Genomic DNA, 288,358 nt, shown 5'->3' with positions numbered 1-288,358 from the left:
TCATAATAAAAAAACATCAAAAACAGTTTCTGTGAATGTACTGGCCATGCCTTTTTGTTTTTTGGGAAAAAGTTCTCACTCGGGAATGTGGAATGTGGCCTATGCCAGCACTCCCATGAGTTTATCTCTCTTCTCCCATGTGAAAAGATACCTCTGCTCCCTTGTTTTAAGGAGGAGAAAGATAGACTTACGCCAGCACTCCCACACAGAAAACTGCTTCTCTATTTTATTTTTACAATTTATAGTCATTCTGGAAAACTGCAATTCTGCATCCAAGTCTAAAAATTGGAGAGTTGCATTTGTGGATGCACCATTTGCTGGTTCCAATTTTGACACTCAGAGTAGATCAATTGTGTTATGAGCAATATGTACATCCAGATATCTTTTCTAAAAGCATCTCATTTTCAAGAGTTTAAACAATACAATGTTATAAATCAAAAAATTATAGAAAAAGGTGGGCCCAAAAGCACTGTAATCCCACGCCATTCACGGAGATCAAATCAAAGAGTTAGCCCAAGGCATTCACAAATAATAAAACAGAAAGAGAAGGTTGGCTGTTCGGGAGAAGATTGTGCCCTCACTTGAGATATGGCAATGATACGGTACGTGTTTAATAGGACCACTTTGTAAGCAAACATACGGGGATATATATATATATATATATATTTTTTTTTTTATTTTTTTTTTTTTTTTTTTTTTTTTTTTTTTATTCTTTTTGGGGGGGGGAGGATAAAAATACGGGCATATATTCTCTATGCAACAAACACGTACATCACTTAATAAACAAAAAACAATAGCATGTAGGCAATGATTGATCAAAAGAAGCCTCAAAACTAAAATGTACCCAGTATAATAGTTGAATATTTAATCTCCTATTACTTCCCATACGAGAAATCAATAAAATCTAAAATTACTGATTAAAGACGAGAACAGATATTAATCCCATAGAGATTACTTCCTGAACCAAATATTGATGGACTAAACAATGGTTAATAAAAGGTTAGTTCTTGAGAATTTTTGCACGTCAGTATCTGCCTAACTGGGTGTTGTGGCCTTAGGTTTCTTTGGTTGAAAACATATTAGTCCAATGGACATTATTCCTCAAACCAAATATTGAAATACTATTGAAATACTATTAATTAAATATCAATTGGACATTATTCCTCGAACTAGATCCAAGATATGTTGTACATTAAGATTGAATGCTTTGCAACAAAGGAGGAATTTGTAGCAATTGCACTCGAGGAAGTTCATATTATGGGCCTATGGCACTGGAACTGATGCAGGTGCACTACCTTGGATTGACCCAGACCCATTTGGGTATCCATGAGAAGATGAATCGGGTCTATGTGTTTTTTAGGTCTAGTAGGATATTTAATTTCTTAGGATTTTTTTATTAGTTAAGATTTTATGGTATAGTCTTTTATTTTAAATGGGCTACTTAACGTTAGTGTTAAAGTCTTTTCCTTACTTTGGTTTTAATAGGTTAATTAATAGTAGAGTTGATTTAGGAATTTAATTTTTCAGTCTTACACTATTACGAGGAGTCTTTTATTTTAGGATTAAATACACGTACCCCCTAAAATGTACCTAATATTCCTCATGCACCCCTAAGCTTCTGACAATTCCACACGCACTCCCTCAAAATTCCACGTACACCCCTTACTTTTCAGCCTAAAGCCATTTAAGTCCACACCGTTAATTTCAGGCGTTAAATGCTAACGGATCTGAAATTGAAGAATGTAATGTACAGTTATACCCTTGCTAGGGCATAATTACCAACATGCCATGATCTTCCCCAAATCTCATCTTCCCCAAAATCCATCTTCCATTTCTGAAACTTCTCTCAAAACCCATATACCTAAATACCCCATTGACCATTAGTTACTCTTCACTTCCGGAAGGTAAAACCACAATCAAACATGGCTTTCTATAACCCAAATGTACTGAAATCCCTCTGCTCCTTTTTCCTGTTCTTCACTTTGCTTCTTTCGTCTTTGTATTCCTACTATGCCTTGAGTTCCATCAACGCTAGCACCACTAGCATTATTGTAGACCAAGCTATGGCTCTCCTTCAATGGAAAGCTAGTCTCAACAACCAAAGCCAAACTGTTCTCCTTTCATGGAAGCTACTTAATCCTAATGCCACCAATTTGTCTCTGCAATCAGACCCATGCAATTGGTATGGAATTTCTTGCAACCTGTTGCCGCCGGAATCCTGCTTGATGACGTGGAGATCTACAAAAGGTAGAAGAGCACCAAAGAGACCCGGAGCGAACTCCGAGGGGGGACTCTCCGATGCCAAAGTCAGTCCGGCAGAACATTAAGTAGAGGAAGTACGAAAGAGTTAGAGTCAGTAATGGTGAGATGCCTTACCTGGGTCCCTTCGCTTACTATTTATAGTAGGGGAGTCCTCCAAGGCGGTTGTACTCCCATAGTTCACTGTCACCAGGAGTCTCCCGAGGTTGCATTGGAGTGGGATTGTTCCTCCCCCTTTCGTGAGCGATTTTCAACAGATAGGGGTTATCCATCAGTTAGTTGCATAGGGGTTAGGGTCCCCTTACCTTGTACGGCAAGATAGTGATGTCATCGTCGTTATCTGTTCCGTTGCCGATTGTGTCGGTGTCCACGTGTCCTCGCATCATTGGTCGGGGTTTGTTTGCCCCTATCACAACCAAAAGGGAATCATTACTGAAATTAACTTACCAAGTATGGGTTTGCATGGTATGGTTAAGAACTTCCCCTTTCCTTCACTTCCTTCTCTTATGCGTCTTTAGAACCAAGACATGAAATCAGAGCTTTTAAGATTTCCGTCGGCCAGAGAATCGAGACCAGCGAAATCGATCAAATTGGATCTTCTTTAAAAAAACTCGTCAATCTGAAACCGAGAGATTGACGCATAATGGAATCGTCCACCCCTCTCACAATTGCAGCGGTGGCTTTTAGGTTTGATAATTAGGGTTCAGCAGAGGAAATCCCAGTGAGACTCTGAGGTTAGATTCTTGAGAGAAAGAAGAAGGAGAAGGACACAGAGAAGCATAAGAGATGTGGAGAAATGAAGCATAAAGATCGGATCGTTTAAAGAGGGTTGGGCAAAAAGGGGTGGATTTGCAGGTTTGGAGCAAATGAGTTGTAGGTTAAACCAATTGGGGAAGATGAAGATTGGGCAAAGACGTATTTTCAAATTAAAGGGGTAGTTTGGTCAATAAAATAAAGTTTTTTAGCATTTAACGCCTAAAATTAATGGTGTGGACTTAAATGGCTTTAGGTTGAAAAGTAGGGGGTATACGCGGAATTTTGAGGGGGTGCGTGTGGATTTGTCAGAAGCTTAGGGGTGCTTGAGGAATATTGGGTACATTTTAGGGGGTACGTGTATTTAACCCTTTATTTTCTGTATATACTCTTGTAATCTCTATGCAAATTGAATTCTTTGGGGTTGTTGCCAAGAATTGGTAAGTGTATGCTCCCTTCCCTCTCTCTCTAAATATCTCTTTGCCTCTCTTGATCAATTATTTTTCTTCTTCACTATTTCTCTGTTATGTTATATGGATAACCCTGACAATAAGAGTGTCAAAATGGAACCGAAATCAAATATTATAATCGGACCGACCATTTAAAATCGAATCGAACTGCACCGCAAAAAAATTATCCGATTTTGATTTTATAGGTTCTCTTCTCTTTTCGGTATTGATTTGCACCACAAAACCGCGGTTCTAAATCGAATAAGAAACCATAATAAACAAATAGAAACCGGTACCTCTTACTCAAATACTAGCCCATGCATCAATTGGATTAATACCATAATAATTAATTTAATAAACAACAATTATTGCATCATACTTGAAACATAAAATAAGAAAAATGTCTTGGGTTAACTATATATTATATTTGTTCAAGTATGAATTAAAAATGATGGATGATGTTAAAATGGATTAACAAGTCCCTACTTTCTAATAGAATAAATCGTTTGTTTATCATGTGAGAGTGGAGAAGAAAAAAAGGAAAGGAAAGGAAGGATGGGTGAAGATGAGAGTTTTTTTTTTAATCACATAGGCATGTGAAATATGATGAGTGAGGGAGACCGGGAGACAATAGGAGCATTTGAGAATATAAAGGCTTTAAAAATCAAGATTGGCTTCATTACTGTTTCTCAAAATTGACACTACACAAACCACATATAAACTAAAACTATGTGAATCAGATAGCGAAAACCGAATAGAAACCAATAAAATCGGACCGTATGCAAAACGATTCTGGTTTTGGCCGATTCTTATTTGGTTCGATTTTGATTTCACCTTATCAAAATGTAAACCACACCGCAACCGAACCGAAGAACCCAAACCGCACTGATTGACATCCTTACCCGACAACCCTACAAAGCTGAATTGATCTCCCTTGATCTTTCTTCTTTACACATTAGAGTTTGGGGGTTGAGGCCTTACCTTAGGGCGATCCAAACCTTGGGAGCCGGTGAAGAATTATCCGGGAGTGTGGCTTATGCTAGCACTCCCATCATTCAATCTCTCTCGTCCCCATATGAAAAGACATTTTTGCCCCCCCCCTTTTTCAGGAGGGCAGAGATAGAGACATCGGACATAAAACTATTACTCTTTTTTTTTGTATGGAATTTTTGTTTTTTTTAGCACTGGAGGTGTCCAACCAAAAATTCTCCCAGGGCTCGTGCACGACCTCGTAACACACACGAACCGGGAGATGCTGGGGCCCCCATGTTCACCAGGGAGTTTTCTCTCTGGCTTGTGGCCACAAGGGGGGTGGCGGAGTCCAAGTCAAGGCCTTCAGCTTCCTAATGCCCGCAACTTATTGACTGAAACTCCATTTTATACCCACAACTCCCCCCTAACCCCATCCTCTCCCAGTCACCCTTTGTTGGAAAACCTGAGGTGTAGATACCCAAGAAAGACAGAGAAGGAAAATCGTCTACCCTCTCTTTCTTGCTCTATCCCACTATTTCTCGCTCCCTTTCTCTCTATTCAATAAGAAGAGGAGCTTAATAAGATGGATACAAGTAAGGGTAGGACGGGGTAGAATTTCAGGTGTGTCCTCTTTGTCGGTGGAGCTAGTTTGGACATGTTTGTATTTCTGGATTTGTTAAAGGATGATAGTGGGTTTTTAGCTCATGCTTGATCCATCAGCGTTAGTCTTCTTTCCTTCTTGTTTACTCTCTTTACTAACCATTTTAATCTCTCTTTAATTCAGTCCACCTACCGGGTGAGTGTGTGGCTTCATCGTGTGCAGGTACGGATCATCCATTGATGTCGAGGAGATGTTACTCATGCTTGACTCATTGACAATGTTTTCTTTCTCCGCTCCACTTTTCTTTTTTTTGTTAATGTTAACCTTTTTTCCTTGTACTTACCCTTTCTATGTTTGCAATTTTTTGGATGGTCTTTTGCTTGACTGATGGTGATACCTTAATTGGATCATCTTTCTTGCATTGGATCATCTTTTGATTGTTTCTTCTTGGTCTGAGCTTAATCCTATCGTGGGGTTCTGCACTCAAGGCCAGTGTCTCTTCCTTTTCTACCCTGCAACTTCCATTATCCACTTTGGTTTTTTTCTCATGTCCTGTCGTTTCCCCCCACCTGGACCTTCGGGAGTTAAATCGGGTCATCCTTACCGTGGATGTCGAGCTTCTGGCTATGGGTGTGGTAGGCCTGAGGCATCTCCTCGCTTCCACCCAGTTGCCACTTTCAAGGAAATTCGTGGGTCTGGTTCGGGGTCGGCTGCACTAAGTTCCTTGGCCTCTCACAGCCCTTCTAATAGATTTGGCTCCAGAGACAAACCGGTGTTGTTTGGCTTCACGGTGGGCTTCCCTAAGCCTACAAAGGAGATTTTTTGCAATCATTTTACGGTTATTTGGGAACCTCTAAGGGTTTCTGCAATTATCTAGTTGGAGCTTGGTAAGTTCATGGTGGAATTGGTGTCCCAGGTTGTGCGTGATAGACTACAAGTGCTTTGCCCCTGGTGGTGTGGAAAGGCCTTGACAAACCTTGTTAATCACCCCCCTAGATGATGAATTGTTTGCTTTTGAACGTGAAGTGATGCCTCTGTGGGTCCAGGTCAGTCCCATTCCTATGGAAGCTTACTCTTTTGACACTATCAAACAAGCTGTCTCCTGTATTGGTAAAGTACAAGATTTATTTTTTAATATGGCTGAACTGGGGTTGCCTTCTAATGTTGCGCGGGTTAAATTCTTGTTTGAGTGGAGGGGACCAATTTGTGCTCATTCCAAAATTTGTAACAATAGAGGGGATTCTTTGCCTGTGTTTCTTAAATATGAGGCCTTTAAGATTTGTAGCATTTGTGGACATCTCTGTCATGAAGAAATCAAATGCCTTTCCCAGCCTGGGCCTGGGTCATCTTGTAAGACCAGTATGGTTAGTTTTTTCGAGTAGGCTATTACTCCACCTCTTCGTGTTAACTTCACTGGTTTGATGGCTCCAAACGTTCTGAATAGGGGTGAGGAAGAACGTGCTTCCTCTTTAATTAGGGCTTCTGATTCATCTGTGTCAGTTGAAAGGAGTTCAGAAGGTGATGATTTTCTGTGTGCTATTACTTCTAATGGTGTGGGTTTGCGGGCTTCTAGCCCATTCCAAGTGGTTGCTTTTGCTGATTCTGATTCTGACTATCTACCACCTGAGGGTTCGGGTGATGTGGCGTTGGATTTGGAGGTTGAGGATCTTATTGCCCATGATGAGGCTTGTGATATCATGGAATCAGCTGATGAAGATTGTTTCTCTCATCCTGTGTTGACTACATCCTCTCCAACCGATGATGGGTTTACCTCTTCTAATCTCTCAGAAGGGTTACCACACATGGAAATATTTGATAGCTTTGAAGAAGTGGATCATATTGCTGGACTTTCTTCTGGTATTTTGAAATCCAAGTCTGTGGTGCCTACTGGGGATCTGAATCATTTGGACTTCGACCCTTCTTTCGGGGTAGCATCTAACCCCATTGTTGCTGATCTGAATAGGAAATCGCCTTATCTAGAGGTCTTGGTGGGGAATCCAGTTTGTTGCCCTTTTCCCAGATAAAGAATATTCATGTCCCCTCCCCCACTCCTCTCTTAACTCCGAAATTTCCACCTTCAAGTCCCTCTTAGAATTTTCTCTTGCTGCTTCAAATGACCCTCCTTCATTTCTTTCTCGGGTAAAGGATGTCGTCAATGAGTTTGAAGGTGATGTTTATATGGGTGGTTCAGATTGTATCTCCAATGATGGCATCTCACGTGATTTTGTACCTCACACATCGGTGGAAGCCCACACACATAACCCGGTATTTTCCTACACTCAATTTCAACAGTTCTTTGAGTATTTTACTATGTTCTTTATTATTCTATTTAGCCTGTCCATTTGTATCTTGGACCTTAACAATCGTTATTTACGCCGAGCTTTTCATCCCCGGAGAGGTTAAAAATTCTGTAGGTTTTCTTTCTTTATTGATTCTCCTCTCTTCAGTAGTGACATCATGCTTATTCTAACATGGAATGCTAGAGGCTTTAATAATAATTTTACTAGAAAATGCTTATCCTTTCTTTTGAACAAATTTATGCCTGATGTTGTGTTCCTTTGTGAGACTAAGTGCTTGGATCATGCATGTTTAAAGCTTAAGCCTCCTATGTTTGAATACAAGTCCATTTATTATGTTAACAGTTGTGGATCTAGAGGTGGTAAGGGATGACTTTGGATTCTCTCTAAATCCAATTTGAAGGTCTTGGATTCCTTCATTGCTAGCTCTTACATTGGAATTAAAATTGAGAATTTTGGAGGGGTTTCCTTTTGTCTAATTTGCTTCTACGCACGGCCTCATCAAGGTGCCCATGTTCAATGTTGGACGGACTTTTATGATTTTGTTTCCTCCCTGGATTGCATGTTTTGTATCATCAGGGATTTCAATTAAATTCTTGATCCCTCTGATAAATTAGGAGGGACCCCCTTTCAATCTTCCTCTGCTACCCAGAAACTAAAGGATCTTATTTATTCTTTTTCTCTTGAGGATGTCTGCTTACGTGGTTCGAGGTTCACTTGGATGAACAAACAAAAACCTCCTAGGCTCATCGAAGATTGTCTTGATAGAGTTCTAGCCTCGCCCCAATGGTTTGCGTGCTTTCCCATTGCGTCTATTTCAAAACTTTCTTCATTAGGATCTTATCACAACCCCACCCTACTTTCAACTTCTGGTTCTCGACCCAGTTACAAAAAGATTTTTCATTTTCAAGAAGCGTGGATCTATCACCCTGATTTTTCTTCCTTCTGTTCGGATTCTTGGAATTGGTTATCTGGGGCTCCCTTGGTGGAAAAATTAGCCTCTCTCTCGAATAAACTGAAAACTTGGAATCATAAGGTGTTTGGTCACATAAATGTTCTTAAGAACCACTTGTTTGATAACTTCTTTTCCTGCTCCAATAAGAATGATCCGGATTTGGTCTTGATGAATAAGATTCAGGGGCAACTTAATTGGATTTTTTATGCTGAAGAGGCGTTTTGGCTAAAAAACTCAAGACATCTATACATCAGAGATGGTGATCGTAATACTGAGTTGTACCATTCAGTGGCAAGATCTAATTTGAGGAAAAGAAGGATTGATTTCGTTTGGGATGAGGAGGGCCACAGGATTGATGATCCAAAGAACATGGCTCACCTCTTTGCCTCTCATTTGAAGGAAGTTTTTACAACATCTAATCCTTTGGATGCAGGATTTGTGGAGTGTTTATGTTCTCAAGTCCTTTCACCTGTGGATTTGGATTTTATTTGCGCTCACCTTCCTTGGAAGAGATCAGGAAAGTTGTTCTCTTTTGGACCTCTTAAAGCTCCAGGTATAGATGGTTTCCAAGCATGCTTCTACCAAAAATTCTGGGATCTGGTAAGTCCTGATTTATTCTCTTTCTCTTCAAGTTTCTTTACTGGCTCTCTTTTACCCCCGGGGATTAATCATACCCTAATTTGTCTTATTCCAAAAAAGGATTTAGCAACTCGGGTTGGGGATTCTAGACCAATCAGCCTGTTCAATGTGTCTTATTAAATATTATCTAAATTGGTTGCTAATAGACTGAAGGAGTTTTTAAATGTCTTTATCTCTCCTTTTCAGTCTGCTTTCATCCCTGTAAGACAAATTACTGATAATATTGTGATGGCCCAGGAGATTTTCCATTTCATGAAACACACTAGGGGAAAGACTGGGTATGTTGCTATCAAAATTGATATGTCCAAAGCTTATGATAGAATCAAGTGGGGACTGATTACCTCCATTTTTCGTTTCCTAGGATTTGGTGATAAATGGTGTAACTTGATATATTCTTTGATTTCCACCTCTTCCTTTTCTATTAAACTTGATGATAGTCCCTTTGATTATTTTTGGCTTCTAGAGGAATTCGCCAAGGATGTTCTCTTAGCCCTTATCTGTACATTGTGGCAGTGGAAGCCCTTTCTAGATTCTTTCATGCTTATAATGATTTGAATTTGTTTAAGGGTGTTAATGCCGCTAGAACGACACCTGAAATCTCTCATGTATTGTGCTGCTGATGACCTTTTCATCTTTTGTCGGGCTTCTAGTGAGGATCTTCTAACTATTAAAGCCATTTCGGATCTTTTGTTTTTTTTTTAAGATTTATCAGGGCAGGAAATTAATTTTTCAAAGAGTGGTAGTGACCCAGATTTAGATGCTCAAGTAGAATTTTTAGCATTCCAAAAAGAAATAGGGATTGAAAGGATTCAAGAGGCTTGTAGAGGAAAAACATTTATCCAAAAGATTTATTCATTACTACCACATAAATCACTACATTACATAAACAACCACATATGCCTTTACTAGAGCTGTAAAGGCATTATGCTAACTACATTAATTATTTGCGAAACAGAAATTGTGGAGAAATTGGCTCTGTGTTCCCTTTTAGGAATCTCGGAAATGACTAATGATGCAACCTATTTTGGAACTAACCAGTTTCATGGAAGATCTAAAATTCGTGACTTGAAAAAGATAGTTGATAAAATGCAGAAGAAATTAAGCCTCTGGAAATCCAACCTTTTATCGTATGCAGGTCGTAGGGTTTTAGTCAAGTCAATCCTTGCTTCTACCCCTACATATTTGATGAATTGTTTTCAATTCCCTTTGAAAAATTGTCGTACCATTGACTCCATCTGTTTAAACTTCTGGTTTGGGAATTCGGGCAATAAGAAAAAATCCACTCTCATTTATTGGGATAGAATGTGTGTTCCTTTATCTAAGGGAGGATTGGGCTTTCGTAAGGCCATGGTCCACAATAAGGCCTTGCTGTTAAAATTATGATGGAGACTGTTGACAGATACCTCGTCTCCCTGGGCGCGTATCATTAAGGCCAAGTATTTTCCTAACTCCTCCCTCTTTGAACCTATTGCGTCAAGAAATCGTCGAGCTGTCCTGCGAGTGCCATCACCTGCAAGTGGACCAAGGGGTCAACAGAGAGAATCGGTGTCGTTTCGGCCTGGGGCTCTCCGATGCCAAAGTTAGATCTCTTGAGCAAACAGATGAATAGTGATTATTCAATATGAGTTTAGATGCCCCCAATGGGGTTGTGTACCCTGCCTTTTATAGTAGTGTATGGTGGTGTGGAGAGTCCCAGTTTGATGGCGATTGTGCTGTTGAGTGGATAGAGGCCCTAGGTAACGGGGCTCTATCCTGATTGGCCATCTCCCCATGGGAGGGAGTATCCTGGTGGTATCAAGATCCTTGGTGGATAGATACCCGCGTATGGTGATAACGTCATTGGTGCTTGAATCCGTTTGGGTGACGTGACATCTAAGCGGTGGCCTAGAGTCCTGGTGGTGATATGAGTCTGTAGTGACACGATTGGGTACTAGTGGCCTCGATGTTCGCGTTTGCGTGCACGATGTCGAGCCTGGATGCAGGCCGCGCCTGGGTGAGAGGCCGCGCTTGGGTGAGAGGCCACGCCTGGGTGCAGACCACGCCTGGGTGAGAGGCCGCGCCTGGGTGCAGGCCGTGCCTGAGTGAGAGGCCGCGCCTAGGTGCAGGCCGCACCGGGGTGTGGCCGCACCTGGGTGAGGCCGTGCCTGGGTGTTGGCCACGCCCGGGTGGGACCCTCGGTTGGTTCTCTTTGGTTCTGGAGCGGGTCGCTCGGTGACACGTGGCAGCCGCTGATTGGTCCAGTGAATCTTGGATGTATCATTTGCCCCCTCCTCTCTTGAGATAGGATGTCCAAGAGAGTAAATGCCTTTACATAATGAGGGGTCTACTGCGAATAAATTTTCTTTACGGGGCTTGCCTGTAAATCTATTAGTGAGGTAGGAGAGGTTGGGGGTTCAAACCTTTCCTCCTACACTTTTTCTTCTTTTGTTTTTTGTAGATATATGTTCCTCTCCTTCACTTTCTCTTCTTTCACTTCTCATTTCTCTTTCTTACTTTTTGTCTCCCATTTTGCTCTTCTTTAATTTCTCCTTTGCATTCCACTTTTTGTCTTTTGCCCTCTTTTTGGTGCCCACCATGTGTTTGTCTTTGGGTCACCTAGACTAGTATCCATTTTGCTTGATTTTGGGTCCTTGTGTTTGCTTTGTGCTCACTTGGTGTCTTGTTTACATGGAGGGCTTGAGTGGTGCTTGGCTTGAGTGCCTTGCCTCTGGTGGTCTCTGTCACTTGATCGTGCCAGTGGTGTGGCCGCGTTGTCGTGTGCCTGCCTCCCAGTGCGATCGCCTTCCCCCTGAGGTAAGTTTGACCCCTTCTCTTTCTTTTTTTTTTCTTTTTATATATAGGGCTGCGCCTGCAGGCGAGAGGCCACGCCTGTGGGGTTTGAGGCTGCGCCTGGGTCACCGCGCTTGTGGGGCGTGAGGCTGCGCCTGGGTGGCCGCGCCTATGGGGTGTGAGGTCGCGCCTGGGTCGCTGTGCCTGAGGGCGTGAGGCCGCTCTTGGGGTGGCCGCGCCTATGGTGGCCGCGGCGTGGGTGTGATGGACCCTCATGCTTCTCCACTTTTCTTCTTCTTGTCTGTGATGGATCTGCTGTTTATACTTTGCAGGTGGCCTTCATTTCATTTTTCTTGCTAGCTTCTCGTATGGGAGATCGCTTTCTCGAGTAAGTAGTCCATTCCTCTCTTGTCGTTCATGTCATTTTCGGGTGGCCTTGGCCCTGCTTCAGTCGGGGTTGGATCTTCAGAGGAGCGTTCCCTAGGATCGCCTTCTTCTATAGGTACTCCATCCTCTATACCCTCCCCCAGTGCTACTAATGGGGGTGTGGGACCTTCTAGTGTCTCTGGTCCCGATAGGGATCGTAGGCCCTCTGGGGGGGCGTCCTCAGTCGTCGGTCCTGCTGCTAGGTTGGGCCATGTTGCTAGTATCTTGTCCCCTTCTGACTTGGTCTCCCTCCGTGAGGAGTTCCATATTCCCGCTGAGGTCGTGTTGCGTACTCCTGGACCTGGCGAGTATGCCTTCTCTCACCGTGCGGATGAGATCTGTCTCTACCGTTCCTTTTTTCTCCAGGGCCTTCGCCTTCCTATCCCTCGCTTTGTCGAGTTGGTGTTAGAGCATTAGCCCCTCACCCCTGGGCAGGTGTTGCCCAATTCTTGGAGGGTGATCTTGGGTTTTTATGTCTTTTTTGGCCCGCCTGGGGCGTGCCGCTACTGTTCCTCTATTCTCCCACTTTTATCTGTTGAAGAAAGGGAATCATGGATGTTATCACTTTGCTCGCCGCATGCTCAAGGGCCCTATGCCTCTATGGAGCTTCTCACGGGGATCACTAGCAACGTGAAGTATTGGAGGGATCACTTCTTTTTTGCCATGGTCCCCCGATGCCCACTACAGACTGTTAGGGAAGTCATTGACCTCAAGAGGGTCAACCAGGGGCTTGAGCTGAGTGATTTTGAGGGTGACTCCCTCAAGCTATGCCTGGGTCGCGATCCGTTCCACGTCCAGGAGTTGGACTCGGAGGCCTTCTTGTCCCTCTGGAAGCTGAGTCTTGGTAAGAGCACTATCTTTTGTACTTGATTGGCATGTTTGTATTTGAATATATATGTCATCTGACTGGTTGGGTGGTCTATGCAGTGGATATGCGTCCGGACTTCAGTTTACTCCGTGGCAATCTGCGGAGGAAGGCCGCTTCTCAGGGTGGTCCATCTGCTGGAGTGACAGATGTTGGTGGTCCTTTTGCGCCTGTGGCTGTTGGAGAGAAGCGGAAGGGTGGTCCAGGACATGCCCATGTGACGAGCTCTGGTGTGCGTGTCCTCCTTCCCCGTACTTCTCCTGATGATGATGGTGTTTCGGGCTCTGTGCCTCTGCCTCCATCTATCACCCCTTTCGGGTCTTCTACATTGCCCCTCTCCAAAGGGAAAGGGGTGAGTTCCTCTGGTGGTCCTGCCATTGATCTTCCCGCGATGGATGAGTCCCTGGTGATCACCTTGGGCATGTCGGAGGGCTCGACCTTGGCTGGAGCCGACGTGTCGCGGGAGTGGGTGGACAGGGGTAGGCTCCCTACCGCGAGGGTGGCCTTGCAAAGGCTTAGCGATGCGTGTCTAGCCCAGACTCTCTTCCATGATATGGCTTCAGTGAGTTATCCCTTTTTTTGTCTCGTCATATTTGCTGCTCCACTTATACTTATAGTGTTTTATCGCTTGCCATGTTGATTGTAGGTCCATCACCGTGTTGTTGAGGCGGTGCTTCGATCGGAGAGCCACACTTCTCGCGAGGTGCGGATACAACGCACCCTACGTGATGTGGAGAGGGAGCTCCAGGGACAGATCAATGCCCGTGAGAGGGTCGAAGCCGACGTGCAGAAGGCGTCGGAGGAGCTCGCGGTGGCGTTCGGGAAGCTCCTGGAGGTGTCTGAGGAGCTTCGTGTGACCTCTGCTAGTGCGGTTGAGAGCTCGGCCAGGGTTCTTTCCTTGGAGGAGGAGCTTCATTCTTTGAGGGGGAGTCATGAGGCAGAGCTAGCATCTGCAGGCGAGTGAGCTGTGGCTAAGTTCCAGGCGTCCTCGGTGTTCTCGGCGCTGTATCAGGCACAGCTTCAGCCTGCCTATGAGGGAGGGGTCGGGGACTTAGCCGCTTGTGTCCTGGAGGTAACCCCCGATTATGACTTCTCTGTCTTGGGGTTCTCTGAGTTCGCTGCGGCGCTTCCTGGTGTAGCGGTGGTGGAGAACGTTCCAGTGTTAGAGGTGGAGGCTGCCCTACCTGAGTGGGGTGCTGCTACGCGCCTTCTCGAAGTGGACATGATGTCTCCTGCTGGGTCGGAGGTGACCCACCCCTTTGTGGTCCCTTGACCCTATGGCCGTACCGATCTTATAGACGTCTTGAACTTTTTCCTTTTTGACCCTATGGCCGTACCGATCTTGTGGTCCCTTGACCCTATGGCCGTACAGGTAGTGAGCCAACCTGTATGACCTTGGAGGGGTCGTCCCAGCTGAGGGGCCATGGGATGAGGTCTTCCACTGGTCTTCCTCTTCTCTCTGGTCACTGACCATGTTCTCTAGGCAGAGTGCCATTCCACGGGTGTTACCATTGTTCTTTTTCATGAAGGTGGCGTAGCAGTCCCTTGCTTTCTTCTGATCTCCTCGGACTTCGCCTACCCCATTCTTGGTGGGGAACTTCATCTTCAGGTGAAGTGGCGATATGACTCCTTTAAGGGCTGTCAGAGACGGTCGCCCTAGGAGGCCGTTGAAAGACACCACGGACTTGACGACCATGAAATTCACCATGATGGTCACTGGTCGAGGGTGTACCCCAAAGGTGACGGGTAGTTCTATGGTACCTCTGATGGAGGCGGTGGCACCTGAGAATCCATAGAGATAAGTGGGCTCTGGCTTGAGCTGATCATCCCCGAACCCAAACTATCGATAGGCGTCCAAGGAGAGTACGTCAACAGACGCCCCCGTGTCTATCAGTACCCTGTGTATAGGTCGGTTGGCTACCTCTACCTGTACTACCAGGGCATCCTCATGTGGAAAGTTTAGTCCTTCCAGGTCCTCATCCAAGAAGGAGATCACCGCCTCGGTCTTGGCTATCTTACTTGGCTTCTCTGCCACTCCCACGAACCTGGCATGGGCTTTGGCTTTTCTGGTGGACTCTTGCCCCGGTCCTCTAAGTATGGTGAGGATAGGCGGTCCCTTGGTGACACTAGGATCTGTTGCATCTCTCCGCTCTTCTGGGCGGTCTCTCTCTCGATCTGCTCTTCTTTCTTCTTGTCTCGGTTCCACTATGTCTCCGTCGTGACCTCTATCTCCTTGGCCTGAGCGGTTGTCACATCTCCACTTCACATACTTGTTCAAGCTTCTTGCTCTTACAAGTTATTCTATCTCTCTCTTCAATTGATAGCACTCCTCTGTGTCGTGCCCATTCTCTTTGTGGAAGAGATAATACTTGTTAGGGTTTCGCTTCTCTGGTCCTACTAGCATGGGTCGTGGCCAATGGAGTAGGTCACGGTCTTGGATCTGCATGAGTATCTGGGACCTGGTGGTGTTTAGTGGTGTGAACTCAGGGGTGCTTGCCCTCTCACTTCTCTCTGGGCGACGGTCTGTCCTCCCAGATGGGCGGTCGCCCTTCTCTTGTCGATACTCTATCCTCGACCTCTTACCTTCTTTACGGTCATCAGGTGCTGACCTCTTGTTGTCCTGCGGCTTGGCCTCGATTATTTTTGTTCTAGCTTGTAGTACCTCGGCCATATTTGCAAATTCATTGCACCGCTCCTGGAGCTCTTTCATAGTCCTAGTCTCATGATGTGCCAGGTCCTTAATCAGGTCCAGGTCCCTGATGCCTCCTGCTAGGGCTGCATGCTGTGTCTGGTCGTCCAAGTCTTAAACCTCCAGGGTCTCCTTGGTGAACCCGCTAACGTACTCCCTGAGAGATTCCCCAGGGTTCTGTACCACGTTCAGTAGATTGACGGTGGTCTTCTTCTGCTTGACACTACTTTGGAAGCGGGTGACGAACTGTTCGCATAGCTCTGGGAACGAGCATATAGATCTCGAACGTAGCCTGGAGAACCATGATGTGGCTGCTCCCTTGAGGGATGCAGGGAATGCCTGACAGGAGACCACGTCCATCCCACCATACAGCGTCATCATGCCATTAAAGTAGTTGATGTGGTCATTAGGGTCAGTGGTACCGCTGTAACGTTCAAAGGTGGGTAGTCAAAACCTGGAAGGTAGCGTGGCTGACATGATCTCTGCCGAGAATGGGTGTTGTCCAGGTATAGAATATGTCTCGCCTTTGGTTTGCTTCTTCAACCCTTCCAACTTCTCATCCAGGTCGTGGAGTCTTCGATCAAGCTCCTCGTCCCGTGTCTGTTCCTCACGCCTGGCCAGACGTTCGCTGTGACCCCATTCACGCTCTCTCCTGGATGTCCCCTCCCGCCTTGAGTGTTGGCTGGATGGTGAATGGTCACGCCGTGATGAACCCTGTCGTGACGGTGAGGGGCTTTCCTCTCTGTAGGTCTATCTTTGTCATGGTATGTGACCTTCTTCAAGTCGTCCGTCGAACACAGACGTCCGGACCGATCTCTGCGGGCTAGACACCCTCGCCCTGGGTGTTGGCGTCCTCCCACGTTCTGACTGTGGCTAGAGGTCTCTTGTTCTCCTGGGACGCTGGGAAGGCTCCCCCCGCTGTGAAGTTGGGGTTGCCCGTTGTGCAAGTCTCTCTGATCCCACGCCCCTGGGAGATGATCTCCTAGGGTTCGACTCTTGTCGAGGTACGGACTCCACCCTTGCTGATGGCGACATCCTTCGATGATGAGACGTCGCACGTTGTGGCAAGTATTCTCGAAAGAGTCATTGTTCATTGAGGATCTGTCGTTGCAGGTCATTGATCTGACCCACAGTGGCTGGAGCATTGGGGTCTGGTATCACCTCCACCACCACACCGTCTGCCTCATCATTGTTGGGCTCGTCGACCACAAACTGGTCATTAAGGGGGATCTCTTCCTCCAGAGGGACATGGTCTTAGTCATTGGCTCTGCGGCGAGACCACTCTGGGGGTGGTGATCCATTCCTTGCTCCGTTGTTGGTGGTGGTAGTCTTCCTTCGTGCCATTGAATAAATATGGAAGCGAGCTAGTAGCTGTAATGGCTAGCATCGTTCTCACAGATGGCGCCAATCTGTTGTGTCAAGAAATCATCGAGTGGTCCTGCGAGTGCCGTCACCTGCAAGTGGACCAAGGGGTCAACAGAGAGAACCGGTGTGGTTCCGGTCTGGGGCTCTCCGATGCCAAAGTTAGATCTCTTGAGCAAATAGATGAATAGTGATTATTCAATATGAGTTTAGATGTCCCCCAATGGGGTTGTGTACCTTGCCTTTTATAGTAGTGTATGGCGGTGTGGAGAGTCCCAGTTTGATGGCGATTGTGCTGTTGAGTGGATAGAGGCCCTGGGTAACGGGGCTCTATCCTGATTGGCCATCTCCCCACGGGAGGGAGTGTCCTGGTGGTATCAAGATCCTTGGTGGATAGATACCCGCGTGTGGTGATAATGTCATTGGTGCTTGAATCTGTCTGGGTGATGTGACTTCTAAGCAGTGGCCTAGAGTCCTGATGGTGACATGAGTCTGTAGTGACACGATTGGGTATGAGTGGCCTCGATGTCTACGTCTGCGTCCACTATTCCGCTCCTGGGTGCAGGCCACGCCTGGGTGTAGACCGCGCTTGGGTGAGAGGTCGCGCCTGGGTGCAGGCCGCACTTGGGTGTGGCCGCGCCTAGGTGAGGCCACGCCTGAGTGCAGGCCGCGCTTGGGTGAGGCTGTGCCTGGGTGCAGGCTGCGCTTGGGTGCTGGCCGCCGGTTGGTTCTCCTTGGTTCTGGAGCGGGTCGCTTGGTGACACGTGGCAGTCACTGATTGGTCCGGTGAATCTTTGATGTATCAGATCCTAAAATGAGGAAGAAGAAAGGATCACGGACTTGGAATAACATGTCCTACTTCATTCCTGATCTACAACAAATCTCAATTATGAAAATAGGGAATGGTAAATCAACTTTTTTCTGGACTGACCCTTGGATTCCTTCCCTTCGTGGATGCTTACTTCCTTCTCTGCAGGATTCTAATAAAAGGAATGAAAAGGTTGCTGATTATGTTGTAGACCCTAGATGGAATTTAGATTGTATTATTGCTTCAATTCTTTTGCATTTGTTTTCTCATATTCATAGGATGAACTTATCTTGAATTGATAACAATTGGTGGTGTACTCTTGCCAGAAATGACAAATTTAATACTAAACTAGCAGCTAAATCTTTGGTTCCTTGTGTTTCCACTAACAACTCTTTGCAATCATCCTAGTGGAAATTTTTCTAGAAATTAAAAATTCATCTTAAATTCAAAATCTTTTTTCTGGCGACTGTTAAATGTAGGTCTTTCGATTAAGGCGATCATTCCAAGTGGCTTCAGGTCTATGTGGAAGTTGTGCCGAATCCTACTGGCGCTTATTCCTTTTATGTGACTGGACCAAACATATCTGGGCAGCTGGGTTGTTGGGGCTAAGAACGGAATGCTTATCACATTCGTCCATGGAGAATTTCTGTATAGAGACCTTGCTTAATCGCAATCTAGATAAGAATTCCTTAGATTGGTTTTTCAAGGTTTTTGTTATTAAGTGTTATTTTATTTGGACTACTAGAAATAAGGTGGTTAATGGACATGAAAAACCGGATCCCATTTGGGTTTTAAAACAGATTGATTTATGGCTGTCCAATTTGGAGATCTACCCCCCTATTGCCTCCCAATTTGTAAGTCCAGCTATTGTTGATGAGGTAGGTACTACTGACTTCTCTTCTCTTCCTTATTTCAGTTACCCTATTTTAATATGTGCAGGATACCAAAAATCCAGAGTAACTTTGGCAGGATGGTCGGTTATTGTTTTGCTAGTTGGTAGATTCATTGCGATTGCGGTAAGATATATTAAAAAATGCAGTGACATGAATCCTGATGTATTTAGTATTAGAACAGGTCTTGATCTTTCAAGGAGTATGGGGTTGAAGATAAAAGAAGTATGGTGCTCAAACCAACAAATTGCAGATCTTCTTCCATCTCCAACTTCCAATCCGTGGCCTTGGTCTTTGCTAAAAGATCTTCTGTATATAAATGACCTAGGAATTGATATTTACTATATTACTAAGGGAGACCCTTTTTGCGGTACTGTAGCCAATAGTCTTGCTAAGTCAGCACACTTAACTACGTCTATGTACATGGTTTCTTTTTACTATATTCTTTTCTTTATCATCAAATAAATAAAAAGGGGCAAATTTCACAGACACCTCCTGTAAATTGATATTTTAACCAAATATGGGATGTCCGTGACATATTGCATACTTACAAGAGGTGTTCGTGAAATTTACCCAGGAGAAAAAGACCTTCAGCCTTCCTTGCCATCATTTATTTATTTTTTATTAGAATCATAAAAACCACTCTCGAGTGTAATCATAAAAAACATAGTTTTGCTCAGAATCACTGTTGTGAAATGAGAACTAGGAAAGAAAAAGAATGGCACTCAGAACGACTCCTGCTGCTCCTCCTCCCTTCACCATTTTCGTGCCAAAACCACCTTCTCATCGCCCCGCTACAGAAGTCCGCTTTTCCCGTTGGAATAACGCCAACGCTGAGAAATTCATCCGCCACGAACGCGAACAGAAAGAAATCGAAGACGAAATCCGACGCGAACGGAGGTTCAAATCTGCCTCCATAATCGCCACCAATTCCGGCAACGACGCATCAACCACATCCTCCGATAACGAAACCTTCAAGTCCTTTGGAACCCCTTCTTGTCCTTCTCGCTCTTCTATCCCCGGCAAGGCTTCAAAATACTCCAAAAAATTTAACCCTGACGATACTTCTTCCCATTCCCATCCAGCCTTCCGTCGATTCTCCAGAAGTTCGAAGGTCCCCGCAGTAGAGACGGACGTTGGTGTTTCCGTCGGAGAGAATGGACTCGCTTATCGAGTTCCAAACGCACCCTTTGAGTTTCAGTACAGTTATACTGAGACTCCAAAGGTCAAGCCCTTGGCGCTGCGAGAGCCACCGTTTGCACCTTTCGGCCCAACAACAATGCCTCGGCCATGGACTGGTCGAGCTCCGCTTCCCCCGAGTAAGAAGAAGTTACCAGAATTCGATTCCTTTCGATTGCCACCACCACATAAGAAGGGCGTGAAGCCTGTGCAGGCACCTGGCCCATATCTGGCTGGCACGGGACCTAAGTATGTCAAGTCCAGGGAGGAGATTTTGGGTGAGCCCTTGACGCAGGAGGAGATTGCAGAGCTTATCCAGAGTTGCCTAAAAACCAGGCGGCAGTTAAATATGGGTTTGTTTTGTTCCAATCCCTACCATGTTGTCCATTTTTTATATGGGTTTTGTTGTGGAATCTGAATTCTAATGTTATCTCTTTTCTGCGATTGATTAGAGTCAATTTTTTTTGTGCTTCAGTCAAATGTAATACTTATTTTCCTTCCTTCCATACATGTTTGATGGCCATGTAGGTAGAGATGGTTTGACACACAATATGTTAGAAAACATACACGCTCTTTGGAAACGGCGGAGAGTGTGCAAAATAAAATGCAAAGGGGTCTGCACAGTTGACATGGACAATGTTCGCCAACAATTAGAGGTTGGGCTTTTGATTTTAAATTTTATAACTTCTCTTCTGTGTTTTAAGTTTTAGCCTCATCCATTTGTTTTTTTTTCTTTTCTTCTGGTGAATCCGTCTGGTGTTTAATATTTTTCTTTCTACCATTTTATGCTTTCTAATGTTACTGTTACAGTTTTTTTTGCTTAGGACCCAAGATCCATTTTTTTCTATCGCTCTATTTGTTGCCAGTTAATGTGAATCATATACTTCAATAAACATTAGCTGACATACAAAACAATTTTAGACTTATTATTGTGTAATCCTTTAGGCCGCTTATGTTTCGATGGAAAATTTTCCTTGTAAATAAGATTATACATGGCTTGTTTCTCAATGTCATTGTTGTGTTTTTACGTCGAAACAAAAGGTGTAACGAATTCTTATTGCCTTGGAGATGTCTTCTATTAGCCATTTGAGCCATGGTTGAGGTTAAGTAATACCAAGGGTTAAAAATTTGAAGTGGTGGAGGGTAATTTTCCATTGTTTTATGATGCTTCCTTGAATTATACTGTATTTTCCTGAGATTAAATGATATGACAGGAGAAAACTGGAGGGATAATTATTTACAGTAGAGGAGGGGTGTTATTCCTGTTCCGTGGCAGAAATTACAATTATAGGACTCGCCCACGCTATCCTATTATGCTGTGGAAACCTGTTACCCCAGTTTATCCAAGGTTGATTCAACAGGTTCCAGAGGGTCTAACACTGGAAGAGGCAACAGAGATGCGCAAGATTGGGCGGAAATTACCGTCAATATGCAAGCTTGGTAATCCACTTACCATTTCTTTACGTATATGGATGACAGAAGAAAGATGAAACTGTCTTGTGGCTTATCAAGGAGTGAACTAATAGTTCTTGTTTATGATTTAACAGCTAAAAATGGTGTCTACTCTGACTTGGTCAAACATGTCAGAGAAGCATTCGAAGAATGTGACTTGGTCCGGATAAATTGTGAGGGAATGAAGGGAAGTGACTACAAGAAAATAGGTGCTAAACTCAAGGTTCGATAAAGTCAAGTTTGTTTTTCTGAGATCCACTCTGATATTTCTTTCAAATAACGAAAACATTTGTGCACTTGGTAATTCTCAGGATCTTGTCCCATGTGTTCTTATATCATTTGAACACGAGCACATTCTTGTGTGGAGGGGAAGAGATTGGAAATCGTCCCTCCCCAAACCAGTAGATGACTGTAAGGAAGCCAAGGAATCTGAGACATATGGTGCTGTTTCTAAAGCACCCAATCATGCTGATTCATTGCCTACAGAATGCAAAGGGACATTGCAGTTATGCGCTTCAACAAGCTCAACTAATGAGGTTTGTCTTGACACACCTGATACAAGCATGTGTTCTTTGGTGAGTGAAGATACAAAAACGGAAGGAACAGAGGATATTCTATCTCATCCTGAAACGGATATTCTGCCTACAGCAGCTACTCTAGTGGGTTCAACTGCAATGAACATCTATGAAGCTGACTCGTTTTCATATAGTACGAGGGCTGTTGATGATGCTGATGAATCTGTGGCTATCACTGGTACAACTATCAACAATTCTAATTCCACACTTACTAAGAGTGCTGATGATGAATTAGAAGCTATGTCAGTGGGTGCTGGACATCATCTTGCATCTGTTCCTGCATCTGATGGCATAACAACTCATGATGAGTTTCAAGATGCATCAAATGATTCACATCACTGCAAGCAGCTTGCAAGCCCTGGTTTGGCTTGCACAGAGGGAGTTAAACTACTTCTACAGCAAGCTATTGAGAACGGAAGTGCTGTTGTACTGGATGATGTGTGTTTGGATGCTAACACTGTTTATGAAAGAGCAGTTTCTCTTGCCAAGGCTGCTCCACCTGGGCCTGTTTTCAAGAACAGACTAAAAAGCGTCTTGGTCCGGAAGATTGAGAAGCAAGAACCTGGTGATTTGAAGGTTGAGAAAATTGTTGCAGTTTCAGATAAGAGCAAAACCATCAAGAAGAGTTCAAGAATTCAAAGAACGAAAAATTTCACTGAAATTTGTCCTGATATTGTACCACTTGGGAGCCTCGGAGTAGATGAAATTGCTAAGCTATTAGCTTAACAGAGGACTTCTCTTCTTTATTTTCTCTGGGTTCAAGTAATGCAACATTTTATAGAGCTTGTAATCCCAATATCTCTCTCTATTCAAGCATTTATTCCAAATTTTGCTGAGCATTGGTACCGCAATCTTTATCTAATTTCTGTTTTCTAAAATTTTTGAAGTCTAGTTTGAAGTTAGTTATATAAAGGTGACAGAAAAGTGAACTCTGGGGGTTAATTTCTGTTAAGAAACTTTTAATATGGATAAGAGCCAATAGGTTTTGTCAGTACAACTTCTATTTAAGGAGTGAGAAATGAAGTTTTAGGACCACAATAGTGGGTTAGCCAACCCATCAAAAAGAAAGGAAGTTTTACTTGTGTTTAAATGCAGGAATGAAGTTTAGGTTTATGTTCGTATACTCTGCTTCTACAGTTGCTAGCCAAAAAGGAAAAAAACACCCACTTCTACTCTAATTTGGGAAGTACTGGTTTGAGGGCTAAGGATCATGCCCCAACTGGAGACAAATGCATAGTGTGCACTTCCAAGCCTTCTAATCTCATTTATTACGTTCTGATTGCCAAGGTTCTAATGGTTTCCAGAATCCAATCCTTATTGTAAACTTTGTTGTGCAATTAATACTAAATGTTAATGTAAGTTATTGTAGGATCAAGTGCTTACCAGTCATCCAAAAGCCTGGACTTGTGAAGAAGGCGCAACTTTATTTCCTTAAACAACGACCAGCCAGCGTGCATCACAGTTCGATCCGGGCTCTGGGATTCTGGGGTGGGACCTTGGGCACCTTCTCAGTATAGTTGATACTGTCCCTCAACAGTTATTATTTATGAAAAATGTCATATATCATCAGCATATTTATTGTTTTGATATTTAATAAATTAGCTATATCTCCAAAGTGGAAGATGAACAGATACTTAGATCCAAATACTTTGAAAGAACATACGTCTTATTGCTGATTTGTTAAAAATAGTAATCATCATAGACTTCTATGCTAAACCATGGCAACCATTATGCGCATTAATACATTCATATTTCAAAATTTGCAGGGGTAGTATGATAACCAAAGGATTTCAACATAGTTTTTCCCATTTTTGGTCTCAAATTATAAATTATGCATATTGACAATTTGAGACATATCTAATTATCGTTTTCCTTGTCATTACCACCTTTACTGTAAACACCCAACATAGCTTCTGAAATTATCCCTAATGTGTAAATACTCTTCCCAGAAATGTCTGGTGGCTTTTACAGTGCAGAGAAAGTGAATGAGTTAATAATTACTCAGGCTTTGGAATGTACAGAGTTTTTAAATGTGCCTATAATTGATAAGTGGACTAACTGGTGCTCTTTTTTCTGGTGTAGTCCAACTGTTGTGGGTAAGGTCTTGTACAGGCTTGCTGTATCTTTTCGGTCTGCACCCCTTTCTGATAAAAATTTCTTGACTTAAAAAAAGAAAAAAGAAAAAAATAAGCTCTTTTTTTGGTAAAAAAAAAATAATAAAAAAAAAAGAAAAAGAAAAAAGAAAGAAGAAGCTCTTGCAAGACTTTTGTATTTTTGGGAATAGTTTTATGCATGTAAGCATGACTCATATACTCTTCTCAATAACCACTAGAAATGGGTTCCTTACTCAAATTAGCCATAATCTCTCACATCAACTCTTAATGGACTTCTTCATTTGTAGATTCTTCCCCCTGCGTTGCAACTTCCTTGCAGAAGTACTATCCCTTGGTGGAAGACTAGCTATCTTGGACTAGCTTGCGGGGATCAGGTAGCTCATCTACCACATGTTCTATGTATCCCAAGCAGTAGGAGTTTAATTATGTGGTTGTATGACTTAACTTATATTTGGTTTTACTCTAAATTAAAGCCTGCATGTGTTGATGACAAGGTGGGAGGAGTTCAAACTCTGAGCATTTTGATCTCCAAAATGCTGTGGTTGATTCAACAGGTTCCAGAGGGTCTAACACTCTCCTTCTAGTAATGTGGAGATAAAAATGCTCGACAGCGGCATTCTCGTCTTCCAGTTCAACAATGAACAAGCTTATAGTTTTAGAGGAGGGGCCTTGGACGTTAGCTGTAAGGAATGTAGAACCGATTCAAGTTAGAATCAGTCCCAAAAAACCCAGGAATATTCGGCAACACAAAACTCAAATTAGAATTGAACCAGAAATTAGAATGTTAGGAGTTGTGTCAAACCAGCCAATAGAAGAGACTCAAATTCAGATCGAATGGGGCTCGTATAGAGAAGAACCCCTGCAGAAAATCCCAGCTTAATCAGATGGTGTGATTAGGAGATCTATAGGTTGATCCCAAAATAGAAGGTTAAGGATTAGGTCAGATCCAGCCAGTGGAATGGAGTGAAAAGGAAAATCGAGTGGAGTGAAAGGTGAGATGGAATGGAGGTCAAAAACCCAGCAGGGTTTGATGGAAGGATGTGGGGTTATCACACTCGGGAGAACTGCAGCAAACCTGGGCAGAACAGCAGATCCGCAGGATATTCAGAGCCTCCCTTTGAGTGGATGCAGCAGAGCAGATCTGAACATGATTGGGGCTTGATTCTGATCTTCCGGAGGCCTTCACAGCTCTTGCGGCAACCTTGGATGTAGCAGCAACAAAGGGGGAATCGAGCAGGGTAAGGGTACGAGGAAGAAGATAAGAGAAAAGAGGGATAATGGGATTCGGCTCTCACAGCCAGGCTCCTAACAACCCTTCAAGCGATGAGCACTTGACTAAGAAACCATATTCTTTTGCAACAGGCAAATTTTCTTCATTCATCAAATCATGGGGAAGGCTGAATAGCCCTTATAATAAAAAGAGAGCAATAACTTGCTTCTCAAGAAAGGAGAAAATAGAAACTTGACTTGACTTTAGAAAATAGAAACTTAAAAGATACTGTCCAGAAATAAAGTTACAAAATTCTTGCCAATAAATTGACAAGTATACCTGCCACGATTCTGGGTTTGAGAGACCCAGCAACTCCCAGCCTTGGTTGGCTCTATGGCCCATGGGGTTGGTTCACCGATTGGTGGAGTGAACCAGTCCCTCTCCCATGAGTCTTCCTAGAGTACTTCTTGCCAAACAGCTTGGCTGCTGCATCAGTAAGGCCTCATTGTAACAGCTTGGGATCCCTCCCTACAGATGTAGAAGGTGGAGCTTTCAACTGTCCCTGTATGGGTGAAGCTTCTCAGTTTACCATTCCATTTGTGGATTTCCTCTGCTCTTAGCTTGATTGGAAGTGTAATCGGCACTCCCTGTTTCTCGAACAGATTTACTCTTTCCAAAGAACGACTTTCGTACGCTCGCATTTGCATTGATATCAAGGTCTCCATGGAACTACCCAGATGTGTTACCATCTCCCTGGAAGCTGGTTCAAGCTTCGAGCCGGCAATAGTCTATGAATGGCTACCTACCAAGTGTTGCTCTTGTTGCATCTTTGGGCACTCTGCCTCTCTTTATGCAAAACCAGCCTCAGCTCCTCTTCCTCGCCAGCGTCTCTCCAGGGCAGCCCACCACCAAAATGGATCTCTTAGTCGTAAACGGAGACAGCAGGGGTGTGGAATCCTCTCGTTGCCGGAGCAAGTAGTGAGATCTGCTTCTGAGATTATCGAAACGACCGTTGGAGCTCCTGCTCCTACTAGCTCTGCTGTTGATATCAGGAAACAGCTGGGGACAGTCCCAATTCTTACCACACCAGTGATTCATCGATTAGAGTGGGAAGCGGCAGTCTGAACCTTTCTCTCCCTGGAAATCGATGTGGCCTGCCCCCTTCTGCACCACCTGAATCTACAGGCCTGAGAACAAATGTCAATTGTCAACCCTTTTGAGCTGTTGAACTACACTGTCCCAGACAAGGAAGCTGACAATGACACTGCTGTTGTTGGTGAGACACAGAACAACATGGATTTTTCCCCTGGTCCGCACGCCAATTCAGGGCCTTCCCTGCGCCTTATCCCTTCTACTCGTAATGAGGAGATTTCTCTGTATGTTGACCTCAGTGCCACTGGGCCTGCTGCTGGTGTCTCTCACGATGGTGCCGACCATGTTGAGGATGATGAGCAAGAGCCCCCCTCCCCCATCAAAGACCCTGGTACGCTTATGTCTGAAATTTTTAAGGACCACGGCTGCGGAACTCTTGATGCTTCCCATCTCCCTGTGGCCAAAGCTTCTGATCATGGAGACCATCCATCGTCGGCTGAAGGCAGCCAAAGCATTGAACCTAATCCTCTCCATAGGCACAAGAAAACTGCTAAAGGGGCAGGTTCCCATGTTGTCAAGGCGTTCAGGCGCCTTGGATGACTTGGTCGCCTAATTGGTGTTGCTCTGATTTTGGACCCTCTCCAACACCTAGGGTCGCCTAGATGCTGTGACAACTATGGCAGGTTCTGGGGTGAAGGGATGCTTCCCTCCCTCGAAGGAAGCTGCTCCGTCTCGTGGACCCAAGTTGTCTAGGCCATCCAAAAATGCTGGTGCTGTTACTGGAGGAGGCGGCTGGTCCTGCATAGGTCTATTGTCATCTTCACTGTATAGTGGCTGTTCTTCACCAAGTCTTCTCGCCAGCCTTGGTACTGTGATAACTGCGCCCGATATGGGCAGCTCCTTAGCTGCTTCCTCAGTGCCCCGTTGATTATAGTGTGATCTTGTAGTCTTGTTTTGTTCTTCTCTATATTGTCCTTGGTGCCTCCTGTTTTTGAGCTCTCTTTCTGTTTGTATCCTCTCCGAATTTCCCTGCTAGCATGATTCAGCTGTAGGGATAGACCTTTGGTTTTTTGTGGAGGTTTCTCCAGCTTTTCTCTTTTCTTGCTTTGTATTCTTTGTTATTCTTTCCTCTTTTTTTTGGGCGAGAAAGAATCTTTGGGTTTTGTTGAGTATATTAATTACTCACCCACAAAAAAAACATAAAATTATTCACAAAATTTACTTAATTGTGAAATTGGTGTACATGCATGCTAAGGAACCCTTTTTTTAAGGGAGAGTTGGCCAATTCTATGTTTCTACATTTTATCTTTCCTCTTGTACCTAAAAGTAATCCCCTGCTAATGTGGTTTGTACCTATACCTTATTCTCTCAAACAGTTTTCCCTCTTCTATTTTAAACCCTTATTTTTTTTTGGGTTCCTACTGCTTAAACTCTCAATTTGTTTGCTGAGAGAGTGAGACAACAGAAGAGAGAAAAAAAAAAAGCTTTAAGACCTTCAATTATTTAGGTGTTTTTATTCCAGAACATAGTTTGTCAAGGCCATAGTTGTCATGGCGTCGCCATGGCGTCCTGGCACTGGGAGAGGTGGCATATCGAGCTACGCCATGGTGGATGTAAATATATCGTTCGATATGGCTTCCATGGCGACGCCATGGACGCCATACCACGATATGTTGGCATATCGGTCGATATTTGTACATATAAAAGTTAGATTTAAATTTTTTTTTTTAAAACCATTTAATAGCTTAGATGCTTTGCTCCAAATCACACACACTGAAGAAAGACTATTGCTATCAAGCTTCAGTAAACAGGTTAGCCTATCATTTGATTTTTACTATTGCTTTCAATTATTTGACAGGTTAATCTATATTTTCAATTTTTCATACTTTCATATACACTAATGGATATTAGTTACACTTTCATGAATTAAACCATAGTGGCATAGTATATTAGTAGTAGTGTAGTACACTTTCATGTTGATTTTTGATGTTATAGGACATATATTATAGCATACTAAATGACATTAAAAATACAGAAAATAAAAAATTAAACATGGTCGACATGCTCGCCATGGCGGGCGACATGTCGATATATCAACGTGACACCCTTCCACCGACTTGGATCGCCGTGACGCCGTGACAACTATGGTCAAGGCATCCAGGCACCTTGACCTCACCTTGAATTTTGGTGTCGCCTTGGTCGCCTAGGCGATGCCTTGTCGCCTTGTTGGTGGCGGCTTGTTTTTTAACCCCCTCGACTGCCTTGATTCTCCTAGGCGCCTTAAAAACTATGTTCTAGAAAGCATAAGTAAGACAGGTTAGAGGTTGCAGCAAGGGTGTGGGAATGATTTCTCCCTCTGCACCTTTAGACTGAAATTGCCAAGTCTGATTTCCTACAAATTTAAAAAGAAAAGAAAGAAATACTTCCAATCTACTCTAATAGATATGAGTAATGTAGAATATTTTAAACCGGTGAGCTTTGAAATTATTCATAAAAATTATTTTGATCAAATTTATCAGAAATTAAGTTTTGAGTTACGGTGCAGGTTAGCAAAGGCAGGCTCTGCCGGTGCAGGTTAGCAAAATTTTCTGCTTTTTCCTTCTTTAGGTTTTCATGGCTGATCCTCCCTTGGGGGAGGATCGCCCTCCTGATCCCCCTTCGAATCCGGCCGCTTGTGGCAGCAAGGCTGTGTCTTTTGCTAGTGTGGTACTGTGGTTGCCAGGTCGCTGTCCATACAACCGGTGGATGTGGAAATCAAGAAGCCATCCAATTTCTTTGGAGACCCAGCAGTGTTTTTCACGAAGGATGAGATCGAAAAATCTGTGGCATCTTTTTGCACCACTCTAATTGCCAAGTGTTCCTATGGCAGACCATCTCTCTTTTCCATTAAAGAGCACATACGGAAGTCCTTATTCCTGCAAGGGGACGTTATTGTATCGACTCTGGACCTGAGGCATGTGCTTCCTAGGTTTACAATTCATGCAGATTACGTGAAGGTATGGGTGAAGGAGCAGCTGCATATTCAGGGTTTATTGATTCGATTCATGAATTAGACCAGTGATTTCACGTCTGGATGGGAGTCGCCGTTTGCCCCGATTTGGGTGTCGCTCCCTAGGCTCCCCATTAATTTTTATCAAGGGAATTTTCTTCTTTCGATCGTGGGAGCAGTTGGAAAAGTTCTGGAGGTGGATAGTGTGACGGTTAATTGCACGCGCACAGTCGCGGCCAGATTTTGTGTGGAGATGGATGTTCGCGCTTCTCGGGCATCCAAGATCTAGATTGGTTGTGGCACAGACGGGTTCTATCAGAAGGGAATTTATGAAAAGGTTCCCTTGTATTGTGTTAATTGTTCAAAGCTAGGGCATGCTGGTGATTCTTGCAGGAAATTTGCAAAGAATAGGGGTGTCAGTGACGAAGTTAAAGATCTTAAAGGGAAGGCTGTTGCCCAGGAAATTGATGCAGGCACGGCCAAGGGGAACGAAGCCGATGGGATCTCTCGTGGTAGAGAGGTTGCTTCAAGGGATGGAGAGGGTTGCTTTCGTGAGTTTGCTTCTCATGTGCCTTTACATGGCTCGGTGGAGAGGGTGCAAAGAAGCCATGTTGGAGGTTTGCGAAGGCCAGATAGGTGGGGTTGTTGGAGACTTGCGAGAGGTAGGGGGTGTGGCATATCAGGCCAATACGTCTTCTGCCAGTTTGGGTGTTGTGCATGGACAGAATGGTGATGTTGATCAGGTGGTTCTTTTGGCTGGGGATGTTACTCACATTGAGAATGGTTCACATGACAATGACCGGTGTGACAAGGGTCTGGGCATGATCTCGGCTGCTGTGATTTCGGCAGGCGCCCAACAAAATTCTGGAGCAGGGCAAAATTCATGGTGTTGTTGGGGGTTTGGTTGAGATGCAAGAGGAGGTTGTTCAGGAGGTGCAAGGGCCTTTGCCACATGCGATATCAAATGCGCATGATTTTAATTCTGATCATTCTACTTCACTCCTATTTAGGAGTGTGCTTCTAGAGATCATCAGTGAAGATGAACCCGAGGAGGATGATGCGTTGGATAGGGAGTGTGACCGATCGGCATGTTCCTCTTCGGAGCATGTATTGTCCAAGAAAGCTCGATCGCCGATCGGCATGTTCCTCTCCTTCACCATTTTTTGGCCGCAATGCTGCGAAGCAGATTGTGAAAATTGATTCCCACTTGGCGTTTTAGCTTGAGGCGATTCCCGACCATGCTGTGTCGTTGGAAAGTTTCAAAGTGTTTAATGCATCCATTGGAAAAAGAATTCGGAAAACATTGGAGCTGCTAGGGGAGTACAGCTTGATAGCACCGACGGATAATAGCACCAGGCAGAATAAGATGCGAAAGGGGGGTAGGCGCTTGGGCGCCAAGGAGGAGAAGGCTAATCGGAGATTCACAAGGTTGATGGGGCCTGCGGATTTCGCTTATACGAATTGTCAATGAATTGCCTATTCTGGAATGCACTCGGGATAGGTAACAAGCCGTCATCTAGGCACCTCAAATACTTGGTCAATTTGCATAAGCTTGACTTGGTGGCTATAGCGGGGCCAAAAGCCCAATTTTCCAAAGCGAGGGTTGTGATGAGAAGAATCGGTTTGGATGAGGTTTGTTCAAATGGATTGAACAATGGTGAGCGGTTGTGGATTATTTGGAGGAGTACCTTACAGATCAACATAGTGGAGGAGCACCATCAATTTATTACTTTAGATTGTATGGACATCGCCACATCATCCAGGTGCTTATTTTCTTTTGTCCATGGTCTTTGTTCTGTGATGGATAGACGGATCCTTTGGGAGCACTTGGAGTTGTTTTCTAGATCCACCTCCCTGCCTTGGGCAGTTGGAGGGGATTTTAATGCTATTTTGTCCCCCTTGGAGAAGGTTGGTGGTCGAGCTGCTTGCTCTTCCTCCCTTGGGGATTTTGGTAGGTTTTTGCACAATGCCGCTCTTATTGATGCGAGGTATGTGGGCAATGCATTCACTTTTTCGAATAATTAAGAGGGTGCGGGTAAGGTAATGGTTTGCCTTGATCGATTTCTGGTTAACAACTACTGGATGTCTGCCTTTCCGTCTTGCTAGATTTTTCACTTAAGTAGGACATGCCCAGATCATGCCCCCTTATGGCTAAATGTTCCTCCTGTTGGTAATCCATCTGTTTCCACTTTTAAATTTCAGCAGATGTGGCTGCATCATCTGAATTTTAATGCTTTTGTTAAGAATCATTGGGATACACCTGTGTTTGGCTCTCCGCTCCATGTTCTCTACATGAAATTAAAGCTTATGAGGGGTAGGCTACGTACATGGAACATAGAGGTCTTTGGCAATATTCATCAAAATGATAGGAATGCGGAGGATTCAGTTAGTAGGGCGGAGGTAGGCCTTGACCAGTGTCCAAGCTCTCAGTGTAAGGAAGCTTTGCTTAAGGCGAGGAAAAAGCTGCATGATGTGCTATTGCAAGTGGAGATTTTCTGGAGACAGAAATCCAGAATCACTTGGTTAAAGGAGGGGGATCGGAATACTAAGTTTTTCCACTCAATGGTGATTGTTAGAAGGAAAAGAGCTGAGGGGGATCGGAATACTAAGTTTTTCCACTCAATGGTGATTGTTAGAAGGAAAAGAGCTGATATTAATACAATAAAGTCTTCTGATGGCACCTGGATATCTGACCCAGAGGAGGTCAAGGCGGAAGCAGTGCAACACTTGTCAAATATTTTTTATTGTCAAGGCTGCGGAATTGATGGGGAGTTGTTTGATTGTATCCCCAGTCTGGTATCCGTGGAGGATAATGCCTCCCTCCTTCGTTCCCTTCTGTAGAGGAGGTGAGAGAGGCAGTTTTTGCTCTCTCTAGTGATAGCGCTCCGGGTCCTGATGGTTTTTCTGGGTATTTTTTCACATCATGCTAGGACGTGGTTGGGAGGGACATTTGGGCAGCGGTTAAAGACTTTTTCTAAAGGATCTCTTCCAAGAAGCTACATGTCGGCGTATTTAGTTCTCATTCCAAAAAAGGAGAATCAAGAGGTTATGTCTGACTTTCACCCTATTAGTCTTTGTAATTTTTCATATAAGATTATTGCTAAAATTATTTCTACAAGACTAGCTGTTCTCTTGCCCGTATTGATTGCAGAAGAACATGGTGCTTTTGTTCAGGGTAGATGTATCACTAATAATATTGCCATTGTCTAAGAAGTGGTGCAAGATTTAAATAGGAAGACTCAGGGAGGCAACGTGATCCTTAAGCTGGATATAGCAAATGCTTATGACCGGTTGGAGTGGGAATTTCTTTATTTGGTGCTGTCCAAGTTTGGGTTCGCTGACCCTTGGATTGAATTAATTAAGAAAACCGTGGAAAATTGTAGGTTTTCAGTTGTGATAGGGAGTGGTCCTTCTGGTTTTTTCAAGTCTTCTAGGGGATTGCGCCAGGTGACCCTCTATCTCCTGCGTTATTTATCCTTGCAGAAAAGGTACTTAGCAGAGGAATTAAAATCTGTTCCTGGAAGGTAGAGCTAAGTTTTTCATCTTCCTAGAGGCTGTCTTGGAATCTCCCATTGCTTATTCGCAGACGACACTATCATTTTCACTAGGGGTTTGAAGAACTCCTTAAAGCAAATCCTGGGTTTCATTGATAGATATGAAGGTTTCTCAGGAGTCAGGACAGTTGGTCAATAAACAGAAAAGTTGCCATGTGTTGAGTGATAAAGCCTCTGAAGCTAGGGCACGTATGGTGGGGACCACTATAGAATTTGTCAGGAAAACTTTGCCGATTACATACTTGGGGCCGCCCTTCTACACGGGAAGGCTAAGGTGTTGTTTCTTTGATGATTTTTTTGGGGAAATTAGAAGCAAGATAGCAGGGTGGAAGGGGAGACTTCTTTCAGCAGGGGATTGTGTTACCCTTCTAAGGCATGTTCTTTCTTCTATGCCCACTCATATTCTCGCCACGATGGATATTCCAAAGGTGATCATTGGCAAATTTTATGGAATTTGTGCAGATTTTCTTTGGGGTAGCTCGGATTGGGGCAAACGACACCGCTGGGTTAGTTGGAAAAAAGTGTGTAAGCCATTGAAAGAAGGAGGTCTGGGTGTTAGGCTGCTGGAGGTCTTTAGCCTCTCTCTGAGGTTGAAGGGTTTATGGCGTGTTTTGTCAAAATAATCCTTGTGGAGTGCTTCTTTAATCGAAATTCTTTAAAAATACCCATGTGGTATTAGCAGATCCTCCTAGCCTAGGTACGAAGTTGTGGAGAAATGCTCTGGCTTATAAGGAATTCATTCTGCAAGATCTAGATGGTTGATCGGCTCAGGTAATGTTTGGTTCTAGTTGGATAATTTGCTAGAGGTGGGCCCTCTTATTGATTATGTTGATAATGCCCTGCAGATCGATCTCTCACTGTGAGTCAAGGATGTTCTTGATGAGGGGGGTAGGTGGGATAAAAGTATTCTTTGTCAAATTGATTCGACTTTACTAGAGGTAATTTTTATATTACCAACAAGGATGATAAATTATTTTGGACACCTTCCAGTGATGGCCCTTTTTCCACTAAATCGGTTTGGAATGAAGTGAGGCAGCATTTTCCCTTGGAGCCCTATGCGAAATGGATTTGGAACCAATTTTTGCCCCCTACGGTGGCTTTTTTCACATGGCAACTTATCAACGGCCAAATCCCCACCGACGACTCTTTAATGTCAATTGGCATCCCATTGGCTTCCAAGTGTCTCTGCTGTGGGAACCCAAGGAGAGACACGGCTACACACTGCTTGGTTGCAGGAGGAACTGTTTCAAAGGAATGGATTTATTTTTCAAGAATTTTAGATGTGGATTGGAATATTTCCCAGGAGGTTAGGAGCAGAATTTTGTTATGGCAAAATGTAGCTAAGTTTTAAAGTCTATGTGGTGTGATTTCCGGCCTTTTACCATCTTTTGTTGTTTGGGAGCTTTAGCATGAGAGGAACAACAGGAAACGTGGGGAGAATTGCTGCACTGTTGGTACAATTATTGAGAAAATTAAGGATTGGGTGCGGGGTATTCCTCTACCTACTAATTTTAAGCATATGGCTACGACAAGAGATGTCAATTTTATAGTGCCTTGGCTTAAAGGCCCCCCGGCTAAAATGAAACCCCCTCTTCCTATTTTTTGGTGTCCACCTTTCTTCTCAGTGAAACTGAATGTGGATGGTGCTAGTAAAGGTACCCCTGGTTTAGGTGGAGGAGGAGGGGTTATTAGAGACAAGGATGGCGTTGTTCTAGCGGCTTTCTCCATCTTCTACGGGGAATGCACTAACTCAGAGGCGGAACTAAGGGCTTTACGGGATGGCTTGGAACTGTGTTCAGAGTTGGGTTTTTTCAGGATTTGTGGTTATTTCAGACTCTGCTACTACCATTAGATGTGTTAGTCAGAAAAAGTGTTACATTTAGAAGGGTTGGTATTGGTTTCAGGATATTCTTGGATTAAGTGATTCCACTCGGCCATGTATTGCATTTGCTTACAGGGAGAATAATAGAGCGGCAGATTGGCTTTGCTAATTGGGCCTGCGAAACTGCCTCAAACATTTTTTATCTCACTGGTGAAGAGCACCCGGTTGCTTTCAGGCGTATGCTTCGGGAAGATAAGGTAGGTGTTCCAGTTCTCAGACATTAGTTTTTATGGTTTTTCTGGTGTAAGGGTTGGTTAGTTTATTTTCCCGCAAGGAGATTGTTATTTCGAGGGTGCGTAGGTTTGGCTCTGGTGGCGTAGGTTTGGGCTTCTCCCTCGTGCGACTGCTATGGCGGTCCCCTCTCCTATGGAGGCCCGCCCCCCTGATCCCCCTCTCCCCCTTGGGATGCCTACGGGTGGGACAACGTCATTCGCCTCAGTGGTGGCCAAGACTTTGGCGTTGCCATCTGTCAAGGTGGATATTAAACAACCTGCATCGTTTTTTAGGGATCCTGCGATTTTCTTTTTAAAGGAAGAACTTGAAGCTTCAGAGAGGACTTTCGCGACTTCACTCGTGGCCAAGTGCAGCTATGGGAAGCCTGGTCTCTTCCAAATCAAGGAATATCTTCAGAAGGCGCTGTTCCTGCAAGGAGACGTAATCGTTTTGACCTTGGATCCAAGGCATGTCTTGCTTCAATTTGCTGTACAGGCGGATTTTGTCAAGGTTTGGTTGAAGGCTCAACTGTACATTCAAGGTTATCTCTTTCGGTTTATGCGATGGTCCTCTGAGTTCGTCTCTGGTTGGGAGTCTCCGCTGGCGCCGCTGTGGGTTTCTTTGTCGGGGCTTCCGGTTAATCTCTACCAAGGTAACTTCCTGATTTCGATTGCTGGAGCAATTGGAAAAGTTCTTATAGTCGATGGAGCAACAACAAATTGCACTAGGACTGTGGCTGCAAGGGTGTGTGTGGAAGTAGACTTACGTGCCTCGCTGCCTTCGAAAATTTGGATTGGCTGTGGGGCTTCGGGGTTCTATTAGAAAGTAGTTTATGAAAGCAGACCTAACTATTAAGAAGGGTGTTCGAAGATTGGGCACGAGACTTGCAGGAAAGCCTCTCAGAGGGCGTCAACTAGGGGCCCTACAGAGGGTGCAGCCATCGATGGCGCTGGCGCTGCACCAGCGGCGGAGTAGGGTGGGTCTGGAGTCAGAAACAGGGATGGCGTCTTCATCCCACGAGGTGAAGGCACCTCTTGCGGAGGCGTAAGGGTTACAGATGATCCTCCTCCTCGCCGGAGGGAAGGGCGGTGGAGGCCAGTTGCTAATCAGCCGGTGGTTGATGGCTTGGGCTTGTCCCGTGGAAGATGCCTGCTCTCTTACCCTTCTGCTGAGGGTTTGGTTTCGAAGGAGTTTGGACAGATTTTGGCAAGCAAGGAAATGCCCGCAGCAGTAGCAAATGGAATTTTCCTGACTGTGGAGGAGGGTGAGGTTACACATGGGGAAGCTGTTGAGGCTAGGGAGGTTGATTGTAGGAGGGAAGAACAACCTCCCGTGACTGAGTTGAATGTAACTCAGCGGCAAGTGGAGGTAGAGGTGGGCCCTGTCGCTGATACCGATGAGGCCACAGAGGACGACGGTGGTTTGGACGGCCTGATTTTGTCTATGTTGGAGTTGAGGGCTGCCGGCAACTGTCTGGACTCAGGCGGTGAGTTATTGGGGGTGCGATCGTAGTCAGATTGTGGTTGGCATCAACCTTATTTTGTTACTGGAGCTCTGCCCTTAGGCTCTAAGGACGATGGTTTTGCCACGGGCTTGGCTAACCTTCAGCTGGAGCGGCAGGAGTTAGTGGAAAGCTTGAGAGCCTTCAATGCTACACTGGAAGGGAGGGTCTGCAACACTTTAGAGAGGCTGGAGCCAGGGGGCAGCGCCTCTGTACCTGCGGGGCGTCGTGCTAGAAGCCGTGTGTACCCAAAAACTGCTTTCATAGGTGCGGCACATATGTATAACAAGAAGAAAATTAAGAGAGCAAGGCAAGGTCGACAGGCCAGGGAGGGAGTCCAAAGGCGAGTGACGAGATCGATGCGATCGACAGTTGCCCCACGCAATAGTTCCTCATGAGTTGTATTTATTGGAACGCCTGGGGAGTTGGTAATAAGCCCACGATCAGGCGGTTGAAAACTTTAGTGAGTTTGCACAAGGTTGACATTGTAGCTGTGGCTGAACCTAAAGCTTAGGTGACGAAAGCACGTATGGTGCTGTGCAGAATTGGGCTGAATTCTCTACATTTAACGGGCAAACTGTGGGTCTCTTGGGGGGCCTCGCTAAAGGTCAGAGTGGTGGAGGAACATGATCAGAATATCACTGTTGATTGTGAAGTTTCCAACGGAGGGGCTTTTCTTCTTACCTTTGTCCATGGCCGGTGTTCAGCCATGGAGCGAAGGGACTTATGGGAGAGGCTTGAGCTGTTCTCTCGGAGCGTCACTCTCCCTTGGGTAGTGGGAGGAGACTTCAATGCAGTGGTGTCCCCGTTGGAAAAGACAAGTGGAAGACCGGCTTGTTTGCTTTCCGTGGAGGAGTTTGGGTCTTTTGTGAGTAGGGCTGGCCTAGTAGATGCGAGTTATGTTGGTAACATGTTCACTTGGTCTAATAACCAGTCGGGTGCGAGTAGAGTTATGGCCAGGCTGGATCGGTTCCTGGTTAGTACTGCTTGGATTACTGCTTTCCCCAGGTGCACAGTATCCCACCTCAACAGGACTTGTTCAGATCATGCGCCCATTGGTCTAGCCTTTTTGGCTTCTGAACAACACACTTTCTCTAGCTTCAAATTTCAGCAGATGTGGCTTAGGCACCCTAATGTTCATGTCTTTGTTAAGGAACAGTGGGCTTTGCCGGTGTCTGGCTCGCCCTTTTTTATTTTGTTTATGAAGCTCAAGTTACTCCGCAGTGTGCTACGAAGGTGGAACAATGAGGTCTATGGCAATATTCATCAGAAGGTTAGGGATGCGGAGGACGCGGTGTGTAGGGCTGAAACTGATTTTGATCAGCAGGCCTCGGAGGAGTCCAGGGATACCTTGTTGACTGCCAGGGAAGGCTTGCAAGAGATGCTGTTGCAGGAGGAAATTTTCTGGAGGCAGAAATCCAGGGTGACTTGGCTAAAGGAGGGGGATCCAAACACGAAGTTTTTCCACTCTATGGTTAACATTAGAAGGAGACGGACCAATATACAGAGAATTAGAGGGGGTGATGGTGTCTGGATTATGGACCCAGAGGGGGTTCAGGCAGAGGCGGTGAGGCATATTTTCTCCTCTCAGGGCTGCCTGGTGGATGAGGGCCTGCTATCTCTGATCCCCAGGGTCGTTTCGGATGCTGATAATACAGCGCTTCTTGTGCTACCTTCAATGGAAGAGGTCAAAGGGGCAGTCTTATCACTGTCTTGTGATAGTGTTCCAGGCTCTGATGGCTTTTCAGGGTATTTCTTCACGTCATGTTGGGACGTGGTGGGTAAGGATGTTTGGGCAGCAGTCCAGGATTTTTTTGATGGAGGGGAGCTACCCAGGAGCTTCACTTCCGCCAACTTGGTGCTCATTCCTAAAAAGGAGAACCCTGAGGTAATGTCTGATCTTCGGCCTATTAGTCTGTGCAACTTTGCTTATAAAATTATTGCCAAGAACTTTGCATCCAGGCTGGCAGGTATCCTCCCTTCATTAGTGGCGGAGGAGCATGGGGCTTTCGTGCAGGGTAGAAGCATACATGACAATATCTCCTTGGTCCAAGAGGTGGCCCAAGACATCAACAGGAAAACTAGGGGTGGCAATGTGTTACTAAAGCTTGACATGGTAAAAGCCTATGACCGGCTGGAATGGGAGTTTCTTTGGCAGGCTCTCTCTCTAGTTTTGGTTTTAGAGATGGCTGGATCAGCTTAATCAAGAAGATGGTGATTAACTGTTGGTTCTCTACAGTACTGGGGGGCAAACAGGCGGGCTTCTTCAAGTCTACTAAAGGTGTGAGGCAAGGGGATCCCCTATCACCAACTCTCTTTATCCTTGCAGAGGAGGTTCTCAGCAGGGGCATTAAAAATCTCTTTACAGAAGGGCACGCGTCTTTTTTCAAGCTGCCGAGAGGGTGCCCAGGGGTTTCTCATAGCTTTTTGCAGATGATACTATTATCTTCTCTAGGGCACTGAAGGGCTCACTCAAGCAGATCATGGGGTTTCTCAGCAGATATGAAGGTTTCTCGGGGTAGCTTATCAATAGACAAAAGAGCTGTTTTGTGCTGAGCGACAGGGCGGTTCCAGCTAGGGTCCGCATGGTAAAGGAAATAACAGGGTTCCCGCGGAAATCACTGCCTATCACCTACTTGGGTGCTCCACTCCACTCGGGAAGGCTGAAGATTTGTTTGTTTGATGGGTTGGTTGAAAAGATTAGATGCAAAGTTGCAGGCTGGCAGGGTAGGTTACTATCCGCAGGCGGCAGGATCACCCTTTTAAAACATGTGCTCTCCTTCATCCTTATACATGTCCTGGCTACGTTGGTTCCGCCTAAAGCGGTCACTCGGAGAATCTATGGTGCCTTTGCTGATTTCCTGTGGGGCAGTTCTGAGTGGGGAAAACGGAAGCACTGGGTTGGTTGGCATAAGGTCTGTAGGCCGCTCGAGGAGGGTGGGTTGGGGCTTAGGTTGCTGGAGGACGTAGGCCTCTCCCTCAGGCTCAAGGGGCTGTGGAGAGTTCTGGCGGAGAGATCCCTATGGAGTGATTTCTTTAAGGCCAAATTTTTTAAGAATCAGCATGTCGCTTTATCTGAGTCATCTGGGGCTGGTTCGAAGTCCTGGAGGGACACGCTGGCTTACAAGGACCTGCTGTTGAATAACTCTAGATGGTTACTAGGGACAGGTAACATTCTCTTTTGGCTGGATAACTGGACCGGTTTGGGCCTGTTGATAGATACTGTGGACAATGGGCTACTGGTTGACTTGGGGTTGCGGGTTAGGGATGCCATTTGTGAAGATGGGTCCTGGAGGCAGGATGTCCTGGACAACATTGATTCAGGTGCAATTAGAGAACGTATTGAGTTAGGCTCCTTCTTCCTGTCAGATAGTGAGGACTACTTAGTTTGGACCCGATCAAGTAATGGCTTGTTCTCTACTAAGGCTGTTTGGAATGAGGTACGGTGTGGGACCCCAACGGTAACTTATGCGAAGTGGATCTGGAACAGTACTCTACCGGTGAAAGTGGGTTTCTTTTCCTGGCAGCTCTTGAACGGAAAGATTCCTATTGATGACTCCTTGATGTCGCTGGGCATCCCCCTGGCTTCAAAGTGTTGCTGTTGTGGTAGACCTCGGAGTGAGACGATGGACCATTGCCTCGTTGCTGGGGGCACAGCGTCCAAAGTCTGGGGTTACTTCTCACGTATTTTTGACATTGTTCTCCTTTCTACTCAGGATGCCAGAAGCCGAGTCTTACATTGGCAGGGGTTAGCGGGCTGCCACTACCTCGGTGCATTTATCACAGGGATTCTGCCATCCCTAATCATATGGGAACTTTGGAAGGAAAGAAACAACAGAAGGCACGAGGAAAAGAGACGGATGGCTAGCTGCATAATTGATCGTATCAAATCGTGGGTGAAGGAATTACCCCTACCTGCCAAGGTAGGTGCTTACGGTTCGGTGAGGGATGGTTTGCTTCTTCAGTGCTTTGGTTTGGCGGCTCCATCCCCTAGGGGTAAACGCCCTATTCCTGTTTATTGGTGCCCTTCGGTAAAGCTGAATATGGATGGAGCGTGTCGCGGTAACCCTGGTATGGGCGGCGGGGGAGGGATCATCAGGGATCGATATGGGGAAGTTCTGGCTGCTTTCTCTAACTTTTATGGCCCGTGCACTAACTCGTTGACGGAATTGAGGGCGCTGAGGGATGGGTTGAAACTGTGCAAGGTGATGGACCTAATGGATGTGGTGGTTAATTCTGATTCAGAGACTACAGTCAGGGTGGTTAACCTGAGGAGGTGCAGGATGTGGGAAGGATGGTACATCTTCAAGGAGACTGTAGATTTAGTTGCTTCCACGCGGGCTCATGTGTCATTTGCCTTCCGCGAGAGCAACAGGGCAGCGGACTGGCTGGCCAATCTCTCTTGTGATACGGAAATTTCAGCAAGCTTTCAACCTAGGAGCCCGCCTTTGGGAGGCCTTCTCGGAATCCTTCGCGAGGACAAGGCAGGTTTGCCTGTCCTGAGAGGATAGTGGTTGTGGTTTCAAGCGTTTGTAAGGGTTGGTAAGGCTGTCTGGAGTGGTGTGTCCTCTTGGAGTCGTGGGTTGGGGTAAGGTGGAATGTCCCCCCTTGTATTCTTTATTATTTGTTCAGATTTCTAATAAAAGCTTAGGGGCCAGCCCGGTTCCCAGGTAATATTCGGGTTAAAAAAAAGAAAAAAGAAAAGAAAAAAAAAGAAGGGTTTGTTAGTTTATTTTGTTGAGTGAGAGAGAGATTTGTTTCTCCCTGGGGATGGGGTAAGGCGGTTATGTCCCCCCCTTGTATTTTCTAAGTTAAATAAACATTAATAAAGTTATTCACCCAAAAAAAAAAGAAAAAAGTTATTCACCCAAAAAGAAAAAAAACATTAATAAAGCTTCAGGGGCCTCCCCCGGGTCCCAGTTAATATTCGGGGTAAAAAAGAAAAAATCAGAAATCATTATTTTGATTAGAGCATAGATTTCAGCAGGTAGTAAATTTGAAAATAAGATTACTAGGTTTAGCTGTAGATTTCAAATTTAATTTTGGAGTTTTGGAAGTATGGTGCTTCTCACTTGTTCTGAATGTTTATGAAAATATCAATGGAATGGATGCTTGCTTTGTGATCCCGGTGTTTTAGGAACAGATGGTATACCAAGATTTTAGTGGCAGTGGTCAAGGACAATTTAAGTGTAATTATGCTTAAAATAGTATAATTCTAAGTGTTGAAACCGTAGTTATCCTTTAGAGGCTCAAGACCTGTGCGGACTTGACTGCTAGGAACTATTCTATTGGGCTTACGGGAAGATGAAAGAGCTTAGGAAAATGGCTCATAGTCTCATGTTTTCTGACAAGACCTTGTGTCTGAACTTTTTGTTCTCCCTTGACTTATTTTTCAGTTGGCTAATGGATGTGCAGTCCCTGCAAAAGAAGGCATCTCTAAGTCAAGCTTGTATCGTGATCTAGCAATTGCTGTTGAAAATTTGCACTTGTTTTCCCTCTTTTTTGTATTTCTCCTTTTCTAATAATATTCTATTAATTATTTATTACAAAAATAAGTAACAATTAAGCCTCAAAATCAGGTTTATCAGTTACCAAAAGGTGTATGTGATTTTTTTAATAGAAAATGTGTATCTTCTCTATTATAACTAGGATTTCAATTGTAGTCATGCCTCTGTTCTTCCCAGTTATTTCTTATCCATTCAAGTGATCATTTTAAAGAAGCTTGTCTTCTCTATGCAGGAAATGGGTTTTGAACCTGCAAAAGAGAGAATTGGGAATTCAGCAACACCATAATAAACATATTTCTTTTTGGCAACAGCCTAGTAAAGGTTGGAGGAAAAAGTCATTCCGATATTGCAACTCCCTCTAAGAAGACAAAAGTTCCAACTAAGTGTTATGGCCCCTTCCATGAGTCTCCACGCTTTCCTAGGTAATAAGCTCAAGGTACTTCTGGATCCTGATGAAAGCAGTCACCTGTAAAGGATCCAGGTGACTATCCCGCTTAAATTTTCCTGGTTTGTCTCATAGTCTTTTAACCTTCCTATCTCCCTACTCTCATGGGTCTTTGAACCAGTACTCTCATTTTATGGTAACATCAAATTTTTTACTAGCATAAAACTGCATTATTTGCTCAACATTTTGTGTATAGGTGTATGTAACTCCCCTCCTCACTAGCCCCAATCTTCAAAGGACACACACATCAACTGTATGGACTAAGCACTTGCTTGGAGAGTATTGAGTTATTATATATTTTTTATATTGATTTTACTTATGTAATTGTTGATTCCTCTACCAATTCAGTGGGGGCTTGCAGAATTAGTTGCACCAAATCATTTATCAGAGTGAAACTGAAAATCTTCTTATTCATAATTCATTGGTTGATCTAGAGAAAACATTCATGTTCTTTGCAGACTGTTTGAAGAGAAGCATGAACAATGCGCATTAGGAGCATTATGCCCATTCAGTAAGGAAAGTCATGTACATGTTACAGTGTATTAAAACAAAGTTTGGAACATCAAATCAAAATAGCTTGCTACATAGTGGTTATCCTCACACAGCTTAACAGAGAGGAACTTTTTAGAAAACCCAGTCAATGGATCATTGGTGACAAAATGAGTAAGGTTTATATTTTTCTTTTGAATGTATTGACTTTACTGGGCAAAGGATCTGTAGATGGGTCCGTACACATTTCATATGTGGACAGCAACACACTGATTTGTGTGATGTGGCAATCAGATGGGGCTGAAGTTTGGTAAGACAGGCAGACCCAACAATCCCCTGCTCAGATTTGTCAAGTTTCAGCCAAAATGGTATATAGGCCATGTGGCTAAATAAAGCATTGAAAATTCAGAACTACCAAGCGGGTACATGGATCATAAGGGATGCATAGACATACATGGGAGGGTAAATGATTGAATTAGACCCTAAAATTTGATATGTGGTTAATCCAGACTATTCCCTAGATATTCGTTGATTAAAATTGCCACATCATCTTTCCATGTGGTATTTCACATCACAGTGTGAATGCAATTAGGAACATTTATGGATATCTATCCAATACTGCACCATTTAAAGGAGATTGCATAGCATTAATATTGGCACCTCGACAACAAAGAAATCTGAGGAAGACCCAAGTCACCCAACACCTATACTACTGGTCATTATTCCTATGTGCAAGTATAAGAAACATGCTTTCAGCTTTCTTCATACCTTGTCAGAGTTAATTACAAAACCTCATATGAATGGCAGGTTAGGAGAGCATGGAAGCTTATCTAGCCGTTACAATGAGACCAAAACCAAGAAGGTATGTCCCTTTCCCATTTTCTGATCCTTCTGATTAGTGCACCTTCTTTTTCTATTACCATCTTTGTTCTATCTTGAATTAAAATATTAGTCTCCAATTGGTTGTGTTTTTCTCATTGAGTTTTCACACAGCAATAAAACACCTATTCCCCCTACTCCATCTGGAATAGCTGGAATTGGAGAGGACTTCATCAATCCTCTTGAGCATTAAAATCACACATTTAAAAACACAAAGCAGATGTTATCTTTTATCTGAAACAAAACTCATGAACAACAATACCAATCTTCTCTTAAAAAATTTCACAGATTACTATGTGACTGCCATGGTACTTTCAACAGTCAATCGGAGGCCTCTGCATCCAATTACTGCCACAAGTTTATTGCGGCACTCTGTAAGAAGAGCATAGATACATATTACTCTCAATTACAGATTCATTTTCACATCAATGTTGGACTTGAATATGTCTATATGCTCCCCCCAAATTCCCACCTTAGATTATATGGCTTCTTTGAAAAGCCTAACTGCTTCCCTTCAGAATATAGGCCAACCTCTAATGCTTTTAGGATATTGACTTCATAACCGAGAGAAACTAGGAGCAAAACCCTCAGAATTGGAATTGGTGAAGGTACACTTAGACAGGGCCCTGAGGAATGATTACTAGTTCTACCTGGTACTTGTTCTGATCATAATCCTATGCTTCTAGACATGCATTACAAACCAAATTCTTATATGAAGGTCTCTCACTTCGGGACCTCATGGTTTACTCACCAAATTAACATGAAAGTCACTAATAGTTGGTCCAACATGGCTTCACCCAACTTGACAGGAAAATTTCATACTTTCCAATTAAATCTGAAAAATTGAAACAGGTGGGAATTTGTTAGGATTAAAGAAATAATGCAAGCTGAGTTATTATCTCTACAAGACGTGGACTCCTTAGTAGATCTAGATAGGAAAATAGAATTTGAAATCAATCTTGACAGTATTTTCGAGGCTGAAAGATATATATATTTTTTGTTCTTTGTGCCGTAGCGCAGCCTGTGCCCAGGCACATGGGCAGCCTGTGCAGGGGGGCAGGGTGGTCATTGAGCCCACTCCCATGTGCCTGGGCATAGGCTGCGCTGCGGCACAGAGGACGGCGCCCCATATTTTTTTTGCTTCAAAAGTCAAAGATCTATGTGAGAGGAGGAAGAAATACAAGATATGTTTGCAGAATCACCAAATTAAATCTAAAAAGACGACAAATCATAAGTATCAAAAACAATACTGGCAATCTAAAAAAAAATCCTAAGTAGATTGTTGTACCTAATCCTAAGAATTGGACCATTGGCTGAGCGGAAGGATTCGGATAGGAATTAACGAGGAGATTGGATAGTCTTTCTAGTCTCTATCCTCTTTTTTTGTTTTGGGGGGGGGGGGGGGGTGGTTTGTACAAAGACGAGTTCTTTATGCCCATCAAAGGACCTTGAGATTCTAATCCACGGAAAACGCTACGAGAAATTCAAAACAACTCATATGGAATGAGGTCGGCGAATAGAAATACATTGGTTTCTTACTTGTGCAAAGGAACTATTTCTTGATAACTTGGACAACTCATAACGATGTGTGTCCTTCATATCACTAGGAAGGTCCTGTTTGCATCTGATTTCAATAATCATTCACAACAATGAGTCAAGATTTCAATAATCATTCACAACATTGAGTCAAGCAGATCCTAAACCTCTTAAACCTCTCTTTATAATGTTATGATGGGTATTGGGAGCATTCAAGGCAGCCATCCCAGATGAGCTACCTGCAATGTTTGTACCAGACTTTTGGTATTATGTTAAATAAGATATGGAGAAGGGTTCCCCATGCTGCCGGCATAAGAGGAATCTACTTTGCCACACCAATGACAGCATGCTGTGTGTCAATAGGAGGCCTATAATGGTCAGGAAGGAGAGAGAAAGCGTGGAAATTTCTTTCCCGTATGATATTTATTCATCCAGTCACTAATTTCTTTATGGAGCTGGAGATGCCCAATGAACTAAATCACACCCTAATTGCATTAATTCCTAGAAGTTAGAATGCTCAAACTATTGATAAATGTAGACCAATCAATTTATGTAATGTTGCTCATAATATTATGCCAAAAATATTGGCAAACAGATTGACACCTTTTCTAAATAGTTAGTTCCTCCATTTCAAGTTGCTTTTGTCATAGTCAAACAAAAAGCATATTTACTAAGGAAATTTTTAATTAATTAAAAAAATAAAAAAGGTAAAAACAGGTTTGTAAGTTTTAAAATAAATATGTCTAAAGTCTATGACAGGTTTGGGTAGGGGATAAATGGTATGTTTTGGTTTGTATGTGAATTACCACTTGCACATATATGTTGTGTTTGATATTGACAATCTGTGGGAGATCAGGGAAAGAAATTCCCAATTACGATTGGAGTACACCAGAGATCAGCCTTAAGCCCTCATCTATTTGCGCTTATTATGGACAATCTAACTAAGAACATTCATGACGAGGTGTAAACTCTTTGATGATGATATCGTTTTGGTGGATGAGACAAAAGAATGGATTGATTCTAAGTTAGAGCTTTGAAGGTCAACCTTGGAAACAAGAGGTTTTAAGATTAGTAGAATGAAGACGGAATATATGACGTGTAATTTTAGTTATACTATGATGGATACTGATATGATGCGATTGAAGAAAGAGAGAGATTGCAAAACAGTTATTTTAGATATTAGGTGGCATAGAAGATGATGTTTCACAGAGAATTAAAGCGGGATGGATGAAGTGGAGAGGTGCGTCTGGAGTGTTGTGTGACCGGCGTATTCCCTTAAAGCTAAAAGGAAAGTTCTATAGGTTTGTTGAACGACCGGCTATGTTGTATGGGGCAAAATACAGGGCAGTTAAGAAGTGTCACATTGATAAACTATGTGTAGCAGAGATGAGGATGTTAAGAGGGATATATGGAAAAACTAGGAAGGATAAAGTACGAAATGAACGTATTAGAGCGGAGTTGGGAGTCGCCCTGATCAATGACAAGCTCCGAGAGAGTCGTTTAAGATGGTATGGGCATATTCAACGGAAGCCTAGGGACACTCCAGTAAGGAGGAGTGATATGATTCCGATTGCAGGAGATAAAAGAGCTAAGGGTAGGCCTAAAATGACCATAGGAGAAGTGGTGAGGAAAGACATGCATAGTCTATGTCTTGTACCAAGTATGACCTCGAATAAAGTCTATTGGAGGGCAAAGATCCAAGTAGCAAACCCCATTTAGCTATGATTCTCCTGCCGAGTTGGGTTTTGCCTCTTTCCTCTCACTATCTTTCATCCTTCATTTTTTTTGGGTAAATTACATGTCACCCCCTGGTTTTCAAACGAAACTCAGATCACCCCTTGGTTTTTGAAAAAATTCAAATCACCTCTTGGTTTAGACCCCAATATGACAAATTAGTCCCTACCGTTAGTTTTATGTTGTTAAGTGATGATGTCAGCCAATTAAATAAAGTTAAATCCCTAAACTACCCTTGACCAATGTTGAAGATGAAGGAAGGGTAGTTTTGTAAATTTAATTCTAATGTTTTAGTACAAGGGTAAAATAGTCCTTTCACACCAATAACTAACAGCAGACTAACACTGTTACTATAGAAGGGGTGGTTTGAGTTTTTCAAAAAACTAGGGGGGTGATCTGAGTTTCGTTTGAAAATCAGGGGTGACGTGTAATTTACCCTCTTTTTTTTTCTATTTATTTTTATTTTTCGTTTGTCACTTTCCATTTTCTCTTCTCTTTCCCTTTTTAGGTTAGAACTCAATTTCCTTACTTTGTTTTGTTTGGATCCATGTAGCCAACTCCTTTAAGTTGGGGTAAGGCTAAACTTTTTGTTGTTTAATATGCTTCTTAGAATGCATTCTAGGTCGATTTTGCATTCTCGGATAATAAAAACAATTATTTTTTCATCCAAGAATGCGGAATCGACCTAGATTGCATTACAAGAATGCACACCAAATGTTAGTCATAATATACAAATTCAAGGTTTAAAACTAGCATTTCTTCAAAGGGTATTTGGGAGGGAGTTACATTGAGTTCATTTTTATTCATTACGGCCATGGAAGGTCTTAGTAGACTCATTGAATGGATTGGGACCACTAATAAATGAATCAGAAGTCAAAATAACAAGAGGTGCTCCTCACTTTCCTACCTATTGAAAGCATATTGGGCCTATTGGGTCTTCCCCAAAAAAAAAAAAGAAAAAAAGAAAGCATATTGGGTAAAAAAATTAAGTTTGAAAGTGGAATACCTTTCTCAAATAATATTCTGGTGAGTAAAAACCCCTCACTTTCCCACTTATTCAATGTTCAAAATATTGAGCCACAAACTTGATAACTTAGAGCCAAACTATTCGTCTCATTGGGGTGGGGGGAGGGGGGAGGGGAAACAGAAATTTTCTCATCTCTAGTTCCAAGAGTTAATAAAATGAGTTCTTTGAAAAGTGAACTGTTTATTTTATGCTGGCAGAGTGGCAGAACTATTTTGATTAAATCAGTAGTGTCTGCAGTCTCCTCATATCAAATGTATCTTATTTTCTTACCCAAATGCTATTATTACAAAAATAAATTTATTTTCTGGTGGGATAATGATGGATGAAAACATAAACTTCTCAGATCATGGGATTTCTTATGCAAACACAAGAAACAAAGAAGGGGATGAACAATGCAAAACCAAAACAAAGAAGGGGATTTCTTTAGCTTCTTAGATGGTAAGAACCAAGTTTATGTTCTTAAACAACAGAGTTCAAGCATTGGTACCAGCATAATGCACCCCCTCCCTCCACCAGAATAGGGGTGAAGACCAAGGATTCAAAACATAAAATCGGGGATTGAATCAGTTCATCCGTCGGAATGTGTTTAAAATATCTTAGAATCAGCCCTCAGTTCTGAAAACTCGACGATTCTAAGGTTTTAGACCTAGAATTGGCCGTATTGAATCAGCTGGAATAAGCCTGTTAAGCATGATTAATTTTGTGACATGGAAATCAAACTTGGACTTTAGATTCATATCCTCTGTCCAATCCCAATTAGGGGTAGTGATAAGTTGAATCAGTCTTGTCACATAATTTCCTTAGGCCATGCACCCATGGCCACTTCATCACAATAGAGCAACCTTATACATGGGTTTATGGTTGAATTGTCAAAATTATTTTATAAATAGTGTTACAAAAAGAAACTGTTAGTAAGCTAATAAAAACTTAAAACCCTTAAAAACCAAGAACTACTTCCTTAAGTACCTATAAACCAAAACCAAACCCGACCTAACTTGATAGTAACCTGATTACAAATCGATAAAAAACCGGATTGAAACCGACCAAAAATGAAATTTCCTTAACGATTTGATTTTGAATGAGCGTAATAACATGTCAAAACTGATTCAACAAATCAAAACTGGACCAGACCGAACTGACCAATTGACACACATACCCATTGCCATCTTTTATCATATAGAGTATGTTTTTGGATTGCAACCCAAGATCCCATGCGCTGTCCTTCACACAAACCCCCTTCTTCAGATTCCCATAATGGCTTCATCATTCATTCACTCATTGTGCCTTATGATGTTATCGTGGAAATCGCTTCAAATTATTTTTTAGTTTCACCCATCCCTTACCGACACGGAAAACAGTACAAGGAGGACCTTAATGTGTTATAATATTTTATTTCTATGTTTTTTTGCATCAAAATGCTCATTCTTACCATTACTATTTCTCGAACCAATAGAAAAGAAAACGCACATACACACACACATAGAAGAAATAAAGAAAGCGAGGAAGCCAAAAAGGAATCGAAAGTTAAATTCTTCTTCAGAACTGTTCTCTCCCTCCCTATTCCCTCCCTTTTCCCGCCACATAAATTAATAAAAAAAAGTGATAATCATCATAGCTTAGCCTAGAAGAGTTAATACCCTTTAGGATTTGATGGATAAGTTTATTAGAAATCCATGTTGACTAAAAGAAAAGGACAAGAAAAGCTAATTACTGGGGGTTGAATGGTCTTTTCACATATAAAGGTATTGATTTGTATCTAAACATAGAAATCACAGTAACTACACGACTTGTTAGCGTTCTTTTTCCCTATTCAAAAATACCCATTAATGATCGATCCAACCATTTAATCAGGAATTGGGTTTTGATTGTAAACAATCCATTTCATAATCAGACCAGATGATTACAGGGTGCATGGTCTTTAAAGAAGCCCACCTAATTTATCTGATTTTTCAGATATTCGGTATTTGGAATATATTTAATGGTATTGATGATCAGATCATTAGGTTTGGTCGAGTTAATATCAACCAGTGTTTTAAAACACAGAATTGGGAATCAAATCGATTTCTGCCAATTCAAATCAAAATCGGTCCTAAAAACCTTAGAATCGGTCCTATCAGATTAGTCAAAATCGATCCAATTTTCCTGGTTTTTTAAATCGTGATAATAACCTATATTTACAATTAAAATTGAGACTCCAACCCTACATTAATCATGGACTAGCCGTTTTCATTTTTGCTATTTAGAATTTAGATTTCATTATTTAAGGTTTTTCAAATTTATGGAATTTATGAGTTCCACAACCGTTTATGGTCTTATGTAGATATTACTTTTGTTACGTTTTAATGTAAATTATACCGTTGCCCTAAAAGCTAAAAAATTTGAAAAGTGTATGTTTAGATGCGAATAAATTCTTACTATTTTAATTTATGTAACTTTTTCTTCTACAAGATTTATAATTTCAAAATTATAAGGTACGGTAGAATATAATTAAAGTATTAGTATTGCTTGATTTGGAGGCAGGAGGAATCAAACAAGCTTTTCCCAATAAGAGAGAAAAAACATTTTATAATGTCTTGAGTCTGTGTATGGTTTCAGCTTTGAGGTATATGTGCTGTGCAGGGTTAAGGGTAACCATGTTTCTGTGACCCATGATCATAAACTTAAAATCTAGAGGCAAAACTCTAATAGGTAGATGATGCTCCTTCAACGGTCTAGATCTATGATTTTGTGGGCCGCACATGTATTATACAAAGCAAACATTTATGGTATAATGGTTGTTAATTAGAGATGTAAACGGATCGAATACGGATCAGATCTGGGTATCCCCTAACCGGATATCGATACCCCTAAACGGATCCATCTTTGAATCCTGACTTGTGTAATCTGGACCTTCCTTCCTTCGGTACTCGATAGATACAATTCGCTCTCAATCCATGTCTCTTAGTTGTGTTAGCTCATGTCCCCATTCTTTGAATCTGTCGAATTTTCAAGAACCCTTTACGATAATTAGTTAATTTTTACTTTCATTATTAGTTTGATATCTATTCGAATCGGATAGATTATGTTCCAGATTATTCAAATTCGGTTCAGGATAACCTCCGATTAGATACAGGTACTCCTAAACGGATAAGGATGCAAAAATCGAATTCGAATTTTCGACTATTCCGTTTACATCCCTATTGTCAAATCTGATGCCCTAGAGGATCTATGATTTTGTGGGTTCAGAACCGTTTGATCCTGCTGTGGCATTTTGAACCCGGTACGACGCAATGACAGGTAAGATTTCCCCCTTCAGTCCTCCCTCGCTGATGCAAATACTCATCAGCCAATAATGTAATTGTGATTAGCCACAAAAAGGTCTGTAATTAAAATTTGTTTATATTACCAAAAAAAAGTGAAAGGCCCACACATCCAAATCCAAATACCTCCATCACTCCACCTGTTTCAGACTCTTGAGCCTTTGTTACTTAAATCTACCCATCTGAGAAGAGGTGAAACAGAGAGCCACCATTGTAGCTTTAGAACTCTTCTCTCATAGTCATGGGAGAAACCAAAAATCCCAGAATGAAAACCCACAAAAATCAGAACCAAAAACCACAGAAAACAACAGAAAAGCCACCTTCTTGGGCAGCAGTGAGGAACATCTTTACCTGTAAACATTACCAGACAGGTGAACAGAAGCAGTCCATACAGGAGAACAGTAAGAGATGCAAGAAAATTGGGTGTTCTGGATCTCTTTGTAGCAACACAAGAGTAACGCACAGGCCTGAAATAATAGCTTCTCCTGAAGATGATAAGAAATGGGCTTCAATCAGTACTTCAGTTGGTTCTTGTAATACTTCTGCTTCGAGTAGATCCATGAAAGCTCCTTTGAATGAACTCAATGGGGTTGTTTCTGCTTCTTCATCATCATTGTCTTCAAGGTTCTCTTCTGGAACTGGTTCTTCTGTTAGTGGGTCTTTCAGGGGAATGCATTTGAGTAGACTTTCAGGTTGTTATGAGTGTAGAATGGTTATTGATCCAGTTCTTGGCCTCCCAAGAGATCCATCTCTGAGAGCTACTATCTGTCCCTGTCCTGAATGTGGAGAGATTTTCACAAATGCTGAGAATTTGGAGCTTCATCAGATTGTTAGACATGCAGGTAAGACATTAATTACAGAAATGATCTCTTCATATTCTTTGATTTCTCCAAAATCTAATTTTGTACAGAAATCCATGAATTTATAACAGTAAAAACCCCACTAATTTCTTATTTTTTTGCTCTGTTTTATAGCATCAAATTGTTCTTAATGTGTTCAGCTTTCTGATTCTCTTTCATTTTTTTTTGGTTTATGGATTGGGAATCACAGTATCTGAACTGGGTCCTGAAGACAGTAGCAGAAATATTGTAGAGATCATATTCCAATCAAGTTGGTTGAAGAAACAAGCTTCAGTCTGCAAAATAGACAGGATTCTCAAAGTAAACAACAGTCAGAAAACCATCACCAGATTTGAAGATTACAGAGAATCTATTAAAGCAAAAGCAAGCAAGCTTGGAAAGAAAAACCCAAGATGTGTAGCAGATGGGAATGAGCTCTTGAGATTCCACTGCACAACCTTTGAATGTTCAATTGGAATGAGTGGCTCTTCCAATCTCTGCAATTCAATACCCCAATGTAATGTTTGCAACATTATAAGAAATGGATTTAAGATCCCAGGAGTCAATGGAGGAAGTGGGAATAATGGGATCTTCACAACTGCTACAAGTGGAAAAGCTCATGACAAAGCTGAAATTAAATCAGAAGATGAGAAAAGGGCAATGTTGGTTTGTAGAGTAATTGCAGGAAGAGTGAAGAAGAACCAAGATGGAAATGCAGAAGAGTTTGATTCAATAGCTGGACCTACTGAAATCTACTCAAATTTGGATGAACTGTTTGTGTTTAATCCCAAGGCTATATTGCCTTGTTTTGTTGTGATTTACAGAGGTTTCTAGTTGATTTGGGTTCTGTAATCTCTTGGTTTTCTTGTTACTAAATATTTGTTTTTTTACTCAAACATTGGTTTCACTTGTTTGTTTTTTCTTCTTGTTTTCTTTCTGAATGGAACTGTGCACAGGTAAAGAGAGTTCTTGTTTTGTGTTAATTGTTGTTTTTGTTGCTAATAATTTGACTCTTAGTTTGTACTCATTACTCTTGATTTCGGTTTTGATGCTAATACAGTTTGGAAATTAGTTAAAAAAAAAAAGCCCATAAAGTGTGGGTTATAGATTTGCTAAACTCTTATAATAAGATAGGGCTCATAGGGCTCATAGCCTAGCTATGTTGCCATGCTGCCATGTTGGTTTCAATTCTTGATTTCCTGACTGTAATTTGCAACTGACACCAAGAATTGACCTAGCAACTACTATTTGACCCCACCAAGCTCATAAAATTTTCAATGGAGGAGGGCCTGAAATTGAGTGGTCCCATTCCAGAATCCAGAAAAATGATTGGATTTTTGGGTCTATTCAAGTACATTTACTAGCTTTGGATTGAAAAAAATAGTGGGTTTAAATCCGGGTCAGACTTGTTTGGATCATAGTTGAAAAACTAGGTATTGAGTCTAGTTGAGTTAAAAAAAAAGGAAGAAAGAACCCTACCTGGGAGTATGCAGTGCGCTGCCCCTATGTCTAGACACAAGGGTGGGTGAAATGACTATCGCACCTCATGGACAGTTCCTGAGGATGTGGTAGTTTTTTTGCCAACATCTGTGTCTGGATGTAGGGGCAACGTAGAACCGCATGCGCTTAGGTAGTTTTCTCTTCTCCCTCCCCCCCCCCCCGCCAAAAAAAAAAAAAAAAAAACTAATGGAACAGAGTAAGGAGTGATGAAAATTCACCTAGTTTTAAGAAATGACTAGACAAGATCCGAGTTAGTTTGAGTTTTCATTGACTCAGTATTTTCGCCCAAGTCATATGAAACACACTGATTTTATTTTATTTTATTGGGTTATATACAAATCATAGACCATAAATTCGCCTTACAACTAAACAAAACCCTAGAAATTAAATTTGTTATCTCTAAAATTAGCCTTTTTTTATTTTCCACTTCTTATCTTTGAAGCAACCATAACCTTAACCCTTCTTTACTAAGGGAAAAAAATTAAAGAAATAAGAAAAAAAAAAAAAAAGATTCACCTTAATCAGAAAGTTTTTAAAAAGAAGGCAAGTGGAGTTGAAAAAACCGATTTTCCAACTATGGTTTTGATGGATCTTAGTTGTTGACCTGATCCTAATTGGTGGATCTCAAAGAAGATTGTATCTAGCAGTCTCATGATCTATACCCAAAATGATTGATAGTGGGCCCACCATATGGGCCTTCACCCATGAACAAGAGAGCCCAAGGAATAGGCAATTCCTTGGATATTATCAATGGTGTTTTTTTAAAGAACAGTTGAATTGGAAGATTGGAAATTTGGAATCACTATGATTATCAGAACATTTTGACTGTTGACCAATCTGTCAAAATATCTATAGATCTTTAGGAATATTTCAGTTTTTTTTTTTAACCCAAAAAAAAAAAAAAAAAAAAATATTTGAGGTTCAACCATTGTGCAGGTGTGATCTAGTTATTTGGGTTGATAGTCGCACGATCTACGCCTATGTAATATATATGGGAAAAAGAATGTCATGACGAATTTCTGCACATGCCCTCTCACATTCTTCATGAAGCCCACACTTGCTTCATTAAATTCCCTATAATTGAATGATTTGGTTTCCTAATCTCTTTGGTGGAAAACTGCACTCTAACGTGGTATGGATGATGGATCTCACTTCCTAGCGAAGTGAAGCAGGGAGTCTATTCTATGACCTCCTGGACTCACTGCTACCACCAACTGGTTTAGTTGTTAAAAAAACATTAATTGTGGATTAATTTTTCTGAAGAATAGGTGTTTAACAGTGTCACTTTCCATTAGAATATGCTAATCCACGTGAGTTTGCTTAGAAGTATAACCTTGTTTAATTAATTTGGACCAAAAAGCAAAAAAAAATTAATTGTTTATTTAGTAGCTTTGCCATACATGTGGGGTTGTCCTCATGCAGTGTTTTCACTCATCGAAGCAGTAAAAAGAAGCATCTATCTTGAGAAAAAGCTCTAGAAAGTTAGAATAAACTCTGACCTACACATGGGATTATGGGAGTTGGGACCATCTGATATGTATGTGTGTGTGTGTGAGAGAGAGAGGCAAATAATAATGATTTGAGAGGTAGAGGTAGAGGTATAGGCATCGGTATCGGTATCGTTTATGTACCGATTTTTGCAAGTACCAATCTCGATACTGTGCTGATATTGTATCGATGACAAGATACGTATAAGGGGTAAAATGGTAAAACAAAGCCCATTTTTAAAGGGGAATCAGGGACAAATTTGTCTGTTACGGACAATCCATGTCGATTCCAATCTAATACCATATCGGTTTTCAGGTTGACCGATACCCATTCTGATCTCGTGCAATATTGCATGCACACTTTTAGTAATCCGGTGGATTTCGGCCACTCGAGTAGATTTACCCCATGTTATTAAATAGGGAGGAGCCTTGAATATGAAGGGTCAGAGGATGGAACATGCAACATTCAATAGGGAGGTACCAACCTGATACCGATCCAGATTGGCCCTTATCGGACAGATTTGTCCCTGATTTTCAATAAAAACTGGTTTTTTTTTTTAAATCTTTTTACTCTTAGTCTGTATCAATCCACTAATGCAGGATCAATCTAAAATCAACCGCCAACCACCGATACTGACGGAAATCGGACGATTCCAACCATCCAATACCAATCCTTAAAACCATGCCCCCAAATGGAGATGGATGTGTTGCACAAAAAAAAATGACGATGGAAGTGTCAGTTAGATCAACTAGTTCAAGTTCAAATGGCCGTGGACTACTAATTTGGTTTGGCTGACCTGAGGGGCACCTCTTATTTGGGGCTAGCTAGGGTTGTATATATTGTTGGGAGGGACCATTGGACCCCTTGTCCTCCAAAATTGGTTTAATTCTTCTTCCATTTTTCCTTTTTTTGGTGATGGTTTCTTCTCCCATATTTATTAGAAAGGATTAATGTACCGTTGACCATAAAGAGATAGGGTTGTTTTATTTTATGAAAGAGATATGGTTGTTTTGTATTGTTGGTTTCTTTGTAAGAGAAAATCAGTTAACACACTATTATGATGGGATTGAGTTCCCTGTATGGCTGCATAGTAAGGATATCAAAGTTTGAACTTAACCAGTTAAATCGATCATTTGCTCTTTTCCTTGGGGTTTGCATTTTTTGTTCGGACCACTGGCATAGGCAACACTCCCGAACAAAGAACATTATTCTTTTTCCTTGTTTTGTTTAATGAGAAAATTTTTTCTTAGACAATGATCTCTTACCCATCGAGGAAAAAAAGAATACTGCCTAGTCTCGTAGCCTTGAGCCTAGACATAGGAGCATGTGGGATTTCTGCCCACCTCTTGTGAAATAAAAAATTTTATCCATGTATATGTGGGCAATCTCAGCTATTTGTCCATCAAAAAAAAAAGAATGGTATCTGATCGCGTGGCCTTGAGCATAGATGCCCTGCATGTGAAATTTCCTCCCCACCCCCAGTGAAACAAAAAAATTTATCCATATGTATGCCCCTGTGGGTGCTCCCATTATTGGCCATGTTTGGGTAAATGCTTTTGGTTTTTCCACCCATGCTCAATTCAAGCCTGAAAGAAATGTTTACTGAGCTGGGCCTGGACTTACCTCAACACACCCTGAACCAGACCTGCTAGACGCCTAAGTCTTTTGGGTTCTAAAAATATGAAACATAGAAATAGATAGGTCATTGTCATTGACTTAGTAAAAATATCTTGAGTAGCTTTGCGAAGTTGACCTATGTCTATGTTAGGTACTTGATTGATACGTCAAAAGCTTTAGAGCTGATGGAACACGTTAAATCAAGTCCTTTAACTTATCTCATACTAGTTTGGTCCAATCTAATGCCTATATACTAGATCGAATTCTATTAAGCACATAACATCCTAATAACTTATAGAGAAGTATACCAAACTTTAACTGAATAGGAGAAGTGGATGCCCTCCTTAATTTAGATGATCACGAGGGTCTATGTCCTATCCAAGGGCCATTTTTTTTTGGTAGAAAGAGGGCTATTCAAGGGTCATTAATCAAAGAATCAGGTAGACTGGGAATGACAGAATTATGTAAGGCATTTTCGAAGTGCCTTCAAAAAGATGATGATTTGGATAGTCGCGGAGTTTATACTGGATGGAGTTGTCGTGTAAGATTTGCTATGTAGTACCTTCGATCCAACGAATGGAAAATTTAGTTTGTGATGGACCATTTTGTTTTTGTTTTTTTTTATTTTTAAACTTTTTTCTACTTTGTCTTTTCTATGACTCTCTGATGCTTTGTTTAAGGCTCCGTGATGCCTCTTAGTTTCTCGCTAATTTAACTTGTATCCTATCTTTTAGTTTTGATTTTTTCGTATACTCCAACTCAAAAATGAAATTGCACAATTTCTCACATATCATTTTTTCAGATTCTAAAAGCAGTTTCCTTATTTGTCCAAAATTGAACACGAGCAGAGTACGGAACCCTTTCCCCAAAAAAACTATAAGAGTCACTTCACCCCTATATAGAATGGTTTGAATTTCAAACAATTTTATTCCTTGACAGTCCCTTCTATTCTTCCATTAAATGTTGGCTAGATGCAATGGGTTACTCGCTCAGGACAAAGTAGTCCTTGGAGATATGACATATAAAAAGCTTAAGAGGAACACCTGATCATGAGTCTTTGTTTTCACATATTCATTCACTGTCTGGTTTACTTTCTTGAGAACGACACTACCAACAAAGATATTTTGTGACTCACGAGAAATACAGGTGTGAGTTATAAATTAGGGGGACCCTATTTGCTTGGAAGCCACTGGAATCTACAAATTGATTGATCCCTTTTCATAGCCAAGCTGGCATTGGATGTGCAATTAGAGTTTAAAGATCACATTGGAAGATGCTTGGCTTCCCCTTTCAATAGTTTTGGTTTTGGGTTTGAGGTAAAAGTGTTAGGCTTGAATAATTATCACCTTCAATTTGTAGGCACCTCTAATTCCTTTAATAGGGGGAGTGGATCCCACCTTGGGCAGTGTTTTCGAGCAGAGGTAGGGTGGTCATTTCTGACCCCATGTGAGGAATTGGAGGAGGCAACGAATTGGAGGGGATAACGATTCATTAAGCTTTGGCCAATTTTGGGTGGATACACAATTCTTAAGTTTTGATTCGGAATCGTAAAATCATTAAAAATATGCTATGCAAATCATGTTCTGGGAGCATATTTGGGGCTGGTTTGATCCATGGGAGCATGGAATCAGATCGGATTTGCCAAGCGGAATTTCACTCCCCATCTATCCCGTGAATCAAAATCACTGGAATCAAGAATTGAGAATGTTATCAATCAGGGCTGTAGTGATCGGAATACCCCCTTCATTAGTGTTTGAGCACGGATGGTAAGGGGTAGTAAGGGGATTTAAAGAAGCTATGACCCCGTTAGCTGCCTACATTGAAGGTTTGGTTGGATTTGGTCACTCAACTCTGTCCGGGAGTGTGGCCTACACCAGCACTCCCATGAGTCTATCTCTTTTCTCCACATATGAATAGACAGCTCTGTCCCCTTGTTTTAAGGAGGAGAGAGATAGACACATGGGAGTGTTGGCGTAGGCCACACTTCTTGACAGAAAACTCCTTCCCAATGTTTATAGTTGCATGATATTAACGGGCTTTGGTTCTCTATAGATATTAACCTAGAATTGTTCATGGTAAGGGACGAAATTGGATATTCGATTCATATGGGCATCACACTGTGTGTCAAGAATGTTGTTTCCGAGAGACAAGTGCGAGCGTACATTCATGTATACATTTGTTGATCATATATAGGATCAATTCCTCATGTTTTGGTGATGAAATAACTTTGGATGATGGTACAAATGGGATTACTATTATGTGTTTCAATGTGAAAGGTCTATTCAATCCCACATGCAGTTTGGCATCAAAGTGCACTAGAGCAGCACTTGGTGTAGACAAGCATCTTAGAGAAAATGGTAATAGATGTCTCAAAGATTCAATTGGAGAAGCTTCAAGACCCAAGTTGAAGAACTAAGTCGAGGAAACGTCACGAAGAAGAAGACTCCATTAGACATAAAATTTTGTATTTTAATTTAGGGAGAGGGTTTTCTGCACTGCCTGAGTGCACTTCGGAATTTGACAAAGGAGGCAAGGGCATTAATGACATATCATCCCCTCACATGAATAGTGATATGTGAGGGGTTGTGTGATTTCATTTTTGAACTGGCATTGTACAAAAACTTTTTCTTTAATTTATAATCCTTGTAATCTATGTTGTATTGTTTCCTACTTTCATGAAAGCCCTCTAAAAACCACTAAGGACCTGATTGAAATATTCTGGATCATTATCACCTACAATTCTGACACCCTCCAGTTCCCTACAATCCCTCACATGGGAGTGAAATGACCACTTACCCATTGCATTGGGAAATGTGTCCAGGCAGTGGGTAAGTGGTCATTTTAGCTTCCATGTGAGGGATTGCAGGGGAATTGGAGGGTGTCAGAATTGTAGGAGATAAAAATTCCATGCTTGATCACATATGGGATTGAAAGCTTCCTCAAATAGGGGATGGGGTTTTTAGTAATTTTGACCTTGGCATTGTCTCCATCGCACAATATATGTATGATCGTGCACCAAGCATTATTGTACATATAACCTTTCACCACAAAAAAATATACTTTTCAGAACAAGTAAATGCTATTCAATACAAGGAGAGGGTTCTAAGAGCAAGCGGGTTAGCCTACGCCCCTTCATTTATTTTTCATCAAGATGAGAGGAGAGTTAGGTTACTTTGCTCGCTCAGAGGGACTTTTCCCTAATACAAAATCCCTACATAATATTGAAATGCAATCTTGGTCTCAATATCCAAAAGCAAAATGTTATATAGATCTAGGACCCTAACTTGCCATATTTTTGAAAGTTAGATGAGCAAGACCAGTGGATTATTCCTTCGATTTCTGCATTAATTTGTGCATGTGCATTTATTTGGATTGACAAGAAATATGTTGCACGGGTTGGAAAAGGAAAGAATTGTAAATAATATGGCGAAAGGTTTTGTGCACGGTCGTGCATGATGTACGGTCACACATGATGCCTTTGAATGAAAATAATGGGTTAAAATTACAAACCCCCCATTCTTTTACAAATCACCGTGCTCCGACTTTTCACGACCTTACACAAAACCTCCCCCTACCAACGTTTAGATTAGATGGTAACAAAAAAACATTTGATCAACTATTTCCTTTTTCCTTTCTAATGTACATTTTAATTTATAAGTGTAATACATGGCATATTATTGTTTTCATGGCCCCTAGACTAATAAATGACCTACAATTAGTTGTTTATTTTTTGTAAATTTATCGATAATTGATTTTCTCACCTGAATTGAAGCCAATTCCATTCAAATTACTGTATCTTCCTGTTTTTGAGAAGAGAACTGTGGGATCAGAACTTGAAAACCTGAATTTTGGATTCCAAAACATAATTCGAGGTATATTTTTACAATTTATCCTAGGGATTGCGGATTTTGGCAATAATTTTATAGTATGTTGTCTGTATGTTGATGATCTACAATTTTTGTGAAGAAACCTGATGCAAATTAATGATATTTGCGCTAAAAAAATGAAGAAATAACCGTTCGGCCATGAAAATTTGCCATTTTTAAACTAAACTGATTATGAAATGGAAATCATGTTTGTATGTGGAATATTTTGCATGATACTAAATTTTAATACACTATTTTTATAAGATAAAAAAATTAATGCTTTTTGGATATATGTTTTTAATCCTTAATTACAAATAGTTGCCCAAAAATTAAGTCTACAAAAATCATATTTTTACAGGTTTATAGGTGATCTCTTGCCATTTGATTTTTTTTTGCCATAAACCCGAATAATTTGTAGTATTTATTTCTATTTTTTCCTCATTTATTGACTTATTGTAGTATGCGACTTTGGGCAAAATTTTTTTAATTCTCCATTAAAATGATTTTTTTTTTTTTGCTTTCCATTTTTTCTTTCCTAGCGATATTTCTATTTTTCTGTATTTTTTTTTTTTTTTTAATTTTGAAGTTTTAGTATTTCTTTTTTATTGACTCAACCTTGCTCCAAGAAAATGGACCATTGAGGAAGAAGCAACTGATTCTGATTGATCCAGATTAAAATCGAGTTAGAAACGACTAAGACTGATCCCAAACCGATTATGAGTTCTAGAATCTTGCATGTGATAGAGGACCTCACACTTCTATTCAATTTCCAACCTATAATAGGTAAAAGAAGTGCCTCATAAGTGTGTTTAAAGTTACGTAAAATTATAGAAATTCCCATTCGATTCCATTATACCGAAATAACATTCTTCGAAATGTTTATGAAACTTTGAATTCACTTTTAACACTTCTATATCTGTTTTGATAATAAGGAAATTGACTAGTAATTAGATATGTGTGAGGTCTTATAGCACAAGGATCCACCCATGTACTGCCACATGGCTAGTTATAAAGTATAAGGTTAATTTTTAAGCGTCACCAGGCTGTGGACAGCTCTTCCGAGAACCCCAAAAAAATGAAAAATAGAAATTGTTCTGACAAATAGGCTAATGGGTTAAATATAGATTGAATAAGCCCACTGGGCCTTAGGCCTAATAGGTAAGATTTATGTTTAAGTTATGGTTTTGTTTGGTTGCAAGGGGAATCAAAGGGAAGGAAAGTGAAATTTTCATACTTAAAAAAGGAATTTTTGTAACCATTACCCCATGTGACGATATCACTAAATCCAAATCATTCCATATTTGATTATTAAATTTCACTTTACTTTGCATCCAATTCCGTTTGGTTTAAAATGTAAAATAAATATGGGAAAAAGATCACACCACGGAGGATAAACTCAACGGTAAACGCAACGGATTAATCTAATTCGTTCGATATGTACGACACATCCTAACCGTTCACAATACATACCTACTTACCGGTTAATAGTTTCCCATAGCCGGTAATCGACCAAACGAATGTGAAAAAATAAATAAATAAAAATGGGAAAAACCCTTATTTCTCCGTTTGGGAAAAACCCTATTTCCGACGAACTCGTCCTTCTCAACACTCTCCGATCGAACTCGTGCTTGTAGATCGAACTCGTCCTTCTCAACATTTCCGGCAAACCGATATTAAGGTAGAATCTGTCCTCTGTTTCTCTATTTCTCTATGTCGCTCTCATTTTATGAATCTGTTGTTGAATAGTTGGATTGGATTAGATGGTGATTTTTTTTTTGCATAATTGGTTTTATAGAAGAGGGAATAGTATCCGGCAAAAGGATTTATCAGCATTTGTCTACGATTTTGCTGTGAGCATTTTGCCGAACACCTAGATTTGCATTATACATCGTTCTTTCATAGGTTTGAACACCTCAACGATTTTGCAATGAGCATTTTGGGAAAGCCCTGGAATTGCATTCACCATCGATCTTTAAAATGTTTGCAGTCCTTGATTTATATGCAAATGATGATAATTGGAATCCAGCAAAATTCTTTTACCGTTGTCTCTAAAATGTACATTGCACACACACAAGTACAGTTGGTCACAACACTCCATTGTGGCACTGAATTGGGAATGTGATGTTTTGATCACTAAATTTGAAGTTTCTAAACTCTTTGAACTCCATACAAAAAACCCAAAACATCCAAACTTCAGGGTTTGAAGATTTAGTGGCATACTAAATGCGAAGTTTCTAAACTCTTTGAACTCCATTTTAAGGCACTATAGCTTACTGAAATGTGTAAAAGAGAGATGGCCATCTCCTTCACACACACACACACACAAACTAAAATAAGGAGAATTCATGGTAAAAGGAATAGTGAGTAGATAAAATCAATGCTGGTCATTATTTTGTTTTTCATTATAATTGTGATTTCTTGTTTACATTTATATGGTGACTAGTCATAGCAATTCTGGAATTTTGAATTGGTGAAATATTATAGTAAGGTAAGGTATCCTTCATTTTTCTCCTTTCTACTGATATCATGATTGTATGATTCCCATGATTTCTAGTTAACTGACTTCTCATTTCTGATTAGGACTCATGTTGTCATATCTATATGAATCCAAACTTGAAAACTGATTTGCTAATCTTGATTAAACAATATGACAATTAGAAGCACCTAACCCGATCCTTGTTTTGAGATGTTTTCATGATTTCTTAATGTTGAAGCTTATCCATGATCTGCCCGTGTTAAGGTACATCCATAATTCCTCATAATGTATGAATGAGAGAACATGATTATTGCTGTCCTGTTCATGAATAAGGTTACATGATTAATGCTGTCTTCAAGTGAGCACAGTTGACTAAGCATTGCTTAATTCTCAGTATTTTTCAAATATTAATACATATGTTGCTGTCTTGAATAAGACCTGAATTGATTAACCATTGCTTGATTTTCAAATTATTTTTCATATGAATACATGTGTTGTTGTCCTGTAGTGACTACACTTGATTAACCATTGTTTCATATTCTTCAAATATTATTTTTCACATGAATACCTGTCTTGCTGTGTTGCTGTCTTGCAGTGACCACACTTGATAAACCATTGCTTGATTCGCTATTTTGGTATCATATGAATACATGTGTAGCTGTCCTGTAGTGACCACAGTATATAAACCATTTCTTGATTTAATTTGTTATATGAATACATATGTTGTTGTCCAACAGTGACTGTATTTGATATGACATTGTTTGATTGTTATATGAAGACATATGTGGCTATCCTACAGTGGTTGCACTTGATAAGCTTTTGTTTGAATTGTTTTTCAACTTTACATGAACACTTACCTTTTGGCTATGGTTATCAGAAATTTGTTTAAAAATATTTCTGTTGGTCTAGTCATTGGTGAATGTTTGAGATCATTCTTGATCTTCTACCCAAGCACTTGGCGTACAACAAATTTGGTGTACGAAGTTCTTTATAGATGAGGAAAAGCCACATCTCGAAGGTATTAATAAGTGACTAACAAATTTCATTTGTCCTATACCATTCATGAAGTTCACAAACCTTATCTGTGCCATAAACTTGACAGATTTGGTTGATTGTAGTAAACTCTATTATTTTTGAATGTTCTAATTTAGTAGGATGAATTCAATCTTCTATGTCTACAGCATCCCATGATTTTGGTTGCAACTTACAAATTTGAATCTCCTTTGAGCTTACTTGATATTATGCTACCTTTTATTGGTATAATTGACCAGATGGCTACTTGTGAACTTTGTGGTATAAGTTGTATAAAAAGCATTGCTAGGTCAGTAAAAAATAATGGTCGAGAATATTACAATAGTCCACGATAAGGATGTGAGTTCTTCATGTGGGTTGATCAGTTCAGGCTATGCGACTGTGGAAATTGACAATGTAAGGTTAGAACTTCTAAATCCGATAAAAGCAAAGGTCGGCCATTCTGGTGCTGCCCAAACTCAATTTCGGTATGACTACCATACCAAGTTTTACATTATTATGTCATTTATAGAAAACGATATTGGAATTGATTCTCTGATTAACAATTTGTGAATTCAAAAATAGGCTGAACGTAAAGGGTGTGGAATGTTCAAATGGATAGAAGATGAAGGACAATGCTCTTTTACCCAAGATTCCCAACTTCAGCTGACGGTGTGGAAACCTCCATTACTGAAGCTCCGACGCCTTCATCTGAGTTCATGAAAGGATATTTGATGGCAGCTATTAAAGGCTCGGAGAATCAAACAAGAGCTTTAAAAGAACTCTTGGATACCTTCAGTGGGATGGACTTAAATAAGAAGTGAGAGATGGTGATGGTACATATGTTTGGGCAGTAGAAGAAGATGGTGGCCTTGAAGAAGTCTTTGATATTTATTTTTGTTGTATTATGGGGTGTGAACACAAGCTATTGTAATATTGTTATTTTAAGGTGTTTGAAAGGATGACTTGAAGTGTATTTGGTTGGGCTTGATTTGGATAACTATTTCATGGTTGGTATGTTAATGGGATTGAATTATGTTTGAATGGATTTCAGTTGATTGATGTTGGATTTTAGATATTTCTATTAAGATTATTAGTGTCTTATTTACAGGTAAGCAATATTGTATTGTATGTACCCAAATGCTGCCAATTTGGAAAATAAAATGAGGTTCGAGTTAGGGACTTCGTTAGGTTGTATGTACTGAAATCCTGTCCATTTAGAAAATAGAATCATGTTCGATATGAAGTATTCAGATATTTTTTCGGAATATCTCTATAGAAATGGTAATCGTTTATCCATTTAAACCCTACAAATACCTTAATCTGTACCTCAAACACAAACACACCCTGAAATTAGTGATATCGTATATTAAATTACATCTCGGGATTTAGACTAGAGATCTTAAGTGGATTGCTAAATTACCGAATTCGATCCCTATCAAGATACTTAATAATAAAAAATAAATTAAATAATGATATTAAGTGTTTTTTAAGATCTAACAGGATCAAAATGCATGTAATAAATTGGGTAGATTGTGTCGAGCAGTATGCCGGTATCTCTATCTAAAAGGATTGACTCATCAGTACCGTATCTTTGTATGCCTCTATACAATCCTTGTACCTCGTACAGAAACACACCCTGAAATTAGTGATATCGGATATTAAATTATATCGCAGGATTTAGACTAGAGATCTTAAGTGGATTGCCAAATTATCGAATTCAATCCGTATCAAGATACTTAAAAATAAAAACTAAATTAAATAATGATATTTAGGGTTTTGTAAGATCCAACAGGATCAAAATGAAGTTAATAAATTGGGTAGATTGTGTCGAGCAGTATGCCGGTATCTCTATCTAAAAGGATTGACTCATCAGTACTGTATCTTTGTATGCCTCTGTACAATCTTTGTACCTCATACACAAACATAGCCTGAAATTAATGATATCGGATATTAAATTATATCGCGGGATTTAGATTAGAGATCTTAAGTGGATTGCCAAATTGCCGAATTCGATCCGTATCAAGATATTTAATAATAAAAAATAAATTAAATAACAATATTCAGGGTCTTGTAAGATCCAACAGGATCAAAATGCATTTAATAATTTGGGTAGACTGTGTCGAGCAGTATGCCGGTATCTCTATCTAAAAGGATTGACTCATCAGTACTGTATCTTTGTATGCCTCTATATCTTTGTACCTCGTACACAAACACAGCCTGAAATTAGTGGTATCGGATATTAAATTATATCGCGGGATTTAGACTAGAGATCTTAAGTGGATTGCCAAATTGCCGAATTCGATCCGTATCAAGATACTTAATAATAAAAAATAAATTAAATAACGATATTTAGGGTTTTGTAAGATCCAACAGGATCAAAATGCATTTAATAATTTGGATAGACTGTGTCGAGTAGTATGCCGGTATCTCTATCTAAAATGATTGACTCACTAGTATATATCTGTGTATGCCTCTATACAATCCCCATACCTCCTACACAAACACAGCTTGAAATTAGTGATATCGGATATTAAATTCTATCTCGGGATTTAGACTAGAGATCTTAAGTGGATTGCCAAATTACCGAATTCGATCCGTATCAAGATACTTAATAATAAAAAATAAATTAAATAACGATATTTAGGATTTTGTAAGATCCAAAAGGATCAAAATACATTTAATAATTTGGGTAGACTGTGTCGAGCAGTATGCCGGTATCTCTATCTAAAAGGATTGACTCATCAGTACTGTATCTTTGTATGCCTCTATACAATCTTTGTACCTCGTACACAAACACAGCCTGGAATTAGTGATATCGGATATTAAATTATATCTCAGGATTTAGACTAGAGATCTTAAGTGGATTGTCAAATTACCGAATTCGATCCGTATCAAGATACTTAATAATAAAAAATAAATTAAATAACGATATTCAGGGTTTTGTAAGATCCAACAGGATCAAAATGCATTTAATAATTTGGGTAGACTGTGTCGAGCAGTATGCCGGTATCTCTATCTAAAATGATTCACTCACCAATATATATCTGTGTATGCCTCTATACAATCCCCATACCTCGTATATAAACATAACATGAAATTAGTGATATCGGATATTAAATTGGATTGCCAAATTATCGAATTCGATCCGTATCCAAAAATCCAATTACACCTAATATAAAGGATAATCAAATACTGTTTATGTAAAGAATACTATATACTTAATATTTATAAATTAATAGAAGCAAAGAGTGGCCGCACCCTATATTTTACTTATCGAAAAAAAAAAAATTTATAAATTAACATATACACTTTCTTTTCTTTTTTTTTGTAAAAAATTAACATATAGACCACTGTATAAGAATAAGAGTAGATCGAAAAATTAATTATATACCAATATGTAAATAGGATTTCTAATAGAAGGTAAAATCATGAACCACAACTATTCGGATAAAGTAATCGGATACATATATTCGTATCCGATTGCTTTGGTGGCCTAAAATTGTATGGGATCCAAGGGGTGCCCTTGATCGTTCCACTTTATCATGACCGTCCAATTTCCATTAATTAAACCAGAAATTAGGGAACCCGTCAGACACTAACATGTCTAAATCACTTTAATTTTTCGGTTTCAAGGAGGGATAATAGCCCCTCATTTAGTTCACCGTTTGGAACCCTAGCTAACCTTCCTACAGAGAGATAGAGAGAGAACAACAGAGAGAGAGAGAAGGAGATAGAGAGGCGATGAAAATGAAGAAATTGCATACCAAGAGAGCTGGCTCTCAACGGCGATGGATGGACAAAGATCTAGAGTGATAGATCTTAGGACTTGGAGGTGGCTACACTGTACCATAGAACAAGGAAATGGATTTGAAGAGACTGTGCGACAGACACGGTTTGCATATGGGTTTTTCTCCAATAATAGGCGGGAAAAACCCTTATTTTTCCTTTCTCTTTACCGCCATTGTCAAAGCAGTTATATTAATGCAGGTTTGGTATCAATTCACATACTCTTTTCCCAACTCTCATATCTCGGTAATGACTCTTCACTTCGAAACCCTAATTTTTTTTATGTTGGAATGGTTCAATGAAGTTGGGTTTTTTAGGGCGATCGTTTTCCCTTTGATGTTCATGAACTTCCCATAGGGTGCGATCGTTTTCCCTTTGATGTTCATGAACTTTCCATATGCTACGATCGTTTTCCCTTTGGCGAATGTTCAGAGATAACGGTTTATGTGGATATTGGGCAGAATAATGGAGATTGGGGTTTTTTTCTATTGTTAATCATATTAATCTTCTCTATTTTGGTCTTAATTTGTTTTGATTTCTGTTATTAATCATATTAATCTTATGTTGGGCAGATGGGCAGAAAATTTTGGGTTTTTTTTTTTCTTATTTCTTTTAATCTTCTCTATATTGGTCTTAATTTGTTGAGTGTTTGTGTTGTGAATGATGTTCATCAAATACAGGATTACTTCGTATTTGAACTCCAATTAGCAGCAAGGTTATGGCACGTTTTGTGAATCGGGTATGTCGCAGGCAACAATGACCCATCGGCAGGAGGATTGCTAGGAGCACGTTGAGGAGACCCCCTAACATGATCCTTATTACAGCATATAGAAGATGGCGTCAATAAATGGTGCGAAATGGCATGGCAAATGAGAAAGCTCAAGTGCGTAGGCCTGGAGATTCGTATGATAATCCCATTCTAATCGAAGACAGTGTCTCGGTGGAAGAGATACCTTCTGCAGAAGAAGAATAGGCTACCACGACCAGCGGTGGTTTTTTGTTGTTAATATATTTTTTGATTGAAGGAACTGTGGATGGAGTACAGTGTAGGGATGTTATGGGTTTTTTGGCATGTTCTCTGTTTATATGGGTTTTTTGTATGTTCTCTGTTTATATGGGTTTTTGTATGTTCTCTGTTCAGCACCAATTATTTCTTCAGCACTGTTTAATTGCACAATCAAATCCCTGACAACCATGATGTAGTCAATCTAATCCATTAACAATAGAAGTTCCAATGTAATATAATTAATTTAGCCATTAACATCATTACACGTTGAATGAGAACCATATCATTTGATCCCCCTTTAACCGTGGTTTCCAAATTTTAAAGAGATAGAGAGCCAAACAGAGAACAAATGGTGTATACCTGCTCTTCAGAGCTCTGGATCTCGAACTGGGGGATATTGAGTCTTCTCACTACACCACGAAACAAATCTACGAAACAAATCTGCAACCAGCGATTGGGGGAACCTGCTATTAAAGACAAACAGAGAAGGGTTATTTCACTTAAAAACCCCAAAAAATTAGAGATAAAAAGAGCGACAACAGCAAATGGAGAATAGTGGATACCTGCTATTGAGACCTCTTGATCTCCACCAATGGAGAATAGTGGATACCTGCTAGTGGATATCCCCAATTAAATCTGCAACCACCACCTCTGAAGAACCAGGATTTGTGTCTTCTCGTTGGCCGAAGAAAACACAAAGTTTCATATGAAGGGTTTAGCAGAAGAACGTCTTCCCGGTAGTGAAGAAGAACGAAGGTCAAATTACCCTTCAGTCCCTTCACCCTTAACACCCTTAAGTCGTTTCATTACCGGAGATAGGAGGTAGTACCGGTATTATAAGACTAATCAGGTACAATTAGTACCAATGGTTCAGATTGCAAACACAACAAATCAATGGATCACATTCATCCGTTGCGCTTAATGTTGCGTTTAAGTCAAATAAGGGTCGTGCTGCAACCAGTCACTTAATAAATATTACATGTAAAATGTATCTTTACTAAATATGGTAAGAAATTTAAGTACTTATATAATCACATGAGGTAATGATTACAAAAGTTTCTGTTTTAGGTTTGAAAATTTTCTCTTCCCTTCCCTTTGATTCCCCTTGCAACCAAACGGAGCCTGATGGATATATTGCAATGGATTAATCCATCCTAGGTGCTAAGGGGTTTCACTACCCAAGTGAGGCCCAGTACTTAGAAAAATGGGCCCAAACTTATATGCCTGGTCTAGGGTGGGAGGACAACAATATGGTACCGTTTGTGATGCTTTTAGTCCAAAATAAGGAACATTTCACAAAAGTCTAGGAAATCACCTGGTTCTAACCCTTGAAGGGGTTAGGCAAGACTGTTTCTCGACTTGAACCCTTGATCTTTAGGTCACAATTGAGCAACCTTATCGTTGTACCAAGGTCCACCCTCTATGTTGACTAAGGTGACGAATGAAGTCGAAAGTAACAATGAAATGAATGATGAGTTTATGTGTTATTCTCTCTCTTTTTTTTCTTTCTTTTCTATTAATTTCTCAACAACCAAACACACCCAAAATGCTATAAATGCCATTACAAACCTGACAAGCCATTTTTGGTCAAAGGCCTATTACTCAATGTCCAATTTCTCAACTAAGGAGGGCAAATTTAGTTTCCAACTCGCTTTGACTTTGGGCCTATAATGGTGGTTTAATGACAAGGGAAAAATATCCAAACACACCCTAAGTCAACAAGAAAACATCAAAACTAGAATTTTATGGAAAAGGGGATTTATATTTCATGTTATAAATTATTTAATGATTAATTTCATAAAATCAATCTGAAATTGAAATCCAAATCATACCAAAGAGGGTTTATTTTGCCAGCTAAGAGTCCTCTACTTGGTCAAACATGCATGGCTCTACCAAGTGGTACTTGACAAATTAATTAGCTTGAATATAATTACTTACTTAGAAGCATTCCCACTTGACAAAAAAACAAAAATTTCCCAAGTCCAATCAACAGATCCACGCATGCTAATTGTCCTTATTAGACAAAACCAACAAGGATTGAAGGGGATTGGGATCATTTGAGGTCACAAATCACATGGAAGAATAACACCCATTTTGTAGAAACCACTTCCATTCCCTCTCTAAATTGTAACTAGTCTGAATTTGCAGAATAGATAATGGCAAAACTCACATGTTAGTGGCCATAAGCTTCATTATTTTTTGGGTCATTTCTTATGAGGGCCCATAGACCACTTGGATGGCGTTCCAAGAGGGCGGCCAAGGGTGGTGGAAGTGGGGATCTCTTTATCCCCTACAATTTCCTGTTCGTCCATTTCTTGCAATTCCTCTCCTAGGAGGGGCGAAAATGATCACCCTATCCCCTACCCAAACACACTATCTAGGTGGGATCCACCCCCTATTAGAGGGACTTGGGGAAATGGACCGGGCAAAGAATTGCAAGAGATAATTTTCCAAGAGGTGGAACCCAAAGAGGACGACAATAGCAACTAGCACTGTGAATGTTGGGGGGGGATTTTTTTCTTCTTCCCTCATCCATATGGTTGTGAGGTTCTTGTTAGGGATGCTCGACATGTGTCAGAGAGAAATCCAACGGTTGTGAGGTGAAATACACTTCACAATGGTGGTTCCCAAACAAAACGAGTGGCTCTCTCTCTCTCCTCTCTCCACTCTATCCTCAAAACCACTCTCTTCTCTCTCCTCTCTCCACTCTCCACTCTCCACTCTCCATTCTATCCTCTCACGTCTCATCTCTCATCTCTCTCCTCTCTCCACGTTTGCAGTTACTCTGAAACTGCAACTCTCCCGTCTCCTCTCTCACGGAAACGATCGGATTAGGGGTTTTGCCGGACGAAATTGGAAAAGACCACTAGCTTGAAGCCCTTCCCCACCATTTTTAATGTCTCTATTCTCTTCTTTTCCCCTGTAAAACAAGAATGAAAGTGAGAAAACTTTGCTTTTCTTTTCCTAATTGTTCATGTATCAGAAAATTTGATAGAAATTTCGATATTGCAGTAGTCCATGTTAACAAAATCCAAAGTCAGAAGACAAATCATAGATTAGATTTGTGATTCATGAACCTCACAAGTCACAATCAATCACAATCCAAAACCTCCCGAGAAAGGATCAACCCCCGGCGTCACCGCTGTAAGGGATCAGAAGAAGATGCCGTACCCGTACACTGGAGGGTATAAGATAAAATTGACCCTCATCTTTACAGATGAGCATTCGGGAACATAGTCATTCAGTATTTTGTTTTTTTGTTTATTTTTTTCCCCAATAGAAGTCATTCACTGGGAACATAGTCATGCGCTAGACTATTTATTTGTGGGTTTTATGCCTTCATGGCTTAGTCCGTTAAGAATTATCTTTAATACTGTTTGTTAAGTCAATTAAAATTTTTCTTGGACTGCAGGTTTTGATGGAGTTGAGATCCATGGGGCTAATGGCTAGCTACTTGAGCAGTTCATGAAAGACCAAGTTAATGATCGAACAGATGAATATGGTGGGACCTTACAAAATCGTTGCCGCTTCCCTCTAGAAGTTGTTGAAGCTGTTGTGAAAGAGATTGGAGCTGATAAAGTTGGTATTAGGCTCTCACATTTTTCTGATTATTTTCTGATACATGAACAATTAGGAAAAGAAAAGCAAAGTTTTCTCACTTTCATTCTTGTTTTACAGGGGAAAAGAAGAGAATAGAGACATTAAAAATGGTGGAGAAGGGCTTCAAGCTAGTGGGCTTTTCCAATTTCGTCTGGTAGAACCCCAAATCCGATCATTTCGGTGAAAAAGGAGAGAGACGGGAGAGAGACTGCAAACAAGGAGAGAGGAGAGAGAAGAGAATGGTTTTGAGGCAAGAGTGGAGAGAGGAGAGAGAGAGAGTCACTCGTTGTTTGGGAACCACCATCGTGAAGTGTATTTCATCTCACAACCGTTGGATTTCTCTCTGACATGTGTCGAGCATCCCTAACAAGAACCTCACAACTGTATGGATGAGGAACCTTAGAGGAAAAAAATCTGGGGGGGAGGGTGGGGGAGGACTTGAACCTGAGACTAAAGCATAGGCTTTATGTACTGACAAAGTAATGTGTGTCACATTGAAAGATGATTTGATGAATCCAATTATTGAATATGAAGGGTATTGTCTAAATTGGTCATATGCCAATTTTCAAAGCAAAACTCAATCATTTACCTAATATATATTTACATTTTTCCCTTGTATTTTTATTCATCCATTTGTTTTTTAAAATGTAATGAATCTTTAAAATTTTTCATGACCCACTTTAATTGAATAAAAATTGGACACATAATCAGGGTACCATAGCACTCACGTGTATAATAAATTTAGGTCATGATTGATCTACCATGTGGCAGATATTAAGGCCAACACCTAACATCCTATGGTTGGATTGACCACTAGATTGGCTCTTGAATTCAGCTTAGGTTTAAGACAAGGGAACATATTGGAGCTTCACACTATCATGTTTGGAAAGAAGTGATGCAGCATTTATACAAACACCTTGTAGACATTAATTGAAATGACATAGCTGAAACCAATGCACATTTTCCTTCATAAATTATTTTTCCTCAAACCCTCCAGTCACAAATCAAACTAGAAAACTAATATAAAATGGGATGAAAATAGATGAAATAATGATTCTTTCGAATAAGAGTTGATTACCACCTTCCAACCATTTTTCCACATTTATTTTGAACATAGTTGAGAACCAAATTCAAATTGTTTCTTCAAACAGAATTTTTGGCAGTTTTTGATATGCATTCCTATTCTCAGAATGTTCATTCCATTCTCAAAATGCAAAATGCATTCTTAACCAAGAATGGAAACATTGTTTGAAACTTTGGATATATATATTCAGCTTAAGTGCATTATAATTGAGAACAAAACTGCAGAAAGAAATGATATCCCTTTTTGACATTTTATCCAACAATTTATTGGCATCATTAAAGAAAGCTGCTATGACACCCAAAATTAGTAAGGGGAAAAGAGCTATAGAAACAGAATCCAACAAAGTATGAAGTTCAAAACCACAAAAATCAGTAACCAAAATGATCGGTTGGTGAGCCAAATTAGGAAGAGATGAAGAGATGTGTGTTACGGCTGCCAGACCTAAAATATAGAGAATCCCTACTTGCTGGAGTTGTAAATCTTGTAGATCTATGGGTGGTTCAGCCACCGCGTTTTGCAGATTTGTAAATCAATTGCCAAGCGATCTAGTTCTACCAGAGATTGTTAGTAGGGGCTGTGATCGGAAAGCCTACCAAGTCTCTCCTATGGCAAGCTCTCATCTTCAAACTTGAAAAGAAAAAACGAAGGTTTCCATGGAAACAAAAGAGTCGAAAGTAGGGTCAAAAGCAAGAAATTTTCTTCAAAATATACGGAATGATTAATTTTTTTTTTCATATCTTCCCAAAGATACAAAAAATATGCATATGATATAGGTACGCATATTGAATGTTTTAATGCATTTATTACATATAATAGTTTAAAAAATATTTATTTATTTAAAAAATAAGGAAAAAGAAGGCTGCCAAACGTGGCACATGCGTCAAGACATAGAAAAGATCAACTTAAGTTTATACTATTTTCTACCCCACAGTAATCTGTCAGTGTCGATGAGTTACTGAATATAACTTTTGAACTCCCAATGTAATCACATTTGGAACTGCAACCTATGTTATTTGAGAGTTGTTTTATCTAGGAGGTATAGGTGCATGGTCAACCCGGATTGCAGAATTGAGGCATATAAAAACCTTAAGGAGAGCATAGTAACTTTACCGTTTACTGTGTATCATAAGAGGATGTGTATTGGTGTACTTCTTTCTACAAGAATGTTTTAGTACCATACTAATCAGATAAGTCTTGTATTTACTAATCATATATTATATTTCTAGTCTTATACTTTTTGCCCATTTTTTTATATTCCAACAGTTTAATATTCGTATTTATCCCTACCATTTGTGCAGTACTGAATTTAGTATTTACTTTGGAAGTCAACAACGAGTAATGACTAATGAGTAGAAATCAAAAAAAAAAATAGGTTAGAAAGGAAATTATTGAGAGTATAAAATAACTAATTATATGCATGATAATGCATAAAACCTTTTCCCATTCATATTTTACATACTATAATCTTTTGTGTTTTTGGGTTCAACAATGGAAATCCTTACTGCATGGTGAATATATGCATGTAGTTTACCTTCTAAATTATTTAAATTGCATTATTACTACCTGTTGATTTTAGGTTCAAAATTTGGAAACTGCCTCTTTTGCAAAGCACAGAGTAAGGCTATATACATTTGCCCTTCCTAGACTCTGTAGTAGCAGGAGCCTCCCTTTTATTTTACTGTATTTAGTATTTACTATGTCAGTGTGAATGATTAATGACTAATGAACCAACGAAAGAAGCGGCTTGGTGAGTCGCCAAATTCAACCATCGCAGTGCTGGAATCTCCTTCTTGTTCCCTGGAAATTTTGTCAAATGGAACCGAAGAAAGAAGCGGCTCGGTTTCAGAGCTCTCCTCAGAGGCACTCATCGCATTACTCTCTGAGTCTTGCACCATGGATGCTCCATACAGTGCAAAATAAAGTTCAAGATCGGCCATGGAACCAAAATCTTCAATTGTCGCAAGATCAACATTATAAATCTTCTCTTGCTCCTTGCAGATTGCGTCTTCAAGATATGATAGGAAATGAATGGTTTGAATCTTGTTGTTCCAGTGACTGGAAAAGGAGGACCAGCCTATTATATGTGGTAAACAAACCCATTGGAAGGGGAAGGTTTAATGAAAGCACCAATTTGTTTTTATTTTTTTTATGATAAAGCAAAAAATCTATTGCTAGGTAACATAATTACATCCTAGGAACTGGGAGGAGATATCCGTTCTATACAATTGCCAATGAAAGCACCAATTGTTAATTGTTATGCTGTTATATTAATGAGTAGAAAACAAAATTTTTTTTCAGCCAAAAAAAAAAAAGAAAAAGAGAATGAATAATGAGTAGGAAACAAATTTTTTTTTGGGGTAAATAAAAAGGAATGGGAAATTTATGAAACACCCCCTGAAAATGGGTCAAAACTCGGATCACCCCTCAAAATTTGAAAATACTCAGATCACCCCTTGGAATAGAGCCCAATACTCAGATTCAACCCTACCGTTAGTTAAGTGATGAAGTCAGCTAGTTAAATTTTTTGAAAACCCTAAACTACCCTTTGGTTAATGTGAAGTTACTTTTTACCCTTGGATCTAAAAACCCCAATTTTTTTTTAAGTTTATAAGGATGAGGGGAATCAAAGGGGAATACTCCCTCTTCTTCCCCAAATCAACAGAAAGACAAATGAAACCCTTAGGGTTCTGCCTCAAGGAAACGCCGTGAATGGCCTGAAATAACTCTGCAATTTTGAGATGACACACTCAATCCTCACTTCTTAGAGTTCATCCTCTAGAACTTGTTCAGAAGAGTTTTTTATGGGATAAGATGCTTCCATGGCTATGCCACACAATCCCTCTTTGGCTGAGACGTCACGCTGCTTCTAATGTAACCTTGCTCTCCCCATTCAGCTCCCCATGAGTTCCTCACAATCCAGTACTTAGTCCCATCAACAGTTGTTCCATACCCAACAATCGCCACCCCATGATCCAGCTCTGTTCTGCAAGGTCCAGTGAATACCCCCTGTGTTCATCATCAATCATCACATTTGCAGAGTTATTTCAGTTTTGAACTTTTTTAATTTTTATATTACATATTAATTAAATACTAATTTTGGATTGGTAGGAACTATATCACACTATTTAATTGAGAACGAAAACAAAATTCCAGATCCTCTGTTTTCTCTTTTTGTTTTAGATGGAGATAAATTATATACGTCCCTCTGAATAGAACTGGAATGCATTGCCGCTTGCTTCAATGCCAACTGATACAGGTTGGTTTGCGACGGCTTGCATCATGGGATTTGAAGTGGATTGGGGAAGCTGCAGTTCTTGCTTCTTGGGCTTTTGAAAAATATGAGATTTAGGGTTTTCTTGATGGATGATCCTCCGGCCATATACCATTTTCGACTAAATCAAAACCCCAAAATTTTCCAATGGAGACCGCTGTCTCTTGATTTTTTTTGTTTTTTTCCCTTCTCTCCACCGACTCTCCGACTAACTTATAGGTGTGAGGAAGAGGATGAAAGAAAGGGTGATATTTTAAATTTAATTCTAATGATTTAGTACAAGGGTAAAATAGTCTTTTTACATCAATAACTAACAGTAGACTAACTCCGTTAATGTAGAGGGGGTGATCTGAGTATTTTTAAATTTCAGGGGATGATCCGAGTTTCAACCCATTTTTATGGGGTGTTTCGTAAATTTCCCAAACAGAATTTATCGATAGTAGTAGAAAACAACTGGATATGTATGAGCTCGCCAAGAGGTGCTGTCTGTCTTTCTTCTATCATTCTTTCATGGCAAAAAAGTTACCCTCTTTTTAGTTCCATTAACCAAAAAGTACCTTTTTTCTGCATATGAGTGTGTGAATCAATCTAGCATGTTTATTTCTATTGAGAATATCAGATCCTGAGCGCAGAAAAATGTATTTCGAGCTCTCGGTAACCCGCCCGAGACCATCACCATCACCGATATCATCCTTCCCGATACTTCATTGCCGAGGTTCTCAAAAGCTTAAATTCCCTGTAAGGTGCTCTCAAGAACCCCCACAGCGTTTCAAGCTCTTGGGCCAATCTTTTGGCGACAGATGGAAACTAAAAGACATCGATGCAAGTGGGTCCTCTCTTCTTTTCATTTTAATCTTTAGTTAATCTTTGTGTTGCTTATTAATTTCTTCTTTGTTCCATTTCTCATTGGAACTTACTTGTCTGTAACTGGTGTAGTTTGGATGTTGATAATTGGTTTGCAATTGAATTCGGCTTCAATTAACAACATAGAATATTTGAATCCATTAAATTTTTTGTCTTTCAGCAAGTATGAACTGATTCTGATCACTTAAACATTTAAATCAGAACAAAAGATGAATCTGAACTTTCACCTTTGACATCTAGTGCTCAGACTACCAGGAACGCAGTAACGATAAGAGAAAGTACTGATCAAATAAGCACACGAGCAATCAAATGATTAGAAGAACTCAGCAAATTTTAGTAGCAAGAAGGCTGGGATTCTGTGATAGGAATTAGAGACAATCTATGATCTCCTTGGAAGAGTATTAGTTGCCTTTAGCCTATCTTTTCTTGTGTAAAATTTGACATGGGGGAATGGAGAGAGAGAACCCGCCTCTTGGAAGTCTTGTGGTGAGTTTTCAATTTTCATACCAAGTATTTTTTCAGTGGCAGTTTGTGTATAACCATCTTCACATGGGATTGATTGGACCCTTCAATTTTGAAGAGGCTTTAGAGAGAGGGAGCCTGAGTGTGTTTAGGTTTTTTTTTCAATCCTTTAGAATGTTTTCTTGTGAGGGCGGGCCTTGGTGCAACTGTAAAGGTTGCTCCATCGTGACCAAGTTGGGTTTGAGTCTGGAAACAGCCTCTCTGCGAAAACAGGGGTAAGGCGGCTTACATTATGACCCTTCCCAGACCCCGCAGTGGCGGGAGCCTCGTGCACTGGGTGCACCCTTTTTTTAGAATGTTTTCTTGTCTGTGAACTATCAGGATAATGGAGTCTGGTCTCTAAATTGGTATGCCATCACCACTTCCGAACCTCTATCTTATGCTTTTCCCTTATAAAGCGCCATGAAAACCCCTAGCGGCCATCAAAACAAGGATTTGAATGGGAAAATAATCTTAAGAAGGTGCTCACTTGTGATGTGTACCTGAAGAGACATCCAAGTCGAATTCTTCTGCCTCATGTTTGTCTAATATGCATGGAAGATGGTGAATTTGGTGACCACCTATTTCTTTGTTGCTCTCGTACTGAACTTTGGTTGTTTCCTGAAGACATGAATGAGTTATCCTGGTATTGTCACATGTCTCTATTTGGTAGAAGGGGGAAATTCTTTTGGAATGGGCTCTTGATTGTATCTAATTGGTGTACGTATGGGTGGAGCAGAATGCCAGGTTATTCCCATATTGGTTCATTGAAGTACACAGAGTTATTGATAAAATCAAAATCAGGGTTACTTCCCGGCTGAACTGCTTGTTCCCCTATAAGGCAAAAAGTGCTAATGAGTTGTCAAACAGGGAGTTTTGGCCTAAATTATGTTTCTGGAATGACCTTCCTTTGTTAAATGTAGATCTTTGCCGTTTTGGTTGGTAGACTGTCTATTATTACAGTCATGGGTTATCTGTTTTATCTAGCATGAATTTCCCTCTTGGAGGTTGTACTTCATCTTGATTCTTTTCGCTTTATCGATAAAAAGAGCGTACCCAGTGCACGAGGCTCCCACCTGTAATGCCCCAAATCCGGGTTAAGGATATGGTGCAGGCCCTCACGGACCGCTGTTAAATCGCGGTTGAATCTATGAACTACTATGTGCGGAACTACAAACATGTATCAGAGACACTAGAGTATTGCAGTGGAAACATAATAAACCTCTCATAAATTGTAAATTGGCATAAGCCATCTTATACTGTATCATCTGGTACATCATTTGTAATCTACTGTTAATTACTTCAAAGACATAATTAAACCTATGTATTACACAAAAGTGTAACTACACAAGATTATCTAGTCTCTGAGGTGTCTCCCTTACTCAGATCATCTAGTCGGGAAGTCTGACATACTCCCCTTTGGACTTCCTCGTGTACTTTGCACACTTGCACTCCTTGTGCACATGCTCTGTAAAAAGAATCACTTCTGTGGGGGTGAGCTAATTCGCTCCGTGAGAAAGAACACAGTTCATATCATGCTCATGAATGTAAAACAAACATGCTATATTGGCAAATCATGTTGTGCTGGTAACTCATGCTATGAACATGCTAGTAACTGTAAAACTGAAATATGATATCTGATCATATAACTAACATGCTTGCATTTAAAACAATGCACTCTATACTTTCTTATGCTTAACTTGTCTTTTACTTTAACTTTTAAGTCTGGCCATCTATCTCACAATGACCTGCCACTCTGTAACTCATAACTTTGCCTATATCTCGCTATCAGTAGTACCGTTACATATCGCCTTCATACTCTGATAGCCATTTCCAGTGTACCGTTACGTTTCTTTGTCGCACACTAAAAGCATGTCTCAGACATGCCGTTACGTATCGTCGTCGCACGCCCCCAGCATACCGTTACGTATCGCCATCATATGCTAGAAAGGAGACTTGTCTATGCCTCACCTAGTACTTAAAACCCTACTAAAAAGGGTTGGCAGTCACGGGATCTTACCGTTCTGTTCTTTACTTTGTTTTCTGATCTCAAACCACTAGGGTTCCTTTGCTATTCTTTACTTTACTTTACTCGAGCATTGGTGCTCCTTTACTTACTTTATTGTACTTCACTCGAGCGTTGATGTTCCTTTACTTTACTTTATTGTACTTTACTCGAACACTAATGCTCCTTTATAGTTCTTTACCAACCTCCACTTCTAGTTCACAATACCTGTAACAACCCCAAGATGGATAGGACATTGATAGAACCCCTACTATCCCTTAATGGACATTGGGGGACCCTATACTATCCCTCTTTCCTGTTGTTGGAACAGACATTTGCAACCTTCAGTTTCGGTTTGGTTCTGTATCTTATTGTTACTTATCATGCCACACTAAGCTTTCAATCATAAAACCATACATTTTCATTTCTATAAAACAGTAGATCATAGGGACAATGATAAAGTAATCAATACTGGGAAAACATGCAAGATATAAATAGGATTCCCCTCACCTGTCAGTGTATATGTCTGTAAGTGTCTATACTGTACTTACAACAACTGTACTATCTCTCTACTACAGTTTAGCAGTGTAGCTTGTACTCCTCCGTTACTGGTGGATCAATCTGGATCTCTACAATACCATTTCAATATTAATATCTCCTCTTTTATACTCTTGGAATGGTGGAAATGATCTCCCATCATCAAGACTTAACTAAAATAATCTATTTAGCCCTACTAGGGCATCTAGGCAACATTGGACAACCCAATGGTCGAACCAATGGCCAAAACTGGGAAACCTAACCCTAAAGTTAGGGTTTTTACTTCTCTTTTCCACATAACTTTGTGGAAATTTATCCTCTTTGTACGAAATTCATTCCTACAGCATAGCAGCTGTACTATGCAACTTTCTAATGGATCAAAACATCCAAAAACTAAGAATAAACTGAAAAAGCATTTAAGATTTACCTTTTCTAGGCTTGAAACCCTAACTTTATCTCAAATCTTTGATCTCCTCAATGAAAACGGTGATCCTACGTTGTTTGCAACTTGATTCAACGGTGAATCGACGCTGAAATCACTTCTCCTTCAGTTTCCCTTCTTTTCCTCTTTTCTCTTTGGTTTTCTGGCTCTTTGGAATGAACCAAATGAGCCGTAAAACACACTAAATAGGGATGATTCAAGTTCTGCCGGTTGCTGCCTGCTGCAGGTTTTTCGCAGTTTCTGGCTGGTATTTTGGCCATAACTTTCTCATTCTATACCCGTTTGACTCACATCTTATGTGGTAAAGTAGATAATTCTCGCGTTTTGGGCTTTCCTAAAATACGACCTTAAGGTCCTCAAAAGTTCCCGCAAAGTCTTTTGACTAGAAGTGTTAAAATTTCTATTCTTTGGTCTTTGCTATAGGACACCTGTAAGGTCCACACTCATTGTAGGGTCTTTCTAACTTTACTAAATACTCGTAAAATAGTGAAAATAATCACATTTGCCTTTGCTTTAAAAATTCCTCTATTAGGCTAATTCGCACTGGTTCCGTCAAAAAGAACCCGCTTACGTTTGTTAATCAATAAAACTCAATATTATATACTTTTCTTAGGACGGGGTATTACACCACCACTACGGGGTCTTGGGAGGGTCATAATGTAGACAGCCTTACCCCTGCTTTCACAGAGAGGCTGTTTCCAGACTCGAGCCGGTGATCACTAGGTCACAATGGATCAACCTTTACCGTTGCACCAAGGCCCGCCCTCTTTTCGCTTAATCGATAAAGCTTTAAAAGAATCTGCAGGTAATTCAATTTCAATTTGAAATCCAGAACTGATATCTACTTCCACATGTCCAGGCTTTATAAAGCCTTATGATATTGATGAAAATGAGAAATAAATTGGGGCTTTCAGTCTTAAAACATGGATGTTGTTTTACACCAACTTGACTTTACTACTTTAATTAACTTGATTCTTTAAAAGTCTAATCTGCCCCATGATGACTTATTTACATTACGAAGACTTCCGTACCACTAATAAGCCCATATACAGTAATTCAACTCAGCCATACTACTAGTCAAATAAAAGGAATTTGATGTAGGTCAAAACACGAAGAAGAGGCCAAAACACTGTTTGCGTGAACAGTATCACAGCCCCTTATTTTGGCTTGGTGAGAATATTACTAGAAGATCGTGGGGGTGGAATAGTCTTTTATTTATTAGTCATTCAATTCTTTAAGTGAGGGGTATAATTGTCTCTTTGGGCCTAAGTATTTAAAGGCTACTTGCTAGAATCATTGAACCATATTGAGAGGTGGGGACCACTAATAAAGAGAATCAACAGCAATAGTTGATCACTTAAAAAGTGGGGTGCACAAGAGAAGAAGCCGGCTGGAAGTAGTAGAAGATCCCTTGAAGATTTGAAGACCTTATCTAGTTGCTATTTTTGAGTCAATCCTAGTTACTATTTTCTTAATTTCTATTTCTTTGTTACTTGAGGTGCAAGTATGGCGCTCTATGTATTGTAAAGGCTTTTAGAAGCCTCCCCACGATGTTAAGTAGTTGAATGAAATTGCTTTTGAGCAAGAAATATTCTCCTTGTCAATTGAGTGACAATGAAGGGCTAATAGGAGCCTGGCTGTGAGAGCCGAATACTCCTATTCTTTTCCCTCTTCTTCTCTTATCTTCTATACCAATCGATCACTTGTGTCGATGTTTCCTCTGTGAACAATACAAGTGCTGTGAAGAATCCTTTGAAGGCTGCAATTTATCCCCAAACACTCCAAGACTGTTGCTGCTGTTGCTGCCATCGATTGAAGATTGCTGCTGTTCCTGCAAGTTGAATTACTGCTGCAACTTCTGAGTTCCATATTTTCACCATCCACCACCAGAACCTACTGGGTTTGGGAACATGGATTCACACCACCAACCACCCCACTCGATCCCAGTTCTGTCCTATTCTACTGGTTGGATTGTCCCGTAGCCATAACCTTCTATTTTCATTCCCCCCTTATAACCCCACCTGTGTCCATCAGAATTACATCAAACTTGCTGCAGAGCTTTCCCTCAACAAAGCCTCCACTCGATCCAGACTTGAACCCAAACTGATGGCTGGTTTGGCCTACAGGGCTTAACCTTCTAATTTAGTGTTGCTTCCATATCTCCCAATTCCTCCATCAGAATTGATTGAAACTTTCAGCAATGTTTCTCTACCATACAAGCAGCATTTGATCCAAGTTTGGTTGCTTTCTCATGGATGTTTGGTTTGAAACCCTAACTTTCTAATTCTGTCCTTCGTTACTATTTTGGTTTTGTGGGTTATTTGGGACTAGTATTCTAGTCTTACATTAGAATTATAATTACCCCTTGCGTAATATATCCTACTTAACTACTGATGTTACTTTGACTATTCTCAACATCTTAGCTCTCCGATTAGGGGCCGAATCACATGAATCTCTTGTGCAAGGTGAAGGACTTTTGGACCTTCTAGACGATGGAACACAAGGAATAATTGTTCTTGATGCTCTGCATCAATCATCAAGGTTGAAAAGAAGCAGCCATTGAATTATCCTTCTTTGAGTCCTCATGTATCATCCTCTTAGGCATTGCTTGTAAGGAACGGGAAACAATGACAAATGCTTGCCTTGCCATTTAATCTTGACTATGTTTTTTTTTGGGTGAATAAAAAGTTCATTACCAAAGAGAATGAGGACTACAAAAGCCCCTGAAGAAGGGGAAAAGAAGAGACAAATGCACAAATACACAAGCAGCCCAGCATCTCAAACACGAGAGGCAGAGGACTGAAGAGAGGAGGGGGGAAGACCCCAGGATACAACAATATGCCTGTTCCTTGGGGTGTCATTACTAGAAGAGGAGACAGTAGGGAGCTTGACTTTAATGTCAAAAGAAATGGAGTCCCAAATCTGGTGAAGAGGCCGAGAGTTGGAGGTCCATTTCCTGATTATGCTCCATCTAGATATTACCGATGACAACACAAAAAGCCAACTTTCCAACTGTGTTGCGGATGGAAGAACCAACATAAGTCATGTCGACCCAAATCCACTCCCTTGCAAAAGGAAAAATTCTCCGCCTTCGGGGTCAACATTTTGCAAGGATGCCTTTTCAAATAAAAGAGGAGAGGGGGTTGGCAAAGAAGAGATGGTCAGTATCTTCTACAACATTCCAGTAGAGGCAACACATAGTAGAGACCGGAATCTGACGGTGGCGAAGAAAGGGCTGGGTTGGGAGGCAGTTTGAGAAGACTTGCCAGACTGTGAAGCAGTGACAGGGGATGTGAAACTTGAACCCAACAAGCTTCCTCCAGGGGGCAGAGAACCTCTAGCTTGAATGAGATCCCAGGCAACTTTAAAACTGAAAGAATCGGAGCTGGCTGGGGCCCAAATAACACAGTTACCCCTCCAAAGGGTCTTCTAGGAATGGAAGGTAGTGCATCCACATATTGTTAAAGGTTAAGCACTAGGTGAGAGTGGCAGGGGGTCCCAATCATCATCAAGATTAATGTCAGCTACCATATATTTTCTATTCAAATAACAATTATAAATAGCTCTTGAATTGACTGTGTGAAGGAAAATTACCATAGGATGCCAATGGTCCAACCATAGAGATGTAGAGCTGCCATCACCAATCTGAGAACGAATAGTTCCAAGGGCAATAGGTCTAAGAGCGAGGATCTTGCGGCAGACCTAGGAAGCTTCAGAAGAGGCAGAGATAGTCCAAATGGAGTCGGTGCGGAGAAGACCAGAGTAAACCCAATCAACCCAAATACTTCACATTTTGATTGCAATTTTCCAGATCAGCTTGATGATACCTGTTGAGTTCACATCTTTGATGCGACGGAGCCCTAAACCTCACTCATCTTTAGGGAGATAGACTGAAGTCCAACTGATGGGATGGAGGAATCTTGTAGTTTCAGAACCTTTCCAGAGAAAAGAAGCCATAAGGGATTCCAAAGACTTGAAAGTTGAGGATGGAAGCCCAAAAATACCCGACCAGTAAATCTAAGATGATTGCAACACTGATTTAATAAGGACCAGACAGCCAACATAAGAGAGGAGCTTGACCTTCCAAAGTTGAAGCTTATTCCTAATGAGATCCAACATAGGAGAGTAGTGATGCGTAGTAAGTCTGGCTGGAATAAAAGGCAACCCCAAGTACTTGACTGGAAGTTGGCCAAGAGAAATCCCAACATTTCAATCAAAGAAGCTTTCTCAACATCAGTGACCCCAACAAGAAATAAGAGGGACTTCCTAGGGTTAATCCGAAGCCCCAAAATATCTTCAAAATGCTTCAAGCAAGACATGATAGCCTCAAAAGAACTAATAGAGGCCTTGGAGAAGATCATGAGATCATCAACAAAGACAAGGTGAGATAGCTTGAGGGCTTTGCACTTGGGGAGAGGAGAGATGAGCTGCTGGTTTGGACAAGTTTGAATGCTTCTAGATAGAAATTCCAAAGCCAAAGTAAGGATGTATGTGGAGAGAGGGCAACCTTGCCGAATTGCCATTGACGAGGCAAAGTATCCAGCTGGGCTGCCATTGACTAGCACCAAGAAGCTGAGAGAAGAAATACAATGGTGAATCCAATGGATGAACACTTAAGGGAAACCCATCTTATCCATTACCTTAGCAATGTAATCCCATGTCAAGGAAATTTCTTTGGAGAGTTGGCCAAATTACAACAACTCGGTACTGTTCAGAAGTATCAATCCAAGTTCGAGAAGTTGCTTTCCAAGGTGGGGCCCATTTTGTCACATAGATAGGTCATTTTTTTTTCCAGCGGTCTAAAAGACCAAATCAAAGCTGTGGTTCTAGCTGGCCGACTCACTACAATTTCGACAGCTAGTGGATTGGCTCAATTGTACGAGGTCCGTAATCGCTCACTTGAGAGAAAGAGCATTCCACTTGTCATAGAACCAATTAATCAAAGTTTAATTCTTCCAATTCGTCAACTCAGTTCAACAGAGATGCAAGAAAGGCGGAGGGTAAGAGACATGGTTACAACTGTAATGAGTGGTTTGTGCCTGGACACCCATGCAAAAATTGTACTTGATTGAAGGTTGTTACGAAGAGGAGGTCACGTGGAAAGACACTGAGGCATTGCAACACCAATTTCCAGAACTCGGTCTTGAGGACATAGTTGTCACGGCGATCCAAGTCGGTGGAGGGGTGTCACGTCGATATATCGACATGTCGCCCGCCATGGCGAGCATGTCGACCATGTTGTATTTTTTATTTTCTCTATTTTTAATGTTTTAATAGATGTATACTCAAGCCATGTTTTATTTTTTCTCTATTGTTTCTCAAGTTTTAAGAAGAAAATTCAGAAATCGAAGAGGGAAAGAGAGACAGGAAGAAGAAATCAAAGAGGGACGCCATGGCGTAGGTCGCCATGCAACCTTCTCCAGCGCTAGGACGCCATGACAACTATGCTTGAGGACAAGACCGGAACTTAAGAGGGAGGGAGTTGGTACGTGCCTAGATAGCTAACATACATGGCGCATACATGGCTCATGCGTGGGTGTAGGAGGGTGATTACGTGAAAGTGTATTGATAGGTTATATTGAGTAGTTGAGTAGGAGTTATGTTTAGAAGGTGGGATAGTTACATTGTTGGGTAGTGGAGTAAGTTATTAATATTGTAACCAATAGAATGTGGGGTCGTGGAGTTGTTTGAATTGGTTGTACTACTTATTTAAGAAGAGATAGTGAAGGAGAAGGTAACTTGGAAAATCCCCTAAATTCTCTCTTATGATATGAGGCTTTCCTTCCCTACAATCTCTCTCTCTCTCTCTCTCGCGCGCGCGTGCGCTTGATTCGGTCTTAATTCTCTTTCAATAAAATAGGTATACGAACTCCGCCTGCGCATTTACCACACACACACTAACAGGTCTAAGAATAGAAATCTCATCATGGACTTGTATAGTTTCTCCAATTGTTAAAACTTGAGCAAATTGTGCAGGACAAAGAGATTGGGTGAATGTACTGATTAGGGTTTTATTTCCCTATCCTAATAAAATTCTCTTACGTACTAAAAGATAAAGAAGAAAAGCCATTAGTAGGCCATGGTGTTTTGATCCCATGTTTCACTGAGGTTATGTCTTCCATATGGGAGCTGTTTTGGCCGATTCCACCATTGAAAAACTGGGGAACCCTTCAAATTGCTCACATGTTAAATTTCTGGCCAATCTCTACCATATGGCCTATTCCATTTTCCCCTCATGTTTTCACCATTAGACTTCTAGGAAACTGATGTGGCCATTCCAACTATTGAGTAGATAGGGGAGCCTGTCATTGGCCATATTATGGTCAATCTTATGACCAAATTCAATAAAGTTGGGACTTGCCACTGGTATTATCAGCCACCTTAATGGTCATCAAAATAGATTGTTGGATTGTGTGGCATGTTGTTTTTCTTTTGTGCTGATCTGATTGCATGAATTGAGGGTGGTTTAAGCAACATGTCTGCAAAATTGGAGGGTTAATTAAGGTTACATGGGCAAATATGGGATGGATGGACATGGTTGGGACTTAGCATGAACCATAGGATTTCTCTTATTTGCCCTTAAAAGAGCAGTTGGAGAGCTTTATCTTCATTTTCTAAGTTTGTGAGTGATGAGTTCATAGGTGCCAAGGCGGTTTTCTAGGTCCTAAGCGGCTTGGCAGCGGCCAGCCACCAAGTTGTTTAGGTGCCTAAGCCCCAGAAATCATGGAGAAAAGGGAGAGAAAAAGGGCGTTGGGAGAAAGGAAAATTGGGGGAAAGGAGAAGAAGAGGACAAAAGTAGCAGCAGTAGAAGCTGGATTTATTGCCAGATATGCAACAACCATTGCCGGCTTGCCGCTTCAACCACCGCTGCCACCTCTGCCAGAAGGAGGAGAAGGAAGAAGGAGAAAGAGGAGGACGAGGAAGGGAGTGTACCTGCAAGTAGAATAACTGTCAAGGAGAATAACAGCCCATTGATAGGCAGCTTCCCTCCATCGTATATTTATAATAAACAAAACCAATAACATTACAATTAGAGACCTTGCGGAAATAGGAATTTGAAATCTTAATCTATCTAATTTAGGAAACAAAGTACTAGCCTAACTAGGAAAGTAAACTAGAAATAACACGAGACAAGTACTAAAATCTACCATTAAGTTATACCACGATAGGGGTACTCCCCCCTATTGGTTAACCACAAACACCCACATTGCAATCATTAACACTCCCTCAAGCTGGAGTATATATATATTTGTGTGTGTGTGTTTGTGTGTATATATATATATCAAAAGAAAGCTCCAGCTTGGACCAACAATAATAGATATTAAAGCTGCATGTCTTGAATAACAGTTGTACACGCCGGTGAGCACGAAGAGAATGTCATTCAGGTAGCAACATGGTCCAAGATCTCGTGAGATCTCGCTTTTGTCTCGTTTTTGTGACCCAGCGGGAAACCGGATTTATTTCTGGAAATGCAACAACCATTGCCACTACAACCACCACTGCCACCTAAGCTATGGATGTCTTTCCTCACCACTTCTCCAGTTCTCCTAGGGTCATTTTTAGGTTTGCCCCTGGCTCTTTTAGTTCCTTCAATCTGAATCAAATCACTCCTCCATAGTCCATACTGGAGCATCCAAAGGCCTCCGTTGAACATGGCCATGCCACCAAAAATGACTTTCTCGTAGCTTATCATGGATCGGAGCTATTCCAAATCAGCTCTAATATGATCATTCCTTACTTTATCCTTCCTAGTTTTGCCACTCATCCATCTCATCATCCTCATCTCCGCTATACCGAGTTTATCTATATGATGCTTCTTAATTGCTCAACATTCTGCTGTCTGCACCATACATCATAGCCAGTTGTATGACTGTCCTATAAAATTTTTCTTTAAGTTTTAAAGGAATCCGTCAATCACACCCGTCAATCACACCGTCCTTTGGAAGCACCTCTCCACTTCATCCATCATATTTTAATTCTTTGTGAAACATCATCATCTATATCACCTTCTTTATTTATGATTGGACCTAGATACCTAAAATAATCACTTTGCGGAATCTGCCTCATCAATTTTCACCACCTCTTTGTCTGTCCTAGGGTAACTAAAGCAGTATAGAGTTAATGGCTGAGTAACCTTTCACCACCTCATCACCTCATACACTAAACTTCCTAAAACAGTATCCCATGATGGGAGATTATTCCTGGTTCAATTCTGAACCAGAACCGTATGACTGAGTTAATGTCTGAGTTGACTCAGTTGAGTTACGGAGTTGACTCTGGTTCTTCTTCCTTCTTTGGTACTTCTTTAAGTACCTTTGATCTGCATCACTTTATGTTATTTGTCTCTATTTAGTTGGGATAAGGTTTAATTAAGTTTTTTTTTTTTTTTTTCTTTCAAACAATCTATGGTTGCTGACATAATTTCCTTTGGTGATTGGGCTCCACCAGTTTCTTCATCCCCCATGCTCTCAGCTATGTGGAATGCCTTACCCACCATTGGTAGAGGGCCTCAAGGTAGGGGTGACATTGTTTCCTGGGTGCCATACTCTTCGGGCCTCTTCAGCTCCAAAGCGGCTTGGGAATGGGATTTCGTTCGTTCTTGGGGGCCCATAATTCTTTGGCGCAGCCTTGTCTGGTTCAAACACCGTATCCCCTGTCACAGTTTTACAGTTTGCCGGGCCCTCTCCGACCGCCTTCCAACACAGCCCTTCCTCATTCACCTCCAGATTGCTGCCTCTCTGATGTAGAATCTGGCCAGAGAAAGAGACACAAGAAGGCCCATCGGACCAGGCCCCTTTATGGGCCAGAGATGGACCAGACCAGGCCCCCCTCCTGGGCCAGAACTGGACAGCCCAAAGATGCCCCACAATCTGGTTAGAGATCCACCTTGACCAGTCAAAGATGCTCCACAGCTTGAGAGGAAGATTGTTCCACGATTCTGCTAGGATCCTCTTTTACCAGTCAGCTGGGCCTGAGTGCAATTTACAAATTTCTAATTTAGAAGTTTCCATAATTACTAGTTTCTAATTTGTGGCTGAAGTATAAAGCCAAATAATTTTATTTTAGTCAACTTCTCTTTAGTAAGGATTTAGTAGTTTCTATCTTATTAAGTTTCTATTTTAGTGTAGTTTATTTTTGGAAGTTCTATTGTAAGTCTGCCTATTAAAAAGGCATCAGATTTTAATGAAAGTCAGATTATTAGAGAAAAGAATATTGAGGCCACTTTAGTCATCGTGTATGGGAGCTCCTCCTATGCTGCAACAGCTGAGATAGCTGTGGGTGAGAGACCCAGAGTGAGAGGCCCATTTCCTCTACCCCCCTTCTTCTTCTATCTACTTTTTCTCTCGTCTCCCTACCCTGCTCGATTCCCAGACTGCTGCTGCTGTTGCTGGAGTTCACTGTTCGAGATTGAAGACACCGTCAATCACTGCTGTTGTTTCTGCTTGGTGTTCTATCGAGTGGACCTGCTGCTGTGCCTCTGTAATTCATCTGGTTGCAACCTTCTAATTTCAAAACCTTCATCCAACATCCACTAACCCTGCTGGATTTTGAAACTCAGATTCCCTTATACCATCCCTCTACTCGATCCACACTTCCACCCTAATCCAGGCCTGAAACTTCCAGTCTCCCATTACTTTCTATTTTATCTTGAACCTCCCATCTTACATTTCCACCATCAAAATTGGTTCAAAGCTACAGGACAGGTTCTACAAATCAAGTTCCACAATCAGTTGCTGCTGGAGACCAACCCAACCTGATTTGGAAGGTTTTTCCTTAACCTTCAATTTTAGTGGTTCCTTGATAACTTCCCATCGAGCCGTCAGAAGTGAACCAAACTTTGAAAAGACAGCCTCTCCCTGCGATCCAATGGAGGTGTCCATCACTCCATCAGCTGGCTGGTTTGATAAAAATCCTAATCTTCTAATTTCTGGTTCTGTTCCTATTTTGAGTTTTGTGACTGCTGAGTATTCCTGGGTTATTTAGGGCTAAAGCTAACCTACATTAGCTCTACATTACACTCCCTCTTGCTATTTTTTCTGGAATGCTGTGGAAGACATTGATCATCTCTTCTTTGCTTGCGCCCTCTCCTCTTCTATTTGGAAATGGGTGCTAGCTAAATGTTGGTCAAGAAATCGAAGGATCCTTCCTTTTCAGAGAGAATGGATTTGGGTGACATGTCCTTTGCCGGTTCTTCAATCTGTGATTCATTAGGTAAATTAGCCTTTGCTGCCACCATCAATCAGATTTAGATGGAGCGAAACTTTAGGAAAAGGACTTCCGACTCAAGACATTTTAAGCAGATTTGAGACTCCATCTCCTTCGACATCAAGAGCAATTTATATTATGTCTATTATCGTTGTACTGACTCCCCAAGGAACAGGCATATTGTTGTGTCCTGGGGTCTCCCTCTTTCCTATCTCCAGCCCTCCTCCCCTCGCCCTTGAGGATTGGGTTTTGGTTTGTTGTGTTGTCCTGTATTTTTTCTTCTTCCCTACTTTCAGGGTGCCTGTTTCCTTCTTTCCTCTTGGTAATGAATTATTTATTCACCCAAAAAAGGCTTAGTTGAGTTGAGTATATGCGTTTTTGGGCACATAGAAATATGCATGTGTATATTTGCATTTCTGTACATAGATCCAAGGTTCTAAAACTCGGTCTCGACCAGGTCGAGTTTTCCGAGATCTCGGCCAGACTGTTTTTTTTTTTAATGTTTCGGAATTATGTTTCGGTAGGCATATGGCCATAGTTGGCTCCGAAACTTTAAGGGAAGCTTGTTTTAGGCTTAATAAACATAACTTAAAAGTTTAAATTGAAAAAAAAAACCCCAATTTGGTGTTTTGGATTTGCACCCTTGGTTGGCTGTAAAGGCCGAACCCTTAATGTAATATTGCCTATTCTATACATTGTTTGAATGATATGAGACATAATTGGCAAGTAAAACAAGTAAATTATGCACATAATATTGAATAATTATTTAAGAAATAGTTAAAGACTTAAAGTTTTTATTACAAACCACAAGATACAATGAAGTGTTCACAATGCATGTTACATAGACACCCAACCTAAGTACAATGAATAATACATAAGTCATAGACACCTTACTACCCTAGTCTTCCACATCTTAACTCCCAAGTCCCAACAATACAATACTATGATTCTATAAGTATTGAGGAGGTCGAGATTCTCAAAATATTCGAGATTTCACCAAGATTTCTCCGAGATTCTCGAAATATTCGAAATCTCGATTGAGTTTTTTGAGTTTTTACATTTTTTGTTTCGTATAATAATTCGTCTCGAGAAGCTCAAGTTTTCCGATATCTCACTGAGATTTTGAACTATGCATAGATCTATGTATTTGTACATGTGTTTTAGCTTTTGAGTTTCTGCACTTATTATCATTTACAATCTGTGAAGACTTCTGCTAGGTAAAGGAGGTCCAGCTTATTACTAATGTGGAATTTCCAAGACATCTTGTACTGTTACTATTTCATTAACTGCTGTCTGCTGGCATGTGGGATGAATTATCCCATCTGAACCTAGTTTATTTCATCCTCTTTTCTGCTTGTGATATAGCTCAGATCCTCTCAGATTTTCATATGGTCCTTTAATGTTTATTCACTTTTGTGTTTCTGAGTCTGGGGCATAAAATGGTCAAACCTTTTGGCACATCATGATTATTTGGTTCCGGGGTAGTGTTTGTTCAACATTCATGTATTTGCTTTCTCAGGCATGTACATTAGTTATTAACTGAGGACAATTGTAGTCATGTACTAGTCAGATTATACATGGCTAGCAATGGATATAGAATATAAATTATTTAGTGCTCATCATACACTGGTTGTTAGTGATATCCTTTATATTTCTGCAACTCTCCTAGGTTCGATTAGCATCTTCTGATGGATGCTTTGTTTGGGTTTCCCAAAAACACTTCTTCCTCCTTGGCAGGTGCAGTGCAAGACAGATTAAACTTATGGCTTCTAAAGACCCAGAACTTTTTGAATGAAGTTGCCTCTCCATTGGTGAAAACTGGGCAGGTTAGGAAGACTGATCCTGAAAATGCCCTGGACACTCAAGAAATTGGAGAACTCTTTCTGGCAGAACAAACTATTGATTGTAGAATGCCAAATGGAAATCTTTCTTTAGCTGCCATTGCATCCATTGAGCAGTTCAGTAGGTAAAGAGGCTTAATGAGTAGTGGTTTCAAGCTGACACGTTGATATGTTTGGGCTGAGCTTTATTTTATTGTATTCATTAGTTACTTGATTCTTTTCTTACTTTTCAGAATAATTTTGGCATGGTGAGGTGAGCATGTAATACTTAAAGAATGTGAACCAAATTATTATTATGTAGGTGGGGCTTAGCAAGACTGCCATTCTTGCCAAGCTTAGCAGGATGGGCTCCATTTCTGCCACACGGTAGCTTAGGTAGCACTCAAACAACACAGGAGGGTAGATCCCATCCTTGCCTACTCTGCCAAATTTTCAGTTTCAAAGCACTTTGCCATATGAGCTGTGGTTGAAGTAGAAAGATTTTTTTTAGCCATTTTGACAAAAAAAAAGGTGAACAATTAAGACTTCTGAAAATACAGAGAGGTGTCCAAGTGGGCTACTAGGACTTTGATATACTAGTTGTAATACAACTAATACAGAAGGTCCTTTATCTTATCCAACAGTATTGAGATGCTAGAGCAGTCCTTGCTGTGGCTTAATCAAGCTGCCCATCATGCTTAGCCTATGTCTATTTGAAGCTTTGGTGTCTACTTTTTTCTCGCCCATTAAGAAATGTTGATGACATGGAAGTCCTCTAATTGTGCAGTCTATTAATGAATATGTTGAGATAGGCTAAATTACCCGATAGGGGTAATTTAGTCCTTTGGTTTTATTAGTTTTGTTTTTTATTTTTATTTCCTTTTCTGTTTTGTTTCCCCTTAACCGATCTCTTTTTGGGATTCCTAGTTGTAATGGGAATTCCTAATAGGAATAGGCAAGGGGGGCATTCCTATTTTGATTAGGAATCATTCCTACTTTGATTAGGAATAAGTTGCATTCCTACTTTGAGTAGGAATAAGGTGTAATTCTGGTTATTATAAATAAAGGGGCTGGGTGGTCGATTAAGGCACTCAAGCATTCATATTCAATGCTGCTTACATGGTATCAGAGCCACCTCTGATCTGAAGAGCAGCCCTCTCGATTTTTTTTCTGGTTTTTTTTCTCCAACTCTCTCGGCTACTGGTTCTCTTCTTCTCCACCACTCTCGGACTCTCTATCTCATTCAGGGCAGCAACTTTGAGGTGATCCAATGAAGATTTAGCTGCTGCCCTCAATGACACCTCACTGAAGATCGAAGACAACTGGTGTGACCTAAATCTGCCGGCAGATTCCCTCCATCCTTGGAAATCAAGCTACTTCTTCAACTCCAGTTTGATTTCTGTTTTTTTTGGAGGTAGGTTCCTGCCATTATTGGTCTACACCCTCCCTGATTGAAGACTGCAACTTTGGATCAAACTTAATTCAGATTCCAACCTGCGATTTCTCTGCAAAGCAGTTTTTTTTTTCTAAATTTTGACAAATTTAGGGTTTCTTATTAGCTCATCCGAAGGAGCTAATTTTGGAGGACTTCTTCCCCACTACTAGAGGAACGCTCGTTCTATTTTTCAGCCTATTCTGACGGCTGAAATTGCTGCAACTTTAAAACCCATCTTTCACATTCGATTCAGTTTTTTGAAGATCTGTTTTTTCAAATTGGTGGATCGATTTCTGCCTAGCTGAATTATGGGTGACTCAGAGATGACTACTGCTACTTCTGGAGGGGATAGTCAGACTAGGAATGACTTTCTTCCCTATGCTGCTGCCGTTAAACTTGATGGTACGAATTATTTAATTTGGGCCAGATCACTATCCTTAACCGTGGCTGGTAGGGGACTCACTGGCCATCTTATTGGCACCACCAAACAGCCTACTGAAGAAGGTGCTGCCTGTACTAAATGGGCTGCCAATGATGCTATGGTGATGTTTTGTTTTGAATTCTATGACCACTGACCTCTCCAGTCATTTTCTCCTCCTTGACACTGCTACTTAGATATGGACTGTTGTCAAGGGAACTTATGGTCGTTTAGGTAATGGTGCTCAGGTTTATGAAATCAGGAAGACACTCCAAAATACTACTCAGACGGAGATGTCTGTCACTAAATACTATGCTGCCCTCAAGTGTTTATGGCAACAATTGGATCACTATGCTTGGTTTCAACCTATTACTACTACTGACATTACTGCCTATCACTCTTATGTTGATCAGTTTCGGGTCTATGATTTCCTGGCTGGCCTTAATGATGTTTATGATCCTATTCGGGTGCAAGTTCTTGGTCGGGTTCCTTTTCCCACTTTAGAGGAGACCTTTTCTTATGTTCACAGTGAAGAGACATGTAGGGCTGCCATGATGATCACTCCCAAAGTTGAGAGATCAGCCTTGCAGACTACTGCCTCCACCCCAGATACTTCTTCTGACAGTTATGCTGCTGCTGCTACTGCTACTGCTACTACCAAAGAGCCTGTGAAGTGTGATCATTGTCACAAACCATATCACACTAAGGCTCAGTGTTGGAAATTACATGGGAAGCCTGCTGTTTTTGAGGCCAAACGTGGTCGTGCTAAGCCTAAAAACAAAGCCAATCACACTGAAAGTGTAGCTCCAACTCCCACTACTGACATTGGTTTCTCCCAGGAAGAACTCCAGGCTCTCCGGCGTCTGTTGAACACATCCGTTGCCTCCACTACATCTGCTGCCAATTCAGATTCCTTCTTTGCCCGTACAGGTATTTCTTTTGCTGGTCATTGTGCATCAGTAGTCTCCACTCCTTGGATCATAGACTCCGGTGCTATTGATCACATGACAGGTTCTTCCAGCCTCTTTATTTCATATTCTCCTGCTTCTGGTAAAGATAAAGTCAAAATTGCTGATGGGTCCCTCTCCTCCATCTCAGGGAAAGGATCCATTGGTTGTTCTCCTTCTCTTACAGTGTCATTTGTGTTGCATATTCCCAAGTTTACAACTAATCTTCTTTCCATTAGCAGTATCACCAAATCTCTGAATTGTAAAGTAACTTTTTTTCCCACTCATTGTGTTTTTCAGGATCTGGACTCGGGGAAGACGATTGGATCGGGTAAAGTGCATGGCGGATTGCACCTACTTGATGGAGACTCTGCATCTACTCAGGCTTTACCTTCTAGGCTCTGTCACCCGGCATCTTTCTCTTCTGAATTACACAAATGGCACTCTAGACTAGGTCATCCCCCTTTAGGTACTTTCTCCACTTTATTTCCAACATTAGTTAAAGATTATAATAAGGAAGATTTCTTTTGTGAGCCTTGTGTCTTGGCTAAAGAGATACGTTCAAATTATCTCATTTCTAATAAAAGATCTTCTTCCTTATTTCATATTGTTCATACTGATGTGTGGGGTCCATAGTTCGAGAACTCGCGAGATCTCGCCGAGTTTCTCGGTTTTTCGAAATCCCGAGACGAGACTACCTACGAGTCTCAAAATGTCAATATCTTGCCGAGATCTCGGATCTCGGTTTGACATAGGAAAATGCCCATCTTGGTCCTTTATATGAGTGCCAGATCTTGAGATCTTGCTGGAAAATCTTGGTATACAGATACCTATCTATGCTAGGAACCAAGACAGACACTTATTTATGCCTAATATCATTTAAGTAAATGAATTTGTATTTCATTTACTTAAGATATTATTCATAAATAAGCAAATACCCCCTATTTGAATCCAATAAAAATAGTTAAAAAATAAAATTCCAAAAGGAAAAAAAGTCAACCCCCCAGTTTAAGAACAAAAACTGGATTTTCGGCGGTAGGTGCAATTTGCTACTTTCTAATGTTGGGGTTTTTCTCAAATCTAAAAATTCCATAAAGCTTATTGTGGTAAAACATTGCAAAAAACCAAAAGTGCGGTAAAATATTCATTTGTTTTGATGTCCAAAAAACTATTTTTATTCAGAGCGATTTTGATAGCATTCGCACATACCGAAATAAGTTTGACCAGTACATAACTCTTTCAATATAAATCAGATTTAAGCAATTTTGGACTTGTTGGAAAGCTTACAAAACAGAGCTTTCCAACAAGTCCAAGATTGCTAAAATCTGATTTATATTGAAGGAGTTATGTACCGGTCAAACTTAATTCGGTGTGGGCGAATGCTGTCAAAATCGCTTTGAATGAAAAAATATTTTTGGACATCAAAACAAATGAATATTTTACCGCACTTTTGGTTTTTAGCAATGTTTTACCATATTAAGATTTATGGAACTTTTAGATTTGAGAAAAACCCCAGCATTAGAAAGTTGAAAATTGCACCTACCGCCAAAAATCCAGTTTTTGTTCTTGAACTGGGGGGTTGAATTTTTTCCCTCTTGGAATTTGATTTTTTAACTATTTTTATTCGATTCAAATAGGGGGGTATTTGCTTATTTATGAATAATATCTTAAGTAAAAACATTTACTTAAATGATATTAGGCATAAATAAGTGTGTTTGTCTTGTGTCTGTCCTGGTTTCTAGCATAAGTGTTTGTCCTGCTTTCCCACTAAGTGAAACTCCTATTTGGACTTTGTTTTTGCAAAATCTGATAGTGTCATTGTGTTTAAATGGCCTAAAATAGGCTGAATACCAAGTTTCAGACCCAAACTAGGTCTAAAACCCACAGAGATGAGGCTTCGAGTTGGGACAAAAAAAAAGTGCACCAACTCGGCGAGATCTCGGCGCGAGATCTCGACTCGACTCGGTTTTTCAAGGGTCCGAGTTGGCACCGAGACCCGAGTTTTCGAACCTTGGTGGGGTCCTAGTAGAAAAGTTTCTCTTTCTGGTCATCCGTGGTATGTAACCTTTATTGACTGCTATTCTAGGTTTACTTGGATCTACCTTATACACACAAAAAATGAAGTGTTTTCATGTTTTCAGCATTTTCACCAGCTGTTTAAGACCCAATTTAATGTCACTCTTCAAATTTTGCGGAGTGACAATAGGATAGAGTATATGGAAGGTCAGTTCCAAAAATACCTTGCTGCCCATAGAATCCTCTATCAGACTAGCTGTGTTGATACTTCAGCCCATAATGGGGTGGCTGAGAGGAAAAACCGCCACCTCTTGGAGGTGGCTAGAGCTCTTCTGTTTGCTCGCAATGTCCTTGCCCTTTATTGGGGGGATGCTGTCCTTACTGCAGCCTATTTGATTAATAGGCTGCCCAGTCGGGTTCTTAATTCCAGACCCCCTGTTGAGCTATTACTTGGCTCTTCTTCCTTTAGCGTTCCCCCTAGGATCTTTGGCTGCGTTTGTTATGCCAGGGATACAAGGTCCCCTGGTAAACTTGAACCACGTAGTCTCCGCTGCATTTTCTTAGGCTACTCTGGTACACAGAAAGGGTAGAAATGCTATTACCCTCCATCCCACCGGACGTTGGTCAGCATGAATGTCGTGTTTCATGAAAGTGTTTCCTATTATGTGTCCCCATCTCTTCAGGGGGAGAGTGTTAGTGAAGATGTGCTAACCATAGACTCTCCACCTCCACTCCAGTCTGTTTACAATGAGTCTGAATCAGTTTGGCCTGCTCCCAGTACTTCCCCTGAGTCAGGGGGAGAGATCCCTATACAGGAGGAGACCATCTCTATTTAGGGGGAGCCAACTAACCCAGTCCAGACTCCTGTTTAGAGGACTATTAGTGAATTTCAGAGGAGGATTGATGACAGTACTGTGAAGACCTATGGAAGGAAACATAAGCAGGTTCAATCAACTGTTGCTCCAATACCCATCCAATTGCTGCACCCGGATCCAGAACCTGCCTCTCCACCTGGTAATGTTCCTTCTCCTGAATTACCTATTGCTCTTTGCAAAGGTGTCAGGACTTGCACTCAGCATCCCATATCTCATGTTGTTTCTTATAACTCCCTTTCCCATCCTTTCGTGCTTTTGTTTCCTCTCTTTCTTCTGTTCGTATTCCTAATAATTGGCAGGAAGCTCTATCAGATGGAAGGTGGAAGGCAACTATGATGGAAGAAATGGAGGCCTTGAAGAAAAATAACACATGGGAGCTTATGGTTCTTCCACCTGGGAAGAAAACCGTTGGATGTAAATGGGTGTTTGTGGTGAAACAGAAGGTGGATGGCACTGTGGATAGGTATAAGGCACGACTCGTGGCCAAGGGGTTCACTCAGACATACGGCATTGATTACCAGGAAACCTTTGCACCTGTTGCAAAGTTAAATACTGTTCGTGTGTTATTATCTTGTGCAGTCAACCTTGGATGGGATTTACAGCAGCTTGATGTTAAAAATGCCTTCCTAAATGGAGTACTGGATGAGGAGGTGTATATGGACATTCCACCAGGGTTCTCTTGTGACAGAAACCAAGGAAAAGTGTGTAGGCTGAAGCGTGCACTATATGGGCTGAAGCAGTCACCACGAGCATGGTTTGGCCGGTTCCACAAGGCCATGATTTCTGTGGGCTATAAGCAGAGTAATGCTGATCACACACTCTTTATAAAGAGGGTCGGTGAAAAACTCACTGTTCTTATAGTCTACGTTGATGACATAGTGGTTACTAGCAATGATGGTGATGAGATCTGGCGGTTGAAGACCTTCCTTGGACAAGAATTTGAGATTAAAGATCTAGGGAAACTACGATACTTTCTTGGGATTGAAGTAGGCAGATCTTCTAAAGGCATTTTTCTCTCCCAAAGGAAGTATGTCCTAGACTTATTGACTGAAACCGGATTGTTAGGCTGCCATCCTTCAAATACTCCTATGGGTCCTACTGTTCGGCTCAAGGAAAAAGAGGGTGAGCCTGTTGATAAAGGCCGGTACCAAAGACTTTTAGGGAAGCTGATTTATCTCTCACACTCTCGTCCTGACATTGCTGTCGCTGTGAGTACTGTGAGTCAGTTTATGCATGATCCCTACTCTTCTCATATGGAGGCTGTTCTTCGTATCTTGCACTATTTGAAGTCAACTCCTGGAAAAGGAATTCTTTTGTCTACACATGGTCACCTACGGATAGAAGCATACACTGATGCTGATTAGGCTGGTTCTGTTGATCGCAAATCTATTTCTGGGTATTTCTCCTTTGTAGGTGGAAATCTTGTCACATGGCGTAGCAAGAAGCAAAATGTAGTTGCTCGTTCTAGTGCCGAAGCTGAGTTTCGAGCTATGGCACAAGGTATTTGTGAGTTACTCTGGCTTAAAGGTTTGCTACAAGATCTTGGTTTTCCTATTCGTCTTCCTATGATGCTGTACTGCGACAACAAGGCTGCAATCAGCATAGCACACAAACCAGTAGAGCATGATCGTACCAAGCATGTTGAGGTGGATAGGCATTTCATCAAGGAGAAGTTAGAAGATGGGCTGATTTGTATTCCCTTTGTGACATCTGCTGATCAACTTGCTGATATCTTCACCAAGGAATTGTCTAGGAAATTGTTTCATCCCAATCATGTCAAGTTGGGCATGATCGACATCTTTGCTCCAACTTGAGGGGGAGTGTTGAGATAGGCTAAATTACCCGATAGGGGTAATTTAATCCTTTGGTTTTATTAGTTTTGTCTTTCATTTTTATTTCCTTTTCTGTTTTGTTTCCCCTTAACCGATCTCTATTTGGGATTCCTAGTTGTAATGGGAATTCCTAATAGGAATGGGCAAGGGGGGCATTCCTATTTTGATTAGGAATCATTCCTACTTTGATTAGGAATAAGTTGCATTCCTACTTTGAGTAGGAATAAGGTGTAATTCTGGTTATTATAAATAAAGGGGCTGGGTGGTCGATTAAGGCACTCAAGCATTCATATTCAATGCTGCTTACAGAATATATGACATGCTCTGTAACACTTTGTTAGCAGAGGAAGCATATGAGACATTTTATGATGCAGATATCTGAAATTTTTTGTAAAGCATCCCTATAACATATTTAAAAGGTTTATGCCGCATAGACTGATCTCATATATGGAAGAATATGACTTGAGAGTGCCATTAGCTTTATTTTCAAATTTTTTTTTTTTGAATGTTGCTCAGCTTAAATTGAATGCCAGAGCATCTTTGAGATGCTGGGTGTGATTCAAATGTACGCATCAATTTGTGGGAGAATTTTAAGATACATCCACACATGGTAACACCCTTACATGTTGAAAGTATCATTTTCATACTTATTCTTGGGACATTTTTGTCCTTTCTTATTGTCCTATTATTAAGAGATTTTGATTTGGGAATGTCCTTGACAATTAGTGGATGATTGATATCTGTTTCTTGTGGTGAAACTTTAAAATTAATATTGTTCTACATTCTAAATACAAAGTGGACAGATTTTGCTTTTCTGTCTCTGACCTACAATTTTGGGGAACTTGACCTCCGTTGATTTTGTATATTGATGAAAAGAGGTCGACTAGTCTTTTACATGAGACTTTATTCTTTCATTATGTGGTGCTTCTGTTTCACATTAATTATACTACAGTTTTTATCACTGCTAAAAAAATTTAGGGAGAGGGTTCTCTGAGCAAGCAGCATAGAGGAGCGCAACAGTGAGCTGCAGCAAAACAGTATCGTATATTGGAGGCAAGCATAGCCTGGCCTGGCAGTTCAGAGAACCTTTGCCTAAAAATTTATTACTTATGAATGGCTAAACTTTCTCCAATAGCCTCTTAGATGTTATACTTCGTACAGTAATTATTCCTCTGCTGTCGGCCGGAAACTTGACTGTCCATATACCTTAGGAATCCCTGGTAGAAACTATAAAAGAAGAAAGCAAGGAGGACAACAAAGCTGAAAGACAAGGCATTCTGTGTATTAAAGTCCTTGAACCACTTTGCTGTGCTCTTTTGGAAATAATCCTTCCTTTTTTTTATTTGGGTGAATAATAATTCATTACCAATAAAAGGGGAAAGGATTCATCTTTCTAGTTTCTCTTAGTTGGCTGTCTTGGCAGGAGATTTTCAATAATCTCAGGCTTTTGTACTCATTGTTATTGTAACAGATTTAAACCTAGAGCAGCCAACAAGGGTCATCATAATTTATTGAGCTTCATCTCTCCCTCAAGAGATCCACAATCCTCGTGACATTTCTTTCTGGCATTCACCAAGTCATTTGCATCGTGGTTCAACAAAAAATAATCAAAGAGAAAGAAGAGAGAAGAAGAAGAAGAGAATAGAAGGCAGCAAGGGAGCTACCGATTGGAGAGAATGGACTTAGACCCCAATCGGTAGCAGCAAATGTTTATTTATAATAGGGTTATGATACAGGTTACAAAACTGCCCAGAGACAATGGGCACCCACATATAAGATTAAACAGCAAGGGTATGACAAGAATACCCTTGCGGTACAATAGTTATATAATTCATAACACTCCCTCTCAAGCTGGAGCATAAATATCACTCATGCTCAGTTTGGAACATCCTTGAAGATACGCATTTTTAAACAAGGCTTTAGTGAACAAGTCACCAAGCTGTTGAGTGAGCTGACAAACGGAGTGGAGATCAACTTCCTCATCACAGCATCACGAACAAATGACAATCAACTTCAATATGCTTAGTCCTCTCATGAAACACTGGATTACTGGTAATATAGACGCAACTTGATTATCACAGTACATGTCAATAGGTTTACAAATTACAACAACAACAACTCAGCGTTATCCCAACTAAATGGGGTCGGCTACATGGATCCTTTCAAAACAAAGTAAGGAAAACTGAGATCCACACAAAGGGAAATGAAAGTAAGAGGAATGAAGAATAAAAATGAAGAAATGAGACAAGAAAAGAGAGAAATGGGAAATGAAAAATGAAAGCAAGAGGAAAGAGGATAGCCCAGGAAATGAGGAAAATCTCAGGTGTCGACAACGTGGATCCTTGCCCTCCAATAGGCTCTATTTAAGGTCATACTGGGCACAAGACCTGCACTAGGCATGCCATTATTCACAACCTCACCTATGGTCATTTTAGGCCTGCCCCTAGCTCTTTTAGCTCCTTCAATCAGAATCAGATCACTCCTCCTTACTGGGGTGTCCCCAGGCCTCTATTGCACATGGCCAAACCACCTCAAACGACATTCTCGGAGCTTGTCGCTGATTGGGTCAACTCCCATGTCAGCTCTAATATGTTCATTCCTCACTTTATCCTTCCTAGTTTTGCCGCACATCCATCTTAACATCCTCATCTCTGTAACACATAGCTTCTCTATATAGCACTTCTTAATGCCTAACATTCAACCCCATACCATAGTTGTCACGGCGTCATGGCGATCCAAGTCGGTGGAGGGGTGTCTGATCGATATATCAACACGTCGCTTGCCATGGCAATGCCATGGCGATCATGTCGACCATGGCAGAATTGTAATTATATCCAAAGTTGAATGGCAAACTAGTAGATAAATCAAGATTTATAAGAGCAATGGCAGAATTGTAATTAAATCCAAAGTTGAACGGCAAAGTTGAATGACAAACTAGTAGATAAATCAAGATTTATAAGAGCAATGGCAGAATTGCAATTAATCTGAAGTTGTAAAGGAGTGGCAGAACTGTAATTTAATGGAGTTAAAGAGAACTGAATGGGTTAAATAGAATAGCAATAGAGAATATAAGGGGTTTTATATAAATAATATAAGTTGTCCTTACTTGCAATTTTAAAGACTTAATGTCTTCTTCAACCTTGCAATAACACGATAGAAAGAGAGGCAGAGAGGTGGTGAACTGGAGTAGTTCCAGTAGAGGAAACTCCTTCTTATGAAGAAGATTCTCCCTGCAATTTCTGGAACAAAATCGCAGCACCAAGGTCTGCCGATCCCAACGAGAAATAGCCCCAAAATTCTACTAGCAACCGAATGGTGAGATCTGAAATCAGATCTGGCGGATGTCTTAGTTGCAAGTTACTAAACCAAGGCTAAAATAGGAGATTTAGGGAAGCAGGTAGTGGGTCTAAGGTTGGGAAGAAACAAAAAATTAAAGAAGAAATCGAAGAGGGAAAGAGAGGCAGGAAGAAGAAATCGAAGAGGGAAAGAGAGACAGGACGCCATGGCGTAGGTCGATAGGCACAAACCTCCAGCGCTAGGGCGCCATGACAACTATGATCATAGCAGGTCGGACAACAGTCCTGTAGAACTTTCATTTAAGCTTTAAAGGAATGTGTCGGTCACACAATACTCTGGTCGCACCTCTCCACTTCATCCATCCCACTTTAGTTCTTTGTGAAAATCATTTTCTATGTCACCTTCTTTGTACATGATAGGAACCCCAGATATCTGAAACAGTCACTTAGCTGTATCTCTCTCTCCTCAATTTTCACCATATCATCATCCATCACAGTGTGACTAAAGTTACACATCATATACTTCGTCTTTGATCTACTAATCCTAAAGCCTCTTGTTTCCAAGGTCGATCTCCACATCTCTAACTTAACATTATGCCTTGCTTTTGTCTCATCCACCAAAACGATATCATCGGCGAAGAGCATACACTAAGGTACCTCGTCTTGGATGTTCTTGGTTAACTCATCCATGATAAGCGCAAACAAATAAGGGCTTTGGCTTTGACCCTTATTGTAACCCAACCGTAATTGGGAATTCATTGCCCTGGCCTCCAACAGATCTCACACTGTAATGTAGAGGATATATCAAAAGAGTATTTGAGTCGGTTGGACCAACAAAAAAAGTCCACCCCGAGTGAGCGGAGGTACTAAACAAGATGGGTCGAATCATATATCAAATCGAGGCCTTGGAGAAGTTTGCCCTTTTTATGCATTCTGGGCACATTTCGAAGGTAAAAAAGCCCGCCGAAGTTTGAAATTTGAATTTCAAATATGAATATTGGCACAATTTTTGAATTTTGAATTATTGGCGCACTTTTTGAAATTTGAATTGTATTCGCCTTTATACAAGGTCATTTTAGGGTTTGTAATTTTCATTATGAAATCTATTAAAAATTGACATTTTCGTCCCTTTCTTCTACCTTGTGGATTCGAGGTCATCTGTGCTAGAACGATATCTAGCCCACCTTTCTTCTATTGCGTCACACTGGTCACCACACCCTCGTACATATCTTTAATTACCTCTATATGTTTACTTGACACCCCTTTCTTTGCAAGAACAAGCCGGATTAAATCTCTAGGGACTTTGTCATTGGCTTTCTCTAGGTCAATAAAGACCATATGGGGATCCTTTTTGCTTGTTCTACATCTTTCCATGAGCCTCCTCAGTAGGTAGATAGCTTCTGTCGTGGATCTACCTGGCATAAAACCAAATTCATTCTTCGAGATATGAGTCTCTCTTCTCAGACGGGCTTCAAGAACCTTCTCCTAAAGTTTCATAGTATGACTCATTAGTTTTATGCTTCCATAGTTATTGTAGCTCTGGACATCACCTTTATTTTTGTAAACTGGAACTACAATGCTTCTCCTCCAATCATCTGGCATTTTCCTTGTGATCATAATCTTGTTAAATAACTTGGTTAACCAAAATACCCCACATACTCCAAGGGCCTTCCAAACTTCTATTGGGATCTCATCCAGGCTTGGTGTCTTGCCTACTTTCATCTTTCTTAAGGCTTCTTTAACTTCCACCACACCAACTTTTCGTACATATCTTTGAAGTGTGGTGTCTTGATGAATAATGCAGTTAACCGATTCGGTCATATTCGAACTATCTCCATTTATAAGTTCACAAATATACTCATCCCATCTCCTTACAATGTCCTCATCCCTTAACAACACTCTTCCATCCTCCCCTTTTATACATGTCAATAGGTTTATTAGATGAATAACGAAGTTGTTGAACGAAAGATTTCAACCACATCAATTCAGCTGTAGTATGAGCCGTGGTCCTATACTCAACTTTAGCATTCGTATTCATTCAGTAATTCCACCCCTTCTGAATTCTTGGACCTCGCTTCTTAATATTGTGACTCTTCCATGCTGTGTCTTAGGAACCTCTTCAATATGGTCAGGATTGCTAGCTCCCGTTCATAGTTTTGCTACAGATGATACACGAGGAATCTTTTTATGGCGGTTCTTTCTTCTAATGACTGGCATATCTATGATTCTTGAACCTCACCATTGTAATTGTTTCTTACTCCTCCAAGTGACAAGTTTGCCCCCAACAAACATACAATAACTTGTGGTAGACTTCCTATCACCTTCAGCACCAGGCCATTTAGCATCAGAGTAACCAAGAAGATTAATATGTCCATGAGGTTTGTAAATGAGCCATTTTCCTGGAGCACCCTAAGATATCAGAGAAAGCGACACAGCCTCCAAGTGAACTTGCTGAGGTGATTCCATGAACTGGCTTATAACACCTACTGCAAAAGATATGTCTGGCATAGTCACCGTGAGATGGATGAGCTTACTGACTGGCCGTCGATACTGATGCTTGTCATGCTCTCTAGTCTCTACTGGGGTTTTTGGGAAGAATGTAACAGAAGATTATTCAAGAGAAGGCTAGAGAACTGAGAAGAATTTGGGAAGATATTGGTTTATTCCAGGGGTGATCTGGTGGTATGGAAGAGTTTGTAGTCATATGTATGTAGGTAGAGAACCATTTGGCATCAACTAGTAGAACATATTAGAAATCTGGGTTATAGACTTTGTACTATTTGTAGGAAGCTGACTAATGACTATAATGCTTTATTTTATGTTGCTTCATCCCGAATGTTTAGTGAATGGCTGTAGAAATGGCATATTGGGCCAAGCTTTAACTTCTATGGGTGTGCCTTTTTTTCTTTTTTATTTTTGAGCTTCTGATGGCACTTAGATCAGTTCATTACATCAGTCAGACTTGGTAAAATGTTGTGAAATGATTTCTTAAGTTGTAACATGCAGGATGAATGGATTAAGTGGGAAGAAAATGCAGAGAATATTTGAAGCACTTGCTCCTGAATATGTATGTAATGATGCACGCAACTTAGTGGAGTATTGCTGCTTCAGATTCTTGGCAAGGGATAGTTCTGACATTCATCCTTGCTTGAAGGTTTGTGAATTCATCAAAGTGAACAAAGTTTACCTTGCAGTATTTATTTGTTTCCTTTGCTTTTATGGTGGGCATCACTATGGCACAGGCAGAGCTTAACATTGCGTTAGTGGGTGGAGATGGGACTATATCCAAGCTCTGGGGTAGGACACATGATTCCATAAGTGAACTGTGTATTTTGAGAATGAATTATATGTGCAATTGTGCATCACTAAAAAGTAAGTGAAAAGTGGTTGCAATGTGGGGTATGTGACTCAGTTTTTAAAACTGAACCGGACTGGCAATCAAATTGACAGAACTGGAACTGCCCTTATTTTCAGTTCAGTCTGGATACTGGACCATCCTGTGAAAAACTAGAATCAAACAGGACATTTTTCTAAAAGCCATCCAGTTTTTGAAAACCGGCCGGTTCGATGGTACCTGTAATTAAAAGTTATGTTTAAAGGTCGAAGTAATTACCACCATGCTAGATCATTGGCATCCCATGGGCTTTCTCCTTCCTTTAGTGAGCTCCAGGCTTATCTATAGGGCTGGCCTCCATAGGCTTTCCTCAGTCGCCGATATCATCCTCTCTGATGGATGGTTCTCCCCTCCTTCTCCTCAGCTTGCATTCATTTGGAATGCCCTCCCTTCTATTGTTAGAAGGCCTGCTGGTTCGGGAGATTTGGTTTCTTGGACTCCCTCCTCTTCAGGCATTTTCAGCTCCAAATCAGCTTGGAACCTCATCAGATCTAGGGGTCTTATTGCTACTTGGCACAAGATTGTTTGATTCAAGGGGTACATTCCTCGGCATAGCTTCTGTGTCTAGCATGCTCTTTCAAACTGCCTTCCGACGCTGTCTTTCCTCGTCCACCGCCAGATCAACGTCTCTCCAGCTTTCTGCCTTTGTTGGAATGTCTCTGAAAGTGTTGAACACTTATTTTTTGATTGCTCGTTCTCCTCCACTATTTGGTCAAGGGTTCTAATCAAATGCTGGCCTAGAAGAAGAAGGATCCTTCCTTTCCAGAGAGAGTGGATATGGATTGACATGACTTTTGGGGGCAACTCCCTGTGTGATAGAATTGGCAAGCTGGCTTTCGGAGCTACTATTTCACATATTTGGATGGAGCGCAATGTTAGGAGATGGACTACAAATTCTAGATCTTTAGGCAGATTTGGGATTCCATCTCTTTAGGTAGGTCTGCTAGCCCCATGTATTGTAGGATTTTTCTCTTCTCTTCCCCCTGAATTCTGGGGGTTTCCTTATATTTTTCTCTCTTTGGTAATGAATTTTTATTCACCCAAAAAAAATTACCACTATGCTACATATGCTGCAATTGTTTAATAGCTCCCCCCCCCCCCCCCAGTTTTTCTTTATCTCAAACCTTTTGACTTTCTATTTTTCAAATTTTGATTTACCGTGGTTTGACTGGTCAAATCCACTCAAAACTGCTCAAAACCCAGAACCAGGCCTTTTCCAGTTTGATTCTTGGTTCAGTTTTGAAAACTATGATTTGAGTCCTAAAGATGCATAATGCAGAAATATCTATATAGTTTGAGGCCAGCCTGAACCTAGTCACTTGCATTATGGTGATTGATTGCAAATATTAACAGCCTCCTAAAATGTACTTGAGGAAGCCTGGGACCTTAATGTTAATATGTTGATTTGGCATCATTGTCCTGATGTGGGCCCATGTGGAAACTTTGGTAGCAATTGTCTTGTTTAATATTTTAGTACTTATTAGATTGTATATTTATGGCAGTACACTGGACATTATTGTGGTGGGGGGTAGATAGGATAAATCTTAGGTTCAGATTGTTCTCCCCTTATAACAAATCCTCGAGCAAACCCTCAAACAGAATTTAGGTTAACAGTATGGTCAAAGTCAACCTTGTCTGATGAAGGTCATATATCATATTTTGACCAATGTTCACAAATTGTTAGAACAAGTAAACCCCAAAGTAATATGGTGTTCTAACGGTCAGATTTAAAGTAAGGATCAATACAGTATATTAACAAACCCAAAACTCATTTTTTTTGGGAGAAATCTTTTAGTAACAGATCAGCAGTCCCAATCTGATTCAAACTATGGTCGAAGGTCACTAGGAAGGGCCTATTGAATGCCCCAAAGTGTTGAGGGAATCTGCTGGTCAAATTCTTCACAAGAGCATGAATCAACTTCAGCCAAAAGGGAACTAAAACAGGGCTGCTGCCAGGCTTGTGGTGGTGGTCCTTGGCTGTGTTATGATTCTCAGCAATAACAGAATATAAACAGAAAATAAATTGATGATGAACCCTTCCAAACCCTGGTTGAATCAATTTCAGCATACCCTAATAACGGTAGAAGAGATACCACTTGAGAGAAGAAACAGAAATATAGTAGAGGATATGACCTTTGATCTCCCACCAACAGGACTAGATTAGAATCCCTCCAATCCCAAGAGTTTCCCACTCTCAACTGTGTCTCACAACAACTCCTTTCACAGCAGCAACAAAGGCAATAGTCATTCTCATTGATAAAATCGTTGGATTCCTAGAATAAGCTACAAGCTTTGATATAAAAAGAAAGAGTCCCTAGCTATGTAAGAAAAAAGCTATGTAATCTATATTTACATAGCCAATAGGAAACATAACACAAGGACACCCACTATGCGTGATGAGTCTTTAAGTGCAAAAAAACTTAAAAATAAAAGATAGAAACAACTAAAAGTAAAGCCCATGACATGGGCTAAAGACAGGCCCACTAATGGGCTAAAGGGCCCATGTCAACAGGACTTAAAGAAGCCCAGCTTCTGTTAAGTCATTTGCCACTAAGGTCTGTTTGTTTTTCTTCTATCTTCTGGAGTAAGTTAAAAACTCCCCTGCATCATCTTGTCTTCATAATCATGCTATGCGAACACTTATCATTACGGATATTTGTTAATGTAAACACCAAGAAACATGAAGAAGCGAAACAGAGCAAAGATGACACAGATTTAATGTGGTTCACACACCAATATGATGTGCTACGTCCACAGGCAAAGCTGAAGATGATTCACTATGTAATGGAAGAAAAGTACAGTGGAGATCTCTCAAGAACACCAAAAGTTGCAGTGCAAGAACTCTCCCAGAAAACCCTAGCTCGAAAATCCAAATCTCACTTGTGTTACTTGCTTACACAACAAGACGATAAAACATATAAATACTCCTCCAGGACGGGTCGATCCATCGGGTCGGGTCATACTCTGCTACTATCACAGACCTCAGAAAAATTTCCATTCAGGTTGCCACCAAAAAGGTCGGAGTGGGCCAATCTTCGAAATGGGTACAAGAATTCGAGACAACATAACAATATTTCTAGTCATTTTTGCAAAAACAGTGTAGAATTTTCTTTCTAACTTTGTTCTCTCTAGGACATTGCATGGAGGGTTCAGAGGGAATTTCACAAAGTCCATGATTCCTTGCATTTGCTCCAACATCAAACTCTGTTTTTTTTTTTTTGGCTTTGGAGATTGTCTGTTAGACTTGTAAGTTTGAAGAGTTCTGTCTTGACTCTTGACACACTCTCGACCATGTTCTTGGACCAGTTGGGGGTTGTAGTGCAGTGAACAATCTTTGCACTCCGTGGAGATCAAAATAAAGAAAATTGTGTGATTTTTTCCCCTTACTTGGCAGTACATCCAAAGGAACAGGTTCAAAGGAAAAATGAATTGTGCATGCCATGCTCCATTGCCCTAGCTTTGTCCCTTGGATCTGGAACACTGGGAAGCCATTGCCATGTTCCTTGGAGACTAGTTGGGGATTGAAGTGTTCTAAGTGTAGTGCAGTGAACAAGCCATTGCCATTATTCTTGCAGACCAGTTGGGGATTTAAGTATTCAAGTGTAGTGCAGTGAACAATCTTTGCACTCCATGGAGATCAAAATCAAGAAATTTAGGCGATTTTCCCTTGGCCAGTACATCCAAAGGAACAGGTTCAAAAGAAAAATGAATTGTTCATGCCATGCTCCATTGTCCTTGCTTTGCCTCTTGGCTCTAGAAGACTGGGGAGCCATCACCATGTTTCTTGCAGACCAAAAAAGAATCTAGAAGCTCTACATCATATTCTAAAGATGAGATATTGCAGACACGGTAACTTACCATCCTGAGATGCCGGGACTGGACCCGAAAACTGTCCAGTCAGTGTGATGATAGCACCGGCTTGCTACAGAGTGAATCATAGGGTGGGAGGATGAGAAATGTGTATACTTTGTGATGAATCAGAGGAGGATGCTAACCATTTGTTTTGGGGAAGCAAATTGGTTTTTGCTGTGTGGAGGGGATTTTTGTCAGTGGTCGAGTGTGGCATGGACTTTTAGCTTCTATATTTTCAGTCATGGAGGAAATGAGGAATAGGAGGGGTCGGGAGCTCTGGTATATTAGAGGGCCAGAATTGTATTGGGCGATGATTCCTTTTCTGGTTTGCTGGAGCTTATGGATGGAAAGGAATATGCAAATCTTAGAAGCCAAAGAAAAATTGGTGTACTGGGTGGTAAGAAAAGCTAGTAGAACTTTATCTTTTGTGGTCCTGACTTTTTTTTTTGGTGGGGTGGGGGGGGGGGGGGGTTCGATACTCTCTGTTTAAGAAAATAGGGATGAATTTGTAAAAGGGTGGAGCGTTGGGATTTTTTTGTATCGAGGGTCCTCTATAAGGGTAGAAGAAGAGGAGGCTTGGTTGGACAGCCCAGCTTCGAGGTTGCTTTTGGATAATATTAATATAGCTTAGTAACTTACCTTTTCTGGAAAAAATGTTGCTCTTTGTTTTTAATTGTTTTCCTTTCATATGAATCCTACAGATAATTATGGATTCATGTTTGCAATTTTCACACAGGGCTACTTGATTTGTTTTCAGTTAATAGTTGAACTTTGGAACTTACCCTTCCTCTCAGTCTTCAGTTATTACTTAATTGAGAATTTGAACATTATTATTCTTAGAGGTGTGTAGCCGACCCCATGTAGTTGGGATAAGGTTGAGTTGTTGTTGTATTATTCTTAGAGAGTTAGAGGTCAGAACAATTGCCTAGCCATTGAGATAGTGTCATGAAATATGTGAGGTACCTTTGGAGACTTGAGTCAAGAAAGGCTTTACATCATCTGGCAGGACTTGGTGTTTAGACAATGTTAGCTTCCTTTGGAAGCTTTCTTTTCTATGATCCTAGACGACTTCAGAAGGTCTGCAAATGTTCAGGCTCTGAAGGGTACCTGTAAAACATTGAAGTTCTATAAATGTTTAGCAAGTGAGGTTAAAATCAGTGACCCTGCCTGTTGTTAAATTTCTTTCACTATCATTTAAGACAAGTATGTACTCCTAGAGTTGTTTTACCAGGTGCTTACCTTTGTTACATTTTCTTTTCAAACGGACTCGACTCTTTTACAGGAACCTGCATTTCAGAGGCTTGTTTTCGTAACAATGCTTGCATGGGAGCATCCTTATTCTGAAGACACTGGCTCAAGTGCTGATGGTCTAAAAACTGCTTCTTTACAGGTTTGGATCATTCTTGGAAACATTCAACATTATCATTTTCTTCCATCAGCATTGTAATTCATCATTGGGATTACTTCATAGCTTGTTTATTATTTTCTTTAAATGGGTTAAATTTAAATTATTCATCAGAAATGAATGTAGGTTTGAAGAAACTGATGATGAACTTTGCCTTTGGGGATGTGCTAGTACTCAACACAGAGTTTAGTCTACTGGAGTATGATGTATTTTTTTTTCTTCTGTTGGATAGGCAGAAAAATAAATTTTTAAAGGGAGGAAAAGAAGATGCCAAGGCCTACACGTCAGGCATACAAGGGCCACCCTAACCCACAATCCAACTAGACCTGCCTCACCCTGGAACAGAAATTTCTCACCCCCCTCTACAATAATTTTTGTGCTTAGGGACATCATCCTCCAATCCTTCAGATGTACCTTTCCTTCTAACCCAAAATGGTCATGGATGTCAGGCCTTCTGAGAAATGTCAGTACTTTTCTACATGAGATATTTAGCCCAGTTTCTCACCAGCACCCAGGATACACTTCTCAACAAGGCCACTTTCTCAAAAGCTTTATCTCCTTCGTATTGTCCTTCTCAGCGAGAGCCACCATAGTTAATTCAGCGACAGCAAAAATATGATGGTTGATGTGTACATGTATCATAGTTGTCAAGGAAATGCCTAGGGGAGGGGTTGGAAATAGAATGAAAAGGGAAAAAAGTGGGGAAAATAGGGATGTATAAGAAGGGAAGCAGCTGCCCCCTGCTTCTGCCACCACCACCACCGCAGCTGCTCAGCAGCGGTGCAAGTAAAAAGTGTTGAGGTATATCGGGTCCAGGGGAGAAGAGGATATCTAGATATTCTCGAGATTTCTCTCCTCCTCCTGGGACTCTTGTTTTGTGTATGAGTCTGTCCTAGTTCTAGTTTGAGTTGTTAGTTTTGTTTCTTTTCCTATTGTAACTTGGAATCCTATCATGATTAGGAATTCCCCTTCTTATTGTAATTTTATTTTATAAATACAAGCAATGTGTTAACAGGAATAAAACTAGAGTAATGCTTTGATGATTACTGATCACCCCAAGCCCTTTATTTATATTAACAAGAATAGAGGACAGAATTACATGTAAGCAATGTGGGACTAAACCCACATAATAGAAACAAGAATAAAGCAGTAAAAAGTCCAGAATACCCCCCACGGTATTCTGGCCCATATAATCCAACACTCCCCCTCAAGTTGGAGCATATATGTCGTGCATGCCCAACTTGACTAAGATAGGAAGAAACACTTTGCCACTTAGCCCCTTGGTGAACACATCGGCTAACTGATCAGCAGACTTCACAAAGGGAACACAGATGAGTCCAGCTTCGAGCTTCTCCTTGATGAAATGTCGGTCAACCTCAACATGCTTAGTACGATCATGTTGGACAGGGTTATGAGCAATGCTAATGGCTGCTTTATTGTTATTGTCATAATAAAGCATCATGGGAAGATGGATAGCGACACCAATATCTTGCAACAATCCTCTAAGCCACAAAAGTTCACAGATTCCTTGTGCCATTGCACGAAACTTTGTTTCAGCACTGGACCTTGCCACAACATTCTGCTTCTTGCTAGGCCACGTGACAAGGTTTCCACCCACAAAAGAAAAATAGCCAGAAATTGATTTTCTGTTAGTAGAGCCAGTCCAATTGGCATCAGTATAAGCTTCAACCTTCAAATGACCATTGGGAGAGAGAAGAATTCCTTTTTCGGGAGTAGACTTCAAATATCGCAAAATACGAAGGACTGCCTCCATGTGAGAGGAATAAGGATCATGCATAAACTGGCTCACCAAACTTACAACAATGGCTATGTCAGGTCATGTGTGAGAGAGAAAGACTAGTTTGCCAACTAATCGCTGATAACGGTCTTTGTCGACAGGTTCACCCTCTTTCTCCCTAAGTTTTGTAGAAGCTTCCATAGGAGTATCTGAAGGATGACAACCTAGCAACCCAGTCTCAAACAATAGATCTAGGATATATTTCCTTTGAGAAAGAAAGATGCCCTTTGAAGATCGAGCAACTTCTATCCCTAGAAAATATTTTAGAGTCCCCAGATCCTTTACTTCAAACTCACGGCGAAGGAAGTACTTCAATTTCTTGATAGCATCACTATCAGTACCAGTGACCACAATATCATCCACATAGACTATGAGAATAGTTACTTTATCACCAACTTGTCTGATGAACAAAGTGTGATCAGCATTGCTTTGCTTATATCCTGCTGAAATCATAGCCTTGTGAAACCTGCCAAACCAGGCTCTAGGTAACTGCTTCAAACCATACAAAGCATGCTTCAATTTACAGACCTTGCCCCTGGTCCTGTCATCAGAGAAACCTGGTGGAACATCCATGTATACTTCTTCCTCAAGCTCCCCATAGAGGAAGGCATTTTTTACATCCAACTGCTGAAGATCCCACACAAGATTTGCAGCACAAGATAATAATACCCTTATGGTCTTGAGTTTCGCCATTGGTGCAAATGTCTCTTGATAGTCAACTCCATAAGTTTGGTGAGATCGATGTAGGGGAGAAAGCAATCAAAAACTTAGCAAAAGGGGATGAAATTTGGGGCGAGTGGTCTTCTAATGGTGCTGGATCACTCCTCCAAAAATCAGCTTCAATGGAAATCTGAAACCCCCAGATCGATAATTGTCAGGGCTTTAAGAAAACCCTGATGTTGGGAAGGATCGATTTGAGGAAACCTTCAAAGAATGGAGACAGGAACTTGGAGAAATCTGCTGCAGGTCTTGATCTTCAAGAAGGGGGATTGATTTCTTATTGAGAGATGAAATCAATCCAAAAAAAAAACACTTGAAGCTTCAAATATCACAGGCAGGGAGGCTGGTTCCTATCGAGCAGAATTTTTTTTGTCACTGAATTAGGTGATGGAGGGCAGCAACTGGATGTAGCGATCACCTCATCAGTGCTGCCCTATGGGAGAATGGAGAACAAAAGAGAGGAGAAGAGAAGGAGAAGAGAGAAGGAAAAGAAGTGAAGAAGAAGAAAAGAGATCGAGAATAGGGCTCTGAAAAACCCTAGTTCGAAACCTGCTCTGATGCCATGTTAACAGGAATAAAACTAGAGTAATGCTTGGATGGTTAATGGTCACCCCAAGCCCTTTATTTATATTAACAAGAATAGAGGACAGAATTACATGTAAGCAATGTGGGACTTAACCCACATAATAGAAACAAGAATAAAGCTGTAAAAAGTCCAGAATACCCTCCACGGTATTCTGGCCCATATAATCCAACACAATGTGAGGGAGGCTGTCATATTTGACAGTTCTTTACTCTTCTCCATCTTCTTCTCACCTTCTCGGTTCTGGTTTCTATTAAGCGTGAATTGCTACATGGTATCAGAGCATAACCATTAGATTGCTTGTGCTCTGCGATTCTGGTTTGAGAGGCTTCTAAAATCTTTTTCTTTAAAGGGTGCAGCACCGTATGCTGCATATTGTTGAGGAATAAACCCTAGATGAAGTTTTCAAGTGAAAACTAGGGTGTTACTGCTACTGTGTACCTGGTGTGAAGAATCGATTGGAGATTTCAAAGTTGAAGCTTCTGTTTATGTTACAGAATACTTCTATCTATGTTTGTGATCCAATCAGTGGATCACTATTACTTTGAAGACATTATTTTTGAAGACAGAATATTCTCTTCTTCTTCTTCCTGCGATACCCTAGTGAGGGGATTATTATCGAGCTACTTCTCCAATCGATCCAATAACTACTGTGAGTTTTGTTTTGTGATCTAGTGTCCTTCTTCAGGTACAGCATTCCATTCATCATTCTACAGTTTTTGAGTTTTGAGTTTTCAAAATCTATCCCTGCCGATAGGATTACTGCTGCCACTTTAGGGTTTTCAAACCCTATTTTTGTCGATTGCTTACTGCTGCTATTTTGGGGGTTTTCAAACCCTTATTCTGCTGGTTCTTGTTACTGCTGAAATTTCGCTGCTTCTGCCTTTGGGTTTACAAACCCTACTTCTGCCAATTGTTTCCTGCTACTATTTTCGGGTTTTCAAACCCTAATTCTGCTAGTTTCTTTTATTGTTGGGATATTTGGATCTTTACCAACCCTAATCTGGTTCTAAGAGAGAGCCGATTGTGACATTATTCCTGCTACTGCTGCTGCTTCTTGGACTTGATAAATTATCCTCATGGCTGATCCTAAACCACCAACGGACAATGTCCAAGTTCAGATTACCACTATCAAACTCTTGAGAGTGTCAAATTATCTCTTATGGGCCCAGGCTGTGCAAGCATTCATTCATGCCAAGGGAAAAATCAAATATATTATGGATGATCCTCCTATTGTTGATCCCAAGGATTCTGCCACAGTCACAGCTCATGATGAGTGGATGTGTGAGAACACTATTATTAAAATATAGTTATGGAACAGTGTTGAACAAACTATTGCATCCAATTTGATGTTTCACATCCTTGCTAAGGATTTGTGGAATGATTTGCGTGAGAGCTTCTCTCAAGAAAAGAATATCTCCCACATGTATGACCTCTATGAGAAGCTTTTCACTTTCCAACAGGGAGATAAATCTTTGAATGAATACTTTGCCAGTTATAAAGGAATGATTGAAAAACTACAGGTACATCAGCCCCTCACCACCAATTTGGATCAGTTAAAACAACAGCGAGCTGAATTTCATGTTGCTAAATTTCTGGCTGGGTTGCATCCAGACTATCAATCTGTGAAAAGTCAACTACTCACAGGAGAGAAAAGGTTCCTTCTGTCAATGAAGTTTTCTCTCGCATCAATCGTTTGGCTAATCCATCTAACTCTGGAAATACTACCAAAGAAAGCTCAGCCTTTGTTGCTAATCGTGGTCGCAGATATGATCGTGGCCAATCCAAGGGCCGTGGTTGAGGTACTAGAGGAAGAGGTACCAGCTATCAGTCTTTTGACAAGTCTTCCCGCCAATGCACTTATTGAGGGAAGCCAAATCATACTGTGGATACCTGCTGGGCTAAACATGGAAAACCTGAGTGGGCGAATGAACTAGCCAATGCTGCTACAACTGACACTGCAACTGAGAAACCTACCAGTGAAATGAAACAGTGTTCAAATACTTCATCATTTGTGTCCCGTGATGATTACAACCAGCTAGTCAAACGCCTCCAACAACTTGAAGCTGCATTTGCCTCCACCTCTATTGACTACTGCTACGCTAGCCTATAAAGGTAGCCTTCTTCCCTTCTTCTACTTCATTGCTTATTGATTCGGGTGCTTTCTATCACATGACTAGTAAGTCAAGTATGTCTCCATCCCCAAGGATTCCTCCTGGATCTGGCGCAAAATTCTCCTCCTTCGCCCTCTGGCTCTCTCAACCATCTGCTCCTCCATTGCTGATGGGTCATCTACTTCCTTATGGCTCTACCCTTGGTACCCCATTGGAGTTCTCTATAACTTCTTTGGACCTAGGGAAATCTACTCCTCTAGGATCCCAAAATCCGCCCCTCTTTCCTCCATCATCTCTCATGGCAATTGGTTCCCTCCTCCCCCCTCCCCCCTGGTCTTGCGGACAAGGTTTGTTGGCTTCCCTCCAACAATGGCCTTTTTAGCTATTAAATCTGCTTGGAACCTAGTTAGATCTCAAGCCCCTACTGTCCTTTGGCACAAGCTAGTCTGGTTCAAAGGTTACATCCCCCGCCATAGCTTCCTTGCCTGGAGAACCCTTAACCTTTGCCTCCCAACCCAAGCCTTCCTCTCCCACCGAAGAATCCCAGTCCCCCCCTCTTGCATCTTCTGCTGGAATGGCTCCGAAGACATTAACCACCTTTTTTTCGCCTACCCTTTCACTTCCACCATCTGGATAAATCCCTGTCGTTCATCTGGCCTCGCAGCAGGAGTCTTCTACGATTCGCTCGAGAGTGGCTTTGGTTGGTCATGACTTTCCCTGGATGCACCACCTACGACATCATTGGCAAGCTTGTGTTTGGTGCTACTTTTTATCACATTTGGATGGAGAGGAACCTTAGGAGATGGACCTCTAACTCTCATTCTTTTGACTTGATTTGGAAAGCCATCTTTTAGGATGTCTCCTCTAAGCTCAGTCTTTTGCCTCACAAGGCCTTTTTGCATTCCCCAAGGAACAGGCATATTGTTGTTTCCTGGGGTCTAGATAGTGCTCTTTTACGCCCCCTCCCCCCTTTTAGCTGGGATCGGGGTATCCCCCCCTCCTTCCCCCTTTGTATATTCCTCCCCCCCTCTTTCTCCCTCTTGCCCCTCTCGGGCTTTGGTAATATAATTTTTTATTCACAAAAAAAAAAATTTATTTTCTTCCATAAATTTTGTTCAAACCTCTTCCAACGTTATCCTTGCTAATGGTTCCTCCACTCCGGTAACTGGTCATGGAACTGTTTCTCCAACATCCTCCATGCCGTTCTCTCCTGTTCTACATGTTCCTAAATTACCTTTAAATCTTCTATCTATTAGTCAACTTACTAAGTCTCGTCATTGTTCTGTCACATTTTATCCTTCTTTTTGTGTCTTTTAGGACCTTCAGACAAGGAAGATGATTGGTGGAGGGCTTGAGCGCAATGGGCTGTATTACCTAGATAGTACCGGACCTTCCATTGCTGCTACATCCACTATCATACCATCTCCTATGCAATGGCATGTATGCCTTAGTCACCCATCCATATCTAAACTTCATCTAACGGTTCCTAGTTGTAAGTCCACATCTCATCTTGAATGTAAAGCTTGCGAACTGGGTAAACATCACTGTGCCTCCTTTCCTGCATGTACTTTACTTAGAAGTTCTTCATTGTTTTTTTTAGTTCATTCTGGCATTTAGGGTCCGTGTCGAGTTCGAAATAGGTTAGGATTTTCTTATTTTGTTAGTTTTGTGGACGATTATTATTGATTCACTTGGGTTTATTTGTTGAAAGCCCGTACTCAATTTCTTACTATATTTGAAATTTTTTATCAAGAAATAAAGAATCAATTTGCTACATCCATAAAATTTTTTTGTTCAGATAATACCCTTGAGTACACTCAAATTGACATTTCTGATTTTTGGCTCACCCATGGTATTATTTACCAAACTAGTTGCTCTTACACTCCACAACAAAATGGTGTTGCTGAACACAAAAATCGACACTTACTAGAAGTTGCTCTATCTATTATGCTCCACATGAATGTCCCCAAACGTTTTTGGTGTGATGCTGTCCTCACCACTTGTTATCTTATTAATCGTATGCCGTCCTCGGTTTTACATAATAAGATTCCTTTTTTTATTCTTCATCCTGATCGTCCTTTATTTTCCTCTCTACCACGTGTTTTTGGTTGTGTGTTTTGTGCACATCCTTCATCCCTCCATCGATAAACAATCTCCTCGGTCCATTAAATGTCTATTTCTTGGTTACTATCGTACTCAAAAAGGGTATAGATGCTTTGATCCCATTTTTAATACACAATTTATTAGTGCTGATGTTACATTTTTCGAAAATAGTCCTTATTTTTCTCCTACTTCTGTAACATCCACAATGCACAATGATCTTCTAGGTCCACCACTACCTGTCACCGTTCCCCTATCTCAACCAATTCAAATCTATCAACGTCGTCGCCGTCGACCACTGACCATACCCTCCACCACTGCTCCTATACTGGCCTCCATTATTCCGCCAACTGTACCTGATCCATCCCCTGTTGTTTCTAATGTTCCGGCTTTGCCTACTACTACAGCGGACGCCGATCAGCCCGACACTCAATCTGACTCTGATGCTAAAGGCTCCATCGACTTACCCATTTTTGTTCGTAAAGGTAAACGTTCTTGTACTCACAAACCCCACAAATCCTTAATTATCTATCCTATTGAGCACTATGTTTCCATTTCTCACCTTCCTTCACATTATCAACGCCTTGCTTCTGCTTTATCTACTAACTTTATACCTCACACCCACCATGAGTCATTCTCTCACCCTGGTTGGAAGGTTGTCATGGATACTGAGATGGATGCTTTATTATCTCGGAATACTTGGACTCTGGTTTCATTACCTGTTGGGAAGGATCTTGTTAAGTGTTGGTGGGTTTATACTATCAAATATAATCCAGATGGATCTATTGAGCAGGTTGAAGGCCCGCTTAGTTGCTAAAGGCTATACTCAAACATATGGTGTGGATTACTCTGAGACTTTTTCTCCAGTTGCTCGTCTGAACTCTGTTCGTATTCTTATTTCTCTGGCTGTTAACTTTGATTGACCCTTATATCAAATGGATATCAATAATGCATTTCTCTATGGTGATCTTCAAGAGGAGGTTTATATGAAACAACCTCCCGGGTATGTTGTTCAGGGGGAGTCTATCAAGGTTTGCAAGCTTCGTAAGGCAATTTATGGGTTGAAACAATCTCCAAGAGCATGGTTTGATAAGTTCAGCTCCATTGTCACTCAGGTTGGATTCTCACAGTGTTATTCTGATCATTTTGTTTTTGTTCGCCGTCAGAATTCAAAGGTAGTGATGATGGTAGTCTATGTGGATGACATTATTATATCTGGGAATGACGCTTCTGGTATTGCCCAAGTTAAAGCATTTCTTCATCAACATTTTTAGATGAAAGACTTAGGTATTCTCAAATATTTTCTTGGTATTGAGGTTTTGCAAAGCAAGAAAGGTGTCAGCTTATCTCAAAAAAAAATATGTCCTTGACCTTCTGACTGACACTGGAATGCTTGCTTCCAATCCAACAGATACTCCCAAGGACCCTCATAAAAAACTTGGGTCTATTGAGAGTGAGGATTTTTCAGATTTTCATCAATACAGAAGATTAGTCGGCAAACTTAGTTATCTTACCACTCGCCTTGATATATCCTTTGCCATTCGAATTATTAGTCAATTTATGTAGTGTTCATTGGGATGCTGCTTGCTGTGTGTTGCGATATTTGAAGAGTGCTCCTGGTAAATGACTTATTTATCGACTTACTCGAAATGCTAATTTGGTTGGGTTCTATGATGCTGATTGGGCTGGTGCTGATGGTGATAGACGTTCTACTTCTGGTTATTGTACCTTTGTGGGTGACAACTTGGTCACCTGGAAAAGCAAGAAACAAACCACCGTTACTTGATCCAGTGCTAAGGCCGAATATCGAGCTATGGCACATACTACAGCTGAATTGATGTGGGTAAAATCAAGGAATTAAGTATCGGAGCGTATCGTATCGTCTCGGCCGATACGTCTCGGTATCGGTCATGGCCGAGACGAGGCAGGTCGAGACGTATCTTTTTTTTTTAAAATGTAAATGTCTCGAATGTATCGGTATGTATCGACCGATACATATCGATACGATACGATACGGTCGATACGTATCAATACAGACGAGACATGATTTAAACCATTATTTTATTATTTTTGAAATAACGATACATATCGAGACGTATCGAGACGTCTCGATACGTCTCGATACGTATCGGCAACTTAAAAACCACATGGGCCCAAGTCTTCTCAAAACAGAAAACTCGAGCAGGAGCAGGCTGGCGGAAAAAAAACAGTTCCAGCTTTGAGAAACCATAAAAAAACATCTTTAAACTTGGTTTTTGCCAAAGATTTGTTGAGGGCTTTGATTCCTTTGCCAAAAACGATCCTAAAGGAAGTGAAATCTCATCATTTGCTGCATCTAACAGCCCACATTCGAAATCAAAAGGTGTTCTTGAAGGGCAAGGTAGGTATTTTGAAAAAAGTTTGATTCTTTTGTTTAAATCTTTGATTTTTGGTAATTTTTTTGCTATGATTCAAAGGGAATATGTTAAACTAACTTAGTATTGCATTCTTTGTATACATTTACAAAGATTTGAGTTCAAAATCCATGTTTCTTTGCATTTTTTACCCAAAACCGAAAATTGCTTCTTTAAAATGATTTTTTTTTTTTAATTTTCTTCTAAAATTTAAAACAAATGCTAATGTATATAATATATGTACTATATTATGTATAGATCTATCACATTCCAAGAAGATTATATATTTACCCTAAAATCTATCACAATAGTCACTCTTATTGTTGAAGACCCTTACAGACATGACTTTGATCCACCCCGAAATTCTTCATGGCAATTGAGTGACTTTACATGTAAGAAATTTCATCTTTTAATCTTTTATAACAATTTCAATGTGCCGCACTTGTCTGGTTATTGATTATTCACAATTCGTAGTATATATGCATGATATATGACACAAATTGCTTGTTTATATTGTTTTTATTGTCCAAAAGTGTATTTCCATGTGTATTTTGATCATTTTCATGCGTTTCTGCACTGATCGATACGTATCTCCGATACGATACGATACGTCTCTTAAAATCGCCCGACCGATACGATACCCGATACCGATACTTAAATCCTTGGGTAAAATCCTTACTCCAGGAATTAGGGTTTCCCATCAATCAGCCTATGCAAATGTTTTGTGATCTTGCCGCTATCTATATTGTGAGTAACCCCGTCTTTCATAGGAGGACAAAGTACATCACTTCGTTCGGGATGCTGTTATGAAGAAGTTGGTTGTTACTCCATTTGTCTCTACTTCCAATCAACTTGGTGATATGTTTACAAAGGCACTGTTTGGACCTGCTTTTCGTCGAAGTTGTTCCAAGCTGGGTCTAGGTGATTTATATGCTCCAGCTTGAGGGGGAGTGTCGAGATATATCGGGTCCAGGGGAGAAGAAGATATCTCGATATTCTCGAGATTCCTCTCCTCCTCCTGTGACTCCTATTTTGAGTATGAGTCTGTCCTAGTACTAGTTTGAGTTGTTAGTTTTATTTCTTTTCCTATTGTAACTTGGAATCCTACCATGATTAGGAATTCCTAACATGATTCGAAATTCCCCGTCGTATTGTAATTTGATGTTATAAATACTAGCAATGTGAGGGAGGCTGTCATATTAGTTCTCTTCTCTCCATCTCTTCTTCTCAGCTTCTCGGTTCTAGTTTCTATTTAGTGTGAATTGCTACAAAAAAAAAAAAAAGGAAAGAAAAGAAAAGAAGAAAAAGCGCTATCTACCAGTTCTCAGCTTCTCGCAGTCTCACTGTCTTCTGAACCATCATCGGGGTAGTTTCCCTTGTTTTGGGCATTGAGGCAGAGAAGAGGAAGAAATGATGCAATTGCTGCTTACGAGTGGGTATTATTTATTTTTTATTTATTGAGTAAAACAATATATTTTTACATTTTAGATATTAACCCTTTTTAAACTTACAAGCAAAGGGAAGAGTTCCTTATTTTACAGTTAAGTCCCCCTTTAAAATTAATAGTATGGAGGAAATAAGTTTTAAAGTATTTTGCATATAAATGCCCCTTTTTATAGAAAACTTCTTGCTCAACTTAGTGCCGCCTAGGTGACTACCTAGACGCCAAGGTGTCTAGCCACCACCTTGGCTCACCTTTGCGCCTTGACAACTATGACAGGTATAATTTGGCTTGGATTTTGGAAAAAAGGGTCAAAGAGCCAGTCAAACAAATCAAGGATAACAAAAAAGTTGGGGATGGATTATATGGGTAATTATACGTTTAGACTTGATAATTTTTGGGACAAAAGTATGGAATATAGTATATAAATTATGTCTAATAACAATGGCATTGTAAAAGATGTTTTGAGTTCAAATCAATGATATATCTCAAGGCAGTGTACAGTTTTGTATAAGAGTCCATTCAGGAGGTCTTGGCCTTAGTTTCCTCTACACGGGCATATGTGTCCTTTTCTTTTCGAGAGAGCAATAGGGCGGCTGACTGGTTGGCTAATCTTGCTTGTGATACTGGGTCCTCGGTCACTTTCCAGCAGGGCAGTCTGCCTTTGGGAGTTCTTCAGGGTATTCTAAGGGAGGACAGGGCTGGACTGCCTGTTCTCAGAAAGTAGTGCTTGTGGTTTTCTTTTCATAGCTGTATGGTCTTGGTAAGGAATTGCTTTAGAGAGTTGTTGAGTGTGTTTGCTCCTTGGGTTGGGGTAAGGTGGAATGTTCCCCCCTTGTATTCTTTCATTACTTTTGGATTTTAATAAAATTCTAGGGGCCGGCCCGGGTCCCAGGTAATGTTCGGGTTAAAAAAAAAAAAAAGAAAAAACAAGAAAAAAAAAAGAGAGATAACCCTGAAACTCATCGAAGAAAATAAAAAAAGGAGATACCTTCAAAAGGAAACCAAAATTAACAAAAAGTTGCGATTCAAACTGATTCACTGTGACTATAGTTCCAGGTTTCGGTTTTGAGCCTGGTTTTGCCCAGGCTCAAAACAGAAATATTTCGCGAAATGGTGAAATTTCAGGCAAAACCGCTGGATGGGTTCGATTGGTGGTTTCAAGGCCCAAATGGCCAAATTAGCTCCTGAAACTTTTAGGAAACTCTATTTTAGGCCCTCTAAACATAGTGGAACCTGAGCTCCATAACCCTCTAGATTTCCCTCCCAGGGTTACTGCTACATTTCTCAAGTAAAGAAGGACTGAGTATCCTTTGGTCAAGTCATTGGAAAACCTCTGTTCCCTGATAGGAGAACCAACATTTTGGACCATTTATCCTTGCTTGCATCTGCATTAAGATGCATGCAGATTCTTCATCTCTTTCCTCCATTAAGGTGGCTGATGATGAAGGTCATTACTTCGCCCAAGAAATCTGCTACGACTGGATCCCCCCTTATTGTCCGACATGTAAGGTCTTTGGTCACTCACGGTTCCCAATTTCTGAAGTAACTTCCTGCTGCACTGCGCTCCCCGTGAATGGCGAGGATACCCGTGTCTCTTCGCCTCCAATCTCTGTTGGGAAAGTCCTTAGTCGGGACTGAAGAAGCCTCAGCTTGCGTGGAGCTCGACCCAACTCACAGAAAGAATATTTCTTCTATCTAACCCCTCAATCATTTCCTCCTGCCACCTCTGATCCCTTGATGTCTCCTAGTTGGTGGCGAAGGAGACACCACTGGAAAGGAGCCGATTGCCATTGTTACTCCGTCAGATTCTGCATGTGGTCATGACTTGGTTGCTCCCTTATTACCGAAGGTCCTTAGCCACTTTCTGATCGTTGGCCATTGCAGATTAGCAGACCTGACCTCTGTCGTCGTCTCTGACAACTCTCTTCCCCATACGCCTGCTATTCCTGCCACCTCCCTGATAGTATCATTTGTGTTGTCTAGTGGCCGCCATCATCCCTCAGTCCACCCCTCCCGAAGATCTCTCCCTTTCTGTTGCTTTTGTGCTCCTACCGACATCAACTACTACCCTGCGAGGTTTGTTTGGCCTCTCACCGCCTTCTACTTCGAATAAACCTTTGCAGCCTAGCCCTTTGTTTGGCCTCCTCCCTAGCCCATTTCTTCCTTTGGAGAGGCCCCCACCATCACTGTCAACCACTATCTCCCGACTACTGCTTCTGGGCCCTCTCCACCAAGGGTTTAAACACTATTGATGGCCCTGTTACCCAGGGCCACTTATCTTAGTTTAACCAATAGCGGCTTGCCTACTGGAATGGCCCGTGAGGCCCAACTTCCTCCTCTCAAGCCCATTATCTTCCATCCTGTTCGCCTCCTCTACCTCTCTCTTGGGCATGGACCTCGTCACTAATCTACCCGACCTGCGTATGAACCACTTGGACCCTTCTCCCAAGCAGGGGTTCTTTCCCACTCCCCCCTCTTCCCTCCTTTCCCGCTGAGCCCTTCTCCCTCCCCTCTGTTCAAGCCCTCACCCCTGCTCTTGATCGTTAATTTTTCCCCCTTTGTTTTTGCCAACGGCATCATAGTTCCTCTCTAAATCCCAAGAAGTTGTCCCACCTGGCCTCTTCTTGGCCAGCTCTGAGATGCTCATGCTGCTCCTGTCCCTCCCTGCTTGATGGATCAGGTGGTCTTCTGGATCCCTGGAAATCCCTTGTCCAATCAGGTCGAAGTGCGATCTCATTTCAAGCTCCAACATGGTCTCTTCTGCTGGCCCGATAATGATGGTTTTTTGGCCTTCGATGAGAATGGATATCCGTGGTCATATCTCTCGTGGGCCATTTTGTTGCATTCAGGTGGGCAAGTTTGCATTTATTGTGGCTATTTTCATTTTCTGGTTCGAGTGCAATCTCTCAAGAGTCCTAGTACCACATTAAGTTCCGGGCATGATGTAAACCACTTAGAATGTTGTTGCTGCAGTGCTGCTGCTGAAGCAAGTTATCCTCCGTTTGTATCACAAATGTGGGCTGTATCACAAATTAATTTTTGGGAGAAGTGATATTCCTTCAACTTTGAATCTTGCACAAATCTTCCAACAATGCAGCAAATTGTCACTTCTGATGCATTCCACTACTGCACAACAACTTGTTCTACGCTTGTAGGGGAGTGATTTGGCCAAAATTCACAAAAACCCAACTTTCCCAACCATTTTTGTCGAAACCAGAGAAGTGATTGAAATGTGCATTTTATACTTAAGGACGAATTGATACCGACACGAAACATTTTGGCAACATTTCGCCGAAACAGAGAAATTTTGGCCGTAAAACTGCAAACCTTCCATATCATTAATGATTTCATTTTGACATCTGAAAAATTTCGTTAAATATGGCAAAATTTCACCAAACTTTTGACCCACGTGCACCACAATCTCACTGCTATATCAAATAATATAGAAATCTTTTCTCTTTCTTCCCCAATCAAGTTTCGCCAATGTGTTTTATTTATTTATTTCTTTTTATCGTTGTTGGCACAAGCCCATTTAAAATGATTGCAAAGCTGTCATACCCTTTTGAGTTAAATGGGAAAGGAGTCATTAGAGTCTTGAATCATGCTGAGATGTATGTCTTATTATGTAATATGCTTATTTTACCGTATGGAAAACAACTTTGGTATTTGGTAATACTTGAATAAACTTACGATGGGAACAACTCACTATTTGTCCTTATTTCCACCTCAGCATGATTCAAGACCTCACACCTTGACATGCTCTGGGGATTTCTTCAATGGAGTGAGTCTTCCTGAATAGTAGCCTTTTTAAAATGGTTCATTTTCTGTGAATCTACTTTGGAGCATTATCCTTTTTGTCTTCTCCTACCTGATCCTGCTACACAATGTATTGGACTGTGTCTAATAACTGCAAGACTTCATGGTGGTGCATATTCAATGATGTTCATCAAATAAACTGTTTAACTAACTTGGTTATGCTAGCATCAATTACAACTGTCCTAGCGTTGTCATTTACCCAAAGTGTCCTTAATATGCATTTGATCTTTAGCATTTTGTGTATTTAAAATGTATTTTCTGAAGTCTTTTCTTATTTTTCCAACATTCAGTTTTACTATTTTGAGGGATATTAGCTAAAACATAATATTTTATAGACATTGAAGGGGAAGCTTGTTGGGGAAGAGGCTTTTGTTCGTATTGCTCCAGCTGTTGCTGGTGTGGCTGATAGGTCAACTGCACATAATATTTTCAAGGCTCTTGCTGGAGATGATCAGGGAATCTCTTTAAGCTCGTGGACCACATATGTTGGTGAACTTCTCAAGTAAGCCTAAAATTACTGTTTCTTTGCATTGTAGTTCAATAGCATTTGGTAAGATTGTTTTAATAGCTGTCAAAAGGTATCTTATATTAGTATTTGTCAGTACATTAAATATTATCCAGAGATCCTAAAATATATTTGCTATGGTTGTAGAAGTGTGTGTATTAAGAGCTCAAAATGTACAAGAAAATATAGTAAGGTGATCTGGCTTCAGTTATTTGGTGACTTGCTTCACCACATTTTCTTGTGCTGCGTGACTTGCTTCGGGTGAAGGAAGTTGTCTTGAGGGGTATTGATTAGTCACCTTCCTATCCACCTTTCTTTCTTCTTCCATCAGATGGTTTTTTCCCATGTGGTTTTTCATCATCTACAGGAGAGTTTCATGTTTAGTGTGATAGCCATTGTGCATGAGTACATCATGAGGCGTAGTTGCTGGGACACATCTTTATTAGCTGATAGCCATCGTACATGAGTACCTCATCAGGCCTTGTTGCTGGGACTCATCTTTATTTGCTGTCCACACTCCTCTCTATTATCACTTAAGGGGGTGTTAGAGTATTATTTTACTACTCTCTAGCTTAAGTTCACTAGGTAGAACAGTATGTGATATGATACTGATTGCTATATCCTACGGTCGATCTCGATTTGATCGCATGGCTATTATTTATTCCCTTGCCTACTTAAAGCAAGGTATATTTCTCTTTTTGGATAATGCCAAGCTATCACTTTCTAACATTTATGATTCTCCTTATGGCTCTTTGATTTTTGGGTTTATTAATTTTTTATGGCCACTGTCACTGCTACAAGTATCCCCCGCCATAGGCTCCTTGTCCCAAATGCTCAGTCTTGGACAACAAATGCCCTAATTGGGCTCTTTTGAAAGAATTGTTAGAGATAATAATCATTTTTACTTTTTGCCTTCAAGGCTTATCTCCTTTACATGGTTTCTCTTTTCTTCATTGAATAACTTTATTAGCCCGTATTTACCAATAACACCCCTCATTGGTAGAACTATGGTACTCTTTTTTCTGCATTCCCCCACAAAGGTGCTCTAGTGGGTGGCCGGTGCCATATTTTACCATGGTCACTTACTTCCTTAACAATCATGAGCATCCAACAAAACAAGATGAATGCTGATTGCATGGATAGATGTAGCTGCAGTGAACTTTAGATGGATCACCTTTTAGTCTTGCTTGAGCTTCCCATGTTTGCTCAATTTTCCGTGGTGCATCTGTCTCTTTTGTGCAGGGTGCATGAAGGACGGATGTCATACCAGACAGGAGAAGCCCTTCAGCTTTTTAATGAGCAAATATTATGCATTGGTTCTAGCAAGAAACGACCTGTTCTAAAATGGGAGAATAACATGGCATGGCCCGGAAAACTTACTTTGACAGATAAAGCTCTCTATTTTGAGGTATTGTTCTTTCAGATAGAATAATTTCAGCAAAAATTCGTTGAACCAAAAAGAATCGTGTGGAAGGCCACATTTGTCTTCCTGTTGGGACTTGGGAGTATTTGGACCATGGTTTCAGCAGTTAATTTGACTAATGTAATGCGAATTATATTTATGATTTTCAACAAGGAATATCTAGTTGAGGAAAGATAGGCCTCCATATAAATAATAATGGTGGAAGATATTGTACTAGCTTCTGTTTGTTAAAAAAGTGACTATTGGTTTTAAGTAATCGTTTTTGTTAAAAAATCGGTCGGACATTCTATGGAAATAGGTAAATGGGTTGAGAGTGAAATGTTTTTGGAGGGTAGACGAAGGGTCAAGGACAAGAAAATCCACGAATTTAAGTTCGAGAGGATGCAAATGTGAGACTGACATTTTTCTTGTACCTATCTCCCAAGAATTTCATGGCAATTGGTTGGGTGGATTTGGACTAAGGCTCTTGGGGTAATTGCATGGCTGAGCCCAGGTTGTTTATAACTGGGCAGGTTGGAATGGCCTGCATAAAATTTAAATGTAAATTAACTTGGCAAATGGTGGATCTTGGTAGGAAACCAGTGTGTTGGGCACGTTTGGGCTGGGTGAAGGGGAGTATATTGGCTTGTCAGGCTGGGATCCATGCCTTGAGAGTTGAGATGGCCATTTAGTGATTGGGTTAGTGGGCCAGACTGTTAAATGCCTGTTTATTATTTGGGCCAGGTTGAGAATTGCCATCCATGCCAAGGACTGGGCTAATTGCATGGTTGAGTCCAGGTTGTTTATAATTAGGCAGGTTGGAATGGCCTGCATAAAATTTAATATAAATTAACATGTCAAATGGTGGATCTTGGTAGGAAACCAGTGGGTTAGGCAGGTTTGGGCTTGGTGAAGGGGTATATACTGGCCTGTCAGGCTGGGGACCCATGTCTTGAGATAACCATTTAGTGATTGGGTTGTTGGGCCAGACCCGGTAATAGCCTGTTTATTATTAGGGCCAGTTGAGAAGTACCATCCATGCCAAGGACTGTTTAGAATGATACACTCAATGCGGAAAAAACTTATTTACCACCTGCCTGCACTCTGTTGAAGGATCGTGAATGGCAGTATATATACATTCACTCATAAGTAAACAAAAACTCTGGATACGTAAATATATAGACAAGCATACATGCTTAAGTAAAAAAGAAGGAACGGTGGAATTTATTTACAGCATACACAGAGGAGCTGTACTGCTAAAAAATGCATGAAAATGCAACCTGGATGCAAGCTTTGACATCCGTCTTTAATTAGCATTCTCTTCTTAAGCCCTTTTTATTCTTTAATAATAGGGTTCGGAAAGAGTAGTTCTGAAACCCTGGTAAACAAGTCTATACTTAAATATTTAGACAAGCATACATGCTTAGGTAAAAGAGAAGGAACAGTGTGGAATTTATTTACAGCATACACAGAGGAGCTGTACTGCTAAAAATTGCATGAAAGTGCATCCTGGATGCAAACTTTGACATCAGTCTTTAATAAACATTCTCTTAAGTCCTTTTTATTATTTAATAATAGGGTTTGGAAAGATTAGTTCTGAAACCCTGGGATACAAGTTGTGCCCTGTTTGATCCTCATATATTCTGTAATTTCTCTCCATACAGATTACAGATTTACCAACACACCATAGCTGGAAAGAGTCTCCACAATAATCTGCTTTTGTTGAGCCCATGCAGTCTCCAACATGAAAAATGAGGTTTACATCTCTATGATGTCCTTAGCACACTCACTGTTGAGTGAAGGTGTCATTCATGTCTCCCAAATAATCCAAGCTAGAGCACTGGTTGGAAGTAGGAAACAGATTACTTCTTGTGCATGCAGCACCTGTTTTTGAATCAGCCAACCTCTGCTAATAGGGTAATGAGAGTTGAATTTCTTGTTTTTGACCAGAGTCCTGATTAAAAATTTAACCTCAACTCTGGATCTTCATCTTCCAAATTCCTAAAAACCAACAATGAACCTCATCTAATGCAAGAGATTGAATGACAGAAATGGTTGAGTTACCACAGCCTGGAAGCTTAGTTTACGTTATCACTGCCACTGTGTTACACCATATATTATCCAAAAGCTGATATCGTTGCCCCTGGCCACACAACTGGATTCCTTTCCTTAATTGAGATTAATTGTTGATAATACCTGGTTTGCTTTCCAAAGTGTTTGCTTCACCATACTTTGAGGCTGTTTCTTCTCTCCTCATGCTGTTTGATAGTTTTAAAAGTTGGTGGGACAACTTGGGATTGGTCGATCCACATGGGATTGGTCTCCTCACTTTTGTTGACTCACTTCCTTCGTTCGGATGCTTTGGATTAGCTTTCAACTCAGTGTATCATCCAAGTGGGATTGGGAAAGTCCGCTGATCTACTCAAAAGATCGCCCAGGGTTTCATCACCAAATGTTCTCCCCACCCTCATCCCTCTGCTGACAACCGCTGCAACTTCATTCCCCTTCTCTGTGTGTGTGTGGCACAGTCTATTGCTCCCTTTTCTCTATGCGATTCCCCTCCCCCCTTCTATATCTCCAATTATGCTTGCCCCTTCCGCTGCTGACCCAGTGACCCCTGTAACTTCAACCCAAGAAGGCTTCTCTCGAGAATTCTGTATGCAATTCTCTCCCTCATTTTGTCTCTGATCTCTCTAACCTCTTCCATCACTGAACCCTGCAATTTGCCAATTTCAACCCAGGGATCTCTCTCTCTCTACAAAGTACAAACCCTGCCCCGTCAACACTGTTTTCCCTCTTCTCTCTCTCGGATCTAACTTTCTGTTGGATTCTGTCACAAAAATGTGGGCCAGGGATTGAAAATCATCATTTACCATAATAGTATTTTTTAAAAATTGACTTGCCAATCCACTTGGGTCAGTTGGCCACCGAGTGAGTCAATTTTCCTTAAACTGTGGGCTGTTATGATCAGTGTTACGTCCCATAATCACTTCGAAAGAAAACTCTGGGTTCAATACTTATTCAATGAGTCTTATACAGTTATACCCAATCCTCCAACAGCTTGTGCTTTGTGATTTGATCTTTAGCCAAGTAAATGATAGTTCTTCTGACTTCTAACCATGGAACTAAATCTCGGTCGAAACTGACCGAAATCTCTGAGTTGTCTTGGTTTCAGGCCTGGCCGAACAAAACCCAGGGTCGAAACCCAGTGTCTAAACCTCGAAATGAGATCCAACATGTCTCGGTTTTGGGACTTGACCGAAACCGACCTCAAATCTGAGATTTAAACCCTTCCTTCTAACCTTCATTATCGTCCAGAAGAAGTCTATTTCCAGCTTCTCCAAGGAGGTTGAAAAACTGGAGTGGTGAAGAGACAAAAGAATACACGGGTATGTTGGACAAAACCAAATGCAAGAGTCAGCTTTGCCCCGAGAGTTATCATTTTCTCCATGATGCCACCTTTATTTCGAGCCATGAGAGAGATTTTTTATTTCTAGTTGGCTCCCAAGGATGACCAAGTAATTAGGAGTGACTAGTGCGTGTACTAATTTTACACTGAAGATTTCTTACTGCTTGCATATTAAAAAAAAATTTGCAGCCAGGAACTGCTGGTTACTCCTTCCAATTTTTCCTATCTCTACCACCTCGTTCTTGCCAAAATTGAATTTCTACCCTGATACAGCATCAGACTGCAATACCTCATAGTCGGGTTGTCAAGGTGTCGCCTAGGCGGACGCCTTGGTCGCCTAGTTGGTGGCACCTTGATTTTGGACCCTCTCCAATGCCTTGGGTCGCCTAGACGCTGTGACAACTATGCCTCATACCTGGACCCTTGTTATAGCAGAAAGTATCTACTCAGACACCGACATGGGTATGGCTACGAGATGTGTCAAATCCTCCAAATCGGCATGCAATCTCATTTTGAAATTCTTGGATGGTGTATGAATATTTACTTGCAAATGCACACAAAAACAGTAAACTTGCATCATATAAATCTGCGTCCTTCAACTTTATAGCTTTCAGATTTAAAATACACAGTTAAAGTTGCGGTTCTTAATGTCATGTTGTATGGAAGAGACGAGCCAGGAGTTTCCTCTAGTAGGGGCAATAGATACACATAATTGACAGTGCATTGAGTATGGGTAGTTTTGCCAATGCCAAAAGAAACCACATGAAGCATTGCTACCCTGACCTTCCACGCCCTATCAAGTATCAAGCATGCAAGCTCCTTGTTGATTTCACAAGGTAACTAGGTTTAAGGGTGTAAATTGATCAGTCTCTATTTGATTCCTTGCTTATTGGGTCAAGACCAAGTCTCAGGGTGGCCAGACTCAAATTGTATAATTAGTTGGTCAGTTGGTCTCATTCAGTAGTCGGTCCCTATCAATCGAGTCCCATTCGGTCTATGTACCAGTTGACCGATGAGGTAAGCCATCTTTGATCTAGGATTGATTATTGTTTCTTAATCGGTCTTAATCAGTCTGGTTTTGGCAAGGTTTCTTCATTTGGTCCTAATAGATTCGTCTTGTCAGTCTTGTGTAGTTTCTGACTAGGGTTTGACACTGCAGAGGCTATCTAGAATGAGAAGTGAAGGGGTTGGGTCCAGTTGTATTACATAATGGCCCATATCTCTTATACAGTAGGGGCGCCTTGTCATTGACCACAACACCATCTACCTGTAAATTTTAGCCAAAAAAGCAAAACCCTTCATTCATTTTAAAAAATACTATATAATTGGAAATTTGAAATTTTGACAAAGGAAATTACAAAAGAGAGAGCTTAATAAATGATAGCCATCTAGTTGAGATGGATTAAAAAATTGGCATCTGACCAACCCAAGACAACCCTTATTTGATGAGCAGCTCAGTGTGGCTATAACTGTTAAGAGTTGTTAAAAGTTATGCGATAAGGGTAGTTTGGGAACTAGCCTTTGGTCTAGTTGCCCTATTGTGTATTTTCTATTTTTTACCTTTCTTACGTTTTATCTCCCTAGGGAGGTGTATGTAATATTCTCATTTCTATTAATGAAGTAATATAGGTGTGGAGAGATCTCTCTCACACACAAGACTTGCCACCGAAATATCCTCTGTCCTTCTCTCTCTCCTCTCTGCCTCTTTCTTCTTCAACCTCTTCTCCTTCTCTTACTTGCAGCTCTAACCTAAAAACAAACTTGGTATCAGAGCACCAGGTTTGAGAGTCGTGTTCAGTTCCTTGTTCCTACTTTTTTCTTCTCTTTGGAATCCTAGGGCATAAAGGATTTCAAGGAGGAGATTCCTATGTAAAGATTTATTGAAAGAGTATGAAATAGGTTCCTGTTAACAGATCTGAATTAGAGAATAAGGCTTGGATGATCAAAGATTGATTCCAAGCAATGTATTTATAATATTAGAAGACAAATTACATGGACAATTCTGTCCCTCATAACCGACCCAATACAAAGCATAATAAAAGAGAACAAAAGGACAAGACTATCCCCCACGGTATTCTGTCCCATATAACTGACACTCCCCCTCAAGTTGGTGCGTATATGTCACACATGCCCAACTTGACTAAAACAGGACAGAAAAATTTGCTACTCAACCCTTTAGTGAACACATCGGTTAATTGATCAGCAGACTTCACAAAAGGAACACAGATGAGACCACCTTCAATCTTTTCCTTAATGAAATGTCGGTCAACTTCAACATGCTTGGTACAATCATGCTGGATAGGGTTATGAGCGATGCTAATGGCAGCGTTGTTGTCACAATATAGCATTATGGGAAGATGGACAGCAACTCCAATGTGTTGCAACAACCCTTTAAGCCATAGCAACTCACAGATTCCGTGTGCCATAGCACGGAATTCAGCTTCAGCACTTGATCTTGCCACCATAGTTCAAAATCTCGCGAAATTTCAGCGATATTTCGCCAAATTTCGTATATCTCAAGCTGTCCGAGATACGATACCAATTCGAAATGGAAAAATACCATATTTCGACGATATCTCACGAGATATCGACGAAATATCGTGGACTCACGATATATCGCGAGATATTGAAAAAGTCACGTGCAATATTTTGAATATTTCGGAAATTTCGGTAATCTCGTTTCGAAAATTTCGGAAATCTCGGTCATTTTGGCATTTTACACCCACAGAAAAATACCATATTTCGACGAAATTTCGGTATCTCAGAAATTTCGGTCAGGCCAAAACACCGAAACGAAACGAGATTTAGTACCATGCTTGCCACAACATTCTGCTTTTTGCTACGCCATGTGACAAGATTCCCACCCACAAAAGAGCAATATCTAGAGATGGATTTCCTGTCAGTAGAGCTAGCCCAATCAGCATCAGTGTAAGCTTCAACTTTCAGATGGCCATTGGGAGATAAAAGTATTCCTTTTCCAGGAGCAGACTTCAAATACCGAAGAATACGAATAATTGCCTCCATATGAGAGGAATAAGGATCATGCATAAATTGGCTCACTAGACTAACTGCAACAGCTATATCTGGCCGTGTATGAGAGAGGTAAATTAGCTTGCCAACCAATCGTTGATAGCGACCTTTGTCAACTGGTTCACCTTCTTTCTCCTTAAGCCTTGCAGTAGCTTCTATGGGAGTGTCTGTGGGTTGACACCGTAACATCCCTGTTTCGGACAACAGATCTATGATATATTTCCTTTGAGAAAGGAAGATGCTCTTTGAAGATCGAGCAACTTCTATCCCTAGAAAATATTTTAGAGTTCCTAGATCCTTTATTTCAAACTCACAGTCAAGGAAGTGCTTTAATTTTTTGATCTCATCACCATCATCTTCGGTTACGACAATATCATGAACATAGACTATGAGAATAGTTACCTTATCACCAACTCGTTTGATGAATAGTGTATGGTTAGCATTGCTTTGCTTATAGCCCACTGAAACCATAGCCTTGTGAAACCTGCCGAACCAAGCTCGAGGTGACTGTTTCAACCCATAAAGAGCACTCTTTAATTTACAGACCTTGCCCTTGGTCTTATCATCAGAGAAGCCTGGTGGAATATCCATATATACCTCGTCCTCTAGCTCTCCATGGAGGAAGGCATACTTCACATCCAACTGCTGAAGATCCCACCCAAGATTTACAGCACATGACAATACCACTTTCACAGTATTGAGTTTAGCCACTGGTGCGAAGTTCTCCTGATAATTAACTCCATAAGTTTGGGTAAAGCCCTTTGTAACCAAGCGTGCCTTATATTGATCCACAGTCCCATCAACCTTCTGTTTGACCACAAACACCCATTTACATCCCACAGGTCGTTTCCCTGGAGGAAGATCTACAAGATCCCAAGTATTATTTTTTTTCAATGTTCTCATTTCTTCCAACATTGCTGCCTTCCACTTTCCATTTGTGTAAGCTTCCTGCCAATTTTTAGGAATAGAAACAGAAGAAAGAGAAGACACAAATGCACGAAAAGATGGAGAAAGAGAACTATAAGAAACAAAACGGGAAATGGGATGCTGAGTGCAAGTCCTAGTACCTTTGCAATGAGCAATAGTTAGGTCGGAAGGAGAAATCTTACCAGGAGAAGTAGGGTCTGGATCCAGAGTCGGCAACTGGATGGGTACTGGAACATCTGCCCTCTTCAGGAACATCTGTTGTGATATGTTAAAATGTTGGAGTCGTCGATCCTCTTCTGAAATTTCTCTATGGTTCTCTGAATTGGAGTCAACTCCCCCTGAGTAGGAGCTTCACCATCACCATTTTCCATAGTCTCCCCCAGTATAGGATTATCTAAAGGTACTGGGGCAGCAGCCAAAGGTGATGGGGCAGCAACTACAGGTGATGGAGGTTCAAGAATAGTAGGCTCAAGGGAAGGAGACCCATCCATCACATCCACATCTTCACAAGAACTCTCCCCCTGAAGAGGTGGTGAAGAATAATAAGAAAGCCCTCCATGGAAGGTAACATCCATACTGACTAGGGTACGACGGAAAGGGGGATGATAACACTTATATCCTTTCTGGGTTGGAGAATAACCCAAAAAAAATACACCACAATCTAAGGGGTTCAAGCTTGTCAGGGGACCTGGTATCCCTAGTATAACACACAGCCAAACACTTTAGGGGAAACCGTAAAGGACGAATTCCCAAACAAAACTTCAGTCGGACTACGGGAGTCAAGAACCCTAGTAGGCAAATGATTAATGAGATAGGTTGCAGTGAGAACAACATCTCCCCAATATTGGGAGGGAACATGTCAAGTAAACATTAATGCTCTGGCCATTTCGAGTAAGTGACGGTTCTTCCTTTCGGCCACACCATTTTGGGTCGGGATATCAACACAATTGGTTTGGTGAAGAATTCTATGGTCAACAAGATATTTTTGGAAGTGACCCTCTTTATACTTTGTTCCATTGTCACTTCTCAAAACTTTGAGAGTGGCCTGGAATTGAGTTTGGATCATCTTATGGAAATGCTGAAAACAGGAAAAGACCTTACTTTTCGTGTGCAAAAGGTATATCCATGTGTTTCTAGAGTGACAATCTATAAATGGCAAACCAACGATGTCCATAAATTGAAGTCTTTCGACTAGGGCCTCAAACATCAGAATGAACCACATGGAAAAGGGAAGAACTTCTTTTATTAGAACTAGAATAAACTGAACGTGTCTGTTTGGCCAGTACACACGCCTCACAATAGAATTCTTCTTTATTACAACCCTTGACTAAGGCTGGAAACAAATGAGACAAAGTTCCTAATGGGGGATGACCTAATCTAGAGTGCCATTGGTAAAGTTCAGAAGAGACCAATGAACTTTGATGAAGTGGATAAGGTACGGTTGGTGGAGAAGGATGACCATCATCAAGCAGGTACAATCCACCTTGCACTTTACCACATCCAATCGTCTTCCTTGTCACCAGATCCTGAAAAAACACAGTGAGAAGGAAAAAGAGTTACTTTGCAATTAAGGTCACGAGTAAGACTACTAATGGAAAGAAGATTAGTGGTAAAATTAGGAATGTGTAAAACTGAAGATAAGCTAAGGGAAGGGGTGCAGTTAATGGATCCTTTTCTAGAGAAGGAGGAAAGGAAACCATCAGCTATCCTGACTTTGTCCTTCCCTGAAATGGGAGAATAACAATGAAAAAAACCTAGAAGATCCAGTCATATGGTCTGTAGCACTAGAATCTATGATCCAAAGATGGGATGCTACAGAAGCACAATGATTACCAAATGGGATACCTGACCGAGCAAAATATGAATTTGAAGGAGCAGAGGAATTGGCAGGAGCTGATGTAATAGAAGCCGCAGCAGCAAAAGTCCTTAGCATACGTAGGAATGCCTGTAGATCATCCTGGGATAAACCAAGGTCAGTAGTAGGGGTTGTAGTAACAGTCTCAGTGTGATGAGCCTTGTTCTTTTGTTTTTTCTTGGCAGCCCGTTTTGCTTCAACGTCAGCTGGTTTCCCGTGGAGTTTCCAACACGTCTCTTTGGTATGGTAGGGCTTGTTACAGTACTCACAAGTGAGGTCAGTAGTAGAATCACCAAGAGAAAGGTTTCCAGCAGGTGCAGGAGTAGTCGGGGTAGCAGCCTGGAGGGCTGATCTGTCAGTGGTAGGAGGAGGCTGTAACATAGCAGCCCTAAGATTCTCTTCAGAGGAGACTAGGGCATAAGACTGTTCAAGTGTGGGAAAAGGAGAATGGCCCAACACTTGAACACGAATCTGGTCATACTCCACATTCAACCCTGCCAAGAAATCATAGACCCTGATCTTGTCCACATGTTTCTTATAGGCAGTAATGTCAACAGCTGTAGTGGGGTGGAAATTAGAGAAGTGGTCCAATTGTTGCCAGAGGTTGCACAGGGTAGCATAGTAGTTGGAGACTGATTATTCTCCCTAAGTAGTGTAAAGGACCTTTTTCCTGAGTTCATAAACCTGGGCATCATTGCCAAGCTGACCATATGTCTCTTTGCATGCAGACCAAATTTGAGAAGCTGTGTCAAGGAGAAGAAATCCATGTGCAAGGTCTGAAGTCATAGAACCTATCAGGTATGTCATGAGAACCCCATTCTTGGCAAGTCCCCTACTTTGAGGAGGACCTGGAGCAATCGGCATAACACTGGTGCCATCAATATGGCCAGTAAGGCCATGGCCAGCAGTAGCAAAGGCTGCAGATCGAGACCATAACAAGTAGTTGGAGCCATCCAGTTTGATGGGATTAGGAGGAAAAGTGTGGTAATCAGTTTTGCCTTGACTTTCCTGATCAGAAGTAGCAGTGGAAGTGATTGAGTCACCCATACTTTTAGCAGAGAAACCCAAATTGCAGAGAGGGGCTGTTGTGAAGAGAACTCCAACAAATACTCCAAGATAAAGGCTGAAAATTGGAGGAGAGACTGCTGAAAATATTGTAATACTTGTCTCCAAAAATCAGCAACAGTAGCCAGTGCAATCCCCTAGATCGACTTTTTCAGGGTTTTGAAAAAAACCCTGAATATGGTGAGATCGATGTATGATAGAATGGGAGCAAAAACACACTGGAATGGGTTGAAACTTGGATCGAGTGGTAGTGCTGAATCACCCTTCCAAAAATCAGCATCAACAGAGAACAGTAACCCTAAGATCGATATTTGCAGGGTTGTAGAAAAAAACCCTGATGAGAGCAAAAATCGATAGGGAAAAAGAGTCTTCAGTACGGCTGGAGATAGAACCTTGTCCAAAAAATCTGCTGCAGTTCCTGAGCTTCAATAAGGTAGAGAGATCCCTTGGTAGATAAAGTTGAATCAGTCTAAAAATTTGAAGGCTTCAAAATTCGCAGGCAGGGTACAACAGGCTTCTATCGATTCTGAAATTTTTTAGAACATGAATGAGGTGATGGGGGCAGCAACTGGATCTGTAGATCACCTCATCAGTGCTGCCCTAATGGGAGAATGAAGAACAAGAGGAGAAGGGTGGAAGAAGAACTTGAGAATGAAGGAGAAAAGAAGAAGAAATCAAGAATGGAAGCGAGGAGAGTTAGCCTAATTCGAAACCTGCTCTGATACCATGTTAACAGATCTGAATTAGAGAATAAGGCTTGGATGATCAAAGATTGATCCCAAGCAATGTATTTATAATATTAGAAGACAAATTACATGGACAATTCTGTCCCTCATAACCGACCCAATACAAAGCATAATAAAAGAGAACAAAAGGACAAGACTACCCCTCACGGTATTCTATCCCATATAACCAACAGTTCCTTATAGCCTATATAGATGTTTGAAGACACTACTTGAGCTGTATTGAAGCTCTTTTGAAGATTTGGATCTCACCCAGCTGCTGCTAGGAATACCGCCAGCTTCAAGTTGCAGTCTCTCTCTCTCTCTCTCCTCTCGACATGTGTTTGAGGTTTGAACTGGGCCATTAGAATCGCCCAGGGGTACCTATTGTACCCCCTATGTCCCTCCTTGCTGATTGAAGGAGGTCTATGAGCATAACTCATTTTCGTGGGATCCCATTTGCTGCCCAGGTAAACCCGAGAATGCCTAGTTCCTGTTTTTCTTGCATTTGGACTGCCATATGCTGCTTCCTTGGTTGAGAAATGCCTATGGACAACTTTTGTGAAGTCTTTGAACTAGTTTAAAGTTGATGTTACTCATTGGAGAGTATTAAAGTGAAGTGTTATCAAGGTTGTGCTAGTTTCTTCTCTGCTGAAATCTGATTATTGGGTTGGATTCCATATTTGGGTTGAGTGTGTACTCCCCACTTGTCTTTGGTGTTCTTGTTTATGGTCAAGTACTGTTTCCCTGACAATATGGTTGATTCGGATACATCTGGGCTTAGTTCGGCTGATTCACAGCCCACTCTAACACCAACAGCTCCTCAGTTTGTTTATGAGAGCTCACATCCACAGATTTCCATCGTGAAGCTTGATAACACTAATTACTTGGATTGGTCACATTCAGTGAAGCTATCCCTTAGGAGCAAAGGGAAGCTTGGGTATATTACAGGTGCTATTAAAGCCCCAGAGGTTGGCTCTCTTACCTATGAGAAATGGGAGACCGAAAATTCTACAGTCATGACATGGTTAATCTTCTCCATGAAGCCCGAGATTGGGAGAAGGTTTGCGAGAAAAGAGACTGCCAAGGCAATCTGGGACAATGTTTCCCAGAACTTTGATGGGGTAGGTGACTCTTCCAAGGTCTATTAGCTTCACCAAAAAATTAATTCAATGAAACAGGGTGACAGGACCATTTCTGAGTATTACAATGCTTATATTAGCCTTTTGGAGGAGTATAACCACTACAGGGATCTTCAATTGACCAACCCAGAGGATGAAGCAAAAGTATATCACACTTTTGAAAAGGAGCGTGTCTTCACTTTACTTGGTGGCCTGAACCTTGATTATGAACCAATCAGGATTCAAATTGTAGGCCGGTCCCCTCTTCCATCTCTTGATGAGGTTTGTAGCTACTTACAGAGTGAGGAGACTTGGCGTGTTACTATGGAACCAGCACCAGCATCTCTTGAGAGGTCAGCCCTCCATTCTAGTTCTTTCCGAGACACCCATGCAGGTGGTAGAGGCCAGGGGCCTAACCATGGGGAAGACAGAGCAGCAGGGACAGGTGGTGCTAATGGAGGTGGCAGTTTCCCGTGCTACTTGGACTGTTCTTATGAAACATAAAAGTGATGTTTGTGATGCATTTAAGAATTTTTATCAGATGGTTCTTACTCAGTTTGATACTCGAATCAAATTTGTTCGGTTTGATAAAGGGGGAGAATACATGTTTAGTGGCCTCCAAGACTTCTTTACTAATAATGGTATTATCCATCAGCTAGCGTGTGTTGACACACCCCAACAAAATGTGGTTGCTGAGAGGAAAATCGCCATTTATTGGAGGTCACCCGTAGTCTTTTGTTTGGCATGCATGCATGTTCCCAAGACCTTCTAGTTTGTAGCTCTTCTCACTGCTTCCTTTCTCATCAATCGCATGCCTATCAAACTTTTTGATTTCAAATCTCCCTTAGAAATCTTATCCCCACAGGTTTTTGCTTTCTCTCTCCCTCTTAAAATCTTTGGCTGTGTTTGTTATGTGCATGTTAACAAATCCATTCACACTAAACTTGATCCCAAAGCTCTCAAGTCTCTTTCTTGGGTACTCTTTTACTACCAAAGGTTACAAGTGCTATCATCCCTCTTCTCGCAGGTGCCTAATCTCCAAAAATGTCACCTTCCTTGAATATGTCCCTTTCTTTACCCCTTCTCAGCATCCTCTTCAGGGGGAGAATTGTGGAAGTGAACAGACTGCTGATTTCCTTCATTCTCCTCTACCTATCTCTCCTTTTATGCTTGACATTGGAAAACACAGGACTGTCGATGTGGTTGATACTGATGATCAATCAGGTGTGAATACTAAATTGGTTGAAACAGAAAGTGGTTCTGGTACTGAGAAGGATTACCACTTTCAGTACAAAAAGGGTGAAAGCTTGAAGAGTAAAGGAAAGAAGACTTACCAAGAGTCCTCTTTGGATCCACATCTTGAGATTCATTCTCCTCAATCAGGTGACATCCCTTCCCCTCCATCTAATTTAGACCTTCCTATTGCTGTTAGAAAAGGGAAAAGAGCTTGTACTAATCCTATAGCCCAGTTTGTTTCCTATGATGCTCTTTCTCCTACAGGTCTTGCCTTTATTGCTGCTCTCTCTGCTGCTTCTATTCCCAAGAATGTTACTGATGCTATGTCTGACCCAAAGTGGAGACAAGCTATGTCTGAGGAGATGATGGCACTTGAGAAGAATGGTACTTGGCAATTGGTGGATCTTCCCAGGGGATGTGTCCCAGTTGGATGCAGATGGGTCTACACAATCAAGTATAAATCTGATGGTACTGTTGAGAGATACAAAGCAAGGTTGGTGGCCAAGGGGTACAGTCAAGTCTATGGAATTGACTATCAAGAGACATTTGCTCTTGTGGCTAAGCACAACTCTATAAAAGTTCTTTTATTATTGGCTGCCAATAAAGGTTGGCTATCATATCAGTTAGATGTGAAGAATGCCTTTCTTCATGGCGACTTGGAAGAGGAAGTGTACATGCAAACCGCACCAGACTTCAAAATACCTTCAGCTGAAGGGAAAGTGTGCCTCCTCAAGAAGGCACTATATGGCCTCAAACAGTCACCAATGGCATGGTTTGAGTGCTTCCGGCAAGCTATTCTGAAGAATTGATATTCCCAGAGCCAAGCTGACCACACTCTCTTTACCAAGCGGGGCAATGGTACCATCACAACCCTCATTTTCTATGTTGATGATAGTGTAATCACTGGAGATGATACGACTGAGATAACTAAACTGAAAATCTACTTGGCTCAATAGTTTGAAATCAAAGTTCTTGTCCCTTGAAGTCTTTCTTAGGAATTGAAGTATCAAGGACCAAGAGAGAAATCAACATAAGTCAACGGAAGTTTGTTCTTGATTTGTTGACAGAGATAGGGATGTTAGGCTGCAAACAAGTAAACTCTCCTATTGAGCAGAATCACAAACTAGGAGAAGATTGTGGTCCTTCTCTTGTTGATGCGGGAAAGTACCAAAGGCTAGTGGGGAAGCTTATCTACCTCTCTATGAAACGCCCGTGTATCTCTTATGCCGTGGGAGTGGTGAGCCAATTCATGCATGCCCCCAAGAGTGACCACTTGGATTTTGTGTATCACATTCTCAGATATTTGAAGTCTTCTCCAGGGAAAGGACTGTTGTATGCAAGGCACAATCACTTGAGAGTGGAAGGTTTCAGTGATGCCGACTGGGCTGGATCCATTACAGACAGGGGATTTACCTCAGGCTATTGTACCTTTGTGGGAGGTAATTTGGTTACATGGAGAAGCAAAAACAGCATGTTGTAGCCAGATCCAGTGCAGAGGCAGAATTTAGAGCTATGGTTCATGGAGTGTGTGAACTCATATGGTTGAAAAGACTTGTTTAGGAACTGGGATTTGACATTGAAGGCCCTATGAGACTCTACTGTGATAACAAGGCAGCCATCAGTATTGCCCACAATCCAGTGCAACATGACAGAACCAAGCACATTGATGTGGATCAACACTTTATCAAGGAAAAGATAGATTATGGCTACATTTGTATTCCTTTTGTGAAGACTGGTGTTCAACTGGCAGAAATCTTCACCAAGGCTCTTACCTCTATTCAGTTTGGTACTCTCCTATGTAAGTTGGGAATGCATGGCATTTATTCTCCAGCTTGTGGGGGAGTGTTACAGTTGTTAGAAGTTATGTGATAAGGGTAGTTTGGGAACTAGCCTTTTGTCTAGTTGTCCTATTGTGTATTTTCTATTTTTTACCTTTCCTACCTTTTACCTCCCTAGGTAGGTGTATGTAATATTCTCATTTCTATTAATGAAGTAATATAGGTGTGGAGAGATCTCTCTCACACACAAGACTTACCACCGAAATATCCTCTCTCCTTATCTCTTGTCTCCTCCCTCCCTCTCTTCTCTTCCTCTTTCTTCTTCAACCTGTCCTCCTTCTCTTACTTGCGGTTCTAACCTAAAAACCAACTATAACATCTATGTGTTCCCAAATAACAAGTTATGCATATGGTTGTTGCTAGGGAGGGTGGTGGGGTTGAGATAATTGTCTCCTTCCTCTTTGGTCTTTGCTCAATATTTCTATTTTGGATAGAAATTATGAGTGCATGTACATGATTAACTTGATTTGGTTCTTGGAAATTATATATAGTTGTTATGTATTGTATGTTCATGTACCTGTACCAGTTGGTGGGTTCATTAGCCAAGCTCGAATATCCTAAGAATTAAGTGCACTGGATGTGTCTCCTATTCCTCGACACAACACCACCTGACACCCATGCTCTTACCCATAAAACATTCGCTCCGAAGAAACTGACTGAGGACCAATCTCAAATGTCTCGTTTGGCTGTGATAAACTTTACACAGAACTAGACCATCCACTAGATTTATTTTACTTTATTTTATAATTTTATTTTATTATACCGAAATTTGAATTATTTATCTTAGGCTAATAAATTTGTGAATATTTTTAATATATGATATATGCAGACTTTAATAAAAAATATATTCTGCCACATTTTGTCAGAGAACATCTAAATTGCGGTGCTTATCTTACTCTTCTGCAGAGCCTTTTGTTGTTGCTTATCATGCCTGATCAGTTAAAGGAAGATGTTAAAATCTAAAGGAGAAATATGGTTTGCCCCATTTTTCTAATTCTGTTTTTGTTCTCATATACAATGAATTTCTCTTGGATTTGCCCAACTTTTAAATTTTTTTTTTATGAATTCATACGATCAATTAAATTTGATAATCTCAAAATTCTGTCATCAAATTAAGCCAGCTGGATTTTATATTTTATCACTTTACTCCTCACCTAAAAAAATATAGGACAGTAATGTCCCTATCAGATTTCACTGTCTTTTCGCTTGTATATTTTTGTTAAATTTCATAGTTAGGTATAGGAATGGAGCAGGTTAAAACAAGCACGTGCTCTAGTGCTCTACTCTACTTCTAGTTGTTTGGTCTTGATATAATTTTTGTTGGGTTAGGGTCAGGTATGGTATTTGAGACCCCATGTACTCCCTTCACCCTGAGGGTAAGATACAGAATCCAGCTGGTTTTAAATGACAGAATTTAAATATTATGGTAATCCAATTGATTGTATGAATTTTTTGTATAACTTCTGAAAAGCAAGGCAATATTTAAGACTTTAAGAGTAAAGTTTATCATGTATGAAAACATAAACAAAATATATGAAAATTTTCCCAAATCTAAATAGTAGAGCCATTTGCATTTTTTTCCACAAGCAGTAATGATACTGGTAAAAGTTGACTTTGCCTTAAATCATGAAAATTTTGGTCTAGTTTGGTGTATTTACCTTCTTTGAATTGCTTGTGTTTGGTTAGAATGAATATATGTGGTGACAGTTTTAACTTGCATTAACTTGCAGGCAATAGGCTTGAAGGGTCAGAGGGGAGCTATGAGAATGGATCTAAGTAGAAATGGTTCACATGTGGAGAAAGCAAGAGTTGGACCTTTGGGATCTGCACTATTTGACTCTGCTGTCTCTGTTTCGTCTGGTTCCGAGTGAGTATGCTTCTGTAAACATGTCTCTTCTAGAATCTAAATAGGATCCTGCACTTCCAACATTTACTTTTTTGTTGGAGCTTTTAATTGGGTGACCTTTTTCAATTAAGTCAAATGTAATAGTAGATTATTTATTCTGTATTTGGCCTCATTATGGAAAGTGGAGCAAAGCATCCATTATAACGGCAGTGAGCTTGCTGTTTAGTAGTTCTATCGAATTTGTTAGGACATTGAAGTGAAACAGCAATTAAATGGTATAGCAAACCCTAATTTTTGTGTGGGTTCCCTCTATCTTTTTTTCCCCTTCTCCCCAATTTTTTGAGTTCAGGGCCTTGAGCCAATGAATTTACAAAAAGAGGAGTAAAGCCCAAATGCAAAAATTGAGAATAGAAAAAAAATTTCCTCTTACTTGTAATCCACAATTCACTAAATTATTTATGTAAACTCAACCCAACTCACTACCCAAGGAAAAAATATTCTCAATTCCGGTAAACCTGTTTCCAAGTACTTAAGTCCAGTTGTATGAATCTTGTTCTGCCATTTACTCCATTTAAGGCCCTTTTTTTCATGTTAACTCATTAGTATGTTCTACTCCAACACAAGTTGTTTTCAGCCATCCCCTTCTCCTTTTCCCCACTCCAACTTGCAGCATATTACTCCTTTTTACTGTTGTACACTTGTACTTTTTGGTCTCAGTTGCATATGGCTGTATCATCTTGATTGTCCTTCTCATATCTCATCACCTATTGATTCCAAGGATCAATGGGATTGAGGAAGTTCGGATCAGATGGGGCAATCCAAGGTTATTGCATTAGTACATGGGCTGGCTGATCCATTGCATAATTAGATTGCTTGAAGTGGATTGTCTTATCCTGATTGGATCCTGTTGGGATCAGATGGAACTGATCCATGAACCAATCACAACACTGGATCCTTGATCATCCTTATCAATTTCAACATTATCCTTGTCTTAGTTAATCCCATATTGTATAAGTTATCTTTATTTCCCAACATGTAGCTCCATAAAGAATTGCTCATCTTATTGATGCAGATCGAACCAACCCAAGTATTGGGCCAGTTTTGGACCAGGAAACACTGTTCACGTGAACAGTGTCACAGCCCTTAGTGGAGCCAGCTGGCCTTTTACCAGTCAAGATGCCTTTTATATTTTAGAAATTTGGTTGCTTTAGTCAGTTTCTATTTTCACAATTAGACGTTAGTACTTTCTATTTTGTAATTGGTAGTTAGTTTCTATTTTTGAAATTAGAAAATCTTCACTTCAACCTAGTTGTTGATAGTGCTATGTAACCTCATTCAAGGATTATAAGAACAAGCCAAGGGGGGGCACTAAGAGCTTCACCGTTTAGTTAAAAAAATTTCAGTCATGAATTCATGATTGCATGCCATTGCTGCTGCTGCTCTGCTCTGCTCTCCAGTGAGTGTGCCTTGTGGATCTCAAGGTGAAGGGATTGGGGGATTACCAATCGACTCCTTGCATCTGTTAAGATCGGGAGGCCCTCTTATTTCTCTGTTTCAAGCTGTTTCAAGTTGCTTCAGGTTCCTTCAAGCTGCTGCTCCTGGATCTCTGAAAATCCAGTAAGTTACTTTTATTTTCCTGCAATTTTCCTTCTTCTTCTCATCTTCCAACCCAAGCCCTATCCATCCCCATCAAGCCCCATTAAACCCTAGCTCCATTAAACCCTAAATTTCCTGTCCAGCCTTAACCCACCATCAGAATCCAATTTTGATTGGATCACAGCCTCCTCTCACCACACCCTACACTTGACCTAAGTTACAGCCCCATCCCACCGTTAAAACCCTAATTCCCCTCCTCTCCAACAAAACCCTAAAGCCCTAACATTCCCACAGCTCTTTCCAACCATCAGTTTCTGCCCAAATTTGGCTCGAACCTTCTCCTCACCATTAGGGAAATTCGATCCAAACCCCTGCCCTGAATTCCCATCCTAAATCCTAGTTTCACCTATTTTCCAATTTCCCAAAACCTGAAACCCTAACCCTAATTTTCTGAAATTCAAATTTTCTGTTAAACATTATTCAAACCTACACGGTTAGCTTCCCCTAAGCCTGCCTAGCTTTACTAAATAAAATCCCACCCCATTACCCTAAGTCTAAGCCTAGTTTTGACTTAATTTCCTCAAATCTGCCCCAATCGGCCAGTTATTTTAGGAAGGTCCTGGTTATTGGCTCTTAGTGGATTTATCCTCTATCTAGGACTACATTACTTATAGTCATCTTACGATATTTACTTAAACTTTTAATGGTAGACATGGATCACTCAACACGTCTATGAACCTCTTCACTCCATCCACCCATCTCTAATTTTATAGGCAGGGGAAACATCCTCTTCCATCTCTTTGTCGTTACTGATTGATGATTAAAGTATTAAACTAAGATAATGGAAAAGATTCTAAGATATTTCTTGAGTCTTGATCATCTATCTTAGCCACTTTATTTCTACTCCAATTTTCAGTAAAATTATACTAATGCTTTATGCTTTACTTCTTTCCCGGCCACTTCCACTTAAAGCAAAAAATACTGAAAGATTAGGACCGACTCCAGTCCACCCCCTCCCAGGCATAGTTGTCACGACGTCTAAGCGACCCAAGGCATTGGAGAGGGTCCAAAATCAAGGCGATACCAACAAGGTGTCTAAGGTGCCCAAATCGACCAAGGTGTCCAAGTCGACCAAGGTGACACCTTGACAACTATGCTCCCAGGACCATGCGAAGTGAGACTTTATGGCCCTTTTTATTCCGCTTTACTCCTGTTTATCTTATAACTTTACGATTCTATGCATCCCTCTAAATTGGTGTGCACTCTCTTTTAGTCTCGTTAAACAGAACTGTCATTATCGAACAAAAAGCACTACACTCATCTGGTATAATGCAAAGATGTAGAGTTCATTCTGACCATTGGTGCAGCTCCACTATTATTGGAGATGCACTTGTCTCTCATAATTGTTCCAACACTTGTTACATCTCCTTAATTGTTATTCCTACTTACATCAAGGTTTCTACTTGAAACCCTCTTTTCCATAATTCGTTCAATGACTCTCGCAAAAGATATTGTACAAGGTAATGATTAAGGATTCTTTCACCAAATTAATCTAGGTATTAAGGCCCAAAATCAGAGAATAAAGCCGAACATAGGTTGTCTTCACCAAAATCAATAGAATAACATGAGTTACAGCCGGTTCAACTGATCCTTTTATTTCCCAGACCTAAAGACCTAATTACTTTTAAATGACTTCAATGAGGTCAAAGTGTCACATAAATAAATGAGAGAATCTAAAAATAGAAAAATTGGAAATTACTAACCATCGGGTTTGCTAAACTGCTAATACAACTGGCTGGAAGGTTTCATAATTAGATTAGGACTCTCCCCTCCTAATTTTGGGCCACTCAGATGCTCCAATATGGGTCTAAGTAGACAAAACCAAGAAAACCAGACAGGGGGGGGGGAAGAAGTCCCAATTGATGGACTGCTGCCTACTACTTTTAGATCTTCTTCCACTCCTGTGATCTGTCCATTCGTTCCTCATAATCTGCTGCAAGATCTTATACATCAAAAGCATTTGACACTTAGGTCTGTGTTGTGGTTAGGCCCAGGCTATTCTCAGGCAGGACCAGGCACAGCTCTGTCTGGATTTCACATACCCTGCATTAAATGTCAGATTTCCTTTATGTTTTAATGTCGAATAAAAAATGTTGAATGATATATGAGTGCATAGTAATGCATGAAAATGCATTATAGTATAAGGGTAAATCCTTTTTCAATGGGTCATTTTGAGAGCCTTGTCAAAATGAACCACATTTTGGCCGTCAGATTTCACGTGGGTCAATCTCATTCATTCAATTAAAAATGTTGTTAAAACAGAAAAGGACATTGGAACCCCGGCTTAGTTCATATGTTGTAGGAGATTGAAAGGGTGATTCTCAGTCTAATCTCCAAAGTCACTTGATTATTCTATGACAGTCCAGCCAACCAATAGGATCGTTGTTGGTGTAATATGAAAACTCTCGACTGATAATGTCAGTAATCTAATGGAGAACCTAAATTTATTGTTTCTAACAGAACTGAAACCACTTGTCTTTCATTGGGTATTTTCCATTTTGCAGAGATAACATTAACCTGGCACTGTTAGAGTTCGTGTAATAAGGGTACTTTGGGTACTGGGATATTATGTTGGATTGTGTTTTTACATTTACCTTTTTGCCTCCCTTATCTACCTTATGTTAGTATGGAGGTGGGAGATAGGTATGTAATCAAGGTTTAAAATCTCATTTCGTTTTGGTATTTCGGTCTGACCAAAAAATCTGAAATTTCGGTCGAAATATTGTACTTTTTCTACAAGGTTTCGGTAGGTCATTTCGATGGGTTTTAGGCCAAGTTAAGGCTTGAAACTTCATGGAAACCCTATTTTAGGCTATATAAACACATGTAAATGTTCAAATTGCAAAAAATAGTCACCCAAAGTGGTGTTTTGGATTTGCACCATTGATTGGCAGTATACGATCGAATCCTAATGTATAACTTAGTTAATTACACATGCACATTGTTTAAGACTTTATGTACTAGAGGACAATAAATTAATAATTAATAAGCAATTTAAACAAGTAAATTCACTTGGAAACATCAAGTCAGTGACTCATAACGTAAGTCATAATATTAAGTACAATAAGTCAATAACAAGATGATATCAATATCCCAAATTCCCAATACAAGTCAAGTAGTCATCAAGTGACTCAAATGTTTACAAATATTCTAATAATAATTACTCCGCCATCCAGGATCGACCCCACTCATAGTTTGATGGAACCGACGTGCATTGTTCTTCGACTGTAGGACATATGAATGCCACGTCATAGTCTGGGAGAAGAAACGAGTGTAGTCATCCACAATTGCCATGTACATTGCATCATCAACATGCTGAAGGTAACCTATCCTAGGATATGGGTCACCACACTATGAAGAACCATAAGCAGTTTAAAGTATCGACCGATACGGTACGATACGATACGGACCGATACGTATCGGTATCGGTCGATACTGATACAATACATACCGATACGTCTCTTTTTTTAAAAAAAAATTGGACTGTGTCACACCCTACCCTAAACGAGCATGGTAATGTAATTAAATGCCTACTGACATTTCCAAAACCACCGAGATCTCAGTTCTGTGGCCTACCTTACAGTTAATAATCAAAGTAATCATTAAGAGAATCAGAATAATGTAGCGGAAGATTAATATACTATTAATATAAACATCAAGGTACTGAATTCTACATGATAGTAGATTAATTACATAACCCAAATTGTTCTTTAAACTTTACATCCATTATATCTATATAATATTCCAAGATAACTATTTACATAAAAGAGATTGTTTCAAAAAGGTAACCCAAAACATATCCAACACCAACTACATCAAACCAGAGCCACTGAAGGCACAACTGACACAGGCACATGCATCACCGTGCTCATCCTGCTCAGCTCCTCTAGTGCACGCCCTTGTTTGACATCGAACTGAGATGAAGGATCCACCTCCATCATCACTACTCTACCTGTCATGCCTAAAAGAGAGATATATCGAGAAATGAGCTCCACTGAGCCCAATGAGTGGAATCACACAAACAAACACATATAGTCCATGATTTATGCATGATTCAATAGTAACATCATCAACAATGCCTAACAAGCATAATGCCTAAGTCTCATGATAATTCATATACTACAACAACTTCTGTTATAATGGAAGCCTGCTAGACATGTGTAGGTCCTACCCAGCAAACCCCCTATGTTAACCCTAGCTCTCCCTCAATTACGGGCAACTCCATCTACCATCTGAGTTCAAGAATAGTACACCAGTACGCCTGTATTACTATCGGTTACCAACACCTTTCCCCCTGTTGGTAAGGGGTGTAGTATAGGGTACGCTCTAGCCACATGCATTCTAATCATGATGGAATGCGCATGATTAAAGGTATGATCGATGCCCATACAAAGCCATTCCAACCCTCAACAATGATCAACATAAATGATTTTCTATGCATAACCATGCCATGCTCATCTCTAAATCACAATCACATTCAATGCTTCTCACTATCAAACCAAAGATCATTATGCCAATGTAAATATATGAATTATATCACACATGATGCATGTTTCAACATATGCTTCATACATAATATAAAATAAATAAACACTCCATAAAAAGAAATCACTTCCCACTTACCTTCAAATACGTGAAAGTACCCCCTAACAATTACCGAAGTCAACCCTCGTGAGGCCTCGTCGTAGTGTTAATCTCTAAGAAAAATAGTGTTTATTAGCTCAAGAGACTAAATGGTTAAACCCCAAGAAGCCTAGACCCTAATAAGCAAAATAGAGTTCATTAGGGAGGGACTGGACGACCGCAGGGGGCAGCTTCTGCATCCGGTAGGTGCTGCAGAGCTCGAATTTGAGTCTAAACTCAATTGGTTTTGCCCACACACCAAACCAAAGAGGGAAAACAGAGGGGAAAGGTTCCTAACATGGTACTAAGCATTTGTGAACTCACCTAAGCCTCAATTAGGAAGAATAAGGCTCACATAAGTTTACATTTGCTCAAATTAAAGATTAGAACATAATTAGCCTAACCAAGAATGGGATTAAGGTCAAGGTTGCTGAACATAGTTCAGATTACTCTAATTAAATTGAATACAACATAAACATGGCTGGACCTTCATGATTAAGCTTAACTTGGCTCATAAAAGAGGGATTAAGCCAATATAAGGTGTTAGAGCTTAATACAAGGCATGAAAGTGATCATGCAAGGGTTAAGGCTGAAACAACAACATGCAAGATGATCCATCAATCAAAATGCATAAGTTTAGATCTAAGGCAACATAAACATGTTAGATATATAGGCCAGAATACCGTAGGGGTATTATGGTCCTTTCCTCCTTTTTGTTTTATTCTCTTATGTTTATTCTTTCTTTTCCTTTGTTTATACTATGTCGGCCATGTAGGGGCATATTTGTCCATGTAATTCTTAGTATAAATAAAGGGCTTAGGGAATCATATTGATTCACTTAAGCATTAATCAATTCTGTTTTATTAACATGGTATTAGAGCCACGATATCTCTGATCTGTTTTCAAAAAAAACCCCACCCTCCCATCGTGTTCTCTTCTCTTTCCCTTCTCTCTCGATCTTTTTTCTCCCCCTTCTCCTTCTCTAAGGGAAGCATTCCAGAGGTGATCAGATGATCTAGTTGCTGCCCTCTTCCCACCTCTTTTTTTTCTTTTTTCATGACCTATTATTCCTGTTCGATGGTTGTTGCTGGTTCTCTCCTGCGGTAATTGGAGTTTCCAATTTTTTGAAGATCAGGCCCTGTGATTTATTGGGACAGTTTCTCCCTATATTGGAGACCTTCTGCGACAATGGACTGCTGCTATCAAGCTTCATACAGGTGTTGAAGACCCCTTCTCCCATTCGATCTCTTACTTTCAGGGTTTTTCTCCAACAAAACCCTGTGCATTATTGATATTGGGACTAGGGCTAATTGCGGCTGCTATTTCACTTTGGATTTTTTTTCATCTGAGCCATTCCCTGCAGGCTCTTGGACAGATTTAGATAGGCTTCTTCTGTAGCAAGTTTTTTTTTTTTGGTTCCCCTTCCCACATCGATTTCTCTTTTTTTGGGTTTTTTCCAAAACCCTAACACAATCGATCTTGGGGGGGTCTCCTTTATTGCTGCTGCCTTTTTTGGAGGTGTGTTTCTCATCACAGAGGGGCACTCGACTCTGCTCTCAGCCCTTGGTTTAGCTTATTTTTGGGCTTCTCTACATCACAACCCTTCTCAGCACTATGGGCGACTCCACTGATACTTCGACTGCCACCTCTGATCAAGGTAGCCATGATAAATCTGATTATCGTGATCTTCATCCTAACCCTATCAAGTTAGATGGCATCAACTACCTGTTGTGGTCTCGATCTGCATCTTTTGCTATTGCTAGGGGCCTCACTGGCCACATTGATGGCTCTATACCTATGCCGACTGCTCCAGGTGCTGCCCAGACTAGATGGCTTGCCAACAATGGTATTCTTATGTCCTATTTGGTTGGCTCTATGACTTCAGACCTTGCACAGGAATTTCTCCTCCTTGATACGGCTTCTCAGATTTGGTCTGCCTGTAAGGAGACATATGGACAGCTTGGTAATGATGCTCATGTTTATGAACTTCGTAAAAAGGTCCTTCATACTACTCAAGGGGGATTGACTGTCTCTAAGTATTATGCCACTCTCCGCAGCCTTTGGCAGCAATTGGACCATTTTTCGGATTATCACCCTGATACACCTGCCAACGTAGCTGCATATAAAAAACATGTTAACAAAATCAGCGTTTAAGACTTCCTGGCTGGGTTGAATGTTGAATATGACCAGATTCGTGTTCAGGTGTTGGGCCATTCTCCTTTTCCCACACTTGAACAGTCTTATGCCCTGGTCTCTTCAGAAGAAAACCGCCGGACTGCTATGTTACATCTTCCTGTTTCTGACAGATCGGTTTTCCAGACTGCTGCCCAGGCTCTTGCTGTACCTGTTGGTACTTTATGTATTGGTGGTTCTACTCCAGGCTCTGTTACTTGTGACCATTGTCACAAGCCTTATCACACCAAGGACAAGTGTTGGAAGTTTCATGGGAAACCAGCTGACTTTGAAGCCAAACGGGCTGCCAAGAAGAAACCGAAAGGCAAGACAAATCAATCTGAAACTATTCCTATAGCCCCGGCTACAGACATTGGTCTATCCCAGGACGATCTACAGGCCTTCCTACGTGTGCTAAGGTCTTCCGCTGCTGCTGCCTCTACTACTTCCGCTGCTACTGCCAATTCCTCTGCTCCATCAGGTTCAAATTTTGCCCGGTCAGGTATCCCATTTGGTGGTCATTGTGCTTCTGTGGCATCCCAACCCTGGATCATTGATTCCGGGGCTACAGATCACATGACTGATTCATCTAGCATATTTCATTGCTATTCTCCCACTTCTGGGAAAGACAAGGTCAAAGTGGCTGATGGTTCCCTTTCTTCCATATCTGGAAAAGGAATCATCAATTGCACTTCCACCCTTCCTTTGTCTTCTGTTTTACATATACCTAATTTTACTACTAACCTACTTTCTATTAGTAGTATTACTCGTGATCTTAACTGCAAGGTAACCTTTTTTCCTTCCCATTGTGTTTTTCAGGATCTGGCATCTGGGTGGACGATTGGATTGGGTAAAGTACACGGTGGTCTGTATCTGCTTGATGATGGCCGTCTCTCTCCACTGGTTCCTTCTCCACTACATAAGAACTCCTTGGTCTCTTTTGAACTTTACCAATGGCACTCTAGATTAGGTCACCCTCCATTAGGAATTTTAGCCCATTTATTTCCATCTTTGGCCACCAAATGTAATAAGGATAACTTTTTTTGTGAGGCTTGTGTTCTGGCCAAACAGACACGTGTAACTTATTCTTTATCAAATAAAAAGAGTTCTTCTTGTTTTCATTTGGTGCATTTGTATATTTGGGGCCTTAGTTGTGAGAGTGTAAGCAAGGATTTAAGTATCGGTATCGGGTATCGTATCGGTCAGGCGATTTTAAGAGACGTATCGTATCGTATCGGAGATATGTATCGATCGGTGCAGAAACGCATGAAAATGATCAAAATACACATGGAAATACACTTTTGGACACAAAAAACAATATAAACAAGCAATTTGTGTCATATATCATGCATATATACTAAGAATTGTGAATAATCAATAACCAGACAAGTGTGGCACTTTGAAATTGTTATAAAAGATTAAAAGATGAAATTCCTTACATGTAGAGTCACTCTATTGCCATGAAGAATGTCGGGGTGGATCAAAGTCATGTCTGTAAGGGTCTTCAACAATAGGAGCGACTAGGATGATGTTGTGTACTGTCCGAACATAAGCACAATACTGAGCCCATTCAAAATACTGATGGTAGTGACTCTCCCACTCATAGTAGAATCGTGTGTACTGCTCTGGAGTGGCTAATGTCACGAAAGCACTAGGTTGTGCTTGTGCTTAATTCTCTCCGTATCCAGAACTTCCATACCCTACAGAAGCCCCATGTCCATACCCTGAAGAAGAACCTGACGCATAATGCCCATGGCTTGATGAAGCACCAGCATAATCAGAACTAACGCTAAGTGACTCCATGCCACTCATAAGCACATCACTATCATATGGATTGTGGGAGTGCTTGGCAGACTTGCCCTTAGGCGGCTTCCGCGAGTAAGTCTTATGGCCAGCAGGCTCAGGACCATGATCCATATCTTGGTTAGTATGTGTGTATCCTGCCTCACATGTGAACTGAACCCCAACACGATGTTGTGAAGCCTCATGGCCACCACCACTACCTCCAGCACCATGACCACCACCACCACCACCACCACTACCATCATCATCATCGTCATCATCATCATCATCATTAACAGCAGCAGCAGCAACAGAACCACCACCACCACCACCATCACCATCACCATCACCATCATCGTCTTCATCCTCATCATCAACATGTTGTTGAGTTCCTCTATACGGATGACCTGACCTCGTCCTCCTGACTAAACCTTCTTTAGAGCTACTTTCATTTTCTTCAACATTAGGACAAGAATCTTGTGATGATGGCTGTGTTGCATCCTCATCCATCTGTTGAATGATGCTCTCTATCACTGGATCAGGTTTGGTTGTCTGGCGATCCTTACTTAATTGATCCATCACCAATACCTGATCGGTATCCTCTATCCATGCTCTAACTGGATCTTCATCGTCAAGTAGGTGGTTGATGTCGATTGGGTTGACATCTGCATCATCTTCTTCTCTTTCCAGCTCTAAATATTTAAGCTTCAGCTTCATGTTGTAATGGACATACACTAGCTTCTCCAACTTTGAATAACTGAGACGATTCCGGGGTTTGGTGTGTATCAACCCGAATGTACTCCAGTTACGTTCGCAGCTACTAGAGGATGCCGTCAGGGATAACACTCGAATTGCAATTCGGGTCAAGTGTGGAGCACTAGTACCCCCATAATTGAGCCACCAATCAGCTGCACAATAATAAATGAAATATTAAAAGACAAAACCTTAAAACAAATTTTAAATGATATAATAAATTAGGTAAACCTAACTTACCTGGGCGTTGTGTGCTTCTAGCATGGATAGCCATTCTATAAGCAAAACCACGAGTGGCCTCCCGAAAATACTTAGCCTAGAGAGGTATTAAAAAAAATAAAATATTAGTGTCCACTTCCACCAATCACTCTATTCTTGGTTTCAATCATTTATACAACTAATTTAGCTCTAACCTCATCCATGGCAAGTGTGGCCTTCGCTACATCTGGCTCCATTCTGTTCACAACATTCCTTAGGGCACGCAATAGATCCGGTCTACACCCTATATCATTGGAGTATTGGATATCCGAATTCAAATAATATGCTGCACATGGTTTGTAAGGGATGGTTAGAAACCTAGAAATTCTAATAATAAATAAATAAATAGTAACTTACTAACTACTAAGTGTTTAAAATGAAACCAAAGTCATATATTTATAAGATTACCTGCCCAATGAACATCTTGAACCAACATATTTTTCCATCGATCGGATATAATCTTCAAATACTTCTTGTTTGATGTTGGGTTATTCTCATGTATTTTTCTCTTCACACATCCCATGGCCTCTACCATCTTACCCATGGTTTGCTCTTTATCCCCATCAACCTCTCGAAGCAGACAAAAGAGTGGCATCATAACATTATAAAGTCGGCCCATCGCAGCCCAAAACTCTGAGGAGGTGACAAGATCTTGAACAAATCTCCCAATTTCAGACCTTGCATAATTGCTAGTCAACCACTCAGTAGAGGTGAACATCTGTAGCAACCCATGCTTTCCCGAAATGAGGCTATCAATTGCAGTGTAATTTGTTGCAAATCTTGTTGTTGCAGGCCTCACTAAATCCCCTTGTGTGTTACTCCTCATCAATGCCAAAACCCAACTATGGTTGTAAATAAAGTTGGTGATTTTCCTTGCATTACCAACCAACTTTTGGACCTTGGGTAATTCTCCTATGTCCTTGAACATTAAATCTATGCAATGAGCTGCACATGGTGTCCAAAATAGATGTTGCCTCTTTAACATAAGCAACTGACCAGCCTTCTTGAAATTTGCTGCATTGTCAGTTACTACTTGGACAACATTTTCTTCTCCTATCTCCTCCACAACTTCATCCATTAACTTGTACAAGTAATTGGTATCTTTGATTTCACTAGATGCATTGACCGACTTGTGGAAGATCGTCCTTCCATCACAGTAGATAAGAAAATTGATGATGGATAATCTTGTTGGTCCACTCCATCCATCACACATGATGGTCACCCCATATAGTGGCCATTTCTCTTTGAACCTCTCTACATACTCATGCACCTCTTGGACAATATCATCCAAGTAAGGCCCAGCAATCTCATGAGGTGTGGGTGGCTTAACATTTTTCCCACACCGCTGAATTTCCTTTACCATGGCCGTGAAGTGGGGATCTTTGGCCTTATGTGGTGGAATCATACAACTGTGGAACCATCTGGAGATTGCTCTGCCTATCCTTTTACTAAGTGTTTTGGGTTGAAAGCTTTATTCAATCTTCTGTTGGCTAGCATCCCTTGGTCTATAGACATTAGGATCCATGTCTCTGATATCTGGGCTCTTCTTTCTCTTACCCTTACCACTCTTTGTAAACCGGTCAAACATCCCCTTCACACTGGTTGCTCTACTAAGGCCAACAGGCTGCTTACCCTTACTTAGAGATGGACGACAAGAGGAGCCAACACCAATATCTACAGGGCCCTGGCTGGGTCGAGCTGATTGACTTCTAATCCGATCCTTCATAATCTTCAAAATCTTCCATCAAATTTTCCACCAATGCATCAACATCATCATGTGCTTGCTTGGATTTTTTTTTGGAATCTCTACGGTGTTTTTGCATTGCCCTGCTTAACTCTACAGGGCACTTTGTACATTTGGAAACCTTTCCATATCCTCCTGCCATGTGCTCTTTTTGCTGAGTTACCCCACCTCCAAGATGTTGGGTGTCACAGAAGTTGTACTGTGTAGGCAATCTATTATTGTTTATTTTGGTACAATAAGACCACCCGATGTCTTGTTGTCGCGGCATCGTCCTAAATACCAAACAAAAGTAGATAACTATATAAGATATATATTAAACAATATTCAAATCCACACATCAATAATTTATTATTTATACAACTATAGACAGACATTATGATGCATGTCATGCATTGCATCATTTCATGTATTTACTACCTAGCAAAGTTGACCTAAACAATATTTAAACATTTTTATATTTTCTACAACTAGTTACACATTATTTAATATTTTAAATAATGAAAAAAAATGACATAATGTACTACATATATGAATCTAAGTCTTTGATTCTATTTCAGCCAATTATACATTTTATCAAACTATAATGAAAGAGTATAGATGGAAAAATCAGATTTTTTACATTTTTTTAAGTATTTTATAAATTCAGAAAATACCCAAAAAAAAAAAATAATACAGATTTTAGGGTAAATGTATAATCTTCTTGGGATGTCATACATCTATACATAATGTACTCCATATCTTATAAACATTACCATTGTTTTAAAGTTAAGAAGAAAAAAAAAAAAAAATCATTTTAAAGAAGGAATTTTCGGTTTTGGGTAAAAATGGTCAAAGAAACATGGATTTGAAACCAAATCTTTGTAAATGCATACAAAGAATGCAATTTCTATGTTTGTTTAACATATTCTCTTTGATTCATACCAAAAAACATACCAATAATCAAATATTAAAGCAAAAGATTCAAGTTTTTTTCAAAAAACTTACCTAACCCTTCAAGAACAGCTTTTGAATTCGAATGTGGGCTATTAGATCCACCAAATGATGTGATTTCAGCTCCTCTAAGTTCGTTTTGGGTAAAGAATTGAAAGCCCTCAAGAAATCTTACCCAAAATGCAAGTTTAAATGTGTTTTTGGAAGGGTTTCTCAAAGCTGGGAAGAGCTTTTTTCCCCAGGACTACTAGAAATCGAGTTTCAGGTGACAAGAATGAAATGGCCATTTGTTTTTTAAGTTAACGATACGTATCGAGGCGTATCGAGTCGTCTCGATATATATTGATATGCATCGACCGATACATATCGATACATATCGAGACGACTCGATACGTCTCAATACGTATCTTTTTTTAAATATAATAAAATAATATTTTAAAAAACTCTCGGCTGTATCGATACGTATCAATCGTATCGTATCGGTACGTCTCGGTCGATACGTCTCGATACAGTCGAGACATTTGCGTTTTTAAAAAAAAAAGATACGTCTCGGCCTGTATCGTATCGACCACGACCGATACCGAGACGTATCGGCTGAGACGATACGATACGCTCCGAGACTTAAATCCTTGAGTGTTAGACCTCTATTTCTGGCCATCGTTGGTTTGTCTCATTTATTGATTGTCATTCTCAAAATACTTGGGTTTATCTTTTTTTTTTTTTGGGTGAATAAAAATTTCATTACTAAAAAGCAGCCCTCAAATAGGAGGGAAGAAACAAGAAACAAGAACCAGCAGAAGAGGCTCAAACAGTGGAGCCCACTGGCATAAGGGTGATAGAAGAAAGGCGCCAGGATACAACAATGAGTATGTTCCTTGGGTGTCAATACAAGTAGAGGGAGCAGCTAAACTAATTTTAGTTTTGATTTCGAAGGAGATGGAATCCCAAATCTGGTTGGTAGATCTAGATTTGGAGGTCCATTTCCAAAGATTTTGCTCCATCCAAATGTGGTTGATAGCCGCCGAGAAAGCCATTCTCCCAATCATATCACAAAGAGTAGAGCCACCAAAAGTCATATCAACCCAAATCCATTCACGATCAAAAGGAAGGATCCTCCTGTTTCTCGGCCAGCATTTGGAAAGGATACCCTTCCATAGAGAGCGGGTGAAGGGGCAGCCAAAGAAGAGATGATTTGTGTCTTCAATTCCATTCCAACAAAGGCCACAGTTGGGGGAGACCATGATGTGCCGGTGTCTGAGAAAAGCTTGCGTTGGGAGGCAGTTGGAGAAGACTCTTCAGATCGTGAAGCTGTGCCGAAGAATGTAGTGCTTGTACCAAACAAGTTTCCTCCAAGGAACAAGCGGGAGGCTAGTTCTAACAAGGTCCCAAGCTGATTTAGTGCTGAACTTTCCGGAATTGCTAGGCATCCAATAGACATAGTCATCCCTATTGAAAGGTCTTCTGGAAACTGAAGGAAGAGCCCAGATAGAAGTGAGGGTAGGGGTAGTGGAGTCAGGGGGATCCCAACCATCATCATTTAGAATATCAGCCACCAAGGCATTTCTAGGCAGCCCTGAGTCATATATCATTCTAGGGGTGACCTGGTGGAGCAGAATGCCCATAGAGTGCCAGTGATTCAACCAGAGCAGGGTGGAGTTCCCATTACCAATGTGAGAGTGTATAGATCCAAGAATCAAAGCTCTATTCTCAAGAATCTTGCGTCAGGTCCAAGAAGCATCTGAAGGTATGTGGACAGACCAAATAGAGTCAGAGCGGAGAAGACCTGAATATATCCAATCCACCCAAATACTTTTGGCCTTAGACACAATCTTCCAAAGAAGTTTGATAATGCCAGCAGAATTCACATCTTTGATCCTTCTAATTCCCAATCCTCCTTCCTCTAAAGGATGACAAACAAAGTTCCAACTGATAGGCCGGAGGAATCGCGTAGCATCAGTGCCTTTCCAAAGGAAAGAAGACATGAGGGACTCCAAAGTCTGAATGGTGGACTGGGGCAGGCCATAGATACCAGACCAGTAGATGTAGGAGGCTTGAAGAACAGACCTGACAAGTTCCAAGCGGCCTGCATAGGAGAGAAGCTTGCCCTTGCAAAGTTGAAGCCGCTTCCTGATAAGATCCAGCATAGGAGTGCAATGATGAGCCGATAATCTTGCCGGGATCAAAGGAAGGCCCAAATATTTCATTGGGAACTGACCAATACTGAAGCCACAAGTATCCTTCAAAGTAGCCTTGATATCATCCGGGACCCCAGCTAGGAAGAGAAGGGACTTGAGGGGATTGATGTGAAGCCCTGATAAAGCTTGAAAGTGCTGCAAACAGTTCATGATGGACTCAAAAGAGGTGATGGAGGCCTTAGAGAAGATCATGAGATCATCAGCAAAAGCCAGATGGGAAAGCTTGAGGGCTTTGCATTTGGGAATGGGAGCAATGAGATTCTGATTAGTACAAAGCTGAATTTCCCTGGATAGGAATTCCAGAGCTAAGGTGAAGAGGTAGGGAGAAAGAGGACAGCCTTGTCGTACCCCTACAGTGGAGCCAAAATAGCCTGCTGGGCTGCCATTAATAAGAACTGAGAACTTAGGAGTGGAGATGCAGCAATGAATCCAATGAATGAAAGCTGCTGGAAACCTCATTTTGTTCAAGACTTTTGCTATAAAATCCCATCTCAAAGAGTCGAAGGCTTTGTGTATGTCAATCTTCATAAGAGCAGCCGGGGAATGGTTTTTCCTATCAAATACTCTGACAATCTCATTACATAGGAGAATATTGTCACAAATACTTCTACCCGGGATAAAGGCAAACTAATTCTCACTGACTAATAGATCCACCACTTTCTTCAGCCTGGAAGCAAGGATCTTAGCTATGAATTTGTAGATCAGGTTGCAGAGGGCAATGGGCCTGAAATCAGTCATCACAGAGGCTCCTTCCTTCTTTGGAATGAGGCAAAGAAAAGTGTGATTCACCTCAGTGATCTGGCTGGGGTTGAAGAAAAAACTAGTGATTGCTTTGACAAGATCATCCTTGATGATATCCCAAGCTGCTAAGAAAAACCCCATGTTGAATCCATCTGGTCCGGGAGCTCGGTTAAGCTTGGTGGAGTGAATTGCAGCAATAATTTCCTCCTCATTTGGAATGGCACTAAAAGACTGAATGAGATCATTTGGGATGAACTTGTTGAGCACATTATCAGGGATATGATCAACTTCATCCAAAGGACCCGAGAAGAGATTCTTGAAGTAGTTCACAGCCATATCTTTGATGCCATTCACAGTAGTAACTGGAGAGCCATCAGGAGCAACAAGCTGAATTATGGAGTTGTGATTGGTTCTTGATTTCAAGGATCGATGAAAACAAGCTGAATTGGAATCCCCAAGTTCAAGCCACTTGATCCTGGACTTTTGCTTCAGGAAACTTTCTTCTTGGTTGAGGAGCAGAGATAATTCAAGGGCAGTAGCTTTCTCATCAGTAGCCAATTGGGTATTGAGATTGTCCAGTTGGATTTGAAGTTGAATATTTGCAAGCTTATCCTGACAGTCCTTTACAATTTGGGAGACATTTCCAAAGGTGCTGAAATTCCAGGTTTTGAGAGCAGTTTTCACATTCCTGAGCTTCCTAGCCAAGGCTAGAAGGGGGGAGGAGAAAGCTTGGACGGGCTTGTCCCAAGCATCCTTGACTGTGGTCAGAAAGGAGGGGTGGTTAGACCACATGTCAAAGTATTTAAAAGGTTTGGGGCCAAAGGAGTTATAAGGCTGAATGGATAGAGCTATGGGGCTGTGATCAGATATACCAAGGGGGTCAAAATTGGCAGAGGAGGAAGGAAAGGAATTCAGCCAGGATTCATTTACTAAAATCCGATCCAACTTGCAGGCTATTCTAGCAGGACCAGCCCTTTTATTGCTCCAGGAGAAAGGGGGACCCGTCCATCTGAGATCATCCAAACTCAAGTCATCTATGCAATCGTTGAAAGCAGCCATTGAGTCAAGGTCCAAGTGGTCACCTCCCTGTTTTTCATAACCATATCTGATGACATTAAAGTCACCACCAATACCCCAGGGGAGAGAGTCAGTGTGGCCAGCAAGGTTACGAAGGTCTGACCAAAGATCATGTCTCAGCACAGGACAGTTGAAAGCATAGGTAACAGTGAAGAAAAAGGAGAATTGGTTTATGCTGTCAGAGAAGCTTAGATGGATGAATTGGGCTGAAGAGAAGACCAGAGAAATTTTGATTTTAGAGGGATCCCAGAGTATCCAAATACGGCCATCAAGATGGTGGGAGTAGTTGGATAGAAAGGACCAGCCAGGGGCAATGGAATTTGAAATTCTAGCAGCATTTGGTTCTTTGACATGAGTCTCAAGCAAGCAGCAAAAAGTGGCATGGAGATGTCGAATATGGGAGTGAACAGCAGCGTGTCTACAAGGGGAATTGAGACCCCGAGTGTTCCACAAGATGCCAAGATTCATTGAGGATTTGAGGATTGCAACTCAGTCCCAGTGAGTCGGGACAAAACACTAGCACTGCGAGAAGCAGATGAGCTACGATGCCTACGGTTATAAGAGAAGGCAAGGGTTTTCGATTTTGCAGAGACCAAAGGAACAGGGGAGATACAGGTATTAGCGCCAAGAAGGGGCTCGGGTTGGGATGAAGGAGGAGAGAAGTAGTTAGCAATGGGTGCTGAATCAGGTAAACGGTTACCCGACCCGGAAAGGTTAGGTGAAGAGTTGGGCGAGTGAGAGGGGTGGGGCCCAGAGAGGGTCGTTTTTTCTCTTTCTCTTTCTTGTCCTTTTTGGATTTGCTTTTTTTAGTGGGGGGCATAATGGGTAATTCAGTGATGGGTGGAGGAGAAAGAGACAAAGGAGAGGCTGGGTCTATCAAAGGTGAAGAAAGAGGATTAACATTGGAAAGGGAAATATCGGGAAGCGAAGAGGAAAGCAGGGAAGAAGGGGGGCAAACCAGAGGGGAGGCGAGATCCTCCACAGAAGACTCACAGGGAAGCTCACCAGGATCAAGTTACAGGGCCTGCAAAGCCGACAACGTAGAGTCTGTAGGAGGTTCTGCCACAGAGATAGCAGCACAGTCATCTCTAGCCAACGAAGACATACGAGAGCGACTTCGAGGGACAGCAGAGTCGATGTTCTGCTCTGTGTAAGTGCCAGTATCCGTAGGGATGTCATCTCGTAGAGCTGCAAAGCAGTTTTGCCCAATGGACAAAGGGGGTGAACCAAGAATGCTGCCCTGGTTTACTGCCTGAACCTTTCGGCGCCGGTGAGCTCTCGACCTGGTACGACCCCTGAGATGGGGAAGTTTCGAGCATTGGGAGAACTCGGTACTTTGCTCCTGGCCAATCTCCGGTGGGTGCGAAGTGGTAGTTGGCTCACAGAGGGATGATTTATGCCCAAATTTCTTGCAGAATAAACATTGGGGAGGTTTCCAATCGAAATGAACTTCCTGTTCGAAAGTATGATCGTCCCCATCGTTCACAGTGATAAACGTTGGCAGAGGTTCATCAGCAGAAACTTCAACGCAAATGCGAGCGTATGCCAGTTGCAGCTTCCTCATGGTTCGCATATCAGAGAACAGAGGTTTCCCCAGCACTGAACCAACAGCACTAAGTCCTTCAGTGCACCAGAAGTGAAGAGGGAGCCCAAGGAGCGACACCTAAAGAGGGATGGAGGAGAGGTCAACACTGCGGAGCTACAAATGACGATGCCACTGGCGTAGAAAGATTGGCTTCCTTCCTACTTGCCGTGGCCCACCCTCAAGAACACGATTTTTGTCATTTTCGTCAGAGAACTTGAAAATGAAAAATCCGTTATCTAGCAGGTAGACATCAAGAGAGCCAAGGGCTTTCCATTGCTGAGAAAGGGAGGATTTGACAATGTGAAAGGAGGGTCTGGATCCTAGGAAGTGGCCCACTAAGCAGGATTCCCAGATTTTAGCTTCATAGTCTAAGACATCAGGGGAGCAAACGGCACGTTTGGAAGATCCCACAACTAAAGGAGCTACAAAATGTAGAGGGAGACCTTCAATCGAGGGGGAGGAGCTGTTAGAGGTACAGAAGAGGGAGTTCCAACGGGGTGGTTTAGAAGGAAGGTCAGGGCCAGAGGAGGGTCGGGATTGGAGGTAGAGAAGGGGAAGACATTCTGTCCGCAAGCAGGTTACCGAAAAGTGCAGGTGGCCGAAAAGGAAAGGTGATCAGGTAGTCGGAGAAGGAAAGCCCTTGGGTTTATCTTATTTAAACTAAAAATCAAGGTTTTTCTTGTTTTCAACATTTTCATAAAATGATCCAAACCCAATTCCAGGCCACTCTTAAGGTTTTACGGAGTGATAATGGTTCTGAATATAAGGAATCCCAATTTCAAAAATACCTTGCTGATCATGGGATTATACATCAGACTAGTTGTGTTGATACCCTGGCCCAAAATACTGTGACTGAAAGGAAGAACCGCCACTTATTGGAAGTGGCAAGAGCATTAATGTTTGCTCGACATGTTCCATCCCAATATTGGGGTGATGCTGTTCTCACTACCGCTTACCTTATTAATAGGTTACCTTCACGGGTTCTGGATTCCCGTAGCCCATCTGACATTTTACTTGGAGATTCCTCCTTTGTAGTGCCTCCCAAAGTCTTTGGCTGTGTCTGTTATGCTAGGGATACTAAGTCCCCTGGCAAGCTTGAACCCTGTGGGTTAAGGTGCATTTTTTTGGGTTATTCTCCAACCCAGAAAGGTTACAAGTGTTACCACCCTCCTACCCGTCGTACTATTGTCAGTATTGATGTGGTTTTTCATGAAACCCTTTCCTATTATTCTTCCCCACCTCTTCAGGGGGAGAGTTCTAGTGAAGATGTGGTTCATACTCTTGGGTTTCCCCTCCCTTCATCACCTATAGCTACTGACCAACCCTCCCCGGCTGCTGTCCAGCCTCCTGTGGTTGCTGTCCAGCCCCCCGGCCTCCCGAGGCTTCTGCCCAGCCTCTCGAGGCTACTGTCCCTTCACCTGAGGGGAATCCAATACAGGGGGAGATCATGGAAACAGGTGGTGGTAATATTCCTATTCAAGGGGAGTTGACTCCAGTACAGAGGACCATTCGTAACTTTCAAAGGACCATTGACAATTCCGCCATTCTCACTTATAACCGGAGATGTTCTAACAGAGGGCAGAATCAGTCCACTGCAGCACCGATACCCATCCAGTTGCCGCCTCAGGATCCAGATCCTCCTCCTCCTGGTGAGCCTTCCTCTTCTGATCTACCCATTGCACATCGCAAAGGTACCAAGACCTGCACTTTACATCCCATTTCCCGTTTTGTTTCTTATAGTTCTCTTTCTCCTTCTTTTCATACCTTTGTTTCCTCCCTTTCTTCTGTTTCCATTCTTAAAAATTGGCAGGAAGCATCTATAGATGGGAAGTGGAAGGCAGCAATGTTGGAAGAAATGAGAGCATTGAACAAAAACAATACGTGGGATCTTGTAGCTCTTCCTCCAGGGAAAAAACCAGTGGGTTGTAAATGGGTGTTTGTGGTCAAGCAGAAGGCAGATGGTACAGTGGATCGGTACAAGGCACGTCTAGTTGCTAAAAGCTTCACTCAGACATATGGCATTGACTACCAGGAGACCAAGGTACTAAAACTCGGGTCTCGGTACCAACTCGGCTCTTGGAAAAACCGAGACGAGTCGAGATCTCGCCGAGTTGGTGCATTTTTTTTTTCTCCAACTCGAAGCCTCAACTTTGGGTCAACCCGAGATCTGGACCCGAGATCCGAGATCTCGCCGAGATATGTCTAGTTTTGTTTAGTTAGGTAAGGTATTTAAGTGGTAGGTGGGTTAAAATAATGGGTCGAAACCGAGATCCGAGATCTCGCTGAGATATTGCACTTTTGAGACTTGCAGGCAGTCTCATCTCGGCTTTTCCAAAAACCGAGAAACTCGGCGAGATCTCGGCGAGATCTTGCGAGTTCTCGAACTATGCAGGAGACTTTCGCACCGGTAGCAAAACTCAATACTGTAAGGGTATTGCTATCCTGTGTAGTGAACCTTGGATGGGATCTTCAGCAGTTGGATGTGAAGAATGCCTTCCTCTATGGTGAACTAAAAGAAGAAGTATATATGGACATTCCTCCAGGTTTTTCACGTCCTGCTACCAAGTGTAAGGTATGTCAACTGAAGCGTGCACTCAATGGCTTGAAGCAGTTACCTAAAGCTTGGTTCGGTAGATTTCTCAAGGCTATGCTTTCAGTGGGCTACCAGCAAAGCAATGTTGATCATACCTTGTTCATCAAACGTGTGGGTGATAGGGTTACTCTCCTCATAGTCTATGTTGATGATATTGTAGTGACCGACAATGATGGTGATGAGATCAACAGGTTGAAGCTGTTCCTTGGCCGTGAGTTTGAAATTAAGGATCTGGGGACTTTGAAATATTTTCTAGGGATAGAGGTTGCTCACTCTTCAAAGGACATATTTCTGTCTCAAAGAAAGTATGTCTTGGATCTACTGTCTGAAACAGGGCTGTTAGGGTGTCATCCTTCTGACACTCTCATAGAAGCTACGATAAGACTCAAGGAGAAAGAAGGCACACCAATTGACAAAGGTCATTATCAGTGGTTGGTGGGCAAACTTATTTACCTGTCTCACACTCGACCCGACATTGCCATTGCAATTAGTATGGTCAGCCAGTTTATGCATGACCCTTATTCTTCTCATATGGAGGTAGTCCTTTGCATCTTACGATACTTGAAGTCTGCTCTGGGACAAGGGATACTTGTATCTCCCAATGGTCATCTGAAGGTTGAGGCATACACTGATGCGGATTGGGCTGGTTCAAGTGATAGGAAGTCCATCTCTGGATATTGCTCTTTTGTAGGTGGGAACCTTGTCACCTGGCGTAGTAAAAAACAGAATGTGGTGACAAGGTCCAGTGCTGAGGCTGAATTCCGTGCGATGGCTCGTGGTATCTGTGAATTGTTGTGGCTTAAGGGGCTGTTGCAAGATATTGGGGTTGCTGTCCAACTTCCAATGATGTTATATTGTGACAATAAAGCTGCCATAAGCATCGCTCATAATCCTGTCCAACATGACCGTACTAAGCATGTGGAAGTGGACAGACATTTCATCAAGGAGAAACTTGAAGCTGGACTAATCCGTGTTCCCTATGTGAAGTCTACTGATCAGCTAGCTGATGTGTTCACGAAGGGACTGAGAGGCAAAGTGTTTCATCCTTTTCTAGCCAAGTTGGGCATGTGTGACATTTTTGCATCAACTTGAGGGGGAGTGTTAGATATATAGGCCAGAATACCATAGGGGTATTCTGGTCCTTTCCTCTTTGTTTTATTCTCTTATGTTTCTTTCTTTTCATTTGTTTATACTATGTCGGCTATGTAAGGGCATATTTGTCCATGTAATTCTGTTTTATTAGTATAAATAAAGGGCTTAGGGAATCATATTGATTCACTTAAGCATTAATCAATTCTGTTTTATTAACAAAACATGACTAAGGTGGCCTTGCATGCAAGATCAGAAGTGAGTAAAGGCTGAAATCAAACATGCAATTAAGGTAAACTTCAAAGGGAAGGAAGAAAACAAAAGGCAACAACCTCACCTTGTGGAGGAGTGCGAAGAATCACTGAGCAGCCGCAACTTGGGAGGAGTTCCTTCCAAAATCCTCCGCCCCTCCTTCTCTTTCTTCTTCTTCTTTTCCTTTTCTTCTTTTCCAGAGCAGAGTTTCTAAGTTTACAAAGTGAGAAATGAAGTAGAAAGCTATGTTTTCTATTTATAAGATTAGGCAACTGAGGCTTGTTTGGTTCGGTCCACCTAGAATTAGTTTGGCCCTTATAAAATTAATTTGAATTAAAAGGCCATCTAATTCTAGGTAGGACTCATTGCTGAGTCCCGGGAAAGGTGTTCCGTAATGTAAACAGGAGCCCGACCGAATGGGTGTGCGGGTAGCTAAACGCAGTGGGGTCATGTGGGCCCACATTAGAAAAATAATTATTTAGACCCGGATTTTGGGCACATGTGTAGTAGACTGTCTCGAATTGTATCGAAATGTATCAGCCGATACGATACGATACAGCTGATAAGTATCGATACGTCCAGTAAAGAGTTTTGTGGGTGGTTTAATACGTATCGGTCGATACGGCTCGATACATACCGATACATACTGATACCATCGATACATTCCATAAAAAAAAAGCCATTTTCACTCACAGACTCGATACAACTCCTAATCTAACGAAAAAATGACGGAAAACTCTCAACCAAGAGTCTAAAATCTTGCATTTGATCTTGGTTTTTCACCTTCACCCAAAAAAAAAATCTTGGTTTTTCACATTTTTAGACTAAAAAACGAATCAAGGAATGCTACAACATCATCCTTTGCATCATCCAATACTCTTCATGGCTATAGACGATTACAACATGTAAGAAACCTCATCTTTTATAATAATTTCAATTTACTGCACTTGTTTGGTTATACATTATTCATCATTTTAGTGTTTATGCATGGCACTTGTTATATATATATATTTTTTAACCCGAACTTCCCTGGGACCCGGGCCAGCCCCAAAATTTTATTAACTCATAAAAAAATAAAGAAAACAGGGGGGGGGGGGGGACATTCCGCCTTACCCCAGCCCAAGAAGCAAGTGCTTTCAAAAACAAAATCTAGCCTAGGCTGCCTTTGCTGCAAAGCCAACAAAGGAAGCTATACTCTTAGGATCGGCAGGCCCTCTTTATCCTCTCTTATAATACGCCAGAAGTCACCGAAAGGTATATTGTCCGGCTGGAAAAAAGTAGGGGCACCAGTGTTACAAGCCCACTTGGCCAAACAATCAGCAGCCCTGTTACTTTCCCTAAAGGCAAAAGAAACGGTAGCCCTTGTCTCATTGACTAGCTCCAGGATCTCATTAAACCAGTACCATCCTTGCCACAGTCCACACCTCTTCAGGTTCACCTGTCTAACCGTGGTGGTCGAATCTGAGTGAACCATGACATCTTTGAACCCCAGGTCCTGGCATAAACGTAGGCCATCCCTTAAGGCTCTCAGCTCCGCTATAGAGATGGTGCACCTCCCATAAAAGTTTGAGAAGGCTGCAAGGATGTCACTAGCCGCGTTCCGAATAACTCCTCCCCCTCCCCCATCTCCAGGGTTGCTCCGGCAGGCCCCATCCACATTAAGCTTGACAGTAGAGGGAGGGGGGCACCAGTAAACAGGAATGGGACGAACAAACCTTGGCTGGTGGCGCCTCAAGGTCGAAGCACTGCAGAATAAGACCATCCCTCGTAGACCCCCTTCTACCAAACTTAGAGGGTAGGGGAAGCTCTCAAACCCAATTTTTAATACGACCAATAATCGTGACAGCAGCTCGACCAGGCTCCCCGTGCGCAATCCGACTCCTGACGTCTTGGCCGGGGATAGGCACCATGTCATACAAACGTGAGAAGTAGTCCCACACCTTGGTTGCAGTACCACCACCAACCAAACAATGGTCTGTCGTTTCCATCTTCAGGTTCCCACAGCAGAAACACCTAGAGGCCAACGGAATCCCCACCGACATCAAGGTAACCTCGGTTGGGATCTTACCATTCAACAGCTGCCAAGAGAAAAAAGCCACTTTCACAGGGAGAGATGTGTTCCAGATCCACTCAGCATATGGAACAATTGGTGACACTCTCCTGATCTCGTTCCATACTGACTTGGTCGAAAAGCAGCCATCAGCTGCCGGAGTCCACACTAGGACATCTGACCTGTTAGAAATGTGAAAGCTGCCAGTGATGATGTCATTCCTGATCACCTCATCATCAATGTGGTCCAGAAGGCCCTACCTCCACGAGACATTGATGGGGACATCATGCCGCACCACTATTCGAGACCCTTTGTGCACCACTACCAGAGGCATAGGAGACTACCACGGAGTCAGTTACTATGGTTCGATGATGCTTTTGGAGGCTACAGGCTAGCGCGGGGCTGTTTAGACTCCTAGGGTTATTTTGGTCTTTTCATCTTAGTACTTTTATTTATTTATTTCTGCAGTTTTTTTTTGTTTCAGTCTTGTAACTTAAGTAAGGGTAGTTTAGGCATATGACTGTTTTAGTTTCTATTTAAGTGTATTGAAACTTTGTTTGCAAGCAACGAATGAAGAAAGAAAAGATTTGAAAGCAGTTCTGCGATTCTCTTCCCCTCCTCCTTGCGGTTTCTCTCCCTCTCAAATGTACGGTCTCTCTCCCTCTTATCTCTTCCTCTTTCTTTCTTTCTCTTCCCTTTCCCCCACGTCTCCCCTTTCTCTTCTTTCTTGTTCCCCTGCTATCATGGTACTTTTCTCCCCCACTCCCTGCTGCTGTCGTGGTTCTTTTCTTCCCCTCCCTGCTGCTGCCAAAACCCCCATCCCTTCCTGTCCCTGTGCAACCGAGATAACCCAACCACCATCTCCACCACTCCCCTTCCATTCCACAGTCGTAGTCCCCTTTCCCTTCCCTGTCCTTGTAACTGAAGCATCCCCAGCCCCATTAAAAGTTATTCCCTCCATTCCCCTCCTTCTCTGTTAGCCAAAACCCTTTGTTTCCCCTTCCTAAACCAGTCCCTAACCATCCCTGCCGCATTTCCAGACTTCTCCTTGAAACCCTAACCCCAACCTAACCCCTACAACCCACCCTTTCTTTAAACCTAGAAACAGAATTTTATTTTGATAATGTTTGCATGACTTCTCACTAACTTCATACCTGAAACAGTATTTATTTTACACTAGTTGTGCTGTTTTGGTATTGTGTATGTTTCTAATGCTTATTATCAATGGCTTCTTATCTTATATGGACTGCCATGCATGCCTACTGAACCCTTGAATGTAATGCCATGAATTTACTTGCCTAGCCTTGTGGAATTAACCATATAGGTTGCTAGAATTGATTCCTAAGACCTTGTTGAAATAGGCTGCTTACCCGATTGGGGTAAGTAGTCCTAGTTAGATTAGGATTAGTCCTACTAGTCCTAGTCAAGTTAGGAGTAGTATTAGTCAGATTATGATTCTCTTCTTTTATTTTTTCCCTTTGCTTTATTGTTCTTCCCTCAGCCGAGCCCTATTCTGGCATTCCTAGTTGTATTAGGAATTCCTAATAGGATTAGGACTGAGGCAATATTCCTATTTGTACTTTGATTAATTGTACTTCAATTCTATATAAATGAAGGGCCTTGGTGATCGGTTAAGATCATTCAAGCATTCTCTAATTTCTCTCTTCTCACATGGTATCAAAGCAGGTCTCTTTGACCTAACCTGGTTCCTACCCCTCCCCGCTTCCATCGTTCTCTTTTCCATTTTTTTTCACTCAATATCCATTCCCCTCCCCTCCCACTCGAATTTCTTCACCTTTTTTTTGTTTTTTTCTCTCCAATTAGGGCAGATCTAATGAGGTGATCTGTGAGATAGATGCTGCCCTAATTTACCACCTCACCAATTGATGAATTAAGAAGGTTTTGGTTCGATAGCTGCTGCCCATACTTCTGCGATATTTTTTGGAGTTCTCCCCTGCTGAAGACCAATTTCTCCTTGCCATTAAAGCTTGTTTTCTTGGGATCCATCACTGCAGGCTTTCTGGACCGCTGCTGTCTCTGTTTCTCTTCCCACCATTGAGGCATATCTCCACATAGATCTCTTTTCCAGGTTTTTTTGACATAAACCTGCTATTTCTCGATCTGGTTTTTTTTTTCTCCTCTCTGTGTGGGCTGCTGTTTGAACACATCTGCATCAAATTTCAAGGCTGTCTCTACAGTATTTTATCACTATTTGAAGACCCCTAAATCCCAATCGATATTTCTCCTCTAGGGTTTTTTTTTCAAACCCTACCTATCGAACTTTGGATTTAGGGCTGCTTGTTGCTGCCACAGGGATTCATCCATTTTTTTTATTTCTGTTTTGCTGCCACTGTGTTGTCTACAATATGGGGGACTCAGAAGTGACCACGGCCAACTTTGGAGTTGATTCTCAGCCGCGGACAGAATTCCTCCTTTATGCTGCATCTATTAAACTTGATGGATCTAATTACATCATCTGGGCCAGATCTCTCTCCTTGATTGTGGCTGGTAGGGGGCTTAGTGGGCATCTTCATGGCACCACCAAACAACCTGCTGAAGAAGGTGCTGCCCGTAGTAAATGGGCTGCCAACGATGCTATGGTGATGTCATTTGTTTTAAATTCTATGACCACTGATCTATCCAGTCAATATCTCCTCTTTGACACTGCTACTCAGATATGGACTGCTGTCAAGGGAACTTATGGTCGATTAGGAAGTGGTGCTCAGGTGTATGAAATCAGGAAGACACTCCAAAACACTATTCAGAAGAAGATGTCTGTTACTAAAGACTATGCTGCCCTCAAGTGTTTATGGCAGCAATTGGATCATTATGCTAGGTTTCAACCTACTACTACTACTGATATTACTGCCTATTATTCTTAAGTTGATCAGTTTCGGGTCTATGATTTCCTAGCTGGACTCAATGATGATTATGACCCTATCCGGGTGCAAGTCCTTGGTCGGGTTCCTTTCCCCACTCTAAAGGAGACTTTTTCTTATGTTCACAGTGAAGAGACACGAAGGGTTGCCATGATGCTTACTCCCAAAGTTGAGAGATCAGCCTTACAGACTGCTGGCTCCACCCCTGTTACTTCTTCTGACAGTGTTGTTGCTACTAACACCAAAGATCCTGTGAAGTGCGAGCATTGTCCCAAACCATATCACACTAAGGCTCAATGTTGGAAATTACATGGGAAGCCAGCTGATTTTGAAGCTAAACATGGTTGTGCTAAGTCTAAAACCAAAGCCAATCACACTGAAAGTCGATTGAACCCTAGTGCCCCTAAGGATGTGAAAGCTCCAGAGAATAAAGGTAGTACTTCCAAACAAACCCCCAAGAAGACACTCAACATCTTAAGTTAGAAGCAATTTGTAAATGAGTGTAAAGAGTCAAAGGTTGTCTATGCTATGGTTGCCATACAGAGTAATACAGATGTATCATGCTTACTCACTGAGGTACCCAAGGACGTACAACCTCTGTTGAGGAAATTTGAGTAGTTGTTCCCTGAGGAGTTACCGGACGAGTTACCACCTATGCGTGACATTCAGCACGCTATCGATCTAGTGCCAGGCTCCTCCCTGCCAAATTTACCTCACTATCGTCTGAACCCCAAGGAGCATGCCGAACTAAAAAGGCAAGTAGATGAGCTGCTCCAGAAGGGCTTCATTCGAGAGAGTCTTAGCCCATGTGCGGTACCCGCCTTGCTCACGCCAAAGAAAGATGGTACGTGGCGTATGTGTGTGGATAGTAGGGCCATTAATAAGATTACTGTCAAGTATAGGTTTCCCATACGTAGGCTTGACGACATGCTTGACATGATGGCTGGCGCTACAATCTTTTCCAAGATTGACTTGAAGAGTGGGTACCACCAGATAAGGCTTAGACCGGGGGATGAGTGGAAGACCGCCTTTAAAACAAAGGATGGCCTCTATGAATGGCTAGTCATGCCATTTGGGCTGTTAAATGCCCCCAGTACTTTCATGAGGATCATGACGGAGGTGTTGCGACCATTCATGGGGAAGTTTTTTGTGGTCTACTTTGATGATATTCTTATCTACAGCAAGACAAAGGAAGCTCACCTTGATCACCTGAGTCAGATTTTCCAAACCCTTCTGAAAGAGAAGCTTTATGCTAATCTTAAGAAATGTACCTTTCTGAGCGACCAGGTGATTTTCTTGGGTTTTGTCGTATTGGCCAGTGTCAGCTGACCCTGAAAAAGTTAGGGCAATAGTAGAGTAGCCTGAACCAACAACTATTCATGAGGTGAGAAGTTTTCATGGTTTAGCCACTTTCTATAGGCGGTTCATCTACAGGTTTAGTTCCATCATGGCTCCCATTATAGATTGCATCAGAAAAGGGGAGTTCAAGTGAACTAAGAGTGCTTCATTAGCCTTCCAGGAAATTAAGAAATCAATGACAGAATCCCCAGTTCTGCGTTTACCTGATTTCTCCAAGGTTTTTGAAGTAGCCTGTGATGCATCAGGGGTCAGAATAGGAGGTGTCCTTAGTCAAGAAGCACACCCCGTTGCTTACTTCAGTGAGAAACTGAATGAAGCCAAGCAACGATACTCGACGTACGATAAGGAATTCTATGCGGTAGTCTAAGCTTTACGCTATTGGCGACACTATTTGCTACCGCAGGAATTCGTCCTGTTTTCCGATCATCAGGCCCTACGATATTTTAACTCCCAAAAGAAACTAAACCCCAGACATGCCAAGTGGGTTGAATTTCTGCAGGAGTATACTTTTGTGCTTAAGCACAAGCCTGGGGTGGAGAACAAAGCCGTCGATGCCCTGAGTCGATTCAATGCTTTATTAAAGCTTTACAGTACATCTGGTCGTGTGAAGTCCCTCCTGCACAGTCTGAGTATGCAAGTTGTCGGTTTTGATCAGTTGAAGGACCAATACCCCACTTGTCCTGATTTTAGAGTAGTTTTACTTCCCTCAGTGGGGACCCGCCAGTGCCTCATCTTGATTATGTTCTGAGGGACGGGTTCCTGTTCAAAGGGAGCCGCCTTTGCATTCCCAGGACTTCTCTGAGGGATCATCAGATCTAGGAATTGCATAGCAGGGGAGCTGCTGGCCATTTTGGTCGAGACAAGACCATTCCCCTTATTGAGGACCAATTCTATTGGCCTGGCCTACAAAGAGATGTGGCAAGAGTTGTTCGCCAGTGTCGTGCTTGTCAGACTGCAAAACAACAGAAACATAACACTGGTCTTTACACTCCTTTGCCTGTGCCCCATGCCCCATGGCAGGACCTTAGCATGGATTTCGTGCTTGGTCTGCCCAAGACTGTGAGAGGCAATGATTCAATCTTTGTGGTTGTAGATCGATTCTCAAAGATGGCCCATTTCATTCCATGTTTGAAGACATCTGATGCTTCTGCGGTGGCAAAATTATTCTTTTATAATGTCTTCAAATATCATGGGCTCCCTCTCACTATGGTGTCTGACAGAGATGTCAAGGTCACTAGCCATTTTTGGCGAACCCTGTGGCACATGTGAGGTACTAAACTCCAGTTTTCGTCTGCATTCCACCCTCAGACTAATGGTCAGACTGAGGTTGTCAATAGGAGTCTTGGTAACCTTCTTGGATGTCTCGTAGGTGAGAGTCTAGGTACTTGGGATCGTGTCCTGTCTCATGCTGAGTTTGCCTATAACATGTCCAAGAACCAGTCGACTGGTATGTCCCCCTTTGAGATATGCTTGGACACACAGCCAAAAGCACCCATAGATCTTACCCCTGCACTAGTCAGTTCTAGAGTTAGCGAGTCAGCCGAGTCTTTTGCACAGCGCTTACATGATTCGCATGCAAAGATAAGACAATGGATTGCTTCTAGCAATGATCAGTATAAATCTTATGCAGATGTTCACCGTCGGTTGCAGGAGTTCGAAGAAGGCGACTTGGTAATGGTCCGGATCCATCCGGCTAGGTTTGTTAGAGGAAGAGCGAGCAAACTTCATGCTCGTGGGGTAGGCCCATTCAAGGTAATCAAAAGGCTTGGTGCCAGTGCGTATGTGATTGATTTGCCAGCTGGTATGGGGATTAGTAACATATTCAATGTTGAAGACCTTGCTCCCTATTATGGCCTGGACACCACACCTTCACCTTACCCTGATGCATTAAACGACTCTCCTTTTGACATTAGCAAGCATAGCCCTACCCTACCTGCCACTACCCCCCCCCCCCCTCCTTTACCTCGTTTTGCCACCAGGCCCGAAGAGATTGAGGTTGTACTTGATGAGAGAGTTATATCCACCACCCAAGGGGGGAGATGAGAGTTCCTTGTAAAGTGGAGCGGAAGACCGGCGAGCGACAATTCTTGGATTCCATTTGATGACTTCCAGAGCGTTGGCCCCGACCTCCTTGAGCTCTATCAGAGTTTTCATTCACCAGAGGTGAATTCTTCGCGAGCGGGGAGGATTGATGGGGACATCATGCCGCACCACTACCAGAGGCGCAGGAGGCTACCACGGAGTCAGTTACTATGGTTCGATGATGCTTTCGGAGGCTACAGGCTAGCGCGGGGCTGTTTAGACTCCTAGGGTTATTTTGGTCTTTTCATCTTAGTACTTTTATTTATTTATTTCTGCAGTTATTTTTTGTTTCAGTCTTGTAACTTAAGTAAGGGTAGTTTAGGCATATGACTGTTTTAGTTTCTATTTAAGTGTATTGAAACTTTGTTTGCAAGCAACGAATGAAGAAAGAAAAGATTTGAAAGCAGTTCTGCGATTCTCTTCCCCTCCTCCTTGCGGTTTCCCTCCCTCTCAAAGGTATGGTCTCTCCCTCTTATCTCTTCCTCTTTCTTTCTTTCTCTTCCCTTTCCCCCATGTCTCTCTTTCTCTTCTTTCTTGTTCCCCTGCTATCGTGGTACTTTTCTCCCCCACTCCGTGCTGCTGTCGTGGTTCCTTTCTTCCCCTCCCTGCTGCTGCCAAAACCCCCATCCCTTCCTGTCCCTGTGCAACCGAGATAACCCAACCACCATCTCCACCACTCCCCTTCCATTCCACAGTCGTAGTCCCCTTTCCCTTCCCTGTCCTTGTAACTGAAGCATCCCCAGCCCCATTAAAAGTTATTCCCTCCATTCCCCTCCTTCTCTGTTAGCCAAAACCCTTTGTTTCCCCTTCGTAAACCAGTCCCTAACCATCCCTACCCCATTTCCAGACTTCTCCTTGAAACCCTAACCCCAACCTAACCCCTACAACCCACCCTTTCTTTAAACCTAGAAACAGAATTTTATTTTGATAATGTTTGCATGACTTCTCACTAACTTCATACCTGAAACAGTATTTATTTTACACTAGTTGTGCTGTTTTGGTATTGTGTATGTTTCTAATGCTTATTATCAATGGCTTCTTATCTTATATGGACTGCCATGCATGCCTACTGAACCCTTGAATGTAATGCCATGAATTTACTTGCCTAGCCTTGTGGAATTAACCATATAGGTTGCTAGAATTGATTCCTAAGACCTATTGGTGTTCATTCATGTGATTTCTATTGATGACTGCCATTAGTAAATTCTGTTCTTTTATGTCTGATGTTGAATGTGGCGTGGTGCAAATTCTAGCCCTTGCCTTAAGTCCCCACTAGGGTGTTACACCTGTGAACCTGTCCTATTGTGGGATTCCCTAGCTTCTAGCGTTTGTCCTGCATCAGCCATCCTCCTCCAACGCATCCTTTAAGCGCAAGTCCACATCAACCAGGAGCCCATTGTCCACCGCATCAATCGACGGACCAGCCCCAGACCAATTGTCCAGCCAGAAGAAGACATTCCCTGTACCAACCAGCCACCGTGATCTCTCCACTAGCATCCCCCTAAACGCCAATCCATTCCTCCAAGACCTTGAGCTTATCCTCTGAGTCTCCGCCAGACACACATGGAGGCCTTTGAAGAACTTGGCCTTGAAAAACTCGCTCCAGAGGGATTGGTCCGCCAGGGCCCTCCACAGCTCCTTGAGCCTCAAAGAGAGGCCCACGTCCTCCAGCAATCTAACTCCTAGGCCCCCCTCCTCCAACGGCCTACACACCTTCTGCCAGCTGACCCAATGTTTCCACTTTCCCCACTCTGTGCTTCCCCAAAGAAAGTCAGCAAAGATTCCATATAACCTCCGCAAAACAGCTTTAGGGGGATCCAGTGTGGCAAGGACATGGATAGGAATAGAGGAAAGAACATGCTTCAGCAGAGTGACCCGACCCCCAGCTGAGAGAAGCCTCCCCTTCCACCCTGCAACCTTGCTGCTGATTTTATCAACCTGACCATCAAAGAAGCTGATCTTGAGCCTTCCACAGTGAAGAGGGGTGCCTAAATAGGTGATTGGCAAAGCCTTCTGCGAGAAGCCAGTGATAACCCCCACCATCCTAGCCATGGCCGGCGAGGCCTTGATCCCTACCACAAAACAGCTCTTCTGCTTGTTAACCAACTGTCCAGAGAAGCCCTCATACCTGCTGAGAAAGCCCATGATTTGCCTTAGCGACCTCTTTAGACCCCTGGAGAAAATAATAGTGTCTTCTGTAAACAGGCTATGAGAGATCCCCGGGCACCCTTGCGGAAGCCTGAAATAGGAGGCGTGCCCTTCCACAAACTACTCCTTGATCCCCCTGCTAAGCACCTCCTCTGCTAAGATGAAAGTGTCGGTGACAACGGGTCCCCCTGCCGCACCCCCTGGTAGACTTGAAAAAACCAGACTGCCTGCCTGCCAGAACAACAGTGAACCAGCAATTCTTGACCGTCTTCTTAATCTGGTTGATCCAATCCGTGCAGAACCCAAACTTTGAGAGAACTCTCCATAGGAAGTCCCACTCCAGCCGGTCATAGGCCTTGGCCATGTCCAACTTTAAAATCACATTTCCACCCCTTGTCTTCCTATTAAGCTCATGAGTGACTTCTTACACAATGGAGATATTGTCATGAATGCACCGCCCCTGTACAAAAGCACCCTGCTCTTCTGCCACCAACGCTGGAAGCAGCCCTGCAAGCCTTGATGTCATGATTTTTGCAATGACCTTGTGGGAGAAATTACACAGGCTAATAGGCCTCAAGTCTGCCATCACCTCTGGGTTATCTTTTTTCGGGATCAGGACCAAGTTGGCAGCAGTAAAGCTTCTAGGAAGAGCACCACCTGCAAAAAAATCCTTGACAGCAGCCCACACATCATGTCCCACCACAGACCAACAGGATGTAAAGAAGTGCCCCGAGAAGCCATCAGGACCTGGTGCACTGTCACTGGATTAGGCAAAGACCGCATTCTTAACCTCTTCCATCAAGGGGGATGCCAATAGAGAAAGATTATCAGCCTCAATTACCACCGCTGGCATCATAGATAACCGCCCCTCATCCACCACACACCCTTGCGAGGTAAAAATGCTCCAAAAGTGTCGTACAACTTCCTCCTGTACCCCCTCCACATCAGAAATCCAGTCCCCGTTAGCCCCTCTGATGCGATGCACACCTGCAATCCTCCTCCTTACATTGACCATGGAGTGAAAGAACTTTGTGTTACGGTCCCCCTCCTTAAGCTAAGTGGCTCTAGATTTTTGCCTCCAAAATATTTCTTCATGCAACAACATCTCCTATAGGTCAACCCTAGCCGCCCCCAGAGCCACCCTGGAATCTTCATCAGCCCGCATATCACACTCGGTCTCCGCCCTGCTAACTGCATCCTCCGCATCCCTAACCCGTTGATGAATGTTACCAAAAACCTCCTTATTCCACCTGCAGAGAGCGATGTGAAGCCCTTTGAGCTTCAAGAACAGCACACACAAAGCCGTGCCCAGTACCAACTTCTCCCACTGGTCTTTGACAAAGTCTTGAAACCCAGGATGTCGGAGTCACATCTGCTGAAACTTGAAGCCAGACCTGGGCTGTTGGGCATCCACCCCAAAAGAGAGGCTAAGAGGCAAGTGGTCCGAGCAGGACCTATTAAAGTGAGTCACTGAGGACCTAGAAAAAGAGTTCGCCCAAGCCGCATTGACCACAAATCTGTCCAACCGAGCCATCACCCTTCCTGCACCTTCCTGGTTGTTGGACCAGGTGAACATGTTGCCAAAGTACCCTGCATCAATAAGGCCTGCCCTGTTTTAAAAACCCCTGAAGTCCTCCAAAGGCAAAGGACATGCCGGTCTACAGCCCACCTTCTCTAAGGCTGCCGCCACTCCATTGAAGTCACTCTCCACCGCCCATGGTAAAGAGATGGAAAGGGAGTACGCCTCAAGCCTCTCCCACAGCTCCTTTCTCTCCAACCTTATGCAGAGGCCATGCACAAAAGATATGATAAAGGGTCTTCCGCTGCCCCCCAAACACTCCAGAGTAACAAACTGCCCCTGCTCTTCCACCACCCTGACCTGCACCGAAGAGCTCTAAAAAATCCACAACCTACCCGAACAAAGAACAGAGTCCATTCCAATCCTTCTCCTCACTACCTGCGCCTTAGAGACCTGCGATTCGAGCTCACAAGGGCCTTCAACCACCTACACGTAGGCTTATTTCCTATCCCCCTCGCATTCCAGAAGATACTATTCATTGAGCAGTGTTTAAAGCTTCCATTGCCGACCTCATCGATCTCGTGACACGTCGTTGGGCTCCTTCCCGAGCCCTCCTACCAGCCGCGGCCTTCATAATCTTCTTACGCTTGTAAACAAAGGCTGCACTGAGACACGCAGCCCTCGCATGCACTCGCCTTCTACTGCCGTGGGCACCTGGCGCTGAATCAATATGCGTCGCTGACACATCCTCAACGCTTGGAGCCGGAACTGAGTTCGTTTCGGACAATCTCCTCACCAACCTGTGTACCCTATCAGGGAGAGAAGCATTAAAGGCCCTGAGGTTCTCCACCAACTCCACCCGACATCCCTCCACAGGAGCTGAAACCGGCACTTGCCAGTCGTCTTTCGATCCAACAGGGGCTGAACCCCCTTGAAAAAAAAGGTGCTACGAAGGCACATAGTGAAGCCGAGCGTGGCCTTCCCCTTCCTCTAATAGCCCCTACCACATCGCCCCCAGTAGCCATCGGAATCTCCAACACCACAGTCCTGCCCTCCTCGGCTCCATCAACCTCCAAGCTCTGCACACCACCCTCAACTAAAAGGCTGTGCACTCATTAGAACCAGCGCCCAACTCACCACTGACAACAGCTACGCCCACCTGGCCCTCCACACACGTCCCCACCAAAGCGCCATTAGTGCACCGCCGCACAAGTTCCTCCACACGTGCCCCCACAATAGCGTTATCAGCACACCCCTGCACCTGTTCCTCCATCGCTATTGGCGCCACCGGCAGCCAGCTCTCACTCCTCCGACGGGAAGCCCTGGCAGGTCTCTGGCCAAGAGGCACTCCTTCCACACGAACAACTCTAGACGACGTGCCCTCCCCACATGGAATGAAGACCCCATCTCGAGTCCTATCTTCCCCCACGCCATTAGGCACCGCTGCCTCTGCCAGAATAAAACCAGCTTCTCCATCCAGCCTCTGTCGCCTAAAATTCCTGCACACCTCCTGCAGATGCCCAATTTTCGAACAAGAGACACAATATGATGGCATCTTCTCATACACCACTGATTGATAGAAGCCAGTCGCACCACAGCCCACCCAAATCTTTGCCGGCAATGAAGCACGCAAGTCCACCTCGATACACACACGGGTGGCAACCGTGCGAGTGCAGTTAGACGTAACCCCATCCACTTTCAAAACTCTACCAACAGCCCCTGCGATTGACTTCAGGAAATTTCCCTGATACAGGTTCACCGGCAGCCCCGGCAGCGAAATCCACACTGGCGCGAAAGGGGACTCCCAGCCTAAAACGAAATCAGCAGTCCACTTCATAAAACGAAAGAGAAATCCCTGTATATGCAAATGCTCCTTCATCCAAACCCTGACAAAGTCAGCCTGAACCGATAAATGCAAGAGCACATGCCGAAGATCAAGAGTCGACACCACCACATCGCCCTGCAGATGCAAAGTCTTCCGAATGGTTTCCTTGATCACAAACAACGATGGCTTCCCATAGCTGCACTTGGCGACAAGCGCAGTCGCAAAAGCCTTCTCAGAAAGCTCCAACTTCTCTTTGGTGAAAAAAATCGTAAGACAACCATAAAAGGAAGAAGGTTTTTTGATTTCTAAATCCACAGGTGGCAGTGACAAGGATCGTGAAACAATGGCTGCAAAAGTTGCAGGCCCACCAGCAGCAATCCCGAGGCAAGAGGGAGGATCAGGGGGCAGGATCTCCCTGGTGGGAGCCGCCATCGCAAAACCACGTGAAACCCCAGCCCTAAACTTGCACCATCAGAGCGTAATGTGCACACCAGAAAATCGCCTATCGATACTCACCCGCTACAACTATCAAATAACTCGAGGACAATGATTGAATTGCTTATTTATATTGTTTTTTGTTCCAAAAGTGTATTTCCATGTGTATCTTGACCATTTCTATGTGTATCCGTATTGTTCGATACGTATCTGATACGATACGATACGATACATTTCTTAAAATCACCCAACCGATACGATACCTGATACCAATACTTTAAACCTTGAACACGACTACCCATTGATCCACTATGATATGACGGCTCTGGGAGCATGTACGGGTACGGCTGGTGGGTTGGGTAGGAGATGTCATCCACAAAAGACGATCCACTACGTCCCTGTGAGTGGGAGTCATACTCAAAAGTGGGAATGGATGGAGAAGATATATGCTCCCCCCCCCCCCCCAAGTCAACTACCCATGGGCATATGGATGTGAATGAGATAAAATGTACTTTGATTGTGTTGGAGATGGACTGCTCTCTACGTGAAAAGATGGGGCACAGAAATGTGTCGGAGATGGACTGCTCTGTTGATCATGTTTTTTTTCAAAAAAAAAACATTTGTGGAGAAAATGGTTTTACCTAAAATAGTGGAAAGGCTTCACAAATGTGCTAAGAAGGTTCAATCCTGTATTCTCCAAGTGCTTCTGACGTAGATGCGACGAAGATTCAAAGAACAAACCAAAAATCACCAAAAATGAGTGAAGAATGAAGCAAAAGGACCAACAACTCTAAAAAATGCAGTCTTGTGAGCTCTCAATTGAAATTTTGACCGAGAGTCACGAGACATTGTATATTTATAACGTGACTTTGTAACATCTTGCCGATATTTTGGCGAGATGTTACAAAAGCTCAAAATTTCGCGAAATGACCGAAATATTGGTCGAAATATTGCATTTTTTGGTTTCGAAGTTGCATTTCGTTTCGAGAAGGTCGAGATATTCGAAATTCTCGAGATCTCAACTAAAATATAACGAGTTTTTGTACTTTGTATGTGATTTCTCTTGTATTTGGCTAAGTGAGTCAATATTGGGGAGAGAAGTCTATTCTCTCCCACAATATTCTACTGCCAACTCTTTCTCTTCTCTTCTTCTTCTCCTTCTACCTCCTCTCTCATCTCCTTTCTTGCCCTCTTGTTCTCTTGCAACCTTTAGATTCCAATTTGGTATCAGAGCCCACGGTTATGATTTGAGAGTCGTGCTACAAGTTCTTCGCTTCCAGAACCCTGGGTTATAAAGGAGTTCCAAGGAAGAAGTTACTATATGTAAAGTTTGAATAAATCATGAGATAAGCTTGGATGAAGAATATAGAAGCACCAAGAGGAGATATCATGTGAAGATTTGGATGTTTGGAGCTCAAATCGGCAAAGGACAGGTTTTCTCAAGTTACCGCCAGCCCTGTACTTGAGTCTCTCTCTCCCTCTCATCCGGCACTTGTTGGAATTGGGACAGGGCTCCTTTGAACTGCCCAAGGGTCCCTTCCAATCCCCCCATGATCTTGGCTATTGAAGAAACGAGTTGTTGGAGCACAACTCATTTTTCCTTGGTTTGACAGGTACCGCCAACACTTTTTTTTTCTTCCTCTTGTTGTGAAATGTCATATGTGATGCTTCTGGTCACTTTGTATTGGTGAGCCATGTTGTTTGGACTTTGGATCTCTTGAGTTGTTATGAGATGATGCTACATCTTGAAGGGTATATTTGAGTTGGGATTCTTCAAGTTGTATGTTTTTTCTTCTTGATGGATTTTTTTTTCTAGGTACTAGAAAAGGGTATCTGGGTTGAGTGTGTACTCCTAATTTGATTTGGGTATCATCCCTACTCTCTAAGTGTATTTCGACATTACGTCCAAGGTCAGTGGACCTGCAGAAGCTTTGGCTAGTTGTTTGAGTGGTTCTCGTCCTACTTAGATTTCCTTAGAGAACCCCAATACTCAGATCTCCATTGTCAAGTTGGACAACAAACTATTAGGATTGGGCCCATTCTGTGAAGCTTTCCTTGTGCAGTCAGGGGAAGTTAGGGGACATCACGGGTACCATTCAAGGGCCTAATTCATGTGATCTGACATATCAAAGGCAAGGTTCAAGATCTCGTCTCGTCTCGTCTCGCCATTTCGGGCAGGTCGAGATTTTCGAAATATCCGAAAGTTACCGAAATTTTGCCAAAATATGGTATTTTTTTGCCATATTTCGGTAGTCCATCTCGGTGGGTTTTTGGCCATATTAAGGCCTGGTTCTTCGTGTATACCCTTATTTATGCTAAATAAACACATTTAAACCTTCATATTGCAAAAAAGTGAATTCAAAGTGGTGTTTTGGGTTTGCACCCTTGATTGACAGTATACAGTCGGACCCTGATGTAAAATAGTTAAATACACATTGTATAAGTACTAAAAGACATAATAACAAATTTAAACAAAGTAATAAAACAAAAATAAAGTCAAATGTAGCCTTTAGTTTAAACTTAGACTAAAAAATTCATAAGTGCATAAGTTCAAAGTCATAACTCATAAACTCCATAAAAGTCATTAGTTCAATACTCAATAGTCAATACACAAAGTCACAACTCACAAGTCGCAACTCACAACTGTCATAAAACAAATCCTAATAATAATTGCTATGCCTTCCTGGATCGACCCCACTCATGCTCCGCTGGAGTCGACGTCCATTGCTCTCTGTCTGAAGGACATACTTGGACCACGGTATGGTTTGGGAGAAGAAGCGAGTGTAGTCATCCACAATTGCCATGTAAATGGAGTCATCAACATACTGAAGGTAACTTATCCTAGGAATTTGTACGAAATATCCCGAAATATCCTGAAATATCACGAAATATGCCGAAATAGCCCGAAATGTCTCGAAATATCACGAAATTTCGCCGAAATTTATACCTATTCCATTTCGTATGGCCATTTCATCTCGGTTGTGTCGAGATTTTCGAAATATGCCGATATATCGGCGATATTTCGCGAAATCTTGAACTATGATCAAAGATGGGAGACTGAGAACTCCACTATTATGACCTGATTTTCTCTATGAAACCTGAGATAGGGAGGAGGTTTCTGAGAAAAGAGAGAGCCAATGATATTTGGGAGTGTCTCTAAGACTTTTGACCGAGTGGGTGAATCGGTGAAGCCGTGAAGGTACCAACTCCTCCAGAAAGTAATCACAATAGAGCAGGGAAACAGGCCATTTCTGAGTACTATAACACAATTATTGGCCTCTAGGAGGTGTATGATCACTATAGGGACCTCCAATTGTCCAACCCCAAGGATGAAGCAAAGGTATATAGAACACTTGAGAAGGAACGCATCTTGATTCTCCTTGATGGACTGAACCCGGAATATGAACCAATCCGGGTGCAAATTTTGGGCTGGTTACCTCTTTCCTCTCTAGATAAAGTATGTCGCTACCTGTAAAGTGAGGAGACCTGAAAAGTGGCCATGGAAACTGTACCATCCCTGGAGCGATTTGCTCTTACCTTTAGCTTCCATAGAGACTCGCGAGGTGGAGGAAGGTGCCAATGGCCAAATAGAGACAGACTCAGATGTGATCACTGTGGGAAATCTGGGCACACTAGAGAGAGGTGTTGAGTACTCAATGGTCGTCCCCCTAGTATGCAGGGTGGACCTACTGGTATGCCTAGTGGCAGGAGAGGAGCTAGAGCATACACCTTGACAGCTAAGACTGAGCCTATGGGGTACCCATCTGGACTATAGGCTGATCACAGTTCCCTTGAGAGGATGTTGCAGCATTTCGATGGGTTATGTCACAGCTGAGTAGCTCTGCTTCCACAGTGTCATATCCTTCTGCTTCAGCCTTGTAGGTAAAAGAAGAAAACTAGCAAAAATCCACCTTCAAAAGTGGGCTTCTGAATCCAATAGCCCTAAAGCAGTTGGCCAGCCTAAAAAGGCCAACTAAATAGCAAACTACAATTCTACAAATAAACCACAAAAGAAAGAAATACCCTAAAAATGCTGCTCCAACACAAAATTAATTTTGACCCTCCATGACATATTATCTACTAGAACTATAATGGGACAGTTATACACCATATACTACTTATTAACCTTTTTTCATTGACATAATCTTCAACCCTAAAAGCACCCCATCATGTGGGCTCCCATATAACAAATTTAATGAAATCTGTTGCAACTAGTAGGGACGTCTGCAATGCTGTTTTGTTTGCATAGTTCCTCCTTCGATATGTGAGATTGGAAATATATTATTAAGGATTTTTCAGCTTCCCTTTTTATGTGAAGTGCAAAACTCTCAAATTTTGCATTACTCGTATGTGCCTACAGGCTCCTTTCTCTTTTCATGCTAAAACATCTACAAATTCAAAATTAATTCTCATGAATCATGATGATGCAACTTAGAAATCGATGGCATGTCAAATTGTGCATGATCTTTTAGCTTTTGACTGTTTGACTTTTGTTTCACTTGAAAGGTTTTCTTATGTCCTTTAGATTCACTTTTACTAATTAGTTTTCTTCTGAACAGGACCGAAACATGGGTTCTCGAATTTGTTGACTTTGGTGGTGAAATGAGAAGAGATGTCTGGCATGCTTTCATTAGTGAAGTGATTGCATTATATGAGTTTATACGTGAATATGGACCAGAAGAAGGTGATCAATCAGTACATCAGGTATATGGTGCTCATAAAGGAAATGGAAAAGCCACAGTGAGCACCATCAACAGTATCGCTAGACTGCAGGCGCTTCAGTTTATTCGTAAATTATCAGAGGATCCAGCAAAGCTTGTCCAGTTCTCTTATTTGCGATCTGCTCCTTATGGTGATATTGTTTGTCAGACTTTGGCAGTAAATTTTTGGGGTGGTCCATTAGGAACAAAATTTACCGAAGCAGGGAATCTAACAGCTCAAGGAATAAGGCCTTCGGATGAGGTTCCTGGGAGTAGTATTCATGTGTTCAACATAGATGGAAGTGTGTATTTGCGGAAGTGGATGAAATCTCCATCTTGGACATCTAATGCATCAATTACTTTCTGGAAAATATCTTCAGTAAGACAAGGTGTAGTTTTGACAAAAAATCTTGTTGTGGCTGATATGACTCTTGTAGAAAGGGCATCAGCAACATGCAGAGAGAAAAGCCATCTTGTTGAAAAAACACAAGCTACAATTGATGCTGCAATGATCCAAGGGATTCCTAGTAACATTGATCTCTTCAAGGTGCATTAGATCTCTTCCATATATATATATATATGTTATATTATTTTTAACCCTATAGTGGACCAATGAATGGGGATTATAATTCCCCACCATAAGGGAGAAACATTTTGTCATCCCTGTCAATTTTTCAAGGCCATAATATTTCAGTTATTCAGTTTATTCTTATTTTGGTTTTCTAAATCAGCTCATTTCTTAAAACATTATGAAAGAACATATTTTCCCATTTTTCCCCTTATCTGTGTAACTAAATATAGATATGCAATGTATAGCATTAAAACTTTACTAGGACATCACCTTGCTCAAAATGACCTTTTTATTTATTTATTTATTGGATACTGTATTGATTTCCTTAAAAGTGAAAATACATGTAAAACATTTCACACATATTTGGAAGAAGACAGGAAATCTCCTTTAGGCTGTGTTTGTTTCACCATAAAATGGTTTACATGAAAATAGTTAACATTTAATTTTATATTTTTCTGCCATATGGCTTTTTTTTATTATACATGATCAATAAGCGTATTCAAACTTGATTGTGTGAGGGAAAGAATCCAGCAATATGATAGGGGTGGAATCCTCTATCGGTGCCAAGAGTACCAATGATCAAGATACTCAAGGTTCTAAATCTCGGTTTCGAGGCCGGTTTCTCCAGGCTTAGGAGACCTAGCTAAAGCTTTTTGTTTTTATTTTATCTTCATTGTCTGGCAAGTTTTAAACAGAGATCATTAGCACTGGTTGTTTCTAGTGCAGAATGGCAGGTAGAAAAATCTTATTTGCTCCATGAAGCTGTAAACAGCAGGCCCTGGATGTTTTCCTGATGCAAGATTCTTCATTTCAGATAGCCTTCCTCGTAGGTTACAGCTAGATTTTCTTTTTGAGACTAGGAGAACTAGAATTAAATGGATCCATTTAGATTGATAGTCCCTGCTGGAGGTCTAGCTGCTGGATCCCCTGCACTGCAATACAGAAGGGTAGAGCATCTGAAATTGGGTCTTCCATGCTTTTTGAAAAATATCCAGAAAGTTAAGTTAGTAAAAGAGAGTCTCAGTGCATGAGGCTCCCGCTCCTGCAGGGTTGGGGAGTGGCAATAATTGAAATTAAGGTAGTAAGCCCAATAATTGAAAAAAATGATTCAAATTTAGACCCGTAGGGTTTTCCTGAACCAGTAGATATGGTGATGGAAGATTGAACAGAAAGTAACTTGTTTTGGTGTAGGGGGGGGGGGGAGGGGAAGGGAGAAGACCCTCTTGCATCATACTGTATCATTCCCAGACCCTTTTTTGGACCATGAAAATGTTTGTCTTTCCATTTGAGATTAAAGTGGCCAGCGAAATCTAGGGTGTACAAGTGAGCTTATCAAGGCAGGGCAGATAATTGAAGCTTTGAAGTGGATCAATACTGAATTGGAACCTTACAGCATGAGGCATGACAGATGATTGAAGCTTTGAAGTGAATCAACTCTTGCCATTGGTCACAATGAACAGTGCAGTGATTGCTTGAAATATGGAACAGTTTTTCACTGGTTCTGAGTTGGGTGTATTAATAAATTCCCACTACAACCTTATCAAAAGGTTACTTGAAATCTACCTCTTCTAACCTATCAGCAGAAGAGAGTTGCACCTCTTACAGTCTTACAGTCTTACAGTGCTTATAATTGCTTCTTATATCTAAATTTCTGAATGACTACCATGTTAGGCAAACTTTCTTGTATGTGTCAAATGCAAATGCTAAATGGAAAGTGGAAACTAAAGCCATATCCCTTGGTGGATGGTGTCATCTCCAAGTAATTTGTTGACTATTGTAGCATGTGTTTGTTCTGTTTGGAAATTGTAAGCCATGTTTTGTTCTGTCAAAATGCAAATGCTTAATAGAAGCTAAAGCCAAATCTCTTGGTAGATATTGTCATCTCCAAGTTTTATGTTAACTATCATACCATGTGTTTCTTCTGTTTGGAAATTTTATGCTGTGTTTTGCTCTGTCAAACTTTGAGGTTTTTTTAATATTTTCAGTTGATGATGCTGTAGTCGTATAGCCCAAGTCTTATGTTTTCTTTCCATGTCATTTCGAACTTGAATTATTTGCCCTTTTGCTTGATCCTCAGGAACTTCTGTTTCCACTGTCAGTCACAACGAATAATTTTGAAAAACTTAGGCGTTGGGAGGAGCCACATTTGACAGTCGCTTTTCTTGCATTTTCCTATGCTATAATTTTCAGGTAAGCGAAAGATAACTTCAATTCTTGATTTCTTAGCTCCCTTTGGACTATTGCTTTGAGTGATAATTAGGTGTATTGATGTCTGGTAGAAATCTAAAATATATGAACTGTCACCAACTAGGGAACAAGGTTCAATATCTTGGTTCCACTGAAGTTTTGCCCTTTGGAAATTTGAAGGTATTTTTTTTTAAACCCAAATATTACCTGGGACCTGGGCCAGCCCCTAGAATTTTATTAATGTCAAAAAATGAATAAAGAATTCAAGGGGGGGACATACCACCTTACCCCAACCCAAAGGAGCAAAAAACTCTCAACTCAAACCTGGGCTCAAACCCGTACAGCTGAGAAAAAAAACCAGAAACCTACTTTCTGAGGACAGGCAACCCAGCCCTGTCTTCTCGAAGAATGCGCTGCAAATCCCCCGGTGGCTGGCTGCCATAGTGGAAAGTGATGGATGAACCTGTATCACAAGCTAGGTTGGCCATCCAATCGGCTGCTCTGTTACTTTTTCTAAAAGTAATGGATGCCAAAGACTGAGTGGAACAAATTAAAGCCATGGCTTCTTGGAACCAATACCAACCCCTCCATAGATTACACCTCTTAGGGTTAATCATCCTTACAGTGGAAGCAGAGTCCGAATTTACCATAAAATCAGCAAGGCCTAATTCATGGAACAGCTTCAAGCCATCTCTCAAGGCCCTTAATTCTGCCATCGAATTTGTGCATTCACCATAGAAGTTTGAGAAGGCCGCCAACACAACACCCTCCTTGTCCCTAATGACCCCTCCACCCCCTCCAACACCTAGGTTGCCTCTACAAGCTCCATCTACATTAAGCTTCACCGAAATGAAAGGTGGACACCAATAAATAGGGAGAGAACGCTTCAGCCAGGAAGAGGGAGCCGAAAAGCCGAAGCACTGCAGGATTAAACCATCTCTGAGGGAAGCCGAACGCCTAATCTTGAGAGGATACGGAATATCTCTCACCCAAACTTTTAAGCTCTCAATAATAGAACCCGCAGAACGCATGCTTTCCCAATGCCTTCTATTGTTCCTTTCCTTCCAAAGCTCCCAAACAACCAAGGAAGCTAAAAGTCCTATAACGTAGGCACTGAGACTGTTCCAACTCGTCGTCTCATGCCAAAAAAGATATGACTTCTGACGTCCTGTGACCGAACCACAACAATATCAAAAACACGTGAAAAATAGTTCCAAACCTTTGTCGCAGTGCCTCCTGCAATCAGACAATGATCTATTGTATCCCGCCTGGGACTCCCATAACAGTCGCATTTGGAAGCCAGGGGAATACCAACAGACATTAAAGACTCATCCGTGGGAATTTTTCCATTGAGGAGCTGCCATGTAAAAAATGCTACCTTTATGGGCAGAGATTGGTTCTAGATCCATCTAGCATAGGAAACCTCAGGCGACCCGCACCGCACTTCACTCCAGGCTGATTTAGTTGTGAAAGACCCATCACTAGAGGGGGTCCACACCAACACATCATCCTTATCTACTAAGGCAAAATTACCATTTAAGATGCTACGCCTCACCCCTGCAGAGTCAATCTGGTTCAAAACGTCCTGCTTCCACGTGCTATCTTCAACTAGCACATCCTTGGCATGCAAAGCCATGTCAACCTGAAGGGCGTTGTCCATAAAGGACCAACCCCTACCCAGTTATCTAACCAGAAACAGATATTGCCAGAGCCAATTAACCACCTTGACTTAGCCAGCAAGAAATCCTTATATACCCCAGAGCATTTCTCCAAGACTTCGACCCAGACTCACACGGCCCTGCCAAAGCAACATGACTATTTTTAAAGAATTTAGCCCTGAAAAACCCACTCCACAACTAGTGGTCAGAAAAGATCCTCTATGACCCTTTTAGCCTTAGAGAGGCCGAAATCCTCCAGCAGCCTAATCCCCAACCCACCTTCTTCAAGCGGCCTGCAGACCTTTTGCCAATTCACCCAGTGCCGTTGCTTACCCCACTTTGAGCTTCCCCACAGAAAGTCTGCGAAAATTCCATAGATCCTGCCTAGGACTGCCTTAGGCGGATCCAAAGTAGCAAGCACATGGATCGAGATAGAGGCTAGTACATGTTTTAAAAGCGTAACACGTCCGCCAGAAGATAACAGCTTTCCTTGCCAGCCTGCCACCTTGTTTCTTATTTTTCCAATTAGATCCTCAAAGAAACAAATTTTAAGTCTTCCAACATAGAGAGGAGCCCCAAATAAGTTATTGGGAGAGCCTTTCTCATAAACCCTGTAACGGTACCCACTATACGAGCCCTAGCCACAGAGACCTTGTCACCCAACACAAAGCAACTTTTATGTTCACCAACTGCCCCCAAAAGCCCTCATACCTTCAACTTTTATATTTGAAGGTTTTCTTCAAATATAGGAATGGCATCTATGGAATAGGGTCTGGAAATCCTCATAAAAGTCTAACTTCTGCCATATCTCACGTAACAAAGAGTCATATTAGGATAACATCATCTCTTTCTTCTTGGTTTCATGAATTTCTTCCTCAACTCTCAAACCTGAGCATCATTCCCAACTTGAGAATAGGTATCCTTGGCCATTTTCCAGATCTTGGTAGCAGTATCTTCCTAGGCTCCCCTCCTTTATCCATCGGTCAAAACCGATTTGCTGCTTTAACTGACGACACCCCTACGGATCCTGCCACTTGCGCTGAGCAAATCATCGATTCTGCTGTCCCTGAAGTCGTTCTCATATGTCTAAGGTAGACCCTCTGTCGTCGATTGCTGATGCTGCTTGCCCTGCCATCTCTGAGGAAGACCCTTTGTTGGCTGAGGAAGACCCTTTGCAGGTTCTGCAGTCTGTCTCCCTTCTGGCTGCGAGTGACTTCGTCATTCTCCTTTGCCCCCCTGCTTCCCATCTTTCCCCTCCTCCCGAAAATTCCCCTTTTAACGTTAATGCCTCTCCTTCTTTTGTAGGCCACCCCCCCCCCCCTTTGTCTCTTTGACCCTCCCCTTCTCTTTTTAGCCAAATCCCCTTTTTACCCTCCCCTAAAAAAGGTAAATCCAAAAGAAAGACAAGAACCAGAAGGAAAAGAAAAAAAAAAAAGAAAACCACATCAGTATCCTCTGAGCCCCACTCCTCTTTCTCGCGCAACTCTTCTCTTAACCCATCTGGGTCGGGTTCCCGCCTGCCTGATCCAGTGTCAAACTGTTTAGTTTCTCCTTCGTCCTTACCCGCTTCCCCTCCTACCAGTATCCCCTGCAAGTCCCAAGCTCCTTCGACCTCTGCTGGTTTTCCCACTGCCTCCTCATACAACAGGCGGCACCGGAGCTCCTCTGCTTCTCGTAGTGCCAGTGTTATATCCCGGCTTCTAGGGACTGAGTTGCAATCCTCCAAGCTCCTTCAATGAATCTTGGCATTGTCTGGAATACTCGGGGTCTTAATTCCCCTTGTAAACATGCTGCTGTTCGCTCCCATCTTCGGCATCATCAAGCTACTTTCTGCTGCTTGCTTGAAACCCATGTTAAAGAACCAAATGCTTCGAGGATCTACTCCTCCATTGCTCCCAGCTGGTCCTGTTTATCCAATTTTTCCCACCACCCTGATGGTCGTATATGGGTGTTATGGGATCCCTCTAAAATCAAAATTTCATTGGTCTCCTCCTCAGCCCAATATATCCACTTAAACTTCTCGGACTGCCTTAACCAATTTTTCTTCTTCTTCACTGTCACTTATGCTTTCAATTGCCTGTTCTGAGGCAATCTCTTTGGTCTGATCTCTGTAACCTTGCTGGCCCTATAGGCTCTCTCCCTTGGGGCATTGGTGGTGACTTTAATGTTATCAGATTTGGGTTTGAAAAACAGGGAGGTGACCATTTGAACCCTCAACCTATGTCTGATTTCAATGAATGCATCGAAGGCTTGGGCTTGGATGATCTCAGGTGGACAGGTCCCCCCTTCTCCTGGAGCAATAAAAGGGCGTCCTCCTTCCCTTCCTCCTTTGCCAATTTTGATACTCCTGGTATATCTGATCACAGCCCCATAGCCTTATCCAGTCAACCCTATAACACCTTTGGCCCAAAGCCTTTTAAATATTTTGAAATGTGGTCCTCCCACCCCTCTTTCCTGACCACTGTGAAGGATGCTTGGGACGAGCCTGTCCAAGCTTTCTCCTCCCCCCTCCTAGCTTTGGCAAGGAAGCTTAGGAATGTGAAATCTGCCCTCAAAGTTTGGAATACGAGCACCTTTGGAAATGTCTCTCAAAATGTGCAGGACTGTAAGGACAAGCTTGCAAACATCCAGCTGCAAATCCAAAGGGACAATCTCAATATCCAATTGGCTGCCGATGAAAAAGCTGCTGCCCTTGAATTAGTCATGCTCCTCAATCAAGAAGAAAATTTCCTGAAACAAGAGTCCAGGATCAAGTGGCTGGACTTGGGGGATTCTAACTCAGCCTACTTTCATCGCTCCTTTAAGTCCAGAACCAATTACAACTCCATTCTTCAGTTGGATGCTCCTGATGGTTCTCCAGTCTCAAATGTGAAAGATATCAAAGATATGGCAGTGAATTACTTCATGAAGCTCTTCTCGGGTCCTTTGGATGAGGCTGATCAAATCCCTAATAATGTGCTCAACAAGTCCATTCCAGATGAGCTCATTCAGTCTTTTAGTGCGATTCCCAATGAGGATGAAATTATTGCTGCTATTCATTCCATCAAGCTAAATCGGGCACCTGGGCCTGATGGTTTTAGCATGGGGTTCTTCTTAGCAACTTGGGATATCATAAAGGATGATCTCATCAAAGCCATTAGAAGCTTCTTCTTCAACCCCAGCCAGATCTCTAAGGTGAATCGTACTTTTCTCTGTCTCATTCCTAAGAAGGAGGGAGCTTCTGTGATGATAGACTTCAGGCCCATTGTCCTATGCAACCTAATCTACAAGTTCATAGCTAAGATCCTTGCTTTCAGGCTCAAGACTGTGGTGGATCTACTTGTCAGTCAGAATCAGTCCGCTTTCATCCCTGGTGGAAGTATTTCTGACAATATCCTCCTTTGCAATGAGATTGTCCGAGGTTTTGAAAGGAAAAATCACTCTCCTGCTGCTCTTATGAAGATTGATATCCATAAAGCATTTGATTCTCTGATATGGGATTTTATTGCAAAAGTCTTGACCAAGATGAGGTTCCCTATGGTCTTCATCCATTGGATTCACTGCTGCATTTCAACCCCCAGGTTCTCTGTGCTAGTTAATGGCAGCCCAGCTGGTTACTTTGCCTCTACTATTGGTGTGCGTCAAGGTTGCCCTCTTTCTCCATACCTCTTCACTTTAGCTTTGGAAGTCCTATCTAGGGAAATCCAATTATGCACTGATCAGCAGCTTATCTCCCCTATTCCCAAATGCAAAGCCCTCAAGCTATCTCATTTGGCGTTCGCTGACGATCTCATGATCTTATGCAAGGCTTCCATTACCTCTTTTGAGTCTATCATGAACTGTTTGCAGCACTTTCAAGATTTATCGGGGCTTCAAATCAACCCCCTCAAGTCTCTTCCCTTCCTTGCTGGAGTTCCCGATGAGGCTAAAGCTGCTTTGAAGAGTATATGTGGCTTCAGTATTGGTCAGCTTCCTTTGAAATATCTGGGCCTTCCTTTAATCCCGACAAGATTATCGGCTCATCATTGCACTCCTATGCTGGATCTTATCAGGAAACGGCTTCAACTCTGGAAAGGCAAACACCTCTCTTATGCAGGTCGTTTGGTGCTTGTCTAGTCTGTTCTCCAAGCCTCCTACATTTACTCATGGTACTAAATCTCGTTTCGGTGTTTCGGTCTGACCGAAATTTCCGAAATACCGAAATTTCGTCGAAATATGGTATTTTTCTGTGGGTGTAAAATGCCAAAAATGGCCGAGATTTCCGAAATTTTCGAAACAAGATTACCGAAATTACTGAGATTTCCGAAATTTCCGAAACGGGATGGACGAAATTTCTGAAATATTCAAAATATTGCATTTTTTCATATCGGACTTGCGTTTCGTTTCGGACAGGTCGAGATACTCAAACTATTCGATATCTCGACCGAAATTTCGCGAGTTTTAGTACTATGCATTTACTGGTCAGGTATCTATGTGCTGCCTCAATCCATCATCAAGTCTCTGGAATCTCTCATGTCTTCTTTCCTTTGGAAAGGCTCTGATGCTACTAGATTCCTTCGGCCTATTAGTTGGGACTCTGTGTGTCATCCTTTTGTGGAAGGAGGTTTGGGTATCAGAAGGGTAAAGGATGTGAACTCAGCTGGCATTATCAAATTGTTGTGGAAGATTGTGTCTAAGGCAAAAAGTATTTGGGTGGACTGGATATATTCGGGCCTTCTCCGTTCGGACTCTATTTGGACTGTCCATATATCTTCAGATGCTTCTTGGACCTGGCGCAAAATTCTGGATATCTATTCCTTGGTTCTTGGATCTATCCAATCTCACATTAATAACGGGAACTCCACTCTGTTATGGTTAGATCATTGGCATCCTTTGGGAATACTGCTTCATCATGTCAGTCCTAGATTGATCTATGGTTCTGGGCTGCCTAGAAATGCCTTGGTGGCTGATATTCTTAGTGCCGACGGATGGGACCCCCCTGATTCCTCTATTCCCGCTCTAACCTCTATCTGGAACTTATTGCCTTCTATTTCCAGAAGACCCTTCGTAAGGGATGATTGTGTCTCTTTGCTGCCTAGTTCATTGGGAAAGTTCAGCTCCAAATCTGCTTGGGATCTTGTTAGAACTCGCCTCCCGCTTGTTCCTTGGAGGAAACTCGTCTAGTTCAAGCATCACATTCCTAGACACAGCTTCACGGTCTAGAGAGTCTTCTCCAATTGCCTCCCAACGCAAGCTTTCCTCAGGCATCGCCACATCTTGGTCTCTCCCAATTGTGGCCTATGATGGAATGGGATTGAAGATACAAACCATCTCTTCTTTGATTGCCCTTTCTCCTGCTCTATTTGGAAAGGGATTCTCTCCAAATGCTGGCCAAGAAACAGGAGGATCCTTCCTTTTGACCGAGAATGGATTTGGGTTGATATGACCTTTGGTGGTTCTACTCTTTGTGACGTGATTGGGAAGATGGCTTTCTCTACTGCCATCAACCACATTTGGATGGAGTGCAATCTTCAGAAATGGACCTCCAAATCTAGATCTGCTAACCAGATTTGGGAGTCCATCTCTTTTGAAATCAAATCTAAGCTTAGTTTGGTTGCTCCTACTTCTTGTATTGACACCCCAAGGAACAGACTAATTGTTGTATCCTAGGGTTTTTCTTCTATCGCCCTTGTCCCAGCAGGCTCCCCTGTTTGAGCCTCTGCTGCTGGTTCTTGTTTTCCTCCCTCCTATTTGAGGGCTGTTTTCCTTTTAGTAATGAAATTTTTATTCACCCAAAAAACAAAAGGTAACCCCATGCAATACTGGGATGCATGGAGTTAATAAGAAATGACATCACCAGGGAGTTTTCTGAACTCCATTTCCTTTGAGATGGACCAGCAGTAGTAGGTTTCTCCGTTTCACCTGTGAGATACCCGACAAACCCTCGGAATCGATAGATAGGAAACAGGAATGAGACCACATCAAGTAATTGCTCCCATCCAACTTGATGGAGCTAATGGGGAATGAAAGAAATTCACTATGAGTTCCACGACTCACTCCATCAGTTCCAGTTGATGCAGTAGTAACGTCTGACATGACTGCTGATCCCAGAAGAGTCACAGATAGAGAGAAAAAATTATCTCTAGAAAATACTTCAAAAACAGCAGCAACCGATCTTCGCAATGATCAAAGGTTCATGAGAAAGGGTTCTTAGGCCACATAGATTCAGGCCAAAGAGCACAAAAAAGGTGAGGAAGGGCCCTCGGTGGGAAGAGAATCACCACCAAGGGCGAAGGGTGTGATGTGGCATTGCGGCCCGATGAGAAGGGGGCCGAGAGAAAGGGAGGCGAAAGAAAGACAGACGAGACGAGATAGAAAGAGAGAGGTGAGAGAGAGAGAGAGAGAGAGAGGCGAGAGTGAGGGTGAGGGAGGCAGACGGTGGTGGTGGCGGCGCTAGTGTTGTGGCGGCTCCACTGTGATATTAAGGTTTGGGATCCTCACTCTGATACCATGATGATTTTTGGGGAATAATGTCTTGTGTCAATGGGACAGCAGCCGTGCTTTATTTATAATAAAATAGGATGAGGTACAAGTACAATTATGCCCCTAAGGACAAATCTACCGTTGTACCCATATTATAACAGATAGCTTGGTGAAATTTTTGACATGCCATAGACAACCAGTAGGCTGTGTTTCTGCTACTGACGGAGTGGCAGAATACTAATACAGTACATGAAGGGGCTACATGATGCATTATAAAATGCCATTCTAGCACTAAGTATATCCAACCAGCTTCATATACTTGATTGCCAAATCCAGTTTCTCAGATCACCGGATCTTCAATTCTCCACAACCAATAAATCAGAAGTGGATTTTGTGAGCGAGTAAGACCCGCATATTTGCTCCAGAAACATATCCAATGTCTCATAGGCAGCCCTTAGGAAGTCATCACATATTATCTTCCCATGAGTTTCGTTTTGCCATTTCAGGGGGCAAACAGCCGAAATGAATGAAATACCGAAACAAAATGACCGAAATTTCGACAAAACAATGCACTTTTCAGACCGAAATGAGAAATTTTGGCGAAATAGTGTTGATTTCGTTTCGCCTCCTGTTTTGTCTCGGACATGTTGAAATTACCGAAATTTTGGCGAACTATGTTAAAAACTCATTAACCATGTTTGAAAAATCAATTTTAAATTCTTGGTGTTAGAGGACTTTTGATTAAATTAGATTCCAAAATAGATATTTACCGATTATTACTAAATAAGGTTTAAACCATATTGGAGCATGGTTGTCTTGTTCTCTAGGAGTATTCCCCGTCACAGTTTCACAGTCTGGAGAGCTTTGTCCCGCTGCCTTCCTGCACAATCTTTTCTCATTGAGAAGCAGATTCCTGTCCCTCCTAGTTGCTACCTCTGTTGGGCTGCTTGTGAGGAGTGCTTTCTCTTCCTCTGTTTGGGAAGGTCTCCTCGTCCTGAAGTCGTCACTTCGCCTTCTCCTTCACACAGAAAACGGATATGGGTGAATATGTCCTTTGCAGGGAAATCTTGTTGTGATACGGCCGGTAAGCTAGCTTTTGCTGCCTCTATCCACCACATCTGGTTCGAGTGCAACCTCCGTCAATGGACCTCTAAGTCCAAGTCTTTTCAGCAGATGTAGGACTCCTTCTCCTTTGAAGTTAAAGCCAAGATTGATGCTGCCCCCTTCCTCTTCTTGCGTAGACACCCCTAGAAATAGGCATATTGTTGACTCTTGGGGTTTCTCCTCCTCTATTCTCCAGGCTCGGTCCTCCCCTTTATAAAGGCCCTACCCTGTATATGGTATTCTCCTTCCTCTCTTCTCTTGGTAATGAATTATTTATTCACCCAAAAAAAAAAAGTTTAAACAAGATTCAAGATTCAATTTTCGGGATATAAAATTCCAAAAAAAGTTGATGCAAATATGCGAGCAAGGGAGCAATATATGTGGGACAGAAAAAAAGAGAGTTAGTTATGTGGAATCCCTAAATCAAAGGGTGCTAATTTATCCTAAGAAAAAATTACTTTCCTAATAGTAATAGTTTCTTAATCAAAGTTGGTTGGAAAGAGGAGGAGACACATGGGTGAGGTCCTAAATCATAGGATGTCAATCTATTGTAAGGGGAAACTGTAGAAAAATGAAGCAACAAATGAAAATTTCATTATTAAGATCGATAATTCAGAAAATTAAGAAGACAAAAAATGTGATTGTAAGTGTGGCGGGGTAAGAATATTTTTTCTTTCTTATGGCAGGTAACTCTTGTTTTAGTTGATTCTCTGGAACTTTAAATGCATTTCATTATTAAGATCTTCTGATAATTCAAAAAATTAAGAAGACAAAAAAGGTGATTGTATGTGTGACGGGGGTAAGAAGATATTTTCATTGTTATGGTAGGTAACTCTAGGTTTGGTTGATTCTCTGGATCTTTAAAAGCATATTTTCTTACTGATTATAACCCCTCCTCCCCCCCCCCCCCCCCCCAAAATCCAAAAAACAAACCCCAAAAAAAGGAGAATTGAAGGAAGATTCTGACTTTGATTATGATTGTCTGTTTGGTCAGAAATTTGTTACCATATATATTCCCTATGACATTGATGGCTGTAGCAGCTGCCATGCTATTGCTGAAGGGGCTTAAAGAGCAAGGTCGCCTGGGAAGATCTTTCGGGAAAGTTACGATACATGATCAGCCACCTTCTAACACAATTCAAAAGATCATAGCTTTAAAAGAAGCAATGCGTGACTTGGAAAAATATCTCCAGAATCTGAATGTTACACTTCTGAAAATCCGCACGATTGTTTTATCAGGTCAACCTCAGGTATGCTTTCTTGATGACTGAATTCTCGCTTTCTACTTGATGATGGCAAGGAAAATCACGAAATCAACTAGAATGGATAGTTATTGGATGCTATACAATCGTTTAGTCTTCAATGTGTGCATTTATTTTCCTCATAGACAAAAGTTGCTTCAATGCATGTTTATAATGCGAGGCTATCAATTGTTAGTTAGGACTGGACTGCCTTCTGGATGAGCTTTATATTCATAGGTGTTTAAATAACTACAGTTATTATGAATTCTTAAACTACTGGAAACAGCCTCTCTGTGAAAGCAGGGGTAAGGCTGCGTACATTATCACCCTCCCCAGACCCCGCAATGGCGGGAGCGTCGTGCACTGGGTACGCCCTCTTTATGAATTCTTAAACTTATCTCCATTTTTAGGGATGATTTTCCTCCATTATGGGGAGCGTGAAGCTGTTATGTCTTAAACCATGGTAGAGCATGTATCCAATTCTTCTGCTGATGGATATTACTAGGGACAGAAGTGGGGATATGTGTGAGTCTATACACAACAACCCCTTGAAATTTAGAAAAAGGGTCATGCCAACATTTTATATATTTAACATATATTTGAAGAGCATTCAAAGTTCCTAGGAGATTCTATGCGTAGATTACAAAAGAGTTATTTATTTTTTCTATTACCTATTTGTCTTAGATATGTGTTATGTAACACCTGAAAGGGTATTTTGGGTATTTTGTGTTTTTCCCCCATAGCTAGTAGAGTTGGCTATGTGGGGGTTAATTTGTAATTCTGCCCACTTCTTAAAGTTATAAATAAAGATGCTTGGTGATCATATTGATCGTTCAAGCCGTTCTCCATATTCTGTTTTGTTAACATGGCATCAGAGCCAAAGTCTCTGATCTGAGTTTTCAAAACCCACCTCCCTCCCTTCGTTTTTCTTTCAGCCCTCTTCCCCTCGATTTTTTTTTTCTCCTTTTTTCCTTGGTTCTCCTCCACACCTTAGGGCAGCACTAATGAGGTGATCATACGATCTAGATGCTGTCCTCCATCTTACCTCTTATCACTATGTTCTAAATCCAACTTAAGATCGATGGATGCTGCAGCCCTTCTCTGCGGATTTTGAGGTTCTTTTTTTGAAGATCAAGTCTTTCTCAAGGTTGAAATTGATTTTCCGTGGGTGGAGACTCTTTTGCTGTCCTGGCCAGCCTCTATCCTAGATCTACCACTATTTTTTGAAGCCCCACACCAAAGTCGATCTCACCTTTCAGGGTTATCTAAAACCCTGACACCGATCAATTTTTTGGTTAGGGCTGTTCTCTGCTGCTGATTTTTTCAGAGGAGTTTTCTTCATATAAGGAAGCCACTCGACCTTGATTTCAGCCACTGGTTCTGACTTTTTGGCCAACATCAGGGTTTTTTCAATTTTTGGATCGATTTCTCTCTCATATCGATTCCAGATTTTTTTCTTCTTGGCTGGCTGCATCGGTTCATTACTGCTTCAAGTGTTTAGTTGGCTGCAAGCATGACAGGCTCAGATTCTTCTTCTGCAACTTTTGGGGTTGATGGACAGACCCGGACAGATTTTCTTCCCCTTGCTGCTCCTATCAAGCTCGATGGCACTAATTATCTCATGTGGTCTAGGTCTACCTATTTGACCATTGCTGGTCGAGGGCTTATTGGACATATTCTTGGGACTAACCAAATGCCAACTGCCCTAGTTCTCTATAAGACAGATGGGTGTCTCATGATGCTATGGTAATGTCTTATTTGCTCCATTCTATGCAACCGGACCTCTCCAGCAACTACTTGCTACTGGAAACAGCCCATCAAATCTGGAGTGCTGCCAAGGAGACTTACGGGCAAGTTGGGAATGATGCTCAGGTGTATGAGATTCTGTTGAATTATGTATACCATTGGGGGTATTCTGGTCATTTTACAGTTGTATTTTTACTTCTCTGTACCTCCTAGTTAAGTCGGCTGTACTAGGGGTATTTTGGTCATTAGTATGTAATCTCTTTTATTATAAATACAAAGCTTGTTTGATCATATTGATCACTCAAGCAATTACTCTCTAATTCAGATCTGCTAACATAGTGTCAGAGCAGGTTTCGGATTAGGGCAGTCCCTTTTTTTTCATTCTCGATTTCCCCTTCTCCTTCCTTTCATTCTCGAGCTCTTCTTCCCCTCTTTCCCTTTTGTTCTTCATTCTCCCACTAGGGCAGCACTGATGAGGTAATCTATAGATTCAGTTGCTGCCCTTCATCACTTCATTTAATAATATAAAATTTTCAGATCAATAGGAGCTTGTACACTGCCTGTGATATTTGAAGACTTCAAGGTTTTTTGGACTGATTCAATCTCCTCTTTCAAGGGATCTCTCCACATTGTTGAAGCTCAAGAACTGCAGCAGGCTCATATTGGACAAGGTTCTATCTCCAGCCATACCGCGGCTTCTCTCCCTGATCGATTTTTGCTCTCATATTGGTTTTTTTCAAAACCCTGCAAATATCGATCTTGGGGTTTTACTTCTTTGTTGATGCTGGTTTTTGGAAGAGTGATTCAGCACTGCTACAAGTACACACTCGAGCCAAGTTTCAGCTCATTACACTGGTTTTTTGATTGCTCTCTACCCTACATCGATCTTACCAGAATCGGGGTTTTTTTCAAAACCCTGAAAAAATCGATCTAGGGGATTGCCCTATCTGTTGCTGCTGGTTTTTGGGGACAACTCTTCCTACATTTAAAGAGGTTTCTCCTCCAATTTCCAGCTCTTATCTTGGATTTTTTATTGGGTTTCTCATCACCACAACCCCTCTCTGCGATTTGGGTTTCTCTACTGAATAATGGACGGCTCTGAGGTTTCTACTGGCACTTCTGCTACTGATGGGTATGGTAGGCATGACACCCGTGACATTCTCCCTAATCCTATCAAGTTGGATGGGAGCAATTACCTGATATGGTCTTGCTCTGCCTACTTTGCCATTGCTGGCCGTGGGCTTACTGGCCATATTGATGGTACTGTTGTTAGGCTAACTGAAGCTGGTCCTCTTCTGAACAGGTGGATCTCCAATAATGGTATCCTAATGTCTTATTTGATTGGCTCGATGCAATCAGACCTTGCCAGTGGATTTCTTCTTGGTACAACTGCCCAGATATGGTTTGCCTGTAAGGAAACATATGGATAGCTTGGTAATGATGCCCAGGTTTATGAACTTCGGAAGAAAGTCCTTCATACCACTCGGGGAGAATTATTTGTCTCCAAGTACTATGCTACTCTTCGCAGCCTCTGGCAACAGTTGGATCATTGTTCTGATTACCATCCCTCCACTCTTGGTGATATTGCCTCTTACAAGAAGCATGTTGACAAAATACGGGTCTATGACTTCTTGGCTGGATTAAATATGGATTATGATCAGATTAGGATTCAAGTGTTGGGTCACTCTCCTTTTCCCACACTTAAACAATCCTATGCCTTGGTCTTCTCTGAAGAAAAACGTAGGGGTACTGTGCTCCATCCTCCACCCACTGAGAGATCAGCTCTCCAGACTGCTTCCACGGCCATCCCTATCACTGCTGGAAACTCCTCTTCTAGTGATTCTACCAAGGGCATTGTCACTTGTGAGCACTGTAATAAGCCCTACCACACTAAAGAAAAATGTTGGAAACTTCATGGGAAGCCATCTGACTTTGAAGCCAAACGGGCTGCCAAGAAGAAACTAAACAAGAAGGCCCATCACTCTGAGTTTGTTGCTACAAACCCCCTACTGACACTGGTCTATCCCAGGAGGATCTACAGGCATTCCTACTTGGGCTAAAGTCTTCCATTGTTGCTGCCTCTACTACATCAGCTATTGCCAATTCCCCTACTCCTTCAGGTTCAAACTTTGCTCGGTCAGGTATTTCATTTGGTGGTCATTGTGCTTCTGTAGCCATGGCACTAAATCTCGTTTCGTTTCGAGACCGAAATTTCCGAGATACCGAAATTTCGTCGAAATATGGTATTTTTCTGTGGGTGTAAAATGCCAAAATGACCGAGATTTTCGAAATTTTCGAAACGAGATTACCGAAATTACCGAGATTTCCGAAATTTTCGAAACGAGATGACCGAAATTTCCGAAATATGCGAAATATTGCACGTGACTTTTTTAATATCTCGCGATATATCGTGAGTCCACGATATTTCGTCGATATCTCACGAGATATCGTCGAAATATGGTATTTTTCCATTTCGGATTGGTATCGTATCTCGGACAGCTCGAGATATACGAAATTTGGCAAAATATCGCCGAAATTTCGCGAGATTTTGAACTATGTCTGTAGCTTCCCATCCTTGGATCATTGATTCTGAGCTACAGATCACATGACCGGGTCCTCTAGCCTTTTCCATCGCTATTCTCCCACTTTTGGGAAGGACAAAGTCAGGGTAGCTGATGGTTCCCTTTCTTCCATCTCTGGCAAAGGAATCATCAACTGCACTTCATCTCTTCCTTTGTCTTCTGTTTTGCATATTCCTAATTTTACTTCTAACCTTCTTTCCATTAGTAGTATTACTCGTGATCTTAATTGCAAAGTAACTTTTTTTTCCTTCCCATTATGTTTATTTAGGATTTGGCCTCTAGGAGGACGATTGGATTGGGTAAAGTGCACGGTGGCTTGTACCTGCTTGATGATGGTCGTCTCACTCCACCACCATTATCTTCTCCATACCAGAACTCCTTAGTCTCTTCTGAAATTTACCAATGGCATTCTAGATTTTTTTTTTTTTTTGGATGAATAAAAATTTAATTACGAAGAAAAAAAGAGGGAATATACAAGCCCAAGGGCAAACAAGCCGAAACAAGGAACTAGTTAGGGCGCAAAATGGATGTAGGGAGACCCCAGGAGACAACAACGAGCCTGTTCCTTGGGGAATCCTTCACATCCATAAGGGGGAGAGATCTAACTTTAGATGAAACATAAAAAAAGATGGCCTTCCAAATCATGTCGAAAGAGCGGGAGTTGGATGTCCATCTTCTAAGGTTGCGTTCCATCCAAATGTGGGAGATAGTGGCACAAAAGGCAATCTTGCCAACCAAGTCACAAATTGACTTCCCTTCGAATGTCATGTCGATCCAAATCCATTCCCTGCTGAGAGGAAGAGGAGTGCGCCGACCAGGCCAACAATGGCGAAGAACACGGGTCCAGATGGAGGAAGCAAAGGGGCAAGTGAAGAATAAGTGATCAACATCTTCAGCCCCATTCCAATAGAGACAGCAGCTGGATGGGACCTAAATATGTCGATAAATAAGGAAGGCTCGGGTAAGAAGACAGCTTGCAAGGGCACGCCAAGCGGTGAGGCTATGACGAGGTATGTGGCCACGAAACCAAACAACTCTATGCCAAGGACAAGGGGTCCCTCTATGTCTAACCAAGTCCCAAGCAGAGTGAGAGCTGAATCTGCCTAAGTGGGGGCACTCTAGATTAGGTCACCTTCCATTAGGAATTTTAGCAACTTTATTTTCTACTTTGGTCAAAAAATGTGATAAGACTGAATTTTTTTGTGAGGCTTGTGTTTTGGCCAAACAGACACGTTCAACTTATTCAATTTCAAATAAAAGGAGTTCTTCACTTTTTCATTTAGTGCATTCTAATGTTTGGGGCCCCAGTCGTAAAACTTTTCTTTCTGGTCACCGTTGGTTTGTTTCCTTTATCAATTGTCATTCTAGACACACATGGGTTTATCTTATGCACACCAAAAGTCAAGTTTTTTCATGTTTTCAGCATTTGCATAAAATGGTCCAAACTTAGTGCTAGGCTACTCTCAAAGTTTTGAGAAGTGATAATGGCACTGAGTATAGGGAAACTCAATTTCAAAAATATTTTTCATGGGATTGTTCACCAGACTAATTGTGTCGATATCCTACCCCAAAATGGTGTGGCTGAAAGGAAGAACCGCCACTTGTTGGAAGTGGCCAGGGCGTTAATGTTTTCACACCATGCTCCCTCCCAATATTGGGGGAATGCTATTCTCACTGCAACCTATCTCATCAATCGGTTGCCTTACCGTGTTCTTGACTCCCGCAGTCCGAGTGAGATTTACATGGGAGTTCCTCCTTTGTGGTTTCTCCCAAGGTGTTTGGTTGTGTGTGTTATGCCAGAGATACGAAATCTCCTGGCAAACTTGAACCTCGTGGGATGCGGTGTATTTTTTTGGTTTACTCTGTTCACTAAAAAGGTTATAAGTGTCACCACCACCCCTCCCGTCGTACTCTGGTCAGTATGGATGTCGTCTTTCATGAAAGTCTTTCCTATTATTCATCCCCACATCTTCAGGGGAAGAGTTCTAGTTCTAGTGAGATGTGTTTGTGTTTCCTCCCCTTGAAGTTCCTCCTCTCTTATCTCCTATAGCTACTGCCCCATCTCCTCCTATTGTTGCTGCCCCATCTCCTATTGCTGCTGCCCCATCTCCTATAGCTGCTGCCCAGCCTCCTTTGGCAGTTGCCCTTTCATCCGAAGGGATTCCTTTATAGTGGGAGCTTGTAGAAAATAATGGTGGTAATGTTCCTAGTCAGGGGGAGTTGACTCTAGTTCAAAGAACCATCAGTGAATTTCAGAAGAGAATTGACAACTCCAAAATCATCACCTATAAAAAGGGATATTCCAAAAGAGGGCAGTTTCAATCCACTATAGCACCAATACCTATCCAGTTACCGACTTAGGATCCATATCCTTCTCCTGCTGGTAAGACCTCTTCTTCCAACCTACCTATTACTCATCGCAAAGGTACTAGGACTTGCAAACAACATCCAATTTCTCGTTTTGTTTCTTATAGTTCTCTTTCTCCATCTTTTCGTGCATGTGTCCTATCTTTCTTCTGTTTCCATTCCTAAAAATTGGCAGGAAGCTTACACAGATGGAAAGTGGAAGGCAACAGTGTTGGAAGAAATGAGAGCATTAAAAAAAAATAATGTTTGGGATCTTGTAGCCCTTCCTCTAGGGAAAAAACCAGTAGGATGTAAATGGGTGTTTGTGGTTAAACAGAAGGTTGATGGCTCTGTGGATCGATAAGGCACGTTTGATTGCAAAGGGCTTCACTCAGACATATGGGATTGACTACTAGGAGACCTTTGCTCCTGTTGCAAAGTTGAATACTGTTTTTACTATCTTGTGCAGTCAATCTTGGATGGGATCTACAACAGCTAGATGTGAAGAATGCCTTCCTAAATGGAGAACTTGGTGAGGAGGTGTACATGGATATTCCACTAAGGTTTTCTTGTGACAGTAATCAAGGTAAACAAATTGAAGCAAGCACTTTATGGGCTGAAGCAGTCACCTCGAGCATGGTTTTGCCAGTTTTACAAGGCCATGATTTTTGTGGGCTATAAGCAGAGTAATGCTGATCACACTCTCTTTATAAAGAGGGTTGGTGGAAAACTCACTTTTCTTATAGTCCATGTTAATGACATTGTGGTTACTGGCAATGATGGTGATGAGATCAACCGGTTGAAGAAGTTTCTTGGGCAGGAGTTTGAGACTAAAGATCTAGGGAAGCTACGGTATTTTCTTGGGATTGAGGTTGCCAAATCTTCTAAAGGCATCTTTCTCTCCCAAAGGTAGTATGTCCTAGATTTATTGACTGAAACTGGTTTGTTAGGATGTCACCCTTCAGATACTCCTATGGAGGCTACTGTCTGTCTCAAAGAAAAGGAGGGTGAACCAGTTGATAAAAGCCGGTACCAAAGACTAGTGGGGAAGCTGATTTATCTCACACACACGTCCTGGGTAAGTACTGAGTCAGCTTATGCATGACCCCTATTCTTCTCATATGGAGGCTATTCTTTGGATTCTTCACTACTTGATGTCAGCCCCTGGAAAAGGCATTCTTCTGTCTCCTCATGGTCACCTATGGATAAAAGCATATACCGATGTTAATTGGGCTGGTTCTATAGATTAGAAGTCTGTCTCTGGGTATTGTTCTTTTGTAGGTGGCAATCTTGTCACTTGGCGTAGCAAGAAGTAGAATGTGGTGGCTCGTTCTAGTGCTGAAGCAGAGTTTCGTGCTATGGCACAAGGCATTTGTGAGTTACTTTGGCTGAAAGGCTTGCTACAAGACCTTAGTGTTCCTGTTTATCTTCCTATGATGTTGTACTATGACAAGGCTGCAATCAGCATTGCACACAACCCGGTACAACATGATCTCACTAAGTATGTCGAAGTGGATATGCATTTCATTAAAGAGAAATTGGAAGAAGGGTTGATTTTTGTTCCCTTTATGAAGTCTGCTGATCAAATTGCTAATATTTTCACCAAGGGATTGTCTGGAAAATTGTTCCATCCTAATTTAGTCAAGTTGGGCATGATTGACATATTTGCTCCAACTTGAGGGGGAGTGTTGAATTATGTATACCAGAATATCGTGGGGGTATTCTTGTCATTTTACAGTTGTATTTTTACTTTCTCTATACCTCCTAGTTAAGTCGGCTGTACTAGGGGTATTTTGGTCATTAGAATGTAATCTCTTTTATTATAAATACAAGGCTTGTTTGATCATATTGATCACTTAAGCAATTACTCTCTAATTCAGATCTGCTAACAGATTCGCAAGAAGGTTCATGACACCACTCAGAAGGAGTTATCTGTTTCTAAATACTATGCTACCCTCAAGAATTTATAGCAACAGTTGGATCATTACTCGGACTTTTAGCCTTCTACTGCTGCGGATATTGCTTCCTATCGCAAGCATGTTGACAAGATCCATGTGTGCAACTTCTTGGCAGGTCTGAATGTGGAGTATGACCCTATTCGAGTGCAGGTGCTTAGCCAATCTCCATTTCCTACACTGGAGCAGTCCTTTGCTTTGGTTCATACAGAGGAGACCCGTCAGGCTGCTATGTTGCATCCTTCTACTGTTGAGAGATCTGCCTTGCAAGCTGGTTTTAGCCCTACTTCTATTACCATTACTGATGGTGGTAATGCGGCCTCCAAAGAGCCTGTCAAGTGTGAACACTGCAACAAACCCTATCACACTAAAGCTCAATGTTGGAAATTACATGGGAAGCCTACTGACTTTGAGGCTGAACGTGGTCGTGGGAAGCCCAAATCCAAGGCTAATCATATTGAAACTACTATTGCTGCTACTGTTGCCCCTTCTACAAACGGTGGTCTCACTCCGGATGAACTTCTAGCTTTCCGTCACATGCTAAAGGCTTCTTCCGCTGCACCTATTACGGCGTCTGCACCTGTTGCCCATTCTGGTTCTTACTTTGCTTCAGGTATTCCAGTCAGTAGTCATTGTGCATCGGCTGTCTCTAGTCCCTGGATTATTGACTCTGGTGCTGCTGATCACATGACAGGTTCCTCCCATATTTTTCACCAGTATTCTCCCTCTTTTGCTCAAGACACTGTTCGAGTAGCTAATGGCTCCCTTTTTCCTATATCTGGAAAGGGTTCCATTCGTTGCTCTCCTACCCTTACATTAAATTTTGTTTTGCATGTTCCCTCCTTTTCTACTAATCTTCTTTCAATTAGTAGTCTTACAAAAATTTAAACTGCAAAGTAACTTTTTTTCCTTCTCACTGTGTCATACAGGATCTGGTGAAAGGGACGACGATTGGTGGGGGTGAGGTACATGGTGGTCTCTACTTACTCAACACGGGTCAGACTTCTCTTCTGCCAGCTTTATCTCTAGCCCATCAGTTGCTTTCAGCCACGTCTCCTAACCTTCCCTTGGCATTGTCGGCTTAGTCATCCTCCCCTTAGAACTTTAGCTTTTTTATTTCCTCAGTTAGTCAAAGCTTGTAAAACAGAGGAGTTTTTATGTGAGGCCTGTGTTTTGGCCAAACAGACTCGTTCCTGTAATTCTCCTTTGAATAAAAGAAGTGTTTCCCTTTTGCTTTAGTCATACTGATGCGTGGGGCCCTACCCATCGTGCTTCTATTTCTGGTCATAGATGGTTTGTCTCATTTATAGACTGTTATACTCGTACTACCTGGGTGCACATGATGCAGCACAAGAGTGAGGTTTTTCATTGTTTTCAGCTTTATCATCGTATGGTTCAGACCCAATACAATGCAACCCTAAAAATTCTGCGAAGTGACAATGGTAGAGAGTACATGGAGGATCAGTTCCAAGCTTATTTGGCTGCAAATGGGGTACTTCATCAGACCAGCTATGTTGACACTCCTGCCCAGAATGGAGTGGCTGAAAGGAAGAATCGTCATCTTTTGGAGGTTGCTCGGGCAATTATGTTTGCCCGGCAGGTCCCTTCTCAATACTGGAGTGATGCTGTCCTCACCGCTGCCTACCTCATAAACCGCATGCCTACCTATGTTCTTGCTAGCCGTGCTTTTATTGACATTCTCTAGGGTCCTTCCTTTATGGTGTCACCAAAAATATTTGGCTGTGTCTGTTATGCTCGCAACCATCATCCTCATGGCAAGTTTGACCCTTGTAGCATTAAATGTATTTTTTTGGGCTATTCCGCTACCCAAAAAGGATACAAGTGCTATCATCCTCCTACTCGGCGCACTCTGGTTACTATGGACATTGTCTTCCATGAATCCCTGGCTTATTATTCTCAGCCACCTCTTCAAGATGAGCATGATTCAGTGTTTGAAGATGTGCCTACTACACTACCAATTCCTATTCAGGGGGAGCCATCTGCTCCAAGCCCCACTCCAGCATCTAGTTTGGTTCCTGTTCAGGGGAGTGTAGACCTGTAAGTCAGATCCCTGTTGATACACTCTATGCTCGAAAGCACAAGGAGCAAGTTACGACTACCACTACTACTATGCCTCTTCTCCAATCGTCAGAACTTGATCGAGAGCCTACTCCACCATCTGGTAAGGATCCTTCTCTTGAATTACCTATTGTTATTCTTAAAGGCATTAGGTCTTGTACCCAACATCCCATCTCCAATGTTGTTTCCTATGATTCTTGGTCTTCTTCCTATCGTGCATTTGTATCTTCTCTTTCCTCTGTTTCTATTCCTCAAAAGTGGCAAGAGGCAATTGCAGATCCAAAGTGGAAAGCAACCATGATGGAAGAGATGAAAGCTTTATAAAAAAATGAGACATGGGAGCACACGTGTGTACTAAGTGCATCGTGACCCTTTTTCCCCTCTCTTTAGTCTATTCTAACCTTTATTGAGCCAGTCAAAGACTTCCACTTTTGGGGATAAAGCTTTCCAACAAGTCCAAGATTGCTTAAAACTGATTTATAATGGAGTTATGTACCAGTCAAACTTAATTTGGTGTGCACTAATGCTGTCAAAATCGCTCTAAATGAATTTTTATTTTTATTTTTATTTTTTGGACATCAAAACAAATGAATATTTTACCACAGTTTTGGCTTTTAACAATTTTTTACCATATTAAGATTTATGGAATTTTTAGATTTGATAAAAAAAACCCTAGCATTAGAAAGTTGAAAATTGCACCTATTGCTGAAAATCCAGTTTTTGTTCTTGAACTGGGGCGTTGACTCTTTTCCTTTTGGAATTTTATTTCTTAACTTTTTTTATTGGATTCAAATAGGGGGTATTTTCTTATTTATGAATAATATCTTAAGTAAATGAATCATTTACTTAAATGATATTAAGCATAAATAAGTGTTTGTCCTGGTTTCTGGCATAAGTAAGTGTCTGTCCTGGTTTCACACTAAGTGAAACTCCTATTTGGGCTTTGATTTTTCAAAATCTGATAGTGCCATTGTGTTTAAATAGCCCAAAATAGGCTGAGTACCATGTTTCAGCCCCAAAATAGGTCTAAAACCCAGTGAAACCAGCCATGAAGTCGAAAAAAAAAACAAAATACCCCAACTCGTCGAGATCTCGCCGAGATCTCCACCCAACTCTATATTTGGCCAGCTCGAAACCTGTACTCGAGATGAGTTTTAGTTCCTTGGACGCAAGATACACTAAATATACACATGAAAATGTTGGAATACTTGCAAAATACAATTTTGAAGCATAAAACACTATAAGTAATATGTAAAATATAGGGTAAAGTACTCCCCTCGATGATGCCCGAATGACAAACCCCACCCCTCGGTATTGAGCAATAACTCTCCCCTCCCCTAAACTCAAAAGATTCTATCAACCATACGTCCATACCCATTCCGTCAAAATGGCTATTAAGTGATGACTTCACCCTAAATATATTCATTTAAACCCCAAAATGCCCTTATTGTTGTGATATTCCAATAATACCCCCCAGTAATAACAATAGAGAAAATGAAAAAGAGAACTGAAATTCTTTTCTTCTTCCTTTCGTTCAACACTCCGGCGCTATTAGGTTCTCTTCTTCTTCCTTTCGTTCGAACACTCCGACGGAACCAGAAAACTTCTTGAAGTTCTCTTCTTCACTTAAAGAACTTGGTGATCGTACTATGTCTTCCTTTGCTTGTTGCATCTAGCGTCTTACACCGGCTTCTTCCTCTGTCTCTCTCAAAGCTGCCTCTTCAATTAATTCATCCGATTCCCAACCTCCCTGATGAATAGATACATAGAGATGATATCATGAGCAAAACTGTTCCAGAAAGTTCAATTCAAGCTCTGGTTTTTTTTGTCATCACATGAAGGATGCTTCCCATTTTTGTATCTGTATGGTACACATCTGCAGAAATTGAAAATGCCCACCAAAATTAGGTTCCAAGGTTGAAAATTTGTTTCAGGGTTTCCCAATTAAACAAAAATTCCTTCAACTTTGATGTTTACAGGGAAAAATTCAGTAAATCTAACATGTGTGAAGGCATTTGACCAATTTCAGTCAGACCCATTTCGAATTTCTCCCCTTTAAACAGTTCTCAAAGAAAAGAAACAATCTGTATCCAACAGCTATACGACGACCTTCTTTGTGCCGCTGCAAATTTCTTCCTGTACGAGAGACCAAAGAAACCATTTTTTTTTTTTTAAGATTTGCAAACAGGGAAGAAATGAACAAGAAACCCTTTGCTTTCAACCTTTTTCTGAGCAGAGATTAACAATCTGAGAGAAGAAAAAAAAACAGAAAATGAAACCCAGATGGTATCTTTCTATTCTTGGAAGATCAGAAGCAAAATAGTTTTAAGAGAGAGAGAGAGAGGTATATGGATGAAGAGTGTGGAGATGTGCTTGACATGGATAAGGGAGAGAACGGCGGTTCTCCACCTTTTAATAGCAGGATGAAAAGTAAGCGAAGGTCGAGAAGCAGATGATCCAAGCCGAGATGGGAGTTGCAGGTCAAAGCCGAGTTATTTTTTCTATTTTTGAATCGACAGATTGGGGGCGGAGTTGCAGGAAGAAGAAGAAGAAGGTCAGAGGGTAATAAAGTCTTTTTGTAACACTTAACAACGATTTGGTTAATCTGGTCTTTTTCTAATACTTAACTCTCAGAGGGTAATATGGTCTTTTTCTATCACTTAACAGCCATTTTTGACGGAATGGGTACGTTTGATGGAATCTTTTGAGTTCAGGGGAGGGGAGAGTTATTACCCAATATCCAGGGGTGGGGTTGTCATTCGGGCATCATCGAGGGGAGGGGGGAGTAATTTACAGTAAAATATATCATGTATAAAGAGGAGAACAGAGTACGACGAGACAAGTGCATTCAATTGATTATGTATAAAGGATGGAATTTCTTACTTGTACTAATACCAAAAAAAAAAACTGTCATGTTCAATTTGGGGAAGATTTAGGGTTTAGATACGCACCTCATTGTATAAAAGAGTTTCTTACTTGTACTAATACAAAAAATAAAATAAAAAGCCATTTTCAATTTGGGGAAGATTTAGGGTTTAGATACACACCTCATTGCAAAAAAAAAAAAAAAAAAAAAAAAACTAGTTTGATGCAATTATTCAGGTTGTTTTTCACTAACCTAGTGATCCATTGCAAAAACAACACTAAAAATCAAAGTTTAGATAGAAATCTGTTCCTGTACAAATCTGGTTCCATCCTTGATTGTAGGCTGTTTAATTACCAAATGATGATGAAATCAACACTACTAGAGTTGCTTTTGTCAGTAGAAACAATGACTCAAGTTGATTTTGCCAAAATAAAATTGATTACAATGCCTTACAGGAACTCTTAGTAAGTGTTTTGAGTCATTGATCGAGTTATATAGTTTATAAGAGATGTATCATGTGTATCGATAAGTATCTACCATATCGGGTCATGTATCGACCCTATACAGGTGTTAATTGTTTTTGGTATCGTATTGGTGCCATATTGTATCGTACCTTAAAAATAAGATACGTATCAGTTAGTATCGGTGGATACGTTAAGATCTTAAAACCTTGATTCTAGTTTACTAAGTAAATTGCAACTGATATGAACAAAAGAAGAAAATATATATATATTAGCAACAGGAGAGAGAGAGAGAGAGAGGACTGGAAATTGGTCAATTTCCATCGTTCGGTAGCATGGATGATTCGGTATGAATACGATAAAGAAAAGGGTCTGGATCCAAGGTTGACGGCCAACCTTTTTTCAGAGTCAGTGTGCAGGAGAGGACAATTAACGAGGACTGCTTCGTGCTGAAGTTGGAAGCGGATCTAGTGTTGCTGAAGGCCAGGAGTGGCAACAAGGAGACAAGGAGTGGTGAGAGGATGGGGCTGCTGGTGCAACTTGAGGACTCCTGCCTCCTCTGCATCAAGTCTGCCAGCAATGACTGCATCTTCTGGGAGACCACCATGTAGTGCCTCATCCACGACTACTGCTTCATCTACAGTGTCAACATCAACCACACTGGTCAGACCGTCATCTTTTGCTTCAGGTAGAGCTCTGAAACCCACTTCTGCCCCAGGATGGAAGTAGACATTGCTTTTGATCCGGAGAAGTCATGGCTCTGGGGCTTGGTTGATTAATGACAGTATCGCTCTCATTTCTATTGGAATATTCACACTTGGAAATGGAATACACATAAGTGGGTTACACTGGCTCTTAACACCACCTGAGGTGTCAAGACGATTTACCCTATGATGCCTACTAAATTAATAAAATTTCAGTAGTTCTACCTCCTTTTTTTTTCTTTTTAATTGAGTTACTTGTGCATAAAGTGGGAAAGACCCTTTATAAAGCCTTAGGTTCTATATACATGAATGTTCTCTACTCCTTTGGCTTCCTTTCCTAGTCAAGTGATAGTATTCTAATGCCAACTTGCTTGCAGATAACAACTGAGGTTGCTCTTGTGCTATTGTCTTCAGCAACTGTTCTCCTCATTGTGCCATTCAGATACATCCTTGCTTTTTTCTTAGTTGATCTTTTTACACGGGAGCTGGAGTTCAGGAGAGAAATGGTTATGAGGTTCATGAGCTTCTTAAAGGAACGTTGGGATACTGTACCTGCAGCACCAGTAGTTGTATTACCATTTGAGAGTGGAAAAAACGGACCAGTGAATTCTGGTGAGACTATTGATGAACAGGGGAAACCAGAAAGAATACAGAGTAGTGGAAAGTCCAGATAGATAATTGGTCTCCTTCCCCACCTACTGTCGTTATACTATACTTTATTGAAGCTCCATAGATAATCTCAGACTTGCAGGTACTGGTGGGCTTCTTAGAGACTACCTCAGTGACTTTATTTTGACATTCTTGGGACTCAAAGATTTGTGTGATTACATTACAGTGAAATTGAACATGGTTATTACAGCGAAATTGAAGACGGTAATCAAGGACTTCGGAATTTCCCTCGTAAAATGGATGGACGGATTTGATAGTAGAAGGTGTGGCCAGCTTTGACTCTCAGTTGGTATGAGTTCAAAGGTAGGTTTTTTGGGGATGTCTGCTTCTCATGAGAAGGTCCAAGTCCCTTTTCTTTGGGCAGGAATATTTCCTCTAGATGGAGACTGCACTTGGCAATAGCATGGGAATGGTCTAGCTAAGCCCGGAGGTGTAAATGGGTCCTTTCCCATTGTAGCCATCACTGTTTACTTCGGCCTGGAGTCCAGGTTTCTTCTGTTGTACAATATATTCATGAAGCCTTTCTTTTTTTTCTTTTTAAATGTCATATTTGCTTGTATGGAATTGTATAGTAATGAAAAGTTTTTATTCATTTCATTCTATAACTACTGAAAGTGCCATAATTTCTCTTTCCATTCACTGGCTTTGATAGATATATGCCAAGCAAAATTGAGATAAAAAATTAACAACCATTGTTCACAGAGGATTTTGAATTGGATTGGGTTTAGTCTAAGAGGGTTGGCTTGGTGCAACGGTAAGGTTGCTCCATTGTGACCAGGTGGTCACGGGTTCTAGTCTGAAAACAGCCTGTGTGTGAAAGCAGGGGTAAGGCTGCATACATTGTGACCCTCCTTAAAAGATACTGACAAGAAGAGATCTACAAAATTCAGGTGCCACAGGAATCTTCCGTGTGGCCGATGTTTGGTACACCAAGGAAACCTTTCTCAAGATATGACTTGAAACCTAAAAGCTTCATATGAGATTGGGTTTTACATTGAGTGTGATCTCGCAAAGCTTCAACACCAGCTCAATCTAACCAAGGATGTAGTTGTGGAGTTGTGTTGGTTTCTTAAATCTAAGTAAGCTCTAAGTTCTCTCCCAATGGTGATTCAGTATAACGCAGACCCTGGTAGCATCCCTTGTGGAGATTGAGTAAAGAGGCTCTACTTCTCATTAAAACAAGGCAATTGTACTGCCAAGCACAGCTTTAAATGAGCATTAAAACAAGATAGAAACTAGAACCAAGTTTATCAAATGCAGTTTCAGAGGATCGCCAAGCCAAATCCTAGAACAATAGCATGCAAATGACATGTCATCCACAAAAAAAAAATGGGTTTTTGGGAATCTACAGATATGTATAAACTCTTCCCTATTAACTCCATCTTCCCATTATAAATATGTTCTTCTGGGAAAAAAAAGGGATACAATGGTGGATTAGTAATTTGCAATAAAAATCTTCTAGATTAATCTCCTATGCCACCTGACCTGAAAAGAATAACAACACATTCCACCATCAAGGCTAAGCAACCGAAAAATGTCCTAGAGCCTTCTTCAAATGATCAGCAACACTGTAAGGAGCTCTCTAACTTTCAGAACACCATCAGCATCATAATATCAAATAAACCAGTGAAAATGTCACCTCCATTCATCTTTTCATAGATGAGTTGCAGTCTGTAGATGAACTTCTGCCCTGGGCATTTCTCTAATTTTGAGAATTCTGTCACCTCAACCAAGCCCAAAGCCTTTCACAAAAGGAAATTGAAGCAATGGCTTTTCTTTCCTAAAGCCCCTCAAACCAAAGTCTCCATAAGCCATCAGGCAAATTCAAGTGGAAATGGTGCATAAGGCACTTCTTTGTAAAATAACCAGTCACTCATTTTCCCACTAAACAAAGGAAAGTACAACACGAAATCACTTTCCTTGATCGGCTTGGACAACTGTCAAGTGCTACTGGACCCAGAAAATGAGCTGGAGTGAAATGGGGCTCCTTCTCATGAAAAAAAGAAAAAAAATGCGAGGAAGTTTTGCTGAATTTGCCTCCTCCCAAAAAAGAAAAAAAGAAAAAAACAATGACAATAGCATTACATACCTGAAGAGCCCAAAAAGGATTATGTTATATGTCCAAATCATATGGTTTCAATTTGTTATAATCATAGCTCACCTGACCAAAGAAGTGCAGGATATATGATATGAATGCACAAAACCCCCTTGGTTCAATAAGGAATGAAATCTTCATGGTTTACCAGCAGAAAATAGGCAACAAATGGCTAGAGAAACAATCAAAATATGTGTGTGTGAGTGAGAGAGAGATTTCCTTCAATATCCTCTTTCTTTTTCCATTCCTAGTGATCTAATGAACAACCTCGAGGTTGTTGCAGAAAATAGAACTTCGTTGATCTGTAGAACATAGATGGGGAAAAAGTGTGCAAGCATTTTTGTAAACTGTAATTTGCTTTTCATGGGAATCCCTCCACTAGGGGTTGGTCTGTAATCCTTCCCAACCATCAGAAGGAGCTGTGTCCTACCCAAAAAAAATGAAAAAGAAGAGCTGAGTTCCAAATACTTCTATATTTTCAATAACCAAGTCAGACGATTACCCCCATAAAATAATCCTGATGATATCTTAACCATACAATAGAGCCATGAGTTCCAACTAATTTAACGTTTTCAAACTAGGTCAAGCAAGTGCTACATAGTATAGATCCATCTAAATTCCTAGAGATAACAGAAGAAAAGAAGATCCCACTCAAGTTTTAGAGATGCTTCAGCCATACCTGCTCTCTCAGCAGCATTTCTTAACTACTGACCTCAATCCAGCTTTTCCCTGCTTCCTTTATCCCCACCTTTTTCATGACACATCTCAATTTGCTTGATTCTTCCCACAGTCCCAGAGAAGAATAAATATTCGACAATGTCACATACACAGATGGATCTTCTGGCGAGACTTCAAGAAGATGTCTACCAATGCGCTTACCAAGTTCAGCATTCCTGTGAATCCCACAGGCACCAAGCAAGGAGATCCATATGTTGTGATCCGGCTCATATGGCATTGAGAGTACCAACTTCTCTGCCTCATCAAAACATCCAGCTCGACCAAGAAGATCAACCATGCAACTGTAATGCTCCAGACGGGGTTCCAGCCCATGCTCCACTCCCATAGACCTGAAAAAGATCCAAGCTTCCCCCACCAAACCAACATGTCTACATGCTGAAAGAACTCCTAAAAATGTGATCAAATTTGGCTTTGCCCCTGATTTCAGCATATCTTGGAAAAATTGTATTGCCTGCTCTGGTTTACCATTTTGCCCACACCCAACTATGATCCCCGTCCAACACGCAGTGTCTCTGTTGCTGACACCATTAAACAACTTTAAGCTAGCTTCAATTTCACCACATTTTGAGTACATATCAATGAGAGAGGTGACAACCACTCCCTCCATTTCATATCCACTCTTAATAGAGTAAGTGTGAACCTGTTTACCACTTTCAAATCCTGCTAGATCTGAACAAGCTTTAAGAACACTTGAAATAACAAACTGATCCACTTCAAGATCTGAAAAAAACATATCTTTGAATAGAGAAAATGCTAAAAAGTGTGATCCTTTTTTAACACATCCTGCAATCAAACCGGACCATGCAATTATATCCTTCTTGGGAAGCCTCTGAAACAATAATAATGCATTCGTCATGTTTCCATGTTTTGCATAAAAATCTGTAAGAACACTTCCAACAACACAATCTAATTCATACCCACTTGTAACAATTAAGCCATGGACTTGAAGCCCAAGACTTGAATTAAGCAAGTCAGTACAGATCTTCAGAACACTGTTATAGGTGTATGAATCAAGAAATGCACCTGAGCCATGCATTTTTGAAATCAGATCAAGTGCCGCATCATGGTGTTCATTAAGAACATAACCAGAAAGCATAGAATTCCAAAGTGCCAGCTTATCATGAACAGATGCTTCATGTTGTGAGTATTGATCAAAAAACTTAGTTGCTTCATCCACCCTAGTACATTTTGCATACATATCAACTAAAGCAGATCCAGTATAACAACCAGACTCAAACCCAGATTTGACCACATAACAGTGGATCTGTTGCCCCACTGTTAATAGATGCAGACACCCACATACATTCAGAGCACAAGGGAATGTAAACTGATCAAACCTAATGCCTTTTCTGTGCATTGAAGATGCAAATTCCAATGCCTGTACACTCTCTTTAAGTGTCAAGCCTGCAATAATGGTATTCCATGAGACAACATTAGGTTCAGGCATTTGATGAAATAGATTCAGTGCCTCCACCATCCTACCTTCCTTCGAATACCCTCCAATGATCGTGTTCCATGAATTTGAATTTGGTAACAAAGCCCCATCAAAAACTTTCTGAGCATCATACAAACTCCCACATTTAACATACATGTCAAGAAGGCTATTCATCAAAACAGTATCAGATTCCAATGTAGCTTTAGGAATATTTCTGTGGATCGACTTACCCAATTCGAGACTCCCCAAGAGGGCACATGCTTTCAGAGCTGCAGAAAACGTAAAACTATTGGGCATTTCTGATTCAGACTCTGACATCCAGTTGAAGTACCTCAATGCTTCAAGAGGACTTCGAGCCGCATTACATGCAGAGATCATTGTGGTCCATGTTACCACATTTCTCTTAGCCGCTTCGTCAAACAACTGTTGGGCATCATCAAGAAAGCTGAAATCTACGTACATGGCAATCAAATTATTTACTATAAAAACTTCCTTTAAGAACCCAAGTTTTATTAAGTGAGAATGGAATGCCTTCCCAGGACCGAAAGATAGAATTCGCCGACAATGGTGTATAGCTCTAACGACCCAATTCAAGTCCATACCAACCCATGAAGGAAAAAGTCCAGAATAAACCTGCGCTGAGCAGGGGAGGATTTCAATCTCTGAAATGAGAAAACCTTTACACCGATTTCTTCAAAGACGGTAGAGGATCTTCATTTCATCTTTGTTAATTAACAACACTAGTATTACAAACACCTGAATCTGGCGGGACGAGTTCGTCTTTCAGGTAAAGCCCACGTAGCACCAAATACGTATTAGGCATTAGTTTTAGGAAAAATTACATGATTACACAATAATGTGTTTCAGTTTACCAAATCACCCACCCATTCTTTCTTTCAACTAAATACATTATAAAATTACCCAAAACAGGATCCCACCAATTTGGCTCACCTCCAACATGGCGGAGCTGGAGGGTTTAGTCCAGCAATAACAGGGGGTATGGTCATTTCGCAGTGGACCCCCTTGAAATGACCATACCCCATATTTTTGTTGGGCTGACCCTCCAGCTCCTGCCACACTGGAGGAGAGCCAGATCCAGGTCCCACTCCCACTTAACCTTCTCTCTTTAATCACCACCTTCACCTTGTGCGGTAGTAATAATCTCATATTAGCCTCCATCTAGAGAATTGTAGGTACCCTTAGGCCTTAATTGCCTTTCATTGAGCTTGTACCCGTTAGATGAAAATTCTTTCATGTGTCGAATTCTCATGGTCGCACTGTAGTACACTGTAAAATGCATGCACAATTGCATTGCAGAGGATTTTGATCCCTTAACAAGTGGTAGGTGACAAAATATTCTAACAAATCCAATATATATATTCATTCTTACACATCCAAACGCCAATAGGGTTTTGATTTCCGCATTGACAGTTGTGACATCCCAATTAACAAGCATCGATGGGTCCCACACTTGTTGCTACTTCAGCTAGAGACCAATCGAGAGTTACTGCCGCCTCCGCTTTCGGATGTCAGATGCTTGTTAGTGTTTCACTCTACAACTTGAGTATTTTCAGTTTTGAAAGGTGGAAAATTAGACAGAGAAGGGAACTGTAGTGTAGGTGGTTTAGAGGGAGTGGAGCATATTGTTGGTTGCAACCCGCGTTGTGTTCTCTCTCTCTCTCTCTTGGTAACCAAAAGGGTGAAGCTCGAGAAAGGTTTTTCCCCTCAATTCATCGAATTCCACCTCCACTTCCTCTCCTTTCTTTCATCCATTTTTCTTGTCCAAGAAATATGAGAAGCTCTAATGTGACGGTTTTTTTTTTTATTTGAATATGATTTCTACCGTGACGCTTGTCTGCAAGATGAGAAGATAATCCATTCCACCGTCCATGACCTTTTCAATTTTCTATCAAACGTCACACCAGCGCTTTTGTGACTCGTTTTTCATGATTGCTCCTTACAAATGATTTTGTTTTTTCTCTTCTCCTTTTATTTTTGGACGGGTTTTCTGTTTCTGCATTATGGTTCTATTATTTTATTTTGCTTTCTTTAATCTGTTTCTTTAGCATTCTCAACTTGAAGAGCTTTTGTTTAATCTGTTTCTTTCTCCATCTGTTGCTCGTTCATCGTACTCTTGGAGCCTAATCCAGAGATTGAGAGACCAGACGGTTGTACTCTACAACTCCGGCGACTTACATTCTCCACGATTTCTGGCAGTAAGTTAAAATCCGTTGGAAAAAGGAATTCGATTATTAATCTCATTAGGAAAATTCAGGGGTAATTTGATAATTATTCCATCACTGATCGCATGGAGGCTTTGCACTTGTGAAGTTTTAGATAATGATTGAAATCATAAGTTACATTATGAGATTGAATGTGTAGATAATAAGATGAGAAAGAGACACAAAAGGATTAACATAGTTTGGTATGAAATCTACATCCACAGAGACAAATAAAGCTTCATTCATAATCCAAACACACACACACACACACAAACTACATATATACATCTTGGCCTAATGGCTAGATAACATCTATAACACGGTAAAATAACGGTAACATTCTCAACACTCCCTCTCAAGTTGGGGAGTAGATTTCATTAGAACCAAACTTGGATAAAATTTGATGGCAGTGGTCCTTTGATGAGGCTTTAGTGAATATATCGACAAGCTGGTTCATACTTGAGACATGAAGTTTCAATAATCATGGCCTGAACTTTTTCACGAACAAAGTGGCAATCGACTTATATGTGCTTGGTCAGCTCATGAAAGACGAGATTTAAAGCGATGTATTGCAGCTCGATTATCACAAAATAGTTTGATAGGAATTTTTTACTCCATCCCCAGTTGTTAGAGAAGAAACTATAAATAACCATATTAATTCACTAGTGGCAGATGTCATAACTCTGTATTCGGCTTCAGCACTTGATCTCGCAACCACATTCTGTTTTTTACTCTTCCAAGTGACAAGGTTTCCTCCCACAAATGTGCAAAAATCAATGGTGGATTTTCTATCTATCGAACTTCCAGCCCAATCTGTATAAGAATATCCAAGGATGTCATTGTGCCCATTTCTTTTCATCCATATTTCCTTTCCAGGAGCAGATTTTAAATAGCTAAAAATCCTGTTAACAACTCCTAGGTGTCCCTTTGTTAGGGCATGCATAAATTGACTAACTAGACTGACAGCATATGCGATACCAAGCCTAGTAATAGTAAGATAAATTAATTTTTCTACCAACCTTTGAAATTGTCCAACATCTTCAAGAGTCTCACCATCATTCATACTTAATTTAGATTGATGGTCAATAGGAGTACTAGTTGGTTTGATACCCAATTTTCTGGTTTCTTGTAATAAATCAATAACATATTTTATTTGAAAAATAAAGAGACCTTTACTGGAGTGGGCAACTTCAATGCCAAGAAAGTATTTCATACTTCCTAGGTCTCTGATGTCAAATTTTTTCCTTAGATAGTGTTTTAGAATCAAAATACCATTTTCATCATTTCCAGTGATCACAATATCATCAACATATATTAGGACAATTGTCATTCTAGAAGTGCTCCTTTTTGAGAACTTAAAGGAATCAGCAACACTTCTTTTAAAGCAGGTAGATAGTAGAGCCGAGCTCAGTTTAGCATACCAGGTTCTAAGGGATTGTTTAAGCCCATAAATAGCCATTTTTAATTATTGACAAGGTCAGACCTATATTCTTGAGGATGTCCTGGAGGAAGTTCCATATAGACTTCTTCCTGAAAATCCCCATGTAAAAAAGCATTTTTTTTTTTACGTCCATTTGCATTAGGGGTCATCCACTATTTACTTCAATGGACATTAGAACTCTAATAGTATTCATTTTTGCTATTGGGACAAAAGTTTCCTTATAGTCCACTCCATAGGTTTGAGTAAAACCTTTTGCTACAAGTCTAGCTGTATATCTTTCAATAGTACCATCATTGTGATACCTTATTTTGTAAACCCACTTACATCCTACTGTCTTTTTTTCTTTAGGTAGTTTGACTATTTCTCATGTCACGTCCCTATTCCAGATAAGGAATGTAATGTAATATAAAGGATGATTAGGACGACGCGTGTCATCCTACTAAACCGCTCGGATCACTGACACAGTGTCCCAACGCACAGTCATAACCAATATTAACACAATATAATATCAGAATGCGGAAAAAAAAATATTACATTCCAAGATCAGTAGTATTGCGGAAGCGTATAAAATCAAATAGTTACAAGATGTTCAAAGGCTAGATGATAGACACAGTAGTTAGTTACATTTCCAATGACCATCTAATAACTATCAAAAGGGTGTAATACTAAATATTTATACAATGCCTAAGCCCCAAAAATAAATAAAAAGGGACCAAGTCCTGAATATCCTCACGGCCCGTAGGCACAATCATCGCAAGGACATCCGTCGACATGTTCCTCGAGCACGGCTTCCGGCTCCTTCTCACCAATCTCATCGTATTCTGAGGGTTGAACTCCAAGTCCCGCGAGATACCCGTCACCTGCATCATAATCTAAAAAGTGGGTGCACGAGGGTGTTAGCTCCACTGAGCCAGTGAGGGGATGGGGATGCACAAACACGCAATTCACATAGTCCAATGATGCATGCACATGTTAATTCCATTTTTCCACCTAACAAACAACTAAGTCGGAGGTATATGCTACTGTGACAATTCGGGAAACACTGTGGGTCACTTCCATTCATCACCACAATGAGACCTCAACTGCCACCCGGGAGCCTACGCCGGGCAATGCCACCAAAATATTCCAGTGGCAGACCCCAATATAACCATCACTACCATGACTGGCTCTCTCTCACACCACAGAATCCGAGCTCTGATTATCCAACACCTAAACCCCTGTTGGCAAGGGTCGTAGCAATAGGGTGCAAATCCTAGCCATGAATATTCTACATGCAATTCCTATCGTCTCGAGAGGTAATCCGGGCGCATCAACTTTTCATCTGGTTTAGTGCCCAGTTACCAGCACGACACGGCGCATACAGTTCAATATGAATTCAATCAACATATTATGTATATAGTCTAGGGTTCCAGCACCGGCATTCACCGACACCGTAACCCAATAAGAAAAGGAAAACAACCACAACATCAATGTATCAAATCCAATAATAAGTATGCAAAATGCACAAGCATGCTTTATAAGGTATACTACTAGCATGATACATGTATATTTAATGATAGCAAGCCCAAACAAGACCAAACCCACTCACAATATATATGCCAAGCACCAAGATTATAAGTTGTCGCCTTGATCAAGCAATAAGTCGCAAGATGGATATATTAACCTAAACAAAGAGTAAAAAAATAAGGTTAAACGAACAAAGAGAAAGGATCCCCAAAAGGTCTCCCATAACCACTTAAGTACAAGGTTTCAGAAGTAGAGTGGTTGTAGTAGTGGTTTCATGCCCAATTTCTGCAACCACAGGTAAATCCTAGAAAACCAGGGGCTCAGGACAGTCTCAGTCAAGTGCGGTTGCAGGAGTGATTTGTCTCAGGAAATGAAATCGCACATAAATCCTAGCTTCCCAGGGGCCTTCTCAGGGAGGTAATCTCAGGGTGGTTTCGTGCAGGTCTCAAACCACATGTAAAACCTCACACCTGCAGGTCCAAAATCCAAAGGATCCCCCTCCAAGGGTTCCATTTTCAAGTGGTTTAAAGCGTAGGAACATTAAGGAAGGCCCATCCTAGCCTCATTAGGGTTCTAAGACCTCTCTAGGTCCATTCAACCCAATAGATTCAAGAGAAGGAACCGAGAAGAACCTAACCTAAAGCATAATAGGGTCCAAACCTTAAATCTCTCACATGGAATGAGACTACTAACATTAGAGCTCATAATGGAGTAAAATAGCTCCACCATAGCCTAGGCTTTAAGGTTCCATCGATTTTTTGGGTTCCAAGAGAGCTCTAGGTCGAATCTCTCCCATTTTTCAACCCTTTTAAAACCCAAAATAGAACAATGAAGAAAGCTTCAAATGGCTTACCTACCCCCAAGATAAGAGAGCTCCATGATTTCTGGCTCCAAGAGGTGGGGTCTCAACCTTCCACCAAGCTTCTCCACCTTCCTCCTCCTCTTTCACTCCTCTTTCTCTCCTCCACGATTTAGGTTAGATGGGAGAAGTAATTGAGAATTGAATGTTTTCTCCCCCTTTGGCTTATTTATAGAAAGTGGATCTTGGGTCTCTTAAGCCAAATGGGTCAAGAGCCAAAATGGGTTGACCCATTTGTTCTATGTGGGTAAGTGAATGGAATAACCCATCCTTGGGTCAATAGGGCTAAATGGACCTTTAGTGCTATGGGTCATACAAGTTAAATGGCTTCTTAAGTTAAATAGGCCTTTAGTGAAATGGGTCATACAAGTTAAATGGCTTCTTAAGTTAAATGGGCATGCCCACAAGCTTTAATTAGGGAAAAGCCCACTTTAAGATGGGTTCACATGAGATGGGTATAAGTCTTCAATGTACTTCCTAAAGGTAAGTGGGATCCAAAATTAAAATATTCCATTCTCACATGAAATAGCTCGAGCGGTTCGGGCCTTGACCCACACTTCGAGGCCACCAAGAAAAGAATAAATAATAAAACTTGAGGGCTAGAACTTACTTTTCCCCTGTCATGGTTTATCACCCATGACCCCGAATAGCTTCGTCACGGCAATGCCAAGCTCATCACTGAACGAAGTGTCCAACTGAGGCGACAGTCCAGAATGCTCTCTCCTAAACTCCTCGCTTCCCGGGCTGGTACTTGGAGGATAGTCAACGAAGTCGCCGTCAGCGAACTTTTTCCACTGACGGTTGGGGAATCTTTCCTCCACTGGCAAACCCGTATTGTGGTCAACGATTTTGTAACTAGGTTTGACCATCATGGAGAACAGGTCACCAGCATACATGGCAGTAGTATCTACACGTTACGAGAAGAAATAATATTTAATTATATCCCATGGTGCGGGTATAACATCTCATGTATTATTTTTATTTAGAGCTTGAAGTTCTTCTTACATTGCTATTTTTGCTGTACAACTTGAGAGTTGGCCTCAGAAAACTTAGCGGGTTCGTTATTGCTCTCAATAGTTGTGAGAAAGGCAACATGGTTAGAGGAGATTTTGTTATACTCAACATAGTCTTGAATAAGAAATGAGACAGTATGATATGTATAAAAATCATCAAGTCTAGAAGGAAAGCGAGAGGTACGAGTCAACCTGTGAACTTCTGGAGGTTCTTGAGGTCCTCCTGATTCTTGAGTCATAGGTTCTTGAGAGAGGTTGGGTTTGCTACTCTTTGCATGTTCTTCTTCTATAATAGACAAAGGAGTAAGATCATAAGCAAGATCATGAAGACTCTCCCCCTGACTCTGACTGGCAGGTGATAGGGAAGACACCTGAAAGTAAGAGGCATTTTCAACAAAGTGAACATGGCAGGATGTATATAATTTTTTAATGAAGAGGGTCATAGTATTTGTATCCCTGCTTTGTAGATGAATAACCAAGGAAGATGCATTTGGTAGCATTTGGATCCAACTTTCCACTACTTTCTTCATAGACATAACTTAAGCATTCAAAAATACGAAGATGGTCTAAACTAACTTTTCTTCCTATAAAAATCTTCATAGGAGATTTATAAGCAAGAACTCAACTAGGCATTCTATTGATTAAGTAACATACAGTTAAGACTGCATCAAACCAATAAGATTTTGGAATATTTTTTTGAAATAGTAGAGATCGAGTGACCTCAAGTAAATGCCAATTTTTTCTTTAAGCAATACTATTTTGCTGAGGAGTCCCAACACAAGAGGTTTGATGAATAATTCTCATTTCTCTAGTATAATCACCAAATAGATAATTTATATATTTTGTTCCATTATCGGTTCGGAGAATTTAATATGAGTACCAAACTGATTGTGGATCATGCAAGAAAATTCTTTAAAGACAGATAGAACCTGATCAGATTTTTTGTTTTAACAGATATATCCAAGTAGCATGAGATTTATCATCAATGAAAGTAATACAATATTTGAACCCATCTCTAGAGTCAACTGGAGCGGGTCCCCATAAGTCTGAATGAACCAGCTCAAACATAGCATCAAATTTATGTGAAGAATGTTGAAAAAGAAATTTAGTTTGTTTAAAAAATGACAAACATCACAACTATGAGAGTCAAAACCATATAGCGGAACTCAAAATTTTTAAAATTTTATCTGATGGATGTTCTGTCTGGTGGTGCCAAAGATGGCAATCAAAATGTTTATTTGATCCAACAATAAGAGCATGAGTAGGTTGATCTAAATGATATAGCCCATGCCGATGGTATCCTTCACCAATCGTCCTCCCCGTGGTTCTTTCCTGAAAAAATAACATTATTAGGATAAAAAAATATGACATTGCAATTTAAAGAGTTAGTTATCTTGTTAACAGACAAAAGGATAGAAGAAAAAGATGATAAGAATAAGTCTTCTATATCCGAAGAGAGAAGCTTGGTGAGTCCTCTTCCTTTGATGGGAATAAGAAACCCATCGGCTACAGTTACTGGTTGCATGGAATCATCATTTTTAATGTGTGAGAAACAATGAGAATTTAATGTTGTTAATGTGCTTTGGGTACACAGTACCGTACACTGTTCACGTGAACAGTAACTAGAAAATGAGAGTTGTTAATCAAGGGCAGTCTGGGAATTTCTCTTGTGTGTTAGCTCTACCCTATTATTAATAATATAGGTGAAGAGGGGAGAATAATTTCATTCGATAGTTCTCCCCAAAGGATTACAGCTACTTCTCTTCTTCTTCATCTTCTTCCTCTCCATCTTCTCCAATAAATCTAATTTTATTTACATGGTATCAGAGCTAAGATCTTAGGAATCGATTCTACATCCTAGGACCTACTCGATTACTCTCAAATTGATCAAGACAGTGTTGCAGTTTTGAAGGCTTCACGTTTGAAGGTTTTCGTGACCACAGTTTGAAGGGGTTGCAGCACCCTATGCTGCGTTTCAGTGGAGTTTGCTGAGACTAATTCATAATTATATAAAGGAACCTAGTCTCGATTTTGTGGTGATTGCTTGATATCGATTCAGGGTTTTAGGAGGTGATTATTTTTTATTTTTTTTTTAGTCCTTTTTTGTGGTTTGAAGGTTCTTTGTAAGGTTTTCTCTGAATCGATCCTTGCTGGATATTGAGATTGCATCGATTTTTTTTTTTTAAATCAATCTCTGAATTTTTTCGTTGGCTGTTGGCGATCGTGTTTGCTTGCTAGTTCGTCACTTTTGCTCAGTTTTTATTAGTTGTTGGTGAATTTCTGCATCGGTTTGCTTGATTGAGATGGGTGACCCAATTGAAGATTCTAAAGGTGTTATCTCTGAGGTTGTTTCGGGCTCTTCCAAATCTATTACAGAGAAGAGATTGGAAGGGGTCAGTAATTTCGAGCAATGGAAGAAAATTGTGTGGGTTGTTTTGACTGATCGTGGCCAATAGAAACATCTTACAAAGGCCAAACCAAAGGATGATGAAGCGTGGGAAATTGTAGATGCATGCATTCTGGGACAGATGTTGAATAGTATGGATTCACAGATTATTGACTTAGTGACTCACATAGATACTATGAAGGAGTTATGGGATTACTTACATGTTTTGTATTCTAGATAGAATAATCTATCCCGTATATATGAGTTGTCACAGGAGTCCTATTGTGCTGATAGGAAAGGACGTCTGTTGACCCAATATTTTGCCGATTATAAACGAATGTTCGAAGAGTTAAATGCATTGCTGCCCATTAGTTCGGATGTGAAACAGATGCAAAATCAACGTGAACAACTTGCGGTCATGGGATTTTTGGGAGGATTGGGCCAGGAATATGACTCAATACGCTCCACTATTCTTGGAGGAGATAAAATTGCCTCACTTGCAGAAACTTTTTCTCGCGTTCTTTGTGTTTCTTGTGATAGTTCCCATGAACCAATAGCTGCTCCTGGTGAGAGCTCTACCCTTGTTGCTTTTAGTCAAGGGAGAGGTAATGGTGGACGTAATGGGGGTCGTGGTGGTGGTATAGCTGGTCGTGGAGGTGGAAGAGGGGTAGTGGTAATGGTGGTGAAAATTCTGGTTCTGTGAAGACTTGTAATCACTGTGGTCGACCAGGACACATCCAACGCTTTTGTTGGAAACTTCATGGGAAGCCACCGCAACAGCAGTATGCTAATTCAGCAGCTAGTACCGAGTCTCCTGCTACACCTTCTGAGGGTAAGTTGGTAAGGTTATCTGATGAGGATTATGCTCAGTTCACACAGTTTCAGATTCTCGGCCTTCTACATCTTCCTCCACGGCTACTTTTGCCCAAACAGGTAATGCCACTGCATGTTTCTCCACTTCTCGTCCCTAAATGATTGATTCAGGTGCTTCTGATCATGTCTAGTGTGTCAGGTAATTTTTCTTCCTTTCAATCTTCAGAGTCTAGTGTTACATTGGCTGATGGTTCCCTTGCCAAAGTCACTGGCATGGGTACTGTCAACCCAACTAAGTCCTTGTCCTTGTCTTCTGTTCTTCCTTTACCTGACTTCCCTTGTAACCTGCTTTCTGTTAATAAAATTACTAAAGCCTACAATTGTTCAGTGACCTTTTATCCTAATTCCTGTGTTTTTCAGGATCTTATGACGAAGAAGATGCTTGGTAGGGGATGTGAGCAAGGGGGGTTGTATCATCTTGAAGACTCTCCTTCAGTTGCTTATTCCAGTGTTTTATCTCCACACCAAGTTCATTGTCAACTGGGCCATCCGTCTTTGCAGAGGTTACAAAAGTTGGATTCTCGTTTTAGTTCCATTTCTAGTTTAGAGTGTGAGTCATGTCAGTTTGGAAAGCTCCACCATGTGAGTTATCCCCCCAGAGTCAATAAACGATCTGCGTACCTTTTTTCTTTAGTGCATTCTGATGTATGGGGGCCTTGCCCTATTACTTCTAAGATGGGATTTAAATATTTTGTTACTTTTGTCAATGACTATTCTCAAGTCACCTAGATTTATTTAATGAAAAGTCGTTCTGAGTTGTTTGCCATTTTTTATGCATTTGCTACTGAAATTCAGACTCAGTTTAATAAGAATACTTGTGCTTTACGTAGTGATAATGCCCTTAAATATTTTTCTGCTCCATTTAATTCTTTTATGGCTGACCGTGGCATGTTGCACCAATCTTCTTGTTCAGATATACCCCAACAAAATGGTGTAGCTGAACGGAAGAATAGACATTTAATGGAAGTGACCTGTTCAATTCTTTTTTAGATGAAAGTACCAAAAATCTTTTGGGCTGATGCTGTCTTGACTGCCTGTTTCCTTATAAATCATATGCCATCTTCTGTGTTACAGGGTGGGATTCCTCATTCTCTTTTATTTCCTACTGAACCTCTCTTTGTTTTACCACCTAGAATTTTTTGGTGTGTTTGCTTTATCCGTGACCATCGTCCAGGTCTGTCCAAATTAGATCCCCGGGCTATTAAATGTATTTTCTTGGGTTATTCACGCACTCAAAAAGGTTATCGGTGTTATTCACCAATTCTTCGAAAGTACTTTATCTCTGCTGATGTTAACTTTTTTGAGTCCACTACTTATGATGATACATATTTTGTTTCCTCGGAGTTGGATGAGGATCTTCCTTTATATGTAGTGCAATGTACTATTTCCCATGGTCAACCGGTTGTTGCTCTATCTCTGCCACCTCCTCCTCCTCCTGTTCGGCCTGCCCGTCCTCCTGTTCGGTTTACATTTGTTCGGCATCCTCGAGATGATACAGCACCCTCGGTCTCTACTGATCCTCCAACTTCAACTTCGCCTGTGGATCCTACTCCTCAGTTAAGTATTCCTTCTTCTGATCTTGATATTCCCATTGCTCTTCGTAAGGGTGTTCATAGTTGTACTCAACATCCTTTGTCTCATTTTGTTTCTTATACAGGCTTATCTGCTAACTTTGCTGCTTGTCTCTCTACTATTGAGTCTTATCCTACCCCTAAGTCTGTTTCAGAGGCATTATCCCACTCCGGCTGGAGGACAGCTATGGAGGAGGAATTGGCTGCCTTGGCTGAAAATCACACTTGGGACTTGGTACCGTTACCTGTTGGTAAGAAGGCTATTGGTTGTCAGTGGGCATTTGTGGTTAAAGTGAACCCTGATGGTTCTTTAGCTCATTTGAAGGCATGCTTAGTTGCCAAAGGTTATACACAGGTTTATGGAGTTGATTATCTTGATACATTTTTCCCTGTTGCCAAGCTTGCATCTGTTCGTCTTTTGATCTCTCTTGCCACATCCCATCATTGGCCTCTTTTTCAGTTGGACGTGAAGAATGCTTTTCTTCATGGTGATCTCCATGAGGAGGTTTATATGGAGCAACCTCCTGGGTTTGTTGCTCAGGGGGAGTCTTGTTTAGTGTGCAAACTGAAGAAGTCGTTGTATGGCTTGAAACAATCTCCCAGGGCCTGGTTTAGGAGATTTTCAGATGTTGTTCTGGAATTTGGGATGACTCGATGTGGCAGTGATCATTCGGTGTTCTACCAGTATAACAAGGCTGGCAAGATATTTTTGGTGGTATATGTAGATGATAAAGTCATCACTGGTGATGATGTTGAAGGCATTAAGCAGCTTAAGTTACATTTGCAGTGTAAATTTCAGACCAAGGATCTTGGTAAGTTGAAGTACTTTCTTGGAGTTGAGGTAGCTCAATCTAGTAAAGGTATTTCTCTCTCCCAGAGGAAATATGTTCTTATCCTGCTTTTCGAAACAGGTATGATTGGGTCTAAACCTTTGGACACTCCAATGGACCCAAATTTGAAGTTGACAGCTGATAGTGGTGATGCTCTTGATGATCCGGAAAAATATAGAAGACTTGTTGGAAAATTAAATTATCTCACTATGACTCGACCGGATATTGCCTTTCCGGTTAGTATAGTAAGTTAATTTCTGTTCTCTCCTAGGACGTCACATTGGGATGCTGTGATTCGAATTCTGAGATACCTCAAGAAAGCTCCAGGTCGTGGTCTACTCTACACTGATCATGGTCATGGACGTGTTGAGGGATTTTGTGATGCTGATTGGGCTGGTTTTCCTATGGGTAGGAGGTCTACCACTGGGTATTATGTCTTTGTGGGGGGAAATTTGGTGTCCTGGAAGAACAAGAAACAGCCAGAAGATCTAGTGCAGAGGCAGAGTATCGGGCTATGACACAGGTTACTTGCGAGCTGATGTGGATGAAGCAGTTGTTGACTGAGTTGAAATTTACGAAGGAGTTACCTATATAGCTGTGGTGTGATAATCAAGTTGTTATCCATATAGCTTCCAATCTTGTGTTTCATGAGAGGACGAAGCATATAGAGGTTGATTGCCATTTTGTTCAAGAGAAACTACAAGAAGGTTTTATTGCTCCACAACATGTTCGTACAGGGGAGCAACTTGCTAATATTTTTACTAAGTCCTTGGGAAGTGTGAGAATTGATTATATTTGTAACATGTTGGGCATGATTAACATCTATGCTCCAGCTTGAGGGGGAGTGCTAATGTGCTTTGGGTACTGTTCACGTGAACAGTGTCGTGAACAGTACCATACACTATTCACGTGAACAGTAACTAGAAGATGAGAGTTGTTAGTTAGGGGCAGTCTGGGAATTTCTCTTGTGTGTTAGCTCTACCCTATTCATAATAATATTGGTGAAGAGGGGAGAATAATTTCATTCGATAGTTCTCCCCAAAGGATTACAGCCACTTCTCTTCTTCTTCTTCTTCTTCCTCTCCATCTTCTCCATTAAATCTGGTTTTATTTACAAATGTCATATGGTCTGTGGCTCCAGAACCGATAACTCAAGTATTAATATTATCAAAAATAAAATAAGCATCAGGATTACCTGAGTCGTGAGCCAAAGACGAGATGGAAGAATTGCAAGTAGGTGTCTCTATTAGATTGAATATTTTGTTGTAGAAGTTGTGTCAATAATTCAACCGAAACTGATGTACTATTATTAGTAGCAGTTCGAACAACTACCTTCTCTCCAACAGTCCGATCCGAACGTAAGTGAGAGTGTAAAACCCAGCATTTGTCCATGACATAACCATTTGGTCACTAGTTTGCCATTCATCAAACTTGGAATCATCAGAAGGAATTGGCTTAATTTTCCCATTGATGTGACCAATCTTACCTCGGCCAAAAAGAGCCAAGGAAGCAACTTGAGACCAAGGTAAATAATTTAAGCCATTCAGCAATATAGATGTTAACTTAATACCAGTATTTGTTTCATGATCTCATGAGGAAACTGAATCAAACATGATGAGAACAAACCTGAAAATGAAAAAACACCTTCTTTGAAGCCACTAGCTACTTCAGTTCAGTCAGTTATATTCACCGAATAAGGGGATGAACTCTTCTTCTTTGAGGAGCTGAAGCAATGGGTCACTTTCCATAACAAAGGTAAAAGAAAACTCCTGCAGAGACTTAGCCAAAACCAAAAAACGAGAAGAAGAGAAAATCAAATGACAGAAGAAGAGAAGGCCAAAGAACTTACGAGGTTTAAAAAGAAAATAAACAAGGTTTGTATTATTGAGGAGGCTTTATAAAATCCAACGTAGCTTCTCTTGTTCCTATCTTTCTCCTCTCTTTCCAAGATAACAAAACAAGTCCAGTTGGAACTAAAAGGCAGCAGCTCCTATTGAAAGTCAATTTTGAAAGTCCAGCTAAAACGAAAGGGCAACAGCTCCTTTTGAAAGACAATTTTAAAAGCCTAGCGTGCGAGGTTTGAGAAGTCACATTAGCTCTTGTTTCTCTACTGCTGTTAAATGCCACAGTAAGATTATGGTGTTGGTGCTTTGAAAGCAACTATGCTGAAGCAAATTCTAGGAAGATGTACAGACACTTTTCCAGCAGAAGTGACAAAGCTTAGAATGAGTTTTCAAAGATTTGAAGCTTCCTCTCTGATACCATGTAGATAATAAGATGAGAAAGAGATACAAAAGGATTAACATGGTTTGGTATGAAACCTACATCCACGGAGACAAATAAAGCTTCATTCATAACCCAAACACACATACAAACTACATATATACATTTTGGCCTAACGGCTAGATAATAGCTATAAAACAGTAACATAACGGTAACATTCTCAACAAAATGGTTTATCTAATCGGTTGCAATGATTCGAATTCGCTTCCGCTAAATTGTACCTACGATTCTAAGAAGATCTCTCTCAGTTGTGCTCTACAACTACGCTAAAGAGTTAGGGCTCGAATACAAGAGGAGCAGAGCAGGAGCAGAGCCCTTATCTCCCTTTCCTCTGTGAATGACCCACGATCTATAGGAAGAATAGCCTAAAGAATAGAACCATCTACGATTTCTGTTTAATAACTACTTCCTTCCCATAAACCTGATGAGTTCACACAAAATCCAAAACATCTTCTAATCTTTCTTGAGTACACCATTAATGTCCATATAGGAAGAACAAAAAATGGATGTAAGCAATTAGGCTTCAACAATTTCTTTCATCCTACGTGGGTTTGCATTTTAGTTCCTCATCATTAACGTAGCTTCTCTTGTTCCTATCTTTCATCCTTCTTTGGTTTTCTTTTCTTTCTATTTCTGAAGTCTAAATTAAGAAAATGAAAATTTTCAATTGAGTCACATCAAGGATCAGCTTTAAACCTTTATGTGTCTGCCCTTATCATAAACAAAGTTTTAATAATTGGTATCGGTATTGGTATCGATATCGAACGATACCAGATAAACCCATATCAGTCCGTACTAGACATTTTTACCCCCTAAATTTTAATAAAAATAATTTTATTTATATTTTTACCCTTTGTCGGTATCCCTGGATTGGTATCGGATTGATCAAGATTCGGTATCGGTCTCTACCGATATCGATACAAATTGGCCGATACGATTGATCCGATAACAATTCCTTAAATCATTCATAGATGATTTAACTAAAGACATACAGATGAGGTTCCTTGGTGTATTCTTTTTGTTAATGATATTATTTTGGTGAATGATACAAAAGTAAAGATTAACGCCAAATTAGAGCTATAGAGATCAACCTTGGAATAAAAAAAATTTTAAAATAAGAAAAACGAAGACGGAGTGTATGTTGTGTAATTTTAGTTACACTGGGATGGATAATGAGGTGATGAAAAATGATGAGAGAGATTCCGCAAAGTGATTATTTTAGGTATATGTGATGAAACATAAATAAAGAAGGTGATATAGAAAATGTTTCACATAGAATAAAAATAGGATGGGCGAAGTGGAGAGGTTCGTCTGAAGTATTGTATAATCGACGTATTCCTTTAAAAATGTCAAGAAAGATTTTATAGGGGAGTCATACGACCAGATATGATGTATGGTGTAGAATGTTGGGCAGTTAGAAGCGTTATACAGATAACCTTAGTGCAGCTGAGATGAGGATGTTAAGATCAACGTATAGCAAAACTAGGAAGGATAAATAATGGAACGATCATATTGAAGCTGATTTGGGAGCAGCTGTGATATATGATATGCTACGAGAAAATCTTTTGAGATGGCATGGTCATGTTCAACGGAAGCCTTTGGGTGCTCTAATACAAAGGAGTGATTTGATTCAAATTGAAGGAGTTAAAAGAGTTAGGGGCAAACCTAAAATGACTCTAGAAGTGGTGAGGAAATACATGCATAGCTTAGGCCTTGTATCAAGTATGACCTCGAACAGAGCTAATTGTAAGATAAGGATCCATGTAGCCAACCCCATTTAGTTGGGATAAGGTTGAGTTATTGTTGTGGGGTGGTGCAACAACTATATCTTTTTTGGTAAAAGCAACTAACTATATCCATGCCTAATATTTGTTTAGTCACTTTATCAACCGGTGAAACGTACTTTGTGTACTTTGGAACATAGAAGATAAACTCAACCAAAACCTATCGAAACCACCGAGATAACTCAGTTTCGTAGGTTTTCGAGATGAGTTGAAGGGGGACTTTTATAAAATCCCTGGATTCGACCGGGTTTCGATGGTTTCAAACAGTTTCAACTGGTTTCGACCATATGTCAATAGTTTCAACACTTATGCCCATCGAAACTTGGGGAAACTTGACTCGAAACTAGGATAAACTAGTATTTATGGCAGAAACCAGGCCAGAAACTTAATTATGTCTAATATCTTAAGTAAATGATTTTGTATTTGTATATCTTATACAAATACAAAACCATTTACTTAAGATATTATTCATTAATAAGCAAATATCCCCGATTTAAATCCAATAAAAATAGTTAAAAAATAAAATTTTAAAAGAAAAAAAATCAACCCCTCAGTTCAAGAACAAAACTGGATTTTCATCGGTGGGTGCAATTTTCAACTTTCTAATGCTAAGGTTTTTCTCAAATCTAAAAATTCCATAAATCTTAATATGGTAAAACATTGTTAAAAACCAAAAGTGCGATAAAATATTCATTTGTTTTGATGTCCAAAAAAATATTTTCATTCAGAGTGATTTTGACAGCATTAGCGCACACCAAATTAAATTTGACCGGTACATAACTCCTTCAATATAAATCAGATTTAAGCAATCTTGGACTTGTTGGAAAGCTATTAAAGTAAAGCTTTCTAACAAATCCAAGATTGTTTAAATCTGATTTATATTGAAGGAGTTATATTCTGGTCAAACCTTATTCGATACCATGTCCAAGAACAATATACAGTATCAAACTTGAATCAAAACCACAAGTAATATTTTTAGGGTTCTCTATGTGAAACTAATGCATGGAATGAGTTTAAAATGTCAAAAATAGGCAGCACAACAAGAATTAGGGCAAAAAACAACTACTTCTGGGCCTTGAAACCAAGGTTCAAGTTAGCCTGGAGAACATCCCAGGTTTCGACCGAGATGAACTCGATTTCTGGCTGGTCGAAACCTAGTCGAAACTCGAGTTTTAGAACCTTGCTTTGGAGTAGGTCTCAATCCGTGTTGTGTGAATCCCTTTCTTCAAATATGTTAGATGGACTTCCTAAAAAGCAATCTCTTCAATAAAATTTTCTTGATTACTGAATATATTCTACGTATAGAAATACCAAATCTATTTCTCATTATATAATATATTCTATCTAGCAAATAACCAAATGATTATGATTTATGATCCTTTTTTTTTTTTCTCATAAATATGTCATAAATACAAATAGAAACTATACCAAAGAAAACCCAAGAAACATACCCAACCCAATCCAAGAAAGCCCAATCCTAGTTACAGACTTACAGGCTTACAAATTTTTTGTTTTGTTATAGGATATTTGTCCATAAATTCCATTGATCATTGATATAATTGTTTAAGAGGGCAGACCTCAATGTAGGGATGTAAATGAATAGCCGAAATCCATTTTCGTATCCGTGTCCGTATCTGTTTAACACTATCCGAATCCGTCCGAAAGCTAAACGGATACGGATAAACTATAGCTATCCGAAAAACTATATTTACATGTAAACGGATAAAATATCCAATCCATATCCGTGTCAGTAACTGTTTAGCACTATCTCAATCCGTCCGAAAGCTAATCAAATGCGGATGCGGTTATAATACTATCCGAGCCAAATCCGATCCGTTTGCATCCCTACCTCAATGGAATGGCAAAATTGCTCCATTGCGACCTAGTGGTCACAGGTTCAAATCGAAAAACAATCTCTCCACAAAGGCAGGGGGGTAAGACTGTATATTATGACCCTCTTGAGACCGTAAGGTTGTCTACAATATGACCCTCCCCAGACCCCGCTTTGGTGCGAGCCTGAGCCTCGTGCACTGGGTATGCCCTTACTGATGATATAATTGTTTGTACTTAGTTTTTCTTTGCTGCCTCAAAGGCCATTTTCACACCAGCGTCTTTTGAGGACCAGAGATCACTTAGACCAGGTCAATGCCAGCATCTAACAACTTGCAATCAAATCAATTTTTGTCCTGAATGATGTAGTCTTCAGTTAATGGACCCCATTGTACAAACTAAAGATACCAAATTGGGAGAATATTATCTTTGTAAATTACACCAACAGAGAACTGATTTAACTCCCCCCCCCCCCCCCCACATGGATCAAAATCCACAAACCTGCAACAAGCTATACAACAGTAGCAGCTCACCTACCTAACCCCTGCATTTAGCCTATACAACAGAAGCAACTCAATTACCACGTAAAACAGGCATTGTGGTAGTAGGGGAGAAAATTGTTAAGAAAGAATTACAGAAAATGAGAAAAGAAAAGGAAGCAGTTTGTAATGTGCCATCAGAAGATAAATGACAGCGGCTCCACCAGAGAGTAACTACTGCTGCCGCTAAATTCTTACACTAAATAATTGAGCTGGTGGCCAAGCATGGGTGACCCAACTGTAAAATTTGGTGATCCCTGGAGACACCAGCATTCTGGCAAAGAAGAAGAGTAGATAGATGATCTTTTGCTAGACTTTTTAGTTCTAGTTACCATTACCCGGTCATTTTTTAAGCGCATTAATTTCATCTGCTCCTTGAAAGATTTCCAGCTGTACAAAAAAAATCAATAGAATCAAAATTGTTCAATATCAGATTCCCAACAAAAAAAACACGAATACAAACACAAGGGAAGCAGAAACCTTATGGTAGTGTCTTGCAGTAAAAAAACTAGCTTTTGTTTGTCTGGTTTGATTGTTTTAGCATGTCCATTATAAAGGAACCGTCTATGGCCCATAAGAAAATGAGGGAAGTTGCCCCCTTGTGTTGTCACAAAAACTTCGCTAAACAAGCAAACAGTATAGTCCAAAGCAGCCAACTTCGAAGAATAGCCCTGCAAACCAAAAATCATGGAGCTAAACCAGAACCCATGAAGCTTAAGATTAGGAAATAGAAATCAATTACCTTGACGTTATTTATAAAAAATTATTACCTCAAAAGATGCAAGCTCCTCCTTAGTGGCAAGAGAGTCCTTGGCTTGGAGAAGGGGAAACATCTTCAGTAGTGGAGCCAGATTCCTCTCTGCCTGGTATATTTTTCCAGATGCAAGAAAAATCGAGGTGGTGTTGTCAAAACCCATGCCCCATAGCATCATTCCAACCTATGCTGACAAGGAAAAAGTTTCAAGAAAGAGTCATAACTATTACAATGCATCAAACAATATTTGACGGCAAGGGGGAAAATGCATCATGAAACTGGAAAATAACATCAAACTACAATGCATCAACCACTTCTGTTATGGATAAAACAGACAAGGGTCCAGACCAATTTCTGCTATTTATAGGGTGTAGGACGCATAGTACCTTCTCATTTTACGTAACCATACAACATTGCAAAATTATCGTTTCTACTACTTTAGTTTTGAAATTTTGTTGTTGTTGTTGTACTATAAATAAGCACGGACATGCAAACCATGAGACCAGAACAGCTAGATGTATCTGTGCTGTATTTATAGGTTTAAACTCTCAGACCTCAAAATGGTCACTAAATTTCAAGATTCTAGCTAGTTAACATCAGCAATCACAGGACTCTCAGCACTTTCAAGCTGGAGTTCAAGTTGGGTTATTTGACCCTCTTTTTTCCGTGTTGTAGCATTCAAAGCAACAAGATTAGAGAAGATCTAAATTGATACCATCCATCACATGTTAATTATACATAGAAGACTCATAAAATTAAGATTTCAATGCCACGAAAACCTATATATCTTTTGGTCCTGAAAGAACAAAAAAGACAGGTTTAGTCACCTCCAAGGGAGTTAGTGGACATCTTCCATTGATTCTATTTATGCCAGGTTCGATCACACGATTTTTACTTTTAAACTTTCCTCTCCACCCCTTTTCACGAACTGAATCCATTTCTAACTTTTCAGTCTTCCCTCCATCGTACACACAGCATGAGAAAGCCACCATATCCTACAGTCAAAGGGAAATGTTCAATTGAATCCATTTACAACATCACAGGTCCACAACAACTTTGAAGATTCAAGAACTTGGTCAGCATATTCATGGAAAATAAGCATTGATACCTCCTCAAAACGAAGGTGGATGGAGACATACTTCCCACTACTCATTGAGCTCTTCTTAATCATGCGATTGACTAATTCCTTTGCTAGTTTTGCAATAGGAGTAGAAAATCTCAGTGCTTCATAATTGGCTAAGCATCTAAGATATTGAATATTAGATGGAACTTCCATTGCCAATCTGTTCGCAAAGGGCGATATGCGGATAACCCTGCTTCAAACAGGCAATCCATAAGAAAAAGACCTTCAAAGCAGGTTCCACATAATATTACTGACAACTGATAGATAGCTTGATAGTGACACAAAATAACTCAAAAGGCTCAAATAAAATGTCTGTTTGATCATCATCATTGCAGGTTCTTTTTATTTTTATCTTTCCCTTTTCTTTTTATATCCCTTTTGCTGCTCATGGGTAACATTTTCTGTTTGTTGGTTAAGAAAAAGGGTATCACGTAGCTGAAGTTAAATTCATGCATGTAATGCTACCTAACAGCATACCTCACATTAATTACATTCATAATCGAGCAAAATATACTTAAGGGAGATAACAAAGAATGAAGTAATTCATATTAGAAATCAAAGGATGAAATCTTCAATTTAAAGAAAAACTGTGATTGCACTGCATTATCTACCCTTGTTTTTGCAAGATAGGGTAAACTTCTCCCAAATAATAACTGGCTGGAGCCCAAGCTTTGGCTCTGAAGATTGGTATATTACTCATGTTGTTATCGTATCTTTCCATCAATGCCTCAGGTAATTCCCGTACCACAGTCACATAGCCTCTCAGTGTGGTAATAAAATGGTCTTCATCATATATGTCTCCAAATCCACTGCAAAGATAAAATAGATAACATTACTCAGCAGTTTCTAGCTTTAACTTCAAAAACTATTAAACTAGATTGTTGTGCAGCAGCATCCGTAATCAGTTGAGGAATATAAAATTTTAAGCCCCTGAAGTTAACTAATCCAAAGAAACTATTTGAAAAATAAGTTACATGGTATTTAGAAATGGGGAGAGGGTTTCCTATGCTGCCAGTGTGGGAAGGAGTCTGCACTCCACACCAATAGATGTTTTGAAAAAGGTATCATTCACATGGGGCCTACATATTCAGACTAGGAGAGAGAAAATAATTTTAAAAAAAACATGAGAGGGAAATTAAACTCTGGCAGCATGGGAAAGTTTTTCCCTTAGAAATAAAATTTATATCACCTTTTATTAATTTCCAACTTCTAATGCACAAGGACAACTCCTAGAAGATTGTTGTTGTGGTAATAATTTGAAATTCCTCGCAGCAGAAACCAAATTACAAACAGAAATATAAACCCATGAGACCCATAACCGGGATATTTTGTCAATGCTTGCATGCAGCAAAATCTCTCCAATGGGTTTCTCCATCAATACTTTTCAATAAACAATTGTCAATTTCCCAGATGAAAAGGGCAGCAAATAGGGTTGGTGGGCATGGGATAGTAGGGAGATCCACTAAAGAAGTAGCAGGAGAAAAGGAAATCAACTCATAACAAATTTGAGATACTTGATAGAGGGATTAGGTTTCTATCAGACTGCCCAGAGTAGACAGGAAAAACTAAAAGATCCCAACTGGAAGTATGGTACCACATGTCTCAGTCAGGAAGAGGTCAACAAACACAATAGTTTTTGATTGTGATAAAAAAGTTAGACCTTAGGTCCTCAACCATGACATTAAAAGTTGATCACCCTAACTCAAAATCCCAGGTTTCATTTCAACTATGAATTATATCTTATTTTTCACCTATTGGTGCTACTCCCAAGTTCCCTTGATGCATTTCTTTCTAAGTTGGTCCTCCAAAGTCATATCACTTGTCCATCTCAACATTCTCAACTCAGCTATGACAATAAGATAAGAACCAGATCAAAATATTTGGCCACCTACCTTGGGTCCCTCCACACACTATGGAACTGAAACTGAGGGATGACCAGCACAGCATTCAAAAGCCCTGCCACAGCCACCGCATTGCATATCTGGCAGTATAAAGTTTGATAACAATAAAAATTTCAGTTGAACATAGACAAACTACTGCATGCACCACAGTCTGCATATATTTGGCATGCTTGAAGAAACAGTTAATGAAATTAGCAATTGAATATCAAATTGCTGCTTCAAGGGCATCTATAAATCTCATTTCCATCATTTATTGAATTCTAGTGAAATTTAATGATTCTTTTGTTTTCCCTCATCATTCGCATTTGTCCTTTTTCCTTGGTGGTCAGAAATAATGTACTAATAACATTAAAGGATAAAAGAAATAATGCAATAATAACATTATAGAGCAAAAGATTCTTCACATTTTTTTGTAATTATCTTTTTCTGCACAGGAGGGTGCCAATTGTTCAATTTTGGGTCACATTAGAAGCACCTCATCACATTTCTAGAGGCACCCTGATATTTTCAAAAAAATATCACCAATTTTTTACTGTCACTTGAATGTTGAACCAGTTCCCAGCCAGAATCTGAGTAGAAACCAGTATTGATTCTTGGCGAGCCTGAAAATGATTGCCAAAATGCAGGGGAAATGGCTAATGCCTTTGCAAGAAATCAGAACCTCTATGAGAAAGAAACTCAGGCAAGAGTGAATCCAGAAATAGAATAAATTGAGGAGATTTGATGATTCATGTATGAAAATGGTCGTGCATACCCACAAGAATTACTTACTGATGAGCGTTGTTGATTAAGACCACCATTAGCCTCAACAATCAAGTAACCAGAAGGTTGTGTGGACCCTGAAAATTAATGGAAATTTTAGTTAACAATAAAAATGTAGCATTCTTTTCCTTCTTAACACAAACAAATCATAGTGGTTACTATTTTCCCTAATGTCTAATAATTATATGATTGCTCTATAATCTTTAATTTTCAGTAAACATGCTCAAGCCAAGAAAACCTCGGACACCTCTTAGATCAACCATTAAACACACAGAAGCTGAACATATGTTATTAGATCACTGATAAACACAAATGGAGCGGCAAAAAGCAGTTAAAAGATATATCCATACCAGAGCGTCCTCCAGTAGTGGCACTTGAACAGTTTTTCCTTTCTGTCAGCCTCCTTCTGTACTTCCATACGGAAGACAACTACAAGAGGAACCAAATAGATTATTAGCTATCAATTGTTCACTACATAGCACACATTTTACTAATAGAATCAGAAACATTTATAGCGAAATTCTATTTTCATCACCAAGAAAACATTTGTTGCTGGACTACTGTGAATATGCAAGTGTCTTGCTTAGGTTCAAGTGAAAAACAGCTGGAAGCTCTGAAATTCAATGTATTAGGTAAGGGAAGCAATACAAGACCAATATCTTGAATTACTGCCAGTAATTGAGCTGCGGCCTGGGTAGTTCTCAGATCCACTGAAGCAGCATGGTGACCAACTCTGTTAACGTCATGAGGACTGCAGTTCTACAATTTGAATTCCCAGAAGCCCAAAAGAGACTGTTTCCTCTTAAATTCACAGTTCTATAAGAACAAGCATAACTAGTAGCGGTAAAATGAAACAGTCTATAATGTAGCTTCTTTGTTAAAACATGCTCTGTTTATCAAGTTCTTATTTCCTTCCTGGTTACACCTTGAATCGTTGTAATCAAGGAAAAAAACATCATTCTTGCAGCCATTATCGATAGCTCATAAAAAAAAGCCTCCATTATATTATGAGACCTAAACTTATTTTCTTAATATGCTTAGTTTTTGCCTCAATTCAGAAACAAGATTGAATTTCAGTAACATGTTAAAGGTAAATAAACAGATTAGACTGATTCCAAAACCAAAATCTAGAACTATTAAGGCAAAAGCAGTAAGAAAAACCACCCAGAAAACAGAAACACATTAATGAAGCAGGAATAATAAGAAAGAAAATAAAAGAAAAGGAGAAATAGAAGAAAGGGAGAACCTCAATGGCGGATGCATTATCGGACTGAATTTCAGGCCAGAGCTTGCGGAAAATCTCGGGGCTTCGGTACACCGACCCAGGAATAGGAGGAACAGAACGGAGGAGAGCAGAGAAGGTGCCAACGCACATGAGCAACCCAGAGAAGTAAAACAGGGGCAAGAGAAGGAAAAGCCGTACATTGCAGCGGAGGAGGACAGAGGAGAAGAAGCTCTCTCGATGATGTGTCTGGGAGTGAACCTTCGACCGTAGACAGCGCCGGTAATGTGGGCCACGAGAGAGTCGCCTTGGGGAGGAAGGTGGACTCGAAGAACTGCTTTCGCTACTGTAACCACTACCACTCTTTGTAGAGATAGAGAAATGTTGGGTCTTCATCTTCATGTCTGCAGAATCTTGTTAATGCCCATTACAGAGGATAAAGAGAGAGAGAGAGAGAGAGAGAGAGAGAGAGCATCATTGGTATCAAGCTCTTTGTGGTGAGAGACTGTAGTAGTGGGTCCTGGTTCTCATCGTTGCAGAATCTACTTAATGCCTATTACTGAGAGAGAGACAGAGAGAGGAACATTGGTCCCAAGCTCTTTGTGGGGAGACTGAATGGTGGGTTTTGGATTTCAATGGCTGCAGAATTTGGTTAGTGACATCATAGGGAGGGAAGAGAGAGAGATAAAGAGAGGAACATTGGTCTAATGCTCTTTTTTGGGAGATTGTACTGATGGGTCTTGGTATTCATGGTTTGCATAATCTTTTAATGCTAATCAAACCCTCAAAAAGAGAGAAAGAGAGAGAGAGGTTGATCGTGGCTTTTTAGGAGGTTGAGAATATGGCTTTTGCTTTTGAGCTTTTTGAATCGCTTGTTCCACAAAAACTTTCAAGAAAAGTTGCAGGATAGAAGGATCTTTGAGAGCAGAGCTGAGAGGTGCTTTACGAGTCTAGACTCTAGAAAGAGGAAGACTGTTAGAGAGAGAGAGAGAGAGAGAGAGAAACTTAACTAGTATTCTGTAAAAGGGGATATGAGGATATGAGTTATGGGAGGGAAGATAAAGTTCAGTTGCTAGCGCGGCTCAGAGACGATAAAGTAATGTGATCCAACGGAATAACGGTAGTTGGAGTTGTAGGGAGGTGGTTTACATTCACCATGAATGGCGGCGTGAAACGTGAAAGGGGGCACCACCGCACCAGAGCCCAGAGGTAGTGTAGAAGCTCTTTAGAGATTAAACGGTGCCGTATTGTATTAGTAGTATTAGTAGGTCCCTATAAAAGGAGGTTGAGTTGGAGATGTCAATTTGTTGTTGCCTTTTTCACACACCATGACACCATGTGCTGAGTGCTGTGCTCCGTGGTCCGTCCGTAGTAGTAATCTAATGAAATGAAAATGTCCCATTCTCTTGTACGTGGACGCAAGATGGTGACAAGGAATTAGTTGGTTCTGGATTTCCTGTCTCGTAGGACAGTGGAGGTCACTACCAGTCTCTCCTCGCGTGCAAAGCAGATACACTAAAGTATACTGGGTTAATATCTCTAATTTTTTCCTCGCGTGCAAAGAAGATACATTATACTTAGTTACGGGAAAAATAACTATGTCCAAAAGTGTGGCCTACGTCTACACTCCGATAAGTCTTTCTCTTTTTTATATAAAACAACATCTCTGTCCCTTTGTCTTAAAAAGGAGATAGATACACATGGGAGTGGTAGAATAGGCCGCCACACTCTTGGATAGAAAACTATTTCTTGTTAGTTGCAGTCTCTAATTTTTCTTATATGAGTGCATGGCCCTGTGTTGGGAACGCATGTGAAAGCATCAATAGGGTCTGTATTTTGACATCTTGATTTCTTTTTTAGAATTTTTTTATTCAAAACTCTTGTAAATCTAGCTATAAGAGGTAAGTTTCATTGATTTTCTGTTATTCTATTGTTTGTCAAACCCTTTTTTAGTTGTGTTGCAATACCACCTTCGAATACTGATTTTATTATATGAACTTTAAAACATCATTGCATAATTCATGACCATCTGTTGTCGTCAAGATATGTTTTGGTGATGTGGACTATCTGCAAAGAGGAAGAGTCATTGAGGCTTGAAACGGACTTCGAGGGAGGGACTCTCTGATGCCTCAATCAGTCCAGTGCAACAGATAAAGCGTAGAGGGATTACGGAGAGAACAAAGTCAGAGCGGGTGTGAGTGACTTGTCGTACTTGGGTCCCCCCTTTACTCTTTAAAGGGCGGTGGAATGGTTATCAAAGTAGTGGTAGAGATGGTTGTTGTGCCATGGCAGTTGGTGTCCCCCTTCTTGGTCGAGTATCTTTGTGTGTATGGCAGAGTGGCGTTAGGTTTCTTTGATTTGGGGAATATTCTATGCATGGCGCATCAGTTGTTGGATGGGATTCGGGTTTGTTTGAAGTCATGGTGCGCAAGGAATTGCCAATGTAATTTCAATCATGCCCTTCCCTTGTGTTGACTGGTGTTCATCCACATGTCACTTATCCAACTGATGGTTAGTTTTATGTACATCAGATTCTCCCTACTCCCTACGACACAGCATGGGTGTAAGGGAGTAAAATTTTTGTATGTTTTTACTAAGTCTTTGGTCAGTCCCCATCTAGATATGCCCGTTTATGGACCTTGGGGTATCCCGGTCTGTTTTGCCCGGCTGTGGACCTGGGGGATACCCCGGTCAATTAAACCTGGACGTGGACCTAGGGGATACTCTGGTTCATTTTGCTTGGTTGTAGACTTGGAGGGTACCCCGGTAAATTAAGCCCGGGCGTGGACCTAGGGGATAGCCCTGTTTATTTTGCTTGGCTTAGGACCACAGCACCCCAATAGCTTATGCTCGACTTAGGGCCACAACACCCCGGTAGGTTATGCTCGGCTTAGGGCCGCAGCACCCCGATAGGTTATTCTCGGCTTAGAGATTTATCCCTGGTCCATACCGTTACTTCAATATAGAATCGGGCATCTAATGGTATCGACCTCTACCAATACAGATCAGCTAATCAATACCAATTCTTTAACCCATGACCCCAGATCCAAAGAACACAGGTAGAGATGTTAGATTTTATGATATATGATGGATGTCTATCAAACCAAATTAAACTAAATTAAATTAACTAATTGTAGTTCATGATTATATGGTTGTTATCATTATCATTTAATGCATAGCAACCCAAAAGTTACCATTTACTGGTTCACAATTATGGACATAATTGAGCAATCTTTTTAGGATTACCACATTATATATTTCCCTAATAGGGATTGACATGGAAATATAGATATGGGTACATTTGTATGTTGAACATTAATCTATTAAGATTCCTAGATGGTCACTGTTAGTTGTTTTTTGTAACAGGAATCTCTGATAATTGTTTTTCTCTTTTACGTGAGAGGCACTTATTGTTGCATTTATGCATTGCGCATATCAGCGTATGTGGTATATCAATGGTTGATGTCTATCAACAGAACTGGCTATATATCGTTCCACTCAACATTTAGGATATAATGTGAATTGAGGTAACACTCAGTATAGTTGCCACTACTTCTTTTACGGAGAACATCCAAATGAGTAAGTTGTCTAACTCTTACTAATCAAAATCCAAGCCTGTAAATAGTTTGAAAAAATGATTTTTATTTTATAATTATAGTAAACAAATATTATTTGAAAAGTGTTTTTAAAATTTTTTATTCTTGTCATTGATCGTGATACTCATTTATTAATGTGCAGTGGATTATGGAGGTGATTTGATTACATGTTTGCAAGCTCCATTATAGATGTTGATTGTGTGGGGAGAAAAACGCAATGAAAGTTTTCTATCGTTGGGGTTTTTCATGTTGCGCCGTTGTAGGATTGTCTTTTTGTATAATTAATAATATTTTAATAACTACTCTCTTAGGATCACTTCACTTGGGATAATTGGGTCCGTTAGATTGTAATCTCTATTATTGTCTTTTAATTTAAAAAACTAAGGTTGTAACCCTAATTGGCTTAGCAAGAACAACACAATATAATTTTGTAATTGGAAAGTAGAGAGAGCCTCTTCATCTTCAAGCTTGGGTTACAACCATTGGAGAAGGAGAAATCAACGAGAATCATCTCCAAGTGTTGCATTCCTTTGAAGGAACTCACCATCGATGAGTTCTAGGAAACCTTCTCTCCCAGTTATTAGATTACATTGATTGTGTTTGTCGAGAAAACCTTTTTTTTTTTTCATAATTATTATAATTATAGGGCAAGATATAGTTGTCTGGGCATGCAATCCTTGCACCAACACAGAGGCCAATGAAAGTGCATGCAACATCAACATGAGTGGGATATTTGATTTCATGATGGGATGGTAAATTTAGTCGTTCTGTGTCAAGGCACTAGGGCCACACGACCATATACCATTCTTTTTGCTATAATTATATGATAATCTTGGTTGAACTCTTTTAAAAAACAATGAATTTTCAATATAAAATAAAGAATACTAGAGTACACCAAAGAATTTATGGAGGCGGTCACCCGATTTCCCATAATTGTATGATCCTTGGTTGAACTAATAAGAAAGTTTTTGAATTTTTTCACATTATATAAAGAACATGAGAGCGCATGAAAGAATTTTCGCAACCTATATCAAGACGTAAGGGCTACGTCACCGGGTAACATTCGTTTTTCCATAATTATATGATAATCTTGGTTGAACACTTGAACTCTTAAAAACAATTTTGAATATTCAATATTAAATAAATAGAGAGACGACTCTCTATAGGAGAGCATGGCCCTTGCACATACAAAGCCAATGAGAGGGGGCACATAAGCATCTTGGGGGTGGGGCGGTCATTTTACCCCCTCTGACCTTGGGACCTGATCCATGCCCACATGGAATCCATAGCCCCCTTTGTGGGCCTCCTGGATTCCATTTGAGCATAGACCAAGTCCCAATGTCGGACCATGTACATGGATGGTGGACCTGATCTGTGCTTCCCCATGTGTCTGGCCCGTCTGGGCATGGACAGTAAACTTCCCCACAAAGAACTTTTCTCCTAAATAATATAAGAGCGCACGAAAGAATTTACGCACAGAAGAATTTATGGCAGATATCTTGATTAGATTTGAATCTATGTGACATGTCGCTTCCTCAACGGTAACCACTAACCATTGCAATGGAACCGTATAAGCGTATAGGCAGAGGGAAAATTATCTCATGCAATTTCCTATCCGGTCCAATTCCCTAGTGCCTATAATAAGATGGAGATAGACCCCACCCAGGTAGAGTGTTCGGGCAAGGTGATATGGTCATTGCAACCCCCTTGTTAGGGGTACCAGGGGAACTACACCGGGCAGAAAATTGTATCCATAAGCAGAGGCTCCTATGCTTGCAGCCTCTGTTTATTTTTGGGTACAAGGAGCTTTCAGCCTCTACTTGCTCCATTGGATGCTGGGGGGTTTATGATGCCCCAACCATTTCAGAGTTGAAACACAATAAAGGAGTCCTGTGTCGGCTTTGCAATCGATGCTTTCGCTTTCTGACCCCATCCCCCAAATTTTCCGGACCAGCTGCTGAACAGTTTACTCATGGGGTCCTTTGTCCTTTTAAGAAGATCCCGTATCCATCTTGACTTCCAAACGATTGGACTAGAAATACCTTCAAGGTCCTTCTATTTACTGGATGTCCCTTCAGCTCAAGGTTAAAAAATAGGTTGAATCGGATCGGGAATCGATTATTAATTAACTTGTATTGAAATCGGTTGGGATCGATTCTTATTGGTCAGGACCGATTCATATCAGAATTAACCCGGACCAATTTCGATTTCTAGGTTCTGAATCAGATTATTCAAGCCAAAATTCCCTCGATTTCTACCATCTTAGGGCGATTGAAGAGTTTTTTTTATGCTCATTCTGCCCAACGTCCGTCACCAATTCCTGGTTTTAAAACCCAGTTCCGCTCCTTCTGTTTCAGGCTTTGAGCTATGCAAAGTTGTAAGCTACAGAGCTAAGAATAAACAATGCAGGAAAAGGAGGCCTTTACTGACCCAACTACTCAAATCAAAGGCACATTGTCAAGCCAGAAGAACCCAAAGTCAGAGCATATGTGGAGAGGGTGCAACATGGGTCAGACCATGAGAAACTTGGGCTTATAATTGGATTACAAAGGCCCGAGTCCGTCCCAATTCGAACTCAAAACTAAATTCATTAAAAACAGCCCAACCCATTGCGGCCTTAATTGCACTGTGACAAGTTCGCATCCGTAGAAGCAAATTGCAAATTTAGATCCTCTGCAAAGTGCACTACAGGCATAGCTATCCCAGCTGCATACCACACTCACTTGATCCAAAGTCCTGGCAATGTCATGCCATGAATATAAACAGCTAAATCAAGTTGTCAGCAATGACAGTTTAATTATTTAGATCATCAATCACCAGATATGGAGATTTGAAAAACACAAAAACCTAAGGAATGCTGTTTTGATTCCAATTGCACATCAGAAATAGGGTGGACCATCCACCATCAACTACCAGGTCTAACAATGGCTTTAAGGCTTCACTGAACGATCCTATTCAAATGCGGCACATGGCATCCCAGGCTTCAGGAACCAGTAAAATAGGAGGAATAAATGATATACAAAAACATTTATCTGACATTTGATCGGAAGATGTAGGAAGGGGATCCTCGATTTAACTCAGGATTGGCCATGACTGATCTGATCCCTAAATTCCAGCACCAAAACATCTAAGAAACCCAAGATAGTACATGGATATGCATAGACCAGTGCAAATCCTGTGACTAACAGATGCACTTCATTATAAACCACCCAACGCAAAAAGAAATTCTTAAAACACAGGAATATCCACTAGGCAGAGAACCTGTTAATTGGCAACTCTCCCCTGGGTTTTGCTCTACAGCCCTCAGATATGTGTTCAAAACCCATATTTATCTAAAACAACTACGGACCACTAGAGTGTCCGACAAAGGGAGGGGTCTGTGTATGGGCAATACCTAATACTGATGTTTGATACTGGTAAAAGTTAAAAGCAATAAAATAATACATAACTAGAAGCAATATTACCAGATACTGATAGAAAGTATAAACAATACTAATGACAGATTTATATTACCAGATACTGATAGAAATAAAGTATAAACAATACTAATGACAGATTTAACTCTCTAAGGCTAAGTTTGTTTGTATTGTTATGAGGGGGGGGGGGAAAGAAAAGCTGTTTCAAGAGAGCGGGGGGGAGGAAGATTCGATTTTTGAATTTTTGTTTCCCCTCTCCTCTAGCCAAACAAACACAGCCATAAGGCACTACTGTTTTGCCATTTTTAAGTGAGAAAGATCAAATATCTAATGTATACAACCTCATTTAAAAGTACTTGGGCATAGAATTTCAATTCAATTTTCTAGTGGGCCTACAGTATCCATTACAGCATTACAATCTGGCAATCCTCCAATTCTATGCAAGATGAGTTTAACTCATAAGTTGCTTCAAGAACGCATTACCACTTGACAGTGGATTACGAACTCTCTCCTTGAGAACGATGCATTATCTAAGAGAATGCCCCACCAGCTCCAACCCTATCACGAGGAATCAAGCGTAGCTCCGAACCATGCTTAAGGAAGACATTTCCTGAGAAAATCAACAAAACCATGTGTTAAAATGTTGATATCTCACGGTTGGGGAGAATGTCCCACCGAGGGTGTGTTTGTAAGTTAGTGAGTTAGTAGGATTAGTGATTTAGAGTTAAGAATCCTATTCCTATTCTGTTTTCCTTATTGTTCCTATTGTAATTTTGATTCCTTATTGGCTTATAAATAAATACAATCACCAGCGATAGATTAAGCACTCAACCTATTGCTGTTTCTTCTTCTTCTTCCTCCTATTGTCTTTCCCTCTTTCTTCTCTCATCTCTCGGTCTTCTCTATGTCTGGTAGTTAGGTTTCTACTTTGCTAAACCATGAATTATTATTAAGTATCTAGAGTCCAACAACCTATCAGCATTTTAAAGTACGATACTATCAGAGCCATATTTCGATTATTTGGCTCACCATTACAAGGTATCAAGAAGAAACTCTACATGAGTGAGGAAGATAAGAATTGATGCTGGAAATAGGTAAAAATTCCGTTTGAAATGTACAAGACATGCATGAAGCTCAAAAAATGCTGCAATTAAGAAAATCAACTGTGTTTGGAACTTCAAAATTTGTTTTCCTCTTTCGGTTCTTTCTACATCCCATTAATCAGTTCTATAACATTTTCAGCTAAAGAAAGAGTTTGAAGTTGAACTACAAGCCATGGAGAAAAACACCAAAATGAAAACTGATAGACAAGTGCATAAAACCAGAGAATTATATGACAAAAGATTTGATATATAAATAAACAATCATATTAAAAATTAAATAAAATCAGATATAAAATAATGAAAAGGGTCACAATCCCTTGCACCAACCTCATTATAACATTTTTATGTCATGGCTTCATAAGTACACCATTAATAGTTCAATATACAATGACATAACTATACAACAGTTAAGGATCTAATGTGCCAATGTCTGAAAACATAATACATTTTTAAAGATATGTATGATAGTGGAGTGACAAGTGTAAGAAATGTTGGGAACCAAGGTAGTAAATTCCCAATTACAATTGGGTCACATCAAGGATCAGCTTTAAGCCCTTATTTGTTTGCACTTATCATAATAGTTGTCACGGCTTCTCGGCGACCCAAGGCGTTGGAGAGGGTCCAAATTCAAGGCAACACCAATTAGGCGACCAAGGCGCCCAAGGCGCCTAGGCAACGCCTTGACAACTATTCTTATCATGGGTGATTTAACCAGAGATATTCAAGATGAGGTTGCTTGATGTATGTTTTTTGTTGATGATATTGTTTTGGTGGATGAGACAAAAGCAGGGATTAACGCCAAGTTGAAATTATGGAGATCAACCTTAGAATCAAAAGGTTTTAAGCTAAGTAGAATGAAGACGGAGTATATGATGTGTACCTTTGGTTACACTAGAACGGCTAATGAGGTGGTGAAAATTGATGAGGGAAATTCCACAAAGTGATTAATTTAGGTATTTGGACTCAATCATAAATAAAGAAGGTGATATAAGGGACGATGTTTCACATAGAATTAAAATAAAATGGATGAAGTGGAGAGGTGCATCCAGAGTGTTGCGTGATCGGCGTATTCCTTTAAAACTTTATAAGATAGTCATACGACCGCCTATGATGTATGGTGCAGAATGTTGGGCAGTTAAGAAGCATCATATAGATAAACTCAATGTAGCGGAGATGAGGATGTTGAGATGGATGAGTGGCAAAACTAGGAAGGATAAAGTATGGAATGATCATATTAGAGCTGATTTGATTGTAGCTCTGATACATGATAAGCTACGAGAAAGTCGTTTGAGGTGGTATGGCCATTTCAACAGAGGCCCTTGGATGCTCCAGTACAGAGGAGGGATTTGATTTAGATCGAAGGAAATAAAAGAGCCAGGGGCAGACCTAAAATGACCATAGGAGAAGTGGCGAGGAAAGACATGTACAGCTTAGGCCTTGTATCAAGTATGACCTCGAATAGAGCTGATTGGAGGATCAAGATCCATGTAGCCGATCCCCTTTAGTTGGGATAAGGCTAAGTTGTTGTTTGTTGTTGTTGATAAGAGTATATTTATAAATTGGGAAAATATCTTAAAAACCTGTTGATGGAAGATTTATAGCTAGAAAATTCATAGTTAACTTTCAATTTATAGTAACCGAGGCCTAAGACGACCAGCGACAAACTGCGATGACCGGCGACGACTAGGAAGGTAATTTTTTTTTTTCAATTTAGGTTGTCTTTGTTTTGGATTTCACGCTTAGCTCTGTGTCTTTGTTTTGGATTTTTCGCTTAGCTCAGGCAATTCTACTCGAATCAGTCACCTCTTCTTTCGATTCTTGTCTGGTTCCAGTTTCGCCATTAATTATTCCTCGACGGATTTGAGATATCTACGGTTCCAGGTGAATGTCGAAGTTTCCCAGATCTAGGGTTCCAGTTTCTGTCCAGGATGGTTACTGCTTACTTCCTCAAATGCATTTCTCGGTTTTCTTTTCAGGGAGAGGATTCTCTGAGCAAGCAGACCTACCCCCTCTCACATTTAAACAATGACACAGACGACCAGCAACGATCTGTGTCTTTGATTTGGATTTCTCGCTTAGCTCAGGTAATTCTTCTCTCTCTTAAGGATTTGGTCTTTGATTCTGATCTCTCTGTTCAACACGGTTCGCAACAGTTTGAAAAGAAATAATGAAAATCGTTTAATTTTTTATTTAATTCCTCTTTTCTTGTTCTGAGTTTAATTTGTGGATTAGTAATGGGTGCTGCTCAACGCAACTGATCAACGGTAATGACGAATTTAATGTTGCTAAACTTGAGAATTTCGTGAAAACAGTAAAGCTTAGTGAATACCCTAGAAGCAGAGACACTGGAGACCTCAAACAGAATCAAAATGGAGAGCCCACATATCCATCTTCTGACATACATTCCTCCGTTTTTTCTTCTTCTTTTTCCTTTCTAGTTTTATTCACATAGAGAGAGAGAGAGAAAAGCCAGGGCAATGGGGGCCCGGGCAATGACAGAAGTTGGGTGAGGGAGGGAGGAGAGGGAATTAGAGACGAATTAAATAGAGGAAATGAGGACAGAGACGACCACAGAATCACAGAATCACAGAATTGGGTACTCTCTGCTCGTCCTTCAATAGCAAACACCTGTTCATTACTAATAATAGAATGTTAGAAACACAAACCAAAAAATGCTTTCCCTCTTTCCCCCTTTTTTCTCTATTCCCTTTTCCTTCATCAGCTCTTAAAAGCCCCAATCACTATTTTCATGGAATTGCAGTAACTTCACAGGAGAATCTGAACAGACCATTGACATCCAAAAGGCCGTAAAATTTGATTAGAGCAGGAGCAGTGAATTGAATTGGATCTACGCCCTTCATTATGTGGGGAAGGTGAATGCAAATAATTAGGAAGGAGATGTAGCCGGAAGCGAAAGGATCACGAACAATCGCCATTGTTTCAACGTAACAACCACGGTGGCTCAGCTAAAACGAAAATAAGTTCACTTTTACCAGGAACACTCGAACCCAACAAAAATAAGTTCACATCTGGGGTTTGAATAGGTTTTTGGTATTAAATGTTAGAAGGGCAAAGTTGGCATTTTACATTTTATTATTAACACCGTCCACTTAAAGGTGTCAAGCTATATAATTTAGAAACACAGGGGGTCGCACTGTATTTAGGACAAACCTCAGGGGGTTGAGTGTAATTTACCCAAAAAATTATTACCAAATGAGAGAAAGGGGGGAGAGAACATACAAGCTCAACCAATTACAAGGCCCTGCCAAACAAAAGGGAAGGAAAGGGCCTCCAAAAGAGAAGGGAGAGAACTCCAATCAAACACAACACACTAAAAAGGGGAAAACCCAGGCCACAGCAAGGCAACCAGACCCAACCTCAACAAAAGTGTGCTATCCAGTAGTATAAGGATCCGAAGAGCCACAACAGAGGGCATGGCCTCTAATATCCATGCTTAGAGGCATAATCTTCTCATTGATGGACAAGGTATAGTCTATGTAGGGCTGCTTCTTAAGAAGAGGAGGGGAGTTAGAATCGTGGCGAAGGTAAATACGAAGGGAGGGGGGACGAGGGACTATAGGTGGCTGAAGAGTGGGCTAGAGAAGGGTGGGCCAGGGAAGAAGGGTCAGAGGAAGAGGACGATGGGCCAAAAGGGTTAGAAGAGGGGATTAATGGGCCGGGCAAAAGAGCTGACCCATTTAGATGAGCAGAAGATGAAGGCAGAAAGGGGTTGAGCAGAGAAGGAAAAGAGAGAGAAGGGGGGGGGGGGCATCCCAGTGTTAGCGGAAACAAGAGGCAAGAGAGTGGGAAGGGAGGATCGAGGAAAATCAGTGGACCCCACTCCAGAAGAAGCAATTGGAAGTGGTAAGAGGGGGGTAAGGACAGGTGAGAAACATTTTTCGAATTAGAGAGAGAAGACACCGAGGGAGACAAAGTCATGGAACAGTTGGACCAAAAAGAGGGATGGGCTTAGGTATGGACGACGAGGGGCAAGTCGCAGGAGTAGGCAGAGGATGGTGACTAGTCAGGGGGGCTGAAGGTTGAGGGTTCTCGAGGTCTGGAGCCGACAGAGCCTCAGACAAGGTGGCAGCTGGTGAAGCAGGTGGTCCTTCACCAATGATTTGAAGCAGCAAGAAAGTCTTGTACTAGCAGTCCAAGGAGAGGTATGGACTAGAGGGAGGGAGGGAGCTCGAAGTTGTGCCATGACCGATCAGTTAACCTGACATTGGTTTCTCACGGAGATGAGCTCAACAACGACGACGGCTTCTGTGATGGCCGCAACTCAAAGAGCGATGGCTTGCAGAGGACTATGGGCCAAAATGAAGAAGGGAAGGATGGGGAGTAGGATAAATGTACGAGGAAGGGTGGCAAAACTAATGTTGGCTATGGAGGTCGAAAGAGGAGTGGAGGTCAAGATACCGCGAGTAGCTAGGGAGGGCGGAGCTTCCTGGTGATGCAGATTTATCACCAAACTGAGCTTCTTTGCTTAGGAATAAGTCTAGGTTGGGTTGTATACATGTTGGGCCTTTGATCCCATGGGTTTTCTATGTAATAGGCCACTTTTATGAGCCTAAAATATGGGTAATTAGGTTACATACGGGATTAGTTGTTTTAGTTCCAAACTTAGTTTTATTTTGGTGTTTTTGTTCATAAATTGAACCTATTCAACCAATGGTTCAATTTAAATGATTTTAGTAGTTTTCTTTTAAGTGTTTAGAGGGGCGATTAGGACTCTGTTTTAAGTCTATTTCAATTTCCTAGTGAGTTAAGTTTCCTAATCGGTCAAGGATTGGGTTAGGCTTTTCCTTTTTATTGTAGGAATCTATTTTTGAGTCTTTTATATAAGGTTGTAAGGGAAGCATGTATTGAACACAAATTTTGATATTAATGAAAGTTTTTGCTGCTCTTCTTCTTCATTGAAGATTATGTCTTGTGTTTGATCATGGCTAGTAGGATCGGTCTTTGATCCGATTGACATCTTGCCGCGGGATGCCTGGATGGTTCGTTGGTAGGATTGGTGTTGATCCAATCGACACCTTGCGGTGTGAAGCCCGAGTGGTTCTTTGAAGCTTTCTTTCTATTCTTTGAAGATCTCCTTCAAGTTCAAGATCAAGATTCAAGATTTATTCAAGATCCTCTAACCAACTGAGCTGCCCTTGCAACAACAGTAAGTTTGAATCATCTCATCAATACCCATTCTTCTCCTAATCCTCCAAACCACCCCAAAACCCTAATTTTCCCATCCATCTCTTAAAACCATCCCATCCCCCAAAATTCTTACCAAACCATTCAGCTAACAACACCTTCATATAATTGGATCGAGTATTCTCCTACCCAATTGGAATACTTGAACCAAGTTTTTTTCTCATTACCCCATTCAAACCACCACATCCCACCTATTTCTGGAGATCATCCCATTACCTAAATTCTTCACAGAACCAATCCAATCATCAAAACCACACCATACCTGAATCGAATTTCATTCCCTACACTAGGGATAATCGATCCAAACCCTAGCCCCAATTTCCCATCCTAAACCCTAGATCCCCCTCTTTTCCTCTTTTCCAAAAACCTGAAACCCGTTAACCTAACCTGCTGCCATTCTAGTTTACACACCTCCGCCCATCAAAACATCTCAGGACCTTCACTGATAGACTCCCCTACACCTGCCTAGCATAACCAACACCTCAAACCCTAACACTAACCAAACCCTAACCCTAATTTCACCAAAAAAACCTATTTTGACCTAGCCGATTCACCTGTTCATAACAGATCCTGGTTTACTGGCTCCTAGTTGGTCCTCTACCAATCTAGGACTATGTTACCAAGTTAGAAGGCCTTGGTTGATATTTTTTTGAATCATGTCCAAACACCTTACAAGCAAGGCATTGGGGTGGAAGCCACTTATAGATGACAGGTTGAATGAAGGAAAAACCTTCATCATCTGAAACCTTGATTGAAGATGGAGGGGCTTCAGTTGTTGAGATCTCCACACAAATCATAGCAAATGCCAAGTGGTCCATCCTTTTGGTGCAAGCATCGGAGTACAGAGGCTTACCAACAACAGAGTCCACTATTCTAAGACCTTTGCACCAAAAGTGCAGAAGGAGATCCAGACAGGGATGAGGCAAAGATGATGCAGTGAAGCTGAAGATGACGATCCCATTGGCATAGCAGAATAGGTTTCCAACCGACGTGCCAAGGACCTCCTTCAAGGGCTCAAAGCTTGTCTTCTATGGAAGAGAATTTGACCAGTTAGCTTCCATTGCTTGGTTAGGGAGCTTTTGACTATGGGGAGTGGGGTTCAGCTGCCTATGAAGTGGCTGACCAAGGAGTTGCACCATCTCAAGGCTGCTGAGTTCAAGAGACCGAGGGGCAGAGAGCCACTTTGGAGTCAATGTCAAGGGAGGGAGGGATAAAGAAGAGGGAGAGACCATCCCCCAAAGAGGAGTGGGGCTGAGCGAAGAGGGAGCTCCAAGTCACACTGGCTGCAGGAGGGTGGAGGTTGACGGAGGGGCAGAGAAGGGAGGAGGGGGGTTGGGGGTGGAGGCACCTCGGGAGGCGGTGGCACCACCAAGGGGCAGTCATTCATCCCATTAGAAGCTCATACGCCCTCACGTCTACCTTCAGGAGACTAAAATTTAAACAACTTCTCAAGGCATTTTAGTTGTTGGTATTTGTAAAAGGACAAAAGTACCTCTAGAATCATCGTCATAGTGTTTAAAGTCCAACTCTCATTTGTTGAACTATTTACTAGGTTATTACACATTGATAAAAATATCTCGATAAGAAATCAATTTAGATGGCCCATTTTAGGTTTTCTAGTCATTTCAAATGTCTATGGAATAGAAGTATGTTGTAACAGGGGGATATTAGAAATGCTTTTTGTCTTGCGAAGGTCAGACAGAAACAATAGTTAAACAAAAGGTTTTTTGGTTGGGAATATTTTGTGATGGACTTTAAGCAGGGATTTTCACTAGATTAGTGAAAATTGAGATGAATTATTGCACCAAACTAGGGTTTTTTTTTTTTTTGCAATGATTAGTGCATATAAACCCTAAATCTTCAACAAAACCGAAAATGACATCTTTTTTTTGTATTAGTACCATGTAAGAAACCTCATCCCTTATAAATAATCAATCGAATGCACTTGTCTCGTCATATTTTTTCTCTTTTTAAACATGATACTCTCTCTTTGTGTGTGTGTGTGTAACATACTATAAGATGTAAATAGGTTCTCGGGTCTCAAGCATACTCACAAGAACCTAACCACAAAAGGGGCCAGGTTCATAATAGAACAGGTTCATAGATGATAGAACCAGGTCTCCAGCTCGTGGGAGCTTATTAGAAATTTAGTATGCTTTATTTTTAATTCCTATTTAGTACATGTAAGAAACCTCATCCTTTAAAAATAATCAATTGAATGCACTTGTCTCGTCATATTTTATCTCTTTCTAAACATGATACTCTCTCTCTCTCTCTCTCTATTTAAGTTAGGATTCTGTTATTAGTTATTAACTTAGGTTTTACTTCTCCTAATTAGCTTAGGACTTTTAACTCAGTTTTCTATAAAAAGGTTGTAAAGGCCTATGCCATAGATAAGATTTTGATTAATGAATGAGATTGAGTTGCCTTTGGCCTGAAGTCTGTGAGAAGCAGTGTGTGAGATACCCTTAACTCATCGATTAGCCTTCTGTTATTAGATTTCGTTCTCTGGTTTATTTAGAGTCCATCCTCAGATCTGATTCATACCAGTGGTGATCAATATCTGATACCATAGGTCTCATTAAACAGAGTCCTAGAAACCTGCGGTTCCCCTGTTTTTGTGTTGATTTCAGCCTGTTTTGCGTATGCAACTGAGACTGATCTGTCAATCAGATCAGGGCCAGTTTTGTGGGATTGCAAGCCACCCCTAAGAGGAGCACTCGAGCAGAGATTGGGCTGTTAAGAATAGTAGTCAGGGTTATATTTGTATATAACCACATCTTTTGACTTTTATATGTTCTTTATGTCATTTGTATAAGGCCAGGGGCCTCTGTGTAATTATCTATTCTTTTCAATATAAACTAGTTTGTCTCTAGTTTGAGACAGAACTAAACAACCCAAAATCGTGTTTGCTCTCTTGGAGGTTTTCTCTCTTCTTCTTCTTCTACTCTAAAACATAACATGGTATCAGAGCATATTATTCCTGGAGTTTGAAGGTGATAGAAGATCGTTTGGAAGGCTAAGAGTTAGTTTCTTCTCTTGGTTCTTGTTGCTGTTTGAAGAAAACCCTAGGGTATCTTCACAGATCTGTTTCTCCCTTGTTTGGAATCCAAATGGAGAGCAACCAAGTGCTCTAGTTTCGTTTGGAAGTCCTCTTTCTTCCCATTGTACCCTCTCAAGTCTCTTGGAAGAATCAAAGGGCCAGAACTACATTTCGGCCAGGCTGTTCTGCCTGTTTTTCCGCCAGCCAAGGTACTTGTTTGAAAAAACCTCTTCAATAGAGCTTTGTTTGGGGGATTTTTTGGGCTACTCAGCATCGTTTTTGGGCAAGGAAGGTTTCTCCTTTTTACTCCGCTGCTGTTTGATGATCGTGTGAGGTTCTACAAGCTTTTTCAAGTTTTTTGTCACTATTTGTTCCTAATTTTAACTGCTGTTTTTTGAGAAGAATTTGTTTTGCTTGAGGTGCTGTTGTTTGGGTCCTCCAAGTGTTTGATTTAAGGTCAAGACGGGTGAAAAAAATGTTGAAACAGCCTTGCCTCAACAAACCTTGCCTCCATCTCTGTCATATGATACCCCAAATGTTCAACTTCCCATTGTCAAGCTTGACAATCAAAATAACTTGGATTGGTCACGCTCTATGAAGCTGATTCTTCGGAGTCGAGGGAAGTTGGGGTACATATCTGGGAGCATTAAGACTCCCCTCTCTACTGATCCAGAGTACTCCAAATGGGAAACCGAAAACTCCCTTGTGATGACTTGGCTTATTTTTTCGATGAAGCCGGAGATTGCAAGGAGGTTTATGAGCAAGGAGACTGCCAAAGACATCTGGGATAGTGTTGCTCATATTTTTGATAGGGTGGGAGACTCTACAAAGGTTAATCAACTCCTCCAACATATTGTTAGCTTGCGACATGGTGATAAAAGTATCTCTGAATACTATAGTCTTGTTGTGGGACTTTGGGAGGAGTATGATCACTACAAAGATCTCCAGTTGTGTCCTGATGATGAGCCCAAAGTGCACTAGTTGTTTGAGAAGGAGAGGGTCTTATTCCTTCTTGGTGGTCTTAACCCTGAGTTTGAACCTTCAAGGGTGCAGATCCTTGGCCGACCTTGTCTTCCCACACTGGAGGAGGTGTGTGGTTATCTACAGAGTGAGGAGACCCGTAGGGGTGCTATGGAGACCACTCCCACTGTTGAGCGCTCTGCTCTTGTTTCTTCCATTCCTCAGGACTGTACTCCCTCCACTAAGGGAGCTAGTAAGGGCAAATTCCCCTGTGACTATTGTGGCAAGCCTGAGCACAAGAAGGATTTTGTTGGGATCTTCACGGGAAGCCATCCTCTGTTTCATCTGGGGTACAGAAAGGACAGAAGAAGAATGGGCCGAGGGCCCATGTTGGAGTTCATGAGTTTGATCCATCCTCTCTCTCCAAGGAGGACATAGCTGCATTTCGCCGGATTATACCCACATGGATAGCTCCTCCTCTATTACTACCACTACTTCCGCTGCTCTACAGGTCTCTACCTCCTCTGGCACCACTCCCTGGGTCATTGACTCAGGTGCCACTGATCATATGACTGGTAGGTCTCAGCTTTATGATTCCTATTCTGTTTGTTTTGGGAAAGATAAGGTAAAAATTGTTGATGGTTCCCTCTCTTCCATTTTTGGTAAGGGAAATGTCCAGGTTACTCCATTTATACCTTTGAAGTCTGTCTTTCATTTTCCAAACTTTGCTACGAATCTCCTTTCAGTTAGCCAATTGACTAAATCTTTGAACTGCTTTGTCACTTTCTTTCCTACCCATTGTCTCTTTCAGGATTTGGTGACGAAGAGGGTGATTGGCAGTGGACGTGAAGCAGATGGCTTATATGCTCTGGACACCTGTGTCTCCCCCGTTGCGAAAGCTCAATCTTATGTGTGTGGGTAAGATGGCGGACTTACACAGGAGGATATTTTGCTTTGGCATCGTTGTTTGGGACACCCTTCCTTTTTGTTATGAAACTGTTGCCACATTTATTTAACTCTTTTCCTGTCAATCATGTTTTTCATTGTGAACCTTGTCTTTTTGCAAAAAGTTGTAAGACAGTTTATCCATCTACTGGTAATAGATCTATTTCACCTTTTCATATACTTCACACTGATGTTTGGGGACCTTCCCCGTTACTTCTTTGCGTGGCTTCCGCTACTTTGTCTCTTTCATTGATAACTTCTCTCGAGTTACTTGGGTTTACCTATTGAAACAAAAGAGTAATGTCTATGCCACATTTAAAAATTTTTATGAGTTGGTGTACAGCCAGTTTCAAACTCGTATTCAAATTGTCCGTTCTGATAAAGGTGGGGAGTATATGTATGGTAGTTTGGAAACCTTTTTTTATGACCATGGCATTATCCATTAGGTGGCATGTATTGACACCCCACAACAAAACGGGGTTGCTGAAAGAAAAAACCGCCACCTTCTGGAAGGGGCTCGGTCTCTTTGGCTTACAATGCATGTTCCAAAAACTTTTTGGTTCAATGCCTTACTCACTGCTGTATTTCTTATTAATCATATGCCCTCTAGTGTCTTGAACTTCAAGGTTCTTCTTGATGTCTTACCCTCACTTTCTTCATCTTTCTCCCTTCCACCAAGGGTGTTTGGTTGCATTTGCTATGTACATATTAGCAAATCTGCCCGCACTAAATTGGATCCTAAGGCCCTGAAGTGCCTCTTTCTTGGGTATTCCTCTAGCTCCAAAGGATACACATGTTATCATCCTCCTACCCGTCGGTGGGTTCTCTCAAAAGATGTCCATTTTTTTGAAACCATACCGTATTTTCAGTCACCTCTTCAAGGGGAGTGTTCATCCCTTGGTGGTGAGGTTGAAGAGGTTCCTGAGTTTGTTCCCTTCCCTTCCTCCTCTCTTATTCTTATTCCTCCTTTTCAGATTGACAAGGGAAAGAAAAGTTTTGTGGATACTGTTGTTGAGGGGGAGCCTCCTAGTGCACAGATGAACGGAGAACAGGGGGAGCTGCTGGTGTATACAAAGAAGACCAGCCACAATCCTTCTTCATGGCTTCCCATAAAGAAGACCTGCCAAAATCCTCCTTCATCTCCTCATCCTGAGTCTCCATCCATTGAGACAGGTATACCTTCTTCTACTTCCCCATCCTTAGACTTAGATCTTCCCATTGCTCTTCGCAAGGAAACACGGGCATTTACTAATCCTATTGCCAAGTTTGTTTCCTATGATTCTAGATCTTCCCATTGCTCTTCGCAAGGGAGCACAGGCATGTACTAATCCTATTGCCAAGTTTGTTTCCTATGAGTCTATCTCACCTACAGGGGTTGCCTTCACTGTGGCTATCTCCTCCATATCTATTCCTAAGAATGTAGCAGAGGCTATAGCTAATCCAAAATGGAGAGAAGCAATGAATACAGAGATGGTGGCTCTTGAAAAGAATCACTTGGGATCTTGTTGAACTCCCAAAGGGGAGAATTCCTGTTGGATGCAGATGGGTATTCACAGTCAAGTTCAAATCGGATGGTACTGTGGAGAGGTATAAGGCAAGATTTGTTGCCAAGGGTTATACACAGGTGTATGGCATTGATTATCAGGAGACCTTTGCTCCAGTGGCCAAGCATAATTCCATTCGTGTACTTCTCTTAGTGGCTGCAAATCTTGATTGGCCATTGTACCAACTTGATGTAAGGAATGCATTCTTACATGGGGACTTAGAAGAAGAGGTCTATATGCACTCTCCTCCTGGCTTCAAGCATCCTGATGGCAATGGAAAAGTGTGTCGTCTTAGGAAGGCTCTTTATGGACTCAAACAGTCTCCTAAGGCTTAGTTTGAGAGGTTTAGACAAACTATCTTACAGAATGGATACACTCAAAGTCAAGCCGATCACACCTTGTTTATATAAAGGAGGGACAGCACTATTACAGCTCTCATTGTATATGTTGATGACATTGTGGTCACGGGAAATAATGAGGCTGAAATCTCAAAGCTTAAACTTTACTTGGCTCAACAATTTGAGATCAAAGATCTCGGTCCATTGAAGTATTTTATGGGGATTGAAGTTTCAAAATCCAAGTAAGGGATCAATGTTTGTCAAAGGAAGTTTGTCCTTGATCTACTTACAGAGACAGGCTACTTAGGGTGCAAACCAGTCTCCTCCCCTATTGATCAGAATCACAAACTAGGGGAAGATTATGGCAAACCTCTTGTGGATGCTGAAAAATATCAAAGATTAGTAGGCAAACTAATCTATCTTTCCCTTACCCGGCCTGACATAGCCTATGTTGTTGGAGTGGTAAGTCAGTTTATGCATGCACCCAAGATGGGACATCTTGATGCAGTTTACAGGATCCTCAGATATTTGAAGTCATGCCCTAGAAAAGGTCTTCTCTTCTCTAGAAATGGTCACTTGAGGATTGAAGCATACACTGATGCTGACTGAGCTGGATCTATTTCTGATAGAAGATCCACCTCTGGATACTGTACCTTTGTTGGTGGAAATTTGGTCACTTGGAGAAGCAAGAAGCAACCTCTGGTGGCTAGGTCGAATGCAGAGGCAGAGTTTAGAGCCATGGCTCATGGAGTTTGTGAAATCTTGTGGTTGAAGAAAGTTGTTCAAGAATTGGGATTTGAGACTGTTAAACCTATGAGCTTATATTGTGATAATAAGGCAGCCATAAGCATTGCCCACAACCCAGTTCAAAATGACAAAAGAAAGCATGTTGAGGTTGACAGACATTTTATCAAGGAGAAGATAGAATCAAAGACCATCTACATTCCTTTTGTGAAGACAAATGAACAAGTGGCCGACATCTTCACCAAAGGACTTAGCTCTTATCACTTTGGTTGCTTGTTGGACAAGCTGGGCATGTATGACATATACCACCCAGCTTGAGGGGGAGTATTAGAAATAGTAGTCAGGGGTATATTTGTATATAACCACATCTTTTATATGTTCTTTATGTCATTTGTATAAGGCCAGGGGCCTCTGTGTAATTATCTATTCTTTTCAATATAAACTAGTTTGTCTCTAGTTTGAGACAAAACTAAACAACCCAATATCGTGTTTGCTCTATTGGAGCCTTTCTCTCTTCTTCTTCTTCTTCTACTCTAAAACATAACATGGGCAAGATCAGATCTGCTGCTATTCAAAATCACTTGAATTCTGGTTGTTTGCTGAATCAGACCTGATACTCTTCAATTACTTTAAATCAGGCCATCAGATTTGAACCAGATTGGGGGGTTAGTGTGAAACTCAACATAAGTTTGGGGCAGTTTTATTGCTTGGAATTGGTTTAATTTAAAATCTTTTTTCAGCTACAATTTAGTTTCAGATTTGACACTTCTCTAATTACTCCAATTCCTACCGTTAGATCTCTATCATCTTCTGAAGGATATCAATACTTCTTATTTGTGATTATCCAAGTTATGTTTAATTTAAAATCTTTTTAGTGATTGGACTGTCATATTGGGATCCCGTTGTGAAGCTAGATCTGGTGTCACATTATGACATCTTCTTCGTCTTCATCTTTTTATTATTATTATTATTTTCCCTTTCCGTTTCACATTGTCTGATCTATTGCCAACGTACCTCTCCCCCCCCCCCCCCCCGCTTTTTGTTCTTCTTCGACTAATCTTGTTCTTCTTCCCTTTGTAGTGCTGTGAGTTGTGATGTGAAAATTATATTTGAGACCTAAAGGCCCAAAACCTATTAAGAATTAGGAGAAATTTATAAGAAGACTCTAAGACAGACTCTAAGGCCCGAAGCCAACAAAAACTTCGAATCAAGATAGCCCAAACCAATTACCAATTGGGAAAAAATCGGTCTTAAATGGGTAAAACCCGATTAGGAACCGTTTAACTGGAACTGACTAAGAACTGGGACGGACTGACTGTATATTAATTGGTCATGTTAGGACAGATTAGTCAATCAGTCAATTCCGATCTTGGCCTCAAGAGGCCAGAACCAATTAGAAATCGAACCAAATAACCAGAACCGGGCCAATTTACACCTCTATTTTGAGTCGTGGTCTGACTAGGATTTAGGGGTCAGTCTAATCTATAAACTAACACATGTTTTTAATTGAGATTAATACCATTTCTTGTTATGCCTGAGGGCATATGGATTTGGTGCTTGTGTATGGCTTTGCTGTGAGTTCCTCCTAGTTAGGTCGATGAATTTGATTATAGTTATTCAACTCTGGTTATTCTTAGTTTTTGTGATCGATCTTGTGCTAATCGGGTTAGTTCCATTCTTCTTAATCTGGTCTATCCATATCCTGTTTTGAGAGCTAAATCCTCTATTGATTTTTTTACTATTCTCTCTCTATTCTGATTGATCAACTACAGATTTTAGACCGACCATCTGGCTATATTTTCCATCCATCCTGATCAGGTTCTTTAACATTAACAGTTATTAAGTTCAGTTCTTGAACACAGCTTATTCTTCAAGCAAAGCTGATTCATCAATTAGTAATTATCAGATTGAACTGAATTTTATGGACTAGTTGGTCTCCCTCATAGGACTACTCAACCAGAATCTCAGCCCCTTCTGATCGTTCTACTGCAAATTATTAAAATTCTTTCAATTATAAATATTGACTACTGTTATACCAGACTTGATATTGATTCATAGATTCTTCAAAGTTTTCAAGTCTGATATCTGGCTGGTTGTCAATTTTCTATTCCCTGCGCCTCCAAAGGACCCACCCACCATTTTTGGCCATTGGTTGCCGACTTGCCGTCCACCAGAATCAGTCTTTTAAATGTTTGTGCATCTTAATGTGTTGGATTTAATGAATCTTTTCTTGTATAATGTGTGTGTGGAATGATAATTGAATTAATATATCATGGACGGTCATGCCCATTTGAAATTCATTTATGTCCCATCACACATGTGACTATACAACACACACCAATATACCCCATGCACTCATACTAGCCAAGTGAGCAGCCAATAGTGGAAGTTCTTGGAGATTGGAACAATTACCAAGTTTCAACCTAAAGACCAAATTTTCATCAGGTTGAGGACAAAAGAAAAACTCCAAAATGCACAAAACCCAGTCTGGTAGTCCAACAAAGTATTGCATCCAGTTACTTCAATTGAAAATAATAGATGCAAATCCAACTAGACCAAAATCTTCCTCTCCCCCCCCCCCCCCCAAAAAAAAAGTAGCTTTACAGCCAGAAAAGTTCAACTCTTCGACATACCTGCACTTTGTTGAGGGTTGATACCCACACCATCTGTACACAAAATTAACAAGACATGTCAAATATGACTAAATGATACGAAGCACAAAATTAAGGAATATTCTACAAGTGTTACATAATTATCCTTTAGAAGATGAAAATAATTATATATCTTTGTTTAATTGTTAGTTGGGTGGGGCCAAGGTGGTGCCGCATGTGCACTGCTTCCACATTCTAAAATATAGTCACCTATATCAGGTCTTATGAACCATGAACACATTTGTAGAATAACATAGTTTTACAGCTAGCAAGTGCAGAAGTTGAATGGTATGTTTGGCAGGAGACTTGCATTCATTAATCAATTCTAAGAACCTATCTCTAACAAAGTCTGATGAGTTCTTGGACAACCAATTGTAGCTAATAGGTGTTTTAGAACATAAATTTAGCATATTTTACTAAATTAAGACTTTGCTTTCATATTCATTAATATTCCTACATCATCTCTAGCAACTCCATTGACAAGAAATTATTTCTATGGGAGAATAAACGCTAACTGGTGTTGTGCCTGGGCGTGTACCTACGCCCAGACACAGCCCAGCACAAAAAGACTGGCTCTGCTGGTCCTTTCCGCCTTTCCAGGGGGCAGCGCCGGTCTTTTCGCTCTAGGCTGTATCTGGGGGCAGGTACATGCCATGCAAAGCACCGGTTAGCGTTCCTTTTCCCTTATATCTATTAGTCACAATTATAACATTCAAAGTTCGGAAGTATCTCCCACTAGAAGTTCAATCAAGATTATCAACCCTGACAACTCACAAGAATCAAACAAACACAAGTACGGGTTAAATAGCATAGCGGCAAAATTTTGGGAACAAGAACAACCATATGACAGTTCCAAGAAAACCTAAAGAGATGGCAAACAAATCGGCAGACTTTGTGGGTCTTGCCTTCTCAAAAGATACTGCACAGCCTAAATCTTTCAAACCCTAAGATGATAAAAAAAAAAAAAAAAAATTTAATCCCAGATAAAATTGGGTTGATTGCTCCAATCCCAAACCTTTTTGGATCATCGTAAATCTCCATGATGAGAGACCACTCGCAAATAAAACTGGGCTAATTCAATTTCACTAACGACACTAATGCGCCCATGAAAGGAGGGGAAGGAAGGAATAAATTACATGACTTCTCCATGACAAAAAATTAAAAAAATTGCAAAGGATCCCTAAAAACAACCAGTAGAACCAAAAGAAATCAAGGAAGAATTGTGCACCATTGGTGATGATAGCGCTAGTTTGGGGAGGTACTTTGAATTCTTCGGCGGCAAATTTTAGAACTGCCGTGAAAGGCGCTGCCTCTGGGACGCTGAAACTTGAATACATAAACAAAATTGTAAGATTTGAGGAACAAAATTGAATCAGCTATGAAGATTTTCTTCTTCCTCTTAACAAATAAACAACAAATCCGCTTTGAAGATGAAAAATTAAAATCTACAGAAATCTCTAACTTACACTTTGAATGGAAGCTTGGGATCGGAGGTTAGAGTGACTTTGAAGGAAACCTTTCCACCCGCCATTGCTGAATTCTAGAAATTTGTACAGAACCAGAGAGAGAGAGAGAGAGAGCACATATATTCTGGTTCTTCTAAACTCTGTTTCTCCGCGTATCAAATAGCTACAGAAGAGGGGCAAAATTGTAATAGCGTTTACAGATCATAGACGGTGGTGATCCACACTCGTCTCTGTCAGGAATCAAGAGATTGAGGACCGCTCAAGCCTGGGAGTCCACTTACACCTAGGGATGTAAATGGATCAAATTCGGTCGGATAGTGGCATTATCATATTCGTATCCGATTATATTCGGACGGATTCGAATAATATCCTACCGATTTTCGGACGGACTCGGATAATTTCCGGATAGTGATTTTTTTAATACAGGTTCTCCTAAATAGATATGAATACAGATCGAATACGATTTTTCGACTATCCGTTGACATATTTACCGCTTTTATGATGAAGGTTAGGGTAGAGACTTGAGAGTTCAGTAACCACCATTTCTTCTACTTTTCTTAGTCTTTTATTCTCTTACGTTTTTACTTTTGATTTTTTAATAGATATGTAATTCCATGTATCACATTGCATAAAACAATTTATATAAAGTAATAGCAAATCTAGAAAAATAATCATATTATCTTAACTTATAAATTGATAAAAATAAGATAACAAAATCCAATAAGGTAACTTAAAAGGATAGACAAACACAGAGTTATATTTCAGATATTTTATTACCGTTAGACTGCTAAACGAATCGAATAATAATCGGTCGGATAGGGGGATTATCATATTCGTATCCGATTAATTTCGGACGAATTCGGATTCTCCTAAACGGATACAAACGCAGATCGAATACAGATTTACGAATATCCATTTACATCCCTATTTACACCTCGGACAGCGTTGTAATTATTGGATTTTCAAGTGCCAATAACATAACCCAAACTTCTTTTCCCGCTCCTGAGCTCACGCGTGTCGGGGTGTCAACCGGTTAGGCTCGGTCGGGTTAGATCGGGCCTAACCGGGTCACACGGTCCTTAAAGCCTGCATTGTGACCACCCGTTTAAGTATTTGTACTGGGCCTGATCGGGCTTCGAGCTGTAATCGGACTAGTGTAATCAGGTCTTAATCGGGCCTTAAACAGTGCAAAACTGAGTTATGGGTCTGTTTAAATTTAAACGGGCTCTAAAATGTGCAACCTTAATAACTATGAGTGAAAAAAAAAACCCTAAGATACAAGAATAGAAATGAGTGAAAAATTGTATTGAGAAAAGTATCATAGAAAATAGATCTAGATTTGAATGACTACCAACAAATTTGGTGTATGTAAGAACCAGAAGATGGATATTCCACGAGTTTTTTATGTTTTGTTGATATTGACTCATGAATGATTAGTAAATGGATTAAACAACATATGGGTTTTCTTCAATGGTATGATGGAAATCAGAAATAGGATCCCATGGGATAAATCATGTTGGAACAAGAAATGTTTACCTTTCCAAACTTGATGGTTGGGTTCACTAACCTTTAAGAATGAGTACGTGAAAAAAAAGCCTAAAGGGTGAGGCTAGGCTCGATCGAGCTAGGTTGAGCTTGGAATCAGTCAGGCCGGTCGGACGCCCAACGGGCTAGAACCCCACACTAGGACCACCCAATTACTAAACGTGTCGGGCTAAATAGGCCAGGCCAGGCTGCGCTTTAGTCGGGCAGGCTTGGTCAGTTCTGTCGGGCCGGACCTGCAATTGACACCCCTACGTGTCAAGAATAGGAGTAGTTCTAAGGGTATCAAACGGTGCGATTTTGATTATACAATGCAGTTCTGGTTCGGTGCACATTTTGCAATGTAGAATTCAAAACCGCACTGGTGAAGAATCACCTAAAATTATAATCATTTTATATGCGATGCGGTTTTAGCAATTTCTATTCGATTTTCGTTATCCGATTTACATGCGGTTTGTAATACCGGTTTCACCTTTGTACCCTTTAATTTAATTTTCCATACTCTTGTTGCGTGTGAGAAATAATATTTGTTATACACATTTTAACTCTAGTCAAAGTTCACTTAGACATGCTAGTTTTTTAAGAAATGACCGTGTTGATGAGGAAAGTTTGGTTTCCCATTGAGATCTTCAGTGCAGCTAAAAGAGCTTTTGACGAATTTTGGTCAGCTCCATCAAGAATCCATGAGTAGCTAAACTAGGATGTTGCCCTGTCTCGGAATGCATCAAGTTGAGGCCTTGGAGTCATAAAAAGAAACCATTTGGGAACCCATTCATTTTCTTTCTCCGACCCAGCTCCCTCTTCAGATGTCGTTACCGGAGAAGTCTTTACCATTTGATCAGGGTTATCACGCTCTCGAGACTGACCTATCTCACATCCACCTAGAATCCAATACAGTGAAACTATTAGTCTCATCAAATTCCTAAGTAGGCCCCTCCTACTCGGATTGCACATATCATCCATGATATCCATCAACTAGTGTTTTCTATTTTCAATTTGGATCCTCTATTGTCGAGCTGCCCGGCAGGACCGTGCTGCTCAGACACAGTATTGCGCGCAATGTCCGTCTTATCCTTGTCCAAATGCCTTGCCCGAGTGGGGGTAAGGCGATCATTGCACGTAGCTCCATGTATGGGCAACACGGTTCTGCCGGGCAGCTCAGCAGTTTTCATCTATGTAACTAGGGATACAAATAATATTGCTCACTGTCTAGCATGGAAGGCTCTGTCACTGATATGTAAGAGTTTGGCCGCATTCCTCTCCTTGAGATCGGTATTCAAGTTGCCTTGGGCTCCTCATGTCATTATTGTCAATAAAATTTCTTTCTAAAAAAAAACATGTGAAGGTGCTAGCTGGCTCAGCTGGTAAAGTTGTTGTAGTTGAGTCCCAAGATCAAGTCCTACCTTCACCTTTTCTTGTATTCTCCTCCACCCTGAACATTGGAAAATGGATGTATACATAATTGATTTCCTTTAAAATAAAGGTTGTCAACATAGTAGTCTAGTGATCTGTTTCAGTTGGATCTAATTGGTCCCCATCAATTTAAGGCCATGCATTATTAACCCACCATTTAGTTAATCAGGCCCCATAGGCTAGGCATCGACATATGTCTATTCGATCAACCATTTACTGGTCTATAATCAGGGCTCATGTTAGTTGGACTATAATTGGGCTTTGAAATGAGCTAATTGTACTAAACAGATTCTACATGGGCTAACTAGGTTATAAATGATCGATTAATGGTGTCGATTGATCTCGATTGAGCGGCCATTAGTCTACAATTGATCAACAAGAACAATCGAATGAAAATGGATCTAGGCCTAGCACCAGAGGAGGGGGGGGGGGGAAGAAAGATATTATATCTAAGGGTTTAAAACCCAGAATCCGACATTAGATCGGCCTCCATTGATTTCAATTCAAATCAGATCAAAAATTCGGTCAGAATCCTACTAATTAGAATTGGGAAGAAGAAGCAAAGACTTCCACAAATGTGTGAATTTTTTAGCTTTTGTTTAAAAGGACTTGTAGACGTTGCTACAAAAGATTAGTTTCATTGATTTTCTTCTATTTTCCTGACTAAAAGTAAAGAAAAATAAGCTTTAAAAAAGACCAAAGATGATCGACTTAAAAAGAAATCATTGGAATCGGAATCAGCGGAATCGACCAATTTTGAATTACAACCCAATCTTTGAAAACCAAGATTATATCACACAAGAATAAGTATATTAAGGCAAGTAAAATGAAATTGAAATGTCAAATTTAGAGGGTGGAACAGTACCTTTGCCTGTTGCTGTGCTCCTGCCAACGGGAATTAGATTTACATAACGGTCAATTGTGGTTTATGTTCTATTTCAAATTTTCATGTCAATAAATCATCTCATATCTTAGCTAAGTTAAGGGTATCAAATTAGAATCGGAATTGAAAATCGAAACCAGATTCAGGTTGAATAACCAGAACCGACCCAAATAGAATTTGGTTGCAGAATCGAACCGAATATGTGTACCAATGTATAGTATATTGGTATATTATATAAATAAATAAATAACTATATATATCTTGGTACATAAATTATAGTATATTTTAATACACTATAATACTAATATATTATAATATATATTACTACTTTTAGTATTAGGTTTTATAATACAACTATATTATAATATAATATTATATTATAATCCGAGTAAGGGAATCAAAACCAAACATGTGTCGGAACTAAATTGGAACTGAACAAGTTCAGTTTGAAGAACGATTTTCAGAATCGAGGCTAGACTCAGTCTCATTCTGAATCATACCAACACTCTCTGAAACCGAACCAAATACCCCGCTCCAGACGGATTTACACCCTTAATCTCAGCATCTCACACACATTACATAGGGGCATTTTCATAAATGCAAAAAGTTCACCCACCCCCATGAAGAAAGGTTTTGTTTGAAATCCATCCTACCGTTATTCTCTTCTTTTTTTTGTTTGGTAGATCCTACCGTTATTCTCAAACACTACAAATGGATGTATACATAATTGATTTCCTCTACAAAAAGGTTGTCAATGTAGTAATTTACTGACTCCATATAGGGTGTCAACGGTCTTGGTCGATTTTGATTGGACCTAATCGATCCACATCAATTTAAGGCCCTGCATTGTTACCAACCGTTTAGTTAATCAGGCTTCATAGACCAGGTATGAAAACGTTTCTATTTGGTCTATCATTACCGGTCCAAAATCGGGGTTCATATTAATCAGGCTATATTTGGGCTGTCAACACTGAACACCCTTGTGCCATGACTCATGATTGGAGAATAGGGGGAGAAACTATCATATTCAAGGATCTAAAATCCGGAATCGGACACTGGATTGGCCTCCTTTGATTCCAAATTCAAATCAAAATCAACCGAAAATTGTTTAAAAAGAGTTGTAGATAACTTGCTACAAGAGTTTAGTTTCATTGATTTTTACCATTTTCCTGAATAAAAATAGGAAAAAAGAAGGAGAAAAAACGCAAAAAATGAAAACCAAAGATGACCGAATGGAAAAGAAGTTATTGGAATGGCAGTAATGGGAATTAGTGGAATTTGCCTATTGGAATTCCAATCCGATTTTTCAAACCAAGATTATATCACACAAGAATGAATATTTTGGGGGAAGTAAAATGAAATTGAAATGTCAAATTTTAGAGAGTGAAATAGTACCTCTCTCTGTTGTTATTCTCCCGCAAGTGGAAATCAGATTTATAATATGAGAGAGAACGCCACCCAGTCGTGCCAAACGCCCCCCTACACCATGACCCAAGGGTGTGCAAAATGATTATCGTACCCCTGATCATTTATGGGGTTTTAGTAGAGTGTGACGGTTATTTCGCATACCCATGTGTCAGGACATGGGTGGCGTGCACTGTGCCATTAGGTGGCAGCTTTGTGTTCTATTTCAAAATTTCATGCCTACAAAGCATCTTAGTATTTAAGTAAAGGATGTCAAATTGGAACTACATGATACTAAAAATCGATATAGAATCCAGGCCAAAAAATCAGAACCGAATAGAATTTAATTACAATCCAAAATTGTGATGCAAGAAGAGCTCTTGGTTCGATTTAGTTCCAGCATAGGAACCAAGAATTGAAACCGAATCAAATTTGGGTAACAATGTATTATAGTATATTAGTTGTATAGGGATAAAGAACGATAACCGGTTGCATAGCACGGCGTGTACCTGCACCCAGACACAGCCGCATGCAAAATGATCGATGCACCCCCTGAAAAGGCAGAAAGAACTAAGGGTGCGTTGATCATTTCATGCGTAGCTATGTCTGGGCACAGGTAGATGCCGTACTGCGCGACCAATTAGCGTTTTTTTCCCATTAGTATATTATAATATTAATATTATATTTTATAATATATATATATATATATATATAATTTTATTTTTTTTTTTTTTTTGGGGAGACAGGAGGGGTATCCGACTTTAGGCCGAGTAAATGTATACTATGTATTTAGTATAATCCACGTAAAGGAACCAGAACCGAATTGTGTAGGAACCGAGTTTCGGAACTGGAACCAACCAGAACCGAATAAAATATCGATTTTTAGATCTCACGCACATAGGGGTTTTTTCGTAAATAAAAAAAAATGTCCACCCACCTCCGCGAAGCAAAAGCCTATCACTTATCCGACCGCGTCTCTCAGAGGGGTATTTCTGGCAATGTCAAATGATTCACGCCGGGATCTCCCCTTAACGGTCATCTTGCAGGCAAACCTCAGAGTCACAGGGCATTTAATAACCACGATTTGTCTACGCGCTCCCGCGAGTTTGAAATACAACAAGATCTCCTCTTAACGGCTCAAATTATTTGAACCGATTCACGCCGAGATCTCCCGCCAACGGTAATTTGCTTCGAGTGCAAGCAAAGCTCAGGCGAAGAGCGAGCGAAAGTTAAATCCAGTCATTCCGACCGTTATAGGAGAAGAGCGAGCGAAAGTTAAATCAGAAATTCACAAATTACATTTTAATACATTTCGGATTGAACAGGTCCCTAATTCTTCCCCTCTGTCCTTTAAATCTTTGTTTTCTTCTCACTACTCTGAATTTTTCATTTTTTTTTCTTACTGCAGAAGCTAAAAACCATGAAATCCTTGAAAACTTCAACGTTTATGAGAAGAGTTCAGGGGTTGAAGAAGAAGACGAGCGAGCTGGCCACACTCTGTGGCGTTGATGCCTTTATGATTTCCTATGGTTCTGATCAATCGGCCATCCCTCAGACATGGCCAGAGAATCCGGACGAAGTGAGAAGGGTTATCAAAAGCTATCAGCTTCTCCAAGAAAATCCTAAGAAGAGAAGAAGACAGAAACCAGTCGCAGAATGTACCCAGAATGAGAAAAGGAGGAAAATTTCTCATGCCCAAGATGACGACTATCTGCTGGATTCCTTCTCCTCTGATCAACTGCAAGAGTTGTTGATGGTGATTGACTCAAAGTTGGAGACCGTAAATGAGTAGATGAGAGAGGCAAGCTTCGCCCCCGCCCAAAACGGTTGCGTTGACGTATTTCACTGTGACACACTTCCACCGATCGATTTGGATCCACCGCTGCATGTGCTCCCGGAGTTGCAGGAGGAGAAGCGAGATCAGTGGGGCATCTCCTCTAATGCAATAGATACTATGATTAGATTCCTAAAAGATCTAGAAAATGGAGTCCCTTTCACCACCATGATTGGTTGGACCCATCCAGCATCCCAACCCTGTTCTTATGATTCCATGCATGGTTCTTTCATGATGGGACTTGAAGAAGGAGAGAAGATCAGAGGAGGAGCTATCTAGCAGTGACATTGAAGCCACTTGCCCTGTTCTTGCCACTCCATTGAAGCCGTTTTTTTTTTTCATTTTTAAGTTCTTTTAGCATGTGATTGGTTTGAATGAACATTATTGACTGTAAAATTCTAAATTGCTAATCAAGTAGAGTACATTGTGGAATGGTTTTTAGTTTCTGTTGGGTGTGTGTAGTTATTAATTTCTTTGATCCTTTTAGGGAGAAGGAGATTCAGTTACCATGTTCACAAGAAGGTCATAGCATTAATTATAGTCTTTTTCAACAGATTTCCTTCTCTGTATAAAAGATAAGAGATAGACAGTGAATTGAAGGAGAGTAATTGGAGGGGTGTACCCTTTCAATGGCTAACCTGAGAACTTATTCATTGTTCCTAATCAATTTTCTGTTTATCTTCTCAAGTACTCTCAATGATTTCTTTGTTGCTGCAGCTACAGAGAAGAAGGTAAAACATTTATCATAATCTTGTTTCAGTTGTAATTTCACATTGGTTCATTATAAAAAATATCACTTTGGTGGGCTGGGCAACCATGATTCAATTGGCCATACGGGCATTGGAGGTGCCCCTGGTTTATTTTCTTCTTTTTCATTTTTATTGTTTTTTGTTTCAGTCATTATTGCCTTTTATGGGGTGGTCTGTGTCTCAGCGCAGGACACACACTCCCCCACAGAGAACTTTCTCCCATTAAAGCTTCGCCTATTTCTGTTATCTTATTTGACAAGAACCTTCCTTTTTCTTGAGAATATTACACTAGAGCTGAAACACCTTCTATAATGTTGAAGAGCATTTGAATTTTACTAGGAATTAAATTTCAATCTCAGACTTTCACATTGGCATGGCTGAAACAGAGATACTCTAATCTCAGTCAACCAAAACTTGATTTCATCTCTCAAGCAAAATCAAAACATTTCATTTATACAAGTAAAATATGCCCATTTTGGGTTAAGAATAACTAAATTTTATAGGAGAATTGGGGGAAATTATAAGGGTATTATCTATAACAGAAATGTAAAAATGTGGCTACTAAAAACATATATGATTTATTATGGACAAGATGGATGGTTCCTCATCACAATAAATAGGTGATGCAATTGCAGTAGGTGTGTGTATAAGTGTTCCTCTGAATCCTAGCAAGTAGCTTACAGTCTTTGCCTAGTGCGTCAGCAAGAAGTGATTTGATTTTAACTTGCCTCTTTTTGGTATCTATAATTTGTATCAGAGTAAGCACCTCAGCTCCTTTCTTCTTATCTAGAAAAGTATAAAGGTCCCAAACCTGCATCAACAGAGCCAAAGAAGGAGAACCATTGTGGAGACAATGAAGGATAGCTCGCTACCAAACCAAGTAGCCTTCGCAAACGGGCAGTCTAGAAGGATATGATCACTGGTTTCAACCGGTTGGCCACATCTTTTACAACTAGGATCTATTGGCAGTCGATGCTTCAAAAAATTCTCACCAAACGCAACTCCTTGAGCACATACTCGCCATAGGAATTTTTTAATTTTGGGTAGGGATTTACAGCTCTAGATTTGTTTCCAAACTTTAGGGGGGAATGTTTTCCCAAACATGTCTATGGGATGCGGAAGCTTGCGCTGATGCATGGAAGTCTTGTTGATTGGATAGAAGGTGGTAAGCGGTCTTAACTGAGAACAATCCATTACAGGCTCCTCCCCAAATTAGCCCATCCTCCCTAGGGAACAGACTCAAATTGGTTTTCAAAATTGCTGCCTTGTCGGTTGTGCTGAAGATTTGATCTAGAATATTGATTCTCCATGTCCGATTGTTATGGTTAACCAAGTCATTTACTTTCACCAAATCGCAGTTAGGATGTCTCAAGAATTGCACCCTGAAATTGGGAAAAGTTTGCACCCAGTTGCTGTTCCATATGTCTATGTTGTCTCCATTCCCAACTTGCCAAATAAGACCACTGGCCAGCACTTTCCTACCTACTCCAGGCACATGAGGATCTATTTCCAGTAGGGGCACTCATGAGAGCAGTGAGTTGGAAATAAATTGCTTTAACAAATTTAGCCCACAATCTCCAAGCAGCAGTTCATGAGAGTGCTCATATACTTAGGTGGAGATTCCAAAGGTTTCTACTCCTATGCTGAAGCGCTTCCTTTTTGTGTGGGTGTTGGGGGGGTGGGGGTGGGAGGGGGTGAGAGAATTTCAGTTTCCAAGGTAAGAAGTGGGTGCTATCATATGTCTTTCTATTGTCTAAGTTCACAAGCTGGAGATAAGCCAACTCAAAACATAAGGTGTGAATAAAGCCAATGTTTCAATTGAAGAGATACTGATGCAAGTTCTTCCGATCACAAAACTGTTCACAACAAACTGGACCATTTCTCGTTGTTTAATCTCGAAGTTCCAATTGAGCATACTACGGGAGCTCCTAAGAGCTTTGGTATTTCAGATAACATGGTTGCCTAGTTTGTAGAGATAACAGGTTATAGATATTGCATCTGTAGCCTTCCTTCTCAACTGAGGTCAAGACCTAGAAATCCAAAACCATAATATCTCTACAATTCAGCTGTTGCTGTAATTCTTATAAAGATTCTTTTAGTCCCAGTGACATTTTATTCAAGTCATGTAGTTAAAATGAGGACAGTGCCTCTTCGCATGTAGGCATGTGTCCATGGTTTGACATGTCAACTTTGTATCTTCTCTGATCAAATTTCTTGTAGTTTCAATGGTTAATACCCTCAGGATAAGAATTTTTCACTTATGGTGTCAGCATTTATGTTTGAATTTAGAAACTTGTTATTCCTGATCATATATTTTGAAAGATTGATAGGAGACACTATCATCATCAGCATCTCTTTCCAAGCACCCTAGATTGAAGGTTAGATAAGGTTCCCTTTGTTTATAGAATACAGCACAAAATGAATTTATTCAATAGCTCGGAATTCTTCTGGTAGTGGCTTTCCTTCCAGAAATGCATTGAACAACACAAGCATCTCTCTGGCTGTGAGAATGGAGCCTTACGAGATGCTCCTCTAATGGTAGCAAAGGAGAGGATATTTCCATACACTTGTATCCATCCACCAACCTGAAAATGCAGCTACCAAGGTTACTTTGAGGAATAGAATGAAATGTAAGATTTAAAATCAGGCAAAGATCATGGCAGTAGTTATCCAATTTGAAAAAGGTTACCAAAATGCAAAATTTTCAAGTGACTCATTTTCTAAAATGTCAAAATTATATAAACATAATAAGTTGATACTAGAGTTGCTGTTCCTAGGTTTTGACTTCATAATGCTTTGAGAAAGTCATAAATTGATACTGATTTTCCACAATAAAGAATCGCTAGCTAAATTTGATGACAGATATTTCAAACTATGTGAATTTTTTATGGTTTGCAGTAGAAGACTAACCTGTTTCCCCTCAAACCAAGCTCTGTAAGTCGTAGTTGTGTGCAGTCCCAATGTATTTGCCAATCCATGGAGCAGTGTACATGTCCCGGTTAATGGGATACCAGAGTCTTGATCTCCACTGCAATAGAGATTAAATACAGAATCATTGTTTAAACTAAGTCATGAATGGAATCAATGGCTTGCTTGGTAAGAATAACTTAACTATGTCAACTAAGTGAAGCTGACACAATAGCCACTTTCTTAAGAGTGATCCTCACTCCTGAGGACTGTGTTGTATATTGCTCAAGATATGAACAGCATTCTCTGTGTAAACTTGGTTTCACTTTACACCAGCTAAAACAGTGGTGAATGATATTGATCTTCAAACCACAGTTCTACTCCAAATCTAGAAAGAAGTTCAGTATTGATTGCTTAAAAAACCTGTAAATCAAGACTCGAATTCCAGAACTGATGAGTGAGCCGATGACTGGTATTGTGGGTTCCTCTAAGTTGAGCATCTGTTAGTGTAGAATACTAGAAACAATTTGTTTTAAAAATATTGACACAAAAATTTATCTAACGAAGGCAGTGAATTACAAAGAAAAATCCAGATAAAATTGGATTTTACTGGCATGTGTTTTTTTGTTGTTCTTTTTCTTGTTGTTGATTGGTCCAATTTTCTTACTGCCATGTGTTTTTTGTTTGTTGTTGTTGTTATAGGTTGTTAATTGGATCTTACATTTTACGCAACATTGTCATTGCATCTATTCCTCTTGGAAATTTAATAATTCCTGATCTAATCCATTCAATTTGAATATATGCAGGATGGGTTGGTCAGATATTGTTAAGAAAACAACACCCAGAATGACGATTTGCAGAAGAAAAACGAAAATAGAAAAGCACACACAACGCACAAACAGAGATTTACGTGGTTCACCTCCAGTATGGAAGCTACGTCCACGGCCGAGCAATAGAACAGGTTTCACTCTTTCTCTGAAATGTTACAAACCCTCATAACCTTAAAGAGATAAGAACAATATATATAGGAAAACCCTAACCCTAGAAAGTACACAAATGCCCCAAGCCCAAAAATGCCAAAAAAACCTGAGCCAGACCAAAACATAATACATGGCTCAAAAATACTCATTTCGAAGATCTCGACGAGCCCAACACAACTCCACGCCTTTGGTGAGGAGCCCCACCGTTTCGGCATTCCGAGGTCGATTCAAGGCCGAAACGGCCCTCCGAAGGTCTCAACCGCACTTTCTGGATCAAATCAAGCTTCACCAACAACATATATGGGATCAAATCGGTCGTCATTTTGACGAAAATGGAAATGGCACTTGCCAAAATGGAAATGCACAGGTCCAGGCAAACCGCCGGCCTCACTTGCTGTATTTAAGCTTTCATCTATCAATAATTACGATGTTAGCCTTGTCGATGGATTTAATTTACTGTTAGTCATTACACCGATTAATGGTAAGGGGAACTGCAGTGTTGCAAGTTGTGATGGTGACTTGAGACCCTATAGCCCACAAGAATTCGCCGTTAAATCAGCTAAGAAAATTATTGGTTGCTGGAGTGCATGTGATGCATATGAGACTGATCAATACTATTGTAATTAATGGTAAACATGGGAACTCAGTGACATGCCGACCTACTGATTACTCCAAGATGTTTAAGCAGGCTTGCCCTGCAGCTTACAGTAATGCATATGATCCAACCGGTATTTTTACTTGCTCAGCATCCAACTATATCGTCACCTTCTGCTAATCAAAGTGAGTGATTAACATTCTCAACAGTATAATAGTTAATTTTCAGTTTAATTTGCTAGGAAGTTTGGGTTTTTATTCAAGCACTTTGTGGACAATGTTCTAAAACCAATCTAGTTCATTGGAATGTACAAGGGACCAAGGTACCGTTTGACAACGTTATTTTTTCTGTGCTATTAATGTTTCTAGCATACAATTAGCACAGAAAACGCGTTTGAGAAATCCGTTTTGTTTCACTTGTTTTTTATAACAAAAATCAAAATTTATAACAATTTATGGCTAAAATAACGTTTTTAGAATAACAATTTTTTCTTGTTTTTACATTTTTGTGGCCTTTATTAAAAATTGTTAATCGATAAGAGCATCCAAACGAGTTGTTTGCTATCTCCATCTCTCGCTCAGTCCAAAACCCTAACCTCCAACTCTCTCTCTTTCTCGCTCATCACTCTCTTTGGCACACGCTCAAGATCACCATGAGTTCTGCTCGAGTTGGGACCTGAAGCTATCATCGTCCTCACCTCAAGCTCGAGGAGCTCTGCTGCTGTCCCTCCACCGTCCAGGTAAATATCTCTCTCTCTCTCTCTCTCTCTCTCCGTGTCTCTCTCTTTCTCTCTCTCTCATTCATGGTGGAACGAACTGGTTTTCTCTACAAGGAAACCTGCTGCTATGAAACCCTAGATCTCAACAACAAAATTAGTCATTTTTCGGTGAAATTTGGAGGTCCATTACAGCACCCCACGACCTCCACTCGACTGTAGTTTTGAGGCTATCTGAACACTCGTTTGGGAGAAATTAAAAACCCCTATCTGTTCATCTCTCTCTCTCTGTTTCTCGCCTCTCTCTCTTGCTCTGTTGGAGAGAGAGGAGACAGAGGAGGAGGGGGAGGGAGAGGGATAGGGGTTTTTAATTTCTCCCAAACGATGACTCAACATCTGTTTGACGGTTGGGTATCACTGTCTCAAGGAGATCAGATACCGTACGTAACTAAAATGCCAAGGGACTTTGAGTCATGATTGGATGATTTAGGGAGGAATATAACATGGGATGAAGGGAGAAGAGTAAAAGAGAGAATACCAAAGTGAAGAGGGAGAGAGGCTTGAACAAGAAGAAGAGAGGAAAATTTTTGCAACCTGTGATCAAACTGGCTTCGGCAAATTTCAAAATAGTGAGTAGTTAATGTTTCTTTCTTACTTGATTTTGTCAAATTAATTGTTAACGAAGTAGTGTTTCTTCTGGTTGGAATGTAAGTGTGTCGCTGCTGCTGTCTCCACAAATTCATGTTCTATGTTTAGGATCAGTTCTTGTTCTTCATCTATTATTTACTTGGAGTACTTTGTCAATTTAGAGAGATATTGGGTATCTGTATATGTAATAGGATTGATGCATAGATAGCTGTATATATGCCTATATGATGTGAAGATCTAGGTTGTTAGATCTTTCATTGCTTTCTTCTTGTTCTCTTTCATCTCTCACTTTGTCTTCATTTCTAAAAAAGAATTGGGGTTTCAGTTTTTTCCCCTCTCTGATTGATTGATTCAGTAACACTTCAGATCTTAATTAGGGTTGTGATGATGCAAAAAAGGATTCCTTTTACTCTGGGTTATGATAATCCTAGAGGCTTGCCCTTCATTTTAAGTTGTCTTAGATAGTATAAAGAGAGAGCATAGAAAAGAGAAACAGCTCAGCTGCATATAATCATAAAGCTAGTTACATCTAACAAGTAAATTTCCATAACAAAGAGGTAGAGCTTGTTCTTTTAATACATATTCGTACCAACATAGTTGCACCATTCAAAGCTAAGCTACTGAATAGCCTTCCACAGCTTCACTAAAAACAGTCTAGCAAAGAGAAAAAAAGAAAAAGAAAAATAATAACTAAGGGCTCACCTTCATGGTAGGCTTTTTACTAGAGAAACCCTATCCAACCCTCTAAGGAAACATATAGCTACTATAGGTAATATATAAAGAGATACCCATCTGGAAATCATCTCTGTGGAAATCTTTTTGTTTTGTCTTTGTTATTCCATTTTCTGGCCGATTCTGATTGATTCCAAACCAATTCAAATCGGAATCAATGGAGACTAAAAAGGGTACTTAGAAACCACAATTCATTAACCAGAATGTTAATCTTTTCAAAATCCCACCATAGAGATTGCTTGCTTATCTTGATAGAATTAGGTATTACATACTCCATCAGTCAGCAAGCCCTACAAGTCACAGCAATATGCTAATAGCTAGGTTGATGGCTCAACTTGTCAATTCATGCTATAGTAATTATCCTTAGAAGGAATTCTTTCTAAGACAATGTTTGGATCCCACTTATTAAAGCAACTTTATGGACTATATTCTTTAAGTGTGAAAATAGGAAACTAATTACCACGATATTTGGTGTCACTAAACCATCACAGCCTTCTTACCAAAATGGTACAAAGAGAAGAAGTTTCACGCTTAGATCTTGAGAAAGTTGTTTGGATGTATATGGTACAAAGGGAAGGAAGAAGGGAAAGAAGCAGAACCGCACATAAAAGTGATTGAAAAGCATGACTTTAGAAAGAGGGATCCATATATGACTAGTAGAGATAAAACTCTGTTCTGAACCACAAGTACCAGAAAATTACTGTTCCTACGGGTGAGGACAGCATAGTGGGGATAAGCAACAAGTTGAAGAAATGAGAAGTGTGTTGGAGTATTTGTCAATTGTCTTGTTTGTGATGATGGATTGGGAGGCATTACTTTATGGGCTTTATATTGAGAAAGGATGCATGGGTAGATAAGTTTATAATAGCTTAGCTTTAAGAACTTTAAAAGCATGAGAACCAGTCTACCATAACAAATCACAAATTGCGACTAAGACCCAATTCGTTGCTATTACAATGAACAAATTTACATTGGGGATTTCTCACAATGAAAAAAAATTACATAGACCCAATTCATTACTATTACAGTATTACATCTAATGTGAAGTGTTAATTCTCAGGTAACCTCTCTTCTTTTCTCTGCTGGGCCTTTGAGTTGTAGCTTGAAGAAATCCACCCAAGGTATGGATTCTTTCCTTTTGATTTTAGTGTTATTCATTGTTTTCTGTTAATATTGATTCATATCTATGAAAGCCTATCAAACCCTGCGGCTGCTCTGTTTTTAGAGCTTGATTCAGTGCCCATCGATACATGTATGAGGCTGGTTGAGCCTATTATACCATATCTATTACAGTATTCATGTTCTTGTTTACTTATTTTGTTTGAGTGAATGATATATTTGCTTGGTGTGGTTGTGGATGAGGCTGGTCATAACCTAAAGTACAGTAGTCTTTCCTTTGACTTTGATGATGAGGAAAGACAAGAGAAGTTACCATGAACTTTTCTTTGAATGCATTCCATGTGATGGAATTTAAAAGCCTTGGTCTAAAAGTCCTCATAGCCTCCATTCATCAATTATGCAACTGTTTCGCTATCATTTTTCATGAAAGTCTTGCTAATTAAAGCATTAAATGTAAAAATTTCCAAGTTAAACATGTGTAATATTTAACTTGCCAAATACCCAAACTAGCCAAATAATCAAACAAAGCAAGGATCCTAGACTAGGCTAGGGAAATCCTTACAGCCAAAGACACCCAGTTTTTTTAATATGAAATCCACCATATAGGAGCAAAACCTGAGCACAGTACTTTAGGAACAAATGGGCTCAAGAAAAGTGATTGGTGTTTAAAGTATAAATAATAGATGGGGTCAAGAAAAGTGATTGGTGCTTAATCTATTAATATAATTCTTGGGGTTTGCCTCACTTTTTAGAAACCTAACCTACCATTTATGATCAACAACCTAGTAATAGTCTCTAGGATCTTGTTGTTGAACAGTAACTTTGAGGAGAATTGAGAATCCCCACCTACTTTCTTCTAAAAGTCTAAATTCATT

At 40.9% G+C, this 288,358-nt stretch overlaps 8 protein-coding genes across 10 annotated transcripts; 4 read left to right on the top strand and 4 right to left on the bottom strand.

Annotated features, from left to right (window-relative positions):
- The first annotated feature begins 19,440 nt into the window (after window positions 1-19,440).
- Window positions 19,441-22,787, top strand: LOC122661953 (CRS2-associated factor 1, chloroplastic). Its single transcript, XM_043857471.1, has 5 exons — window positions 19,441-20,266; window positions 20,442-20,569; window positions 21,128-21,353; window positions 21,461-21,588; window positions 21,677-22,787. Exons 1-5 carry the CDS (start codon window positions 19,453-19,455, stop codon window positions 22,664-22,666), a joined length of 2,286 nt encoding a protein of 761 aa, XP_043713406.1. The 5' UTR covers window positions 19,441-19,452; the 3' UTR covers window positions 22,667-22,787.
- Window positions 22,788-51,569: 28,782 nt separating this feature from the next.
- Window positions 51,570-53,277, top strand: LOC122660855. The gene is made up of 3 exons (XM_043856106.1): window positions 51,570-52,253; window positions 52,462-53,115; window positions 53,157-53,277. The coding sequence occupies exons 1-2, from the start codon at window positions 51,653-51,655 to the stop codon at window positions 53,082-53,084; spliced, it is 1,224 nt and encodes a 407-aa protein (XP_043712041.1). The 5' UTR covers window positions 51,570-51,652; the 3' UTR covers window positions 53,085-53,115; window positions 53,157-53,277.
- Window positions 53,278-77,554: 24,277 nt separating this feature from the next.
- Window positions 77,555-218,201, top strand: LOC122661979. The gene is made up of 11 exons (XM_043857512.1): window positions 77,555-77,784; window positions 93,251-93,479; window positions 107,159-107,306; window positions 112,681-112,788; window positions 128,116-128,273; window positions 129,519-129,684; window positions 146,612-146,748; window positions 189,034-189,721; window positions 191,823-191,935; window positions 202,130-202,385; window positions 217,493-218,201. Exons 1-11 carry the CDS (start codon window positions 77,595-77,597, stop codon window positions 217,787-217,789), a joined length of 2,490 nt encoding a protein of 829 aa, XP_043713447.1. The 5' UTR covers window positions 77,555-77,594; the 3' UTR covers window positions 217,790-218,201.
- A 1,904-nt stretch (window positions 218,202-220,105) lies between these two features.
- Window positions 220,106-222,802, bottom strand: LOC122660897 (pentatricopeptide repeat-containing protein At4g08210-like). Of its 3 annotated transcripts, none has more exons than XM_043856148.1 (2): window positions 220,554-222,802; window positions 220,106-220,298 (listed from the first exon to the last, which is right to left on the bottom strand). In XM_043856148.1, the coding sequence occupies exon 1, from the start codon at window positions 222,650-222,652 to the stop codon at window positions 220,580-220,582; it is 2,073 nt and encodes a 690-aa protein (XP_043712083.1). In that variant the 5' UTR covers window positions 222,653-222,802; the 3' UTR covers window positions 220,106-220,298; window positions 220,554-220,579. The 3 variants fall into 3 exon arrangements, with proteins under 3 accessions (XP_043712083.1, XP_043712082.1, XP_043712084.1); XM_043856147.1 differs by having other exon boundaries at window positions 220,106-220,305; window positions 220,559-222,802; XM_043856149.1 differs by having other exon boundaries at window positions 220,559-222,802.
- An 18,274-nt stretch (window positions 222,803-241,076) lies between these two features.
- LOC122662503 (O-fucosyltransferase 10) lies at window positions 241,077-247,609 on the bottom strand. Its single transcript, XM_043858157.1, has 10 exons — window positions 246,976-247,609; window positions 246,080-246,158; window positions 245,739-245,806; window positions 244,959-245,047; window positions 243,678-243,875; window positions 243,052-243,256; window positions 242,771-242,938; window positions 241,960-242,127; window positions 241,670-241,860; window positions 241,077-241,579 (listed from the first exon to the last, which is right to left on the bottom strand). Exons 1-10 carry the CDS (start codon window positions 247,351-247,353, stop codon window positions 241,384-241,386), a joined length of 1,740 nt encoding a protein of 579 aa, XP_043714092.1. The 5' UTR covers window positions 247,354-247,609; the 3' UTR covers window positions 241,077-241,383.
- Window positions 247,610-254,302: 6,693 nt separating this feature from the next.
- Window positions 254,303-272,082, bottom strand: LOC122662505 (ubiquitin-fold modifier 1). Its single transcript, XM_043858160.1, has 4 exons — window positions 271,963-272,082; window positions 271,725-271,822; window positions 270,479-270,511; window positions 254,303-254,573 (listed from the first exon to the last, which is right to left on the bottom strand). The coding sequence occupies exons 1-4, from the start codon at window positions 272,025-272,027 to the stop codon at window positions 254,494-254,496; spliced, it is 276 nt and encodes a 91-aa protein (XP_043714095.1). The 5' UTR covers window positions 272,028-272,082; the 3' UTR covers window positions 254,303-254,493.
- A 6,120-nt stretch (window positions 272,083-278,202) lies between these two features.
- On the top strand, window positions 278,203-278,996 carry LOC122663093 (agamous-like MADS-box protein AGL49). Its single transcript, XM_043858799.1, has 2 exons — window positions 278,203-278,250; window positions 278,613-278,996. Exons 1-2 carry the CDS (start codon window positions 278,203-278,205, stop codon window positions 278,994-278,996), a joined length of 432 nt encoding a protein of 143 aa, XP_043714734.1.
- Window positions 278,997-282,186: 3,190 nt separating this feature from the next.
- On the bottom strand, window positions 282,187-283,283 carry LOC122663092 (serine carboxypeptidase-like 45). The gene is made up of 3 exons (XM_043858797.1): window positions 283,118-283,283; window positions 282,698-282,815; window positions 282,187-282,372 (listed from the first exon to the last, which is right to left on the bottom strand). Exons 1-3 carry the CDS (start codon window positions 283,192-283,194, stop codon window positions 282,187-282,189), a joined length of 381 nt encoding a protein of 126 aa, XP_043714732.1. The 5' UTR covers window positions 283,195-283,283.
- Window positions 283,284-288,358: the final 5,075 nt, after the last annotated feature.

This window comes from Telopea speciosissima, chromosome 5 (genome assembly GCF_018873765.1).
Source record: "Telopea speciosissima isolate NSW1024214 ecotype Mountain lineage chromosome 5, Tspe_v1, whole genome shotgun sequence".
Taxonomy (NCBI): domain Eukaryota; kingdom Viridiplantae; phylum Streptophyta; class Magnoliopsida; order Proteales; family Proteaceae; genus Telopea; species Telopea speciosissima.
The sequence above is the reverse complement of the archived record's forward strand: the minus strand, read 5'-3'. Positions and strand labels throughout refer to the sequence as shown.

What these genes read in the sequence shown, in the direction of transcription:
- LOC122661953 (XM_043857471.1), top strand. Translation starts at nt 19,453, where the DNA reads ATGGCACTCAGAACGACTCCTGCTGCTCCTCCTCCCTTCACCATTTTC. An exon ending in ATGTTCGCCAACAATTAGAG is followed by an intron (nt 20,570 to 21,127) that starts GTTGGGCTTTTG and finishes ATGATATGACAG; the next exon opens with GAGAAAACTGGAGGGATAAT. An exon ending in AAATAGGTGCTAAACTCAAG is followed by an intron (nt 21,589 to 21,676) that starts GTTCGATAAAGT and finishes GGTAATTCTCAG; the next exon opens with GATCTTGTCCCATGTGTTCT.
- LOC122660855 (XM_043856106.1), top strand. Translation starts at nt 51,653, where the DNA reads ATGGGAGAAACCAAAAATCCCAGAATGAAAACCCACAAAAATCAGAAC. An exon ending in TCAGATTGTTAGACATGCAG is followed by an intron (nt 52,254 to 52,461) that starts GTAAGACATTAA and finishes TGGGAATCACAG; the next exon opens with TATCTGAACTGGGTCCTGAA.
- LOC122661979 (XM_043857512.1), top strand. Translation starts at nt 77,595, where the DNA reads ATGTATTTCGAGCTCTCGGTAACCCGCCCGAGACCATCACCATCACCG. An exon ending in TATGTTGGTGAACTTCTCAA is followed by an intron (nt 128,274 to 129,518) that starts GTAAGCCTAAAA and finishes TCTTTTGTGCAG; the next exon opens with GGTGCATGAAGGACGGATGT. An exon ending in TCTGTTTCGTCTGGTTCCGA is followed by an intron (nt 146,749 to 189,033) that starts GTGAGTATGCTT and finishes TCTTCTGAACAG; the next exon opens with GACCGAAACATGGGTTCTCG.
- LOC122660897 (XM_043856148.1), bottom strand. Translation starts at nt 222,652, where the DNA reads ATGGACTTGAATTGGGTCGTTAGAGCTATACACCATTGTCGGCGAATT.
- LOC122662503 (XM_043858157.1), bottom strand. Translation starts at nt 247,353, where the DNA reads ATGAAGATGAAGACCCAACATTTCTCTATCTCTACAAAGAGTGGTAGT. An exon ending in CCTATCTTGCAAAAACAAGG is followed by an intron (nt 243,257 to 243,677) that starts GTAGATAATGCA and finishes TGTTTGAAGCAG; the next exon opens with GGTTATCCGCATATCGCCCT. An exon ending in AGGAGCTTGCATCTTTTGAG is followed by an intron (nt 241,861 to 241,959) that starts GTAATAATTTTT and finishes TTTGGTTTGCAG; the next exon opens with GGCTATTCTTCGAAGTTGGC.
- LOC122662505 (XM_043858160.1), bottom strand. Translation starts at nt 272,027, where the DNA reads ATGGCGGGTGGAAAGGTTTCCTTCAAAGTCACTCTAACCTCCGATCCC. An exon ending in TAGCGCTATCATCACCAATG is followed by an intron (nt 270,512 to 271,724) that starts GTGCACAATTCT and finishes TTTTGTGTACAG; the next exon opens with ATGGTGTGGGTATCAACCCT. An exon ending in CAACCCTCAACAAAGTGCAG is followed by an intron (nt 254,574 to 270,478) that starts GTATGTCGAAGA and finishes TGATTTTCTCAG; the next exon opens with GAAATGTCTTCCTTAAGCAT.
- LOC122663093 (XM_043858799.1), top strand. Translation starts at nt 278,203, where the DNA reads ATGTCAAATGATTCACGCCGGGATCTCCCCTTAACGGTCATCTTGCAG. An exon ending in CCTTAACGGTCATCTTGCAG is followed by an intron (nt 278,251 to 278,612) that starts GCAAACCTCAGA and finishes TTCTTACTGCAG; the next exon opens with AAGCTAAAAACCATGAAATC.
- LOC122663092 (XM_043858797.1), bottom strand. Translation starts at nt 283,194, where the DNA reads ATGCTCAACTTAGAGGAACCCACAATACCAGTCATCGGCTCACTCATC. An exon ending in ATTCGAGTCTTGATTTACAG is followed by an intron (nt 282,816 to 283,117) that starts GTTTTTTAAGCA and finishes TCTCTATTGCAG; the next exon opens with TGGAGATCAAGACTCTGGTA. An exon ending in CTTGGTTTGAGGGGAAACAG is followed by an intron (nt 282,373 to 282,697) that starts GTTAGTCTTCTA and finishes CTGCATTTTCAG; the next exon opens with GTTGGTGGATGGATACAAGT.